Source organism: Tiliqua scincoides, chromosome 1 (assembly GCF_035046505.1).
Source record: "Tiliqua scincoides isolate rTilSci1 chromosome 1, rTilSci1.hap2, whole genome shotgun sequence".
Taxonomy (NCBI): domain Eukaryota; kingdom Metazoa; phylum Chordata; class Lepidosauria; order Squamata; family Scincidae; genus Tiliqua; species Tiliqua scincoides.
In genome coordinates this window covers 119,832,180-120,051,772 of record NC_089821.1, presented here as the reverse complement: position 1 = coordinate 120,051,772, position 219,593 = coordinate 119,832,180, and the positions used below count along the sequence as shown (strand labels likewise).

At 42.1% G+C, this 219,593-nt stretch overlaps 2 protein-coding genes and 1 long non-coding RNA gene across 8 annotated transcripts; 2 read left to right on the top strand and 1 right to left on the bottom strand.

Annotated features, from left to right (window-relative positions):
- The first annotated feature begins 12,261 nt into the window (after nt 1-12,261).
- Nucleotides 12,262-42,484, top strand: SF3B1 (splicing factor 3b subunit 1). Of its 4 annotated transcripts, XM_066616214.1 has the most exons (25): nt 12,262-12,364; nt 20,101-20,267; nt 21,250-21,351; nt 22,165-22,279; nt 24,082-24,161; nt 24,769-24,936; nt 25,737-25,971; nt 28,599-28,811; nt 29,206-29,327; nt 30,159-30,356; nt 30,451-30,552; nt 31,336-31,515; nt 32,057-32,143; nt 32,676-32,946; nt 33,567-33,712; nt 33,807-33,953; nt 35,055-35,180; nt 36,259-36,480; nt 37,212-37,394; nt 37,471-37,582; nt 37,673-37,793; nt 38,133-38,264; nt 38,612-38,884; nt 40,074-40,290; nt 41,852-42,484. In XM_066616214.1, exons 1-25 carry the CDS (start codon nt 12,337-12,339, stop codon nt 42,008-42,010), a joined length of 3,906 nt encoding a protein of 1,301 aa, XP_066472311.1. In that variant the 5' UTR covers nt 12,262-12,336; the 3' UTR covers nt 42,011-42,484. The 4 variants fall into 4 exon arrangements, 3 of the variants coding, with proteins under 3 accessions (XP_066472311.1, XP_066472532.1, XP_066472399.1); XM_066616302.1 differs by lacking the exons at nt 12,262-12,364; nt 20,101-20,267; nt 21,250-21,351; nt 22,165-22,279 and adding an exon at nt 22,362-23,763; XR_010793833.1 differs by lacking the exons at nt 25,737-25,971; nt 28,599-28,811; nt 29,206-29,327; ... (14 more) ...; nt 40,074-40,290; nt 41,852-42,484 and having other exon boundaries at nt 23,708-24,161; nt 24,769-24,788.
- A 26,933-nt stretch (nt 42,485-69,417) lies between these two features.
- ANKRD44 (ankyrin repeat domain 44) lies at nt 69,418-214,064 on the top strand. 3 transcript variants are annotated; one of them, XM_066615920.1, is made up of 28 exons: nt 69,418-69,559; nt 127,305-127,388; nt 138,472-138,550; nt 147,160-147,230; nt 154,759-154,959; nt 156,722-156,809; nt 157,816-157,958; nt 159,719-159,931; nt 160,476-160,554; nt 162,292-162,406; nt 163,791-163,873; nt 167,795-167,858; nt 172,188-172,256; nt 173,006-173,146; nt 179,158-179,241; nt 180,597-180,708; nt 187,494-187,565; nt 189,490-189,691; nt 191,351-191,429; nt 192,603-192,720; nt 197,069-197,285; nt 198,603-198,690; nt 199,724-199,807; nt 201,708-201,853; nt 202,601-202,683; nt 203,411-203,493; nt 203,760-203,851; nt 209,637-214,064. In XM_066615920.1, the coding sequence occupies exons 1-28, from the start codon at nt 69,533-69,535 to the stop codon at nt 209,693-209,695; spliced, it is 2,976 nt and encodes a 991-aa protein (XP_066472017.1). In that variant the 5' UTR covers nt 69,418-69,532; the 3' UTR covers nt 209,696-214,064. The 3 variants fall into 3 exon arrangements, with proteins under 3 accessions (XP_066472017.1, XP_066471931.1, XP_066472104.1); XM_066615834.1 differs by having other exon boundaries at nt 167,741-167,858; XM_066616007.1 differs by having other exon boundaries at nt 167,741-167,858; nt 208,208-214,064.
- LOC136640775 (uncharacterized) lies at nt 203,432-204,868 on the bottom strand. Its single transcript, XR_010793826.1, has 3 exons — nt 204,722-204,868; nt 204,155-204,273; nt 203,432-204,070 (listed from the first exon to the last, which is right to left on the bottom strand). It is a non-coding gene; the product is annotated as an uncharacterized lncRNA (long non-coding RNA).
- Nucleotides 214,065-219,593: the final 5,529 nt, after the last annotated feature.

Here is a 219,593-nt window from a genome sequence, read left to right as displayed (position 1 = left end):
GGCAAGAATGTCACTCATTCGCTGCATTAAGCGCCCTGGCTCGAAATGCCACTCACGAGGGGGAGGGATGAGAATGTCATCCTTGAGGGGGCACTGGGGGCACAAGCCTGTGTAGGTCCCATTGTGTTCTATGGCACTTCCTCCCAGGAAAGTGTGGCTAGGATGGCAGCCCAACCCTATACATGTCTACTCAGGAGTAAGTCCCATTGCGTTCTATGGCACTTACTCCCAGGCAAGTGTGGCCAGGATGGCAGCCACAAAACAGGAGCACCTCCAATTAAAAGCCATTTCTGCCCAATGTTGTACAGACGAAACAAGGATATGTATCTCTGTGGGCTGTGCAAAAATGGGTTAAACAAGCTGTGGTGTCTGGTTCATTGTTAACCTCAGAACTGTAGTGCAATCTGATAGCAGGCTCAGATTCGAGGAGACCCATCTGGGCTGCCTGGTACATGGGGTAAGGAAGCATATGCTCCCTTACGTTGAGCAGCCCCAGCGGTACTTCCCAGCCCCTTGGAATGCAGCTGTAGCCATTTCAGTGCTACCGCAGCAACAGGCTCTGCAGCAACTGAAAAGCTCAGGACTGAGCAGAGTCCATTGCATTGTGGAGTCATTCAAGTATACTGTACTTCTGTATACATTTACATAACACATTGGCCCATGAATTCCCTTCCAAACATTACTTGAAGTAGGTGATAAAATCTCGAGGGGCACCAACTGTCTTTTTAACTGTACAGAAAAGCAAACCATGCATGAAAATAGTCATATGGGGTTGCAATCAACCATCAAAACTGCAGGATAAAAGTGACAGTTGTTCTAGCTGTTATGTTTACATCTGAAAAACAACTGCATATGTTCATCACACTCCAGCCCATGGGGTGGTTCCTGCTGTCCCTCTTCTGCCCTTAATGAACAAGTTCTAGCTGCAAAGAGACTCACACACAATGTAATTGTGAGGACTTTTGTTGTTGTTGAAAAGTAAATATAGTAGCAGCACAAAGGGGGAGATGCACAAGCAATAATAATCCTGGGTTGTGACAGTAGCTGTTGCGAAACACAGTAGGTATATGAGAAACTACTCTTGCTCTTAGTTATGAATCTTGCTATTAGGGAAGAAAAGACAATGGAAGTCAACCCACACACACAAACACAGAGGAAGATGCCATACTGCTACAAGAAAAAAATGCTCAGAGAAATCCTATGTCTACTCAGAAGTAGTTCCCATTGTATTCAGTTGGGCTTACTTCCAGGGAAGGATGCAGGATTGCATTCTATAATTACTATTAATCAAATCTTCACAGTTGAAGTGCACATTTTCCAAAATGGACATGCATATTTCATAAAACTCAAACACACTTGGCATTCCTATAAAAACAAATATTTTCCAATAACCAGTCCTTCCTTGAAACACTCACAATTCATGCCTTACTGTAATTGTCATACTTCCAAGGATTATGGTCAAGGGTAAAGGGTAAATCAAGGGTGCCCAAGCCCCAACCGCAGCCCAGGGGGGGGGTCCCAATCCAGCCCTCGGGGAGCCCCTAGTCTCCAATGAGCCTCTCTGGAGCCTGTGCTGGCCTAACACAACTGCTCTCAGTGTGAGGACAACTGTTCGACCTCTCACCTGATCTGTGGGACGAGGGCTCCTCCCACTGCTTGCTGTTTCACATCTGTGATGCAGCAGTGGCAGTGAAGGAAAGGCCGGCCTTGCTTTGTGCAAGGCCTTTTATAGGCCTTGCGCGACTGCTAGACCTTCGTTCATTCATATAAGTACCACCTCTAATAAATTCATTTATGTAAATTTATTCAAATTTGAAATGTAAATTAATTCTTTTTTCCCCCAGCCGCCGACACAGTGTCCAAGAGATGGTGTGGCCCTCCTGCCAAAATGTTTGGACACCCCTGGTGTAAATTAATAGCACATTGTAATTATGTAACTTACTGAATCCTTGAGACAGGGAAGCCTATACTCTGTACACTCAGAAGACACTGACTATGTCAATAGCTTGAGGCAGAATTAAGAGGTTACAATGAAATCAAACAGCAGTAGTTGTATTGTCCTTATGATGCCCCATCAGCTTTTATCCAAGACTTCCAAGGTGAAATCCTGGCTCCATGAGACCTCTAAATAACTTATGACTACCAAAAGCCTCCATCCTATGCAAAGGAAAGTGTATGTGCCATTGCTGAAGAAGTTCCATGACATCCACTTCATGATGTTAAGGAAAGTTTCCACTTAAGTAGAGGTTATCTTTCAGATAGCTGTTCTATGTTTAGAAATGAGCGGCTGAACTAGGCACTACGTTAATTGGATTCTTATTTCGCAAGCTGTAGCACTTATGTAAGTGTGAACATGCATTCAAATACAATTTTTCTTGTGGAATCTATTATTAAGAAGCATTAGGATCCAATCTGGCCTATTCTTTGAAATACGGTGTACCCAGCACACTTTCCTTCCTTTACAAATTTTTCCTTCCTTTACAAATAGCAGAAGAGACTTGAATATAAACGTTTGCTAAGTTGAGAGCATAAACATTAGAAACAAACGTTGGTTCAGAGAACTTATCTACAGTAGGACCCCTTTCTGTTTTTGATTGCTCTCTCCAGGTTGTATCTAAATAAGGATATTTAGATTAGGTGATTAAAAGTTGCCAGTTCATAAAGCCATAATGGTGATGGATACAAATCCATTTTTCAGAATTTACAACTTGTGTAATTCTGTACTTATCATTTTAAGCATAATGGGCAATTGTCTTTTTCAGATATTTCCTTTAACCCATTTCTGCCTAGCCCCAGGTGTACACATTTGATCCCTGTTGCATATTTGCAGCATTGGGCAAAAATGGATTACGCATACTCCAAGTGTTGCAAGGTGCAAAAACCAAGATGTTACAAGGGATCCTAGATGTTACAAGAGATCTCAGATGTTGCACTGTAATCCCAGGTACCAAAGCAAACTCAATAGACAAAAGTTTTGTCAATAGACAAAACTCAAATCCAGGCCTTTATTGTAAATGCATCAGCAAAAGGTGCTAAATCCATCCATGTTTCCAAAGGAGACTGCAAGCATTAGAAGTGGGAAGGAAAAAGCCCAAAGGAGACTGCTTGCACCAGAAGTGGGGAGAAGAGAAGCCCCAAAGGAGACTGTGAGCATCGGAACTGTGAAGGATACTGTTAATAAGAAGACGAGAAGCGTGTAACGCCCCCTTCAGCTGACTTTTATTACAATCTGGGGTTCCCTCCTTGAGACACATACATTTCTCTTTGGAAACAATTCATTGGTGGGTTCAAAACATCCCTTGTTTTATAATAGGCCATCTTATACATCCATCATATACAATATACCCTCAGCAGTCAGCAAATGGTACTGCACACAAACCTGACCTCATCCATAACCATCGGATGATGTACTGTGGCCTTTGTGTGCAGCCTGTGAAATGCAACATACTTGCCATTGACCTCATGGTGTGTGTGTTCATCTAAAAACTGCTGCAAAATGATTTTCTGTGGGAATCTGACCTCTGAACTTGGAAATGATTTTGGTGTGTTCTCTTTTAAACCCTAGAATGTAGTTAGACTATTACAACTCATTTAGGCTAACATTAGTTACATGTGTTAATGCACCAAAACTGGTTCTGGTGTATAATACTGTTCCAGTGTGTGTGTGTGTGTGTACAGCTGTTGCTCTAATAATATTGTGTAGCTATCTACATATGCCTATATATGCAATCTCTGAGCTTACAGCAATGATAGAGCCTGTGTGTTACAAAGCTTTCTAGCATTTGTGTGTTAAAAAGCCTGTTGCTCCTTCAAACCGAAAAGTTCAAACTGCTGGAATATTTTTTTTTCTGTGGTCTGAAGACAAAGGAACTTCTTCATTCAAATGTATCAACATTGTTCTGCTGTAATGAGAACACTGCGGCATGCAGCCAAATCTCAGCAAACTGCTGCATGGCGAATCAGGGTTCAAAACAATCTCAGCAGACTTAGAATTGTGGGTATCTTCAAGCTTTATTCATTGCCAGCAATGGGCTTCTCTTGGTGGTTCAAAATGGGGAACACAGAGAGCTGTGGTCTCTCAGTGTCCCAGAGAAAAAGCAAACCTCCCATAGGTGTACATTGTTTAAATAGTATTCTGGACTCTTTGTCTCTAAATCTCACACTCTCATTCGCTAGAAATTAATTAGCTGGTTTTACAGACATTTGGTTGGCTAGGTTGAGCTGACCAATAAGAAAAATAGAAATTTGCATAAAACATGTCCAGAGGCGGCACTGTTTAGCCAATTATTACTCTCTTTGCCTGTCTCTGCTTATTCTTCTATTGACCTGACCTTGACCATCTCTTTAACATTCTTAGTACCAGGCTTCATAGGACTGTGTGCCAGCATTGTTTAAACTAAGTTTTCTCTTATATGTGTACTTTAGGAGATGTTAGCAAGGTATAGTAGTAAACATATATTTATTCTGTACAGGGAAACTAACTTTTAAATAAAGGTTTCCTTTTTAGAACTCTTTTCCTATTTATTTTAATTAAACTTAACATTTTCTGTCAGCTTTTAGGAGCTTCATTAATGTTTTGCTGACCAGTGGACTTTCAAGAATGTTGGCCAATTAAACAACTTCATAGACAATTTATTACTCATTATGCAGGTGTTTCTCTTATCTTAGAGACACAATGTTAGTTAGCTGGACTTGATTTACAAATGTCCTCATTAGTGAGACTAGATTAATGGCTGCTTAGCTCAGACTTTCTTAAACTGATTTGAGTTATGTCTCTTTCGTGGTACTAAAAGATAAGTTCTTTAAATTATCTCATTTCCTGGCCAGGTGAATCTTTACTTCTCATTATTTTCAAATCTCCTTATGAGTTATGTTTCAGTTAAAACATCAAACAAGACTTTGAATCTTACAGAATTGGAATGTACTCCAACTAACTTTTATTCTTACAATTACCTATTAAATTCACTTAAAATACCATACTTGTACTTTAAAGAATAGCTTCAGTAATTATTAAAGCTATTTTCCTGGTTTAATTATGTCCAAATTGCTCCTTTTGTCCAGTTTGACTTCCAAGCTTTTGGGGTGTATTCTCTGTTCAGCCTGGCTCCATTTATCAATTCAATTAACTTCTTGACAACTGGATCATTCTGAACTCATCATTCTGGCAGGCTGCCAAGAGCAACACCCTTCAGGACTGCCTGACCAGCTTCCACTCTCTGTCCTCTGAGCATACCCCTAAATTTGCCTTTGTTTATTTGGGAAATGCTTAAAACACTCAGGCTTCTAGCATTTGATATGTTCTTAAGCATTATTATGTACTTTATTTGTTTATTTGGCTAAAAAGGGAATCTTGTTGAATCACATTCTAACATTCACCTTAGCTTTTCCTATTGCATACTATTAAAACTGTACAAAATACAACTTTTGCTAATTAGCCACTCATCTTGACATATCAGTTCCTTTGGCAGTTTGCCTGGACATTCCTTAAAACTGGATATTCCTTTAGCTGGGGTCCTCTCTAATTATTTGCTAGCTGTCAAATAGCACTTTTAATTGGAATGATATATAGCTGTACCTTTCACCTACTTCCAACTGTCTCAAACAGAGAGGGCAGAAATGTATCCTGCTGTTTGTCTTATGGGATCATATATATAAACCTAACTAATTTGCCCATAACATTGCATGAACAAGCATTTGCATAAATGATTAGTTTCAGCATTAGTAAACATGAGTAAACATTTAGCATTAAGTTGCTTACAGTGGCCTGTTGCACAAACAGACCCTCTCAGAAAGAAAGAGAGCAAAGTTGCTTCTCTGGGCCTGCTTGAGCAGAAGGCTGCTTCTGAGCAAACATACATGTTGGCTTACTTTGGGTATGGACTTTGGGTATGCTGAACTTACATCTCCTTACATAACATAACATTTGGTTCATAAGCACTATTCAGCATTGATACATCTTGGCATCATACATACATTTGAACAAAACATCATGACATTTTACTGTATTTCCTTCTGGCCTAAGTTTGGCTTCTCCCTTTAGCCTTGCCTTAAAACCATTTGTGAGAACCATACTCAAGTTGAACATTCAGAGATGGACCATGCTGTTTACATTTCAGGTAAGCATCCTATACCATAACTACCAGGCTTACTGTGCATCACAAGTACAGACATAGCACTATTACTGTTCAATAAAGGCCAAAAAGACATGCGAAGCTAAGACAGCAATCCTACACACATGCTTAAAGGCAAACGACACTGAAATCCAAGGGGCTTTCATGTAAATAAGTTGTCAGGCTTTAGATCAAAATATCTTATACACAGATATTTAAATTATGACCTACTGATATCAGTTGCCCAAGATTATCAAATTGCCCCCTCTATAATAATGTCAAGAACGTTCAGCTGAAGTCAATTTGAGCTAGTCCAGGACTTCCAGTTATGCAATGTAGGAGTTGCAACCTGGAGTCCAGGCTGCAAGTTGCACAATTCACAAAAGAATAATCTGGAGAATTACATGCGTTAGGAAGCTGCTGGGTCACTGTCTGAGTTGAGCTAGCTGTGTGAAGGAATGAGGAATAACCAGAAATGCATGCCAATACACCTCATAAAATGTAAATAGGATTTTTTAAAAAGTTTTCAAAACAGACCCAGATAATTTGTATTTTAGTCTGGTTGTTATCCTTAATATGCTTCCCATTTCATTAGCAGCCAAGTCACAAACATGCTCGCTCAGAAATCATTAGTCCAACAGAACTTACTTCCAAATACTTTTAAGACTACAGTCTAAAATCAGCAGTCTGATAGCTATTCTCAGTATAACAGAATATACAATCCAATAAAATATACTGAAACAAAAGCTAAATGATATATTAAAAACAAAAAAGCCCTTCATTTTAAAATATCAGTTTGCTCCCTCTAGTCCTTCTCTCTCACCATCTCTCTCCCAAGGAGCCGCTGGAGGGTACCTGGAGTTCATTGGATGTGGCGGCAGCCATTTTTGTTGCCATTGCAGCCCCACGTGCCAGGCAGCTCAGGATTGGGCTGTGAGTGATTCAAGGTAACGTACATTTGGGGGCAGGAGAAATATTATTTGGTTTACAAGTTCAAGGATACAGTCATGACATTTGATTTGAATGACCTCTAGATTTTGGGAAGAAAGTTTGGCATTTGCTAATTTCAGCAGAAATGCATGCCCAAAATTAACCTCTGAGAGAGGCAGGTAGTTTTGCTTACTTTGCATGTCATATTTCATTATGGAGGACCATGTTGGAAAGACAAAAGGTTTCAGAATTCTCTGCAACAGTGTCTGATAGAACATAACTGATTCAGCAATAAGTTTAACTGGATTAACAGTTCCAAACCGAAATAACTTACTGATCCTATTTGCTTCCTTGACAAGAGGCTGCAAAAACACAGCATAAAGTCTGTTAACTGGCTCAGAGTACATTTGATAGAGTGGCACAGCACTGTAGTCCTTTTCATTATCTCTTGTAAACTGAAAATGCAACATCAAAGTATCATACTGGCTAAGTATTCTGTTGATGCAAGGGCTTATGGACAGCCACCATGTGCTTGTCACCAGCAGAACTTTCAGTGTATTCTCTCAAATGTTTAAAACTGTATTCAACTCTAAGTACCTTTTCTGAAGGTATTATATCAAATATGTATATAAAATATATTCCAAGTTCAGTGGAAGCACATCAACAGCCCTTGACACACCTAGATAGAGGGAGTAGAAGATGCACTTTATGAAAATACCATGAGGATTGAGTTCATACAAAATTTTTTAAGAATGAATTCTTGGACACATATAGTTGCACTGAGGCCATCTGCAGCAATCCCAACACACTTCTTTATGTTTAATTTATTTTCATTTATAAATGAGAAGGCAGCTTCTGTTGTTAGATCAGAATTGCTAGCTGCTGAATAATTATCTCTGAAAACTATGATATAATGCATTTCAGTTTGTTGCTGAAGTATCTTTAAGCCATAGGTCATGCAAAGCTGGGAATTGTTTTTTAACTCTAGTTCACAAACCTGGATGTCAAACAAGAGTTAATCATCATTTTACATGCTAGTTTGTGAGCCAAAGTTGAACCACAACTCCCAGGTTTGAGCAAGCTGCAGTGGAATCATGGTTTAAACAAACCAGGATGTCAACACCATGCCTCTGCATTGCAGCAGGGTTTTTTTTTTTCTGCCCAACATTGCATATATGCAACAGGGATCAAATGCGTACACCTGTAGGCTTGGCAGAAATGGGTTAAATGGGTTAAAGGAGCTCTCTGTGGGTTTTGACTACGTTACCAATACAAATGAATCATAATTTCTGGATTGTGTGAAGGGTGATCCCTATGAAATGGCCTTTGGCAAGTAACTCATGGCAGTTGTCCATTCATAAAACAGGAACTTCAGATGCAAGAATGAAAAAAAAACCCTGTTAAACATGCCTTGAGTTTTTATGATAATGAAGACTATAGTTGGTTTTTTTTTGGGGGGGGGGGGGGCTGCTATTCAACCTCTTTTTCTTCCAGAAACCTTAAACCAAGGAAAATACTATAAACTCCATTCTTTTGTACTTGCATATTTATGCAGTCTTGTAAAGAACAAGAAGCCTAAGGATTCTTATTTAACAAATACTGTGGTATGACGATACTATCCTGTATCCAAGAATTTTAGTAGGTTTGTCCACAACCTCTGCAAGAGTAAACAATTTACCCAATACTGTACAATACTTACTTTCACAGGTGTTTGACAACATCTTGCAAATGGATATTACAGCCTGCTTCCAAAAACTCCAGAATAGGCCACATTCCTAAAACTTCTTCCGAGAAAGACAACATCCACCTAACATTTACACTGTAAACATTCTGCAAAACTCATCCATGTATTCTCACCTGATCACTTCATTGCTAAGTGCTTGTAGTTTCAACAAAGTAACTAAGATAACTGCAGACACACAAGAACCTCCACTATATATTTTTTTTAATTACTACATTTTTATACCACCCTTCCTCCAAAGAGCTCAGGGCGGTGTACACAGCTGCTCCCCTCCTTTTGTCCTCACAACAACCCTGTGAGGTAGGTAAGGCTAAGAGAAAGTGACTGGCCCAAGGTCACCCAGGAAGCTTCGTGGCTGAGGGGGGATTTGAACCTGGATCTTCCAGGTCTGAGTCCACCTCATAAACCACTACACCACCCTGGCTCTATTTAGGGTAACCATTTGCTCTCATGTAATTGCAAATTCACCTCTTAGATTCCCATGGCTGGCTGAAAAGTAAATGTCAAATACACATACAAAATATATGTATAAGTTCTCTTTCTTGTCTATATTGGTCATATTGATAACCACTGGCTTAGAATTAACAACTAACTAGTTGTTTGTGTGGAGTCAAAATTGCTTCCAGATGATAAGGTGCATGGGTGGCATCAAAAAATCAGCTAGTCAAAAGACCATTCAAGGGCTCACAAACTCCCCTAGAATCTGACTGGCCAAACCCTGAAATCTCCTAGCACCAGTTAGGCACATCGTTCCATTGTTACCTCCTTTCAAGTTGCTTGCTTTTTCTCTAAGAGTCTTGTACCCTGGCGAGCAAGCATGATTGATTTGGGTGATGCAGGAAGGCAAAAGAAACAGTGCAAGTCTTGCACTCAACCTGCCTCCAGCCAATCAAATTGTTCTCCAGGGACTTTGTTTCCTGGACAGCACCCTGATTGGCAGAAGGGGAAGATGAGAAGGAAGAACTGCTCTCACAGAGGCCTTTCTTCTCCCTCTCCAACACACATACAATTAAGTTGCCCACCGGCTCATGCTGCTGCCAACAAAGTAGGAAGGTGAAGGTAACCCACTTTCCTCTCCCTCCTCCAGCTACATGGGGAAGGAGAAAGCCTTGGGGGTCCTGCACTTGCACAGAGGTCAAGTGTTCAAGGGGCCAATACACGCTGTCACCAACACTGACAAGGCAATTCCCTACTATTGCAAGAATAGACTTGCACACACAGTCACAAAATAATGTCCTGTTTAAGAGAGGACTACACTGTAATGGTTGCAGGCAGGCTCTCTCTTTCCCTTTTCAGGCTCATGGAACTGGGTAGGTCTAGAATTTCCTAACATAGCCCTTTTCATAATGTTCAATTTTAATTTGAATTCAACCTTAAATTTTTCAAAACAAGACTGGATTACTGTGCTTACAAGCAATTTTTTTTCATTTACAGAACTCTAATGTTCTGTAGTAGAGACTCATCTGAGTAGAGACAGTTTTTTGTTTTGGCATTACTTCTCTTGTTGGCACAAGTCTTTTTATGGAAGCACATGCATACACCCTTCCTAACCATGTTTCTCGCGCTCTCTCAAATACTTCTGCACTCACAATATTCCTCAACACTATCAAAAACATCTTAAATAACCTCTTTTTTAAGCCCTTTGCTTTCCCTCCACTGACAACACTGGAAGTTTCTAGTGACAGGATCTTTACATTATGAAGCAGTGCCATGCCTTTATAAAGAATATAAAATCAACAAAGATCCCACACAAAGTTGAACTCCTCCAGTAAATCTGGTTGTGCTATTGTAACAATTACACCCTCCACAGCAGCCCCCCATTCAGAGCCAGCGCTCAGTTGAATGCAAATGCTATGCTCCACTTCTATACAATGATGGCTTCTTCTATCTTCCCATAGTGTAATAATGATAATTAATAATAATAATAATAATAATAGGTATTTATATACCACCTTTCTGGTCATCAGATTACTCCTCTGACTTTATTCAAGGCCGTTTACATAAGCAGGCGTTTCTAAATACCTCAAGGGGATTTTTACAATCCTCTCTTTCAAGAACCAACAACATTTCAGAATGGGTCTTCCTGGTTTGGTCTGGCCTCCAGTTCTCCCTCGCAGGCTGACAAGCAGCTCCATCTCTCTCATGGAGGGCAGCCAAGATGCTTCTTGCTCACACCAAGAGCAGGTGGAATCACTCAGCCCAGTTGTCAGCTGCTTCAGGGTCTCACCATTCTCAGCCATCCTTCAGGGAGCTGCTGGTGTCCTCGAACTGGAGACCTTCTGATGTTATCTTCAGGCTAACAGAGGCTCTACCCTCTAGACCAGACCTCCTGTAAAATGGACACTGCGAATAAAACAGGAAACTAAGGGCCCAATCCTGTCCAACTTTCCAGCACCAATGCAGCCACAATGCAACCTCAAGGCAAGGGAATAAACATTCCTTTCCCTTGAGGAGGCCTCTGAGACTGCCTCTTCACCTCAGGCAGGGTGACTGACCAGATACAATAGCAGATACAGTGCCTATATCTTTAACCATTGTATAGAAAAGGAAATTTTGGCAGGTGACGCCTTTCAAACCCTTCCATGTTGAGCTTCGCCTGCCAAAATTTCTTTTTCTATGCAACTGTTACCCTGCACATGCCCAATCTCATCTGATCTCAGAAGCTAAGCAGGATCAGGCCTGGTTAGTACTTGGATGGGAGACCGCCTGGGAATACCAGGTGCTGTAGGCTTATAGTCTTTGGAGGCTGAAGGTTGCCAACCATGCAATGGTTAAAGGTATAGGCACTCTGTCCTCCATTGGATCTGGTCACTCTGATCTCAGGATGCAATGCACGCTCCATTGGCATTGCTGCATCAGCAGTGGACAGAATGGATAGGACTGGACCCTAAGGGACGTGAGTGGTTTCAGGGCCCAATCCTACCCAACTTTCCAGTACTGGAGCAGCCATGTCAATGGGACATGTTCTGCATCCTGTGGTGGTGGGGGGCAGTCACAAAGACCTCCTCAAGAGATGGGAAAATTTGCTCCCTTACCTTGGGGCTGCATGGTGGCTGCAAAGTTGGATACAGCCCAATAGAATGTCCCATTATAATCAATGGGACTTACTCCCAGGTGAGTGTGGACAGGATTGCAGCCTTAGAGCCAAAGCCTGTGCCTGTCTACTCGGAAGTAAGTCCCATTATAGTGAATGGGACTTACTCCCAGGTAAGTGTGGACAGGATTGCAGGCTTAGCCTTCAGCTTTCTTGGGAGCGAGCTCCACTGAACTGAATGGGACTCCCTTAGTTCTGAGTAGACAAGCACAGACTTGCGCTGCTTGCTGCTCTTTTCCTATAAGGTCTTGCAGCCCCTTCCATGAGCTGCCCGTGGCTTCCGCGCATGCGCAGATCGATTCCGCAGTTGGCTGGCCCGCGCTCCGAGGCTCGCGACGTTCCGGTCTCCCCTCCCCCCACAGAGGAAGTTGTCGTCGTCCGGGGGTGGGAGGAGCCAGAGGGAAGTCAGCGCGGCTTCCCCTTCCATCTCGCTCGCTGGGTGTCTGCGCGAGCTCCACAAAATGGCGAAGATCGCCAAGACCCACGAAGGTAAGAGGCGGCGGCGGCGGCTCCCCCCGCCCCCCTCGGCCTCTCTTCGCCCGAGGGCTCCCTCCCGCCGGCCCTGCGGCGTCGCGGCCGAGCGAGGCTCCGGTGTGAGCGGGCGGCGCCTAGGCCGCGGGCGGCTGGGCCTGCGCGTCATGGCGTCGCTGGCTGCGCGTCGCCCCTGTGAGCGGGGAGGCCAGGCCAGGAGGGGGCTGTGCCTGCGCCTGAGAGAGCAGCGAGGCGAGGCGACACCCGCCGGCCGGAGCCCAGCTGCGGTGGGCACGGGCAGTGCGGGGGCTGCGCCTCCCCCCTCCTTCCTTCCTTCCCCCCAGGCCAGGGGGCTTCGGCCTTTCTTGTGCCACCCCCATATATAAATGATGGGACTGGGGGTCCCGATGTTGGTCCCGCGCCCTTTCCAGGACTCTGTCCCCCCCACCCCGGGCCACTCCACTGTCAAACCCGCCCCCATCTGCCCATCCCACCCCCACAGTGCCCTCTCAGAGCAAATACACTGACCACATATTCTCACCACTGCATGTGCCAATCAAGGTATCATCATCGTTGTTGTCGTCTTCTTCGCATTAGAGAGAGCAGGAAAAGTAACCACACTAGTGAAGTTTTATTAGCACGGTTGCTAAGAGCCTGAGCAGGACTGGGACACCATCTGCTTCCTGACAGGGGTGCACCAGGCGCCTCCTCTTCACCTGGTGGGGCTCTGGTCCAGAGCTCTTCAGCCTCTTTCAGTCCTCAGTGGCCCTGACCCAACAACTGAGGCTTTGTGACCCCATTGGGGGTCCCGACCCCAAGGTTGAAGAACACTCCTCCAGACAAAAGAGATATACAGGTTGTGCCTTGTTATCCATAAGGTTTCTGTTCTGGAACCTCCAGTGGATAAAAAAGTCAGTGGATGCCAAATCAGTGGAAAACAAGCTTTAGAGACCCACTTCCAGGTTTCTTGCTGCTCCATTGTAGCCCCAGAATGTGTCGGTATGGGTGCTATACTGCATTCAGCTACTAGATGAGGTGAATAATGGGATCTAATGGAATGAAATTGTAATTATTTAACAGCATGAAGGTAGGAAATTGGATTTTGATGCTTTTTTTCTTGTCGCAAAGCATTTAAAGGTGAACCTTGGTATCAGTGAATACCAAATCAGTTGATACCGAGGTCCCACCTGTAAAACATTTTCATGTGGTGTATGCCTGCTTTCTCTTAACATGAGGATGGTGATGCATTTATGGGGGAACACTGGCTCCTTGCTTGACACTTGGAATAGTTAGGGGGGAAAAGGCCATGCATCCCAACAATAACAAGGAACATTCCTTGCCAAGGACCCTACAGAAGCTGAGAAAGGAAGGGCAGGTAGCAGTTGGGTGTGTATGTGTTGGTATGCTGAGGTGCTTCTCTTTTTCTGTGCAAGATTTTGTGTGGTGCTTTATAGTCTCATCTCTCTGAGCATGTTGAATAATAGTTCATATGGTTCCCTGTACAGAAGAGCTTGTGTATCTGTCTCCCCTGTTCATATTTTGGTCTGGCTTGATATCTTGCTTAGTATCCGTTAGAATGTCCCTGACCAACAGAACTGCTGGATTTTCACAAGACATAGCGGAGTGTCTTTCTCAGTTTTAAGATAATCAGTTAATGGGTATAAAACATGTGTGTGTTGTCTTAATCTTCTTACTCAGACAAGCTGTTCAATACATAATCTCTAGAACATGCATGGACAAGGTGTTCCAGACAGCCAGAAGATGCCATACTTTGATGTAAAGTAGTTGTTCTATCATACTTAGTTGCCTGCACAACATCTTGCTAATAGGATAAATCCTTGATAAAGGTTTATTCTAAAGCCTTTAAAAAATAATATTGGGACCACATCTCGCTATCTTTTTCAAGCCTTAAGCCATAGCAAACTGTGGTATACTATACACAGAAGATTCTATGTGATCAAGTTTTCTGTGAGAAGCTGCAAGACTAAAAAGTGGGTACAGGGTTCACGCTGTGTGGATGGGAGTGGAGAACTGATGAGACCTATGTGCAGAAAAGGGTAGTTAGAGAGTTGTTCATGGGACTGAGAAGTGGGCAGCAGACAAATTGTAGTGATGGAAAAGATACCTGGAAATTGGTAAATTTGGGGAAGGGGGGGAGTATGAAATATATGCTGTAGTTATTTTCATAGCAAACTTAAACTTAATTTCTCTGTTTTAGGAGCAGAAAATGTACCATTTGTAACTCAGTATATAAAATTGTATACTGTTTGGCACGTTCATGAAATTTAACATCCTTACAGACCAATGCCAATACTTACCCTCTGCCAACACAGCTGCTGCACCAGCCTAGAGTGTCATAAAGCATGTTTGCAACTACTCTAGTGTAGACAGCACCAGCAGAAAGGCTTGAACTGGGCCACTGGCGCTGCATCCAAAGGAGCAGCTGCTGGCAGAGGTAAGAAAAGTACTTAGTGGCACAAGGGCTTGAGGAGGACAGAATGGAGGCCAGCAGGAGGTTATCTGGTTGGATGCAGGGTGGGACAGGCCTAGGAGGCAGGCCAGATAGACAGAGGAGGTCTCCACCATATCCTAACCCCCTTCCTGGTCTGTCAACCTTACACTTACAGTTGCAGGGTTTTCCTGATTTGCACCAGCAATTGAACTGGCACAGATCCGAGATGCCCCACTGGGCAAGCTGGGGCTTTACCCAGCTAAGGGGCAAGTGTACCCCTTACCCCAAGTAGACCTCCAGCCTGTTTCTTACCTGTGCTGAATAGGCCATGCAGCCCCATTGCACCAGTGCAGGTTAGGATTGGGCTGCCCATTTTGTACAAGCATAATTGCAAATAGTTACAAGAGAGCTGCATACATATATCAATCCATTTTTGCCAATGTAAGAAATGGTAAAAAATTGAAACGGAATCTATAAATTTTCTAATAAACAAAATGGTGTAATTTTGACATATGAGTTCAATCTTGAGGACACGGCAATCTGTTTGGATAAAAACTTTAACTCAACATTGGAATTATTGAATTCTTATCACACATTGTATGGCATGTTAATTGTGGACAAAATGAGTCTCAGGCAATAAGCATCTTCCTGAAAATATTAGCATTACAAATATAATCAGAACTGGTTTCTGAAAGATAAGTTTCCTCGAAATGTCCAGTCTCTGTATTGAAAATTGTCCTGGGGTAAGTAGGGGAAAAAAAACATAATTCTTCCAGTTTTTTTTCCTAGTATATTCATTTTCACATGGTTTTCTTCTGCAGCACCTCTGAAAATAATTGATTTTTGGAACATTGTATTACTGTTAGTCTTTCGAGACTGAAGGTTGTCAACACATATTGAAAACTTGTAGTCTATGTCCAGAGTTCAAAAAATTGTTCAACTAGTCCCATGCGATGGAATAGTTGGGCCCTCTTGTCTCCACAGGGATTGGTTATGAGTTTCTCTGTGGAAACTAAAATCCACAGATGCTCAAGTCCCTTGAGACAGTGGCAGGAAAGGGAGAAATGACTAGTTGACAAAGTACCTCCTGGCTTAGGTTTAGAGCAGTGGTTCTCACACTTCTTGCACCAGGACCTACTTTTTAGAAACAGAATCTGTCAGGACCCTCCAGAAGTGATGTCATGAAAGGAAGTGACATCATCGAGCCAGAAAATTTTTAACAATTCTGGGATGCAATCCTACCCACACATACCCAGGAGTAAGCCCCATATGAAAGCATATGCAGAGTAGCTTATTAAAAGTATAGTTCTGTAATATTTCCCCAAATGCAGTCACATACCATGGGAACATCAAGTCTAATAAAATAAAAATAAAATACTGAAATGAATGGGGACCCACCTGAAATTAGTTTGCAACCCACCAAGCGGGTCCCAACCCACAGTTTGAGAGCATAGAGTACAGCATTCTCAGTGGTGCTGCTTCTCTTTCCCGGTGTTGTATGCTGGTCAGCAGCCTCAGCCTGATCTGGTCGTGCAAGCCAGGTGCAGTCGATTGCTTTGTCCGCTGTCATCCTCCAGCTTGTTGGGCAGGGATGGATTTGTGACAGCCCAGGCAGTGAGTGGGGCTAGCTAGCTTGTAACCCTGGAATTGAGCAACCATGGTGGCTTGATCCGCCGAAAAGGAAAGTGCAACAGGAAGAGGCTTGTGCTGGGTGGTAGGTTGAAAGTGACATTTATTAAAACTGCTTTGGGAAGCACTGCTTTAAAATCTAATATCAACTTTTGCTTGAGAGTTCACATATTCATTCATTAGATATTCATATTCATTCATTAGATATTCATATTCATATTCATTCATTAGATATTCATATTCATTCATTAGATATTCATATTCATTCATTAGATATGAATTTTGCTTTTTAGATATGCAGGTTTGCTTTTTGAAACTTTCTGGAATTTTTGTTCTGAATGTTTTCTATCTGCAGTTGTTTGAATCTGTGGATTCAGGGGTCTCGTGGATATTGTGAGAATTTGTGATTCTCGCATTGTAACTCTTTTAAAAGTTTAATAACTTCTGAAACTGATATAAGTTTCATTGGTATTTTTCAACATGACGTGGTGAGTACTGGAGTCTACAAAGTTTCTTATAGTGTGTTCAAGGTCTTGAATGTCCAGCTCCTCCAAGGAGCTCAGAGCAGTGTACATGGTTCCTTCCCTACTTTTGTCCTCACAATAACTCCGTGAGGTAGCTGAGGTTGAGAGAACATGACTGATCCAAGGTCACTGAGGAAGCTTCATGACTAAGTGGGGATTTGAATATGGACCTTCCAGATCTAAGTCCAGCTCCCAAATCATACATCATTGGTTCCCAAACCTATCTGGGTTACGATGGGTACCTGCTACTTCTTCCCAGCTCAGCTAGGTGCTGCCATCTTAGATCTCGCGAAATCAAAGTTGGGGGAGCCCAAATTTCATGAGATCCAAGATGGTTGTGCCCAATGTTGTGAGATTTCACAAGATGTCTCAACCAGGAGAGCAAATAGGAGGGGTCAGGGATATCCCTCAGCTCCCTTGTGAGTGTGCTGCAATGCCCACTTTGGAAACCTCTGTACTACATCATCCTGGCTCTCATTCTTTGGATCCCATAGTTTCAGTGTAATAAGCAGTTGGATAAATTTCTTGTGATTCAAATCTGAAGAAATCAGTATAATGATTCATTCCTGAGTTGGAGAAAATAAAAGCCTCTTCATCCATATTATAAAAGCTAAGAACATAAATTTTACTGCAGTTTTCCTGGAATGCAAACCTTGCTTTACTTATTCTTGCAGTTATTAAAGCTGGGCATATTACTTCTATTAACTTGTCTCCAGAAGGGTTTTAGTCACTTTTGCAAGTGCTGAACAGTAATATTATGATGGAATAAGTCTTCAAAGCTTTTTCATATGAAGTTCATTGATTATTTTGAGTATGTCCTATAACATAGGTTCAAATACAACATTTAAATTGATCCCATATTGACCTACTTGAACTTAGTAAAATCAGGTATATAAAGCCAAATTGCTGGTGGGGATACCAGGTTGAATAGCACAACAACTACAGTATATTGAACTAAAACATGCTGGATTGATAGCAGAAATAAAGATGTTAGAGTTAAGAGAGATATTGATTTCAGTGAATAGATTTAAACATCATCACGTAATAGCCTTTCTGGACACTGAGAAGGTGTTTCACTGCCTTTAGTGGGATTGGCTATCTGTGATCTACACTAAACCAACAGTACAGGTAATGGCAAATGGGAAATCATTCTTGTATTTTAGTTAAAGCGGGGCGCGCATCAGTGTCTCCCCTATACTGTTTTTGTTAACTTTAGAAACGTTTGCTAACGCAACAAGAATTAGTCAACAAATTGAAGGGATTGCTATGAAATCATATAAATTATCATACCACTTGACTGCAGGCCCCTTAATCTATTGTCTTCAATCACAGCCTTGTGACCATTCCCCATGTCAGAATTGGGGTCAGAATATTGAGAGTGCGTTCCTTGTTGTCATGGTTCTAAGATCAGTCAGAAGAAATACTTATGGATGAGTTTAAATCTAAGGAGAGAAATTAAAATTTCATAGATATGTATGATTCCATGAACAGACATCCCAGTTGGATGTCTAGAGATTTGACTGGCATCTGAGGTTAGCAAAATGGCAAAATATAATTTTAAGTGGATATCTGAAATTGAAAAAGAGTTTCATCATTGGAAGCTTTTGAAACACTTTTGGACTAACTAGATAACCTTTATAAGGATGAATATCTTTCCTTCATGGTGATCTTGAAAACTTCGTAAGGAATCACAACAGTATTAGAATAGAAAATAGTACTGTTCTGTCTTTGTTGCAGCCAGCAGACTAATATCTGAAACTTAAAAATACATGAGTTTCTTTTTTTAAGTATTACTGTACTAATTCTGTATAATTGGTGTTACGTAGATCAAATCACATTAATAGAACAGAGATTTGGGGGGGGCTATAACTATTTTGATTTAATGTAGTATCAGAAGAAGCAGGATTATGCTATTGTTCTGCAATCACAATCTGTAGAGGAAATGGAAAAAAATGAGTTATGTCCTGGTTTATGCCTCATGTCGTTGTGGTTTAAAGAATAGTTCTCAGATGGAGCCTTACCTCTGTGGCATTTAGAGCTGTAAAAGAAAACAAAATATGTAGGTCATTCCTCATCTATTAGGGTTCCGTTCTGGAATCCCTAGCGGATAAAAAAAATTCGATAAAAAGTGGAAAAATAGATATAAAGACCAAGTTCAGGTTTCTTGCCCCCCTATTGCTCCTAATGGAATAAGGTCTTGCCTCAACATCCACAAGGGTTCGATTCTGGAACTCCCCGCTAATACAATAAAATGTGTTAAATAAAAGCAGTTTAAAAAAATAAAAAAGTGTGTCCCTTTGCAATTGTGATTTAGAAACAACTTTACTTCTGTTGTAGAAGGCAGTCAGCAATTAGAAATGCAAAGGATCCCCAGCCTTTGCTTGGCTCAGCTGAAGAATGGAATGATTACGTGCATGACTGTCTCTCTATAACAGTAAGCAAAGCAGTTTTTAAAACTGTGATTTTAAAGGGATGCATTTCTCCTCTTCTCCAGGGATCAGGACATTCCTTCTCATTTGCAGTGACCATTCATGTTGAGTCAAATCTGTGTACAACAAGGTTGGACCTATATGTGTAAAATTTCAGATTGGGAATGGCAGAATCAAGTTATCGGGAATACAAGAATTAGGTTATCACTGTTGAAGAAATAATTTTAAAATTGGGAGGAAAAAGAAGCTTTCCTCACTCTCCAATATCAATTCAGATACTCTGGTCAGGCATTGCTCATCAGATATGTCAATTGTAGAGACAGTCAGCTTTTTAGATAATCAGTCCTGGATAAGATAAGGATTTAACTAGCAGGATTTATACTTTGTAATTACTGGTTTGACATCCAACTGGAAAACAGCAAATATCTCAACATTTGCAGAATAGGTAATATAAGTTACATTACATTTACATTAGTCAAAGTAACATATTATGTTTGCTTTGTACTAGAGCCACAAATACTGTGACATTGAACTTGTACTACATTTTTCATAATAAAGATACTCTGTTATGTGTTCATGTATTTTTCTCTTATTACATGGATTGTATAATTTTTTCAATTTCCTAATAAATACTATGAATTAATGTGTATAGTTGCTCTTGCTTGGTGAGAGAGGTTTTGTTGGTATGCTTGATCAAATATTTGTATATCTTTCTCACAGATATTGAAGCACAGATTCGGGAAATTCAAGGCAAAAAAGCTGCCCTTGATGAAGCTCAGGGTGTAGGCCTTGATTCTACAGGATACTATGATCAAGAGATCTATGGCGGAAGTGATAGCAGGTTTGCTGGATATGTAACTTCAATTGCAGCAACAGAACTAGAGGATGTAAGTACAACATTTTAGTGAACTACTATCAAATTAAAATGTGTATTGTGGGAACTGTATCATATGCAGCCTCAGGTATTCCTGAAAATTGCTTACTCTAATAAGTATAACATTGCAAAAGGTTGAGTGGAAATTTTTTGTTCACTAGCAGCGTGCTTGTCAGTGCGTTGGACTGTTATTTCCTTTCCCCATAGGAATGAACGGTTTTACTACTAGGAATAGTAAAGGTACTACAATCACTGATAGGGGGGATTCTTTACTGTCCTGCCTTTTGGTTTTGGGGTCACTAGTACCTGTTGTCAGGATTAGATTTTGTTCCCTCGTTGGCAGATATCCCTGTTGGCAATACAGGTATGTGCCACTGAATGATGGGGATACGTTCTTTTATCCCTGTTATGCAGTTATGTCATTAAGTGAACATTCAGCCCAATCTAGTGCCTTTGTGTAAACAGAAACTCCCTGCCAGACACTTGCTGGCTGCACATACTACTGGAGACCAATGGCCTCTTCTTTGCATTAAGAGCCTCTTTGTTGTGTGAGCAGACACTCTGCTTATATGCGGTCTGTCGTTAAGTGGAAGGTTGTTAATTGACGCACACTTGTATTAGAATTTCATGGCTAGAAGTTGGCTGGAATCAGTGATTTATTTGGCAGAAACAGAGACAGCACTGGAATGATGTAGTCCCTAAAGGAGAGATGACAGGCTTACCAGAGCTATATGATGAAGGAGCCAATTCCAAAGTTTGCTTAGGAGTTCGTTGCTTGAAGTAGTTATAACCTGCTTCATCAGACATCCTGAAATCCTGAATTCTTGCTTATTCTATACCCTTTCAAAGCTGCTGTGGTTTGTAACTGAAGACTGCAGGATTTATGTCACCAGTAACTACAATTTAATCTTTAGTCCTAGAGTCTTGAGAGCCACTGTATGACAAGTGTAGTAATTGACTAGTCAATATTTATTAATGCTCTTATTTTGTGCTAGGATGATGACGACTACTCTTCTACAAGCTTACTTGGCCAGAAGAAACCTGGATACCATGCACCAGTGGCATTGCTTAATGACATACCACAGTCAACTGAACAGGTGAATTCTTCAGTGTATGTTAGTACAATGGAATGTTATGGCTTTTCTTTCTGCATCTGGGGGAGACATCAGAGGCACAATATTCTTTGAATGGTGTGCTGGGGTGATAAACCTATGGCATATAGAATTGTTAGACAGGATATTAAACTTGTGTATGCATGTGCATCTTAAAGCAGAATTTGTGTAACAGAATTCATTAGGTAGTCACTATTTGACTGCATTGTTGAAGTGCAGTTTTAACATTTACTATGTATTCACAAGTGTAATAGCAGCTTTTAATGACTTAACGAGAAGCCAGCTGTGAACTTTACTAGTAACAAGTGTGAAGTGCCTGCTCTCAAAGAGCAACAAAAATGCCAGAAAAAAGCTGACTTTCTTGGTAAATAGAATATGTTTCATTAGGTGTTCCTTTGGGTGGTGATCGTTTTTGTCTTTCTTGTTTTTAAATGTAAATGTGCTATACTGTACATTTATAAGTAGAATGTAACATTTGAAAATCACTAATTGTGCTGCGATTTGGAGCAAAGAGAACTATTTACATGGAGCATTCACTTTTGTGAATTTTCCTGAGACTTCATGTCTGTGCTGCAGACCTGAACAGCTTTAACCCCTTTCCGCCCAGCCCTCAGGCATACACATTTAGTCCCTGTTGCATATATGCAATATTAGACAGAAATGTCTTAAATTACTTCAAGTAGATTAAATATTCTGGGGATTTCCAGTCCCTCAAGGAAACCGTCCTAATTGAACCACTGTTTGGTTTTAGATAACAAAGATAACTAGATAACAAAGTATTTTATTTCTGGTTTTTAGTATGATCCATTTGCTGAACATCGTCCACAAAAGATTGCTGATCGGGAGGATGAATACAAAAATCGCAGGCGGATGATGATAATTTCTCCTGAGCGTCTTGATCCTTTTGCAGATGGTAACTTATTTTCACTTTTCACTGGATCTTACCAGTTTTGCTCCCTTAAATTATCTTTAGCCCTTTGATTTTTGTTGGCATGCTTATAAATTCAGGAATTTAGTTTTTTATAGTTTGTTTTTAAAATGTTGGATGAAATAGTAGATTACCATTTTGTTCATCTTTTGTAATACAAATTTTCTTTCCAGGTAGAAGGACAAGAAAATAATGAGCCATTGCCATAGAAACACAAAGGGTTAAAGGTTTCTCTTTTCTTTTTGCTTTGGGTTATATATATATATACTATACTTTGAGCAACTTGTATATTTAGTGCTCAAGAATCTTCCAGCTTACTGGAAGCTTTCAGTCCAAATTTAGCTACTTTAAAGAACTACTGCTTTTAAAAGCTAACTGGCAAATGAGAGCAGTTGATTCTCAAATTCTGATTATTTAGGAAATTTAGCTAAGTGAAATATACGTAGCATTAAGAGGCTTTGATAGTCTTAATAGTGCAAGTCTGTTCTGATGATTTTAGAATATAGGCTAGAGCAAGGGGCAGTAGTGGGCCTGGTGGAAGTTTTCCTCAGGTGAGTCAGCCTGACAAGTAACCTTAGGGCACCTGTTGGTTAAAACTATAGTTGGTTGCAGGTTTTTGTAAATTAGCATTTCAGCCTGCATGGATTAAGAAGGATATGGATTTTACTTGCTTAACTGTCATTGATATAAACATGTATTGTCAGAATTCTCAGGCCCATACTAACTGTCCTTAATTTCTTTTCTACAGCAGTACTGCTATATGCCAGTCCTGTCTGCATTCTTAAGGGTGCAGTTCAACACATCCTGTGTAGATAATGGTGAAAAAGTATCCCAAAGGAAAGTCCTATCAAAGCTAGTGTCAGAATGACACTGCCAATTGGGCAATGATCTTCAGCATAGAAAATGTATTAAGAATTTTATTTTGTCCTAATTAGTAATGCTATACTACCTGTATAGCCAATCAGCACATTAAGAATTGTGCTTCCTTGATAAGTTTGTTACTATAAAGCTGGGCTTCTGTAAAATATTTAAAGTTAGAATAAAGTCAAGATACAGATAGTATATTTTATGATGTGGAAAAGCCTTTGCCTGTGAGTATCCTTATGATGGTAAATATAGTTTACTGCAATCAGCTCACAATTGTAATTGTACCTTCAGAAGCAGTGGGGGGAGAAATTGGGTGCTCTTAAAATGAAGCCCTTTAACATGCCACCACAAAATTAAGAATCTGGGAACAGTTGTCCAGATTCATCAAACATAAAGCTGGTCTTTATTATAAAACAATATGAGTCGTTATCTAGGATTACAGTAGTTCAGAGTCATAACATAGGCTTTATCAGCTTGAACAAGGTAATGTGTTGATTATAAATATCTTTCCAAAGTGTTACTAATGGTAAAGAGATAATTTTCTAGGCTTCTATTCTGCTGCTTGAAGTCAGAACTGCTGATGGAGACAAAGGCACGAAAGTGTACGTATTCCGGATTAGCAACCCAGGAACCCATCACTTCTGAAGACTCTTAACTGTGCTGTCATTTTATCATTCTTATCTCCTTTAAAAATATTTGTGTTAAACTGTTGTAGTTATGTTTGTGTTCAAACAGGTTAAATTGATCAGCAAAGTGAATAAACGTAAGATACATGTAATTTTTTTTTTAATTCAGTCAAAACATTAAAATTAATTCATTTTGGCTTAATATAATATTAGAGCAGGGCAGTTTTAAAAGCCAGCTTTTCTGTATCTCCTGTACTTATTATGCTTCTGTCCTGTTGCTGTTCTCTTCTGCAGGAGGGAAGACACCTGATCCTAAAATGAATGCCAGAACATATATGGATGTAATGCGTGAACAACATTTAACAAAAGAAGAGGTTGGTTAAAATCTTACTAACTTAATGTCATTGGCTGTTCTCTGAGTAGGATATGGATCCCAGTGCAATTCATGGAATAGATGTTAATATCTGTGTTCCAATAACTTGAATTTAGTTCATTATTTTACCATCTAGGCAACAACTTAAAAAGCATTCTTAGCAGGAAAGCACCTCATTTACAATACTGATATAGTCATGGGTTGAATTACATGTAATGTTTCCAGTCCTCTAAAACATGTTTGCAATAATCTTGCAAGGTCTTAATTGTACTAGGTGCACTAATTTGATAAAATAGTATTACTGTTTAGTAAATACTCTGCAGAATTTTAAATACAGTAGCAGATAATAAAATTGAAATGCACCATTAGCTAAGAATAGCTAACTGATTTTTAACAGATAACACACTCAATAGCTACTACATGTGTGTATTGAGCCATTATTTATGCTTTTTCCTTTGCATAAAATGTAAGTTTAAAAAAATAAACAAAAATGTAGTTTAAAACTGTATACAGTTGTTCGAAAGGTTTTGAAACACGATCCAGGTGTAGATATTTCCTCAGTTGTTAGTATTACAGAATGCATTGATTTGATTGTTTCTCCATAACAGAGGGAAATTAGGCAGCAGCTAGCAGAAAAGGCTAAAGCTGGCGAACTTAAAGTCGTGAATGGTGCTGCATCCCAGCCACCATCAAAACGCAAACGGCGTTGGGATCAGACAGCTGACCAGACTCCTGGTGCCACACCAAAGAAATTATCCAGCTGGGATCAAGCTGAGGTAAAACACTGTGGGTATTTGTTTGTGTAGCCATTGTGTCATGAGGCTTCCATTCTGTTCTCACAAGTTTTGCCTTTGCACTATTGCTTATTGTATGGCGTTCTTTTAATTTCATCTGCTGAATAGCATTAATTTCTTTACTGTGCTATGTAGGTTCCTACCAAATATTTTGCTTGTGTATGGCTAATTCTCCCAGTCATTTGTCATCAGTTTTTTTGGCCTTCAAAGACATAGCTGTGAATTCAGAAAGGTCCACTCGGGAACTCTTCCTTCCATTATACAGTAAAAATGAAGACAAAACTCTGTACACTGATCTATGTGTAGCCGATAGTGGAAGCTGTGTGTAAGGTTTCAGATCATAGCAATTTACTTGCAAGTAAATCTTATTTAATGCTTTTAGGATGAGATTATCACAGGGTATTCTCCCAGTTTTTCCGCAGACTAGACTTTGTCAGTCAGTGTAATATTTCATCCTTCTGGTGGGAGTATGAAACCAGTTGTGGTTCTGTTTGCTCTACCGCAATAGGGACTTTCTGCACTGTTAACGCTTAGGAATGGGAGTTGTCTGATATTCCTCATCAAATGTTGCTTTGGGGAAGTATGAAGTTCCCGTAACAGTCCATATTGAATCAGTTGCCGACCAGTTACAAGTGCTGTCTTAGCACCTCTCAGGTGCTTTTATTGTGTTATGAATATTGGCATATACCATCAAGGCATAAGTCATCAAAGCAATATCTACCAATGCTTGATCTGCATGTGAAAAATGCAGGAAAGGAAAATCTGATTTTTGTCTTGTGCAGACCCCTGGACATACTCCATCTCTGCGATGGGATGAAACCCCTGGTCGTGCAAAAGGTAGTGAGACACCTGGAGCAACACCTGGATCTAAAATATGGGATCCAACTCCCAGTCATACACCAGCAGGAGCTGCAACACCTGGACGTGATACACCTGGTCATGCAACACCGGGCCATGGAGGAGCAACTTCCAGTGCACGGAAAAATCGTTGGGATGAGACTCCCAAAACAGAAAGAGGTATCTTTTTTTCCCCTAATGGCATCAAGGGTGTTCCAGTAGTACAGATATATGCCGCATAACTTTTGGTCAATGAATGGACCACATGTACAATGGTAGCCGCTATGAGGTATTCAAAATGCCAGTAGCTCTGAGGCGTTTGTCAAACCACTTAAACAATAGTCACTTTCCAAACTGTGGATTAGAAAAATCGGACATTGGCTAAAGCAACTTCTGTGTTACTTTCTGTGGATAACACCTGGCTGGTGCTGAGGTGTTGCTTTGAAAATAATGGGTTAATGCTCTAGAACAGTGGTTCTCAAACTGTGGGTCAGGACCCACTTGGTGGGTTGCGACCCAATTGCTGGTGGGTTGCGAGAAGCTGGCGGCAGCCATCTTGGAAGTTGGCAAAAGACCTAGGCGACGCTATTTTGGAAGTGGGCAAAGCCTGGGCATCGCCATTTTAAACTTCCCAGCATTGAGACGTGACTAAGAGCGGCTTGCACATGGAGCTGCTGCCTTCCAGCTGGAACTCCCTCTGCACTTGGACCTCCCTCTGCACTTGGAGGCTTCCCTCAGGGGGAATGATTGCGGAGTGCAGGCTTGGATTGCAGGCAAAGAAGGACCGGGAGAGACGTGGACGAGCCAGCCAGGCTTCTCCCCACCAACCTTTGTCAGCTTGGCTGTCTTGATGGGATGGGCTGCCTCAGGGTTGCAAGACAGAGCAGCTCGCCCCCCCCCCCCGCAGCTGTACTGGACTGGAGAGTGTAGGCGGAAACCTGAACATAGGGCTTGGGTGAGTAGAGGCAGATCCGCGTGATCTCCCCTCTTGTGAGCCTACTTTGAAAGCAGCATTGCCTCCACCGCCACCCCACTGCTGTTCTCGTCCTCTGCATCACAACCTCTCTCCCTCTCTGAAATCACCTGGAAGCCACAATCCTTTCCTGCCCTGGCTAGCACATCCTCTCTTTATATCTTTGCTGGGGTAAGGGGGGATCCCTGGTTGCCTGGCTGCCAAAAGAGCACCCAGGAGGTGAGAGAGGAGGGAGGGCAAGCCTGGCATGTGGGGGGGGGAGCACCCAGGGAGAGTGCTGCTCCCCCAGCCGCTTCTCTGATGTGCACCCTTCCCCTCTTCTTACTTCTCTCTTAGGCTGCAATTCTGTCTACTCTTACCTGGGAGTAAGCCCCATTGCCAATAATGGGAGTCAATTCTCAGTAGACATGCTTAGGCTTGGGGGAGATGAGGGGAAGCATCCCTGCTTATCTTCCTTCTGAGGGGGATACTACTGTTTTTATTTCCTTTATTTACAAAAGCTCAAGTACTTCTTGTATTGAGGTGCATGAGTAGGGTGCACTTGTTTCTGGCTAGTGCTGAGCACAGTACCAATAGCCACATCAATGTTTGTTAGTTTCAAGCACAATACAAGAAGTAGCTTGAGATTTTGTAAATAAAGACAGAAATAAAAACAGTAGTAAATAAATACACAAATATTTGCCTTCCAGGGCAGGGAGACTTAGAAGAAGCTTCTGAGCTGGAATACTGTCTCTTGTCATGTACAGTTTGAGTTTCTAGGCAGGAACTTCCTGCCTGATGACATCACTTCTGGCTCTGACATCACAGTGATGTCACTTCCTGTTTGATGGTGTCATTTCTGGCTATGACATCACTTCCAGGTTGTTGACATCACTTCCGGTGGGCCCCACACAGATTTTGATTCTCAGAAGTGGGTCCTGGGCTAAAAAGGGTGAGAACCACTGCTCTAGAATGTTCATCTTACAAACAAACCTGTTAGTTTGCGCTTGATAACACTATGTTGATGTAGCCCAATAATGTTTACTTCTTAATTCATATGAAAAATGTTAAACTAAAATATATTGCATGTTTAAGGCAGCTTGAATTTATTTCCTTTGTCATATAGACCATTTGTACAAATGAAATTTCAGAAATGTTTATGGGTCTTGGGGGCAAGATGATCTGTTGTCTTGTGGGCATGGGGGGGGTCCATTGAGTAAATCTGTTTAAAGGCCGACACAAAAAGTAATCATTTGAATTGTGAACCTTGAATTTCAAGTTAATATAGAGGATTTGCAGTGATAGAAAAGCCATGGATAAGGAGTATAGCTTTACTTATTTCCTATGTCAATAACAGTAGTTGATGGCATTTAAACAGTGGAGCAGAGGCAGGCATGAGCTATACAGATAAAATCCTGTTTATCTTTGGATTTTACATCCGCAGATCTGGCTCAGTATGGGTCCCCTTGACCCATGTTGAGCCAAACCTGGCCCCACCTGAACCGTCTGAAGCCCGGGCCTTCCAATGCCTGATAAGGCTTTAAGCGTTTTTTGCCTTTTCAGCCCTTCTGAAGCAGATGCATGTCATTCATGGGCAGACGCGTGCGACCTCTGCAGGCTTCAGAAAGCCTTCCAGAGGCAATTGGAGCACAGCTCTGGTTGCCTTTGGAGAGTTTAAAGGGGCCCAAAATCACAGTTTTCAGTATCCACGAGGGGGTCTGAGAACAGATCCCTCATGGATACCAAGGCCTCACCTGTATTACCATTTTTGATAGCAGCAGAAAGCGTACTTCTTCAAAATACATTGTCTCTGAGTGTTGAACCTAATTTGAAAGGTCTGGGTTTTGCTTTATAGATACTCCTGGCCATGGCAGTGGTTGGGCTGAAACTCCTCGAACTGATCGTGGTGGCGATTCCATTGGTGAGACACCAACTCCTGGAGCAAGTAAAAGGAAATCACGTTGGGATGAAACACCTGCAAGCCAGATGGGTGGGAGCACTCCAGTTTTAACACCTGGAAAAACACCAATTGGTACACCAGCTATGAACATGGCAACCCCTACACCAGGTATGTTTAACAGCCTATCTTTGTTTTATTTGTTGTGATGTATCTACTGGTACATATGTATGCATTTATGGTTAGGATCGCATCATGTATCTGTTGAATTACCATGTGTTCTTGTCGTTACATGTGCAAGGCATCATTTTATTTATCATTATGCAATCATATTTGCTGAGACACAAGAGTAAATAAGAAGTCATGTTTTTATGAACTTTTTCATTATTGAACTTGCACACAAGACCACTCAAAAGTCCCACAACTAGGTCCACTAGTTTAAATAACTGAATTTTGAAAGTTGATTGTATATGAAAGTGATGTTTGTATCCTGGTTTGAGCTGGTATTTAGAATGGAGTAGGGGGCTTCTTTCATCTTCTCACAATCCTATTGATTTTTATGTAGGTCACATAATGAGTATGACTCCTGAACAACTTCAGGCATGGCGATGGGAGAGAGAAATAGATGAGAGAAATAGGCCGCTTTCTGATGAAGAGTTGGATGCCATGTTTCCTGAGGGATATAGGGTAAGTCATTAACCAGACTCTTTATATGTAGCATGAACAATCCTGTACAACAGCGTTTTCTCTAACTCAGTGGTTCTCAAACTATTGGTCCGAAACCCACCAGTGGGTTGTGACCCAATTTGTGATGTTTCATGAAGGATTAAAAGAGCTGCTACTTGGAACTGCTGCCCAGTCACTGTTATAGCCATGCACCTTGGCGTTTATAATCAGGCAGCAGTCTCTAGGGTCTCTAAAAGGTTTGAGAACGACTGCTGTCCACTTCTGTAGCTGTTCAGGATCCACACAGTATCATTACCTCCAACATTACTTAGTAAGGAAAAAAGTAGAAAGGAGCTCCCAACAGTTTTCTGGAAGCAGATTAGCCCAAGCAAAATGCAATTTTTGACTTGCATTATACTTCTGAGCTGGCTGGAAGTAGAGCAAGTAGTAGAAATTGCTCTCCTACTGTCACATTTGCCAGTAGCAGAGCAAACACCCAGGAGGCCATCTCTGCTGACAACAATTTTTTGAGTGTGTCTTCAGGGGGTTCTGGCGGGGGGGTGGCGGCGGCGGCAATGATGACATGATACCAGCTGGCTCAGAAACAGTACGTCATGAACAGTTAACTTCAGCAAAATGGTTTTTCAAGCAAGTCCTATAGAAGTTGGATTGCTCTGACTAACAGGAGCATGCTACAAGGTACCACTTCTGAGGCAAGAGGTGCTGGGGACTGAATGGCAGTTGTGGGTGGCTTGTCAGTTGCCATCCCTGGTTTTTCTGGAAAATCAACTCAAACCTGGATAGCACGCAGTTATGGTTGACATCTGTTCTGTAATTCACTTTCTCCAATAGGTTCTCCCTCCTCCAGCTGGTTATGTTCCTATTCGTACTCCAGCTCGTAAACTTACAGCTACTCCCACGCCACTTGCTGGTATGACTGGATTCCACATGCAAACTGAAGATAGAACCATGAAGAGTGTTAATGACCAGCCCTCAGGAAATCTGCCTTTCCTAAAACCAGATGATATACAGTATTTTGATAAACTACTGGTAAGAGATCTTGTTTTAATTGTGTTGTCTTACACTGTGTAGGAATTGCTGGACTTTTGTGTTAACCAATATATATACTTATAACCAACTGCAGGTTGATGTTGATGAATCAACACTTAGTCCAGAGGAACAGAAAGAGAGAAAAATAATGAAATTGCTTTTGAAGATTAAGAATGGCACCCCTCCAATGAGAAAGGTAAAATAGACCACCCCTGTAACTATGGCTATCCTTTCTACCTACAATTTTTTTGTCTTATTTAGTTTGCCGTAGATCTCCCCTTCTGCTGTCTATTTTTTTACTTGGATGCAAAGGTGCACCTGCTAAAGCAGAAAACTGCCACAAGTGCAGAATTCTCCACCCTTATTCTTAACTGTCCAGCAGTTTTTACGTTAGGGAGGAGAAGGGAATGGGAAAAGAGAGGACGGTTGCAGGGGGGGAGGAGATAGGAAAGCCCCATTGCACATGTAATGTTCCCCATCTTGTATGTTGTGAACTAAGCCTTTTATAAATTCATTTTACAATAAACTTTTCTCCCTACTTGGGTCACCCTTCAGTGGCCCATGGCTCTGGGAGTAATCTTTGATCCAGTCACTAGAGGGCAGGTTATTGTTAAGGAAAGCATGACCAGAGGGACTGTGCACCTCCCTCAACTTGAGTCTTTTCCCTTCCAAGGTCTGAGCTCAACATGAGGATCCTGCTAGGTTTGTTTTATTCCTAGTTTTCAGACTGGTCTTAAAGAATTAGGATTACAGAAGGAAAGGGCAATCTTGTAGCCAGTGGAGCTCTACTGCTTGGGAAAATTAGTCCTACTTAATTCTGCATCCCAACTCCCAGAGACTCCTCCTGCCTAGAAGGGTGCTGTTAAATGTTGTAAAATATTAAATGTTATAGGAATTCTTCTTCAGTAACTTGCTGTGCTTACAATGGGTGGAATAGGCTATGTTTAATATTCACGGCCATGAATTTCTGCTTCCCTAGGCTGCTTTACGACAGATAACTGATAAAGCTCGTGAATTTGGAGCAGGCCCACTGTTCAATCAGATTTTACCCTTGTTGATGTCACCAACACTTGAAGACCAAGAACGTCATTTGCTTGTCAAAGTTATTGATAGAATTCTATACAAATTGGATGACTTGGTCCGACCGTATGTGCATAAGGTTTGTTTCACTGAATTGTAGTTCTCTCATGTTACGAATGTACAGTAAAATTATCACACAGTTTGTTTGCTCTTTACTAGATCTTCACAGAATAGGTATCTTTTGGTTTCAAGTAATTGATTCTTGGGCTGCAATGTTTTGTAGAGTAATAGTTGGAAATATTTGTGTTTATATACTGTGCACAATTGAATTTAAAAGAACACTGTCATTTTAAATAAGCAGTGTTCAGACCTCTTTCTGACAAATGGGGTGGTCTCCGAAAAGACAATGTAGTTCTAAATTATTGACTAAGGGCTTTAAGTCTGAGCTGTAATAACTGTAGTGTTAATAGGAACTACTGTGCCTGCTTCCAACATTAGTATTGCCCTATCAGTGCTGTGCATCAGATAACTGAATGAAGAGAAAACTGGAAATTATGGTATGGCTAATTATAAAGAACTAAAGAAGATCTCTCAAATTAGAAACCATGAAACCTATTCGCAAGTTAAGGGCTATTGAAATCACCATTTTATATCTGTTAACTTTGCTAATCCTCTTTCAGATTCTTGTGGTTATTGAGCCACTGCTAATTGATGAAGACTACTATGCCAGAGTGGAAGGCAGAGAAATAATTTCCAACTTGGCTAAGGTAATTGATTGTGGCTTTTAAAATAGTATTTCAAATATTGTATACTATTTGTATACTATTTTCCAGCAAAAGTAGTTCGCAAAGTGGTTTACATAGCAAAAATAAATAGGTTCCCCGTCCCGAAAAGACTTACAATCTAGCATGTTAATAGAAGAGATTGAAAACCTGACTTAAAGGCAGATGTCAGTTGTATTTATTAAGTCATTTGCAATTGAAACTAGTTTGCATGTATGTGCATTAAATTTGGTCTATTCCAAGAGTGTTCTTGCAATCACTATGGCCTGAGAAAGATGATAAAAACATGAAGCAGCCAAAAGTGCAGACATGTAAAGAATACCTTTTAAAAATCACTTTGTGCTAACAGTGAATGGCCAGTACAAACTGACTGTTAGCAAGCCTTTTGAAGGTTATTAGTCCTGAAATGAATAATGCTTTCTACCATTGAGAAGTCACAAGAAGACCCAATATACATTTTTAAAACAGATTGTGTATAATCTGCAGTGACAAACGTTTGGCTCCTTTTGTCTTTCAGGCAGCTGGTCTGGCAACAATGATCTCTACCATGCGACCTGATATTGATAATATGGATGAATATGTTCGTAACACAACAGCTCGAGCTTTTGCTGTTGTTGCCTCTGCTCTGGGCATTCCATCTCTGTTGCCATTCTTGAAAGCCGTATGTAAAAGCAAGAAGTCCTGGCAAGCTAGACACACTGGTATCAAGATTGTCCAGCAAATTGCTATTCTGATGGGCTGTGCAATCTTGCCTCATCTCAGGAGTTTAGTTGAAATTATTGAGCATGGTATGTGTTTTATGTAAAATAACTTACAATAGCATTGAAGTTCTTTTGTGGGAAGCTATATTTATTTACATGGAATATTGAATGAGTCATCTTGAATGAATGCAGATCAGTGTTTAATTCAGAAGTTCAAGAACACTGATTCAATTTCTCTGAGAAATAGGCATGGCCTGTCACTAGCTTCTTTTCCCAGTTTCTGGAGCAAGCAGCACTAGATATCACATTTGGCTTTTGCATAAAGCAAAATGTGGTGGAGAGAACTTGAAATAGTCACAGCACGCTTGTTAGTTCTTCTGCTAACTTTCCATTGTGTTGGTCAATAATGCAGCTTTCTAGAAAACAGAGTGAAGTGATCCCCCAGTGTTAAATTCGAGTATAAATAAATCTTTATGGAAGTTCACTAGTATTAGGAGCATATTTTAAAATTCCAAACCTGAGGATGCTCTTCATGATCTGTAATTCCAGAAATATTTTCACATCTGTATTGAAAACATGCCTAGCAATCAAGGAGAAGGGAGCATGATAACTTAATTGAAGAATGTATTTTGTTGTGCCTTGACCTCTGTTTGTTCATCTCTGTTTGGGTTCTAAATTATCGGATAAGTAATGTGTTTCTTTTGCAGGGTTGGTGGATGAACAGCAGAAAGTGCGTACCATCAGTGCGTTAGCTATTGCTGCTTTGGCTGAGGCAGCAACTCCTTATGGTATAGAATCATTTGATTCTGTTCTGAAGCCCCTGTGGAAGGGTATTCGTCAACACAGAGGAAAGGTAAGTTTGAGTTCTCACTATCTGCCTGGTTTTAAGAGCAAATGTTTGGCTATTCGTCATGTTAATTGTTAATTGCAAATTTTTGTATCAATAGGGTCTGGCTGCCTTTTTGAAAGCTATTGGGTACCTTATTCCACTTATGGATGCTGAGTATGCCAACTACTATACCAGAGAAGTAATGTTAATCCTTATCAGAGAGTTCCAGTCTCCTGATGAAGAAATGAAAAAGATTGTGTTGAAGGTATGTGAGAAAATATTATTCTACCTTGTGTTGTAACTGCAAGATGTTTGTTGCTGCTTTAAGGGTTATGTGAAGACTATAGTCCAGTAAATAAAGGGCTGTCAGTTATAAGTGGTGAGGAAGAGATAGTTGGAAGTCTACCCCCATGCCCAAGAGCTTAGGGTTGTGTATCCTACAAACTTACACTGATGGCAGGAGAATTTGTTTGTCAGCGGGTAATGATTCCTCCTTTTCTTTGTAGCCCCTGCAAAAAAGCAGATACAGGCATCTCCTTGTATCTGTGGGGGGATGCATTCCAGGGCCCCCCTGCAGATATGGAAACCATGGATATGGGAGAACACTATTTCCACAGGTCCCTGCACTCATTAATTTCATTTTGATTCTTAGGACTAACACCAAGATTGACCATGTCTTGTTTTTACTAGTCTCTGTAAGCATGAAGCTTATAGACACATGCAGGCAGAAAGACTGCATGCTGGAGGGGACAACTGGAGAGCTTCTGCTTCCTTTTAATGTTCTCTGATCATCTCCCCAAGCGTGCAGGCTTCCTGCTTGTTTGTCTATAAGCATCATGCTTATAATGACTAGTAAAAGCAAGTCACAGTCAACCTTGGCGCTGGTGCTAAGAATCAAAACAAAGTTATTGGATGCAAGCAGTGTCCACCCCCCCCCCGCCCCAATCAGTGGGTAAGTAAAAAACCATGGATACCAGATTCACAGATTTGGGGGCAGCATCCATTTGTGGAAGAGATTTTAAGATACAACCTGTAAAGTTAGCATATGTATAACATTTTGTCCTGAGTGCTTAAAGAGCTTGAATATCAGTTCTGAAAAGTGGACCAATAGAATTCTCATTGTACAGAATTTGAGCAAGTTGAGATATAGAAATGCTTGCTTGCAGAAGACTGCCTAGTGAGTCTGTGGTTGAGCTTGGGCTTTGAGTCACATGTTTTAGCTTGTGATCTTAGGTCGCTTTTAACATGAATATATGCTAATTGATATTGGTTTTTGTCCTTTTTGAAATGGGCACAAAACGTAATTTGTAGCATAATTTCTTCTGAAAAAATACAAGATTTACACTGGCTATTTGTCTTTTTCCAGGTAGTCAAGCAGTGTTGTGGCACAGATGGTGTTGAAGCAAACTACATTAAAACAGAGATTCTGCCTCCGTTTTTCAAGCACTTCTGGCAACATAGAATGGCATTGGACAGAAGAAATTACAGACAGGTACTGCAGGCCTTTACTTAGAAAAGATTGTATGTGGATTTGTATAAGCAGATGGGATGAAGAAGTACTTTGGAAAGATGAATTGTATTGTACAACTTGGGCACAGATTTTTGGGAGGGTCATAGAAGACTGCTGAAGCAAGGGGGAAGATTGTTGAAAATTGCCACTTCCTCTTGTACAAAGGGCACTTAAACGAAAGAACTTCTCAGAATACGTGTCAGTCATTTATATACCTCAGTTGTGGATTGTATCCAAAGGTTTTGCTCTTCTAGAGGAAAGAATCCTTTGGGTTCAACCCATTGTTTTAAGAATACTGAATGTAGGTAGGTTACTGGAAAGCGTTTGAAGCTTCAACATGTTTTCAGTCGTGCTGATTGATAGAAAAGTGACGGTCCTTATTCAGTTATGGTTCAGATCTTGCTCTTGATCTCTAGTCACTATTAGAAAGCATGACTTAATAGGATGGTACCATGACTGTAAATAAAATATTTACATGAAAAATCATTGGAACTTACACTGGGTGCCATTTAAAGCACATTTGAGCTTGATAATTGTCCCTAAGAACAGCCATTCCTTGTTCAAGCTATTTGGAATAGTTTTATGCCACAAGGTAAAGCTGCAAAATTGTTAACTGTATCCACTTCCAAGTTCAGATTTTGTCATACAAAATGTAGCTTTAATCTATTCACATAGCCATTCAAAACAGAATAAATGAACACTTTGGTCTTTTGAATGTTTCAGAATGAGCTATATGAATCATTCCATGCTGGAGGCGTTGTTCTCTGAAGTTTCTAGGGATAGCATCCTGACTAGCATTTCTGCTGTTAGACATCCTCTGTGAATAGGAGGAGTTTCCCACTTGTAAAAGGGGTCCTTGGGTGACCAGAAAAGGTCCTTCTATTTACAGAGGGAGCTTCCAAAGGCAGAAGTGCTAACCGTTGGTAGGTATGCTGCCAAACAGAATCTCTAACACATGTTTGGAAGCAGAATATTGATGAGTAAGAATTGTGTTTGTTTTCTTGAGACTGGGGTTTTAAAACTGATTATCGCTGAAAAATATTCTGTATGTATATTTCAGTTGGTTGACACAACTGTGGAACTTGCAAACAAAGTTGGGGCAGCAGAAATTATTTCCAGGATTGTGGATGATCTGAAAGATGAAGCTGAGCAGTACCGAAAAATGGTTATGGAGACTATTGAGAAGATCATGGGGAATCTGGGGGCAGCTGACATTGACCATAAACTGGAAGAGCAACTTATTGATGGCATCCTGTATGCCTTCCAGGAGCAGACCACAGAGGTAAATTAATATGCTCAGTTTCTGCTTTGATCTAAAAGTTTAGAATAAGAACCACTTAAACGTACTAGATAGGGAAAGTCCAAATTTCAGATCTGCCATATAGTTCATGTGTTCAGAAAAAGTAGAAATTAAATACTTGATGGATGCTCAAAACCAGCCCAGTGACACAAACATTCTAAGTAGTTATTTGGCCCAGTATGTAACTCCTTCCTTCTATGGGAGAACTAGGAGCCATAGTAGTTAAGTCCAAGCATTCACTCCTTCCCAGCTCAAACAGATGATCAGCAGCACCAGTCCTGCAGATGCCAGGAAAAACCACCCAGTCTCAATCCATTTATCCCTTTCCTCCTCCTGCATTTTAGGGTAGCAAAAGCTATTGGGTTGGGCCTGCCCTTGCCAATACTGAAGTTCCTATCTTATAAACAATGATTTGCCAATTACTTCCAACTTCAGTGTCCCTGCTAAGCATCTGTCAGTGGGGAATGTACTGGTTTGTGTCAGTCTTGGGACTGGAACCAGTCTTATAGAATTTTCTCATTCTTATTGTTTTGCTAATAAGATGCAGAAGTTCAGAACTAGTTATTCCGAGCTCTATCGCCAGTCTAATTATCAGAGTCAAAGACAGGCTAGGATTTGTCCTTGGCAAAATTTGGCACTAGGAACAAATAGTTAAAACAGTGTATGTAAAATGTTGGTGATTTAAAGCAATTTTAAAACTTGTTTGGAAACAGGACTCTGTGATGTTGAATGGCTTTGGAACTGTGGTCAACGCTCTTGGCAAGCGAGTTAAACCATACTTGCCCCAGATCTGTGGTACCGTTTTGTGGCGGTTGAACAACAAATCTGCCAAAGTACGACAGCAAGCTGCGGACCTGATATCTCGTACTGCAGTTGTCATGAAGACTTGTCAAGAGGTAAGTATTGCCATATCTTTTCTTACATATTGGAATGAGTATACAGACATTATCTAATAAACTTTTTTGGTTTCAGGAAAAATTGATGGGACACTTGGGTGTGGTATTGTATGAATACCTGGGTGAAGAATATCCTGAAGTGTTGGGCAGTATTCTAGGAGCACTTAAAGCTATTGTGAATGTAATAGGTAAGTATGTTAACATGTTCAAGAAATTTAGTTTTTAGTTTAAAAAAACAGAATTTTAGGTTAAAAGATATCTCTTTCCATATTGAATAGGTATGCACAAAATGACACCACCAATTAAAGATCTGCTGCCAAGACTCACACCTATCTTGAAGAACAGGCATGAAAAAGTGCAGGAGAATTGTATTGATCTTGTTGGTCGTATTGCAGACAGGTAAGGCATCTTTTATAAACAGCAGAGTTAGCAAAATTCTAGGTGATGCAGTTCTTGATTTTTTAAAAAGATTGTTTTGCTGATGCACATTCCATACTTGCAATATGCAAATTGAAAGATGTACAGCCTAATCCTAGTTTACTTGAAAGTCTCATTGAGTCAGTAGGGCTTACTCTTTAGAATCTGGATTGGACTTGAAAGTATTTTTATATGTTTGCATTATCATTGCCACATAGACTTCATTCATCTTACATTAATAGCTTGAGATAATAGGTCTGAGTCTTTTCATTAAAATGTTTCAACTTTATTAAAGAAAAACCTTTTCTTTTCTTGTCCTAGGGGAGCAGAATATGTTTCCGCAAGGGAGTGGATGAGAATCTGCTTTGAATTGCTAGAGTTGTTAAAAGCTCATAAGAAAGCTATTCGAAGAGCAACTGTAAACACGTTTGGCTACATTGCAAAAGCTATTGGGTATGTGTATATTTCCTGTATTGGAGGTATCTGGGCTTTCTTTTCAAAAGTTTACACCTCATCAAGTCCGATAATTTTGAGCTATTAAAACCACTGCCTGGATAGAGACGCTCTATATAGATAAGACTTTACTAAGAGATTCTGGCTTTCTAGTCACAAAACGGTCTCATTTGCCAGAGGCATTAAATTCTAAAGCAAAGTCAGTAATGCATTTCCTGGGATATTTCCAGTGATTGGCTTGAAAATCTTCAGTTATTGTCATAGATAACAGCTTTGGCTTTACTTCAGCATTTTCATCTCTGCTTTGCTGTAATGGTAACTTAGTGTTATGTTTTGTCATATTTCAGACCCCATGATGTGCTGGCAACACTGCTAAATAATTTGAAAGTACAAGAAAGACAAAACAGAGTATGTACTACAGTAGCAATAGCAATTGTAGCTGAAACCTGCTCACCTTTCACAGTACTACCTGCACTCATGAATGAATACAGAGTTCCAGAACTGAATGTCCAGAACGGTGTACTGAAATCTCTTTCCTTCCTCTTTGAATATATTGGAGAAATGGGAAAAGACTACATTTATGCAGTAACCCCATTGCTTGAAGATGCTTTAATGGACAGGTGAGTAACTTCGCATTTATAGTAAATTTTGCTACACTTTTCTTTTCTTTTGTTCATAACGGCACACCTCTTTTGCTAGTGTCCTCAGTAAGAGAAACTATTTAAATGGCTAAAACTTTAATGTGGAAAACAGTCAATACAGGTAGTGCCCTATTTATGAACATCCAACTTAAGAATAGCCATGTTGCATTTTCGCACCCCTCCAAAGCATTGTAATCCAGCAGTTTGCATTGCTTTCTTTCCCCCTCTCTGCCCCTTAAGGGGGCAGAGGCCAAGGCTTTCTGGCTGGGGCGTTCTAATGCCTCAGTTTGAGAACCACTGACCTGGCCTGTTGCATACTTCTGATTTGCTGTTTTAATAGTGGCTTTATTGATCAGCAAAGTGACATAGTAGCAACTGTAGTGGAGGAAAAACTATCCTTGAGTGAGTGGTACCTAACGCTGACTCGTGTAGGTAGGGCTGTGCAAAGCAGACTTGTTTATATCCTGCAGGAGCAAGCCCTTCACAAGTCCCAGTCTTGCTGTGTGTTGATGGAGGTGAAGGAAAATGGAGTGAGGAAGATATAAACATGAGGGGTTGCTTAGGCAATGTTTGGCTTTCAGCTAGTGCTTTGCAGATGAGAATGGATTGTCGACAGAGGCAAGCATAACCAACAGTGGCCTCTTTGAGAGCCATGTGCACCCCTCAGACCTCTGAAACAACTCTCCACAAGGCATAAAGGTCTTCTCACCCTTGCAGTTGAACACTCAACGGTACTCAACTGGGGAATGAGCCACCCCTATGCAGGTGCACAAGTTGTAGCGTCTCTTGGAAAGCAATAGTTTTATCGCTCTTTACTGCTCTGTGGTTGTCAGCTAACAGATTATACATGAGGTTGCCTTGGAAGACTCTTTGGAAAATTTGTTTGTGTGATGCTACTGCTTCAGTTTAGTTTTATTATACTATAACTTCTGCTGCTGTTTCTTTTGTAAGTCACTTAAAAGTCTTAAAGAGGGAAAGTGGCATATATGCTTGGATTATACCCATTGTATAATTACTATATTCAGTTAATTTATTCAGTTGGTGTGCGTAGGCGGAAGAAAACTATTTTGATATTCTTAATGATATTGATGTCTTTATTTTGTAAAATACACCATCAAAAATGAATGGAGACATACTTACAAAGCATGCTATACTTCTTCCTTTTCAGAGACCTTGTTCACAGACAGACGGCTAGTGCTGTGGTGCAGCATATGTCCCTTGGAGTGTACGGCTTTGGTTGTGAAGACTCTCTGAATCACTTGTTAAATTACGTGTGGCCCAATGTGTTTGAGACATCGCCTCATGTCATCCAAGCAGTTATGGGAGCACTGGAGGGCCTGAGAGTTGCTATTGGACCTTGCAGGATGTTGCAGTATTGTTTACAGGTAAACTTTCTTAAGTAGAGAAGTCTACATGGGCATGTAGTTTGTAGAATGAGGGAGAAAGAGACTTAATGAGTAGGATGGGTTGAAAATAAGTAATTGAAGTCAATTCTTCCATTGCAGTTATGGTTTGTAGCAGTGGTTCTCAAACTGGGGCATTGCGAAGCTCCAGTTAGAGGGCCCTGGCATCTGCTCCTTTAAGGGGCAGGGAGAGGAGAAGGCAGTGATGCGATCTGCTGGATCACACCGCTTTGGAAGGGCACAGGGGCTTGCTGCCACTTGCCAGAGCCTGCAGCAGCCTCCTAGGGGTGTAGGAAATCCCCAGACCAGCCTCAGCAAGGCTCCCTACACTGCAGATTGAGTAAAAATGGTGATCTCAACCACTTCTGCAAATGCAAAACTGGAAGTGATCACCATTTTTAAGGTCTCCACAGCATGGGGAGCCCTGTGGAGGCTGGCACGGGGGCTCCCTGCACCCTTGGGAGGCTGTTGCAGGCTCTGGTAAGTGGGAGCAAGCCCCTGCACCCCTCCAGAGCAATGCAATCCAGTGGATCATGCCGTTGCTTTCCCCCCACCCCTGCACACACTTACTGCAGCTCAAGCTCTCCTTAAGAGTTTGAGAACCACTGGTTTATAGAAATCTTTTTGCAATTTACTTGCATTTTGAAAACACATAATGTATGATGGATTGGTTACATATGTATGACTAGCAAATCGAGTTGAGTGTAAATCCTTCCTGTAGTACAATTTTTGACTCAGGAGTTGCTCCTGGATGATTTCCTTGAACAAAAGTCATAACCTGAATAACAGCTAACAGCCCAATCCTATCCGCACTTTCCTGGGAGTAAGCCCCATTGACTCTAACAGGACTTACTTCTGAGTAGACATGCATAGGATTGGGCTGTCAGTTAGGTAAAGATAGTTTAGCTTGGTTGAATGTTATATAAGCATATAAAGGCTAAGAAGGCAGGACAGTTCTTTTAATCTCTAAGAACCTGAGGGATGAAATTGTAGCAGTATAGTAACAGCTAGAAAAATTTAATCATAGATTTATTTGGGACATGACTCTCATAGCAGTCTGCCTTGAACACTGGGTTTTAGAGTAATGAATGATGCAAGTGTAAGTATTTTCTGTCACCTGATGTAATATTCTGTTGTACCAGAGTTGAAAAAACTCCTGCAATTAAGGAGGAGCTCCTTATGCAGAAAAAAACTCCTGCATTTACCCTTTGGGTAAATGGGATGGCACTATTTCTTGTGCTCCACTATACAACCTCCTTTTGAAACTGAGTGATTTGTAGTGTTACTAGCGAATGGAAGAAGAAATGAGTAGACAAAAGTTTGCATCACAGCTGACATCCTTCAATGGCTGGATGAACTGGACATTGATATTTGATCTAGTTTAATTGTTATATGTCCATGTATTATATGACATATGCTAAATAAACAGATGGGATTGAGGCTGCATATGATAAAGTGCCATTTCCTTGGAAAAATAACTTTAAAAATAAAAGATGTGATGTGGATGGTGGCTTATTACCTTCCTTTCCTCTCATTTTCCTAGGGTTTGTTTCACCCTGCCAGAAAAGTCAGAGATGTGTATTGGAAGATCTACAACTCAATCTACATTGGTTCACAGGATGCTCTAATAGCACATTATCCACGAATCTACAATGACGAAAAGAACACCTACATTCGTTATGAACTTGATTATGTCTTGTAATTTTATTTCTCATTTGTTTTGTGTTAAGTGCACAGCTATTCCACACTTGGTTCAGATCTGGTGATGTACAATTTTTTAAGATGCTGCAGATCAGCATAGAGCAGATCAGAGGCAGAGCTTAGAAATCCAGTAGCATGATTTTTAAATAACATGTCCTTGTTTATTTTGATGTTAAAGCCAGTAGTGACCAAGAACACAGTGATTACACAGAGTACAGGAAAGACTTCGTTTTGGATTCATCTTGATGAGGATTTAGATTCCATTCCTTGTGTTTAAAGGAGCTGTTTATTTGAGAAATAAACATTTGTGTATAAAATATTAATGGCTATGTGTGTGTGTGTGAGCATTTTTGGACAGGGAGGCATGTTATCAAGTCTCAGATAGTTGGAACAGTCTATGTAAAAAGGTGGCATATTGCATTTTAACCCTCTTTGTCATACCCTAGCTTTTGAATAAATAAGAAAAAAATGTTAATATATTAGTTGTGGTGTCTTTATCCTGAGAACAAGCAGTTGCTGAAAAGCCCTCCAAAGATGCGCAAGGCAAGTATCTTATTTTTTGTTGTCCTACTCCTTCATGTGAAGATTGTCATTAATAGAGGTGTGTTTTTTTCTGGTAAGTTCCTCTAGAACTTCCTCTAGAAGCGCCGTTTCAAGATGGAGACCTGGAGGTCCATAGCGACAGCACTGGAGAAGGGGGACGCGCTGGGCTCTGTGGACCTCTCCAATGCTTATATGCATATTCGGATATGCCCAGACCATCGCCACTTCTTGCGCTTCTGCTACGGATCATGCCATCTACAGTTCCGTGTTCTTGCTTTCAGCCTAACCTCAGCCCCACACGTGTTCACGAAAGTCCTTAAGAACATAAGAACAGCCCCCCTGGATCAGGCCATAGGCCCATCTAGTCCAGCTTCCCGTATCTCACTTTTGGCCCTCGTGGCTCACTTACACCTCCAGGGGATTTTCCTGTACCCCTTCCTAGATGACATCGTGATCTGAGCCCCCTCCAAGGCTCATGCCCTAAGGGACATCCAGATCACTGTAGACACCCTCAAGAAAGCGGGGTTCGTGATCAACAGGGAGAAGAGCTGCCTGCAACTGAGTCACCAGTTGGTGCACCTGGGCCTGCTACTGCACACTACCAAGTACAGGGTCTCTCTGTCCCCGGAGAGGCGGGAGAAGATGTGGCAACTTCTGGAGACCCTGCTCGCGACACAGCAACAGGATGTGTTGATGCTAGCCAGGCTGTTGGGCATGATGGTGTCTTGCCAGGACATTATATCATGGGCACGCTTCCATGCCAGGGCGCTCCAGAGATTCCTCCTGCGCTTTCAACAAGAGATAGAGAACAACATCCACTACAAGACCTCCATCCCTCCCAAGGTCAGGAAGGAGCTGGCGTGGTGGAGGAGCCACTCCAAACTGGCAGAAGTTCCCCACTCTGCAACTGGGGGTGGACAGTGATCACCACGGATGCCAGCCTTCTGGTTTGGGGAACCCACACAAGGGGGGGCGGTCACCCAGGGAGCCTGGTCCAGGGAGGAGTCCCACATGCACATCAACCTGCTGGAACTCAGAGCCATCCATCTGGCGCTTTACAAATTTGCCCACCTGAACCAAGGCCAGCAAGTTCTAGTGAAGACAGTCAATGTAACCGCCAAGGCTTACGTGAACAAACAAGGAGGCCTACGATCCACGGCCCTCCACAAAGAGGCAGCAGCCATCATCACTTGGGCCAAAGCCCATCTCGTAGCCATACGGGCAGAGCACGTGGCCAGAGTGGACAATGCCGCAGCGGATTGGCTAAGCAGGCAGCGGATCCTGGAGACAGAGTGGCAGCTAAACCCACGGGTCTTCAGCCTGGTGAGAGAGAGATATGGGACCCCATTTGTGGACCATGAGAGAGAATGCGCAAATCCAAAGATTCTTCGCAAGGGTCCCACAAGAGGGGGCGGAGGGCATAGAAGCTCTAAGCAGCCCCTGGCCTCAGGGTCTTTTGTACGCCTTTCCACCAGTTCCGCTACTCCAGCATCTCCTCAACAGAATCAATCAGCTCCAGGCCAAAGTCATTCTGATCGCTCCCAAGTGGCCCAGACATTGATGGTTTCCAGAGCTCCTACACCTGTCAACACAGAACTACTGGACATTCCCGCTGCAGCAGGACCTCCTGCTCCAGGGCCCGATGGCACATCCTCAGCCACACCTCTTCAATCTGACAGCATGGAGGTTTAGCAGAGCATGCTAGTCAGGCTGGGTATTCTGACAGGGTCACGGCCACCTTGCTGGCCTCACGTAAGTCCTCCCCTAGGAAGGTGTACCAGTCTACCTGGCGCAGCTTTATTAGGTGGGCAGAGGCTAGGGGGGTCAGGGCAGTCATGGCTGGGGTAAAGCACATCTTGACCTTCCTGCAGGAGGGCCTGGACAAGGGTCTGTCCACCAACACACTCAAGAGGCAGGTGGCGGCCCTCAGCAGCATCCTGAGAGCGGGCTCAGGGGAATCCCTGTCATCCCATCCTCACGTCTGCAGGTTTCTGAGGGGGGTGACACTGCTGAACCCCCCCCCCCCCGACGGTACACAGGTTCCCTAGCTGGGACCTGAACAAGGTTCTGGAGGCCCTCACTCAGGTGCCCTTTGAGCCACTGGCCTCGCTTACCATTAGGGAACTCACGTTCAAGGTTCTCTTTCTAGTGGCGATTACCTCAGTCAGGAGGATCTCAGAGCTTGGGGTCTTGTCCATCAACCCCAAGCTGTGCATTTTCCATAAGGTGGTACTCTGCCTGGATCCGACCTTTGTCCCAAAGGTCAACTCCCTATTTCACAGGGCTCAGGAACTGATTCTCCCATCCTTCTGCCCCAAGCCGGTGCACCCCAGGGAGAAGGCATGGCACACTCTGGATGTGCGTAGGGCCCTACGTTATTACACCAGGCACACTAGAGACTTTAGGAAGTCGGAGTCCCTGTTTGTCGCCTATAAGGGCTCCAACCAAGGCCACAAGGCCCCTGCCAGCTCGCTAGCGTTCTGGTTAAAAGCGTGCATACGGCTGGCCTACCAGGCCAGAGAGGAAGTTTCCCCCAGAAGGGATCACGGCTCACTCCCACAGGAGGGCTGCCACCTTGGCGGCGTTTGACGGGTACGCATCCCTCATTGAAATCTGTATGGCAGCAACGTGGTCTTCGGTCCACACCTTCACCAAGCACTACTGGATAACCACAGCCGCTTCATCAGACGCTGCTATGGGGTGTAAGGTGTTGCAACAGGTGGTGAGGCTGTGAGCAACCCCTCGCTGGCCCACCCTTCTGGTTGGCTCTGGTATATCCCAGCAGTATGAATGCCAGCCCTTCCTTCCCAGAGAAAGTAGGAATTTCTTACCTGAGAATTCCAGTTCTGGGAAAGGAAGGATGTCATTCCGCCCGCCGCTTCTCCAGCTCGGGGGCTGCACTGCTACCTCAGGCCTCCCCACGGGGGGCAGAAAATCCTCTTTATTTGCGCGGATGTTGGGGTTGTTGGTTGTTTGTTTGTAGTTACTCCTACAGTTGGCTAGGTATCGCCATAGTCGATCCTTGCGGTGGACACGCCACAAATCAAGGGCCAGGCCACTGCTGAGGAGCAGGGGGGCATCAAGTCTTTTCCTGCTTGTCAAGTTTGGGCTGGGGAACACCATGGGATGCTCCCAACGTGGGAGGAGTATCCGTTCATTGAGGTTCCCATCCTACCTTCCAGGAGGAGGGGCATCCCAGCAGTAGGAATGCCATCCTTCCTTTCCCAGAACTGGAATTCTCAGGTAAGAAATTCCTACTGTTTAGGACCTGTCAGAAGTGACTGGGAACTTATTTGCCCAACATCCAAGACTAGACCAACAGGAAACCTGCAAATATTCAGTGTCCAAAGACAGTAAACTCTTAATGCTGTTTTCCATATGGTCATAAGGTGGAAAGAGTAGTGAAGTCATGCTATTCTGCCTGGCAAGAATTATTTCAAATTCTTTTGGAAGTGATAAAATTAAGAGGATTACATCATACACAGTTTTTCATGTATCATCTTTGCACATGATGATTAAATTTATTTTTGGCAATTTCCACACCCATTCAAATGTAGTAGGAGTGCGGTAGCTAGAATAGCTACAGGCTTTTAAAAATTGCTTGCCATCTCCCACGTTCTATTCTGCATGAATAGCATATGAAAATGACAACAAATGGTGGGCAAGAGTTTGGGACGTAGTTTTAGTGTTGTGCAAGAATACTCTCAGTGGTACATTATTAGTGCTCCTGATCAAGGGTTTGCACGTGACCTTTAAACATTCATGCTTTTGAAATGCTGCCTGTTTGCTGAATTGGCAGCTTTGAATCAATACGGCAAAGCATCAGAATTCTGTGCAACAAATTCAATAGTGTAGCTGATGTTCCAGGAAGCTTCTTTATTCAGCAAGGCTGTATTATGGGCAAACCACAGACAGAAATAACATGGAATGTCTACAATAGTTGTTAAATGATTTATGCTCTGTCTTTCATTTGAAATAACTCTCCAGTTTTACAACAGATTGTGTGACTACAGTACAAAGCAATTAAGTACAGTAGTCTCTTGGAGATGGGGGGGGGGGGGCTGAGATAAATGTTGCAGGTGAGGGGTATAAGAGATTAGCCAGCTCTGATATTCCTGCTGCTGCTGGCAACTCCCTATAAGGGGCCTGCGGCAAACTCAGGAAAAATAGTAAATGTGCTTACAAGATGTACCTGTTAACCATGGGTGTTGCCAGTGGCGTAGCTAAGGGAGTGCAGGGGGTTGCAGTTGCACCGGGCAACAACATTTAGGGGGGCAACAAGCTGAGCTTGACACTAGTCTCCAAAATTGTGAAAAAATTGATATGTACAAATAATACCATCATTATAGATCATTGGAAAGGTAATTTAATGCAGAATGCAATGAAACAAACTTCATTGGAATATCTGTATTCTATCAAAAGTTATAACCAATTATCGAGAAAATGAAAACACAACTGCCTTATGGAACAGAACGTGGATTTTCTTAACTTAAAACTGACCTATGAGACTGATTGTTCTGAGAGCCAATGAGATGTTACTATGATACAGCATGGAATGAATACAGTGTTAATATGAGTCTGCTCTCATTTCCATGTATCATAATACAGTTACCCTACTAACTGGGTAAAGAGGCACTTTTTTCAGGGGTGCATGTTATATTTAGTGGCGGGAGAATAACTCTTTTCAACCCAGCACAGTATCTCTAACCAATAAGAGGCACACTTTTAATTTAATTAATTACATTTTATTTTGTTGTGGGGGGGCTACAAAATCTTCTTTGACCCCAGGTGGCAGGTGGATACATTATGCCACTGACTGGGGGTGTGTGTGGCAGAGTAAGTAGGTTGCGAGCTTCTGGGGGAGGAGGCAGGTTTCCCTTCAATTTTCACTTTTTTTTAAAGCCCAGGTGTGACATCACTTCTGGTTGTGACATCACTTCCAGGGCATCATTTTGAGCTTGGCACTGGGCTACATGATCATTAGCTACGCCACTGGGTGTTGCTTCTCTTAATCCAGGCCAAATGGAATGGCTCCTGGCTTGTCTCTTAGTGGTGGGGTGGGTAAAATAGATGATGTGGTGGAGAGGAACACATGACAATAAAGCTCTACTCAGCTCTCTAGATCTCACAACTGCTGCTATCCTTAAAGTCTGGGGGGAAATCCCTACTCTCCAGAAAGGGCAGCTAGTCCATATCAGTTGTAATGTCACCCAACAGTGACACATCTCAAAGACAAATCCCTGAATAAATCTGGGGATGTAATCATGTGACCATTAGATGTACAATTAGTTGGTTGTGTGTGAACAGATGCTGGGATTACATCAATTATGATTCAGAAAATATTCTTTGTTGGTTTCTAGAATTCTTTGTGCCACACTGGCCTGGGATGCATTCAACACTGACATCATGTTTGCCCATTTCTTTCACTCAAATTTTCATGGGATTGAAAGTATGCAATACAGGGCATACGGTATAATTTAGAATTTATTCTCAGTAAAACCACAGCTGCATGGAGAGAGCACCATCATTTCAGCACTTTCCATAGTCGGTTACGTAACTGTTTTTGTAGAAGAGCCAAATCCACCATCCTCAAAAACACTTGTGTGATGTTGTATTGTGATGACAAAAGTATTGTTGCCGCCTCAGTGTTACATGGACAAACTCAAGAAGAAAAGGAGATGGACAAAGGAATACATAATTAGTGTAGTGGAAGATAGGTGCAGTATACCTGTTTAAACAGAAACACCCATTTTTTGCCTAAAGTAGTCAGGGCTAGTTTTAACACAAAAATAGGGTGAAGTGAACCAATTGTTAGGGACAGCACAACAGCCCACCCAACACTCTTCGAATGCTACAGTGCCTCCAGCGGCATTCAGTGCTATTACCTTCCCAATAGGATTGCCAGGCCTCCACGATTGGCCTGGAGTCTCCAGGATTCCGCTTCAGAACAATCCTGACATTTTTCTCAGGGCATCTAGGAATTTCTAAGAGTATATCAGATTGGTGGTCTGCAGGAATAGCTTCAGTCAGAGTTGAGAAGAAGCAATTCCTGGAAATGTTTCCAATATGACAAAATATTATTATGCAAGGGAAACCCTATTAGAATATCCAAAATTGCTTTCAGTAATTTTGTGGAGATTAGCACTGAATCCTAAAGATTTCAGGCTGGTGTTGGAGGGTTGGCAACCCAAATTCCCAAAATTGTCATTATATTTTGGACACCAATGAGGGGGACACTATCTGGGTTTCCTAACTCAGACACCAGCATGTTTTGGTCAACCTGTCTTAATCCAGTTTCAGAACTGGTTGTCAAATGCTGGAGATTGGAAACTAGAGTGGCCAGACTTATTACAGCTTATCTTCAGTTTTAATACAGTGGACCCCTACTTTACCATGGGTTCACTTTATGATCAAATCACTTTATAATGGAATCCCCACATAGTAAAACTAGGTTCACAATGGGAGTTGCTCACAATTGTCACCCAAATTCGTTGGTGAAAGATAAGCCAATCAGTGCTGCAAATGTTTGGTAGCATCTCAGCCAATAGCAGGGTATTGAGGGAATAATAAAGCCTTGTAATTTGTGTTTATAATTACAACATAATCTTGCCCCCTGACTATCACAGTAAGCACCTTTTTCATTTTTAATCACCTTTTAGAGAGGGAAATAATTTAAGGCCCAATTCTATCCAACTTTCCACACCGATGCAGCCCCAAGATATGGGAAACAAACATTCCCTTACATTGAGGAGGCCTCCATGACTGCCCTCCCATTGCAGGATGCAGCGTTGGCAGTGCTGGACCTTGTTGGCATGGTTGCATCAGTGCTGCAAAGTTGCATAGGATTGGGCCTTAGTTCTGAGGCAGAATCTTCCACTTCCAAGGACATAGAACTAATTATAAAAAAAAAGTTATTGGGTTCACATTACAATGTTTTCACAGTACAGTGCTGTCACTGGAACAGATTGCTATTGTAAACGGTAAAATCCTAACCAGGTCTATTCAGAAGTAAGTCCTATTTTGCTCAATGGGGCTTACTCTCAGGAAAGTGTGGTTAGAATCGCAGCCTGAGTGTCCACTGTATTTTAATTTAAAAATAACTTGGAGGGCAATGGAAGGTGAAAATATCAGAAATACAGTATTATGCTATAAGTAGCATCCCACTGCCTTATTTCTTTTTTGGGCTTTTTGAAAGAGATATAGCCTCTGTAGAATGCATGATGATCTCCTTTCCTTTAGAAACATCCTTATTAGGCATCTGTAATGCATTTACATTCATAGCCCTGGATCAAACTCTTTTTGTGACTCATGTTACTTATTTCCTTCTTTAGCTAAGATGCTGAACCAATGGGGGGATGGTTGGGGGCTTTCCCACTCCACAGCATTGGCAGTGATATTATTACACTTTTCCAACAGTAGTTTTTAGAAATTATCAGATAACTAGGAGGTTGGGGGAGGAGAATGCATCTGGGATTACCTAACTCAAGTAGAATGATGTAACTGGGAAACTTATCATCAGGGCTCCCCAAACTTGAATCTGTATTCCTTGATGTTTAGCATAGTAATCAGTACATTGTTACAGAAGGATTGGCCTAAGCACCTTGGTCCTATTTTTTTAAGCTGTTTTTGCCCAACCTGAAGGTGTAAACATTCAGCCCCTGTTGCATATATACAATGTTGGGCAGAACTGGCTTTTAAGAGAGAACAACAGAGGCTCCAATTGATCGGTGATAGCTTTCTGATTGACCACTTTTCCTATAAATATTTCCTGATTACTCATTGTTGGAACCAGTTATGTGCCTCATTCTTCAATATACCACTCCATCTTTAGACTTAAATCATCTTGTAACTTTATCTTCTGTCTTTTTACTGTTCTGCATGAACACACATTTCACAACAGCTGCCACCACCATTGTTGCTCAATCTTCATTTCTGTTCCTCCACTTTCAGTCAGAGATGCCACCTCAGTCTGTTTTCTTATTGACATTAATCAAACTAAGGCTGCAATCCTAACCATACTTTCCTGAGAGTAAACCCCATTGAACAAACTAGGACTTATTTCTGAGTAGACCGGGTTAGGCTTGTGCCCATAATGATGCTATTATCTCCAGTATAACTGAGTTTCACAGATCAATTGGTGAGTCACCCTTCGCTGACCCAACAACACCCCATTCACAGCTGAAGGCCAAGGGGGGAGCTGGTCCCCCAGTCCTAGTAGGACAGTCACATCCTTCCTTCCTGCCCTTTAATGCCTCAGTCAGGTGTAGGTAGAAGGGAAGGGTATACCACACCCTCTTCCTCTCCTCAGAGTCTGTTCCCAGGGTCCCTGCCTCCTCCTAAGAGGCTTCTAGACAACCCTCAACCCTACATCATCATCGGCACAGACTGCCTTCAAATCTATCCTGACTGCCATTACATGTACGCCGGGCCCCTCCCCCAGTTCAGGTGTCTGTGTTGCCTTAACAACAGGGAAGCCTGTCCTGAACACCTTGTGAGAGCCTAGGGCTTCTTGTGCAGCTCCAATGCACCTCTTGCACTGCTCCTTTTTCCAGATGCGGGGATTCTTATCCAGGGCATGGGCTGAATGGCAGTGCGCTCAGAGACTGTGGCTTGAGTGGAGGGCTGCAGTGGTGGTGTCTGAAGTGCTGAGAGCTTTGATGGCCACAACAGGGATGACAGCCAGGACATCTGGGGCTCTGCTCAAATGTGGGCTCTAATGTGGCCCCTGGAAGCAAATTTATCTGGCCCCCCTTATAATTGGGCTCTCTCATACCTTGAAAATATGAACAAGATTTGCACATTTTCTCTTCTGTCATTTGCAGCTAATGAGTTCAACTTTGAGAACAAATGCTTATTTCTGGCCGTCATCTGTTTAATGATGTCACTTCTTGCTTAATGATGTCACTTCCAGCCCTCAGCAGGCACCATGAATAGTAATTTCAGCCCTCTGTATCAAACAGGTTTGACACCCCTGACCTAGAACAACTGACAAAATAAATGATAGTGGCTACTGAATCTCTGACATTCCTCCAATACTTGAGACCCTGTTTGGCTGAAATGCAAGCAATTAGTGTCAACTTGGACAAAGTTTTGGGGCTAAAAGTGCATCTAGAATCCAGTGCAGGTTATTTGAGGACCATAGCTGGATGTTGTAGGAATGTGTGTCCAATGCATGACATTGACAGCACATGCTCTGAGCAGTTCATTTGTGATAGAGGGGCTGCTCTTTTGGAATTTCTGCCTGAACACTTACTAAAGTAACAGGTGGTATTTGGGCAGGATGACCAGAAACAATGGATAGAGGTATTTGAAAACTGTTATTTACTCAGAAGTAAGCCCATTGTGTTCAGTAATAAGACAGACTATAATCCTACCTTACTCACCAGAAACAAACACCTCTAGCAATGGAGGACAGCGTGTCTGTAACTTTAACCAAGGCATGAAAGAGGAAATTTTGGCAGGTGCAGGAAGGGTTTAAAAACCTGCACCTGTCAAAATTTCCTCTTCCATGCTATGGGTGAGGCAGTTTGTCCTCCATTGTATCTGGTCACCCAGACCATTTGGGAGAAACCCATGTAGAAATGCATCAGGCAGACATTCGTCTGGTATATCTCTAGTAAGTGATTGGGAAACCTTACATATTTGCATATTCTTCTGTTTATTCTGCTGTCATTTCCCATCCCTTTCTCTGTTGTCTCCCTTGTGCCCATTTCTCAGTGGAGAGCCTCTCAGGGCAGAGTCCTATCATCTTATCTGCCGAAAAGCACCATGGACACAGATGGCACTATAAACAAATAAAGACAGGATTGCATAGAAGGAAGTGAATGAAACTACAAACAGGTAAAAAGAAAGAATCACGTTTTGCAGGGATATGGCCGGCATTGTGGCACACTGCATATGAACACAAGAAAAACCTGCTGAATCAGACCAAAGGCCCATCTAGTCCATGATTTGTTAGGTGTGTTGCGAGAATATATTGAAGTGGCAGGACTGAAAATAAATGTCAAGAAAACAAAAATTTTAACAAAGAATATGCAAATAAAGAAAATACAGCAATTAGTGGAATTAAACTTCAAAGAAGAAAAAATATTTAGGGATTCAATTAACGAAGAAAACATGTACATTAGTGAAAGATAATTTGAAACTTATTGAAGAAATAAAAAAGACTTAACAAAATGGAAAGAATTGCAACTTTTGTTGATGGGAAGAGTTGCTGCAGTGAAAATGAATGTTTTGCCTAAAATAAACTTTCTTTTCCAAACAATCCCTGTAAATTTGAAGTAAGATAACTTGATTAATTTCTTTAAATATATCTCAAAATTTATCAGGCAGGGAAAGAAACCAAAAATTAGAATGAAGGCCTTGCAAGATGTGAAACTAAGAGGAGGCATGGGGCTTCCTGATTGGTTTTTATACTGTAAGGCCATGGTGCTACTATGGATTAAAGAGTGGATTATATTAGAAGATCAAAGAATACTTAAACTGGAGGGACATGATCTTGAATGGGGATGGCATGCATTTGTCTGGTATGGAAAAGCAAACAAATATAAGCTATTCAATAATCATATATTAAGGAAATCTCTATTATGAATCTGGGCTAAAATGCAAAGACAGATGTATACCAAAATCCCCAGAAGGGTGGCACCATGTTTTGCCAGATTTCAAGGCCAAGCTCTGCCTGGAGAATTATGCCCACTTTAAGTAAATTAGCTCCCCTTCTTTCCCCCAACAAATGACCCTGGTTCTGTCCTGCTGGACCCCACCTCCAGGGTAGCTTGCCTGTTCAACCTGCAGAGGTCCTCTCTCCTGCCAGCAGCCTCCCACCACTACAGCAGACCCTTGGTCCTCAGCAGGTCTTGGGCACAGCCTCCAAAGTCTATTCACCAATTTCTCCAGTCTCTCCTCAAGCTTCTGCTACCCACACCCCCTTCCTGCCTCAGGTGCTCCTTATATCCCTGAGGGCCCTATTGCCTTCAAGTGGCTGCAGCTGTGCAGCACACTCTGCTGGATGCCCAGGCCTTAAAGGGGCCACTGCTGATACCACATATACCTCCTCGCCAGATCTTCCGCAATTCCAGTACACGCCGCTAGAAGCATGTACCCAGCCAAATTTATTAGAGACAACAAAAATGCTTAGATATGAAAGTTTATTGAAGCAGGCTGGGCAATTAAAGACAAAAGAAGAACTGTTAAGACAGGGTGTGGAGATGGATTGGTGGACTCGCTTACAATTTGATTCAAAATTTGGGAAAGATAAACAAGAAGGATTCTATTCAGAACATTTGATAGAATACTCTTAGAAACAAAAGAAAAATATATCAAAAGAATGTATATGTTCCTATTGGATTTTGAGATGCATGAAGAAACAATAAAAGAATGTTTGATAAAATGGGCGCAAAATATAGGCCATAATATTACATTAGAACAATGGGAACAGATTTGGAAATATAATATAAAATTTACAAGAGCAACAAATTTTAGAGAAAATATATAATGTTTTGTAGATGGTACATGACACCAGTAAAATTGGTAAAAATGAATCAGAACATATCAAAAAATTGTTGAAAGTGTAAATGTGAAGAAGGAACTTTTTATCATATGTGATGGACATGTAAAAAAATACAAGTATATTGGAAAATGGTAAGGAATCTAATACAAGAGATTGTTGGATTTACGATACTGCTGAAACCAGAGTTATTTTTGCTTAATATCACCTTAGATATTATAGATAAAGAAAATGATGTGTATTTAGTTATTATGAAATTAACTGCTGCAAGGATTTTACATGCTAGATACCGGAAAGATATTAAAATTCCAACAAAAGATGAATTAATAGAGAAAATAATGAATTTTTGGAAATGTGGCGGAAATGGATAGACTTACAGAGATTTTGGATCAACAGCACAAACCGACACAGATAGAGCAATGGAGATCATTCTATGCTTGGTTGAAAATGAAGTTGTAGATGTATAAGATAGGGCATTTAGATGAATATATTGTATACATGAGATATATACATATGATATGATAGATAAATGATATTAAGAGGCTAAACTAGAAAAGGAACAAGATTAGATATATTGATATATGATTGCCTGCACCCTTCAACGGTGTGTTTTTGTGTTGTGTATTGAGTTTGTGTTTGTTTATATTTGTTTGTTTTTATTTTGGAAAAATAATTTTTTTTAAAAAAGACACCAAGATATCTGTATCCCAGTGGTTGCCAAACTGTGCACCATGCAACATCCCTGATTGCCCCTCCGACTGGCTCTCCTATGCACCACTACCTTGGATCTCACAAGATTTGGGTGCTGCCATCTTGGATCTCATGAGATCTTGTGAGATTTGGGCACCACCTTCTTGGATCCTGCAAGATTTTGCAGGATCCAAGATGGTGGTGCCCAACTGAGCCAGGAACAAGAGGCTGTGGGGACGTTGTGACCCCACTAATTTTGGGAACCACTGCCATATTCTGTTGCCAGTTCCTTGCATCTGGCATTCAGAGAGAGGCTACTTCTGAAACTCGGACATTGCATACAGTTATCATGGCTTGTAACTTGTTTTGGGCTTTTCCTCCATAAATCTGTCCAATCCCCTTTTAAAGTCATCTAGGCCTTCAGGTGCCATCACCACAACCTGTGGCAAGGAGTTACACAGATTACTTGCTGGGTAAACAGTATTCCAAATTTGGCTGCACTATAGATTTGTACAGAGGCATAACAATATTAGCAATCTTTTTCAGAACCCCTTTCTTAATAACCCCTTATGAGCCCTTTTCCCAATGACCACATTCAATAAATCAGTCCTCCTGTTGGAAGTGTGTCCTGAAAATTCTCTCATAAACATATGGCCTCTTTTATTGTTAATTTCATTGTTTACATTTATATACCACCTATCTGATTCTGGTTTAAAGGTATGTTCAGTTAAGTCAGTGGTTCCCCACCTTTACCCAAAGGTAAGGGAATCGCTGAGTTCTTGTGGGGCTGTTACAAGGGGTGGCAACTTGGCGGTGAGGGCACTTCAGGGTTTGTGCCACCACATTGTTTCCTACTGCCCTGGGTGGGGTCATAACCCCTAGGTTGGGAAACACTGACCTAAGCAGAGATACAACCAAGATGTAGGTGCTTAGCAGTCACCAAGTTCCCATAGCTTTGTTCTTGACTGTATTTCAGCTTAAAGTTAAATTTATGGTGGAATTCCTCTGGTCTGTTGGGAAACTGTTGGAGCACGCACTGGCCCACAACTGCCAGTCATAACCGCCAGACATAAGCTGCGGGCCAATTTAGAGCAAGGTCTTTTGTAGTTTCCATGTGTTTTCTGCTTTTCCCTAGGCATTATTATTTTTTTTTCAAGTGGGCATTATTTTAACACCTCCCCCCCAATTGCTCTGAACAACTTATGGCTCCATGTGTTTCTGGTTTGGTTTGTATGTTTTTGCTGTGTGAGAGGCATGTGGCTAACAGCTCATAGTTCTCATGTGGTTCTACATGCCTGTATTATAGTTCTCAAGTGCATTATAAATGAGCTCAGTAAAATTCATTCATTCATATAAGTTCTGACTCTAATGTATTCATTTATGTAAGTGTATGTAAATTTATTCAAATTTGAAATGTACATTTATTCTTTTTTTTTTCTTGGCCCCCCCACACAGTGTCAAGAGAGACAATGTTGCCCTCCTGCCAAAATGTTTGCCCACCCCTGCTCTATGCATTGAAAGCAGAAACCTGCTGTTTTCTCCCTGTCTCAAGAGGTGGGCATGGCTTAATGTGTCTTGCCTTGGTCTGTCTCATTGGGATGCAAACTTTCAGGGCTGGCCTTAGGAGCTGCAGGGCCCAATCGGTAGCATTTTTGTGGGTCCCCAGATTTACAGCCAATTTCAAAACATAAACAATATAAACAAACACTACTGACTTTTTAAGAATTCAAAATTAAAATTGTTGCTGCTCTCTGTAAAACCTGCAATGTGGTGTTAGGAGTCCATTGCAATGTGTCATGTGTTTTTGAGAAAACCAGAGTAAATTACCCTAGTACCAGAGGCCCTTAGGTATGGCGCCCAATTAGCTTAAAGCTGGCCCTGCAAACTCAGGTAGCTCAGCACAACTCAAGGGCAAAACAATATTTTTAAAAATAAATTGAGTTGATTGCAATACAAGTTGCAATCAACTTGACTTTCTGGGTCTCAGGTAACTGTCCCAGCTCATCCTTTAGCATTTTTGCACCTGGGACATCTGCCCCACCTACTCCACTCTCATTACATTTTTGGAGCCAGCACTGTTTTAGAAGTTCAACCAGATTCATGTGAGATGAAACTACTTCTTAAAAATCTGGTCCAAAAACCACAAACCAGCTATGCTCAGCTTGCTCTCACATTCTGTTTCAGAAGTCAGCTGGGGCAAACTAGGCATGACATTTAACACATCTTTGAATCTTGGGCTTGGAGTTTTCCACATCTTGTTTTTTCAACCAAAGTCAGCATCAAGGCCTCCTAATTGAGATCAGGACTGCAGTGCAAGTGTAGGGGAGGTTAACCTCCCTCACTGCTTTCCCAACAAAAACAACTCCTGGCCTAAACTACTTGCATTAAAAATCAAGACAAGCTATTGAAGAGAAAATGACTGCCCTAACAGAGGAACATTCTGAGAGGCCAACTTTCAGCAATTCTGAATCAGAGAGGAGCAATGGTTCGGACAATAATCCTTTGTGTTAAAGAATTCTTGTGGTCAACAGTGAAATGTTAGTACCCCTAACTGGCACTGAAAACATCCTAAGGCTACACCCTACCCGACTGAGCCTTGGCTCAAGTTAAGCCTTGCTTAAAGTTAATTGGCTGTGCAAGCCTCTGCTTGTCTACTTGGAAGTAAAACCTATTAAGTTCAATGGGACTTACTCCCAGGCAAAGGATTGTGTTCAGGATTGTAGCATAAAAGTGTTAGCACTTCTGCTCAGAAACTAAGGCTGCAATCCTAACCAGACTTTCCTAAGAGTAAGCCCCATTGAACAAAATAAGACTTACATCTGAGTAGACCTGGTTAGGATTGTGCCCTAAGGCTGCAATCCCATACACATTTACCTGAGAGTAAATAGACACACTTAGGATTGTACTGGAAAGGGAGCATGTCATCCTGGAAGAGTCATAATACATGCCATGAAGATGAAGCCACCTTTCTATCTTGCCTGTCATCACAAAGGGATGTGTGGTCATCACTGCTTAATGGGCACAGGAGGTTTGTGATATCTGTTTGGAGTCATAAAATTCCACATATCATCAATGAAACATGGTCCAATGGCTCCTTTTTCCTAAGGCTAAAAATGGAAGTGTTTCTAAAAACAGACATGGTTTTCTTCCCTTTTGAACATGTGCCCCTGCGCATGGTGGGAAGCACTATGAGTGTGCGTCCCAAGAGCAATTTAGTCCCAAACACATGTGTGAAACTACCAACAGTTTCACTTCCTATTCTGTAAAATGGGAATACCAATTGTCTCTTTTGAAATAATGGGACCCTAGTTCAAAGTTAGAGCATGTGCTTTGTATGCTTGAAGTCAGATGTTAAACCCATGACATCTCCGAATAAAAAGAAATCAAATAACAGATCCTGGAAAGACTCCACATTATGCGCACATTCAAGAGGTCTGAGAAACGGAGAATATAGTGTAATTACAGTACAGACAGCCCTATCCACGCTTTCCTATCCATACCTTCCAGAGAGTAAGCCCCATTGACTCTAATGAGGCTTACTTCTGAGTAGACATGCATAGGATTGGGCTGTAAGCTAGGTGGATTGTTTGACCCATCATTAGAGGTGTTTGAAAACGGTGTTACTCAGAAGTAGGCCCAGTGTGTTCAGTAAGGGCCCAATCCTATCCAATTTTCCGGTGCTGGTGGGGCCGTGCTCATGGAGTGTGCATTGCATCCTGTGGTGGGGAGGCAGTCACAGATGCCCCCTCAAGGTATGGGGGACATTTGTTTGCATTGCAGCTGTAATGGTGCTGGAAAGTTGGATAGGATTGGGCCCATAGGCCGTAAATCTATCTTCCTCACTGGAAGCAAACATCTTTGTAGTTACTTCCCAGAAGAACTGGAATTCCCAGGTCCATTGGACTTACTAGCCAGTGTGCCTTGGCTTTGTGGCAGCGTTTAAGATGCGACAGGACTCTGGGGCTGCATTCTAAACATTGTAATGAGGAAGTGCATGCCATGGAACTTGCAACACGTTTAAGATCGGGCTGGAAAGTGCTGGTTTTGCTGTTGCTACCGGTGTCATCCTGGGCCTGGACAGTGTCATCCTGGGACAGGTAGTGCTCATGGCCCAAATATAGACACTGGATCCACCCCTGGAATTCACTGGAAGCAAACATCTTTGTAGTTACTTCCCAGAAGAACTGGAATTCCCAGGTCCATTGGACTTACTGCCAGCAACTAGCCAGTGTGCCTTGGCTTTGTGGCAGCGTTTAAGATGCGACAGGACTCTGGGGCTGCATTCTAAACATTGTAATGAGGAAGTGCATGCCATGGAACTTGCAACACGTTTAAGATCGGGCTGGAAAGTGCTGGTTTTGCTGTTGCTACCGGTGTCATCCTGGGCCTGGACAGTGTCATCCTGGGACAGGTAGTGCTCATGGCCCAAATATAGACACTGGATCCACCCCTGGTTCTAAAGAGATTCAACTCTCAGAAAGCTACGAGAATTCAGCTCTACTAGGTAGATTCAATAAATTCAAATCTTCTGTACTTTGCTTTTTAAAAATAATGAATATAGTAAAAAAAACAAAAACTAACGTTCCAATGGTGTTACTATATTTGACTTGCATGCCTTTCATCTTCCTTTTCTGTAAATAAATTTTATTTTAGTATGTATCAATGCATCAGCAATGTGTCATCAATGAATGAAAGGCTTTCAATACAAGTAAATACTACCTGCATCGCAGTGATATGTTTTACTTTTGCAGGGTTGCAAGCCTGGGTATTGCACTGGTGTGTAAAATGAAAGGGTATGTTGCATGTTATTTCTATGTAGACAATACGTTTTACTTTGTAGGCAGAGATGCATTTATTCTATGCAAATTATTGTTGCATTGCTTTACAGATAATGAACGCATCTTTAAAAAAAACAAAACAACCCAAAATATTTTCTCTTCATGAAATTTGGGGGAGTTACAGGTATTTGATGTTTTTCCGTACGTATCCTTTCATTTTGCACACCAGTATAGATACCTAATTGCCCCCCAAAAAAGATAGTTCCCCCCCACCTCTACAATCCTGACTATGGGCCTGGCCCCAACTCTTGGGCACCCATAGGGGTGGTAGCTCTTGGCCCTGCTTTGAAAGACTGGCAAGTATCTTGTAAGAACAACAAGACTTTATTTAACTGGCCTCAGGGAACTGAGCAAGACGGTGGGAACGCTGTGAGGCCACTTGGTAGCTCTGCTGGTAGAACAGAGGGCTGTGACAGGTGCACAAAGGCCCCTTGGTGTGAAGGCCAAGCATAGACTTGTCCAAGTTCAGACTCCTTCCCTGGAACTGTCCTGAAGTGACTGCAACACAAGCCAACCAAATGGTTAGAAACAAGGCAAACTAGTGAACATTGGGACTTGAATGATATAGAATCAGATATTGAATCCTTTATTGGCATATAAAACAAACAAATCTACACTATATATATTTGGTCAGCCAGATAACAAATCAACTTCTCAATTGCGCAGCTCAATGAGCCGATATAGAAAAGTTGCCACAGAGTCTATTATTTCCACAGAAGAATCAGTTAGGAGGTCACGTATTCTTGCCATGTCTGTAAGTCCTCCTCTTGTTCTCAGTATAGGATCCAAATATCTTTGACGGATCTTGGTGTAGAAGGGACAATAAAGAATGGAATGGACAATGGTCTCAAAGCAATCCAGCCCACAAGGGCATCGCCTTTCAGAATGAGCTATTTATGAAATCTCCCAAAAAGGATGGCTGATGGGAGCACATTAAATCTAGCAAAGGAGAAAGCTCTCCTTTTTTGATAAGTGTGCAACGAGTAAAAATATGAGGCTACTTAACCATACAATAGCGGAATCTCCAGACTTAATGGGGAACATGCTCTGTTTGCCAGATCCTGCCTTTCAATGTCAAGAAATCTGCATTTGATGCACTGATAGGCCTCTTGAAATGGAAGTGAACCTAAACATTCAAAAGACAGCCTGACTGAGTTAATTTTCTTTTCCAAAATGGTCATAGCAAGGGGCCAGTTAGATTCAAGGAACATCATATAGAGCAAGCTTTGAGGGTCATAGTTGTGATATATGTGCAGCCAATATTTGATGGCCATCAGCCAGGCCCTAGTTTCTAACAATGATTGACCCGTTTCTAGTTGCTAGACCCGTAAGGCTGCATAGGCCCCACAGTTTGGAAGACCCAAGATTTTCGCAGAAATTTACCTTGGACAGACTCCAGGGCTTTGTTTAACACCCCAATCCAAAGGGGAATTCCATAAAATAATTGGAGAATCACCTTGGCATTAAAGGTCTTCAAGGCTGCTGGTACGTAACGGTTCCCTCTCGCATAGAAAAAGCGAGTGATAGACTGAGAGGTAACGTTAGCTAGATTAATTGCCATTTTTCTGTGAATAGCCCAGGAGAGACTATAATGTAAATTTAGACCAAGGTATTTAAACTGCTTAACTTGTTCTAAATTGTGTCCATTTAGTTGCCAATTATACAACTTCCACGTTCTCGAGAATACAAGTATTTTAGACTTGCCAAAATTAAACTGTAACTGGTTTTCTGTCAAGTACTCCAAACACTTTTCCAAAAGGCGTTTTAAACCCAAACGGGTCTGAGACATTATTGCGGCATCATCCGCGTACACCTGAGTGAATCCTAATCTGGGACAGTGCCCATCCACCTCAATCAGAGAGGGAGCCAAATCATTAATAAATAGAGTAAAGAGGGTGGGGGTCCAAACACACCCTTGTTTGACACCATTTTCTTTGTAAGGTGCCCCGCAGAGGTACACTTTATTTGGTATGTGGTGTTTTGATGGAGTCTCCTTATAAGGACTAGTAGTCTCTTGTCCATTTGTAGCTTTTCTAATTTATTCTACAGTATCTCCCTATCTATAGAATCAAAGGCTTTCTAGACTTAAAGACTAGAAAGGCTGTGTAAAATCTATATCTTGTCCTTCTAATATATTTCTCCAAAAAAATTTGAAAGGATGGTACAATGGTCCAGGGTGGATTTACGCTGTTGAAACCCCACCTGCTCTGGGCCCAGAATCTTCTGGTCAGATAGCCAAAAGATAAGCTTGGCACGTAAATATTTTGCATACAATTTCCCTAGAGTCGAGAGACTTCAGTAGAAGATTGGCTACTAGACGGTCAGTGTTCATTTCCCACACCTAGGCCAGCCATAGCGCTTCCCTCTGTGTGAGTTCTCTGATGGGCTAATAAGTGTTTTTGCCAAAAGAAGCTTCTTCCACAGTCGGGGCATCTGTGGGGTGTCTTCCCGGCATGGATGTTCTGGTGGCTTTTTAAGTTTTCTCTCCGAGTGAAGCTTTTCTCACAAGTGGGGCACTGGTGGGGCTTCTCTCCAGTGTGGGCCGTAATAAATCTGATCTGCGTAAGAACTTCCTTTCACGGTTGGGGCACTGGTGAGGTGTCTTCCCTGCGTGGATGTTCTGGTGACTCAAGAGACTGGATTTCTCCGTGAAGCTTTTCCCACATTCGAGGCACTTGTAAGGTCTCTCCCCAATGTGGATGTTCCTGTGACTGGACAAATGCGCTTTCTGCGAGAAATTTTCTCCACACTCAGGACACCGGTGTGGTTTTGTTCCTGTGTGGATCATTTGGTGTCGTAATAACCTTGAGCTGTAAGAGAAGTTCTTTCCACAGTCAGGGCATACGTAAGCCCTTTCGCCAGTCGGAGTTGTCTGGTGTTTTGCCTTTTGCCTGTCTGTATCCACTGGGCTGGGATTGGTGCAGGCAGCCGCAAGGCCTTCCGGGAGCTCACCAGGCTCTTGCAGCTCCTTCCCTGAGTCTTGGCCTGAGAGTCTCTGACTTGCCTCAGGACCCGGAAGGAGCATCTCTTCCTTTTCATCTGGATGGGGGCAGGGCCAAGTCGGGGGAGCCAAAGTCCCTCTTGAGTACAGGGAGAGAAAAACAGGCAAGCATTCATTTCTCTTTCATTTCCATCCAAAAACCATTCATGGATCCGAACCTTTGTGTTTGACATTCTTTTTTTCCCACTCCACAGTAAAAGGATGAGATGTAAATGAAACAAAACGATACACGGGACGGATGGATGGACGGCATAAATGCACTAACACTGACCGTGAATGTGAGATTTTACAGACGAAGGGCCCAATCCTGTCCAACTGTCCGGGGCTGATGCAGTCATGCCAACGGGGAGCAGGATCAAGAAAGCCTCCTCAAGGTAAGGGAATGTGTGTTCCCTTCACCTAGTTCGGTCCCTCAGCCTAGGCTGCATCGCTGCTGGAAAGTTGGATAGGATTGGGCCCTGAGTCCATTGCTCCTAAAAAAATAAAACTTTCCCTTAGGAAACAAGCTTCTCACCGATGACTCTTCCTTCCTCCCAAAAACTCTATTTGATTTAGGATGCAGTCCAAACTGGCCCTTGGGCTGGCCCAAGTCCCTCGCGCTGGCCCAGAGGTGTCGGAAAAGTGCTGTCAGGCACTTTCACGCCACCCCAAGAGTCGGGGGGCCAGAGCACAAACGCTGCACCGGAGGAGAGGTATGTTTGCGCTGGCCGTCTCAGGCCAGAGTGGGGATCTCAGGAGGGCTTGGGGAAAGGGTGGAACAGAGGTATTCCAGGGAGGGGGGAGGGCATGAGGGCTGGGGATTAGCGGGGGGTGGGGCCAGTATCTGACACTTGGGCCGGATCCTAACCCCGCTCCCGGGGGACCCAGCGCAGCGCCGGGCTGCTCAGATCTGCGCTGCCTCTTTAGAGGCACAGATCCAAGTAGCCCCACTGGGGCTGCTGCCGCCTTATCTGAGTTAAGGGAAATCAGTTCCCCTTGCCACGGGCTCAGCTACAGCCAGCCCCAACCCTGCCCCGGATACGGGGCAGGCCAGTTGGCCTGCCCATTGCTGCACGGGTTAGGATTGGGCTGTTAATTGTTTCCTTCTCCTGCTTCATGGAGTCACCTGTGTCTTGCACCAATTCACACCCTCATCTCAGACCTGTTTGTGCAATTAGCAGTCAACAGATATTAAAGCTGAAGAATAAATATGACACCACTGCAGAAAGGGGCTGTTCCAGGTAAGATGGTGGAATGCCTCATCAAAGATAAAATCTAAAAACACATAGACAAACAAGCCTTGCTGAGGTAGAATCAGCATGGCTTCTGTTAGGGTAAGTCTTGCCTCGCAAACCTTTTAGAATTCTTTGAAAATGTCAACAGGCATGTGGATGCAGGAGAACTCGTGGACATTATATGTCTGGACTTTCAGAAGGCGTTTGACACCGTCCCTCATCAAAGGCTGCTGAGAAAGCTTCACAGTCAGGGAATTAGAGGGCAGGTCCTCTCCTGGATTAGGAACTGGTTGAGGCCAAGCAGAGAGTGGGTGTCAATGGGCAGTTTTCACAATGGTCAGAGGTGAAAAGCGGTGTGCCCCAAGGATCTGTCCTGGGACCAGCACTTTTCAACCTGTTCATAAACTACCTGGAGGCAGAGCTAAGCAGCAAGGTGGCCAAGTTTGCAGATGACACCAAACTTTTCCAAGTGGTGAAGACCGGAAGAGATTGTGAAGAGCTCCAGAATGATCTCTCCAAACTGGGAGACTGGGCAGCAAAATGGCAGATGCGTTTCAATGTAAGTAAGTGTAAAGTCGTGCACATTGGGGCAAAGAATCAAAACTTTACATATAGGCTAATGAGTTCTGAGCTGTCTGTGACAGATCAGGAGAGAGATCTTGGGGTGGTGGTGGACAGGTCGATGAAAGTGTTCACCCAATGTGCGGTGGCAGTGAAGAGGGCTAATTCTATGCTTGGGATCATCAGGAAAGGCATTGAGAATAAGACAGCTAATATTGTAATGCTGTTGTACTAATCAATGGTAAGGCCACACCTGGAGTATTGTGTCCAGTTCTGGTCGCAACATCTCAAAAAGGATATAGTGGAGATGGAAAAGCTGCAGAAGAAAGCAACCAAAATGATTACTGGGTTGGGGCACCTTCCCTGTGAGGAAAGGCTATAGCATTTGGGCCTGTTCAGTCTAAAAAAGAGGCGCCTGAGGGGGGACATGATTGAGACATACAAAATCATGCAGGGGATGGACAGAGTAGATAGAGAGATGCTCTTTTCCCTCTCACAAAACACCAGAACCAGGGGACATCCACAAAAGTTGAGTGTTGGGAGAGTTAGAATAGACAGAAGAAAATATTTCTTTATCTAGCATGTAATTATTTTGTGGAACTCTTTGCCACAAGTAGTTATGGCATCTTGCCTGGGTGCCTTTAAGAGGAGATTGGACAAATTTCTGGAGGAGAAGTTCATTACGGGTTACAGGTCATAGTAGGTATGCGCAAGCTCTTGGTTTTAGATGCAGGCTGCCTCTGATTGCCAGATGCAGGGGAGGGCACAAGGCCACAGGTTGTGTCTGTTGTCTTGTGAGCTCCCTCAGGCATTTGGTGGGCCACTGTGAGATACAGGAACCCGATGCAGCTGTGATGAAGGTGTTAATGAAGACCTTCCTGAGGAGCTAGCTTTTCGGAGGGATGTGGGAGCGGCCAGCCCTCGTCTCTAAGAGAGAGCAATCCCCAGAGGGGCTTGATTGGCCAAGGGCACCTTGATTGGGAATCTAACCAGCTGCAGGTTTTCAGGCTGCGAGGGGTGACCCCCATGAGCGCGTTGCCTGACCGCCAGTCCACCAGGAGAACCTTCCGCTGGTTCTGATCTCTAATTGGCAGTTGAGCTGAAGTCAATTGTAAGAGTCACCTGTTAGGAACATCCTTTGTCTTAGTTCTTCTCTGGCCTGTGGGGCCTGAGCTTTGACCACTCTGTTCCAAGATGGACGGACCCTGACAGTGGCAGGGCTGACTGATGGACTGAGATTTATGGATGTTAGACTTTGATGAGTGATAGTGTTAGGAGTTAGCTTTTATTATTTTAATTTTGGGGTGTATTGCGTGCTCTTTCTAAATTCCTAAATCTAAGCCTGAGCAAAGTGCCTGTCTTCTGTTCTTTCTACCCTTTAATAAATCTTATCTAGTCACAGCTGTGGGGATTATTGGAACCACGCAAGGGAAAGCTGGTGGTGAATGGGAGTGGCTTCCAGTGACTTGGCCTTATGCTACCAGGATGCCCAGGAACTGTGCCTGGCACCCTGTTCCAAGCCGAGTGGGAAGCCAAGGCTTTGGAGGGCAAATTGACCTGTTGTATGGTCTGTGGGCTCCTCAAGTTGAGAGAGAAATTAACAGGGCGCAGCAGCTGGTTAAGTAATCAGAGGGCGATGGGGTTACTGCCCTGCTGACTGCCTGACTTCTGAAAAGCTTCTCCCCCCCTGATTGTCACAGAGCTGAGCAGAGCAGGTCCTTACCCATGGAATCCTCATTTTCACCCTCCTCCTGCAGAACCTTCCAGAACGCGATTTGTACACTTGACTGCATCAGTGTCCGCTCAACTGTGTGGAAAGTTGCACCCGTCGTTCTCAGGTTCATCACCTGCAGGACACAGGAAAACACCCCACCCCACACTTCAAATGGTGATGCACAAGGAACGGTGTTAATTCACAGACATGGGATCAGGCCCTTTTAGCTCCATGATCCAGAAAGTTGCTTTCCTAAAGGGATATCAGCATACTCCAATTAATTAACCAAGGTATGCAAGGGCAGGGGAGCTGGCCGCTGCATGTGCATGTGCTTGTGTGTTCGAGTGTACATGTGTTGCAAGTTATGTGGTCATACAAGAAGAACTAAAGGTGGACCAGTGTATGAGAATCTGGATTGCTTCTCAAGATTTGTAAGTGGATGGGAGACAGGACGCAAGGATTCCCACCAAGCTGGTAAGCTGGAGGAGGGAGTTAAACCCTTTCTTGCCCCCCTCACACATCCATTCCTGCCAGCTGCGTATGTCCCAGATGGGCCCTGATCTAGCTCAGCCGACGCAACCTTCCCCGGCGTTGCAGGAGTTGCCAGAACGTGGCTATGTTCAGCCATGAACTGCCTCAGGGACTCCGGCTCTGGATTTTGCCTCGAGGTTGACTCCTGAAGCCTTTTCCATAACTGGATGTAGCCACAAGGCAGTGGAGGTTTGGGATCAGAGTTTTCCTTCTCTTGGATGAGCTGCCTTCCCAGGCTATCGAGTTCCATCTACCCGGTGGTTGTTTAGTCACCTCTTACGACAAGTACAGCCAAACTGAGGGCCTATTCTTATCCCAGTGAGTGCAACCTGCAGGTCCTCTGAGCTGCTTGCAGCAAAGTCCAGCAGACTGCCAGGAGATGTACTAATGACTACTGGTTCCAGCTCTGTTCCCAGATACAGATAGTAGCTGACACGGGCAACATCAAGGGGATGTATGATGGTATCAAGCAGGCCCTAGGTCCAACACAGAAGAAAATTGCCCCTCTGAAGTCTGCAACAGGCGAGGTCATCCAGGATTGGGCGCAGCAGATGGAACGCTGGGTGCAGCACTACTCTGAGCTATATTCCAAAGAAAATGTAGTCACCAAAGAAGCGCTGAATAACATTGATTGCCTGCCTGTCCTGGAGGAGCTTGACAGTGAACCAACCCTAGAAGAACTTCATGTGGCTGTGGACTCCCTTGCCTTTGGCAAGGCACCCGGAAAAGACAGCATCCCTGCTGAAGTCCTAAAGTGCTGCAAAGAGATCATCATCACTGAGCTGCATGAAATCCTCTGTCTCTGCTGGAGAGAAGGTGGAGTACCTCAGGACATGAGGGATGCAAATATTGTCATGCTGTACAAGAACAAAGGCGATGGGGTGACTGCAACAACTACCACGGCATCTCTCTCCTTAGCATTGTAGGAAAGCTGTTTGGCCGAGTTGCACTAAAGAGGCTCCAGGTACTTGCAGAGAGCATCTATCCATAATCGCTGTGCAGATTCCGAGCCAACAGGTCCCCCACTGATATGGTATTCTCCCCTAGACAGCTGCAGGAGAAATGCAGGGAACAACGACAGCCACTCTTTATAGCCTTCATAGGTCTCATGAAGGCTTTTGACCTGGTCAGCAGGGATGACCTCTTCAAGATTCTATCCAAGATTGGATGTCCACCCAGGCTCCTCAGCATCATCAGGTCTTTCCACAAGGATATGAAGGGCACTGTTGTCTTTGATGGCTCCACATCAGACCCCTTTGACATCCGAAGCGGCGTGAAGCAGGGCTGTGTTCTTGCACCAACCTTGTTTGGGATTTTCTTCGCTGTCCTGCTGAAGCATGCCTTTGGAACTGCAACAGAAGGCATCTATCTCCAGACCAGATCAGACAGAAAGCTCTTCAACTTCTCCAGACTGAGAGCAAAGTCCAGCTGAAATGTCTGCGTGACTTCCTCTTTGCCGACGATGCAGCTGTCACTACCCACTCTGCCAAAGATCTCCAGCAGCTCATGGATCGTTTTAGCAAGGCCTGCCAAGATTTTGGACTGACGATCAGCCTGAAGAAAACACAGGTCATGGTTCAGGATGTGGACTCACCTCCCTGCATTACAATCTCTGAGCATGAACTGGAGGTTGTCCATGACTTTGTGTACCTTGGCTCAACAATCTCCGACACTCTTTCGATTCCGAGCTAAACAAACGCATCGGTAAAGTAGCTACCATGTTTTCCAGACTCACAAAGAGAGTCTGGTCCAACAAGAAGCTGACGGAACATACCAAGATCCAGGTCTACAGAGCTTGCGTCCTGAGTACACTTCTGTACTGCAGCGAGTCATGGGCTCTTCGCTCACAACAGGAGAGGAAACTGAATGCTTTACACATGCGCTGCCTCTGGTGCATCCTTGGCATCACCTGGCAGGACAAAGTTCCAAACAACACAGTCCTGGAACGAGCTGGAATCCCTAGCATGTATGCACTGCTGAAACAGAGATGCCTGTGTTGGCTCGGTCATGTCGTGAGAATGGACGATGGCCGGATCCCAAAGGATCTCCTCTATGGAGAACTTGTGCAAGGAAAACACCCTACAGGTAGACCACAGCTGTGATACAAGGACATCTGCAAGAGGGATCTGAAGGCCTTAGAAATGGACCTCAACAGGTGGGAAACCCTGGCCTCTGGAGCGGCCCTCTTGGAGGCAGGCTGTGCAGCATGGCCTCTCCCAGTTTGAAGAGGCACTTGCCCAACAGACTGAGGCAAAGAAGGAAGGCCCATAGCCAGGGAGACAGACCAGTGACAGACTGCACTTGGTCCCAGTGTGGAAGGGATTGTCACTCCCAAATTGGCCTTTTCAGCCACACTGGACGCTGTGCCAGAAGCACCTTTCAGAGCGCGATACCATCGTCTTTTGAGACTGAAGGTTGCCAACTACTAACTACGACATCCTGACTGTTTGCTACAACAGCGAAGAAGAGGATGCAAAACATGCCAAGGGCAGATTTTTGGGGTGGGGGGGGGAAGCTGGGAGAGGAACAAAGGAAATGAGCCAGATGGGAGCAGAGTAGCAGCCTCACATTTCCGGAAATGTAGGGGGGGGGGCGGAGGAGGGAGGGAGGGAGGAAAGTTGCTCTACAGGGCTGTGATCGGCAGGAGGCAGCCTTGTGCATGCTCAGAGCTGGCTGGGGTGTGTGTGTGTGTGTGTGTAGCCAGTGATGTCAATGGTAAGTGGGTTTATGCATCCAGGACTTCCTGTATCAGGCAGGCTTGGCTCCCTACCAGGCAAGCTTTTCTCTCCTCCTGACCTAGCAAGCAGAGACAGGGGGAGGAGGAGGAGGAAAGCAGCCAGCTTGTCAACTGCAGCAGGTCTCCCCTCTGCGCCTTTTGCGCGTGGCTTGACAGCTGCATGTGCGTGAGCGGATCCGAAGGGCAGAATGGCAGTCCTCAAACTCACCGACCAGGTAAAGGGGATGGAAAAGAGGCAGAGCAGCAGCGGGCAGCGCGGGAGGCCGGGCGGGGAGGTCAGCGTGGAGAGCGAAGCAGGGAGGGCTTGGTAGCCCTCCGATGGGCTGCTGGCTCTGGGGAAGGGCCGGGAGGAGAAAGTCGCGGCAGCAGCGCCTGGTGGTGGGGAGAGATCCCAGCCATGGCCATGAGCGCCAGCCGGGACTGGGCTCTTGGGCTCCCCCGCGTCGTTCTGTGTGCCGATGGCCATTCGGGTTCTCCTCCTCCGAGTTCACCCCCCCCGGTGCTTCTCCTCCCTTCCCCCCTCCTTTCTTTGCCTGCGTGCACCTTTCTCTGCGAATCCAGGCAGACAGACAGAGGGGGCGGCGAGGGTGATGTGCAAAGATGGGTTTGTTCCCCCCCCCCCGCAGGCAAAAACCATCCTTCGCGTTGCTAGTCAGTCAAGTTCCTCATTGTCTGGGAAAGCACCACCAAGAGGTTGTCCAAAAGGCGACCCTGGCAGGGGAAGGAGAACTCCCAGAAGCAGCGTTGCTTTTGTGGTCCTGATCCTCACAGGCATCTCGTTCCAGGTTATGATGGTCACTCACTGAGAGCCCAAGCCTAGGGATGTCCACTCGTCCCATTAGAGTCAATGGGGCTTACTCCCAGGTAGGCGTGCAGCCTGAGAGCCCAATCCTGGGCATGTCTACTCAGAAGCAAGTCCCAATAGAGTCAATGAGGCTTACTCCCAGGTAGACGTGCAGCCTGAGAGCCCAATCCTAGGCATGTCTACTCAGAAGCAAGTCCCAATAGAGTCAATGAGGCTTACTCCCAGGTAGACGTGCAGCCTGAGAGCCCAATCCTGGGCATGTCTACTCAGAAGCAAGTCCCAATAGAGTCAATGAGGCTTACTCCCAGGTAGACGTGCAGCCTGAGAGCCCAATCCTGGGCATGTCTACTCAGAAGCAAGTCCCAATAGAGTCAATGAGGCTTACTCCCAGGTAGACGTGCAGCCTGAGAGCCCAATCCTGGGCATGTCTACTCAGAAGCAAGTCCCAATAGAGTCAATGAGGCTTACTCCCAGGTAGACGTGCAGCCTGAGAGCCCAATCCTGGGCATGTCTACTCAGAAGCAAGTCCCAATAGAGTCAATGAGGCTTACTCCCAGGTAGACGTGCAGCCTGAGAGCCCAATCCTGGGCATGTCTACTCAGAAGTAAGCTCCTTTATAGTCAGTTTGACCTACTCCCAGGTAGGTGTGGATCGGATCGCAGCCTTAGAGCCCAATGCTATGCCTGTCTACTCAGAACTAAGTCCCATTAGAGTCGGTGGGGCTTACTCCCAGGTAGGTGCAGATAGATTTGCAGCCTTAGAGCCCAAGCCTAGACATGTCTACTCAGAAGTCCCATTATAGTCAGTGGGGCTTACTCCCAGGTAGGTGTGGCAAGGAGTGCAGCCTTAGAGCCCAATCCTATGCATGTCTACTCAGAAGTAAGTCCCGTGACAGTCAATGGGGCTTCCTCCCAAGTAGTTATAGAGAGGATTTCAGCCTGAGCCAGCCACCTAGAATAACAGGCAGGCTTTTTATTTAATTTATTTATTTATTAAAATACAAACAAACAAGGATACAAATAAACATTAAACATACAAAACACTTAAAACAATTAAAACAAGATAAAATATATAGCGGCAGATTATATTTTTCTTTTTGTCATGTGGATGTGATAGCATTTATTGCCTGGGATGTGAGATTCTGCCACATTTGAGACATGCCTTCTTTCAAGCTCTCCTCTACGCAGAGGGAAGGGGGATAAAGAATAAAAAATATCTCACAACAGATGTTTAAGCTTGTCCCAGCAACAGGAAAACAGATTGATAAAAAAAATTGTAATTAACAGTACAATCCTATGCATGTTCACTCAGAGAGAAGTCCCACTGTGTTCAATAGGGCTTACTCCAAGGAAAGTGTGTATAGGATTGCAGCCTGAGCCTGTTAGTCTCCCCCCATCCATCCAGCCCTGCCATGAATGGCTTTGCCCAAGGTTTTCATTTTCCCTTCTTGTCTCTCCCCCCCTCCAATCTCCCCCTTTGAAAACCTGACACTTTACAGCTGGCTGCATTCAGGGCTGTTAATTGGCTGCTCAATCAGGGCTGGTCCCCAGTTGCTTCCCAAGCTCAAATATTTATGCAGCCTTTTAGAAGAGCGGAATCCAAAGGGGTCCCTCTAATAGGCTGTTGATTTAACCAATCCAGGGAACTTTTAGAGCCGATTTAATGAGAGGCTGTGGCTGCTGGGATGACTGGGTTCAGTTGTGCCAGCATTTCTTTGCAAGGAAGGAGCTCCTCTTGGCACAGCAGCCCATTCCATATGAAAGCATGGTGCATTTCTTTGGGGAAAGAAGTGTATTTTTAAGAGCACTGTTATTATCTTTCTAACATGTGTCTTAAGAACTATAGCAGCATTACCATAACAGGACAAACAGCCATCCTTTGGAAGCAAAGGAATCTGTACACTTGAAATGCATACCAAGCACATAGGTCTATTATTTGAAGGTTAACATGTGCAGAACCAGTGAGCTTGCTGGAAGTGTTCCTAAAGAGTCATTGTGTGTAGTCTGAAACACAGGGCAGGGAGAAGGCTGTCGTTCCCCTTTTGTCTGCCCCAAGCACTTACAGGCAGGGCTGGTGCTATCATTAGGCCAACTGGGCAGCTGCCTAGGGCATAGACTTCAGAGGGGTATGGTTTTATACAGTTGTTTTTTTTAACTGTTGTAAAAAAATGTAGCTGACAATTTATATTTTTTAAGTACCACAACATTGCTATGGAATATTACATATTAAAGTCTTAAAAAAAAATTGGAGGGGGTACAAGTAGTTGCCTAGGTCGCAAAAGAGCCTGGTACTGGCCCTTGATACCTGTGAATTTATATTGGGGAGAACATATTTACATATCGTGCTGGGAGTCTGCAATGAAATTCTCTAATGTTGCTGAGCACAACTTTATTGTTGTACAGTTCTGTGTAAATCTGAGGGGACAACACTTATACAGCAGGAGGAGAGGAAAGTTGCTTTGATTGAAATAGTGCTTCCCTAAGGCTGCAATCCTATCCAAGCTGACTTACTGAACTCAGTGAGGCTGACTTCTGGGTAGGTGTGCATTGGATTGAACTGCAAATTTGTGAATTGAACTGGTGAATTTGCTTACTAAATCTCATTGTGGTATATGACAGTTCATTAAAAACAGGAAGTGAGATTATGGTTCCTATAGTGGCCTATTTTAACTCCAGACTGGACAAATTGTTCCATGCTTGTTTCATTTAATCTGCTAATTTTGGCTTATCTTGGACTGTTTACAGTCTGCAGCACAGATATCCTTTGGAGTCCAAATCCTCCACTACTTCTAAAACTGTCATCAGGCCTTCTTATATTAGTATTTCTTTTTAGCTATACAGTCACCCACACTATGTAACTTCGGGCATTTCTTAATATATTGCCCACTGATGTGTTCTGTTGCTTTTACAGTGCATGGAAAGTTTGGAATGGAATATATGCTGACTATCTCTTACAATAAAAATAGCCTGTGTTGTCTTCCAGTAGGCTAAATGGAATTTTGTAATTGAGCAAAAAGCTATGTTTATGGCACTCTCTCTGGCATGCCTCTTGATACCGCCTCATCTTCATATTTCATGCTTCTACCTAATGGCAAAATGGTTTCACACCAGGAGTCTTTCTCTGTGCACCACAGGATAGCACTGAGCCTCATAAATCAGATGATCCAGGTAGGCTTTTGTATATTGAACATCCAAGCTCCAGTTAATATTGGAAGTGTCTGTGCTATAGCTGATAAAAGTGTGGCATTTCAGTGCTTAAACTCTTAGCCTGAAATCATGTCTTTAATGCAATCCCCCTGGGAATTACAGCTTGAAAGGTTTTTACTAAACCTCTGCAGGGGTGGGAGGTGGAAGACCCTGAATTTTGCTTCAGGCACTGTTAGTGACTGAAGTGAACTAGGGGTTTTGCTGCTACAAGTTAAGAGATCTGTGTTATAGGGATCAGAAATGACTGGCAAGGCCTGGGCCAGTTCTCCTACTTCCTGAGAGATGATGCGAGCTTACTTTTCTGTTGCCTACTTGGTTTCATCCTTTTTCCTTTCATTTTGCTGGAAATGGATGTTTTCAGAAGCAATGAGGCATGGAGAGGCCAGGTGCCTGCATATGAAGTGAAAGGTAACTAGAAGAAGAGTAGTGTGGTAGGAAATGGGTTGCCTGCCAGATCACTTGGGGCAGTTTTGCTCTCATGTGTTTTTATTCAAAGTTTACATTACAATTATAAATTATAATTGCTTTAAAAGTATACTAGATGATATAGGTGGTATAGTTTCAGCAGATGTAGCTACAATCATTAGCTATGCACTCTCCCATCAAATAATTTAAAAAAATAAAATGGCTTTTTTTGCAGATTTCAAGGTGTTTTTTTTTGTTTACAAAAAAAAAGTGCAGAAAGCATGTGTTTTCATTTCATTATCACCATTTTCACCCTCCTCTAGTCATTGGGCCTTTTTGGTGGTGATGCTCTGTGTCTGGAACTCTCTCTCCAGGGAGGCTCACCTGGTACCGTCCTTAGTATCCTTTTGGCACCTGGCAAATTCCTTCTCATTTGCCCAGACTTTTTAGTGGGTTTTAACTGTAACTGATGGTTTTATATGACTCAGTTTCTTTAGCAGCATTTGTGGTCTGTTGTAAACTGCTGTGAGGGTTCCCTAATAAAGAAATATTTTTCTTAATACATTTCAAGATTTCTACATCAAAATGAAACAGTTTTTTCCCTTTCTCATCCCTACCTTTTGGTTTAGCTTGACTAGTTTTCATATTACTGATGCATTGCTTGAAGGATGCTCTCTTACTGGCAACATGGCTCAATGTTGCGGTCAGCCAGCGTCATCTTAGGTTATCCTGTTTTGTTCTTAAATCATGCTAAATAACAGAGGCAGATTTATTGCTGTCCCATTTTGCTTTTTTTGTTCTTTTCAGACTAAGCTGCAGCTAGCTAGAGTTTCCAGCTTCTCATTTCCCAAATACTAGCGCTACTGGATGGGAAGAGGGGCAGAATTGAAACAGGTGGATTCAGAAAAGAAAATGTCAGGTCAGGGATAACTCTTGAAGAGCCTGGCTACCTAATACACTCACCATGTGAGAGCTCTTCCTTTGAAAATTCTGAAGGTTCCCCACTAATAGGCCGAGAACACTGTACTGATAGCCATGGTGAAGGACAGGCCACTGGCTGCACTAGCCACAGTATTTTAGTCCTCTGTTTATCATCATTGTCATTTCTGAAAGGCCACTGTAAAGTTGAACCAGTCCTTAATAACTTGCAGCCAACAAATTAAAATGAATTAACTGATAGTTTTGGTTTTTACTGAGCTCACCTCAGATGGGTCAACTGTGGGTCATTAATGATGGCTTGTTCATATTCACACTCCCAACATATCCTGCGTTCAGTAAAGTAGTGAGCATACCAAGTGCAGTTTTTTAAATTACTGCAGTTTTTTCCCCCAAGTTGCTTCAGCAATTTAAAAATGTATGAATAATTTCAGCAGGTCTGTTTGGCTTGAAACATCTGGTACTTGCTTGCTCAGAGCTTGCTCCCACTGAAATTGAAAGAGAATAAATTTAAGGTACCTTTTGCAGCAAGGGGTTTAATTTAGAACCAACTTCTGCTTATTCGTGAGGGTTGGAGGATTAGTGGTTTCTGCTGACATCCTGCTTGTGGGCGTTGCATAGAGATTGATGCAAGGTCTTCTATGACTAATCTTTGGTTATGGTGACATATGTTTGCATGTAAAACAAAGCATTTGTTTCCTCTTTGTTCAAAAAACCAATATTCTGAATTTGTTTTACCCAAGTTCTGTTATTTTTAACTGCAAGAATGGGAAAAACATATTTATTAGTTTATCTCTTTTTTTACCTTCTCCACCTCCAACTGGATCATGCACAACAAACCACATATGAAATTCAGCTAGTGTTTTGAACCTCTGCACAACATGAATTTAATAAGCACACAGCAGTGCACATGCTGGATCTCGTCTGATCTCGGAAGCTAAGCAGGGTCAGGCCTGGTTAGTACTTGGATGGGAGACTGCCTGGGAATACCGGGTGCTGTAGGCTTATACCATAGTCTTTTGAGACTGAAGGTTGCCAACCAACCACAGCAGTTTATCTCATTTATTTATGACATTTATATTCTGACTTTCTTCCATCATGGAACTCACGGCAGCATCCATGCAGTTTACTAGGCAGTCATCCATCTAGGATTGACCAGCCTTTGACCTGCTTAACTTCAGTAAGGTGACTGTATCATGTGCCATTTGCATCTTGTGATGAATGATGCAGTTTGTTGGCAAAAATAAAGGAAATACCCGGCAAAGCCTTCTATCCACCAGTTCTGTTTTATACCAACACAGTGTTTGAAAAATAATGGAGCAAGAATTGAAGGGTATAAATTAAAGAAGAGCCACAACAATGCTAATTTACATCACTGTTATTTAATAGGTTTAATCATGTGGTTGCCCATGATCCAAAAGTCTCAATTCTGCTTCTTTGTGCAGAATGGCTAATGTACAAAGAAAAAGAGGCCACAGCCAATGATGTTATTCTGCATTCAGATGTACAAGCTCTATACAAAATTAAGCTTATTTATTTAAGAAGTCTTTATCCTGCCCTTCTGTCCCCACTGGGGTGACTCATTACAAGAACAATTATTATTTCAATTTATATCCCACTCGATCCCATTGGATCAGAGCAGGTTACAATATTTTTTTCAACATGTTAGTAGATCTGACCCCAGATAACTTACAATCTTAAAGGGAAAAAAAATTGGAGGGATTAAAAGAGGTGGAATTAAGTTAAAAAAGAAATTGCAAACATCAAATTAAAATGTAAGGAATGTAAAGAAAAAAAGCTCATTTCTGAGTTTGGTGGAGTCTTTGAGACTCTTTTGAGGAAAATGGGAGATGTTAAGTCCCAGCTCCAGGCATATTCATTCCCCATCCTGCATCAGCACCAACTGCGAGTGGTGACCATTGGAAAGGATGCCACAGAGCGGACCTGACTGGGCAAGGGCCAGAACTCGGTCCCAGGTGCAGTGAAATCTCTGAATTGAATATGCACTGTATTGTAGGATTTGCAAAGGCTTATATGGTCACATGGACAAACATACATGTTATTCTACATTCATCCCTCTGTATCCCAGGCCTAAACTTTGGGTTTTTGAAAGCCCAAAACAGCAAATATTGTTTTTTCATTGTCTCCGTGTCCTACTCTAAGTAAGTCTCTGTACATGTAATGGCATAGACTTCTACTGCATTCCCCTCCCTTCATTTCCCTCCTGCTCCTTTGTTGTCTTCCTTGCTTTCTAGACTGTACACTCCTTGGGGCAGGAACTTGCCCTCTCATTCTTTGTAAAGTGCTATACACCTTGATGGCACTATAGTAATTATTATTCTGTGGTGTTCCCTCCCGTGGCAGCCCTTTTAACTGTGGTATGTTCTGCAGCAATGATGCCTGCTAAATGATAGTGTTTAGTTCCTCAAAGTGAATAATTTCACCAGCTGATTTCTGCATATCATGCCACAGGAACTGGCCAGGCCAGTTTTTTTTTCCTCTGTTCTGGTGAGCTGACAACCCTATGAATCAAATGTTTACATACACCCATATAACTGTGTTACACACTGAGGCTGACAATGGCACAGTGACTTGGGGTGATCGAAATCATTTTGACTACTTAACGTCACAGAATGGAAGATCAATCATATGAACCTAGGACCCCCCCCCCCCAAAAAAAATAAAAAAAATCTGGCATTGGCAAGAAGCCATTATCTGGCTAGAGACTAGACACATAGTTTGCTCTGAAGTTATGCTCTTCTTGTAACCTATATACTTCTGCTCCCTCTAGGGCCATCCTGTCCATAAAGCCATTGGAGACAGATGCCTTACGTGATAGATTGGTGGGGAGAGCTGACCTATGCCCACCTGCCTCCACTCCTGTTTTCTGGATTTGAAAGGGAAAAGAGAATGAAGTCAAAGAGGAAATGTGAAGGAACACTCCCCTCCGCACTTGCTACTCTGTCCTCTTCTTCCTTTCCAAATCCAGGGAACATGAGGCACTGTGGCAGAGGCGACTGGTAAGCCACCAGTTAAGGGGGTGGCATATGATGTGCTGCTTCAAGTGTCAGAATGGCCCCATCAAACTATGGCCCACATCGAGCTATGTGCCTGCTCCTGTTACCTTTCTATTCAGGGCCAAAAAGTTCAGAATTCTGCCAGAATGCTGGGAGCGCTCATGCTAGAAGAAGAAGAAGCTCGTGTATGTTTTGTATGTCATTTTTGTTTTGACCTCTGACTCTTCGTTAGAGAATCTGAAAGTACAGTATTGTTCCTTTTGATTGGGGACCTTCCTTGTTACTGGGCCAGCTGGTTACTGACTATTATAAGTAGGATAAATGATCCATGTCTACCTCGTTCTTGTTACCATCTTCTCTGTTCATGACAAACAAGATTTGTACCCATGCTTTGAATGGAAAGACATGGAGATGAAATTATCGGGCTATCTGTGTAACAAATGGCTCTTTGTAAAGGACGCTAACCAAAATATATGCTTCTTGCAAAGGATGACTAATGAATCCCCAAAACAGTTATAATCTGACAAATGAGGGAGGAGCAGTGGGCTGTAAAAGCCTGTGATGTTATGTGCATAAGTCTCACTGGGTGTGTGTGTCATCAGTGTCACTGGTCCTTGAACACTAATGGCATCCAGCAAAACCTCATGCTTTTCAAGGTGTGGTATTTTATCTCTGCCTGACATGTGCCTTGCAACCTTTTCCTGCTGAACTACAAAATAGGGATCTGGTTGTCATGGTGAATACTGGAGTGATCTGTCCTGCCCAAACTCTTGTATCCGTCCAGTGGTGATCTAAGGGCTATGGTTGACCTTAGAATCTGTATACGTTGGGCAGAACTGGAAAGAAAGGTGAAGCTTGCTTGCTGCTTTACTATAAGGCTCATTATTCTGGAAAAAATACAGCACATTGTGACCTTTAAAACCAAAGCTATGAGAACAGTGGGAGAATAGTCTCCTTGCCAGAACAGCTGTGGCCAATCTGGGAAGGAGGAAGCTTGCAAGTGGGCTCCTGATCTGTCTGTAAGACATCACTTTCAGTTCAAGCCACCCCCCTCCCCCGGGTCTAATTTTGCTGAGAACAGATGCTGGAGATACAGTCCTGAGTATGTAGAATTCCTGCATCTTTGTTGGCACAGGGGTGGGGAAGGTCAAGTGGCTTTTCACAGTGATCAATCAGCCCTAGCAAATATTGATAAAACCTTGTGCAGTTGTGTATTGTACATAGGTGGCTCATGTGCTGACATGCGTTCTCCACTTTTCCTTGTTGTGCAGTGAGAAAAGAGTTTAAAAGGTGCATTTCCAAAAAGTGCATGTCCCCTGTGTTTCCCCATGTGATCTTTCATCGCCATGAAGCCTCTTTTGTCAATTACATATTTACCTTTGCTGTTCTATCATAGTAAGAGTATAGGAACTACTGTACAGGATATCCTGAACAATTACCTGGATACGTTGGCCAAATTATTGGCTGGCCCACCACCTTCTGTGAACTACAGGGTGAGCCCCCTGTGTCCAAGGCTGAAGGCTTAATCAGTTGCAATCCTTGTCCAAAAACAATGATTTTCACAAGCACGCTCTTGTGTAAGAGAAACAGATGCCTGCAGACAGCCCAAAATTGCAATATGTAGTTGACTGCTGCACAAAGGGTGATTCACAAATGATGCTTATGGGTATCATTTGGACTGGATGTTCAGCAAAATTGTACAAGTTTAGAGTAGTACTGGCCATTATAGTCATAAATTTTATCAGGTGATTTAAAAATACAGTCAATCTTCACTACCTGTGGATTTGGCACCCTCAGATTCACTTATCCTCAGGGAGCAGGAGTGTTGCTTAACGCATCCTATCCACTGACTTCAACAATCTGTGGCTGTTTGATACATCCACTAGCATTCGAAAGCTCTCTGTAGCCTCTGCACCACTATTTGTGGTGGCCGTTTTCATCCCTATCTGCGGTCTTCACTGCATGTGCGGCCATTTATGACCTCTATGCAGCCATCATGATGATATTGGAATCATTTAGGAGGTCTCTTCTGCCATCCTGAATCTGTACATAGTGGTCATTCTCATGCTGTCTGTACCACTCCAAAGGCATTTGCTGCTGGCATTCCTGACCAGGTTAGCCACTCCTCCCCCTAACCCCACTGATCCCATAGGATCAATTATTCCAATCTGTTTATTTGGTATCCGCTGGGGTTTCCAGGAACATAATCCCTGCAGACATGGAGAACTGACTGTACAGGAAATTAAAAAAACAACCCTACAAAACCCAGTTTCTTTATTCACCGCTACTGTAATACTAAATACTATATTGTAGTAGAATATAATATTGATGTATATAATTGTGCAGCAAGCATTTTAGAAGAGGTATTTCCTTCTGCATGTGTGAGAAAGTCAGGAATATTTTCTCATCAGTAAAGGATTTTTTTTAATGGATTAGTCTAAGTAAGCTACAGTAACTCAGATTATTCAATACATATTCAAAAATAACTGGATATATAATTGCAGTACTCCCTTCACATTTATGAAAGTTAACTGCAACTCTTAGACTTGTAATTTAATTTCCTACAAGCCTTGGAAGGGAAGAGCATTAACTTAGTGTTTTTACCATTTGTCACCCACAATTAAATACAGACTAAAAAATCCTCCCTTACTTCCTCAAAAAGGTATTGTGGTGCACAAGTGTAAAGAGGAAGGAGAAGGTTTGCAAGAACATTTTGTTAAAGTGTGCATGTGTCTGAAAATTAGGAGAAGTCTCACAACTCTTTAAAAATGAACACATTTATTTTGGAAGGGTCTTTTGTGAACCAGAGCCCATTTTGTTGGATACTATAACATAAAGCTGTTAAAAAACTGTTCATACCAGAAGCATTGTATAAGTCACTCAGTGAGCATTGCTCCTGCCTTTAGACTGTGTCTTTACAAGCCTTTACAACAACTTTCTGTTGTACCTGGATATTTTCATCAATTTACAGAGTTCCAATCACAACATCTTCACTCTTTGTTAATGCAGAATAATTTAGAACTCTGTGACTGGTGTATTTCTCAACTGGGGAGAAAAACACTGCTAAAATACACTGGCAAAAGTTAGAGAACTCTGTTCGTGTGTGTGCTGGGCTTATTTAATTATCTTCCGGGATCCTTGATCTTTAGCACTAGTAGTAAAGAGGGTTTACTGATGCTCACTAAATTTCCAAAGCATAATGCAAACTTGCTAAATTGAGTGTGTTAAATTCTCTGGTAGCATATCTCGTGGCATCTTTTTCTTTAAAAATCCTAAATTGGCAGTAAGTAAATGGACTCTTCACATGTTGAAAGTTCCTTTCTGTCCATGTGGATGGCTACAAAACCTAACATTTTCATTATGGGAGCTTAAGGTAAATTCATATAACTTATCAAATGATGGCTGTTGTAATTTGGATGGCCAGGTAGGGCAGAGAGGGATACTTGTATCTTCAGATGTCTTACAAGTACACCTCAAGTTGCCAAGTGTTAGCCTCCAATTTGATTCCAATTTGATGTCTTGGTGTTCACAGCTGATCATGCTCATCTCAATGCCCTGGAATGCTTCTCTTGCTGACTTCTGCAAATCAAGCTGCTATTTGGAGCGCTTGAGGAGGCCATGCCATTTGTTTGGCCCCTGGGCAACATCAGGTCTTATGTGGGATTTTTCCACCCCTGCTCTTGAATTTCCTATCTCAGCCTATAAATGCCTCTTTGGAGACCAGGTCGCTGCAAACTGTTGCTTATGAAATGATTCAGATTTTATAAAACTTGTCAGCAAAATCCATAATGGATCTGTAGGGAGCAAGGATCAATAATTTGTTCATATACAGTACTGAAATTTTCTGGGGTTTAGTGTCTTCATGCAAAATCAGAAAGGGGGCAGCAGGAACAGCAGAACGGAGAGTACCATTGTGAGCAGGGAACAATTTTTGGAATGCAGAGATGTGGGAGACTCAAATCACTGCTCATCCCTGAATCCAGTGGCGTCCCTAGGAGGGTGAGGTCTGCACCAGGTGACACACAAAGGTGGGAGTCGACACCACTAGTGACCAAAATCGCTAAAGTCGGGCCTTCTAGAATAATACCATCATTTTATATACCATTTGATGTATAATTTATAGCAGAATGCAATGAAAAAAACAAGTGAAATACAAGTGAAATGTATCTCCATTCTATCAAAAGTTATGGTCAAAAAACCAGAAAACAAAAATACAACTGTCTTATGTAACAGAAAAGTACACTTCCTTAATTCAAAACAGACCAATGTGACTTATTGTTCAAAGAACCAATGAGATGATATTATGACACAGCATGGAACCAATAAGGTGTTAGTAAGTTGACCCCGGGGCGGGGGTGACACCACTACTGACCAAATTTGCTAAAATCATGGTTTGTAGGAATAATACCATCATTTTATATCAATTGATGTGTAATTTCATGCAGATTGCAACGAAATAAACCGCGCTGAAATATCTGTGTTCTATCAAAAGATATAGAGAGAAAACCAGTGAGGGAGGGGTGATGGTACATTACCATGCCCATCACCCGGGTTGTTGCCCTGCCCACTGCATGGGGGGTGGTCCATCATGGGGGTGACGCACTGGCCTCCTGTACCGGATGATGCAAAACCCTAGTGACGCCACTGCCTGAACCTCCTGGCCTGATCAATATTGTTCAGTTTCATCCACTTTACGGAGCTATTTTTGGGACATCTGAAAATAATTTGAAAGCATGCCATACTGTGAGATGTAGAAGGTGATGACAACTTTAAAGCTGAAAGCATCATATAGGATTATGATCGCTCTTCTTGGTTTTTTTTCTATCTACTTTTTAGTCAGTTGATTTGACAGCGTTTGTTATCCATTTTGGGGAGAAATGTAGTTGTGAATTTGCATTACATGTGGGGAGTCCTGTACCTAAAAGTGTTTTGAATGCATTTAATAAGCTGACTAAGCATCTTTCCACTGCGGGTAGGCAACAATGAAAGTTGGCTGTGCAGATCTCCCACCCTGCCTTATGAACTACTGGCAGATCAGGGAGGGTTTGCACATTGCTTAATTGCTCCTAACCTAGCCATACTTGGTGACTGGAAGATGAATGCATGAACTGGCTATGTCAGACAGTGCTGTGCTGGAAACACTGAAATGAAGATCAGGTGAAATATCACAAATAGAACTTCTAGGCCTGCAGTGGTTCATTCACATGTGCAAGTCATCCCTTGATGTTGCACTCATCCCATAACAAACGTGCATCTGTGAACCAGCCCTTAGTATAGAGTCTGCAGTACTGAAATGGTTTCATTGTTTTTACTGCTTGCTATCTTTTTACTGTTTATTATTTTGCTATCTTTAGCCATTGGGATTTTGTGTTTTACTGTAGTTTATTGAAATGTTGTATTTTAACCTTTGTGGTTAGCTGCCTTGAATGTCCCATTTTACAGGAGGAAAATTGATATAAATATTTTAAATTAAATAAATAAATACCATTGTGACTGGCAGAGTTGAAATTGAGATGAGTTGAAACTGTAGGCCGAGACTCTTTTTGCCAAAAGATCATCCTGGCATTAGCACATCTAAGTACAAATATAAGTGAAAGGGGTGAAGTCTAGGGCTGTCTTCAGATGCAAGGGGACCCTTGGTAAAATACCCTCTGCAAACTCTGTCCTCCCTCTGCGGGCCTGATTTGTGATGTGGCCTAGTCTTCTCTCCTAGAGGTTTGTGGTGGCCTCCGTCTAGGTTTGTGGAGGCCTGTCCATCCCTTCTGCAAACAGGAGATTCCCCTAGTGAATTAGAAAGGAGAGGGGAGACGATGGCAGAGCCAAAGGAGTTGTTCCATCACAACATGAAGTCGCAGGTAGCCAGGGCTCTGCAGTGGGCCTTCACCAGTTGCCTAAGGTGCCAGCTGCTGATGCCATCTCCTGCGACCTCTGAGATGAAGCCACCTATCATTGTATAGTAGAATGTAGTCTCTGTATTTTTCATGGTTGAAGCTCCTAGTCACGGGCTGAGACCACCCTGATCCAGCGCACTTCGAATCTGTCTCTAGTTCTTTTGTGCTGTATATTAAAGCCTGCTGACCTGAAAAAGGGATATGAGGCCTTGCTGGGGGGGCACCTTCTGGCAATAAAGGAAGGCAGAAAATGAATCGTGCAACATGTGCTTCAAGAACTGCTTTTAAACCATTTGTACCAATGCAAAATAATTTGCATTTGATCCAGCAACTCACAGTATGGTGTGTACGGCGACTGACTGCATTGGGACCACCAAATGATTTTATTGTTGCCTGTAGATTTGATTGTTGTACCTTAGCAATATAGCGCACAAGTTCTGGGCTCCTAACATCTGTTTGCAGTTACCTGTACCATTTGCAGCAGGCAGAGTTTAGATTTCTCGTCGCAAACATAGCGGGGCTAGCAATTAAAAAAAAACCACAACCCACTCCCACTCTCTGGCCATGTGTGCTCATTCTTAGTGGGAGACTCTCTAGGAATAATTGCTATTTTCTGATGAGTTGATATTCATACTGTTATTTTACAGAAGGTTTTTAAATTATTTGCCTCTAATGATCAGTAATGTTTGACTTCAGTTCCATTTTCTCTCCACGCATGGGGGAAATTTGTCCTGTGTGAGTACAATCCCTCAAGCATTTTGGCAAGCCCCAAATGTAATATCTGACATCTCCAGATATGGCTGGGAAAAACCTTGACCTGAAATGCTGGAGGGCCACTGCCAATTGTGGACAGTGTAGTAGGCAGCATTTAAGCTAGGTGGGTACATGGGCTGACTCATTATAAAGTGGTTTCTGTGTTCAGTGGTGCCTTAGGGTTGGTGATGAGGCTGGAGCACTCTGTACAGTATGAAGGACTGTGAGATTGGGGCAGAGGGAAGTACAAGGTGGAGGGTGATGGAAGTTAAACTGACAGGAGAGGAGGGTTTTCTCTGGAATCGTGCAAATCCTGATCCTGACAATGTTGCATCAATTATGATTTATGGAAGAGGAAAGTGTATTTATTAAAAATAGCAACATTCAGTTTCTATTCTCACAATGCAGTGGCATGTGCTGTCTACTCATGGACATGTTCAGGCATTATATAGAATTTTCTTTTGTTGCACTTAATCTCTGAGACTTCTTTATTGGTTTCTTGTATGTGTGAGCACACCTTGGGTTTGGGGGAGCTTTGTGGTAACTTCAGAGTTGCATATTGTGAGTGCTAGCAAATCAACCTGTCAAGCTTGTCCTGAATGCTAGAAGGGAGAGGAACATCAGTCTCTTAAAAAGGGAATTATGCTTGATTAAGAAGATACAGCATCCTGTGTTTGGGGAGTACACTGCCTGTACCTGAGTTTTGAATATGAAATTTTATTTCACAACTAGAGCGTGTTGACTTTTTTTGGCCAGGTATCAAATCTATACACGCGCGAGCTGTCAGGTGATTGTTCTATGCATTTGTTTACTGTAGGAAGTACTTTTACATAGACTGGTTTAACATCAGCTGTGTGCAGCCAGTTAAATTGCTGTTGTTACGCTGACAAAACACAAGCAAATGGCACCATGATACCATGTGATTCAGGTGTGCCATTGTGAAGATTCCTTCAACAGTGTCATTGCTGGTGCCATCCCTTTGGGCATGGCTTGCTTTGGGAAAGGTGACAGCATTTGGTCATTCTGTTTCACACACTCTCTGATTCAAGGTACAAGGTAAAGACATGATCCAACCAAAATAAAGCACTTTCATGCACATAAAATTGCTTTCTAGTATTGGTCTTATCTAACTCAGGTTGCAACTGTAAGCACACTTTCCTGGGAGTAAGCCCCATACAATACAATGAGGCTTACTTCTGAGTAGATATTGCTGGGATTGCAATGCTAGTCTATTCTGTCTGTCATCAGTGGCTCTCTAAAGCAGGGGTCTCCAAACCCTGGCCTGGGGGCCAGTGCGGCCTGTGGAGAGCCTCTATCTGGCTCACGGCCAGACTCTGATTGCTTGAGAGCCTCTGGCCCAATTGACCAAACACAGAGTTGTGCTTGTGGGGTGGGGGAATGGGGGTCTGTTTAAGTGTGCGCGCTTTATTTCTTGGGCTGTGTTGGTACTTGGAGAAATCCTGGACATTTGAGCCCATTCATTCATTTCAGTCATTCATCAAAGTTCCATCTCTAATGTATTTATTTAAATTTTATGTTTAATTTTTTCCGGTCCTCGACACCGTGCTAGATATTTGATGCTGCCCTTCAGCTGAAAAGTTTAGAGACCCCTGCTTGAAAGCATTGGAAAGAGATATTTTTCACTGGAATTGCCAGGGTAATGAATTGATGGTGTTTTGTTTGTAAGACATGCATTTTGTCACTGAGCTAAGTTCCCTCTTCCTTTTAAATTCTTTTGCGCTCGCTGAGAGTGTAAAGTACACACTCAGATCTCTCCCACTGAAATAGCTGGAAATTAAAAGCTCTTTGTCTTTGTCTGGATTGTGTCCATAATGCTTCCTTTTGCTTTGGCTTGTGGGAGAAGAAGGTGCAAACACAAGCACACTGACTGAACTATGAGTAACAGCCAAAGCTAGGGATCTAGTACTGTAACATGTTTATTTTCTACTGATTATGAAAAAAGGAAACTGAGAAAAGCTGGATGGTGATATTTGTTACAGAGATGCATCTTTATTAAAGTCTAGTAGAGAGAACTGTGGAATTGCAGTAATGGTACAAACCAATCATATTGTGAACTTTTATGAATCTCTCTCTGTGTGTGTGTGTGTGTGTGTGTGTGTGTGTGTGTGTGTGTGTGTGTGTGTGTGTGTGTGTGTATGGAGTGTTGGTTACCGATAGCAAGTTAATAGAGAATTTAATCTGGGAGTGTTTTTCCAAAGTAAGCTATGGGGATGGGAAAGCAGAAATTGAGAATAGATAACACACTCATCTACCCACTCACACGCAACCAGGAGCTTTTGGTATCAGTATGATGACAGAACTTGCACAGGTTCAGGCAACCATGACCAAATACATTATTTGTGACTTGCAGAGATAGTCACTTTGGGAGGAGGTTGTCAAGATAAGAAGAAAATTCTTTCATGGTTGCCAGTTGGGATATTTTCTATGTGTAGAAGAAATATATTTGGATCCGAAAAGTAAATCTAATTAACTTCATTGGAAACAAGTCACGTAGAGTGGCTTTGGGTAGCCCAGAGAAATGGCAGGAAAGTGGTTTTGCTGCCAGTATCATCACACTGTTCAAAGATGTTATTGGAAGTGCCTTGTCAGGGGAGGGGTGAACAAGCTGTGTCTGCATCCAGACCATGTGCGGTTCATCCTCAAACCAATTTTCATCTGTGGTGTGCATGTGTTGGTTTTTGTCATCTTACAGAATATATGTCTTTCCCCTTTTCAAATAATTCCCCTCACATTGCCCCTCCTCTATTCATTAAAGCCAAGTGGTTTTCCAACTTTTAGCGTAATTCAGACTTTAACCTCAAAGAAAATAGGCTATTTTTCACACCTACTCATCCATTAAAACATCTTTCCTTAAGCTACACTTCTGATTCTGTCCATGTTTCTCTGAAAGTAAGTCCAATTTGAATTCAGGAAACTTTCTTTCTGGTATACAAGTTCAGAACTGTAGCACTAGGCCAGAATAGATATACTGAACACTATTGGCTCTGATCAAGCTTCCAAACAGTATTTGTTCTGTCATGGACTCAAGTGACTAAATGTGGACAGATCACTGTCCCTTACGACACAAACCTATTGAGATTCCTGCGCTGTGATACAGTGGCACCAAAACTGCCTCTGCTGTATCCAAATGGGAACAGAGGCTGCTGAAAGTCTCCTTGAGGGAAGGGGATTTTTGTCGCCTTCCTGTGGGGTAAGTCCCAGCAGCCTCTATGGGGCTACTCAGGCTTGTGCCGGCAAAATCACTGGCGCAAGTTCAAGCAGCCTTGTGTTGGTGGTTCAGGCCCAGGAGGGTGGATAGGATATGACAGAAGACTCTGTCACCAATCGCATCCCCTACCAGGCCCAACCCAACCCTTCTCCACCTGTTAAATCCCCTCTGTGCCATCACTTTGCCCTTTTCCTAGCAGCCCGTGGGGCTCACCTGCTCCGGTGCATGCTGGTGTTCTGCTGGTGCCGGCAGCCAATACAGGCCTTTCTGCCTGTGCCATGAGCCTCTGCGCTGCCACAATGTGCTTTCCAGCACATTTGCAACAGTGTGTGTGCTTGTTCTACCAACACTAGGCTGCTTAGGATTGGGATGTTAACCTTCTTTTCAGAGGTTGACCATTTAGGGTGTTGGAGGGGCATAACATTTTGAATACTCCTGCCGCCGCCCCCCCCAGAAATGCAAAGAAAGAACACAGTGGGGGAGGGGGTTCTAGCCTAGCCTGCTTCTTGCTATGCTAGCTTTCTATTTACAAGGAGGTGTTGGTTTGGTTTTTATTAAATGGAGAAAATTTAAATTTGAAGTGGTATAGTTCAACTACTTTATTCCTAACTCATTTTACATCAAGCCCTAATGCAAAGATTACCGAATGCTGTGTGCTTAAGATTATATAGTTTTATAATAAACAAGCACATCTAGCAATTAATGCCTCAGCTGTCCTTGCAGCACACAGTAAGGTAAGCTAGTTATTATTTCCATATTACAGCCCAGATCAAAGCTGCAATGAGGGAGTTTATGGGCTGGTATACCTGCTGGACTTGCGGACTTTGTCCCAGAGCATTCAGGGAGTTGCAGCTTCAAGTAGCAAGTTCTTGAGTATCCTTATTGCTTCTGTCACTCTTGGTTGCTTTGTCATGTTCTGCAATTATTGTTCATCGTCATACTAGTGAAGTGGCCAGCTGAGCCAAGCTGGACATGTTGGCAGCAGGAGGCAGCAGAAAGCAAGACAGTGTAAGTCAGTGGGTAGGGAGAGATGGGAATTCAGTGTTGGTTCCAGACAAGACATTTAGTGCAGCCGGGTCTGGGAAGGCAGTAGTGGGTGTGGACCCCAAGGGGGGGCTAGCAAAAAAACTTCCCAGTAAGATATCTTTCCATATTTGTATCATCCATATAGTGTTCTCAGGGATATGCAGTCAGGGGAGGTTCTGCCTCCGTGGTCCTGTCAGCTCAGTCTCCCTTGTGATTACATACATGCTTCACTTAGTTTCTGAGCGATTGCATGATCACATGGGAGGCTGAGCTGTGGCTGTCACAAACTTTAGTTTCTCTGAGAGACTAGAGCTGTGGCAGCAGCAGACCAGTCTCCGCTGTGATTGTGCAAGCACTGGGACTTTTGGATAATCCCTAGAATGCCTTGCAGTGTGAGGTCACCTAGGAGCTTCATGTGCTGTGCTTCCCAGCTTTGGACGTCACCACGCATCACTGGTAGAGATGGCTAAATGGGTTTGAGCATTTTTTAGCGCTCTGTTTGATGTAAATAGTGCTTGCCATGAAGATAACTTGCTTACAGCCCATGTGCCGTATTACCAGCTGTCAGTGTCTGGGTCAGTAGGAGAGTCCTGTGTATTTTTGAACTTCTGGTTCTGTTACACTCTAACACATAGCCTGTCTCTGCCTATCCTTAGCAGGATAATCCATCATTCGGTCAGTGGAATCAATCACTATGGCGGAGCACTTGTGCCTTTAATATGAAAGGGACACTGCAAGGTATTTCTGCCACATTGTGATGATAACATTCCCTGCATCCTGTATCGATGTTGTAAGTGTACATGAGCAAGTAGTCTCATGGAAGATGCCCAAGTGCTGCTTTCATTGTGACACCTTTTTTGCATCTCCAGATGGTCTTCACCTTGTAGCTTTGATTTCCTGCTCATTTTGCAACTCACACCTTCCCATAATTAGCATACATTCTAAAAGGCTATACTATGATAGGGCATTTGTGTTCAGCTTGTTAAGGACCTTGTCTTCAAGGGTCCACCTACATAGGAGGCGTCCTACATAAAGTGCATCACAGTTGCCTAGTCTAGACACAACCAGTGCATGGATATGTAAAGCAAGGTCTGACTTCTCCAGATAAACCGCAATTCATCCCTAGCTGTGAGATTTCTACAACTAGAATCAGTAGGTGATTTTCTTTTCTCAGTGCGTAATTATGTTTTATTATGTATTTTTTTGTTTGGTTCATATTTTCAATATATAAAGTTCATGCTAAAAGAAAAATTCCCACGTGTAAGTGCTCAGAAGCATCCATACGGTCTCTGTTTGGAAACTGGGTTAGAATACTGGATTGGATAGACCTTGGCCTGATCCAACATGGTAATGCTTCTTCCCTTTTTAGGAAGCCCCAAAGTGCCTACAAGTGCTATAAATGTATATCAGTTACATGCCTTTTAGAGTGAAAATATACCAACTTGTTTATCCTGGAAAAGTTGTGTTTCAGTAGATTCCATCTCCAGTCACTCTGCATGTCTGAGACAAAATCCAGTAAGGGGTCTGCAACTGTATTTGGCATAATAGCAAATGGATGCCCCGTCACATGAAGATTCAAAATATTGTGCATCCATCCCGTCTGTCCAGGGAAAAGATGACAATCATGCAACCAAAGTTTCCGGAGAGAAGGTCTAGTGTGAGAAGGCACACAATGTACTGGTAGGAATTGTGTGTTTCTGGTGCAAAAATAGATAATCTGGAAAGAAGCTTCACTGCTCTCTCTTAAGATTGCCATGCACGGTAGTGTTTCTCCTTTTTATGAGAAAAAGTTTCCAAGTATTCTGCAGAGCGCACAAAATTCCCAAATGCACACATCTCCAAAGGTGGGCTGAATAGGTTTAAGATACTGAAAGCACTTTGTACTCTGATTTGTGTCTTGAACTCTGTTTTCAATCCAAAGTGACATGCTTGAGGCTGTTGGCCAACTTTTCTCTGTCCAAAAGCATATCCAGTGTGTAGCAATTGGATGCCCCCTGCTCACATAGTCTCCTTGTTGCAATCATGCTGTGCTTTGTAATGCCTGCTCTCTTTCTGAGAGAAGCCTTCAGTATTTCCCGCGTGGGGCAATTTTTATATGTTTACCTCTTGTGTTCCGCAGCTTTTCTCTTACAGTGACTCATTAATAATGAAAAGTATAAATAACAGATTGAGCCAACAGCTCCACCCATGACTCTAACCTAGAGGACTGGATCTAATATGTAATGGTTAAAGGAGACATGTTTCATCCCTTTTATTCCTGACTGAAAAGGATCATTTATACTCTATAAGGTGTTTTCCCTCCCTTTCTGTGTGCAAGGCCATTCTTTAATAAAACAGAAAAAAGCCATTTGTGCCAAAAATGCCTATAAATTTATTTATTTAAGAGATTTATACCCCACCTTTCCACCCCACTTAAGGGCCCTCAAGGCGACTTACAAACAAGAATTCAATACAATAAAAACAGTGCTAAAAGCATTAAAAAAATTAAAACCGCAAAAACAATAAAACACAATTGGATCACAGATTAAAAGATGTTTCATAAAAAGCGCATAGCCCCCTGATGTCAGCATTTAAACGCTTCCCTAAGTAAAAAGGTCTTGAGACCCTACTGAAAAAATTCCGAACAGGGAGCTGTTCTCAATTCCAGAGGGAGGAAATTCCACAGATGGGGTGCCACCACTGAGAAGGCCCTATTTCTTGCTGCCATCCCTCTCACCTCTACTGGCCTCCTCTGATGACCTGAGAGGACGAATAGGATTATATGGGGCAATCCCTCAAATACAATAAATATCATTGTAAGTCATACAATAAATATAAGTAACTACAGAATTGTAAGGATACAAAGAGAGGTTTTGTAGTGAATCAGGTTACTCCACATTTAGCCCCCCCCCCCCAATATCTAGCTGAATTTACCAGTGTTTTGATGTCATGATGTTTGCATTTCTCCACTTCCTGCCAGCAGAAACCAATGAGATGGATTGCACAGCAGGCAAGCTCACAACATGGGTAACTTCTTCCAGTTATATGGAGTGAGAAGGGGAACGAAATTGTGGCAATATGTTTTTAGTGCAGTGTCTATCTTCGTCCACACTCTGTGTTTATTGCGGGACAAACCGGTGTGACACTGGATTCAGCCTGGCAGGCACAATTTCCATGGTATGAAGCATGAATATGAATTCGTATGAGTGGTTTGAATTCTCTGGATTGTACACAGGGCATATTTGGGTCTGACCCGCCTGATATACAAAGAAGCATGCCATTGCATCTCTGCATGTGCTTTTTAAGATGTGCACAGGGCAATCTTGGAAGCAATGCCATTGGAAGCCATTCTGCATATAACTAAAATGGTTATAGCCTATCACTGGACAAATAAGACTTATCCTTATCCCCAGCTCAGGAATTATCCTATAGTATTTAGGATGTTGGTCAATTTATATATGTGATCTTGTTCTGTTAAGATGGATTACATCAGGATTGTAAATAGGAATCCAGTTTTGTATAAATTTATTACTTGCTAGAAGGAAAAGGTGACAGCGAAACCAATACATGCTGTTGTAATCTACTTGTTGTGTTGAAGAACATTAAAGTAATAAAGCAACCCTAACTTAAGGGCCTCTGTGCAGTTCCATGCATGGAACAGCAGAAGATGCAGACTTTCTTACATAAATAACCCTTGAGTGTATTGCAGTCAGAATCTTTTGAAAATATACTTATGAGCTGTTTCTAAGAGCCACGGTGTTTTTAATTAAAACAAAAAGTAACCGGACCGCTTCTGCAGACCTTGACGAGTTTTCGAGGAGGGATAACACGAGGCTTTTGTGTCCCAGTCCTCACTGGGATGTTGACATGTGATCCTTAATGGGTTTAACTTATCCAATCCTTCCCTGTAGGTGTGTGGGTGTTTGGTTTTAGCAAAGCTAGAACTTGGTAAGAAGTTTTTAAGTGCAAGGAATGCCTTGGGATAAAAGCCTAGATCTGTAAAGGAGGAAAAACGTATCCTTCCCAAGGTGGAAGCTTTGAAACATCTGACTAGATCATGCCTTTTCTTTCTCCACCCATTCATCATTCTAACTCTCTCTTCTCTGCCCCCCTTGAGAGAAATCAAAGATGAACATAAACAGGAAACAGTATAAAACAAGTTGGCTCCATCCAGCCCAGAGTTCATCATATTCTATTTTAGGATCAGGCTTGAACACAACAGAATATGCTATTCCATTAGGAGATAAACTTCCCTTCATACAAACAAGGGACAAACGGACATCGTAATTGTAGGGACACAAAAGCATACGCTGCTGTGAGATAGAAACAATTAAAAATGGAGGACTATGGAGCCATTGATACGGTTTAAGTTGTAGTACTCCCCTAAAGCGCTGTGTTCAAGGTTGGTGTGTTAGTTTAAAGGCGCTAAAGCAACCAAGAGCCTTGTGGCGCTTTTCAGGTGTCTCACAACATTTTGTTTTATTTCTCTGAGGGCCATGAGCCAGCCTCTGAGGAGAGTGAGAAACAGGCTCCAGTCTTAGGCAGCTTGGTTCAGGAAGTGCTAACAAGTGCATGCAAAACTTACCTGACAAGAGCCCATAGCAGGACATTGAAAATGATTGTGAATGTGCAGGCAGTGACAGCTGTATCCTACCTTCCTGTGGCTGAAATGCTGTGGTCCATACTCAGTCTATAGAAGGAAACAAAAGAACATTGCAGTTTTAGAAGGAATAATACATTTTCTTCAGTGTGAAAAATGGGTGTTTCACAGATACTTTTGAAAAGCAGTCAGGCCCATGCTTGCTTGCTTTATTCTGCTTTGCTGTAATGAGAGAGAGAGAGAGTCTCAGTGGAGGAAGTCGTTTGTAACCTAACTACCACATGTCAGTGCTGTTTGGTCTGAAGCTAATCCTGGCTATTTCCAGAGAGCCGATATAACTAGAAGCTCAGGAAGGCCTTGGGTCAAGCACCCTACAAACGAGGCATCTGGCCAAAGGAAGGATTTTGCATTTTCTGTCTTTTTCTGTAGAATGCTCTGCGCTGTTGAATGGATTATTAATGTTGTCAAAAGACAAAATGTACTACAGGAAACGGCATCAAATGAATCCGTTTATTCCTGTGGATCTTAATCGCCCACACCAGGCCTTTTCATTTCTTGTTGCTAGGAAAGCATCGTAGTTGAAAGAAACGGCTAAATACCATCATCAAAACAGCAGTTGTCATCAAAACTAGAAAATGACTTTTCTGGTTTTTAACTGCTTATTTACAAGCAACAGCTCTGTTGAACTAAGGAGCTGTGTCTTGATATCAAGATAAAATGCTTAAAAAGGGCAGAGAGATCCATAAATGTATTTGGAACAGTAATATTACAGTTGAAAATACAGGGTTTGTTTGAGGTTAACAATAAAATGCATATAAGATCTAGCAGCGGTTTCATATATGTACTGCTAACTGGATAAGAAGCACACTTTCAAGTGGGTGCTACTCTATAGCAGGGGGAGAGTAACTAGCCCACCTCACCCCAGCAGTGTCTTTTCTAGTGACTGTCTGCTGGTGTTCTTTTGCATCTTTTTAGATTGTGAGCCCTTTTGGGACAGGGAGCCACTAGTTGTTTGATTTTTCTCTGTAAACCACTTTGTGAACTTTTAGTTGAAAAGTGGTATATAAATACTGTTAATAATAATAATAATAATAATAATAATAATACTGTACTGTTGTGTAGCTTAGCACTGAAAACTGTAATCACAAATTGTGCATTACTTGGCAAATTGAACAGACACTTGATAGAGAGGGGTCAGTCTTAATTGGAGACCGCAAAGCACGCTAATATGTTGATAGAGGCTGGGTTGATGTGTTACTGTAATAAGGAATGGACAAACAAGTGTTGGAGATGCCCTTTCTTTCTGAGTGGGAATTCAGATTTTGTTAGGGAAGGCAAAATAACATTTGACAGTTTTAAAAAGGCCTCTGTGCTGAAGTGTGGGCGGTGTGCATGTTTTAGTTGGTTTATGGATTAAAAGATTTTACTAAGTAGGTTAAATGACATTTCTTTAATTCACTGTTTCTCAGACAGTGGGGTCGGGGCCCACTAGGTAGGTTGTGAGCCAATTTCAGGTGGGTCCCCATTCATTTCAATATTTTGTTTTTAGTATATTAGCAACATAGCATGTGACTGCATTTGTGCAGTCTGTGCATTTAATCTGTGCATTTAACATGCTTTTCACCATGATAGTCAATGGGGCTTACTCCTGGGTACGTGTGGATAGGATGGCAGCCTAGGATTGTTAAAAAATTTTCTCTGCTTGATGATGTCACTCCTGACTTCCAGGTGAATGAAATCATTTCTGGTGGGTTCCGACAGATTGTCATTCTAAAAAGTGGGTCCTGGGCTAAAAGTTTGAGAATCACCGCTTTAATTGATAACCCTAACATGAAATTGACACTAGGTTGCTTCTTCCTTTTACAAACGGTCTCATTAGTTCAAATGAGTGAAAGGGTGGGGCTTAATATAAGCTGAGGCTCAGTCCTAGTACAAATACTTATTTTCAAGGCCACAGTCCAGGCCTACAATCAGAGATCATAATCAAGCTGAGAAGGAATCTGAATTCCTTCTGTGCAGAATTCCTTTCCCTCACCACTGGGTGACCACATCAGATCTCCATACCTGGAATTAGGTCACAGGGTCAGAAAGCATATGAAACCTATCAAGCGTGAGTCCCAGAACTCTTAATTTTATAACCTCAGCTCATAAGAGTGTCATGGAACATCTCCTACTCTTCCAATGCTTTCTACCTTTTCTGCATGCAGTCTTGGTATATTTAGGCTCAAATCCTAACCAAGTTTCCAGGACTGACATAGCTTGTACCGATGGGGCATGTGCTGCATCCTGCAGTTGGAGAGCAGTCACGGAGGCCTCCTCAAGGTAAGGGAATGGTTGTTCCCTTACCTCGGAGCTGCATTGCCCTTACCTCGGTGATGGAAAGTGGGTTAGGATTGCATCCTTCACAGGATGCAATGTAAAATCAAAATGCAATGTAAAATCAATCACAGTTACCTCATTAGGAATATAGCTAGTTGCCTCTTGAGGTTATTTCCATAGGCTAATTATTATACAGTATGATGTGAGTCTCTCTTCACGTTGCTGTTCAAAATGTCCTGTAACCGGTTTGTACACACAGGAATTGGTGGCTTGACAATCTGGCACACCTAGTTAATGGGCAGGGTTTGGCTTAAATGTAAGTTTCTCAATAATTTGGAAGTTTAAAATGTTACTGAGATGGATGCCTTTTAAACTTTGAACCAAAAAAAACCCCTTCAGGCACATACGGAGTCTTCATGCTTTCAGCAGCCAAGTAGGCAAGAGAGGCTTGTTTTGGGACCATTTCTCCTCTGTTCTTGGCTGACTGACAGTGGCTGTGAACACTTCATTTCCCTCTTCAAGAAAAAGCACACATTCGATGACACTCAAGAGCCTGAGGCGGGAACTCTTCAGGCTGGGTGAGGAGTCGTTGTACCAAATGAACGAGAGCGAGCTTTGCTCTTGCCCTGTACTTCTGCAAAAAGACTGTAATTTTAAGGAACGAAAAAGTATGGCAGGGAGCACTTGACATGTAGAGCTCTGGCTGCGTTTGCTTCAGAGTGTTGTAAAACCTCTACTTACCTTGCACAAGATCATGATACTCGGCATAGCATACTCCAAAATACATCCTTGCTGAGATGTGCTGTCCTTGTTGCAGTAGTCATTTGTAAGGTTGAGGCTCTGTTAAAGGGTGTAAATGGATTCTCAGTGCTGAAGCTGCGGCCTGTGTTTCTCTGATGAGTTTTGCCACATCCACCTCTCTTTCTTTGGAGGTCTACCTGCAAGTATATTGTGCAAGGTTGTCTTCAGATGAAACGCTTTTTGTTCTTGAGAATGTAAATCCACTAAAATTGAGCGTTGGGAGAGTTAGAACAGGCAAAAGAAAAGATTTCTTTACCCAGTGTGTAATTAGTCTATGGAACTTAGCAAGTCAATATGATCATTTAGAATAGTGGAAGAATGTAGTTTCCATACATCAAATGTACTAGTTGACTAGATTCTCTTACCAGAAAGAGGAGATGACTGCTGCATTCCCTGTGAAAGTACTTGTCCCAAACTCGTATCTCATTCTAGCCTACACCGTTAATTTCACATTATAGCTATTCGTGTAATTAATTTACTGAGATGTGTGATGTTTTAATAAAATGATCACTCAATTGAAAAACCTAATTGCTTACAAAAATCCTTAAAAGAAAATGATGATGGTGTAATGTACATGGGTTGGGCTGTGGCACACTGATTAAATGGCCCAGATAAGCCTCCTAGCATATGTCAGAGAAAAAAAAATCAGCCTTTTGATACTTAAACTGATGTTATGAGGACCTTATCAGCTTCTTTTAAAGTGTGCACTTGTGTATAATTACATGCACATAAAGCTGTATGAATGGCACTTAAATGCTTTCGAAAAGAAGAGTTGCATTGAATGAGCCGTTATTGTATGTTTGCACTGTTACCTTTCAATTATAGCAGTAGCTATGCTCATCAGAATCTGTCTCCCATCTATATTGGGGGGAGGGGTGCACCGCGCTGAGAATTTTTGGAAGAATTTAGGCAAAAATTCTCCTTAGATGGGCATAATACAGCAGTCTCAAGAAGAAATCACATACACGCTCCACTTCGCTCCATTACAGGTGATTTCTGATCATGAAAATTAATACAGTAATATGACTTTCCTCTCTCTTCTGGCATACCATAGATGTGTGTACTTTTCTATTAGGTATGTACTTTTCTATAGGAATCATAAATACTTTGCTACATCCCTTTTTCTCATCCATGCAAGTTGCTGTGTTTGCTATAAATGGCACCTGCCACTGTTTTGCCATTCTCAAGGAAATGAATGTCTCTGAGTTGGGGTGGGGGGAATGACACCTGCTTTGCAATCAGAGCTCCGAGGTTTAATCCCTGTCAGCATCTCCAGGCAGAACTGGAAAAGAGACCCCTGCCTGAATAGGCTACTTCCAGTTAGTGACGACAACACTGAGTTAGATGGACCAAGGGCCTGACTCTTTATAAAGCAGCTTCAAATGCTGGGTTGTTAGAGGACTTTTTTTCAATTTTAGAAACTTTCCCGAACTTTTACCTAGGTAACCCAAGACTGATTCTCCCTTCAACTTCCAGCTATACATCTAAAACATAATGCTTGAAAATTGTGGGGAGGATTTATTGAGTGGGGGGTTGGTGTGTGGTGTTTTTTTTTTTTAAATAACTTACTACTGCTCATCGCACAAGGAGGAAGCTGTCCTCTCTGTATCCTATGGCCTGAACATCCCTTTTTCTGATGAATGCTCTACCTCTGAGTCCCAGAAGTAGTCACGCCTGCATAATACCTAACACACACAAAAAGAACCATGTGGGCACCTGTCACCTGGATCCAGCCCTGGTGGCTGGGAGCTCCCCAGGAGCAGGGGTCTCCTGTGGGGTAGAAGCCTCCTCGGGAGTAAGACCCGAGTACTCGCAGGACCGGGGTCCCGTACAGAGTACCTACCCGGGAGGAGGAATAAGGACCAGCTGGGAACACCAGGCAGGCACGTGGTTAGGAGGAGTGGGGCTGGCCCAAGAGGAAAGAGGCCTCAGAGCCTGGAGAGGGAAGAGGGAGGTTGCTCCTCTCCAGAGGGGAGTAAGGCCTGAGGAAAGCCTCATCCCTGCCTAAGGGAAAGGAGAGAGGCCTCCAGAGGGAGGGGAAGGGTGTTCACCCTGGAGAGAGGGGGCTGGGGAGGAGGCTTCCCTGACCCAGGACCCTCCGGGACAGAGAGGGTGACCTCTAGAGAGATGGAATTGGGGAGATGGGCGATTGAAGCCAGCTACACCCCATGGCAGCCAGCTGGCTGGGGAGCCAGCACAGAGACATCAGGGGCCCTCCCAAGGCCAGGCAGCCTGACCCTGACCAGCAGGATTACATCCCCCAAGAGCCCTGACCTCGGGCCAAGGGATTCGGAGCTGAAGGCTGGTGCTGAGACCACCCAGAAACGGGGAGGGTCAGGTCCAGAGACCTTTCGACATCGGCGACACAATGTATGTAGGTCTGTGAAGTAGCAGTCCTCATGAACGTGAAACAGCTGATGCTATTAAACCGCCTGTGTCAAACAACTGTACCCGCCTCCCGTCTGTTAATCTGTTGCCGACCATCATTCAAGGACCGGGTAAGCCCCTCGCGCTTGCCTGCAACCCCAGGGAAGGGGCCACCGCCTGCTATGGACATTACAGCACCTTAAAGATTAATGGCTCTTATTGAGGCATGACCTTTCACAGATTAGACTCCACTTCATCAGACCTGCAATATCCTCAGTTGGCAGATTTTATATAAATATATCTAAGTATGTGTGTGCATTATAAACCATACAACCAGAAGGCCATGAAATGTAAAAAGGTTCAGCTGCGTCATTTTCTGTGCAAAGCTCAAATATGTATGCTAAAGAAGCACAGTGCCTGTTCTGCAGCAAAAAAGACCTTAATGGTGAGACTCTAGTATGAAATGATCAGTAAAGTGTTGACTTTATGTTATCTAGAACTCTGTCAAGAGTCAGATTGCTCTCCTGCTGCAGAAGTTGCATTGCCATAGCACAGCTGGAAAGATGATTAAAATGGAATTTCTGTTGCAGGTTTGAATCCCCCTTTCCGTCTGTCCCTTTTGCGTGTACACACATCTGTTTTAATATTTGTTTTATCATTTACATTTATATTCTGCCTTACTTTCATCAGGCAACACAAAGTGGCACACCTTACTCAGTCATATACATGTGCCTGTGTGCTTGCATAACCCCTGGGGGCTGGGGGATAAGAATAGGCCCTCAGTTTGGCTGTACTTGTTGTAAGAGGTGACTAAACAGCCACCGGGTAGATGGGGCTCGTCAGCCTGGGAAGGCAGCTCATCTGAGAGAAGAAAAACTCTGATCCCAAACCTCCACTGCCTCGTGGCTACATCCAGTTATGGAAAAGGCTTCAGGAGTCAACCTCGAGGCAAAATCCGGAGCCGGAGTCCCTGAGGCAGTTCATGGCTGAACACAGTCACGTTCTGGCAATTCCTGCGACACCGCTGGAACCAACCGTATTGTCTTCTGCCTTTCCATTGAACCATTTTAGTGACATGGAGAGGGGGGATTTTCTGCATGGGTAACTGTCCATATCTACTTTACTCAGGCTTCATGCACTGGAGAGGACACTCTGTTCCAGAACCACTATTCAGAGTGTGATACCATAGTCTTCTGAGACTGAAGGATGCCAACAAGGTGTGCTTGCATGCATGTGTGTACGTACATACATACGTATGTATGTACGTGTGTACACACACACACAAACTGCATTTCCGGAACACTGCAGGTATTGCAGGAGCAGCCATACATGCAGCAGTAGGATGAAGAAGGCCTGCCGAGTTGACAGGGAAAGTGGAAGGAGTGTTGGAGTTGGAAGGCAATGGTACCCGTTGCAGGCAACTTGTGCTGAATGCTGTTCCCTCTGGGAGCAGTCGACCCACACCCCTTGTCTCCTTGGATTTGTATCAGCTAAAGAGCTGGCACAGGTCCAAAAAGACCCATAGGCAATTGGGAAGCTTACAAAAGGATAAGAGAAAATATTTTCTCTTTCCCCAACCAATCTACACGCCCCCCCCCCCAATCATAGCATACAGCAAAGTGCAGTTGTATGCTATGGAGGAGAAAAGGATAGGATTGGGCTCCTAAAGAAATCCTATTTTTGGTGGACAGAGAAAGTGTTCTCTTGATTTCTTGGGTGCACCCCTAATTCATGGAAGAATCAAGGCCCTTGCCAAAACTGCTGTCATCCAAAGAAGTGTTTCTGTGGTTAGGAACTCCCATAGGCAAATATACTTATTTGACCGTTTTAGAAACTTTTTTCTTTTCTAGGGTTGGATCCAGGCTTTTCAGGTTATAGTGCTTCAGTTTTTCTCCTGGAGAATCTTGTTGTATGATCTTGAAGCTATCACACCCTTACAGTCTTCAGCAGCCCTGACTTGTAGCCTCGCAATCTTTTCCTGATCTCTCCTGAGGGTGATGGCAATGGCCTTTTGCCCAGCAAGTGAAGAAGGCAGGAAATGGCTAGAGAGAGACTCTGGCAGAGTCTGAATGGCAGTGCTGTTTGTTCTGCTTTGGAAAAGAGTGGGAAGGAGAATAAATTTGTCCGTTTGTTTTTATGCTGTTGAAGCTGGAGATTGCACATATGGAAAGCAACGTGGGGACTGAGTACAGGAAGGAAACCTTAACCTGGAGCAAATTTTGGAGGCAAATGCCTCTTAGGGGCTGACTAGAATAATTTGATACTCCGTCTGACTCCCAGCAGTATATTCTGGAATACTCCTTACAATATTCTTGTAAGCATTTATGGCAAGCACGTGTTACAATTAAAAAAGAAAAGCTACTCCAATGAGAATTAATTTTTTTAAAATAACTTTCGCTGGATTATTTCCATCTATAGGAGTTCATTACCATTCTTGGCAATGCTTCATTTTTACATAGTTGGTTTTACAATGCTGAGCCATATTGTTCGAATGTCTCTTTCTGGCTTTTCAGAAGGATTTGCTAAACAAGCCGGCATGCTGCATGCAGAGTAATCTGTGGGTTCTTTCCTTGCCTAATGATTTTAACCTCATCATGTCAAATCCTGGTGCATGCTGAGCAAGTGCATATGATAATATTGAATCCTGACCAAAAATATATAATAGTAGTAGTAAAAAGAATAGAATAATAATAGTAATAGTTACAGTAGTAAAAAGAATATAATACAAAATAATATTTTGCTCGCTTATCTGTGATCACTGATCAGCAGGAAGCCCTTCCTAGCTTTCTGGGCAGCAAGGTAGAGGTGACAGTGGCAAGTATTATAAATGTATAGCGCTTTTGGAACACTGAAAAGTATAGATTGTGAAAGAATGGTGAGAATGTACAGCAAGCACAGATGAGAATGGTATTTCTGGGGTAGAAGTAATGCAAGATGCAGAGTCCAATAATCACCCAGTACTCCAGGATGCTTTCCCAAGCCCTTTTATGGTGTAGACACTAAGGGGGTTATAATTCCAGCACAGTCCACATTGAACCTTCTGGTCTAAAATTGAACCTGTTTTCTAATCTAGTTTCCCAATGTGAAGTATATAGGGGTTTATCACAGAAATGCCAAGGTACTGAAAAATTCCACTTTACGTCTCTAAAACAGTATTTTTTGTGGCATTCAGCTAATTGTGGCATTCAGCTTTTACTGATAGTTCAGAGTGTGCATGACTCTTGTTGTTTTTCTTATCTTCATGTTTAGTACAGCTTAAGTAAAACACTAATCACCTCCCACCAACTGTCTTGTATGTCACTTCTAGGACAGTGCAGGCCCAGGCTGAATATCCAATATAGGCTATAAAAGGGAACCTTTATATGGCTGGAATGCTGTTTGGTCAACTTCAGTTGCTCATATTAACATATGGGCCTACCTTTTGTAATCAGGGTTTCAAAGAGAGAACAGTTTTTTTTTTCTGCACCATGCTGTTAGCTCATTGTTCATGAACTTGGAAACAGATTGCTGCCCAAAGTCCTGGTAATTCTTATAATCTTTTGAATCTTGAATCCAGCCTTCTATCAGGCATAAAACAAACAATACATTTTGAATCTGGAGGTGATTCCAGGGCTATCTTAAACATGCTGTCTAAATCCATAAATATTCTTCATCTAAATGCAGAGGTGACATGTCTTTGAGAAGGATCTTGGCAGGGGATTTTTCATCGGTCCAATTTTTTTCCCAAATAAGGAGAAGGTAACTGCTCCTGGAAAGAATTTAATTAGACCTTAATGCACATATTGGACACACTACTAAAAGGAATAGAAAGAGCTTGGATTTTTCCCCCCATGGATCCTTAAAAAAATAACTTGTTGAAAATAATGAATACATATGGACTTTTGAGCAATTTAACAATAGGTTCTCCCCCCCCCCCTCAGCTTGCTACCTAAGGGCACAATCCTAACCAGGTCTACTCAGAAGTAAGTCCTATTTTGTTGAATGGGGCTTACTCTCAGGAAAGTGTGGTTAGGATTGCAGCCCTAGTCTGTCAAATGTGTTGGTTCCGTAAAAGGATATTGCTTCTTACCTGTTTGGTCCATCCTTCCTGGAAAAGCTGTGTAGCAGTTTCTGATGTGGTCTGTTTTGAAAGACCAAGTGTGGTCTTCCTGGAGCCCTTTTATTCCTCTGTAGGGTGCAAGAAGAACAGTGGGTATACTTCCTCTTTAAAATCCAGGATAAACGGGCTACTTCCTCCCAAATGGGCTGCTGCCAATTCCTGATGCATTCCACTGGAACTTGCTTCAGACTACTCTCTTAGGTGCTCCTGACACACACTTCCGGACATTAGTCATAATTTAGTATACTATGTCGTAATACCTGTGGAAAGATCAAATAGAATTGATGATAATTTCTCTGACATTTATGTTGTGCATGTCTTTAAGTGCTCAAGCTCTTCATGTACATAATCTTTACAACAACCTTGTTCGTGGGAGAAGGAGCTGAAGCACTGAGATAAAGAAAATGATCATTAATGACCTAATCCTATGGGCCATTTATGCCGCTAGGAGTGGTTCCCAAACTGTGGGTTGAGACCCAATTTTTGGTGGGTCGCGAACTGACAGGGCAGTTTAGGCTATGTGCATCAAAGGTTAAGCAATTTCTGCCTCACATTGCATATACACAACAGGGATCAAATGTGTACACCTGTGAGCTGGGCAAAAGTGGGTTATACAAACTGTTTCTTGTGGTGGGGGGCACTGCTGCCCAATCACCATTATAGCAACAGCCCTTGTCATTCATAAATCAGGCATCAGCCTCTAAAATGGTCCTTTAGAGCTTCAGCAGCCACCAGAATGGTCCCAATCCTATGAACATAGAGCTCAACAAATGTTCCAGAATGTCCCCCCTAGTAAAAGGATAAAAACGGAGGCTTGAGAATGAAACACTTTTTTTACAGCTCGTGAAACACTTTTTTAAGGATGGGGCGGGTGACAAGCAGATCGGGCCCAGGAAAGGGGCAGGTTTGGCAGCAGCAGTACCAACCAAATCCCCCTTCCTGGGCCTGATACGCCTTCATGGGTTAATGCAGACTTGCACCAGCTATATTTTTGATGGAGGTCCAAGTTGACCCATGGCAGCAGTGGGGGCTTATCCCAGGGCAAGAAAACAAATGTTCCTTACCCCAAGTAGGCCTCAACATGCCACAAGTTCCCTGTGGGATACAACAGAGACCATGTTGGCACTGCTGCTTTACTACAATGAAGTTAGGTAGGATTGGGCTGTTAGTTAGGTCCCAGGAATTTATTACAGCTGGGTGGAGAGTGGAATTGGAGTGAGTTCATAGCTCAAGCTTGTAATCGCTACTTTACCCCCAGCCTAGTGGATATGGAGGCTTTTAAAAAACTAAGGGTGCAATCCTAACCCTTTACGTCAGTGCTTTCCAGCACTGGCATAGCAGTGCCAATGGGACATGTGCTGCATCCTGCAGTTGGGTGTCACTCACGGAGGCCTCCTCAAAGTAAGGGAATGTTTGTTCCCTTCCCTCAGAGCTGCATTGTCCTTATGTCAGTGCTGGAAAGCACTGACATAAGGGCTTAGGATTGCTCCCTAACTTTGATAGTGGCTGAGTAGGAAGACAGCTATCTCTGAATCTTTAAAAAAAACAACAACCACCTAATGTGGGGCTTGGTGGAGTTAATTGATAGTGCTGTGGTGGACCAAAGCTGTTTCCAACCTAGTTCTTATCTCCTAGCTCCATTTATTTATTTACAGCACCTAAAGGTAAATCTGTAAACCTAATGATGAGATCTAGTGCTTAGGAAATGGTATCATATCACAAGGACACATATGGCAGCAAAGTTTCAGAGAAAATTGTAGAACTGCAAAGTAGATTTATGGGAGAGAATGCATTGTGTAATTTAAGCACTGGCAACTAGCAGGTGCTCTAGGAATTTAAACTCAAAGCAGGAATTTAAAACCTTAGTCTTCTCCTTGTACCAGAATTCCAGTATCAATCTGGAGTAATATTACTATCTATTTTTATAGTAAAATACCCACTGTGAATGAAAATAAATAGTTAAGGAAAGACTGACACAAAAAGTTCAGAAACTAACATCTATATAAATACGAACAGTAAATGTCTGCTGTTGGACATGAAAATAGCTCATTGTGGATTGCCTGTGGATGATGGGAATTAATATATGTTTTTAAGGGTCATTGTTCCCCAGTAGAAGAATAATCAGGAATGATTTATATCAGTGCTGGTAGGGATGGAACTAAGGTGTCTTTTATTTATCACATGCCAGGCCTTTATATCAGTGGTTCTCACACATTTAGCACCGGGACCCACTTTTTAGAATGAGAATTTGTCAGGACTCACTGGAAGTGATATCATGACTGGAAATGACTTCCTCAAGCAGGAAAATTTTTTACAATCCTAGGCTGCAATCCTACCCATACTTACCCAGGAGTAAGTCCCATTTAATATAATTGTTAAAAGAATATACATAGTAGCTTGTTCAAAGTACAGGTCTGTAACATTTCCTCAAATGCAGTCACATAACATGGTAACAACAAGTCTAATATATTAAAAATAAAATATTGAAATGAATGAGAACCCACGTGAAATTGGCTCATGATCCAGCTAGTGGGTCCCGACCTACAGTTTGAGAAACACTGCTTTATATAATGTAGGGTATGACCCACAAAGTTGAACTCAGCTGAATAACTATGTGTTGTGATTTGCCAGGTGCTTAGCAACCCCCTTGTTTTTCCAGCACCAGGAAGAGGTCCATCTAGCCCAGTGATTTTTCAGTCTTTTTTGTCTCATGGCACACTGATAAGGTACTAAAGCTATTTTGGGCTTATTTCATCTGCCCATTTTTAAAGTGGTTCCCTGGTATCCATGAGGATTGCAGATAACTGAAACCGTGGATGTCGAATTCACTTGCACAGAGGAACGTCTGTATTCTGAGTTGTTTGTGCTAGAAGAAGTGAAGATATATCTAACAAATGTACAGTATACTTACTGTATGAGTATACTTACTGTATGAGTAAGTATGAGTAGCTGAAAGAAGTATGGGGCATACTTCAGTTACTGAAATTATCTGCCCATTTAAAAACAGAATTATTTTAAGAAAGTATGTGCTACCTGGAGACTGGTGCTTAATGTTAGAATATTGGACATCTCAAATTTACACTGTGAACTGAGTATTTCAGTAAAATATGAGATGTGAGAGTCTAGGTCAGAAGTTCTCAAACTGGGGCATCGTGATGCCCCAGCCTAGGTCCCTCTGCCTCTACCCCTTTAAGGGGTGAGGAATTGGGAAGTTAGCAACGTGTTCCCCAGGATCACGCATCTGTTGGGGGGGGCAGGAAGCCAGGGGCTGTTTTAGCCCATGGCCCCCACTGACAGCAGCACAATCCTGGGGATCGTGTTGCTAACTTCCCCCTCGCCCACAAGAACTTACCTTGGGAGTTTTACTCCCGAGGAGTTTGAGAACCCTTGGTCTAGGTCGCAAGAACTTACAACATGCATTTTATATATTGCAATTTGATGTTATGATGGAAAGACATTACCTTTTTGTGACAGAAAGGCAGAATTTAAATAAGAAAAAAAGATGTGCTCTATGTTTAAATGCAGAGGGGTGGATTTTGTGTCTGTTTCTTTGCTCTCTTTGATTACAGATCTTCCTCACCCCTACCCCTCTTTATTCATCTACACAGTGGGTGATTGAATTAGTAGAGCAACTTGTCACACTCTAGCCATGCACGTGGATCCAGATTGACATCATCAGAGGAATATGCCCTGTTCTGTGTTTGGTAATGGAGATGAAACAGCAGGGGCTGAAAATGTTGGGCATAGCTCTTTGAGTCAGAGTTTTTGCAATAACATGAACTATGTAGGTGTACATTCCAGTCTGGTGGGAAGCTATTGCTTCTCATTGGCTAGCAAGGCTGTTTCTACAAACCATGTGAGATTCCTGTGGAAGGTTGTTCTAAAAAAGAAGCAGACATATAGATAAAGCTAAAACAAAGAAGCTTCTTCATGCAACAAAAAGCAACCCAAACATTCTTATGTACTTGTTTATTACTTTAGGTATCAGCAGTTTGGAGGCTGTTTGTGTCAGCTCTGATTCTTGAGTGTACTATCTACTCTCCTTTCCCATTTCCAGCTCTAGAGGCTCAAGGAAGATGTGGATTGAGCATCTCCAGCAAAGGGATTTGGCAGAGGGCCTCTTTGAGGGATAGGGCAGGAATACTTGGTCTGCTCACCCACTTCCTCATACTAGTGACCCCCTACTTTCTGATAAGGTCACACATTCCCATTTAAATTATCATATTTTACTGGACATTCCTTATTATGTCCAAAGCATCAACAAAGAAATGCACATTAGTCTTAAAGTAAAACCACTGCTAAAAAGGAAGAACACTGTCAGGATACAGGGTACAGTTCACTCACAATACCAAGTGCTAACCCAGTGCATTCAGGCCATCCCACAGAAGGAATCTGCAATTCTTTTCTTAAGCGTTTCCCATAAGTATACCATTTTTTTCCCTTTAGCAATTGCACCTTAATTAGCAAGACACATAAGCTGATGTTTAGCTAAAGCGATTCCCTATATGAGGGTTCAGAACCTCTCAGTGGGCTATGGAAGCCTTGGGACTGAATCACGAACCTGCTGGCCATTGTTATTGGAGACATTGAAAAATGGGAGCTATTGGCTAGGTAGAATCTGGCTCCTATTAACATGGAGAAGATATTGCTCCTGGCTCAACTTAATGAGGCTTTATTGAGGCAACCCTGTCATCTGTGCCAGTTGCTGCCAAAGGCTGACACGCTGGTCACACCTGAAACACAGATAGAGGAAGACTATTCCCATACGGCTTTTGCACCCGAACTTCAAAACTGACCACTGCTGTATTTAAAGGTTCTAACTGCTGGCCAAGTGGTTGTTCATGAAGCCCAGAATCTCTCATCAGGCCAGAGATGTATTATTCTCTGAGCCAGCTCACAGGAGCTCTGTTGGTGACGGTTTCTGCTTCTTCCCGTTTGTCTGTGGCCTGGTGATCCTTTACCTGGCCCTTAAATTCTCATCTGTGATGAAGTGGAGGTGCAGTCCTTCATTCTTCCAGGTAGTGCCTGACTCTAGGATCCTACACATAAGCTCAATTCAGTTGTGTATTCTTATTTAAAAGTGGTTGGAAAGCCATTCAAATTGGGCCTTTGCCCCTGCACACATAAACCTCGTGCTGGAACGTTCTCTATGGCAAGAAGTGCCTGGATCAGTGAAGAAACGCTTGCTTTGTTAAGCACAGTTTAGCAAGCTGTCGTTGCGCATGATCAGTCAGATGGTGGAAGCATGAACTTGCAGAGGTTTGACGGTTTTAGATAAGGCTGAGCTTGTGTGGGAAGGAGGAAGGGGATGTGAGGTTCTGCACTGATGTTGCCAGAAGAGTTTCCTGAGGTTTTCTCAGAAATTCTGCAAACAAATTGCTACCCTGGGGAATCTGAATGGTTAGTACTGCAGGTGGAGCAATCGGTGGAACCATCTGCTCTAGTTGCAGCTGGAACAGGGCTGCAAAAACATAGCCTCAGAGGTTGTGTAGCACCTTTTCAGGGATTGGAAATCATGTTAAATGCATGGAGATGTCTTCAAGAGAGTTAATGGAAGGCCAGATATGGTACACTTCTGAGGCAGCATACCTGGCAAATTGGAAAGATTTGCAACTTTTCATTGGCCCTGTATGTGCAGCCTTGTACAGTCAAGCACATTCAGCTGTTGATTACAGCTGGCTAGAGACATGTGATTTTGGCCCACTATTGCCACTCACACAACAGAAACCAGCAGGGTGTTTGCAACACCTCTTCCGAGTAGACTCAGTTGGCTCAATACAGACCAGCAACTTCTCTGTTGAATGAGAACGTGGAATGTTAGCAACAGCATCTTTTATGTGACGATACTGTACTTGGCCCAGATTCTATCCATTGCAGAACACGGCTCACTCCTGTTTTTAATATTTTTCATAACTACTTCTTGTAAATATGATGCCTCCCAGAAGGGAAGATGATTCTTTAAAGGAAAAAGTACACCAAGAACAGAAATGACTAGGTGTAGCACTGGATTCCCACTAAAAGAACAAATTTGGTGCAGTTCATGCAGAACCCCAAGTTGATTTTGGAACTCTCTGATGTGCTTTCTCTATTGTTCCTTGAAATTCTGTTTAATCCCATGCTTATTGGTGTGGACTGGCTGGGAAATGAAAAGGGGATTTCCAAGTATATCAACCATTCTACAGGGAATGATATGTACTGGCTATATCTGATCCCAGGACTGCTTAAAACCAGAGTACTTAGCATATGCTCATCTCTTGCCTAGTAGCTGTCAGGGATGATACAAGGCTAGGTTTTCTAATGCAGATTTCCCACTTTCAGTGTGCAGATCCTGGGAGAAAACAAGTTCCTTTCCTATAGGGTAAATGAGCTGTTACCCTAAATATGCAAATGATAACTAGGCTCCCTCCCACCCACCCCCACCCCCGGCTCTGGTAGCGCTTAACCATTTTATGATGTCACAGTGTTCTGCATTTCCCCAGCCATATTCCACCCAATTGGGTGCTGCTTCCAAGGAACACAGAATATGGTGATGTCATGATACAGTTAAGCCCTGCTCAACATTTGGAAGGGGAAGAGTGACCTGAATGTGCTGCTCAGTGGTGTAACTAGAGTGGGATCAAAACACTAAATATTGACAGCTCCACAACAAGACATGTAAGCAGTCCCTCCTCCTCACTGCCGGAGCCATACTGGGCAGCAAGGGCAACACAGAGGAGACGCCACCATGTTTTTTTCAACACCCAGTATAGCTCTGGCAGTGAGGAGGAGGGGAACCATCAACACTGACTGTTTTGATCCTCCTCTAGCTATGCCACTGGTGCTGCTGCCATTTTCTGTGATGACTATGTGTTTACTGTGTTTATTTATTTATACTGTGTGACTGTCTTACTGGACCATAATATCCCCTTCTGCTGATCAACTTCATCTTGGCGTTTGGCAGTGATGGTGACTTCTCACACTGCCATTTGTGTCATCTAGTGCTAAAGTGGAAGAACAGGAAGTGACACACACACACAGAGAGAGACTTACAACCTTCAGTGGGATTATGGGGCAACTTTTCCTTCATAATGTTATTTGGTCAATGACATCCATTTACCCTGATAACCTCTAGGTATACTTGAGGATCTCTGGCTCTCCTGGAACAATCTGTGTAACTCCTTCAGGAAGATGTTTCTTCACAGCCCATGCTCTGTGTCCATGCATTGGAAAGCCACAGCTGTCAACAACATTGCAGAAAGTGTATGCATACTGCAAAAATTGTTCGTGTGATTTTGTAATGATGGCAATAAAAGAGTGTTTTTTTGGTGAGGAGTAAGTACCACTGAACATAATGATACTTTTCAGTAGATATACTTAGGATTGCTCTGTTATTCCTGGGTAAGTGTATATAAGATTGTAGCTTTAGTCACCGAAGACAAGTTTTAGAGAATGGGACATCTGGATAGCTCAGGCAGTGGTAAGGATAGAAAATTGTTTTTGCCCATAAGGTAGATGTTTCCCTGAAAAAATTGGGATTTTCTGTCACCTCTCTGCTGTCCACAAAGTAGGAGCTACAAAGTGTTCAAAGTGAAAAGGGTGCAGTTGTCCTCAATCAAGTTTGAAGGTTTTGTAGACAGTAGATTCGTTAGTTTCTTTTGTTGGGGTAAATTGTTAACTATACTGGTGTTGCCAAGATGTAGTGACATTAATTTGTCTAATAACCATCAAACTTCATCTAAACCGTCTGTGTCATTGGCAAGCCTGGGCTTCCTAGAACTTTAATCTGTCCAAATTCTTCTTTCTTTCCACCCCAGGAAATGCCAAATTTTAGAAAGCCTCTTGAATGTTAACACATTGCTTTTCTTTTATGCGTGCAGGCAATAACATGTTGGCAACATGGAACATGCAACAGCACAAATGCTGAAAATGGAAATAATTTTTTTTTTTTTTTGCTGCTGAATTGCTTTCTTTCCAGGGGAGACAATAATTAAGAAACAAAAAAATTACACTGCTGTTCGTTTTCTTGAAAACGGTTTGTTTATGGAGGCACAAATTGCTAGAGCTCAAAATAAAGCCTTCTCAATTTCTTGATTCAGTATCTATTTGATGGCACAAATACTTGCTGCCTGAGCTATTAATAAGAATGCAATATGAATACTTGACATTATAGTGCTTTTGAAGGTTTAAAGTTCTTCACTCTTATATTGGTCTTGTAAGGCAAGTGAGTAGTATTATCCTCGTATTGCAACGGGGGTGGGGTGGGGGGTGGAGCTGGGATTGCACGAAAGGGGCTTGCTTAAGACCATCTCATGTGTTTCATGTCAGAGGTGAGATTCATACCCATATCTGCCGGGCCTTTGTAAAGGCTTCAGCACATGTGGTGTTCCTAACAGTGTATTGAGAGAATCATACAAATGATGTACCTCCCAAAGGGCCCCATGGGCAGAAGTCTTGGCAGGATCTGCTGTGCTGATCAGGTTTTGCATAAGAATATTTTACAGAAAGGGCATAGTACAGTCAACAAGTGAAATGCCTCAGATAAGTGTCTGAGGGTTGTCACCTCAGTGCTGCTGTATTAAAAACAACAACAACAACAAACCCTTCAGAAGTGCAAAGCCAGCTGATTTGGAAGACTACCAAGCTGAAACCGTTCTAGGTGGTGTGTTAATATCTCATATGGATGGTGATTCTGTGACTTGTGGTCAAAATTCATCTCTTTCCAGCTGCCATGATAATGGGAAACCCCTACTTTGGAAATCCTTGGGAGAGGGGCAGTAACTCAGTGGTAGAGTTTCTACTTTGCTCTACCACTCCAGGTTCAATCTCCAGGTAGTGCTAGGAAAGAACTTACCCCCAGTTCTTCACCGGAAGCCCTCGAGAGCCACTTTCAGTCAATGCAGACAGTTCTGAGTTAGATGGGCCTACGGTCTGACTCAGTCTACAGCAACTTCATGTGTTTATATATAGATGTTGTTTGCCAGATTCCCATGTTGCACTTTGTCTGCTTGAGCTGTGATCAAGTCTGGTCAAGACTGTTTGCATGCGGAGCTGAACAACTTGTGTGAGTTTGTGATGGTTTCGTATCACAAATGTCACGCCGATCTTTAAAAAGGGAAAGAGGGGGGACCTGGGAAACTATAGGGCAGTCAGCCTAACATCTATACTGGGTAAGATGGTGGAATGCCTCATCAAAGATAGAATCTCAAAACACAAAGACGAACAGGCCTTGCTGAGGGAGAATCAGCATGGCTTCTGTAAGGAAACAGACCTTGTCTCACAAACCTTTTAGAATTCTTTGAAAAGGTCAACAGGCATGTGGATGCAGGAGACATTATATATCTGGCATGTGGACATTATATATCTGGACTTTCAGAAGGCATTCAACACGGTCCCTCACCAAAGGCTACTGAAAAAACTCCACAGTCAGGGAATTAGAGAGCAGGTCGTCTCCTGGATTGAGACCTGGTTGAAGACCAGGAAACAGAGAGTGGGTGTCAATGGGCAATTTTCACAATGGAGAGAGGTGAAAAGTGGTGTGCCCCAAGGCTCTGTCCTGGGACCGGTGCTCTTCAACCTCTTCATAAATGACCTGGAGACACAGGGTTGAGCAGTGAGGTGGCTAAGTTTGCAGATGACACCAAACTTTTCCGAGTGGTGAAGACCAGAAGTGATTGTGAGGAGCTCCAGAAGGATCTCTCCAGACTGGCAGAATGGGCAGCAAAATGGCAGATGTGTTTCAATGTAAGTAAGTGTAAAGTCATGCACATTGGGGCAAAAAATCAAAACTTCACATATAAGCTAATGGGTTCTGAGCTGTCTGTGACAGATCAGGAGAGAGATCTTGGGGTGGTGGTGGACCAGTCAATGAAAGTGTCGACCCAATGTGTAAAGAAGGCCAATTCTATGCTTGGGATCATTAGAAAAGGTACTGAGAACAAAACAACTAATATTATAATGCCGTTGTACAAATCAATGGTAAGGCCACACCTGGAGGATTGTGTCCAGTTCTGGTCACCGCATCTCAAAAAGGATATAGTGGAAATGGAACAGGTGCAAAAGAGGGCAACTAAGATGATTGCTGGGCTGGGGCACCTTCCTTATGAGGAAAGGCTACAGCGTTTGGGCCTCTTCAGCCTAGAAAAGAGATGCCTGAGGGGGGACCATGACTGAGACATACAAAATTATGCATGGGAAGGATAAAGTGGATAGAGAGATGCTCTTTACACTCTCACATAACACCAGAACTAGGGGACATCCACTAAAATTGAGTGTTGGGAGAGTTACGCCAGACAAAAGAAAATATTTCTTTACTCAGCGTGTGGTTGGTCTGCGGAACTCCTTGCCGCAGGATGTGGTGACGCCATCTGGCCTGGATGCCTTTAAAAGGGGATTGGACAAGTTTCTGGAGCAAAACTCCATTATGGGTTACAAGCCATGATGTGTATGTGCAACCGCCTGATTTTTAGAAAAGGGCTATGTCAGATGCAAGGGAGGGCACCAGGATGCAGGTCTCTTGTTATCAGGTGTGCTCCCTGGGGCATTTGGTGGGGTCGCTGTGAGATACAGGAAGCTGGACTAGATGGGCCTATGGTCTGATCCAGTGGGGCTGTTCTTATGTTCTTAAATTGCCTAGCAAAGGGACATTGTTTTTTAAATGGACTTGCTTTAATGCGATTTTTGCCATCCACTGAGTTCTGGGAACATTCCACCTTTCCCCCACCCCTTCTGCTCTTCTCGCACCCTTTCCCACATCCCATGCATCCAACTCCCATGCATCCAACTGGGGCATTTGGTGGGGCCGCTGTGAGATACAGGAAGCTGGACTAGATGGGCCTATGGCCTGATCCAGTGGGGCTGTTCTTATGTTCATAGAGCACTTCTCTTTCTGCCCCCGCTGAACCTCATCAGGCATTCAGTTCGTATGCAACTTTTAGGCAGAGTCATCTTTGTGTGTCAGCATTTTCAAAACCACAGCACTGTGCAGGACTCTGAGATCAAGGCCACGTCAGTGAATTAGAATGATCAGCTTTGAATGCAGAGAAATCATCCGGCTTTCCTTTTGGCTTTGACAGTTGTGATAATCTGTATTTCTATTGCATAACCTCCTTCTCGTCATGCTCATGAAAAGAGATTTTCCTGTTTTTAAGAACCACTTAAATAAAAGCACTTTTGGGAAACCTAGGAGGATTCAAAAAGAATAATTACATTTTATGTAAGCGTTTGGTGGGTTTTGTACTAAAATACTGAGGTAAGGCATGTATGGATATAGGGGAAAGGAGGAAGAGTAGAACTGGGAATGAGACGCACAAGGGGAAAATGACAGAGGGATTGGGCTGGCTCTGTATATTGTGATACTGAACCTTGAGGAGAATTTTAAATAGCAGAATAGCAACTGTTTGAAGACAGCAGGTTAAGGTTTCAGTGTGACTTACTAGAGAGTTACCTCTACTGGACCTGTGAGACTTCCTTCTGGGTGAATATACATAATGTATCTTAGCTTACCTAAGAACACTATCTTTGTAACTGGCTAGTGGAGCCAGAGAAGCTGTGCAGTCTTTGTCTCTAGAAATTTTAAAATAGTGACTTGACAAACAGCTGCCAGGCTTAGGCCTCAGAGCTCTGTTCTTGTAGTATTTATTGTTAGTTTAGGTTTGCAAAGAGACTACAGCTTAATGGACAGATAAGAGATTCTCAACCTTGACATGTCTCCTTACAGGGTGTACGAGCGTGGAATAGGGGGAAAAATGGTCTACGACATATTTGCATTTCTTTACAATGGGTGCTCTTTGCGATGCCATCACCCCTCCTCCTTGAATACAAAGCAAATTGGTACCATGTGTTCTAAGCGATGGTGTAGATTTATTTAACTGCACGAGCCCAATACATAGTTACATCTTGAAATGTTTTTATTGAAACTGCATTTTGCATTGTTTCAATCTGTTAGAGGTCTCTTGATAAATGCAATTAAGATTTTAATTCAAAATTCTCTCCCACACACAGTGTGTAGGTATGTCAGAGGAAGAGAAAGGTGACAGGCAGAACGGGAACAGAGTCTAGTGGTTAGAGACGGTCTTTTCTTCCTGGCTTTCCCCACTGGATAGATTAGGATTTATTGGGGGACAAACTATAGCTTTTGTTGCCCCCACCCAAGACTAGGAAGCCCAGATTGAAAGAGGCTGTCTTGGGAAAAGCCATCTCTCAGGTTAACGAGTAGTCCCTAAACTTGAGGGGTCCTACTTAACAATCAAATACTAGTGAAACTGGGATAGCCAGACAAGCATGACAACCTGCTCCTAAATGAACTATTGCCAGTAGATAATACTATTTTTTTTTTTTAAAAAGAAAGGTTTCTGAAAAGTCTAAAGGAATCCAACAATAGATCGGAAAAAACATTGGGGGGAAACTGGGCACAGTTCAAACAGCAACCAGGTGGCAAAGGTGGACACAGAAGGCAAGCAAAACAAACATAAAACCCTTAAATCATTTTGCTTTGCTTTTTCTTACACTGATCCAGGAGTCCAGTCTCTGCAGTTACTGAGTGAGTAGCTGTGACTTTTGTTAAAACAGTAGCTGGTTCTAATGGTAGACTGTGACAACACATGCCAGTATCCCTAGGTTTCATCTGATTTGTGAGTTTATGACCAATGGGGCACTTATCTTCCCTTGACCTGGTCAGGTGGGCTTCAATGACCAGTTGAAGGTTTCATGCCACTTCCAGCAGGAAGGCTGGCCAGGATCTGTTGTGTTAGGGAGCAATCTACAAAAGAACCTTTCTGCCCTGCCACATGGCATCCTACCAATGGAGCTGAAATGGAAAGGGTTGAAGCCCATGAAGAGTGTAGCAAGATGTCTCAGCAGCTTTTTATGAGATGAAGACATTGCAGGAATCCTTGGTGGCTTCGATGTGTCTGAAATAGGCAAAAATCAGGGATGTTGACCATAGTAGAGTAGTGCCCATTTCAGAAATTCAGAGTCTTCCATAGGGTATGCATATGAAGGAGAAGGGGCCATAAAGATGGTGGGATGGCCTCAGTTCTCAGTGAATCTCATTGAGTTAATGCAAGTGGGTGGTAAATGTTTAGACTAGGGAAGGGACAAACCTGCCTCTCTCACAATAAACTGATGTAATCAGAAATAGCCACTGTGGTGTCCCTGAGTATCCTTTTTTTACTTTCTCTCATATATGTGAATGGCTGCCATTCAGTGCCATGGGGAAAAATAAAGCACTATACTTGGGGAAACAGATGTCAAACAAAATGTGTGCACACATGCCTGTTATGGTGGGTGGCCTGACTTCCACTGAGCAGAGTCCAGGAATATGTTCTTGGAAATATATGTGAAAAGCATTTTTCTAGTGACGGAATCATTGCCACTGTGAATTGCAGAAAATGGGTGGCATAAATAGAAAAGCTATTGGCAACGAATCCCTTGCATTGCTGGCATCTGGAGCTCTATTAATAGGGTTGGAGTTGCTAAATGTTTCCCATTCTGTGACCCAAGGGCATGGTAGAGTTGTGTGGCAGAATTGCGTCCATATCTTTAGCTCAATGTTATTCCACTTTTAATGCACCAGTTGGGTAACCACTTGGGCACAACTTGAAAGCATTCCAATTAGTGGTGCTAACTGCATGGAGTTGGCTGTAGGTCCTGCAGGGTACAGGTTGAGACACTGTTCCCTTTGGTGAAGCAGCAGTGAGGGGAAGATCATGACAAAGCTGGCCTACTGTGTGACATGTGATAGGAGCCTGCAAATGACCAACTCCATGCATGGTTTAAAACCGCCACATTGAATGTATTGGAAGTGGTAACTGTGCATTAAGTGGTAGTCTATTTTCATCCATCTCCTAGGGATACTGTAGTTATAGTTATAACGCCTACTTGGCATGGCCTGCAAGATGAAATACGTTTTAAAGTGATTCATAGAGTGTTATAGTTTCATAAGAATCTCTGACAAAAAGTAAGACTACTTAGTATTCCTTCAGTGCTTTCCTGAAAACAGTGTGTCTCAAACTGTGGATCAGGACCCACTAGGTGGGTCACAAGCCAATTTCAGGTGGGTGCCCATTCATTTCAATGTTTTATTTTTATTATTATTTTAATTAGATTTGATGCTGCCATGGTATGTGACTGCATTTGGGGAAATGTTACAGATCTGTACTGTTAACAAGCTACTATGTATATTCTTTGAACAATGATAGTCAATGGGACTTACTCCTGGGTAAGTGTGGGTAGAATTGCAGCCTAGGATTGTTAAAAATATTCCTGCCTGATGATGTCACTTCCGGTCATGACATCACTTCCGGTGGGTCCTGACAGATTCTCTTTCTAAAAATTGGGTCTGGGTGCTATATATGTGAGAATCACTGCCCTAAAACTTGAAACTGCTTCTCTTGCAACTAACCTGTAAGATAGTTCAGTATTATTGTCATAGTATTACCAGAGCTATGGCCACCCAATGAGATTGTGGTTGAACTGAGTTTTGAGCTGGAGACTTCACCTCATGCTCTTATCTACAGTTTGATTGTTCATGATCATTGTGACTGCATTCATACTAGTATTCTATGTGTACAAAAAAAAATGATATACATTGGGAGAGAGAGCCAAAGTAGTGGTTAGAGTACTGTTGCAGTTCCTGTCATTCATCTAGTTCTCCTCTCTCTTTCTGTATCATTTGGTAGAACTGAACTTGCATCATGACATCACAGCATTCAGTGTTTGCCCACCTACACTCCTTATCTTTGCTTGGCCAAGGGAGGGGGTGGAAATACATGCAATGCTGTGACATCCCAAAGAGGTAAATTCAGTTGCATGTTACAGACAAGTAAGGAACTGGACATACTATTTTGGTGGCTGCAACCATTTCCAAGTTTTTTGTGCCTTGGTTCAGCTGAACCAAGTATTCTAGGGGAGCATTACCTGAGTTTATTATATTTCAAGAGGAACTATAATTTCTCAAGATACTTGATCTGTTCTCATTTGTTTGATCAAGTGTTTCTATATTTTCAGCCCAAATTGATCTGTGATTTTTTAGCAAAGCTAAAAGCAGGGCAAGATGTAACATTTGATTCTCAGGCCACAATAGAGAAATTGCTAAGGAGATGCGGAGGTTGAAATGCAGGTTCTAGTGTAACATACAAGTTGCTTGATTCATATTGACTTCAGTGGGATCTAACAGCCTGACTGTCTATGGGACTGTTGCTGAAAGCATGTTGTTTGCTTTTTAAAAATGGCATCTTTATATTATCAGCATAAATGGGCAGACAAATAAGGATGAAACTGATGAGCTTTTTGACCAATTCTCTTTCTGAAACCTTTATTGGCATATCAATTTATGAAATTTTGACCAATTTATGAGAGTACAACTGCACTGTGGTAAAAAAGGATGACATATCATTTTATGTCACTTTGGACAGGGCTTGTAGAATCTCAGGTGGCTGGTTGCTCAGTGGCTTTGGGATTATAAATATTTGTTTTAGCCTCGTGGAGGGATAGATCCTTAACATTTGGTGCTGGTGCCTAAGGGCCCAATCCTATCCATCTTTCCAGCACAGATGCAGTCCTGTGAACAGGGCATGTGCTGCATCCTGGGAGACAGTCACAGAGGCCTCCTCCAGATAAGGGAATGTTTGTTCCGTTTCCTCATGGCTGTATTGCAGCTGCATTGGCATTGGAAAGTTGGATAGGATTGGGCCCTAAGATGTTGCAATGTTTTTCAATCTCTGTTGTTAATGATGTGCAAGTGGTCCCAGACAATAATCTATTCTGTTTCTCCAAATGGCTGCCTTGGTTCTTCCAGTAAGCTGTGGGAATATAATGCAATCAGTTAAGATAAATTTTAATTCCATGTGGAAAGAAGCTGGTACTTATGAGGGCCCTTTGTCATTTATGTCCATCCCTCCTCCCACCCAATTTGGACAAGAGTGTTTTCATAGAATCTATAGTTGGAAGGGATCCACAAGGTCATCTATTCCAACCCATTGCCTGTAGCAGGAAATCCTCTTAGAGCATCTTCAGTAGGTGCATGTCGATCTTCTGCTTGAAGATCTCCAGTGGAGGAGAACCCACAACATTTCTCGACCATCTGTTCCACTGCTGAACCACCCTTGCAGTTAAGAATTTCTTCCTGAAATTCTGAAATTTCACTGTGATTCCTTTCCTTTTCCAGTGGCTTCCCCATCTGTGACTTATCTAGAAAGCCTGGAGGCATGAGATTGGGCAATCTGACTTGGTGACCCCCGCAATCTTTTACACCTCCGTTCTCCAGAACTCTGATTCTCTACATGGGCGTATAAAGCCAGGGAAGGTTAATACACTCAGGGCGAAATCCTAACCAACTTTCCAGCATGGAGGTAAGCGCAGTGCAACTCTGAGGTAAGGGAACAAGCATTGCCTTACATTGAGGAGGCCTCTGTGACTGCCCCTCAACTGCAGGATGCAGCACATGCCATACTGGCACAGTTATGCCAGTGCTGGAAAGTTGGTTAGGATTGCACCCTCAGCCCTCAAGATATCTACTGGTTCTGTTCCTGGTGGTTTGTCCAAATCTCAGAACTTTCACAGGTCGAAACAGCCACTTGTGCAAAAGCAGCACAGCAGGCAGACTACACAGTTCAGATGATTGCAACTCAGGGACCCAGTGAATCAAGGCAGAGGGTGGGATCCTACCTAAAATACAATCAACTGCTTTCTCGGTAAGATGTTAGTAGGACATTTAAAAACTGCTGCTGTGGGCCCTATCAACTCTACAACCTGCTACTGTAGGTTTGACATGAACCTACAGTTCTTTTTCATTCAATAATTTTTTGTTATTTTTGTGGTTTTTAATTTGTTGGGGTCTGTTGGGGGCATGAAAGGCCCTTTAGCCTTTGAACTTTGGGCCTGCAAGGTAATGGATAAATAAATATTCTGTTGCTTATAAGCATTGTTTAGGATATTCTAGGACTGTGTGTGATAAATGCGTATATCTCAATTCTTCTATCCATTTCTTGCCTAAATACACCATGTTTAAGAAACAACAGGAACATGACTCCAAAATTGTTACCATTTGAAGATAATAAGTCAGTTATACCATGGCTGCTTAAATTCATTCTCTCTCTCTCTCTCTGCATGTGTGTTTTAAACGTGGATTGTATTTTTCTACCAACACTAGGAAAAAGACTCAAAAATCGTAATAGCATAAAGCTAAAATAATTTGCTTGTAGTCTTTAGAGTAAACCTCATAGCATTAATTTCCTGTTATCACTGAACTAAGCAGAGATGAGTGAAGAGTCATGCCAGAGTTTCCGGAGTTGAAAACACAGTGAAGCAAGAAACCATATGCGTAGAATATCTAAGTGTGGCTTTTCTCTTCCCTTCCCCCCTCACCTCTTGAATGAATTACTGCTACTTAAGAGAGGCTGGTTTATTCTTATCAAAACAATTCCCTTCGTACTATTGACTGTTCTGGAACTTGAGAGGTTTGCTTTACAGATTTCTTATCCTAAAAAAAAACTTTTGAATGTTCTCCTTATACTGTCAAGAGCTTCACTTACTATCTATCTACATGCATAGCCTGTTTTATTGCTAATGTTCAGTATAGATACTCTATTTTGTTCATTCTCACAAGAACCTTGTAAGGAAGGCCCATAGTACTTTCCTTTTACAAGAAGGGCAAGTGACAGTAACAGTAAGGCTGCAATCCTAACCACACTTTCCTGAGAGTCAGCCCCATTGAACAAAATAGGACTTACTTCTGAGTTGACCTGATTAGGATTATGCCCTAATTCAGCAACTACAGTATGGCTGCCCTGGGATTTGAATCCACTTTTCTCAATGAGTCCATTGGGGCACATGTTCTTAGTGGTACATCCAAGATGCAGTAGAGCAGTGTTTTTCAAACACTGTCCCCCAATGTACCACTTCTCATGGTCTAATTATCTTAAAAACCACTGGAAGTAACTGGTGATTATGTTATCGCCAGTTACTTCCTGGTTGGGAGGCCAGATGCGATGCTGGCAGGAGGTCTGGTCTAGAGGGTAGAGCCTCCGTTTGCCTGAAGATAACATCCTCAGGTTGCTAGTTTGAGGCCACCGGCACTGTGAATGGTGAGACCTTGAAGCAACTGACAAGCTGAGCTGAGTTATTCCACCTGCTCTTTGGTGTGAGTGAAGAAGCGTCTTGGCTGCTCTCCATGTGAGAGATGAAGGAGCTGCTTGTCAGCTTGCGTGGGAGGAAACTGGAGGCCAGAATGTGATACCATATCAGAAAGATCCATCTGAAATGTTGTGGTTCTTGAAAGATAGAACCTTTCTTCAATTGTAAAAATCCCTATGGGGATTTTGAACAGCCTGCCTATGTAAACTGCCTTGAATAAAGTCTGAGGAGAAATCTGACGACCAAGAAAGGCTGTATATAAATACCTGCATTATTATTATTATTATTACAAACAGTAGTAAGAGGCTCAGGGTGAGAGGCTGGGCTTTTCAGATGCATAAAAAATGCACACTGGAGCTCCTCCCACTGAACTGAACCTTCTCCTGTTTGTAGCATTGTGTTGTGGTCTTATTTGCCGGACATCAGGTGTCCCCTGGAAGCCGCACATACCACTGGACAACACCCAGGTATAACTGGTGGCACTTGGGCTATCAGTTGAAAAACGTTGCAGTAAAGATAAAATAGAAGGAAAAAAAGTCTGGATAACTGAGGGCTCTGCTCTGACTTTCTTGTCCATCTTGGTATAATTGACCATTAAATCAATGCCACACACGTTTCTTTGAAGATGCAAGCAGGGATGGAGTTGGCAGTAGTTGCAAGCAGTTGTTAATGAAAAGGATGATCATGGGGCTAATGTGATCTGGAATTTCTTGTCTTTTCAAAGCTGGGTTAATCTCTGGAACCATTTTCTATATTCTGAATGCTAACCTTGCCCCAGTTTGCTTGGAATAAAAAAACTGTAAAAGTTTTAACAAATACACGTCTCGCAACTGGAAGCCTGGGACTCAGGAAGTGAAACCTTTGCCTTCCACCTATTTCTCAGGAGGATTTCTCAACTTTTCAAACCAGTAGATGAAAGTGATTTCAGTGCACGCTGCCCTGCAGATGAGAATTTTTGTGCCTTTAGAATATCCTCTGCTGACTCTACATCTGGCAAAGCAAGTGGAAAAAGTTTTCTTGTTGGCTTTTAGTGGGCCACTAGAGAGCAAAATGTTTACCTCCTAGCCTTTGAAAAGAGGGGGCGGAGGAATGAGATTCTCAGATCTTGTTAATGGGCATAATGCAATCCACTTTAGTTAAATACAGTGATTTACACAAGGAAGGCAAGATCAGTGTGAGAGGATGTGCATTACAGTTCCTTTCTTCACCTTCACTTACCTTCCCTTAATCATTTCTCGTCCTCCAGTACTTCATAGATGAAGATGGGGGCTGTTTTGTGTTAGTGTTGCATCAGGGATTACTTACCTGAACTCATGGCTGTTTTACTGGGAGTCAGTGGGGAGTTGTGGTAGCCACGAACTATCTTTGTCTTCCCACTGCTATTTTATGAATCCTGCTGCTGTTGTCTCTCCCCCCCCCCCCAAATTGTTAGATAAGCTAGCTGGGAGATTAGGGCCTAATAGGAAGTTTATAAGGGGATGGTGGGTAGCAGGTGGTCTGTCTCCCATCCATGCGCTGGTTCCTGGGCACTGTGGGTGGGGGTGCGGGAGGTAGCCTGCATGCATGTGTATTTTTCAAAGTATGAGGGAAGTGCAGGGCTGTTGTCCTAAGAAAGTGCTAGAGCAGGGGTCTCCAAATCCTGGCCTGGGGGCCAAGCCGGCCCTTGGGAGGATTTTATCCTGCCCCCGAGGTTCCCCAGCCTCTCAATGCTAAAAATAACTCTAAAGATACACTTCTGGGTATATATCCCATTCAGCCACTAGAGGTGCCTAATGTAATGCAATTAATGGAAAGATTTTCTTTACATTGCATTATATTCAGCACCTCTAGTGACTGAATGGGATATATACTGATGCTGAGAGACCGTAAATATAAATATAAATACATGAGGTTAAGTGAGGCCCTGTAGTGGTTTGGAACCCATGGTGAGTCAAATCCAAGAGTTCCAAACCTGTGGATGAGAAGGGCCCACTGTATGTAATAATTTCTTCTTAAGATGAATACTGGTGTGTGCCATTTAACGATGGGGATACATTATCTTATCCCCATTTTTATGCGATTAGGTCATTAAGTGAACATTCAGTCCAGACTAGTACCTTTGTTATGTAGACACTCCCTACCAGACACTAGCTAGCTGGCTGCACAGGCTAGTGGAGATAGATTGCCTCTTCTTTGCATTAAGAGCCTCTTTGTTGTGTGAACAGACACTCTGCTGCAGGCTATGGGAGTACTGACTGCCTCATTAAGAGCCTCTTTGTTGTGCTTTGACCACCACTGTTTATGTGGTCCATTGTTAAGCGGAAGGTTGTTAAGTGACACACGCCTGTATAATGTTTGTTAAACTTAAAATGGAGCAGAAACTGAGACAAAGTTCGAGATTTGCCTCATTGGTTGCTTGATGCTTTTTCAAAATCCATACCCCCCCTCTTCCTGTGCAAGTCAATTTTGCCTCAGCTCTCCTCCTCCTTCCACCCCCACCCACTTATTGTATTCAGTCAAGCTCTCAGCACATCAGTCCTCCAATTTATTCATTTATTTATTTAATTTTCTGGCCCTCAACGCTGCATTGCTCTCTAGTTCAGCCTTCCAGTCACCCTGGAATGACTGTAAAGGTTTGGGGGAACAGTTGCCCCCCCTTTTTTTTGGAGCATCTAGCAACTGTCTATATGCACATACTATATTTAAAGTCTCTAGCACAGTGTTTCTTAAACTGGGGGTCAGGATTTACTAGGTGGGTCATGGGTCAATTTTAACTGGGTCCCCATTCATTTCAATATGTATTTTATTTTTAAGATATTATTCTTGATGCTACCATGGTATGTGACTGCATTTGCGGAAATATTACAGTTCTGTACTTTATAACAGGCTACTATGCTTCTAACAATGATAGTCAAGAGAACTTACTCCCAGGTAAGGATAAATAGGATTGCAGCCTTTGGGATGTTTGGGGAATATTTTTTAACAGATCAGCAACTGCTTGGGAAGGTTATGAGGGTGGTTCTTTATTTTAAATAATTTTTTAAACTTATTGTAAACTTCTAATTTACTTACTTAATTTCAGTTTTGTTGTATGGGGGTGTTACAAATTTTCCTGCTTGATGATGTCACTTCCAGGTTAATGAGATCACTTTCAGCAGGTCCTGACAGATTGTCATTCTAAAAAGTGGGTCCTGGTGCCTAAAATGCCGAGACGCACTGCCCTAGGTCATTTAATGACAACCTTATTCAAAACCTGTTCATCAGATAGCAGGTGGTTGAATGAACAGACTACAAACACTCGCAATGCCTCTTTAGTGCCACCTTCAGTTCTTCAAAATAACTGTCCTCTGTCCCCACCCCAAGTGTGAATCATGTGTGAGTGAGTGGAGGCTTGAACTTCATTCTATACTCTCTCCTTTCCCCACCTCTCTTTTAAATTTAGTTCTCTCACCATCCTCCTTCTATACCCCAAATGAAGAGTTTGATTCATAAGACTGTCATCTTTAAATTGCTTCCCTATTGTCTATATTGGGGGCACAATATATGAGACTATGTTCCCCCTCCAATTTTTTGCCACCATTGGGGGTATGCACCAGCATTGCATTTGCGCACCAAGTGGACATGACATTATGGACAAAAGGAGCTTTAGATTTACATATCAGTTACATCTTAAAATCTAAACTTGGCACAGCCAATAATGGAGTAATCACGCCAGGCATCATGGAACTCAGCACCTTATCACCCTTCAGCTTCCCTCAGCATGAAACTGCCATTGTATTACCAGGCAGCAGAAAAACCCCTAGTATGCAAAGAAAACTTTAGTAAAATTACAGATTTGTTGTTCTACGGAGATGTGCTTTTCACATTCTAAGCAATGTAAGCAGCAAAAAAGAGGCATGTGTCCCCTGACCCCCTCCTGCTCCCTTCTCCTATTAGCTGGCATGGCTTTTGTAATCAGATTAGATGACATCGAATTCTCCATTTTTACACCATTATTGCTGCCAATGGTACCTTTTGACACCATTTAGCGCTGTCAATGGTGATGGCTCATTGGTCCATTTTGACACCATTACCTTGAACAGGTGATTAGAGGTGTGAAAAGTTTCACTGTAAAGTTTCAATTACATTGACTCACGAAGGCAAGTCCCTGTCCTTAAAAATGCCAGAGTTCAACTCTTATTTCATTTATGGGAAGGGACTTATGAATGGGTCAAATTACAGTGGCTTTTGGCCCTTAAAACTCTAACTTCTGCCCCTTTTAAAAATATGATACTATGGCAATACAGTTAAAAAAAAACCTCTTGTTTTGAAAGGATCCACTTTTGAACTGTTTAAAAAAAAAATCAGGATAATTTTTTGGGTTCTTTTTTTCATTATCTGCACCTAGCTTCTCCTGTGGGAAAATATGGTTAATAGGCATCAGGTGAGCTTGTGAGAAAAAAACCAGCCTGCTGCCCAGTGAGACAGTCCAAAGCTGCTTCCTGGTGGAGAAAGGAGAGTCAGTGTGAGGATATTGCGTTTCAAGGTCAAAGGACTGAGAGTGAGCCAAACTTTGATGCTACTCATTTGTAGAGGCTGTTTATGTTATGCTTGCTGATATGATTCTGTAGATCTTGTTCTCACATGAGCAAATCAGACTTTGGTGTGGTGGTGAAGGATTCTTATTTTGACTTCTTAAACTACCTGACCCTCAACATCTCCTGTTTCAATTAGCTAGCTGTCAGAAAAGCAGAAATAGACATGGGCAAACCCAGTCCCACGCATTTCAAACCCTCCACCTGCGCATTGCTTTTAATACTTGCCTCCAGAAAGTAAGCTGCTCTTGGCACACCTGCGCTGAGGCTAACTTTACATTACCGGAACTGCCTCTATACGGAAACCCTTTCTGCACTGCTGATGACTTTTGTTTTTTGAAATTAGCTGGAAATGTAGTTTAAAAGGAAAGTTGTACTTGGCATTTAGTATAGCAGTCTGAAAGCATCTTTCTTCCTGGTTGAAATGACAGACACATTTTTAAAATGCCTATTTTCAGAACTCTGTTCAGTGGGTGTAATAAATGTATATTATTTTGTTGTCAAAATATAACTCAGTTGTTGCAATTTTCTGTGGTAGGAGAATGGCCGGAATCCAGGGAATTTCAGGAAGTGCCCTCTGTTTCACCTGGAAACATTAGTAATCCTTAAGGCTGAAGTCTAGCTATATAAAGCCAGATGGAAATGTGCCTTCTTGGAGCCAAGTTCTATCCTGGCCAAAAATAGCTCAGGAACCAATCTGTATTTACTCTTAGTGTATACCAGCATACTGAAACCGAAATGCTAGAATTCCTTTTTATCCTTTCAGTATTAAAATGCTCGCCAATTTCTTTTTAATTGTCAAATCTGTTAGCAGTTAGATGCAATTTTCACACTGATGAGCCGTGTATAGTTTGCAGGTGTCCCATGGGAACTGAGGGGAGGATCACTTATTATTAGGGCCATTGGGGGATGTTAGCCCCTCACCAGCTGCATGTTGTGTCTTGTTAATTATCAAAAAGCTGATGGTGTGCCTTGACAATTTTAGCACCTTGCCAGTGTGCCCTGAGATGAAAAAGTCTAAGTGATTTTCAGTCTATGGTCCACTTCAAGTGTTTCACTCCCCCATTTGCAAAACAATGGTTTGAATAGTTGATTGGGAATACCTTGCAGACTCACATTCCTTCTCCTCTTTGCCTGTGCACTCCTCCACATTCCTGCCCTGGACTAAACCATAATCATGGCATCTGAACCATAGCCATGGTTATTGCTAACTGTAGTTTGCAGCATAGCCAGAGACTGAAACCAGGGTTTGATGCTACCTGCTCTCTTTCTTCTGAGAACAAGCTATGGTTGGTGGGATATATAGCTTATCATGCTGTCTGAATGAGTTCAACTATTGTTCTTGATAAATGGGATGGGGTGGGGGGGGAGGACTGTCGGATACATCTTTCAGACCAATTCATCCTAAATCCCTGTGCAGTGATTCAGTGGCACTATTGCAGGCTACACTTTATCCTGCAGGGAATTTTTGGCTGCCGGAGGTCTCCTTAGACTAAGGGGACATTTGTCCCCTTGCCCAGGGGTAAGACCCAGCAGCTGCAACGGGTCAGCTGTATCACTGGCCCAAATCCACATTAATCTATGCAGATGCATCAGGCTTGGAAGGGGCTGGCATGTGGTGTGGCCTTAGGTAGTCTTAGGTGACCTCAACTTCAGCTCCTCCAGTTGCAGTGTGGTGAATCATACTTACCTTACAAGGTTTGTTTGTTGTAAGGACAACAGCATATGATGAGCTTTGTACACTCAAAAAACACTATATCAATGATCATTATTGTTAATATTCCACATAACAAGAAATTTGTCAAAACATGTAAGGTAATGACTTTGATGTCAGTTTTTCTCCTTTCTGTTTTGTCTCATTAGCCACCGCTGGTCCAAGCAATTTTCAACGGGGATCCAGATGAAATACGTATGTTAATCTACAAAACAGAAGATGTTAATGCTTTGGTAAGTTACCGTGTGACATTCTTTTGCAATACTTGTCTTCTGAGATTTGATCAGCAGCAGTGACTAGAGGTGTTTGTTTCTGGTAAGATAGGATTACAGCCTAAGTATCACTGAACCCAATGGCCTTACTTCTGAGTAAAATAAATAACATTGTTTTCAAATACCTCTAGCAGTGACATTTTTTGTTTCAGGGGAGTGGGAGATTTTGGGTGGAGATGGAGCAAGGTTTATAGTAATGCCCAAAAATCTTATTTTTGGTTTCAGTTTCCAACAGCACCAGTAAAGAGTGTCAATTGTGATTTTGTTTTTCCATAATTCATAGTAAAATGCATAACTGTAATAATGACGCAAAGCAATCAATCCTCTTTTCCTCTTTATTTAGTAAAGAGAGAGATTCCTTTCTCAGGCATTCTTAATATACACAGGCCACCATCATTGTTTCATGTACTGAAGTGGTGAGCGTGCCAGAGAAACAGGTGATCCTGAAGAATCATTGCATGTGGTCTAAAGCAGTGGCATCACTAAAGCAGTGGCCTAAAGCAGTGACTGGTTTTCGTCATCTGGTGCAGTTGGATCCCTCCCATGCAGTGGGTGGGGCAACGCCCCGAGCAGTGGGCGTGGTGTTGCACTGTCTCCCTGCCCCTGCTGCTTTTTTGGCTATAATTCTTGATAGAATGGAGATAATTCAACGCAGTTTGTTTCATTGCATTCTGCATGAAATTACGCATCGGATGTTATATAACATTGATGGTATTATTTAAAAATATCAAGATTTAAACATTTTTGGCCGTTAGTCATGTCACCCCCGTGTACGTCGCCTGGTCTGTCCCACACCTCCCTAGCAATGCCACTGGTTTGAAGTATAATGGATTGTTCCCTCCCTCATAAACCGCACCACCATTAACCTGGCAAGGGCTAAACAGACAATTTCGGTGCTTATATGAGATAGTCACAATATTGCGGAATATGTACAGCCCTTGGAGAGACCATTTTAGTGATTCTAATGTACTCGGTCTGTGTCTACACTTTTTTCTACTATTCCATCAGTTTGGCAGAATCCATGTTAAAATGGATCCTTGCCATGTCTAGTGAGAATGCAGGACGAAACACTTCAGTGTGGTTGAGTTGTAAAGGATGAATGTGTATCTAATGTTGATCATTTTTCATGTGAGTATCATGGAGAGAGGAGTGGGTAATGAGGCTAGAAAGTAGAGGAAGAGCACGGTCGGTGATTGACTGCTTTGCTGATTCTGCAGTCAGTGTGTTATCTGGGAGAAATTGTACCGTTCTGCTTGGAAGACTATTGAAGGGCTCCTTCTGATTCAGTCCCCTTCCCAAATATCCACAGAATGTTAGCTGGGGTGAAGAAAAGAATTTTCCCACGTTGTCATTGTTTCCCCAGAGATAAGATCCTTTTTGATTATAATTTAAAATTTGCTCTTTACAGCTCTATATTACTTTGTAATTTTGATTCCATGTATTTCCATGTAGTGGAAGTTATCCATTTGACGTCTTCAAAGCCAGTAGGTGCTACTCAGGACAAAAGTCACAGATTGTGCCTTTTTCTGGTTGTACGGGTAACAAATTCAAATATCCTGTTCTGTTTAACAACCCAATCCTATCCACACTTTCTTGAGAGTAAGCCCCATTGACTCTAATGGGACTTACTTCTGAGTAGACACACATAGGATTGGGCTGTGCATTTTTCTGGTTGTACGTGTAACAAATTCAAATATTCTGTACTGTTTAAGGCAGCTGATCATTGTTGAAGTTGGGAGATAAGTAAAATATTATTGGTTTTTCTGAGAGATAACACATAAGTAAGCCAACTTTATACTTATTAAGCTGACTAGTTTACATTTGATAAAAATGTGGTTTGGTTCAGGTGTAATGCCAAACCACTCCCCTTGCCCATGGCCAACTCAATTAATACCTTCCTGGTTTCGGCAGTCCCTGCTTTTCCATTACATCCAAATTGTTCAAACAGTGATTTGCAAAGCAGGATTGGAAGCAAAGTTTTGATCTTAGTTTCTAAGCCTGGTTGTCCAAACCATGATTTGCTGGCTAAGATGAGAACAGGTCTTGTTCACATAGCACCAACATCTGAACTGTGCACTTTTTTCCATGTCACACATAACTCTTCTTCAGGCAGCTCTGCCTGCATGTAAAGAAAGGATATGTTAGTTGGATGCATTGCAGGGGTCTCCAAACTTTTTGGCCAGAGGGCCGCATCAAATATCTGGCAAAGTGTTGAGGGCCGGAAAAAAATTTAAATCTAAAATTTATATAAATAAGAGATGGAACTTAGATGAGTGAATAAATGAACAAATGGGCTCATTCATTCAACCTATCTGGCTCTCAGAACACCCTCCAGACACAACCAGAGCACAGCTCCAGTTGTATTCAGTTGAGTGGGCCAGAGTTCTTGGGGGACAAGAGGCTGGCTGCGGGCTGAATAGAAACTTGCCGTGGGCTGCATCTGGTAATCTGCATTGGTAATCTTTGCCCACTTTACAGTTTTGATTAGAAGAGCACTTAAACACATGCAAAATGCAAAAAAGATTGGTTTGTGTTTAAAAAGATAAGTGTACATATGCAATTGCTCTGTTTTCATTATTCTTTCTCTTAGTAAGAAAAATCTCTTTCCGGGTGCATGAATTTCTGCCTTCTTTAATACGGTTTCATGCATAGTAAAAAGAAAGAACAATGCAGAAGACAAGTTTGTTGAAGGATGACACTCAAAGACAAATTAATCTTGCCTCTTCCTACAACAAACAGATCCTTGACTTTTTATTGTTTTGAGCAGATCAGTTTTGTGGGTACCAGAAACACACTCAATTTATCTTAGCAAGGTATGCTGTCCTTCCTCTACTGTCCAACAAAGGTATGCTGTCCTTCCTCTACTGTCCAAATCCTAACCCCTTATGTCAGTGCTTTTGAGCACTGACATAAGGGCAATGCAGCTCTGAGGGAAGGGAACAAACATTCCTTGACTTTGAGGAGGCCTCCATGAATGACACCCAACTGTAGGATGCAGCACATGTCCCATTGGCACCGCTATGCCAGTGCTGGAAAGCACTGACATAAAGGGTTAGGATTGCACCCTTAGTTTTTTAAAAGCCTCCATATCCACTCAGCTGGGGGTAAGTAGCGATTACAAGCTTGAGCTATGAACTAACTCTAATTCCACTTTCCATGCAGCTGTAATGAACTCCTGGGACCTAACTAGGATTGCGCCCATAGTTCTCTTGGTTGGAATATTTATGTGAACTTGAATCCTGACAAAATGTTTTCAGAGGACACTAGAGATGGCTTCCTCATAAGAACATAAGAACATAAGAACAGCCCCACTGGATCAGGCCATAGGCCCATCTAGTCCAGCTTCCTGTATCTCACAGCGGCCCACCAAATGCCCCAGGGAGCACACCAGATAACAAGAGACCTCGTCCTGGTGCTCTCCCCTACATCTGGCATTCTGACTTAACCCATTCCTAAAATCAGGAGGTTGCGCATACACATCATGGCTTGTACCCCATAATGGATTTTTCCTCCAGAAACTCGTCCAATCCCCTTTTAAAGGCGTCTAGGCTAGACGCCAGCACCACATCCTGTGGCAAGGAGTTCCACAGACCGACCACGCGCTGAGTAAAGAAATATTTTCTTTTGTCTGTCCTAACCCGCTCAACACTCAATTTTAGTGGATGTCCCCTGGTTCTGGTATTATGTGAGAGTGTAAAGAGCATCTCCCTATCCACTCTGTCCATCCCCTGCATAATTTTGTATGTCTCAATCATGTCCCCCCTCAAGCGTCTCTTTTCTAGGCTGAAGAGGCCCAAACGCCGTAGCCTTTCCTCATAAGGAAGATGCCCCAGCCCCGTAATCAGCTTAGTCGCTCTCTTTTGCACCTTTTCCATTTCCACTATGTCTTTTTTGAGATGCGGCGACCAGAACTGGACACAATACTCCAGGTGTGGCCTTACCATAGATTTGTACAACGGCATTATAATATTAGCTGTTTTGTTCTCAATACCCTTCCTAATGATCCCAAGCATAGAATTGGCCTTCTTCACTGCCGCCGCACATTGGGTCGACACTTTCATCGACCTGTCCACCACCACCCCAAGATCTCTCTCCTGATCTGTCACAGACAGCTCAGAACCCATCAGCCTATATCTAAAGTTTTGATTTTTTGCCCCAATGTGCATGACTTTACACTTACTGACATTGAAGCGCATCTGCCATTTTGCTGCCCATTCTGCCAGTCTGGAGAGATCCTTCTGGAGCTCCTCACAAGCACTTCTGGTCTTTACCACTCGGAAAAGTTTGGTGTCGTCTGCAAACTTAGCCACTTCACTGCTCAACCCTGTCTCCAGGTCATTTATGAAGAGGTTGAAAAGCACCGGTCCCAGGACAGATCCTTGGGGCACACCGCTTTTCACCTCTCTCCATTGTGAAAATTGCCCATTGACACCCACTCGCTGCTTCCTGGCCTCCAACCAGTTCTCAATCCACGAGAGGACCTGTCCTCTAATTCCCTGACTGTGGAGTTTTTTCAGTAGCCTTTGGTGAGGGACCGTGTCAAATGCCTTCTGAAAGTCCAGATATATAATGTCCACGGGTTTTCCCGCATCCACATGCCTGTTGACCTTTTCAAAGAATTCTATAAGGTTTGTGAGGCAAGACTTACCCTTACAGAAGCCATGCTGACTCTCCCTCAGCAAGGCCTGTTCGTCTATGTGTTTTGAGATCCTATCTTTGATGAGGCATTCCACCATCTTACCCGGTATGGATGTTAGGCTGACCGGCCTATAGTTTCCCGGGTCCCCCCTCTTTCCCTTTTTAAAAATAGGCGTGACATTTGCTATCCTCCAATCTTCTGGTACCGTGGCCGTTTTGAGGGACAAGTTGCATACCTTAGTCAAGAGATCTGCAACTTCATTCTTCAATTCCTTAATAACCCTTGGGTGTATGCCATCAGGGCCCGGTGACTTATTGATCTTTAATTTATCAATGAGGTCTGAAACATCTTCTCTTTTAACCTCTATCTGACTTAACTCCTCGGTTAGGAGGGGCCGTTCGGGCAGCGGTATCTGCCCGAGGTCTTCTGCCGTGAAGACAGATGCAAAGAACTCATTTAATTTCTCTGCCATCTCTAAGTCTCCTTTTATCTCCCCTTTCCCTCCCTCACCATCCAGAGGGCCAACTGCTTCTCTGGCGGGTTTCCTGCTTCTAACATATTTGAAGAAGCTTTTATTATTCCCCTTAATGTTGCTGGCCATGCGTTCCTCATAGTCTCGCTTGGCCTCCCCTATCACCTTCTTACATTTCTTTTGCCACAGTTTATGTTCCTTTTTATTCTCTTCATTAGGGCAAGACTTCCATTTACGGAAGGAAGCTTCCTTGCCCTTCACAGCCTCTCTAACTTGGCTGGTTAGCCATGCGGGCACTCTCCTGGATTTAGTGGAACCCTTCTTTCTTTGCGGTATACACCTCTGCTGGGCCTCTATTACTGTTGTTTTAAGCAGCCTCCATGCACTCTGGAGAGACTGGACTCTTTTTACCCTCCCTTTCAACCTCCTTCTAACCAGCCTCCTCATTTGAGGGAAGTCCGCCCGTCGGAAGTCAAGGGTTTTTGTTAGAGATTTGCCTGGTATTCTTCCCCCAACGTGCACATCAAAACGGATCGCAGCATGATCACTGTTCCCCAATGGCTCAGTAACGTTACATCTCTAACCAGGTCCTGCGTACCGCACAAAATTAAATCCAGAGTCACCTGTCCTCTGGTGGGCTCCTTGACTAGCTGATCCAAGCCACAGTCATTTAGCATGTCAAGAAATCCGGTTTCCTTATCGTGACCAGAACACAAATTGACCCAGTCAATATGAGGATAATTGAAGTCCCCCATGATTACAACCCTGTCCTTCCTTGTCACCTCCCTGATCTGTTTCCTCATTTCAAGGTCCCCATCAGATTTCTGGTCTGGAGGACGATAGCACGCCCCCAGTATTACATTGCTGCACAAGCCTGGTAATTTAACCCACAGAGATTCTACGGTGGAGTCGGACCCACCTTCAATCTCTACTTTGCTGGATTCTATCCCTTCCTTAACATAAAGGGCCACCCCACCTCCAACACGCCCCTGCCTGTCCCTCCTGTAGAGTTTATAGCCCGGGATTGCGGTATCCCACTGATTCTCCGCATTCCACCAGGTTTCCGTTATGCCCACTATGTCAATATTTTCCCTTGTCACCAGACATTCCAGTTCTCCCACCTTTGCTCGTAGACTTCGGGCATTCGCATAAAAGCATTTATACACGGAATGCCCCAGGATGGGCTGCTTATTTGCTCCTTTGTCCCCGCATCCTCTCATTGTGCCAAACCGTCTATCACATCCCATCACCCTACCTTTCCCAATTTCTTCTCCTACCCTGCCTTTGTCTTGTTGTTCTCTAACCTCCCCATCCTCATCCCATAGGGATGAGGAGTCCCGAACCGGATGCCCCTCGGCTCCTGTCGGCCTTCCCCCAGGGATCAGTTTAAAAGCTACTCTGCCACCTTTTTAATGTTATGCGCCAGCAGTCTGGTTCCATTCTGGTTCAAATGGAGCCCGTCCCTCTTGTACAGGCCCCGCTTGTCCCAAAACGTTCCCCAGTGCCTAACGAATCTAAACCCCTCCTCCCTACACCACCGTCTCATCCACGCATTGAGACCCCTGATCTCCGCCTGCCTAGCTGGCCCTGCGCGTGGAACAGGTAGCACTTCAGAGAACGCTACCTTTGAGGTCCTAGCTTTCAGCTTCCTGCCTAAAAGCCTAAATTTGGCCTCCAGGACCTCCCAGCTACACTTACCCACGTCGTTGGTGCCGACATGCACCACAGCCGCTACCTCTCCCCCAGCACTGTCTACTAGTCTGTCTAGACGAGAAGTGATGTCCGCAACCTTCGCACCAGGCAGGCAAGTCACCATGCGGTCCTCACATCCGTCGCAAACCCCCCTCTCTATGTTTCTAATAATCGAATCCCCCACTACAAGAAGCCCCCGACCCCCCTCCCGCTGAGGAGTATCCCGAGTGCGCTCGGATACGGGCCCATCCCCTGGAGAAGGGATCCCCCCTAGGGGATTGTTTCCCTCCTCTCCAGGATGACGTCCTCCAGTCCCGAGACTTCCCACCCGGGCAGCCGAGGAGCTGCACGCCTGAGGTTGGGACGAAGCCTGATCGTCCCCGGAAGTCTCCCCACGGTCCTCCTCTGGCTGCCTGCGCTTCACCAGGTTGGCCACCAAGGCTTCAAGGGAGCGGACGCGTTCCCTGAGAGCCTGGAGCTCCTTGCACCGAGGACACACCCATGACTTATGCCCCAGAGGCATATAATCATACATGTGGCACTCGATGCAGAACACTGGATAGCCCCCACCCTGCTGCTGGCTGTCTGACTGCATAGCTTTTTTGTTGTTGTTGTTATTTTATTTAGGGGTCCTTTTAAAAACCGTACACTGGGTAGCAGCCCTCTTCTCAAGGGAAGAGGAAGGGCAGTGTATGGGGCCCTGGCCTCAACTTTCCTTCACTGCCACTTAATCTTTCTATAGTTTGGTGTTGAGCCTGGCAATATATCATGGTTGCAACTTGGTGTCTGGCTTAAGTTTACCAACTTTATAGCTAGGTGAAGACTTTAAATCTCACTTAAGAGCTTTAATGCCACGTCCAGAGCTGATCCAGAGCTGATCGCGCAAATTCCTAGGGCATGGTTTGAAGGCAGATGAGTCAGCAACCTTGTTGAAGCTAAGCAGGTCTACATCTGGTCAGGAGTAGACTGGGAAACTGCCCAGGAACATTTGTGTCTGCTGCTTTTGAGTTCCAGTGGCTTCAGTCAGACTCTAAAATAAGCAAATAAATTCTGTGCCAAATATATCCACATTTAGTCTGCACACCTTGAAATTCTGTTTTAACAGGCATATATTTGCTTTTTTCAATAATTCTGCTTATGATTTGCATAAGCAATAATTCTGCTTATGATTTATGGAGACAGCAAGACCATTGAAAATCTCAAATCTCAAATTTCTGCATTTCACTAGGAATGGGTCTCCATTTGTGTATGCAGAGAGAGAGTCTGCCTTGCCTGACTCTCTCCGCATGATGTGCTGGACTGCTGCTGGGCAGACCAAAAGGGGTGGGCTCTGTTCCACTGTGCAAAGCAACGCGGAAGCCTCCTTCAGCTTCTTTTGTTTTGGCTGTGACAGAACTCACCCACCTGCCCTTTAGGCAAGAATCTGAGGTTAGCTGGCCACCATTTGGGACCATGTAGGAATTTTTTGATTCCCTACTGTGATTGGCTGTGGAAGTAAGTTTTTATCATCTACCCCTGTCTTCGTTGGGGTTTTTAGCCAGCTTGGCCATGTCTGGCAGGGTAGTGAGGGACAGAATTATGGCAAGCGTGGCATCCGCTTGAGGTCCATCTTTTCATGTAATGTGCTTATCCCTTGTTTTGGGTTCTCTTTCCATGTAGTACAAAAAGAAACTTTTGCAATGTTTTAAATTGTGGGTTAGGCTATTTTTAATATGCAGGTGTGCAGAAAGTATGCACAATTATTGTTTACAAAGAGCAATCTTCTGATAGTATGGTTTGTTTGTTTTTTAATATACCTTGAGAGCAGATCTCTCTCTCTCAAGTAACAAGTAACAAAATCATTCCTTGGATGAAGAGCTGAGACTTGAAACTTATTGAACAAATTTAACCTAACCTCAGCCCAATCAACCTTCCTCCCCACTCCCGTCAGCACCTTATTCCCCCAAACTTCTACCCCATTCAGCCCCCTCCCCACCTCCTTCCAGTCCCCTGCACCAGCTTACCTGCACCCACCAGTGGGTGTCTGGTATCTGTCTCTGTGCACACCTGGCTGCTTGCCGCAGCCAGGCCCTGTGCATAGGCCTAGTCACATTTGTGATAGCCGTAAAGCTGTTTATGCCTGCAGAACACGTTTCACTGACACAAATGGCAGATAGGACTGGGCCGCCAAACCAGCAGCTGTGCATTCTACCTTCACCTTTGGATCTAGCTCAGCTTGATATTCTAGTGCTTCTGCATGTATGCACACTACTTGATAACCAGTCATCTGTCTTGTACTTACGGCCATTTCCTTCATAATTAAATTTGTAACGTTGTCATCATAATTATGTCTAGGTGGAATACAGGTGAAGAATGAGAGGTGGATAATTGTAAAGATGTCTGTCAAATGCATGAAACTTTACACTCCTGTTAGGGGACTGATGCAAATCATTCCTGCTTCTGAATCACCTGTTTGAGGTTTTTATATATTGTGCGTGGCTGCTGGGGATGCATTAATATGGAAATGGAATCTCCCTTATGCCTAAAGAAATGAACAGAGGAGGTAATTAATTGAAATAATACAGTGCTCCATTCAGGGTAGGCCCAGATTCACCAGAATAAAACCTCTTTTTCCTTGTTCTCACATGGGCCTTTTTTTGAAAATAAACAGGAGAAGCAAAGTATTTATTATTATTAATTATTTTATTATTATTAAACTTTATTTATACCCCGCCCTTCTCCCCAAAGGGACCCAGGGCGGCTTTCCCTGGGCAAGTATGCTGTGCTTTCCCTGTTGTTAATAAAAAACAAATGACCCTAAGCACAGTCAATTAATGAAAGGAATAAGGGAACTGCTGTTCTCCCAATCCTCTTCTTGTTCACTCGCAGCAAATAAGAAGAAGATAGAAGTGGTAACCAGAGGAGCTCCATTGAGTGGTGGGTTGGAGGAGGGAGGGCTTTCATCAGTTTGCTGCCAACGTGCAAGGCGCCTCTATAAGCAATGCGTTCAAGTTGCGTAATCAGTGGGCTGGCCATACTCCCTCCTTCCTTTGAAGTAGGCTGAAGATGCATCTGTTCCAGCAGGACCTCTCTGATCATTCTTGATTGTTTTGTTTTTTTATATCTTTCCTTTGGTGTGCTCTGCTGTCTTAGTGTGTTTGAAATTTGTGCTTCTTCATTAATATTGTGGGCTGTCTTGTGTCATTGAAGAAAGGCAGGATATAAATTTTTTTAAAGAAAAAAATAAATATTTGTATTTTAATTTCTTTTTGTTGGCAAAGAGCTAGTCAGGTATAACAGGTTAAAAACCGACAAGGTTGCATCTTCAATTTCAAGGTAAAAACCAGAGCTGCTGGTCTCTGATTTCCAGAAATAAGGCTATATCAAGATCAGAATATTTCCCCATAAGTAGTTACATATCTGTAACTCCCATCTACACATGAATTCTGCACTAGCAACCTAACAATCTGATAGTAGTATATAAAATTATATTGGGTAATAGGTTCCATGAGATTCAGTGCTGGGCTGAATTTTATTGCAGTTAATCAGTCAGATCTGCTGTGGAGGGAACGAGGCATTGAGAACCTCTAGCTGTTAGTTTTGTCAGTGGCCTGGGTCACTTCCAGCAGGTTCCCTTTAGCAAGGCAGCAATAGTTGTGCTCTTTCTAAGCATGACTTTAAGTCCCTCTGTCTGTGGTACACGGGTACTGTTGAGCATGGTGGGTGAAGCAAGGTGGCGCTTGACATCTGCCTGCAGACCTGGCCTTGTTCCCCTTCCTGAGGGCTACAGCCCACAAGCTAGCCATCAGGACCCGCATGAACCTCTTGGCAGTACAGATGGGACCTCAGTATCCACGGGGCTTCTGTTCCTTTGGACATGACCTTCCAAGGACTTTCGGACAGGACTGTAAGTGCCTTCCAGTTCCATCCAGAGGTGTTCTGAGGTGTTCAGAGGTGTTCTGGGGAAGCTGTACACGGCCTTTGCATGCCTCAGAACGGGTCCCAAAAGCTTCTGAGAAGAAGAGTTTTTTTTGTAAAAAACCAAAAGTGCATCTCAGAAGCCCCTGCGTTGCAACCAGGACATTCGGTGAGGCCCTCCAGTGATTTGGAACCCGCGGTGAGTCAAATCCAAGGGTTCTGAACCTGCAGATGAGGAGGACCCACAGTACACAATATCTTCTTCTTCTGAAGATGAATATTTATATACTGCTTTTCAACAAAAAAAGTCTACTGTGTTTTACTCTTTTCTGCTGTGTTTTTAGGACACTGAGAAGCGTACCCCTCTTCATGTAGCTGCTTTCCTAGGTGATGCAGAGATCATTGAGCTCCTCATCTTGTCAGGTATGTATTATTAGCTAGCGAAGGGAACAAATGACAGTGAATAGGCACTGATAACAGTCCCTTTCTGATACTGTTAATAGGGATAACCAACCAAACCAAGACCTTTCACAGCTAGTAGATAAATGCTGAGCCTTTTCAAGCTGTGTGCGCGTGTATTTTAAGTGTTGTCACTGTTGTTACTCAATTATTGTTACTCATTTATTGAGGGAGTTTCAGATGTGTTTCCTCCAGGTTTTGTTTCTGTTGTAGAGTTATGGTGTTTTCCCAGCACTCACCTCAAGTATCTGAGCAATGAATGAGGTGGAGTTGTGAGCATTGCTTCCACAGCCTATCCCTGTATTGGCAATCCTTCTGGGCAGCTCAGCCATGCTGAGAAATGGGAAATGCTGCCAAACAAGCTGGATTCACTAAAAGCCAGGGAGACTCAGAGGTGGCTGAAAAAGTGTCAGAAGCACAAGGAAGTGTTGACAGAGGGCAGAAAGATGTCTGCAACTGGGTAGGATGTCTTGCAAACTACAAACTCAGATGCTGAGTCTCTTCAGATGGAGAAGGATGGATCAGGTTGACCACCACCTGAGTGACCGGTCTGCAACCTATAGGTTGTGTAGGTGATATGCAACCGGTAGGAGGTGTAGGTATAATTGGACAAAAGTGCCAGTGAAAGACTGAAGACAGCACTCTTGAGATACCTGTAATAGAAGTTCTGAAAGACCTGCAAGCCTAACAGCTCCTGGCTCTTCTTGTGGGACAGCCCACGAGGCCAGCAGGTGACTGCAAATCTGTGTAGATTGGATATGAGGCATCATGTTGACATACGAAACCAAACCAGAATAACAGCAGAGGTGCTGGGAGATGTTGTTTTTCTTTCCTTTACAACCTTTGCAAACCTTTGAGGAGCTTCAGTAAAGCCATGTGCTAATTAGTAGTGGTACTGAACATAGGCTTTGAGTGGAAAACATGTTTAAGTATAGAGACATACTTCCTTTTTGGCAATGTGCAGCATTTCCTGTTTCTTAAATCTTAGGTGGGTGGGTGTGTATAATACCTATATATTATAAGCATTTATTTTGCATGGTAGAGTTTTTAAAAAGTTGAGGAATAGTTACTAGATAGTACTATCTAGTAACTAGCTATAGGAACTAAGATGTCAGTGAGATCCCCAGAGTGTGTGATGTTCATTGGAGGCTTTTGCTTCACACACATCTCCTAGCAAATTGAAGTGTGGTCACCAGTTATTACTCACTGCTAAAATGAGATTAATTATTCTAAATGGTAAACATAGAGCTAATCTTGACTGTTAAAATACACATTTACAGTATAAACATGCTTTTAATTATGGCTGCAATCTAATTTTAAAAAGCTGGAAGCATCCTATAAGGCCCGTGTCCAACCTATCATATGAAGAAACCCCTGCAACACTTTGGAAGCAAATCAGTTACAGATGTGACCGCGTTGAATAGAATGATTTTGTGCAGCCTGTAATTGTGCAGACAAACCAAAGTACTCACTGGTGAAACAACTAGTTTCTGCCTCCTGCCAACTGGGCAGGAGGTCTGGTCTAGAGGGTTGAGCCTCTATTTGCCTGAAGATAACATCTGAAGGTTGCCAGTTTGAGGCCACCGGCACCATGAACAGCGAGAACTTGAAGCAGCTGACAAGCTGAGCCGAGTTATTCCACCTGCTCTTTGGAAGGAGCTGCTTGTCAGCTTGTGTGGGAGGAGGCCAGAAAGTGATACAGACTGCAAAAGTTCAATCTGAAATGTTGTGTGGTTCTTGAAAGATAGAACCTTTCTTTAATTGTAAAAATTCCTATGGGGATTTAAACAGCCTGCCTATGTAAACCGCGTTGAATTAAAGTCTGAGGAGAAATTTGACGACCAAGAAAGGCGGTATATAAATACCTTTATTATTATTATTATTATTATTATTATTATTATTATTATTATTATTATTATTATTATTATTATTCGTTTGTACATTTATTTGCCAAGTTACATTTTTCCTCCAAACTTGATGCTTTTATCTGGAAATGAACATGAATTGGTATGTTGGTTTTAAAATGTTATACGCTGCTTTGTTGGGAATGGAAGGTGGAATATGGGTGTTTTAATGAAAGGATATGTCACCTGTGCTTATTCCATGGCTACACTGCATGGTTATGATTCTTGCCAAGGCTGGCTGAAAGCCTTCACTGGTCCCCACTTTGTTGTTGACCTGATTTGTAGGTTGCTTATAGGGAAAATGTCACAAGAGGGATGCACTGGGGAGTCAATTTTTAAAATGGTCATATTCCTAAACTGCTTTTTGTCTGCAAGCCCCAAAGCAGCATGCAAAATAAAGAAAATGCAATGAAACAATTGTGGAGAGGAAGCAGAGCTGCTAGCAAATGGGGGAAAGACAGTAGGTGTAGGATTGTTATACTCTTTTTGGTTTAGACAAATGTTTTGAAAGTCTAAGAGGCAGAAATGAACACAATTATTTTAAATGCAATTATGAAGAATATATTCACTTCTTTGCTACTGCCTGTGCCCTCCATGGTTTCAGTGGAACTTTTGTGCACAAAACTCTATGAGAAGCTGCAGTCTTGGTAATTCACCTCTTTTGTGAACAAGAAATCTGATGAAATAATATTTTGTGAGGTCTTGTGATGGAATCAAAGGTGATATATGTATGTTTTCTGGCTGCTTTAGTCTTTCAGCTGCTGAAATATCATTATTCACATCACACATCGCTCCTTGTACCCCCCATGGAATAATCCAGGGTTGTGACTCATAAATCACTTCACTATAGTGACTTGCAAGATTTGAAGGGAGGCCTTCTCTATTGTTTCTCTATCATACAGTACTAGCAGTTGGATCTTCCTTTCTTCCTTAAAAAAAACCATCTTATATTTTTGGCAGTGCTTCATAATCTGGTGAACGTGATCAATGTAAGCAGCCAACTCCATGGGCTTATGTCTTTTGCATTTGCTTTTAATTTAAAGGAGTGCAAGAAAGATTTACAACCAATAGCAATATTGTCAGCATGGCGAGACGCTGTGAAAAGAATCAGCCCATTGAATTTCGTACAAGGCTCAAGAGAGACATTCTGTGAAATATGCTCATAGACTTGTGGCACATGAACCGGCGATAGTACAAATAAACATAGCATCTAATGAATAAAGCATATGTCCTGTGCGTTGAGACATATCAGAAATGGGCCTCTAGGTTACTGTTAAAACAGGAATTATTCAGAAGGAAAGTAAAAGACCAGCAGCCAGATGTGTAAAAATGGCACCACGACACTGAAGTTAGCATGGCTGACATAGGTTTATACTGACTGAAGGTCTGGCACTGGATTGTTAGTCTGAAGTTATACTGGGGGAAGGGATTTTTGAAGTTCTGCCTGTAGTTGCCTATAGCTCAGTAGTAGAATGTATGCAGAAAACAGCACATTCAACCCCAGATTTCCATTTAAAAAGGTATTAGGTAGCAAGCTATAGAGAAGATTTATGCCTGATAACTAGCAATACCTCTGCCAATCAGCACTGGTCTAGATGGACCAATGATCCGAATCCATAAAATACCATTTCATATGTTGGTTTTTTCCTTCAAATTTCAAAATCAATTATGAGAAAATTAGGAAAATAAGATTTTTGCTGCAGTGCTGCACCTGCAAGTACGTAGTTTTCAAGTTTTTAAAGGCATGTATACAAATTTTACCTGTGAAGGAGTATATACTGCAGGTTAAATCATTGAGGAGCAGCACTAGCTCATTCGGAAAGCAGAATAAAACCTCTGTTTTCTATATTTGGAAGCTTGCAGCTCAAATAATCTGTTGTGCTTCTTGCTGTGTCATCTTAAACACGCTTACTCCAAAGAAAGTCCCTTCTGAGTTCAGTGGGGTTTGCTCTCTAGTAGGTAAGCCTGTTTTCGATTGTAGCCTTGCACAGCATTTGATTGGGCAGGACACACACAGTGATAGGCAACCATGGTGCCTCTGGTAAAGCAGGCATTAGCAGTTTGGAGGACCTGAACACAGGCCATAGTCTTTGCCCTCTTCCATATCTTTCACTCAGTGAGTGACCTTTGCCAGAGTTAGAAACTATCGCTCCTACTACACAAACAGGATCTTGGGTCTGGCTGCAGGAGATTTAGCACCATGGACAAGTGTCCAGAATGGTTGGATGGACAAGCTTCCTCAGGAAAGGTTTTGGGAAGGGGCTGTACTTCCTCTCAGGCAGAGGTAGCTCTGCCAGGAGGTCAGATGCTGCAGCCTGTACAAGCTCTTCTATAAACAGCTGTAGATCAATCATCCTTGATTTGGATTGGTTATCCCTCAAGAGAGATTTTTCTACTGCCTTTTAAGTCCCATAGTCTAAGTGCAACACTGACAACTTTTTCAACGTCACATTGTGTTAGAAAAGGCTATTTTTAGAAACCTGTTGGTTTATTATTTTAAAAATTCCTGTCCTGTCCTTCTCAACAAAGACTCAGGAGGCCTTGTGATAAAAACGGAGGAGCAAGGTACACTTAAAAAGCCAATTAACATAAACATATTTCGACCATCTTTAATAACTATTTGGCAAGGTCTGTTGTTCCCTGCCATCCTTTGAGAAGGGGAAGAAAAGCAGTAGCAGCTTCACCCAAGTTAGTTTTTTGTTTGTTTAAAGTTAGCAATTGTTAGCAGTTCTTCTTTAGAAGCTCATATAGTCCAGAGAGGACTGCAGTACTAAGTTGACTTGTGTTCAGCTGTTCCTTTTAATTTTAATGTTCCTTTTAATTTTGTTCAGGTGCATACATTGAATCCTCAGTTCAATCAGAAATAATAGACAGTCTGTTAAACCCAACCTTATAGCTCATTTTATATTATAACTCATTTTATATTATAGCTCAGTTTATAGCTCATTTTATTTTATAGTTCAGTTTGGCTGTACTTGCCGTAAGAGGCGACTAAACAGCCACCGGGTAGATGGGGCTCGTCAGCCTAGGAAGGCAGCTCATCTGAGAGAAGGAAAACTCTGATCCCAAACCTCCACTGCCTTGTGGCTACATTCAGTTATGGAAAATGCTTCAGGAGTCAACCTCGAGGCAAAATCCGGAGCCGGAGTCCCTGAGGCAGTTCATGGCTGAACACAGTCACGTTCTGGCAACTCCTGCGACGCCGCTGGAACCAACCATATTGGCCTCTGCCTTTCCATTGGACCATTTCAGCGACGTGGAGAGGGGGGATTTGCTGCATGGGTAACAGCCTATCCTCCATACCTACTTTACCCAGGCTTCGCGCACTGGAGAGGACACTCTGTTCCAGAACCACCATTCAGAGCGTGACACCATAGTCTTCCGAGACTGAAGGATGCCAACTCAATAGCTCATTTGACAGCTCTGAACGAACTCCATAAGAGAATTAATTGTGGGAGGGGGATTGGGGGTCAAGTTTTCAGGACCCCTTGATGCTGGAGCTGGTGCTCTGACTCACCTTTCCACCATAGAGCAGCCTCAGGAATGGAGTCATGACATCTCCATTCCTAGAGTGTTCTGCTCATGGGTGGAAAGGAGAGATGCAACATCAGGGCCAGTGTTAAAGCAGGGAGCCCTGGAAGACAGGTAAGCCTGTTCCACATCCCCTCTTGCTGCTATGTTCTGTTGGCACTGCAATGCCTCTCTTCACCAGGGCACTCTAGGAATGAAGATGTTCCTCCATTGTTAGAGCACCCTGGCCCAGAGAGAGCAGAAGCAATAAGAGAGATTTCTATGGTAAGGGTTTAATATGGACTGAAAGGGGTGTCTGGATTTTTGGCATTAGCAGACATCTTTTCCCTTCTGTTTAGTCAGCTAAATTGAAGGTGGGGTATACCTGAAACAGCTGCAAGAGAGAGTACCCTTCTGGCCTGTATGAAGATCTTAATGAGAGATCAGCACTATGATAAAGCTGGGTTTCCAGCAGGTTACCAGCCTTGTGATAAAGCAGTCTCTACATTGCAGAGCCTGCTTGCAAGCTATGACACTACTGTTAAGACAGTGTTTCTCAAACTGTGGGTTAGGACCCACTTTGTGGCTCATGACCCAGTTTTTGTTGGGGCCAGCAGAGCCTCCAGTAAAAACACAGTGATGGAAAGATCAGATAACTAACTGCCTCAAGCCCTGAGGCTGTTCAAAATTCAAATAGCTACTAACTGTCCTACAAGCAGCTGAACCTCTTCAGTTTGCAAGGAGCTGAGCTCCTGCAGTTTGCAAGCTTGTGTAAGTATAGTGCAATAAATGTTTGAGTGTCTTTTTTCTAGTGTGTTTTTCCCCCCAAGTCTGTCAATGACAGGTAGTGGGGGCAAGTGAAGGCTGGGTCATGTAACTAAGGCCCTGAAGCCTTGAGGCTATTCATTAGGGCTGCTTCATTATGAGAAATGGATTGAGTTTTTTGCAAATCAATCACTCAATCAGTCAAATATTAATTATAAATTAGGATTACAGCCTAGGATTCTTAAAAATTTTCCTCCTTGATGATGTCACTTCCGGTCATGATATCACCTCCGGTGGGTCCTGACAGATTCTCATTCTAAAAAGTGGGTTCCAGTGCTATAAGTTGGAGAACCACTGGTCTAGATGATTACCTCTCCTTCTGATCATTACTGTCCTAGCATTTTCTCTAATCCAAAGGGCAACTTAATGGCCCAGGAGCAGTGCTTATAGCAGTGCTGTGTGAGTCTTACAATGTGGGGGTCAAATGACTTTTTTTGTTTTGGGCTGATTTCTATATAGGTTCTTCTGCAAAATCACTTAAAACGTACATGCTCAGCTGTACTAGCCATGAAGATCATTCTGTGCCATCAGGAAAACAGACCCTGCTAAACATACAAAGAGGATATGTGAAAACCAGAGTATGGTGAAACTGATAACATGTTAGTTTATTTCTGTACTGTACTGCAATCATTTTAGTCTTATTGTATTTGGTTGAATTTCTTTTTTGGCAGCAGTGGTGGTTCACTGAAAAGAGTAAGTGCCTTTTGAGGAAAATCTATTCTCCAGTGCTACCTTATTTTCTGAGACCTGTTTTACGTGTAGATGAACAGTGAATGAATGCTCCAACCGTTATTTAACCGTGGAAGATGGTCCTTCCAAGTTCCCGTTCAGAGAAAATGACATACTACAGTTAATGATGATTTTATGAGTGAGCACAAGGAGACTTATAGTGCACTCTTGTGCACCTTTAGCCTGAAGTAAGTTCCACTGTCTTTGGAGGGGCTTACTCCCAGGTAGGTGTGCACAAGATTGCAGCCCAATTTACCTTTTTCTTTAAAAAAAAAAAGTCATCACTGGAGTAGGGGAGCATGTTGTTTTCTTCCCCACAACAACTAAAAATAAAATAAAGTATTCATAGATTGACTGGATTTTCTGTGAAGAAGGTGGGAAAGTGTTGCTGGTGTCAAGCACTCTTTTTCAATGAGAGGTGCATTTTCTCATGCAGAAGCTGTAGAAGTAGGATGTGCTCAGCATTATTAAGTATTATACAATGTAAGTTTAAAAAGTGACAAAAGGATAAGAAGGTAGGCCTGGGAATACTTGTCCCTTCCCTGTCCTTCTGCCTCTGGTTATTTCCCAGCTACCTAGAAGTTTGTCTCCAGGTGCTGGTCTAGAAGGTTGTACAGGTCACAGCACTGCTGCTGCTGTTAATATATGTGTGGTAGGAACAATCCTGGACTCGGATATCATGGCAACCTGAGACACTGCAGCCAGCAATAGTGGTTTTAAAGCCTACCCCCACAGTGTTTCAAAGCAGTTGTTGATTTGCAGTTACGATAACACCTTCTGTCTACTGGAAATGTGATTGGTGAGTTTGCTTTCAGGATGCCTTTGAAAGCTTTCAGCTGTACACAGCAGCAGTGTGACCCAGAATGCCGCCTAATGCTGCCTCGGGTCCACCACGCCTGCACGATTACAAAAAATAAACACCTGCTTACCACGTTCCTTGGGTGGTTTCTTCAGTTGCAGAAGTGCAGGATTTCTGGTTTGATTTAAAGGGACTGTGTGAATGAAGGAGCAACTTTGTTCGCACAGTCCCTGAAATCAAACCAGAAGGCCTGCAGTTCTGTGTCTGAAGACACCATGCTTGGATCAAGGTAGAGAGGAAGGTGTCCATTCACTTTTTGCCAGTGGAAAGCTGGTGTGAGTTGCCTCCACAGCAGGCTGGAGCAAGGTGGTGGCGGCAGGGTGAAGGGACACTCAAACCTGCAGCCCTCTCCCCCTATCCTCAGCAATCTGCCACTGCTGTAACCTGTGTTATTTTGCCTAATGGACTGCCCCTGGCTGTACAGGAAAATTATAGCTTTCGTCCTTGGTGTCACCTCTTCTTTCCTCTTGTATTTTTTACATCTATTTATCTCTAGAAGGAGGTGCTAATCTCAGGGTATAAAGGAATGCAAACCTCATCTTTGCTCATCTCTACAGGTTGTTTTCCAAAGAGTCATCAAAGGCAAATTAACCCTGTTATCATCAGCCTTGTTGAGAGGCTGGGTGTATTCTGGACTTCATTTGAATCCTTGCATCCCGAGTTACTTGTCTGTATAATGGAAGTCTTATTGTCAGTTATTGCTTTTTCCCTAGGTGATTTTCAGATGTGTGCTTTTTTATTTGCAGGGGCCCGTGTCAATGCCAAGGATAACATGTGGCTGACCCCTCTCCACCGAGCAGTTGCTTCAAGGAGTGAAGTGAGTGATATATTTCAGGCACTGTGTCCTCTGGCAGCCTGTACTGTACTTCATATATTCACTGGCAATGTAAATATCATTTCTGGGCAGTTAAGGTGAATAACTGTGACCCTTATAGCTCATATCTGTAATCCAGAAATTAGTTGCATCACAATTTTTCAAATCTGCCAGGTAGCAAAGCTGCAAGTTAAGATTCTTGGAAAATAGCAAACTGTGCATATTTTATTTATTTAATAACTGTGGATTCAGCAGCATCATAAAGCTATGAACTGGGAGACTGGTTTTGGTGGTAGGAAGGAGCATGAACCACACCACAAAGGTCACATGTTCCGTGAATCGGCCTTAATACCATTTTATTGTATTTTGCCTTAGCTGATCTTTGGCAAGGCCAAACACAGCGCACCAACCATTATGTGACCTGTTAAGGGCTTGAGAAACACCCCTTTTTTGACACCAGTGGTTAGAGGGTTGCTTTTTGCAACTCTTGCAGAAGGCTACTGCCTTTGAGCATGCTGCAAGTACATAATGTCATGTGTGCAAAAGCTTTTCAGCACTTAACCTTTCTGACACTAGTCACTGGTATGGCTGCTTCAGCACTTAACTGGATGTGTAGCAAGGGTTACCTAGTTTCTCTTATAAAGCTGTTACTGACTACATTGCATACTTTCATCTCCTAATCATTCCAGCTGCAGTGCAGGTAGGTGACCAGCATGGACCAAAAAGCCAGCGCAATATAGTGCATTTGGATCAGATGCACTGAAGCATTAATCATAGGGACTATACCCTTAGCTCTTAGCAAATAACAGTCAAACCTGTGAGATAGGTTAAGCTGGAAGGTGGTGATTGGGAAAAGATTTCTCAGTGAGCTTCCTTGTTGTGAGAGGATTTGAATACGACTCTCTCTGCTTCTAGGCTAATGTTCTAACAACTGCACCATACACAGGCTCACTGTGCATTTGTAGTGTCTGTTTTTGGAGTTTCCCATAACTGATGGACTGAGGACTGAGGATACCTAGGGCCCAATGCTATCCAACTTTTCAGTGCTGATGCAATTGCAACACAGTTCCTAGGTAAGGGAACAAATGCTCCCTTACCTTGAGCAGGCCTCTGTGTCTGCCTTCCCTCAGCAGGATGCAGCACATGTCCTGTTGGCACAGCTGTATCAGTGCTGGAAGGTTGGATAGGATTGGGCCCTGAATCTCTTATATCTGCATGGTATCATGGACTGAAATGAGTGTGTTGCCTTCAGGAGGCTACAGTAACTTGGACAGTGTTCCTTGGAAAGTGTGTGCTGGTAGTGGTCATTATTTGCTTTGTGGAGCACCATGTGTCAAAGAGTCAGAGCTGAGGTGTTGCAGCCTATATCTGCCGTTGGTCAGGCAACTGAATTCACAGGCTATTACCTTGTGGATTCTTAGAGTCAGTTTATACAATGGTTAGAATGAAGTGATAAAGCCTTTCCTGGACAGTACCACTTCATGCTGTAGGTAAGGAGGCTTTCATGCTTGAATTGATATGAATTGTTTTGTTTGTACCTGGACAAACAGTGTGTCAAGGATAAGAGTTCAGACTAACCTTCTTCCTGTCAAGTGCATTTTCTGTGTGTATTAAGTGTCCCCCCCCCCCCCAAAAAAAAAGAAAAAGCTGCAGGGCTGCAAGATGGTTCTTTGGCCTGACCAAATTTAATTTAATCTGCTTTGGGACTTCAACTATTCCTTCACTTTTGTCCTCTCTCTCTTGCTGCATGAAGGTAAGATGTACTGGATTTCCTATTTCCTAAACCCATTCTGCCCTTACAGGTGTGCATCACTTAATGACAGGGATATGTTTTCTTATCCCCATTGTTATGTGATTAGGTCATTAAGAAAACATTCAGCCCAATCTAGTGCCTTTGTTGTGTAAACCTACGCTCCCTGCCAGACACTAGCTAGCTGCACAGGCTACTGGAGATAGATAGCCTGTAGCAGAGTGTCTGTTTACTCAACAAAGAGGCTCTTAATGCAAAGAAGAGGCAATGGGAGACCTGACTGCTTCATTAAGAGCCTCTTTGTTGTGCTTTGACCATATGTGGTCCATTGTCAAGCAGAATGTTGTTAAGCAACACAGGCCTGAACTTTACTCAATGCTCTGTGAAGAGCAAAGTAAAAGCAGAAATGAGTTCAAGATACAGGTAGGGAGAAGTGAGATGTTGTTTTCCAGGGTTTAAGAAATATCTTGAGTGACAATTATCCACATGTTGCTTTTATATACTTGGTGTTTTATAGTAGGAAGTGTTGGAGCATGTGTGATTGAATTCTGATCTTGCTCTGGGAGATGGAAGCATCCAAGTGACATTTTTGCCAAGCTGTTCCATTCTCACCATGGTGTTCCAGACACAAATGATATAAAACGAGTATTGTTTTAAAACTCCAAATGTAAAGATATTTGTGATTGCTTGGGGGCTTTGGTGCCCAAGCAGGAATTGTGGTCCAAAGAGGTATAGAGATCCACAGATTTTGGGTCTTTGGGTAGCCAGGCATTATCTCTGGTTGCCACTGACCCTGCCTTCCCCTCTGAGTCATCTAGCATGGACTTTGGGGAGGAGTAGTTAAAAGCTATGGCTGCACTTTGTAATCTGGGGGCTTTTGGAATGACTCTGAAGCACTGTGCGAAGTTGAATGTTGCTATTTCATCACTGAGCCTGGAATTCAGGTAAGGGAGGGGGGGTGTCTTTGTGTGCACCTGTGTGAGCACAAACACACATGCACATCTCTAATGTTTTGCTGTGTGTTAGAGGCAGTGTGCAGTCAGACACAAGAAAAGGTATGGTTGGGGCAATCCTAGTGACCATTCGCAGACGAACTCAAAGAGTAAGAAAAAAGGGAGAAATAGAATTTAAAACATAGATCTCACACACATACACCCCCCACCCAAACTAATTCTACAAGGGAACAGTTAATCTCCCTGAAGGGAGAGAAGTGAGGTCAGACTATCCAACTTTCAGTTGTTTCTAGGGGAGATGTTGTCCTGTCTCATTAATTAATATGTTTTAACCAGGGGCCCATGCCTTAGATCAGTGGGTCTCAAACTTTTAGCACTGGGACCCACTTTTTAGAATGAGAATCTGTCAGGACCCACCAGAAGTGATATCATGACGGGAATTGACATCACCAAGCAGGAAGAGTTTTAACAATCCTACCCACGCTTACCCAGGAGTAAGTCCCATTGACTATCATTGTTCAAAGCATATACATAGTAGCCTATTAAAAGTACAGAACTGTAACATTTCTCCAAATGCAGTCACATACCATGGTAGCATCAAGTCTAATGTATTAAAAATGAATTATTGAAATGAATGGCGGACTCATCTAAAACTGGCTCACGACCCACTTAGTGGGTCCCAACCCATAGCTTAAGAAACACTGCCTTAGGTTGATAGCATTTCAGCTGCAAATGCTTAAATGAGATGGACTGGTTGGGTGCCTGATGATTACAGTTATAGACACAATCGGGCATTTATAATGTTCTTCATATTAACCAATATGATTTCCAAAATTGTAGGAAGGAAGAATATAGGTTTTGCAGAAAGCAAATTTTATTTTTAACGGAAGCAAGAATAATCAGCTGCTGCCTTCCAAAATCATGGCAGAGGATCTTTCTTAATGTGACACTTGATTTGTGCAGGAGGAAGTGGTGCGTGGTAGATAATAAGATACTAGAATAACCTTGACATAAATAGGACATTCCACAGAGATCTGCTGGGCTGAGGCCGCTATCCTAGGCAGCGTTAGCGTTAGGCTGGAGGCATTTTCAGAGAATGGTATGATACTGCTATTGTGTGCATTCATGTTTTTTTTCCTCACTGTTGTCTTGGATCAAACTGGTTTGGCTGATCTGGCACCAGTTTGCAAGGAAAGTGTCCACACACAAACAATGCCTCTATCATGCCACCTTCAACTCTACAAAAAAAAGTCATCTAGCTCCAGCCTTAGGCTGCTTTAAATGCTGATTGAGTGGGATTTGAGTGGCCTAGGTATGTGCAGGATGGCAGGTGTTGTCACTGTGTGCTTGATGGGAACAGGTGGCCACATATGTCTGTGGGGTTGAGTGGATCCTGTAATGTTTGCTTCTATTAAGACATTTCAGACAATCATGATTTGCTGAAACAGAAACGTAATCCAAATAAGCATCTCTCCATCCTTCTTTCTTTCTTCTGTTGGGCACAAAGCTGTGACACAAGACTCTTGGTGAGTCAAACCACAACTTCATGTGTCTGGAAAGTTGTTAGGCTTGGGTTGTCACCTTTCTTTCAGCTGAATTACAGTCCAAAAAAGTGAGCTTGACTGAGAGAGACAGGTTTAAGGAGAGCTGCCATCATGTGTCATTTGAGCTTAAAAAAGAATAGATTGACACATAGCCCTTACTTCCTGTTCATGTTTTAAGGCTGTCGTTCAAGCAATAGAACGATAAAAAACAGAAGAACAGATGTCGTACTTCACCATCCTGATGTGGCGAGCTGTATTTGTCTGGCCTTAGTCACCATCCAAGACATTGCGCATGAGAAACAGGAAGTGCTATTAAGACTGCGTAGGTGTAGGGACCCCTTGGTGCAACCCACTACTTTCAGTATTTTACAACTGGAACATGGTCTGTAGACAAATGAAACAGAGATAAAATGAAAATGGGGTAAAAAGTTGTGGAACAGCTCATTTAGCCAAGCATGCTCTTATGGATAACCTATATTTTGAAAACTAAAATTACCCATGACATCTCTTTTGAAGTAAGATATATTCTTATGAATCTTTCTTTCATTTTGGCAAGAGTCCAAAGCGTGGTTTGTTTCCCCCTTTGTTGCATCAAAATTGAAACTCAAATCGGTTAGGGAACACAAAACAGTCTGGCATGACTGAATTTTCAACAGTGCTGTCCTTCCATTTCAAGCTGCCATTTTAGTTTGTACTGTATTTTCATGATCCCAATATTGAGTCAACACAATGCCATGCCTGTGAACCAGCTGCTGAGAAAACCCTGAAAAAGTTACAAGCTGGCTTTTTTCCAGACATTGATGGAGATTGCCTCCATAACAATCCCAATGCTTGCCAAGTCTGGAGGCATGAATCCTCCGGGCTCATTTCTGAACTCCAGTATTGTTTGGCTACTAGTGGAACTTCTCAGCTGCTGGCTTCTAGCAAAGTCCACCGAAGTAAATCTTTTCTAGAATACAAATACTTGGAAAGAAATGAAGGGGGAGAACCCTGGCCATCAAGGTCATCCGCCTATAAAAAGCAAAGAGATGCAGCTGTAATCTTTATGACCCAGAAATTGCAGCCTATCAGATTTGGTTTGGTGTCGCATGTCAGAACTTGTGATTTTTATTGAATATGACAGTCCTGACTATATAGGCTTGTAATTCCTTCAACATGTATCTGAAGCATAACCTTTTTGCTGCTAAAGACTAGAATAGTGATGTAGAGAGTACACTAGCCCTCTTTTCACATGTCCTCCTCCCCACATGTTCACTTAAGGGTCATAAGCCCTGTATTCAGACTTGTTGAATGTGCAGAGATCGGGGGCAGGGCAGCATGTGTACCAACACTGAGGGTAGGTCATGGTCTTGCTTCCCCCTCTGTATTCAGTGTATATATATATGTGTGGGGGGGGGTAACTTGTGAAGAGGGCTTCTGAAGAGTCATCATCTTTTTTCAGCGCAACCTCGTTTCTGTCCATTCACATGTGTGCACATGCTTACCATTGACTTCACAATATATATATAAAAATATAAAGTAAGAAGCTCCTTATCACTTCATCTGACCTTGGGCCACAATATGTAATATGGCCTATGTGACAGCATATGACCTATGTTAGGAACCACTTTCTACACCTCTTCTTGCTATTTGCCTGTTTCAGAGGCTTTCAGCAGACGGCCCTCTGTAGGCTTCCTCCTACCTGGGTGAAATCTAATAGAGTTGCTCACAAAGGCTATGGAGACAGGTGATTGGTTTGGGGTTCAGTGGACCCTTTTGAGGGTCCTTGGCTGTTGTCCAATGATGCTTGACTCCTGATGCCAGCTCTGGCCCCTTGTAAGGTTCAATAAGTCTCAAGCTACTCATTCTACTGGCCAACTAGGTAAGCAGAGGTTGCACAATTCTGGATTGCTTCATTTCAGGCAGTAAGTGTGTGATTCTGTTGTAGAATGCCTCCCCATGCAGAAAAAGCCCCATACTCTGTGAAGCAAATGAGCACAAATCAGGAAAGTTTTAGCACGGGCCTTACCTTGATTTGCTGATTTACTACATGCAGAATGGGTGGTGGTGGTGACTTTTTGCATTGGGGGGGGGGAGGATTTAGAAATATGACTCCCTACCTGCTGTCTAAAGTGGAACAGTCCTGAATTCTACCACTTCGGCTTACCATCTGTATAATGTGGGGTCAAAGGCAAAATGCACTATTTGGCATAACTGCACTGAGTTTCCTCTCCCCCATTCTAATTCATCGAATGCCACTGCTTGGGAGGGGATGTTAGTTGGGTTCCTTGTAGGCAGGTTGATATTTCATCATCTGGAGAGTTGGTTGGCATCTTTTTCCTCTCTTTTATTTCTGTGTCAGCTGCTTTATATTTTGCAAAGAGGTTAGTCTGACAGCAGCTTGCCCCAGTGAATTTCATAATGTGGACGTGGAGTCACATAGCCCTTTAACATGTGTTCTTGAACAGTAGAGTCCTGGGAGTGGTAGAGCACAGTGGCTATGATCTTTGATCCAGCAAGTCTCTTGCTTAAATCTCACCTCAGCCCTGAACTCGCTCAGGGGATTTAAACTAGTCACAGCCTATTTACTTCAACACATATTTCTCTGCAAAAAATGTCACTGGCAATGCCAGTTTACTCCACAGGGTTGCTGGAAGGATTATTGTGGCACTAGATGTAAAGCTCTTTGAATATGCACAAGTGTGATATAAATGTAAAGTTGTTTGTATTTATTTTATTCATTTTTATCTTGCTTTTAACATCAAGGTGGCAGATGAACCAATCCTATCCAACTTTCCAGTGCGAATGCAGCCTTGAGGTAAAGGAACAGAACATTCCCTTACCCTAAAGAGGCCTCCGTGATTGCCTCCCCACCACAGGATTCAGTGCACACCCCGTTGGCATGACTGTATCAGTGCTGGAAAGTTGGATAGGATTGGTCCCTTGTAGTCATAAAAGTGATAACAATATTAAAGAAAGGCGACTGTCTTAGCATGTACAATTTTGAAGTTGCTGAACTGGCAGCTCAAAAGCCAGGGTTTAATGTTGTTGTCTCTCCTGAAACATAAGTCTGGCAATCAAAAACACACCTGCTTTTGGTTTGGTAGTAACCTAATACAGTGGCACTACTATCTATGTTTCACTCCCATGGTTGGTTTTCAGATGACTGTCTCTTTCATACTGCTATTCCTATAGCAGCAGAGCACTGTGACCACCATTAAGCAGAAATGTGCAAGATTCATAAGTCTAAGCTGTTGTTTTTAATAAATGCTTGCTTGTGAGATCTAACTATGCTGTCTTTGTAGGAAGCAGTGCAAGTATTGATTAAACATTCAGCGGACGTCAACGCCCGGGACAAGAACTGGCAGACGCCCCTGCACGTAGCAGCTGCAAATAAAGCCGTGAAGTGTGCCGAAGTGATCATTCCACTTCTGAGTAGTGTCAACGTCTCTGATAGAGGGGGTCGGACAGCGTTGCACCACGCAGCTCTGAATGGACATGCTGAAGTGAGTGGCTCCAGAACATGGCTGTTTTAACTTGGCACCGTTCTTATCAATGGGAAAAACCCAGTCATTTGCCTGGGGGATCCAGCACGAGCATTATTATATTGCACTGGGACACACACATACCTGCTTTCTTTTTGATTATGATTGGCCAGTGACAACTTCTGATATTCTTAACAAGGCAATTGTAGAAATTCCCAGTGGCACCTCAAAACCTGGCACAACAAAGCACAATATTTTATACATTTACCTGTATTCTTGATCACTTCTGCAAGATCTTCTAGGATGTTTCCAAGGTTGGTGTTTCCCCAGGGTGCACATAAATCATGCCTACACATACCTCGTAGAGAGAAATTTCACTGTTCCTTTCTGATAGTTGTCCAGTTCACAAGTTGCACATTTTGTTAAGTGTAAGCAAATTTAGACTCTCTCATTAGCATCACTATGGGCCACACCAGGTATGAGCCTCAGTGGTGGAGGTGGTAGTCCAGTCCAGTCCTCCCCTCATCTCTGGGGTTTTAATGCTGCTTAGAGGGAAGCTTTGAATATCAGTCTAACCCAAACCAAAAACATGCTGGATTTTAAACTGATGTCAACCCAATTCACATTGAACTGGTTTAAATATAAGAAGTTATACTGAATTGGGCATTGGGTGGGACTAAAAGTCTTACCGATTTTGGGGGGACGGGGATTTAAGGTTATTGCAGGCAGGCTACAGAGATAATTCACTTGGTGGAACAGGGTTGGCTTCCCCATCGCATCTCCTATTATTTCTTTCTTTAATTATTTACAATTATTTATTTACTTTGATTTGCTTTATGATGTCACTTCCGGCCATGAAATCACTTCTGGTGGGTCCCAGACAGATTGTCTTTCTAAAAAGTGGGTCCCAAGCTAAAATGTTTGAGAACCACTGGAGTACATGTGCTTCCAGGCAGAGTTTGGATCAGACCTTTTACACTGACTGGCTTTGTGTGGCTGTATTTAAAAGCGATGGTATTGTGTCAGTTGTGGATTCGTATTGTTTGGGGTTTTTTTGCGACAGTTCCAGTGTGTGGGTGAGCACATTTCAAAGTGGAGATGATTTCTTTTAAAGCACTGCATTGCTTGGGGCCAGGATACCTAAAGGATTATCTACTACTCAAACATGAGCCTATTATTACACTGAGGTCATCTTTAGAAGAGATATGACAGCTGATGAATGGGAAGAGGACCTACTCCATAGTGGCACCTGACTTGAGGAATGTACCTCCCCCCCCCCCCCGGGTGGTGTACTTGGCACCTATCTTGATTTCTTTCTTTTTTTTACACTAGGCAAATCTCTTTATTGTCCTAGGCCTTTTAACTATTGCTGAGATTATCTGAAGTTGCTTATCATCTGTCGGTCTGTCAGTATATTGACCTTTCAATTTTGGAACAATTTATATTGAAAGGTGACATAAATAAACGTTTGAAATAAGCAATAGGAACAAATAAGATTCTTTTTTCTTATTATTTTTAAAAATATGCCACTCTTCCACATAAAACTTTCCAGGATGGCTTGAACAATTGAAAGAACAATAAAGACAACAATAGAACATCAAAAAAAATCATAAGAGTAAAACAGTGGGTAAAATCAGCGTTAAAACAGTCTCAGCAAGTATTAAAAAGTGTTGCAACATAAGGACTTGTGTGATCTAGCAGTTCACAGCAAATTAACTACATTACAATGGGCTGCTACACTAGCCACAAGGATTGACATATTTTTGTTTTTCTTTCGCTTTAGATGGTCAACCTCCTTTTGGCAAAAGGAGCAAATATTAATGCCTTTGATAAAAAGGACCGAAGAGCCTTGCATTGGGCAGCATACATGGGTAAGACCTTCCTTTTTACTCAAGGGCAAAATGATATAGTTGGCATTGTGGGAGCGATAAAGGGTAGAAATTATTTAAAGTAAATGTAGGTTAAAAGCTATATGCATTAAGAATTTGCACCATCTCAGGAAAGTATGGATATCTTTATCCCAAAATATTCTCAGCACTGGTAGAAAGAAACACTGTGCAGTGTTTTTCAGACTTTAAACAGAGTCTTGTTGCATGAGTCCTTGTTCCATTTTTTAAAACAGTACTCCTTTCATGATCTTTTTAAAAATTTAAATCCTAGTATATTAACCCATTTCTGCCAACAAGTGCAGAGTGATCGACAGCCCAATCCTATGCTTGTCGCCATCATAGCATGCAAGCTGTGCCAAAATAGGCTGCACTGCATGCTATGGAGAGGGGCCTGTTGGGAAGTTTGAGAGCAGTAGTGTAGCTGGAGGGGGTGAGAGTGGACCACACCGGGTGACATCAATAGTGGCCAAAATTGTTGAAACCTTGGTATTTATGAATAATACCAGTATGTTATATATCATTCAATTTAATGCAGAATGCAATGAAACAAACTGTTATGGCCAAATAACTAGAAAGCAGTTAACTTCCTGCTTCCTGTTAGCATTGATCTAGCTTTTTTCAAGCATTCAGGCTGCCGGCAACCTGCCTGAGTGTTGCTATGAGCTTGAATGCTTATAACGACATATTCAGGCAAGAACATTTTTGCCCCAGTAAGCCTTTCAGTGACACTAATGGGTGCACGGGGTGGGAGGGAATCCTCAGAGAACTGAAACCACTGTATCTGATCCACGGGTATGGGAGCCCACCTATACTCTTAAAAAAATATTTCTTAATTGCTTAAAAAAAATTTCGTATTGCCTGCTTTTTACATCCTTAGCCACCTGGGTCATTATGCTACAGCTACATCAAGAAAGTGGGATACAAAATGTCTATAATAAAGCAGAGGGTATATAAAATTTACCATTGTTTTTTCCTCCATCTTTCTAAGGCCACTTGGAAGTAGTTACACTGCTGATCAGTCATGGGGCTGAGGTGACTTGCAAGGATAAGAAGGGCTACACTCCACTTCATGCTGCCGCTTCCAATGGGCAGACCAGTATTGTGAAACACCTCCTCAATCTTGGAGTGGAGGTAAGAAGCAATTAATATTATTTTTAACAGGCTAGTGAACACTGAATGCTGTAATTTAATGGTGCATAACTCCTTCTTGTTGGGTCTTTCGTTCTGCTGTGAAATTGGATTTTTAGTGTCTTTTAAAATTTATTCTCTCCTTGGTAAGGTTTATGAAGGAGCCCATTTCTGTCATCAGGATTATGGATTTTCTCTTTCTTTTTGGCCATGATACTAATATACTATAGCCATTGAGAGTGACAGATTTAGGTGTGATTATCTTCCTTTTTCTCACCAGGTTCAAAATACAGAATGGCTTGCAGAGGTACCTCAGATATCTATGATATATGACAGTTGTAGTTTTTTTTGGAAGTGAGGATAATAGCTCCCTGTGCTGCTGGGCAGATTTTTGCATGTTTTACAGTGTCATTCCGTCAGCCAACTAAGGGCTCAATCCTATTCAACCTTCCAGCACCGGTGCAGCCACAGTGCAACCTCAGGGTAAGGGAGCAAATGTTCCCATGCGTTGAGGAGGCATCTGAGATTGCCTCCCCACCACAAGATGCAGTGCACACACCATTGGCATGGCTGCTCCAGCACTGGAAAATTGGATAGGATTGGGTCCTAAGTGGATGATCAACTCAGCAACGAAGTACAAAACTTTTACCTAGACTGAGGGAACAAAAATGCAGGTGCTTTGGGTTTCTAATTATTTTTCTTCAAACTTCCTATTAAAAGTCAGTAAAGAACAGCCCCTTTTAAGATCTGCCTTGAAGATTTCCATCAAAAACCTTGAGAGGAAGACACTCATTTCTTCAAGCAGCTGTATAATGCAGCAGACTTTTTAAAATCACCCCTTGAAAAGCTTCAACACAGACATGTACTCCTGGGGTGTGTCTAAGTTTCCATTGTTTGATTTATAAAGAAACAAAACAATGGATCCTTGGACTTCTGAAGAAATATCTTTGTTAAAGCTTTTATTTTTTTAATAACATTTTTTTATGTGATTTTTTTTTTACGTCCATTGCTTTGCTTATTGTCCTGGAGGAAAATATCTTCCCTCATAAAACCTTCAAGGCAAATCTTATGACCTGCTGTTAATTCTTTACTGGCATTCAATAGAACTGTTGAAGAAAAATAATTATAGACATGAGGCTTCTACTTTTTTCCCCTAGGACCTAGGTGAAAGCTTTCCCCAGCATTCCTAAGTTGATGATCTACTTCAGTGTTTCTCATACTGCGGGTTGGGACCCACTAGGTGGGTCACGAGCCAATTTCAGGTGGGCACTCATTCATTTCAGTATTTTGTTTTTAATATATTAGACTTGATGCTCCCATGGTATGTGACTGCATTTGGGGAAATGTTACAGATCTGTACTTTTAACAAGCTACTATGTATATTCTTTTAACAATGATATTAAATGGGACTTACTCCTGGGTAAGTGTGGGTAGGATTGCAGCCTAGCATTGATAAAAATTTTCCTGTTTGATGACTTCACTTCCAGTCATGACATCACTTCTGGTCGGTCCTGACAGATTCTCATTCTAAAAAGTGGATCCTGGTGCTAAATGTGTGAGAACCAATGATTTATTTTGTTCTTCATAAGGACCAAAAAACGATAATTTACTAGACCGTATTTTTGTCAGTGAAATCTGTTTGCACGTGGTTGGCCCATTTTGGTATACTTTTCCAGCTGTGTCAACATGCAGTCAACAGTGGGTTAGGCAAAACCATTGAGCTACCGTATGTTATTTAACTAAATGCATTTGTCTCTTTCCAGATTGATGAAATGAACATCTATGGAAATACTGCACTTCATATCGCTTGTTATAATGGGCAGGATTCTGTGGCTAATGAACTGATTGACTATGGTGCTAATGTCAACCAACCTAACAACAGTGGATTCACTCCCCTACATTTTGCTGCTGCTTCTACTCATGGAGCTCTTTGTCTAGAACTGTTAGTGAATAATGGGGCAGATGTTAACATTCAGGTAAAATGCGAGGTTTTATCTGTCTGATTTGATAGTTGCTTTGGTTTAATACTACAGGCACCCCCAGTATGCATGGATCTGGAACCTGTAGTTTCAGTTATCCACGGTTCCCGCATATGTCAGGGACCCACTTTAAAAACATGTAGAAAGTAAAGAAAAAAGCCCTAAATAACTTCCCCATCATTGTGTTTGAGGGCTCCAGGCAGTCTTCTGAGCTCCCTGTAGACTCTTCCGAGTTGTGCAGAGGCCTCTCCCATTGCCCAGACTCACCCCAGAATGTAACACTAGAGAAGTCCTTTTTGCCCACCATTGCTTTGAAACTGGTTTATTTGGACATACAGCTCTGCTTCCACAAAAATATAAACCAACTCCTTCCATCATAAATGTTCTTGTTATTTCTTCTTCAGTTTTCCACTTAGTATAGGCAGAGCTCTAAATTCATGGATAACATTTATGGATAAGTTGTAATCTTTTAGTTACCGTTTAATGGAAATGTGAGCAAGTGCCTGTGTGAAATGAATTTTGGGTGTTTTGTATTTAACAGAGTAAAGATGGGAAGAGTCCACTGCACATGACAGCTGTACATGGGAGGTTTACACGGTCACAAACCTTAATTCAGAATGGTAAGATGGTTCTTTCTGGTATTTCATTACTCTAAAGCAGAGGTGCCCAAACCCTGACCCTGGGGCCACTTGCGGCCCTTGAGGACTCCCAATCCGGCCCACTGGGAGCCCTTAGTCTCTAATGAGCTCTGGCCCTCTGGAGACTTGCTGGCCTGACACAACTGCTCTCAGTGTGATAGCCAACTGTTTGACCTCTCAGGTGAGCTGTAGGACAAGGGCTGTCTTCACTGCTTGCTGTTTTATGTCTGTGATGCAGCAGTGGCAGCAAAGGAAAGGCAGGCCTTGCTTTGTGCAAGGCCTTTTATAGGCCATGAGCTATTACTAGACTTTCATTCATTCATATAAGTTCCATGTATTCATTGATGTAAATGTATTCAAATTTGAAATGTAAATTAACTCATTTTTCCCAGCCCCCAACACAGTGTCAGAGATGATGTGGCCCTCCTGCCAAAAAGTTTGGACACCCCTGCTCTAAAGCAGTGGGTTGTGACCCACCAGTTTGTGTAAAGGTTCCCCTTTTCCTTTAAGGTTCCCCTATTCCTTTAAGAGAAGGGGAGAGGCAGGGAAGTGATCCCCAGGATCCCGTCCCTATGGGGGGCGAGGGGGGGTGCTTTCCATTTACTTTATGTAGGTAGGGCTGCAGCAAGCTGCAGGAGGTTTGGAGAGCTCTGCGCAGCCGTCCGCAGCGCTCCCTGGAGCTTGGAATTGTCAGTAAAAGTGGTGCAAATCACTTCCGTTTTGCAGGAGGTGCTTTGTGCCCGCTTTTACTGATGATTCCAAGCCTCGGGGAGCGCTGTGAAGGGCTGCACAGGGCTCCCCGCACCTTCTGCAGCCTGCTGCAGCCCTACTTACATAAAGTAAGCGGAAAGCACCCCCCTCACTCCCCCTTAGCAACGCGATCCTGGGGATCACGTTACTGCCCTACCCCGTCTCCCACAAAGACTTACTGAGGCAGTAAAGCTCTCTCGAAGTTTGAGAAACACTGCTTTAAAGCATTTTGATCTTCCCCATTGAGTTGGTTTAAACCTTGGGAAAATTAAGAGAGATTCTTTCTCTTTCCAAATTGTAGTTCAACAGTATTTGGCCGTTTGTTGGAGAAGAAGTGCAAACAAAATGTATACTATCTATATAGTAGAGAGGGGTGTGTTTGTGTACTGTATAGAAATATGTTGGGAGGAATTGATTGAAAATCATCTTCTTTACTGTGGATTCTAGAATTTCTTTCAAAACAGGAGCTACTGTTTGGATGGTAATACTATAAGATGGTATTGGACATGAACTTGCTAATTGTAGTCAGAGTACTGTTGGCAAAAATGAGAAAAATATACATGTCTGTGTACTGGGTATGGGTTGGCTGAAGAAGTTGCAGGATATCATATCAAACATATTTACCTCCGTTTTATGAGCAAGAGGGAAACGATGAGGAAAACTTTATAAACGATGTAGCAATAATTTGTGTATTTTTAATCACTGGTCAAGAAACTCTGTATAATTCAGATGTTAAAAATGATTTCTGCTCTAGCAACTTAGCCGAAGACATGCTTGCATAGTGATACCTTGCCTCAGAAATGATTTGCATTGTGAATTGTTAAGACTAAAAATAAACTGCCTCATCTCTTTTTGTGCAGGCTGATGTTGGTAGGTAATCTGTATTCTTGTAAGTAATGTGAAATATCTAGTCACTGAATTGCACTTGATCCTTATGTGTTATTTTTGTGTTAATAATGTCATTTCCAGGAGGTGAAATTGACTGTGTTGATAAGGATGGCAACACCCCTCTCCATGTGGCCGCAAGATACGGACATGAGCTTTTGATTAACACCCTAATAACCAGTGGAGCTGATACTGCCAAGTAGGTTGTGAAGAAATACCACTCATAGCTGTCAAATTATATGGATAATGGAAATGGGACTTGCTCTCCCCCATTCAACAATATCTGCAGCTTTGTCATGAATATACTACCAAATAAGTATACAACCCATGTATCCAGTGAATTGCTTGCATTCTGTTTCTTTTATTACTTAATTCCCAGTGCCACCAAATATATGTTGATAAAATTCTGGAAGGACAGACGGTCAACGCATGCTTAAAACTCTTTCACTGACATGAATGGGAATTAGAAGGGATTAACTTTGGTTTGCTTAAATCCAGTATTTCCAAACCTATTTTTGTGCTATGTCTTCACCTCTCTTGGATATTACAATAAGAACTTTTCCATTTTCCTTTCTGGTGGAAAATGAAAAAATTATATTTTTTAGATGCTGTATCTATATAGATTCAGAGAGGAGGTCAAGACATGACCCTCTGAGAATTGAATCCTTTTTGTCTGGTTCTGTAATAAGTTATAATATATTCCTTTCCTTGGTGCTTTAAGGTAAAAATGAGCATTGTTGAGAAACCCAGGATTTGGAATCTAGGTTATCCACTCTAAATTTCTATTACATGCTTCAGTGACCTGTATGTTGATCAAATAAAACACCTCTGCCAATGGCAGAAATGCCCAGTGAAGTGAGAAGTATTAGGCAGGCACCCATGATAGAAGCAAAATTAGCTGCCTGGGACCTAGAATAAAAAAAAAAAGTGAAATACTATTTGTAAAGATCGCATTTGTATTTCTGCATGGTCATTTGGCAGCAGGAATGTTTGCAGTGCAGTTAGCAGAAAACAAAGTCTAAAGGCCATTCATTGGGACAATGAATGTGCTTAAAGGGATGAATGAATAAATGATATAATGGGCAGTGCAGTCAATAGTTGCCTACAGGATAGCAGAGGGAATTTGTGGCCTGCAAGATGGACAGCTAACCTGTTATTTTTCCACACTGAGCATCTGAGGTTCAAAGCAGATATTCTGTGATAGAGAGACCATTTATCCAATGACAGAAGTTATTGTTTGACAGATGATCTTCTTACAACATTTTAAATCAGCTCTGTAAATAAATTCAAAAGTTTTAGCATTCTATCTACTTTGTATGGCAGCTTTCTTATCTGGAAGGAGTTGGGTTATTCATATAAGTGGGTGGTGGATTTTAAAGCTGTAATTAGAGCATTGTTAGGAAGTTTAGTTGGTGTTTATGAATGCAAAATAACTTTATACAGATTTTCCTGGGATAATGGTATAGCCTTTTAATAACTCATGTTTACTTGTGTTTATGGCCAGTGAAATTTTTTGGAACTTGGAGAGATTTCCACCTGACTTCTTAAAAAGTGCTTATAACTAAGTACTTCTGTGTTTTCAGGTGTGGCATCCACAACATGTTCCCCTTACACTTGGCAGCACTTAATGCTCATGCAGATTGCTGCAGGAAGTTGCTGTCATCAGGTAAGCAAATCCATGAGACTGCAACACTCAGTTCATGTTGTGAATGAATGGCTTGCTTATGAGTCCTCCTTTTGCTCAATGTTGCATGTTCACAGTCTTAATGTCAAAGCCTTCCTCTTTTTCTTTATGCATGCAGTGTAGCCACATATGTTTTGGTAGAAACATGCACTAAATAGCATGCATAAAATTCCCATCATCAACTTCATTGAACTTGAAGCATTCAGAATGGTTTTTCTCTCCTGGTGGTCATAGAGAACTAGTTTTATGTTCAAAGTATTTCCCAAAATGAATGATAACTTTCATGTCTATTATGTTGAGTGTCTAACATAGATTTGGGAATGATAACTACAAATAGAAGAAACCAGACAAAAGGATTGCATGTTGAGTTGCATTTTGGACCAATTTTATGGGCCTTAAAACACCAATAACCTCATAAATCAGGAACATCAAACTCAAATGGTTTGGAGAACCATTCTGTCACACAGCAGATGCTCAGGGGCTACACCTATGATTTTTCCCTCAGACCTCCACCAGTTTTGATAGATCAGGAAACCAGTAGTATAGTCAGCATCTAAAAACACCTCTCAGCATTTTTCCATTTCTTGCCTGACTCTTCATCACCTTTACTTCTGTTCCCAGATGCCAGCTCCCCACAATTCAAGGCTGAGTAATTTCCTTGTTAGTCCTTTCTCCCCATCACCTGATCAGTTTTGGTGAGCAAACAGTAGTACACAGAAAGGGAACTTAAACAACCCACCTCAGCCCATCCCACCAACTTAATCATCTCTGTCACCCAAGTCTCCTTCTTCACTGCCCACAGATCACTATTACTCATAACTTTTTCCATTCCTCCCCCCCACCCATTCCCCCCCTCCCGCTGCAAATGCTGGCAGGTTTCTCACTCCTTGACAACTGTGTTGCTAATTTAAATGCAACAGGGGAAGGGCTGACTTTGAGGCATGCAGTAGCAGCCATTTGTAGGAGAGCTCCTTTGCACTACAAAGAACGTTGCTTACAAACTCAAAGATGGTTCAGTAATTCTTCTGGAATTTGGAAAGGTGCCTTAGGCTGCACTTGGGGACTTCAGATAGCTTGATCAGGCTTCTAGAACTTAGCAGCCCTGTCAAAAATCATACTTCTTTTTTTTTCTTACTGGCTTCACACAGATATGATCACATAATTCATTTCTGCAGTTGAAACCTTCATTATTAGACAGACAGTACTGAAACAGCCATGCTGGCAGAACGAATGAGCAGCTGCACCCATCAAAGATGGGATGTTCATCGGAAGCTGCCTTATACTGAAGCAAACTCTTGGTTTTGGACAAGATTTTTTTCTGTGCGTAGGCCATCCCTGGAGATGTCAGGGATTACACCTGGCTGCTTCTGCATGCAAAGCCATTGCTCTACCACTGCGCCGTAGCACTACCCAAAGGTGTTATCCCACATTGATATAACTATATCAGTCTATAACTGAAAAGCAGAATATAAATGAAGTAAATAGTTGTGTGTGTGACTGTGTAGTAGACTGAGAAATACTTTCAGACAATGAACTGAATGAGTGTATGTGTTGGTGTGGGTTTTTAATAAGCCACTGTCCTTCAGCCCACCCACCCCTGCCCATTGCTGACAAAAAGAAAGTAGTATGAAAGTGAGAGAATCATGGCTTGCTGCGTATCTCTCAATTCTTGCATCACTAGATGATTTATTCAGCAACAGTGGTAAAATCCTATTTTCGTTTGGTCAAGAATGGTCTCTTTACTGTCCCCATGATGCAAGAGACACAGGGCCCAATCCTATCCAACTTGCCAGTGCCAACGCAGTCCCAAGGCAAAGGAACAAATGTTCCCTTATCTTGAGGAGTCCTCCATGACCCCCCCCCACCTCAGGAGGCAGTGCATGCCCTGTTGGCATACCTGCATCACAGCTGGAAAGTTGAATGTGATTGGCCCCATAATCATGCTAAAAGAATGCCTTCCTCCCGTATATTCCCCAGTGATTCTGTGAACCTCAACCTTCCGCAGTAAGACTTAGAACTCAGGAGAGTAAAAGCAAGGAAAGTTTGGAATCATTAGCATTCTAACAACATTGCAGATAATGTCGTCTTTCATGGGATGATTCTGAGGCTAGATAATTGGATTTTGTAAAAATTATAATTTTTGACTTTACAGGTGGGGCCTCTGTATCTGCCAATTCGAACCTGCGTTGAGCCAGACTTGGCCCAACCCAAGCCCTCCGGAGGTGATCAGAGCTGTGCTCTGGTAACCTTGAGAGGGCTTTCTGAAACCCGCAAAGGCGCATGCGTTCACTGGCGGCCTTTGCAGACTTCAGAATGGTTGAAAAGACCAAAACAACACAACTTCCTGTTTTCCCAAGGGAAATCGGAAGTGACTCTTTTTCCTTCAGAATTTCTTATAAGGGCTATAAAGATTGCTTCTGATTTCCCTTGGGAAAACAGGAAGTTGTGTTATTTTGGTCTTTTCAACCATTCTGTAACCTGCAGAGGCTGCCGGCAGATGCACATGGCCTCTGTGGGCCTCAGAAAGCCCTCTGGAGGCAATTGGAGCACAGCTCAGGTCACCTCCTGAGGACTTAAAGGGGTCTGAAACTGCAGGTTTTATTATCCACAATTTTCTGTATCTGTGGGAGATCTGAGAGCCGAGGCCCCACCTACACTTACAATTATAACTTTGATTTATATCTGAATGTAAGTGCTTAAAAATGTCTGGATTGTTCTCCTACTCTGTTTTTGTTTAACATCAGCTAATACATGATTGGAGCCTTGGGAGTTAATATGCCCTGCCATGTATTTCAGCAATTCAGAGAGTACTTGTTTGTTTACCTGTGCCTCTGCCATAGCTCTCTCTTGGTTCAGAACTTGTCTAGATCCTTTTTAGAGGGCCACAGGAGCAAAATCTTCCATAGTGCTCTGGGGGTGCTAGCCCAGAATTCTATGGCAGCAGTATGATTACTATATAGTCCCCAGAAGAGTGGGAAGGGTAGGACTTGCAGCAGTAAGCGTGGCCTTGTAGTGCAGAAAACAAAGTGTAAAGCACAAGATGTGCTATACTGTTGAAGGGTGTGTGTGTGTGTGTGTGTGTGTGGTGCATTCATCATTAGAATAAAGAGTTGGGTTTTTTTAAGTTCTTGAAATGAAAGGATGCTACTGTCACTGATTAGGTTGCCTTGATGCCTTTCTCTTTTTAAATGACCATGAGTGCTTGTGGTAAGAAACCTTGCCCAGTCTTTAAAAACAATTCTAAAGCTGCATGGGCTTTGGCAGTATAGATCTGCCTCTCAGTGAGGGTGTTATGGGAGCTCAGCAGAGATGTTATTGGCAGTTATACAAAAATAATACCATTTTTCTCCATTTCTGCAATTTCTTCAAAGCGTGTCCAACCCACTCTTAATGGTGGAGTCTACTTTTGTTTTTGCTACTTTAGCTGCTTTCCATAAAAAGCATTTTCATTTTCCTAGAAAGTCATTCTTTCCGACCCCTGCACAAAATCTAAAGCTATGAGTAGCTAAAAATCCTGTTTGTTGCCTGCTGAGACAATCTCTGTGACTCCCTTGTTTGCCTTGCAGAGCCTTCTGCCTTCACGCCCTTCTGCCACCATTCTCTCTCGATAGCAATCTGCCTCATAAATGCTTGCTGCATGATTTAAATAGTTATGTGGCACAGGGCTGGATGTGACGATAGATTCTTTTTGACTTTACGGTTCTTCTTTATGTAGCTGTCAAGCTTGAGCAGTCGCTGTCCGTTTCCATGACAACATCTTGCTGACTACAGTTGTGCCTGCATTCTGATTTTTTTTTTTCTGACTAACTGATTTTTCTGTCTCTGCAATGTTTCTTTCGGTTTAACTAGGACAAAAGTATAGCATAGTGTCCTTGTTTAGTAATGAGCACGTGCTGTCTGCAGGCTTTGAAATAGACACACCAGATAAATTTGGAAGAACCTGTCTCCATGCCGCTGCTGCGGGAGGGTGAGTAGTTTTGAAACTCTAACTTCAAAGTTCCATTGTTCTGTGGGCTCTCTGCAAGCCAGTTTTCTTCCAAATATCATCCTCATTCATCATTATTGACATCCTTCAGTCTCAGAAGACTATGGTATCGCGCTCTGAAAAGTGGTTCTGGAAGTGAAATGACATAAGCACTTTGTTTCCAAGGACTGTATTTCATGTGCATGAACATATGCACATGCAGAGAGCCTTTGGGAGAAAAAATAATAGTTCTCTATCAATAATAAACCCACTACTCATTTGCTTGGGTCAAGGAGAAGCCACCATCCCACTCTCACAGACTGTCTTTTCATATATTCTCTGAGCCTTCCTTCCTTTTTTTGGCCACTGTATTTCCAAACAATCATGTGATAAACAGCAGCTATTTTGTTGAAAACCCCATGTCTGGCCCTAACTTAACAAATGGCCTGAGTTGTGGGGCCATTAGGTCTAGAGCAGTGGTTCTCACACATTTAGCAGCAGGACTCACTTTTTAGAATGAGAATCTGTCAGGACTCACTGGTAGTGATGTCATGATCGGGAGTGACATCATCAAGCAGGAAAGTTTTTAACAATCCTAGGCTGCAATCCTACCCGCACTTACCCAGCAGTAACTATCTCATTTACTATCATTGTTAAAAGAATATACATAGTAGCTTGTTAAAAGTACAGGTCTGTAACATTTCCCTAAATGCAGTCACATACGATGGTAGCATCAAGTCTAATATATTAAAAATAAAATATTGAAATGAATGGGGACCCACCTGAAATTGGCTCACGACCCACCTAGTGGGTTCCAACCCACAGTGTGAGAAACAGTGGTCTAGAGGGAATCCTACTTGAACACAGTACCACAGAGGTAGGCACTTCTTCTGTAATCTTGCACCACGGTATAGAATGCATGACTGCTCAACTTCTTCTTCATAAGCACAATTTCTCCACAGTGGGTAAAAGTGATGGCTATTCCCATGACATATAGAAGGGGGCTGGCTGCTGCTATGTTTTGAGCTTTATGGTACTTGGAAAGCTCCTGGAGAAGAGCTGATAGGGTTGCCGTTGCTGTACAGATAGGTAAGAACAGGTACTCCCATGAGTTAGTGCTCTGCTCTTATAGCATATTTAAACCCTAAAAGTTGATTCAAGTCTTAATGGGGAGGGGGAATGGCCTTATGTTAGTGAATCTAAGTTCTGCTCTCTAACACAGGTGCTTGATTACCACCTCTACTGAGTGGGCAGCACTTTCCTCCTGCCACATTCAGGCCTGGCTGTACCAGACAAAACCATACACAGTGCAGGCTTTTGTTCTTTAATATAGGTCAACTGTAAATTAACATTCTCGAAAGCAAGTTGCCAGATCCAGAACAAAATAACCTTCACCCCAATTCTCCTGCAGCCATATCTCTTTTTTATTTTGTGGAAACGATGTTGTCTTCTGCCAATAAGCTCTTTAAAATGTACTGTTGCTGAATCTGTGTCTGCCAGTTGAGATACGTTTTGAAGCATGAGAGGAGCAAAGCATCAGACTTCAAGGAGTTTGGTACAATTCTGCTGGCCACAGTGTTCCAATGAATGAAGAAGACAGCAAGCTTTATCCCATCCGTTAAGTTCAAAGCAACCATTTGTCAAGGCCCAAAAGCAACAGTGAATTCCAAGGTGGGCTTGGATAAGTTCCAGAGAGGACAGGAAGACATCAAAGCAGTCTGTGCGGATACACAAGTCATAGATTGCTCACACTGGACAGCCTACCCTAGAGCAACGTTTATATAGAGCCCTATTGGTTATTTGGAAGGGTGACTCTTCTCTGTAACAGAAATCATGTGGTAACTCTTTCTTCCTGGCAGCTGCCTCAGTGGCACAAGGAGTAAGGTGCCTGAACCTTCCTGCCAGACTCTCCAGTTTAAGAGGCCCCAGGTTTTTGTGCCACTTCACTCAATGTGTGTTAAGATTCTGTGCACTTCAAGGGGATCTTCTGCCAGGAAGTTCTTCTGCGCATAGTAAATCCAAAATGATAAATGTGAGCTGCGCTCTTCTTGTGCAGCTCTCATTTGTTGCAATAGGATTTGAAACAAACCAAAAGTGCTTTTTAGTGCATGAAGGAATCTTGAAATGTTTTGATTACAGTGGCTGTTTCAGATTAAACAGATGGTATTGAACTTGTAGAAATTAGTGAAAAATGATGCAATCTCTTTTTATATATAGATCTGTATTTTATTTGTAAAAAGAAAAGAATTCAAACAAGCCTCATTCATAGAATTTAAAAAAATTGCATGTTTGTGTGTGTTTAATACTTAATCATTGGTTTCTTCAGTAGTGTTTAACATGACTCAGAACTGAAAAAGTGGAATACTTAACTGTCAGTGACTGTACAATCAAAGTGGGTAAACTGCAGGTGGCTGATTCTGATGTTTCTACAAGGCATAGAAAAGTGAAGAGAAAATGCTTTGTGCTAATATCCTTGTTCAAGACAGTAGGAACTCTTCATGACAATTCTCTCACATTTCTACTTTGTACTTATTGTGCTTCATTTAAAGATGTAGCTCTTTTCATCCCAAACTCTTGAGAGTGGGTTATAATAGTTTAAACTGAATGTATAAAAATGGAAAGATGCAATAATTAAAAAGAGAATTATTTTTAAAGTGCTAGTCTGTGTACATTTCCTCAGTAGTCCCATTGTGTTCTGTTGGACTTACTGCCAGGTTGGTCTGCATTGACTTTTAGCCTTAATGTGACATGAGCTGCTTACTGTTTCTCAGGTGGCACTTAGGAAAGACCGTTAGATGGCCTATACATTAACGTGCCCCCAGGCAAATTTCTCAGTTTGCCTCCTACTGAGCTGATGCTTCTTCATGACTGAGGTCCTTTGAAAAATTTCAGAGGAAATATCTGAGAACTGCTCAGATGACATCACCACTTCTGCTGCAGGAGAAGCCCCTCTCCCCACATACTTCTGTTGTGGGAGCATGTAATGGTGCAGTTATAGAATCACTGAGATGGACTAGATCCAATGTGTAATTGAATTCAGCTCCCTTCCATAAAACAGAATATTTTCAGAAAGTTGGAAGTTGTTTAAATAAATGCTCTTCAACCTTTTTCATGCCACAATCCAAATAAATAATTGCATACATACATACAAACAAGACTGGGGACCCCTCTCCTGGGATCCTATCTGCCCATTCCCTGCCCCTGTTATGCCCTCCCAGCACTGCTCACTGTAACCAGATGTTGTTATTGGAAAGAGCAGAAAAACTACCATGAAGTCAGGTGCTAAGGAAAGCTATTGCTATTGCTAAGAACCTGAGCAGGACTGGGTCACCATCTTCTGGAAAGGTCACACCTGATGCTCCCCCTTTATCTGGTTGTGCTCTAGTCCAGTGGTCTTTAACCTTTTTCATTCCTGTAAGTTGCTGCATCCCCACAACTGAGGCTTTGTGACCCCAGTGGGGTCCCAACCCCAAAGTTGGACCATTGGTTTAAATGTTGCTTTGTTCCGAGATGGGCACATGCATTGCGCTATAGTCTCTGTTTAGTGATTTTGTGAAGCTTCAAAAACCTACAAAACCAGAGACGACAGTGTGAGAAATAAGCACCTAAGTGCACACACCATGGGAAATGACATATCTATCTTCAACTCTTAAAGCTTTTAAGCATAACATGATTTTAATGCAGCACTTGGCTCCAATGAACTGTTCAGATTTAAGCATGCCCCACAAAATAGAGATGAAGCACATATTTCATATTGGTGAACGCTTACATGTTAAAAAGAAAGTGAGATCCAGGAACTGTTCCCATTATGACTCAAACCTTACTTAACTTATGGCAGTTAAAAGAATGAATTATAATCTTGTGGGGGGCAGTAACAGAATTGGGAATTACTTGGCTACATTCTTAGTAACCAAATTAGAGGGCTGTATAGTAAACCCACATATGCAGTGGAGCTTTCAGTGGCTCTTTTTCCATAGCTGGTGGCTCTGTAATCTAAAATCCTGACCATGTATGCTTCAAAAAGTGGCTTGTGGTGGCCAGATCCAGATCGTGGTTTGTTTCCACTGGATCTGTTGGCCAGATCCAGTGGCTGGTGGTTCCCTTTAACACAATTTGTTTTTAATCCTCTGGAATGAAACTTCAAAGTTTGGTGTGTAAGGAGAGTTGTTTATACCCTGTCCTCTCTGTTAATTGTTCATTGCTCTCATTGCACATTTTAGTTGGTTCTTTTCAGTTTCTGAACTGTCAGCAGCAAAAGAGCTCTTTTTTCCATTCATATGATGATTTATGTTGCTAATGTGTTCTTTTTTTCTCCCCCTTTGTCTTTTTCAGTAATGTTGATTGTGTGAAACTCTTGCAGAGCAGTGGAGCAGATTTTAATAAAAAAGATAAATATGGAAGGTATGTAATTTTGAAAAACTTCAGTCTCATAATTTAGGGCTGTGACAGACCAAGCTAAGGGGAGCTCATTCCTATAACCCACAAAATACGACAAACCCCTGATGCCAGCATACTTCTTTCCAGATCTAGAAAGGCATAAAGAGATGTTCTGTTTCCAAATCCCAAATGGCCTAAGGTCCCTGGTTGTCCAGGTCTGGCTTGGTTTCATAGTACTGGACTGAACATATGGTCTCTGTTTTTCTCTGAGGGTTTGGATTATTTTTTAAAAGGTTGTTAAAATGTGAAATGATGGGGATAAGAACTGAGGACAGGTTGTAATCAGGGTAGTGTTTCTCTATGGTCTTATTTTTTCCTTGGATCCTTGCTTGATCAGGATAGCAAAGAGGCTTTCCTAGCAGTATATTATTATCTGTGGTGGCAAAATATCACAGGTGCAGACTACATTGAATCCACCAAAGTTAAACTTGTACCTGTTCTTTCTTTCTTTCTTTCTTTCTTTCTTTCTTTCTTTCTTTCTTTCTTTCTTTCTTTCTTTCTTTCTTTCTTTCTTTCTTTCTTTCACATTTTCTGTGCCTTTTTCTAATCCTCAGTGAAGGAGAAAGGATTTCTTTTGCATTCAATTAAATAGCTGCTACTCTTACCTCAGAATGGGCTCCTCCAGTAGTAATGTTGTTGTCAGGAGTAGTTAGTATAATGCATGTTGTTACTCAAGTAGTGTCTGAGCTAATACACTTCTATTTGTTTTTCAGGACACCTTTACACTATGCAGCTGCAAATTGTCATTTCCAATGTATGGAGATACTGGTGACCACAGGGGCCAATGTTAATGAAACAGATGACTGGGGACGGACGGCTTTGCACTATGCTGCTGCTTCAGACATGGAAAGAAAGTAAACAAGCCTATTATATTCCTTGTTTCTACTTCATTGCTAAGCCAATGTCATTTCTATTCTCTTCATGCAACAGTCATTTAAACAAAAGTACTCTCAGACAAAAAGTATTCCTTTTCCCTTCATGTATGTATCAGCTATTGGAATTGTTGAATACCTATTCTATTATTATTAATTATTATTATTATTCCATTTTTCAACAAAAACTATATTTAGGCAGTTGTGAAACTGGATGGTTTATGTTTTCAAGTAGCTGATACATCCACAAAATATTTCTCCCTTTTGGTATTGACTTCTTTCTCATTATTTCCCTCCATATTTTGCTTTCCTCCTGAAGCTAGCTTCTCATCATTTTGAAAATGTGGGAATCCAAGCCGGCATTCATGAACTAAAACCATGCATGAGAATTGTTTACTTAATATCAGTATTATTATAAATGGTATTATATACCGCTTTTCAGTTCACAAAGTGGTTTACAGAGAAAATCAAACAACTAATGGCTCCTTGTCCCCAAAGGTCTCACAATTTAAAAAGATGCAAAAGAACATCAGCAGATAGCCACTAGAAAAGACACTGCTGGGGTGAGGAGGGCCAGTTTACTCTCCCCCTGCTAAATAAAAGAGGAGCAGCCACTTGAAAAAGTGCCTCTTACCCAGTTAGCAGGGGCACATATAGATGCCTTTGTCATGCAGGTAGAAATGAGAATGACACCTGTAACTGAAAAAATGCCCTGTGAGGTGCCTTCCTGAGTTTCACCCATATGTAATATGTAGTTGCATTTCTTATTCAGGGCTCTGCTGCCACTGTTCTCAAAAGAAGACCACAAATGGGAACTGAGAGGGCAGCTGTTCTAGAATGTTGAAGACAACCAAGACATGCCTGTAATTGGACAAATATTTGATCAGAGTGTGAATGGTCTCTATAGCAAAGTGGTCCTTTCTGAAATACTTAGGACAAGAATCCAGTGTGATTCGGGAAGGTTTAGTGTAACCGAACAGTGTGCAATATTGGCCTAAACCATGCGCATTAGAAGTAGCATGCTTAATACTCTTGTCATACAGGGCACTGTGGCATTTTTGAGTTCAAGTGGAGGCAACGAGATTTGGTAGGAGACTTGCATAGTGGAGTTGGTATTTCCACAATATTTCTGATCAAACCTCCTGATTCATTAATGATATTATCACCACTTTTAAAAAGAAGGGAAAAAAATCATATAATGATTTGTTCACAACGGAATCCTTCATAGTCTTCAGGCTGCATAACATAATGCTTTCTCCCTGGTTTATTAAAATTCCAAAGCAACAGTGGATGTAACCCCTGTGCATAAGGAGTCTGGCACAGGTGTTCTTAAAAGCTGTGCCAACCAATGCTATCCTAATTGGTTCTTCAAACAAAAAGATTTTTTTAAAAAGAGAAAAGCAGCTCTGTGAGTAAGTAACTTCCATGGTAAGGAGACAAAAGAGATTGTTGTGAAGGGAAAAACAGAAATGGAAAAGACTGAGTCTCTATGAGAACTGCTTTGTATAGTACAGAATAGCAAATATGTCTTTGGCACTGCTTGGTCATGCGATGCAGCCAATTCCAGCTCCTTTGTTCACATACATGTTTGATGCATGCATCTGAAAAGAGCACTACCTGCATGTACTGCGGTTTTATGGACACATGTAAAATGTTTTGTAACTGGGAAAAAAATGTTATGAATGAAGTGGGCGTTAGAAACTGGAGAAATACCATCATTTCTGTTAAAGTGAAATCACTTTAAATTACTCACTTTAAATTGCAGAAAGATTGTTAAAATGGCCTTAGAATTTTCATTGTGACAGAGTCTTTTCTTCAGATAACTATAGAATTCTAGCACAGCTGTGTGAATGGTATATTTCAGGTGTTCTCTGTTCCAGTGTTTCTACCAGATACAGATGCTATGAAGCAACACACAATGTTTCGCTCTTATGAGTTATGCCTTTTGCAAATACTGTACAATTCTAAGAAAAGCAGTGCTGAAACTTGTGGGTTTCCTTTTTCATTTCTCCCTCCTGCTCTCCCCCTTTGTGTGTGTGTGCCTGCGTGCTTACGGAGGGCAGTTCTGAACATCCTAGGTTTTTCATTCCTACTGACCTGATTTATTTACTGTATCTGTGGGCACTGATGCTATTGAACTTGGGTTCAAAGTAGATACAAGGAAATGCTTCTAAGTTAAAATCAAGATTTTTGCTAATGAAGCAGACATTCATATTTTAAGAGCTGTAATTTCTATGTCCTCTTTTCTTCCACTGTATTTTAAGAGTAAGTGGGGAGAGATGCTAGTAGAATAGACTTTCTGCTAATGTTGCGAACTGCCTTAGAGTTTGAATGTTACGTTTTGTAAATTTAGCATAAGAAGGGAAAAAACTGGAAATTAGTATCCCATGGGGATGGCCCGTTCAATAGGATGGCTGATGCAGGTTGCATCAGTAGCAGATTGTGAAGGACCTGGATCTGAGTCTGCTGCCGCCACCACCTCCCTCCTCTAACTCACCATTGATGCTTTCTGCTTGCTCAAGTAAGAAGCAGATAATTCTCGTTCCGTACTGTACTCCTCACGTGTAGTTGTCAAGCCCAGAAGAGCGGGACTTCAGGTTTCATTCACAGGGCAGTGCAAATGAAACTGACATGCTTCTGGATCTGACAACGTTGCACAAGGAGCATGGCAAGGGTTTGGGGTTTTATTAATAGCACAGAGAAAACAGACTCAAGATGGCATCAGGTGGCATTCTGAGTTGCGCCACCCCAGTCTCCCAATAGTGAATACAAGTTAAGCAGTAAAAACATAAAGTTTGCCTTGATGGTTCAGAACAAAATCTTTTACTCCAGGATCCTTTTTCTAACAACAGTTAGCCAGCTTCTTCCTAGTTTTATAAGGGCAGTTCAGGAAGGTTTCAGTGAAGTGTGCTTTAGATATATCCAGTCTTCAGGTAGAAAGTTGGAATGGATGACTTTATGGGGTCCTCTCTGATTTCTTGGTACCAAAATTAATGGTGACAGGATCACTGTGTCCCAGTAAAATGTGTCCTGCCATTGGACATTTGTGTCCCCTTTTTGTGTGTGTGTCCTGGACATTTGTGGCCCAATATATCTATATTTATGTTTGATGTACTTTTTTATTTTTAAAAAGTAAAGATAGGGTTAGGATTAGGTCTGGGATAAGAGGCTTGGCATATATAACATGGGGTTTGTTGCCCAGTTATACTGTAGTTTGTTTGTTGCCCAGTTATAGTGGAATGCAAATAAACGGGATGCAAAAAAAACAGATACAAATTACCAGGGATGCCAATGACCAGGATGCATTTCACCAGGACACAATAGTCCAGGATGCAGGTAGTCTAGTACCAAAATTAACAGCCACAGATGGGTCAGAGTTGCCTGGGATACTGCTGCAAAAATCACTCGTTCACACACACCAACTAAAATATTGTTGCCTCTATTAATGAAACTCCTTATAAAGTGGTTGATTTATGGCAGAAGGTGGCTGACTTAGCACTGATTTCTAGACACATATTTTCTAGATAATTATTGGGGGGTATATTTTGTTGGACAGGGGCAAGACTTCATTGCACTTTGCAAATAACCGTAACTTAGTCAGTCTGGATTACTTGACATTCCTTGTCCTAAATCAGGGATGTCCATAAATGAACAGTTGTAAGTGGTGCCAAGCTTCTAATAAAGTTCAACTTCTATTTCTGATTCAGGATAAGAATGCCAAGTTACACAGATTGACTGAGACAGGGTTATCTGTGAAGAAACACGACCTGAAATATCCATAATTTTTGCAATTCTATTACATTTCAAACAAAATATCGGAATATGTAAAATAATTCATGTTGCTGTTGCCTGTGCATCAAGGCAAGTCCTGAAGTTATAGCACATCTTGCAAGCTGTCTGGAAGAGCCTTCTGTTTACATGCCAGCTGCACACGGATCATGTGGGAATTCCATCCACATGCATATCTGTATGTACACTCGTGAAATCTTGATTTGTCAAGGAGAAACTTTTTAATATGTGAAACTGCTTGTTGCCTTTTAAATACAAGTTGAAATTAGAAGTACAAACAAATATGAAAGGAATTTCAGTAGACCACCATTTTTTCCTGTAAAACATTTTGAATTCAAATATTGAAACATTAGTGAGAGAGCATAGTGCAGCAGTTCTGTTGGGTCACCAGATGCTAGCAAGGCTAATTAAGTACAGAAAAGGACACTGAGGCGAAATAAAAGGGGAAAGTAGCCATAATAGTGACCTTACATAGTCAAGTGAACTAACAATGCAATGTGTTAACAGATAGGCTTATCAAAAAGCCACCCACAACTCTGTTCCTCAAGCTCTTAAAAGTTTAATCAGCTGGAACTTGCAAATAGATATATTTTGGGGGAAAATACACAATCTTTGTGTGCCTCGGGATACATTCTTATGACTATTTTTGTACCTCCACTTAATGCTGTTGCGGTCCTGATGGCAAATGTTGATCTCTGCCTGCATTGAGACAGATCTGCAGTGTATACCAGCATGCTGGCCACAGTGGCCTCTGTGGTGGAGCACTTGCACTTGCGCCCCTTGGTCGTTCCTTGACAGTCTCCCTTTTGCCAGTCTGTCAAAGGCACATGCAGTTGAGACTCTGGGAAATGGGGTAAGAGGATATTTTTTCCTTACCCTGTATTGAGCCCCAGCCTGCCCTATGGCGCTACTTGGATTTGCTATTTAATAATAATAATAATAATAACTTTATTTCTACCCCGCCTTTCTCCCCGAAGGGACTCAAGGCGGCTTACAACATATTAAAAACAATTTAAAAAACAAATAAAAACATATTAACACATACTAAAAACATTTAGCACAACTAGCACAAATCCAGACTGCCCGTGTGAGGTTGCTAAGGACAGGAATGGGGTTAGGATGTGGCCTGTACTGTCGCAGCTAATCCTGCTGTCTCCCATGCCCGATTCTCCCCCAGTTCTGTCCTCCCCACCCAAAAATGCCCCTTTCTGCCCCCCAAAATGCCCTCCTGCCACCTTCTCCCAACCCCTGCACTACCCGGCACCACACTCACATGTCATTGTGCCAGTGTGGCCAACTCACAAGTCCAATCCAAACTGGTCATCATGCCGGTGTGGCTGTCTCACATATCAGTGTTGCAACATTCCTGAGGCAGCACAAGGAACATGTGCTGGCACAACGACCAGTTTGGATCAGGCTCTGAGTTGCCTGGAAGTAGTAATGTTGAACCAGTATCACACTCTTTCACTGTTACAAATGATTACAACAACTTCTGCTGTTGTGGAAGCCATTTTTTGAGCCACCAGAATTGAGGAAATGGCTGCAATTCATTGTAGGAGTGACCAACTGAATCATGTGCTAATTTCTCCATTTAGGTTCTATCAGTTGTGATCCTGAGGGCTTCATCTGGAGATTTCAGTTGGTAGGGCTTTGGGGATGAACTAGCTCTGAGAGAGAATCTGCAGTATGGTGAGGAAGATTGTAAGGATGCATTGAAGTGTTTTGGCTAACAAGGAACTTAGGGCCCAATCCTATCCAACTTTTCTTCACCAGTGCCACCACAATGAAGCCCCAAAGTAGGGGATCAATTGTTCCCATAACTTGAGAAGGCCTCTGTGACTGCCTCCCCACCACAGGATGCAGTGCATGTCCCACTGGCACAGCTGCACCAGCACTGGAGAATTGGATAGGACTGGGCCCTTAAATTACAAACCATACAAAATCTCAAACATTGCAGTTCATTTTGATGCTGCAGCGTAGAATGAGCAACTGGCCACTTGTGACATTTGTTTCCATTTCTTAGGAGCTTCATGTGGCTGTTTTTTTTTTGTGAAATGCTTGTTTTAAAAAAATGTTTGCTGGTGGAACTCAGAAGCGCTTGTACCATTTGAAGCAAAAGGGATGTGTGACAGGTTATGCTGGAGAATCTTTTTTGAAGTGACAGTTTTCAAAATGAGTTGCGTTTTTCTGTCCCTTATGTTAAGAAGAAAGAATATTTTGGGTAATTCCCATGAAAATGCTGAAGAACTTGAAAGAGCCAATGAAATGAAGGAAAAAGAGGCTGCATTGTAAGTTTGGTGTCAATAGAGCAATTTGACTCCATTTCTGCTTTTGCGGGTTGCAATTATTTGTGTTGCTTCGTTTTGCTCACTCGCTGTGCTGCTGCATACAACAGCTGAGACTGTGAAGTACTAACTTTTGTATTCTGGTCTATTTGTGTGCATATGTATCTTTTTAACATTTCTGTTTCCATGCTAGCTGCTGCTATAGCATTTCGGTAAATCTTCAGTGCATTGTGCTATCGTATTTTTAAGTGAAATGTATTGTGTTACTCTACTATGGGGAATATTTGTCTTTCACAAATATTGTCTACATGCCTTACTTTCTTTATGCCATGATTTTTGTCGTTGTAGCCCTTATTTTCCTGTCAGTCAACATTGGGGTAGAATGAGTATGGCAGATGGTGATAAGGAAAATGTAATATGCAACATGGGTTGCATGTTTTCTCTCTTTTATATGCAACATGGGTATTATTATTATTAATTATTATTATTAACAGTATTTATATACCGCTTTTCAACTAAAAGTTCACAAAGTGGTTTACAGAGAAAAATCAAATAACTAATGGCTCCCTGTCCCAAAAGGGCTCACAATCTAAAAAGATGCAAATGAATACCAGCAGACAGCCACTAGAACAGACAGTGCTGGGGTGAGGTGGGCCAGTTACTCTCCCCCTGCTAAAAAAGGAGCACCCACTTGAAAAAGTGCCTCTTACCCAATTAGCAGGGGTAAAGCAATTGGCATAGAGAGACTAGGACTTAACAGCAAAAATATTTGGGATTCTAGCTGAAATAGCATATTTGTCAGAACTGCCAGTGTCTGGTCTAGTTTCCTTTGCTTTAATAGCTGTGTGATAGAGTAAAGTTCCGAAGGTGCAGCTTCTTCCATCTATTGCAATGAGAGAAGCATCCCTTATATGAAAGTGCAAGGGTCCTCTTTGGATGCAGAGCTGATGACCTTAATTTGTTACACATCTGACCGAGCTGTTCAGACCATAAACCATTTACCCAGAAGAGCAGGCAGACAAACAAACAATTCATATTGTTGACTTTCCCATGAGAACATGCTTTAGAATCTAGAGGAAAAAAGCAACTAAATTAGGAATTTTGTAGCAAACACTTTTACTTCCAGACCATCAGTTACTTCTGTACAAAATCTGAATGAATCTGTTGGGAGAGCCTACATGTAACAGGTTGCATTCCATTAGGTATGCAATGTGTCAATAAAAAAGCTAGCATTGAAGGGTTTCCTATATCTATAGGAAGGGTTCCTATATCTATAAGTATTTTTTTAAATCTTGGCATTGGGCATCACGTACAATCAGACAACATAATGTTGCGTTTACTTTATAAATAATCCACAGATGTCTAGAATTCCTTCTTCGAAATGAGGCCAACCCATCAATCCAAGACAAAGATGGATACAATACGGTGCACTATGCCGCTGCCTATGGACACCGGCAATGTTTAGAACTGGTGAGTAAACCCTAATCACTGCTAATTACAAGCATGAATGAGAACCATCTAGACACAGTTTGTAATGGTTTTTAACGCTATGGAACTGTTATTTGGCTTTTGAGACCTGTGTGATGTTGGATTTATATTGGGGGAGAAGAAAAAGAAGTACAAGCAATTTTAAATTCTGGTTTCACTGCACCAGAACTGACAGAGCAACACTTACTCAACAGGCATCCGCAGGAAGTAAAGGCTGGACACTGGGAGATAAATTGCTGGTTTAAATCAACATTGAGGCATTGGAGATTTTTTTCCCCCTACATGTTTGAGGTTAGTGGGATGTGTAGTGATGATGGGGTAAGTGAGAATCCCTGGGTCTAACAATATTGGTATCGTGGGCAGTATCTGCTTCTATAATTTTAGCAGTGCCATTGACAGACTAGCTAGCTGCCCAAGTCAGTTGTGGTTTCCGGGATATTCTTGAATCTTCTCAGCTTCATGAGTCTTCAAGGATGAACCAACTGTTGTGGAGCATTGCTACCTTAAGCACTATATGCTTTGTATATGGACCAATGTAAGGGAGGAGAAAGTCATTTTCTTCAGAATAATAGTTCATGTTTTCCCAGCATCTTTTGTTATATAGAGCAACTGATCATATTGGCTTCAACACACACTGAACTAGTTGTTATACTGTATGAGATGGTTGTCATTGTGACCAAGAAGTCTTGAGCTTGCCTTCAAGCACTGACATTGGTGTCTAAGGTCCTCTCATGACAATAATTGTGGTGAGCACAGTGCTGTCTGTAAGACTAGTTGAATAATAACCTTCATTAAGAGAAAAAAAAATTATTTCAGCTTCTTTTCAAAAGCTAGCTACTACTCCACAGTCTCAATTTTTGCTGCTGCTCAGCAGGGAAACAGTGATGTTTAAAGCAATTACAGCTGTAACCTTTGGCCCAGCTTCATAAGTTATAGCCATCTTTTGTTGTCATAATACTTTATTTTAAAATAGTCTTGCTGAGAAGATTTCGTCTACTAAACATCTCATACCCTGGAAAGTAAATTAGGTCGTTGCACAGTCTCAGATAACATGTCACAAAACCAAAAGGAATGAGGTAGATGCTTGAATCTCATCCATCTCTATCTATACTCAACCATTCATAAAGCATTTGAGTGATAGACCCATGTATTTATGGATAAATGGGTATCAGTCAGTCCCGTCTGCTTTTACCACACCAAAAATAGAGTCTCACCCCAATGCATTCATTCTTGTCTCTGCTAATTCTTTCAAGCCTTCATTAATCAGAAATAGTAACTGAGGTCATTTGATAATATTTCAGAGTCATGATAAGATTAACATCACTGAACTGTATTGGATTTTTGTAAGCTGTCATTCCAAAGAAATGTCCTATTTAGAGGGAGACCAGTATGAAATGTATATTGTTGTTGAATGATATGTGGAAGGCCCTTGGATTGCTAAAATGGCTTCTGTGTAGGTTGAGAGTAGGTAAAATAAATATCATTTTGTAGTGCTTCTTAATTGTCCAAGGCATACAATCCCTCCCCCCTTTAAACTCTTATTGAAAGCATATGCAACTAAAGTGCAGTCAGTATTGGTTTCAGGACAGTGGGATGGAAGAATTGCATCTAAATGAACATCTTTTATAGAAAAAGAGGCATTACCTCTTATGAGGCTGCAAGAACTATGCTCAGCAAGTCACCATGACATTCAGAGCCTAGCATGTGAAAACTGGAGAGTATATATTTGATCAAAATAGCCTTGTTAACTGTAAATTGAATAGCCATGTTCACTGTAAATCCATAATAATGGAAATGGGAATTAAGCTAAAAAAATGGGAAATTCAGTGAGAAAAACTCAAAGAACTACCCACTTCTGGCATTCACCTCCATTAGACTTTCTTATAACCTTTGTTTTCCTTACGCATTTCTTGCAGAAATACTGTTTCACCTTCCTGTTCGGGCTTTTGATGATATTTTTCCTTAGTGCTTCAGTACCTCAGTCTCCATTTTAAAACTGCATTCTAATTATGATGTACCACCTAACACAGAGGGCCTGTCCTGTTGTTGCTTCCTTGCCATTGGTTTTAGAGGCATTCTTCCTCTGAAACTAGAGGTGGCATATAGCCATCTTGTACAAGTCTTTGGATAAATCCTCAATTGTGTTTAATCATGAGTAACTCCTCTACCTCCACAGCAAAGAAAATGAGCAATCAGAAAATCTTCTTTCGGACTGTGAGTCTTAAGCAAGAACTAGGCACAGTGGGGCAGAGACTCATGACTGGACTGTAAACAGCAGCCCTGTGACAGCTCTTCTGTTCTCCTTACTGATAATGTTTAGCAATACAGAATGCATGATATTATGCCACTGTGCTGCAAATGTTTCTGCCCCAGCCAGTAGCAGCATAAGAAGAGCCCTGCTGGATCAGGCTAAAGACCCACCTAGTCCAGCGTTCTCTTTCCTGGATACCAACCAATACAGTAGAGCTCTGTGAGGAAACTTGCAGCATAATGACATTGCATCAAACTTTTTCTGTTATTAGTCATGAACAGGAGAGAGAAGAGAAGAAGTGGGTGATGTCTAATGATGGCTGCTATTGCTAACATCTCCCTTGACAACTAGTTCTGGCCTATGGGTGAGCTATGCAAGTAACTAAGCAAGCACATTCAATAGGCCTTGAAGCTTGAATGTTATTTATACAGGATTAGCCTCCCAAAATATATGTACTCCACAGCTGTCAAATGCCAAAATGGGGAGATTTTGAAGGAAAGTGAGGAGAACAGGAGGAAGGTAATATGGGAAGACGATAGTATTTAAGAAGTAGAAAATGTAAAAGGAAGTGTTGTGTGTATTATTTTGGAGTTTGGCCATAAGAGAGGTTGTACAAGAGGATTAAGGTTCAAATCCTAACCAACTTTCCAGCAGTGGCATAACTGTGCCAGTGGGGCATGTGCTGCATCCTGCAGTTGGGTGGTGCACAGTGAGGCCTCCTCAAAGTAAGGGAATGCTTGTTCCCTTACCTCAGAGTTGCATTGCTCTTATGTTGGTATTGGAAAATGGGTTAGGATTGTGCCCTAAGAAAGATAACCATTTCCTTCAGGTTCATTGACTAATGATGATCCCAGGTCATTACTCCCAAATGACATTTGGTGCTTATTGGGATACTTGTGATATGTTTCTTTTCTAATTGATGAGTGCTCATCTAATAAACAATGCACACTGCCCCAGCAGAACGTTTTAGTTCAGGGTGTCAAACATAAGGCCTAAGGCCCGCGAAAGCTCTTTATCCAGGCCTCAGGCTCTCCCAGCACCACCATCAGCTGCTGAGCTGAGGTATCGCTGCTGACAGGGTGGCTTGTGTGATAATTGGGCTCTCCCGTATCTTGAAAATATCTTCAAGATTTGTGTATTTTCTCTTCTGTCATTTGCAGTTGTGAGGAAAAAGTGAGTAAGTGAGAAAAAAGTACTTATTTCTGGTCATGACTTGCATAATGACATCACTTCCTGCTTAATGGCATCACTTCCAAACCTTGGCAGGCATCATGAATGTTATTTTGGCCTGCTGTATGAAACGAGTTTGACACCCGTTTTAGTGGGTGGGCCAGCCAAAGCATTATCTAAGTCTTACTTTGCATAAACTTAAATATCTAATTTCAGGATTAGTTTATTTGGGAATTCAATCATATACGTTGGCAGGACTTAGAATGGTAACTGCAATCCCTCAGGGCACTATATTCCTTCATTGGTTTACTGAGTGTGTTAATAAAGGTAACATATTCCAAACAAGTGTTGAACGTATCGGAGAGACTGGCAAAATGTGAAGCCTGGGGGTACTTAAATAGTAACACAGACATAAGAGTTTCTTCGAAGTGTTTATATTTGTGGTGCAATCTATAATTACGCAAAATCCCATGGTAATCTATTCTCAATTAGTGTGAAGAATTATGCTTGGCAAGAGGAACTCAGAAACCTTTACTTGTATCTCTTTGAGCAAATGTATCATCCTGTGTTTCTTGGCTGTGCATCTGAAAGCCTAGAGCAGGGGTGCTCACACTTTTTTGGCTCGAGAGCTACTTTGAAACCTAGCAAGGCCCAGAGATCTACCAGAGTTTTTTTTACAAACACCCACCCAAGCACCCACGCAAAGAGCTTGGGTGCCTCACACGGCGGCAGCGCTCTTCGAAGGACCCCTGTGGGGAGGCTCTGCCTCACCTGCCTCCCCACCCACCCCACCTCCCTGGCAATGGGGGGGGTCCAAAGCTCCCAAGGCCAGTGCTGGGAAGCCCTCCCCAGTGCAGCTAAGCCCCCACCACAACCTCACCCTATAAGGCTCCTTGACCCCAACCAAGGACCCCAACAGATAAGGTGGGGGGGGCCAAGAGGTTCATGGAGGGCCCTTCCACGACCCACTCATCCCGGGGGGGCTTCCCTTTCCCCCCCGCACGTTCGGCGATGACCTTGATACACAGCTTCATCTCTCCCATCTCCACCACCTGCCCCACGAAGTCATTCTGGTCCCAGCTGGCGGCCCCCAGGGAGCCTGGTCTGGACAGGAAGTCCAGCGCCGACTGGAACAGCGACATGGCCAACGCACCAGCCAGGCGCAAAAGGGGAGGGGGGGAAGGAGAGAGCCAGGCTGGTTCAGCCAGCCGCTCCCGCTGCCACCACCGCTTCCTCCACCAGTTCTGGCCTTTCCTGGCCACCGTACTCTGCTCCTCCTCTCCCCCCCCCGCCGCCGACTTGGGCTCACACGCCCCGCCCCATTTCACCTGGTAGCTCTGCCCTGAAACCGTAGAGTGGGGAAAAGTCTAGACTCTAGAGACTCTAGACTAGACTAGTCTATAGACTCTATAGACTAGACTAAGGGCTCCGTGATCGACTCATTTTGCCTCACGATCGACGTGTTGAGCACCCCTGGCCTAGAGTGTGATCTGTTTTGCTGACCAGTTTGTGTTATGCTTGATGTTACATTTGACTGTAACATCTGCTTTGACGTTAAACCAATGCACGGTGCTTTTGGAAATACTTTCAAATCCTGTATTTTTTTTTTTTTTCACTGAAAGGTTTCTTCATCTGACAATTTTATATGGTTTTCTTAACTCTACAGTCCAATACCTGCTTTGCTTAGAAAAAATACTCTTAGGGTGTTTGTGTTGTTCTTTCGATGGTTGGGTGATATTCAGTAATGAAGATAAAATTAATCTAAAGTGATAAAATCAGTGTTTCATTTTAGAAGGCCCCTTTGGGAAATACCATGCTAAGATGACAAGGGAATGGGGTTAACAGTCATTTTATTTTTAGAGTTATGTGCCCACTAGAGAGTGATATTCTTGTAGCTCATGTAATTGAGAACAAGCAGTCAAGTGTTCTATTCATGCTACACACTGGCAAAATCTAATCCCTATGCTGAATACTGCTGAAGGCAGTCTTGCCAGAGATTCCAACAGAATTATACAAAGAATTTTGAATGACAGTCTCATCTACCATCAAGTGATACAGTATAATCCTTTTCAGACATTCTGTTTGTTTGTAGTAAATGAATGCACATGGGGATTGTGGTGGTGGCTGGTTCTGCCACCATGACCTACATGAAAAGAACCTGCCTGTGTTTTCAGCACTTCATGTGAATACACAAAGCTTGGGCATGTGTGATCCCATTCTCCCCTCCCCACCACTCCACATGTATATTAAAACATCTAAAAAAGAGTTGAGTGCATTTCTTCCAGACATTAAAAAGAAAAGATGGCAATTAGCATTGCTCCAGGACATCTTGCCCATTTACCTTGACATAACTCTGGTATGTGTAGAAATTGTAGCAAAAGAAAATTTATGACAAATTGAGAAACCTGTAGACTAGTACCGATGTCCACTAAAAAGATGGATGCTCCCCCACATTCCTATGCTTTATCTTCCCACCAGAGGCGTTACTCTTGCTATATTTAATGCTCAGCGAGCTTGATCTTTCTTCATGGTCAAACTACGTATATAAGGAAGAAAATTGAGACAATAGGGACCATCTGAACATGTGTTCATACTCTGAGGCCTACTGGAGCATCACAGTCAGACTGCTGGATATTGAATTTCAAAACCTTAATGAACAGGCAACGGAGGTTTGCTTGCCCTTATATCATTCCATCCCATGCCAGTTTGGGAAAATGACAATCAATCTTTCTTCACTGACAGACCCCAGAGAACTTTGCGCCATAACCCTGGCAAGGTTCAACATTATTCCCTCAAGGGTGACAGTAGGGAGGTATCATAAGACTCCCTATCAAGACCGTCTCTGCCCTTGTAACATGTGGTTGATTGAATCTCTTTTACATATATTTTTCTACTGTCCTTGGCATAATAATGCCCGCTCCACCTATCTAATGCCCATCTTGGTTAAAAGGGTGGATCTTCCAGACGTGGTAAAAATTAAGCTATTATTAAATGATTGCTCACCTTCAGAGCTGAAAAAGGTTTCAAAATTGTTGATGGCGGTGATAAGCCATGACTAGTGAATGATGTTTTCAGTGCTATAACAAAGAGGGTGGCAGTCTATCTGTAGCAGATGGTGGCAAGTAGACCCAAGAGAGACTATCCAGTGTATTTTATATGTTAGGCCAGTATGTTCTATATGGGACAAATATATTTGATTTATTTGATTGTTATGTATCCTTAGATATCATTTATTATAGGCTTATGCTCACTACTGTTGTTCTGTTTGTTGTGTTGTTGTGTTTGATACGTATGCCAATAAAGGTCTTATCTATAACAATCTTACCACTTATTTTCTTTGTTATAGCTTCTGGAAAAAACCAGCAACATTTTTGAGGAATCAGATTCAACAGCTACAAAAAGCCCTTTGCATTTAGCTGTAAGTACATGCTCTTAGTGTAGCTGTATAACTCAAAATAATCATACAATTTCAGTTTTCTTCTGTAAAATTTTGTGTGTGTTTTAAAATCAAATTTGTAATCCTGTGAGGGAAATTAGGTCTAAGTCCAGGGTTCTGTTTACTACACCACATTGACTCGCCCTAAAATAAGTCTCCTTTCAAATAAATGAAAGGGGACTTGAGGTCAGACTTTCAATTTTGTTTCTTTTACGTCTTTGAGGTTAAAGGAAGGTAAATATAATGGATGTGACTATGCCAGCCCATTGAAAAGACTATGCAATTCTAGAATTAGAAGCTATCTATAAGCTATTAAGTCCAACCCCTGCCAGTGCATGCTATCAACAACCACAGCTTCCCCGCTAGATGGCTAATCAGCCTCTGCTTAAAGACCTGCAACAAAAGAGAGTTTACCACCTTCCGGGACACTCTTCCACTGCCAAACAGTTTGTACTTTCGGGAAGGTCTTCCACTGCCAAACAGTTTGTACCATCAGGAAGTTCTTCCTAGTATTTAATCATAACTTTTTTTGTAATTTAAACCCATTTGACCTTGTCCTACCCTCCAGAGAAACTAAGAAAAATTGGATACATTTTTATGTGGTAGTCTAGGTGGGGTTCTAGGTGAGATCTGACTAAAGTAAAAGACAGTGGTACCATTATTTCTTATGATCTGGATACTGTACTTCTGTTGATGCATTCTGTTAATGCCTAGAATCACATTTTTTGTTGCCATGTCACACTGCCGGCTCACATCTAGCTTGTTTTCTAAAGTTCCCAAGTCTTTTTCACAAGTACTATTGCTCAAATATGCCCTTTTATGTGCTCTGAAAATGCCTTGTGAGACCACTTTGGTTTCTTTAGGCATCTAACTATCTTCGTTCTGAATGGGAGAATTAAAAATTATACTTTCAATACCTCCCTTTTAAGAAATTCCCATCTGTCCAGAGCCCCTTTCTCCTTGAGAGTTCCTGCCCACGGAATTTCTCCCAGTATTTCCTTCATCTTTCCAAAGTCTACTTTCCTAAAATCCAGCGTGCAACTCCATTTAGTTTTCCCCTATCTCATTGTCATGAATCCCAAGAGGATATGGTCACTTGCTCTTAAGGTTCCCACCACTTTCATCGCATCAGCCAGTTCTACCGTATTGGTGAGGGTGAGGACTAAGATAGCTGGTCCCTCTTTTAGTTTCTGGAACATAAAATGTAGTTTAAAGCCCTTCTGATCAGGCTCACAAGCTTGTTCTTGCCATCATGAGGTGCAGCCTATTTTTGCCAGGAGAAATTCATCCTGAAAGCAGAGGCCATGGTCAAGGAAACTAAATCCTTTTTGGATGGTACCATCTTTGAAGCAATCAGTTCACTTCCAGTGTTCTTCATTCTATTTGTGTGTCATGACCTTCTCCAGAAGTATCAATGAAAAAACAACCTGTGCACCAAATTCTTCCACCTTCCAGCCAACGATCCTCATAAGCCTTTGCTTAAGGCCGTTCTTGACAGTATTTTTTGTTTCCATGTGGATCAGGAGGAATGGATAATAGTCATTAGGCCTGATGAGCGTAGACAACCTCTCTCAGATTCCTGATTCCACACCAGAACCACACATAGGGTAGTGGTTCCCAATCTGTTTAGCATCCTTTTCAAAATCAGTATTTCAAAATCAGCTTTTCAAAATCAGCAAGACCCCATTTTTGCTGTTTTGAATGGGGTAGTCCAAAGTAAGTTTACTCCAACCGTTTCTAAATAGTATTGTCAGGTTGGTTGGAGTAAACTTACAAATGTTCTGGAGCATCATGACGTTTGTTCAATTGTAATTATAATAGAGGAAAATCTCTTACACTCAGACCATATTAATGTTTTCTGAAATGTGTGGGCCTTCTTTGTTAAGTATTCAATTTTGATATCTAGGCCTATAATGGTCATCATCAAGCCTTGGAGGTGCTTCTCCAGTCTCTGGTAGATCTGGATATTAAAGATGAAAAAGGACGCACTGCCCTCGACCTGGCTGCATTCAAAGGACACACTGAATGTGTTGAAGCTCTCATCAACCAGGGTGCTTCCGTAACAGTGAAAGATAATGTCACCCAACGAACCCCACTTCATGCCGCAGGTCAGTGACTATTTTGTTATTTCTACTTACTGGCTCCAACCCAAAGAAATTGCAGGCCAAGGACAACACATGTCAAGTCCTGATGTCAAAGAGACAAATCACTTTATAAGCTGAAGAATGGCTTGTCTCTTTTACAACAGGAAATAGCTATTGCAGAAACTAGTTAAGTTCTGATTGTACGCATAGTTTTCATCCACATGCTTTGGTCACTGCTTTGTACTGTGGCAACAGCTTTCATCATGATTATGTGTAGTTGTGGAGAGAAACTAATTACTGCTTCAATGGAAAATTACTGCTGTAGTCTTCAGCTCTCAGACATCTCCACTTGCAATCCTTACTAAATCTTTGTGTAGCAATACAGTAGTGCTAGCACAGGTTTCGCTGCATCCCACAAGATGGAAAATCCAAGATGGCAGTGCCTAAATCTCACAAGAGTTTCAAGATGGCATTGCCCAAATGTCATGAGATTTGGGTGCTGCCATCTGGGAACTCTCAAAATTTTGCAAAGTCCAAGATGGTGATGCCATGGAAATCAGGTAGGAGGGGGCCACTGGGGACATTTTGCAGCACCCCTATGTGTATGCCGTGATGCTCTGAAGTGACATGACACACACTTTGGGAACCCCTGGAGTAGATTGACACACTCTCTATTCTTCATTCCCAGTGTCAAAAATCTTCATCAGAAATCTAGAATAAATCTCATTCCTTTCTTTGCCCTTTAGACTATTTTATTTCAATTGACCATCACGTACTGAATTTATTAGGCCTTTAGGAAGCCCCAAGTTATATATGTCTTAAGAGTAGCCTCCTCTCCCAATTCACTTGCCTTGATTACACAATATAGACATTTATTTTTTCTGTGTTCTGGTTTAATGTTTAATAGATACTTCTGTTCTCCATTATAGTTATCTGTATAGCACAAACAGAACAAGAGCAAGCCTGTAGTGACAAGTTGTACTACTCCGGCATGGTCTGACAGAGACCTCTATTGGCTAAATAAAATGTGTACACGGTGTCAAATAATAGCAGTAGACCTAGGGCTGGGTGTAAGATTAGGGTTATATGGGGAGATTGTGATCTCATTGTACTATTATATGTTTTCCAGTGTCCATTGCTGCACCTTGTCACCTCTCTTTAATGGACTCTACAGTTGTTTTCATTTAGCAACCAATTAAAAATGTAACTATACATAGGCTCCGTACCACCAAATCGCATGCACGCAGAATTCCTGATTTTTCATCATGATTCCAAACAGTTTCTACTGTGCTTCAAACAAAATATTTTTCACTGGTGGTAGTTCATACATTTATTTGACTGAATCATAGTTATCAAGTGATGTGCAGTTCCGTGTGAATTTAGAAGGTATGTGTGAGTGTGAGAGCAGTCTGTTTCTTATAGCAGCTGATTTTGTGTTTATTTGAGTTCAGTGGTCTGAAAACCTTCTGATAGAGATAAATCTATATATTGTGGTGTTAAGGCTTCATTTGTAAACAAATGACTAGGGAGCAAGCTCCATGAAGCACTTACTTATGAGTAAGTGTGCACAACTGTTAACTAAGCAAAAAAAAAATCACCTTTTTAAAGTGACAGCAGCACAGATATGAAAGTTCATGTCATATATAGAACTTTTTCACATTTTACCATTTCTTTCCTTTGTAGTAATCAATGGACACACACCATGTTTACGGCTCTTATTAGAAGTAGCAGATAATCCTGATGTGACAGATGCCAAAGGACAGTAAGTTTACTTTAATTTGGTATGCTTGTACATATAGTGACATTTTCACAAATGGAATGAATGTTTTAAGAAATGGCATTTAGATTTAAATACAGGGATCTGATGAAGAGATGCTCTTGAAAAAATGGGCTGCACATTCTTTTATGCACATGGGAATCTCCCTTTTTCTGGCCTGAGTTTCACAAACCATCAAAAATTGGGTCCCGACTCACTGGTGTGTCCTGGACCCACAGTATGGGAACCACTGCTCTAAACCATAGCTAAGTTCTTTACCCGTAGTTTGGTATGATGTCTAAATTTAACTAATATCTTTGGCTTTAAGAATGCAGTTAGAAACAGAGTATTTCGATTAGACATTTAGAATTGGTTAAGAAGAATGAAAGTTTGGTAAAGACCATTATTCAGACAGTCTGGATTTTAACTATTAGGTATGTGTTAGTATGAGTAGACAATAAAGGTTAACTTTCTTATTGAATCACCAACATTTCTGAATCTGGATATTTGTGAACATGGTAGATGAAAATCAGGAATGAGTATGTGGTGCAAGGATAGTGGTGGAAAAAGAGCATACAGGTTGAGCCTCATTATTCGCATGGGTTCCTTTCCAAGCACTCATGGCAAAAAACTCACAAAAAAGTCACTCACTCACGTGGATGGCAAAAAACTCACTATAGCAAATCAATTTAAAAAACAAAGTTTCTTTGCTCTGGTGATTTAAAAACAGCCTTGCTGACTTTGTGATATAAGATAAGAGTCATTAAGAAAACAATCCATCAATCAGTCCTCCTCCAAGCGCTTACAAAGGTGCTTCACTCAGCCCCTCCCTTCACCAATGCAAAGTGATCACCTTTTTTCACATGCTCAGGGGAAAGGGAGGGGTCTGCTGGAGAGAGAAGGACTGATGGATTGTCAGCCAGCTGCCCTCTCTGTCTCTCATTAAGGAGGCTATTGTTAAAGGACTGTTCAGTCCTTAACTGATTTTAAAGGGATGCATTTTCCCCTTCTCCAGGGATCAGCACATTCCTTCGTGTTGAGTCAAATCCGTGTATAAAAAATCTGTGTATAAATAGGCTGGACCTGTAATTGGAAAGGTTTGGGAAATAGGAGATTTGTGCAACATTTTTACTGAACATCAAATGTGCGGTTAAAATTATGTTGTCTCTCATTTCTCAGGACTCCATTGATGCTAGCTGTGGCTTATGGGCACATAGATGCTGTTTCGTTATTAGTTGAAAAAGAAGCATCTGTGGATGCAGCTGATACCCTGGGATGCACCGCTTTACATCGAGGGGTAACTGCTAATTTTAGAACACTAGATCCTGTGTTTCTGTTGTATGCCTTTTGCATGTTTTGTTCTGAAACATGTTAGACACTTATTGGTCATGTTTAGACCATGTAATATGCATGCCTTATACTTCTGAATGTCAGTTTCTGGGGACACGCAATGAGCATCCGGATGCCTGTGGCTGGCCACTGTTAGAAAGTGGACTGTTAGAAAGTAGTCTGTACTAGATGGACTTTGGTTCAATGAAAAACAGCTGTTCTTTTCCTCTGTTTATGCTTGGTTTAAAAGAATATTCATTATTCAGAAAACCATAACTGGAAATAGCATGTATTTAGTGGGATGTTGTCCATTTGTGGTTCTATGTATTGTATTAAAGCAGGGGTGCCCAAACCCCGGCCCGGGGGCCACTTGCGGCCCTTGGGGGCTCCCAATCCAGCCTGCGGGGAGCCCCTAGTCTCCAATGAACCTCTGGCCCTCCAGAGACTTGCTGGAGCCTCTGCTGGCCCGATGCAACTGCTTTCAGTGTGAGAACAACTGTTCAACCTCCCACCTGAGCTGTGGGATGAGGGCTCCCTCCACTACTTGTTGTTTCACATCTGTGATGCAGCAGTGGCAGTGAAGGAAAGGCCTGCCTTGCTTTGTGCAAGGCCTTTTATAGGCCTTGAGCTAGTGCAAGACCTTCATTCATTCATGTAAGTTCCATCTCTAATATATTCATTTATGTAAATATATTCCAATTTTAAGTGTAAATTAATTATTTTTTCCCCTGCCCCATGTCAGAGAGATGATGTGGCCCTCCAGCCAAAACGTTTGGGCAACCCTGAATTAAAGGAATGTCAAATAATTTCAAAAATGAAATACCAGTAAAACAAACTCAGTTGTTGTCAGGTGTGTGTTGGTGAATGCTAGTGGGTCACCCAGAACATCATAGCCTATTACCTTTGACATGTGTGTCATAGGTTTGCCATCATTGATCTAGATGTACAGGTGGAATTTGACTTACTTAAGTTCAAGCATAGCATTGTTCATTTTTGTTTCTGCCAAGTCTGCCATGCTATCTAGTATTGGTTTGAGGAAGGCAGTGACAGTCCTGGCACATTTCCCACCAGAGGTCTGCCCCCCATTTGCTGTCCTGACCCAGTAGTAATTGCGGTGATGTCATTGTCACTGCAGTTACTTCCACACTGCCTCCTCCTTCCCCCTTTGAAGAAAAGTAGCGGTTGTTTCCTTTCAAAAGGCTCCAATGGAGCTAGAAGTGTCATACATCCCTTTATTTAAAGGGGAGAACAGCCTTCAAACATGTTCGGGAACCACGCCGACACTGGCTATGCGGTTTCCCGCTGATCTGAGGGCCACCCTCCTCTTTTCAATAAAGGGGAGGAGAAGAGGGAAGCCTTCAGAATTGATAACATGCAAAACTGCAGTAGGGATCTCTGATACTTTGCTTCTACTGATCATGATTTTGTCATCCCCCTCCTCCACTATTGACAAAAGAACAAAGACTGTATTTGAATGACAGTGGAATTTATTTTTGTCTCCTAAATTGTACAAGAGTCGAGGAAGCCGGCTCAGAGGCTTCCGTCAGCCTCTGCTGGCCAGCGCTTCTTGGAGTACCAGCCTGGCTTCCTCTTGAGGAGGCGCAAACATGCCTTACGGCACGTTTGCGACCCTCCTGGGCTGGTGCAAGGGACTTGCTTCTGCCAAAGGGCACTTTTGGATTGTGCCCTAAACATCCCTCCCACAGGTTTGCTGCATTTCAATCATGCCATCCTCTTCTCCCCCCACATGCTATTTTAAGGAAATACTCTGAAAATTTGTAAGACTCTCACAATATGTTATGAGAGCTGGTGAGAAAGGTGGTATACAAACGCTGTAATTAAATTGCAGCCCAATCCTATGCATGTCTACTCAGAAGTAAGTCTCATTAAAGTCAATGGGACTTACTCCCAAGAAAGTGTGGATAGGATTGAGCTGTCTAGCAGCCAGAACATGTGTTGCACATACTTTGTTCCTTAAATATAAGGAAATACGAACCCTGTGATGTGAGGGGGGAAAAATACCTTGTCATTGAGTGGGGGTGGGGGAGAATAACACCCCACTACATTCATGCTATTTCCCCTTGTGGGTAGTTTGTTTTTGTTTTTGTTCCCTGGTGCATGCCATTTTAAGAAAATAACATGGAAAACCAGCTATCAAAAGTGTAATATCTAACATGTAGTTTGGCCCTAAGGGCATTAAAATGTGTAACTAATAGAATAAAAGTCTTGCAGTATGTGTACAGTATATGTAGTAGTACACACTAGATTGTAACCACTCTCTCTACACACTCTCCCTATCTCTAAGCATCTTCAACTGTGTATAGACAATAACTTTATACAAAATTGAAGGCTGTGTCATTGAGTTTTCATGTCTGTGGTCTGTGCATTCATTCTTTCTGGCCTGCCACAGTGTCTGATAGGACTGGTTTTGGAAGTTCCAGTAACACGTTTTGCTGTTAACTCTTGTCAGTGCTTGAAGCAGTTGTGGAACTGGTTTTAAACGTTTTAAAAAGTGTATTTGGTACATGAAATGATGAGCGCTTATCTTCCTATCTGCACATGTAGCACTTTTAAAATTGGCTCCCTCTTCACTCAGCACTCTCCCACCACTCAACAACACTTCATAGCTTCCTTTAGGGGTGAAATTAACTAGACTAGGTGCCGCCTGTGATCTCATCTTTTCAGCAATTGCAATATTACATTAACTTCTTTGGGGCTTGATTAGAACAAGGATGAATAGCCCAATCCTAACTTGTGCTCAACAGATAGGCCAAGTGGCCTGTGCTGTACCTACAAGGTTAGTGCCAGCTGGAGGGCAACTCAGGGTAAGACGATATTTTTCCCCTTACCCCATGTCACACCCCAGCTACCTTTATAGGGCTACTCTGCTTTGCACTAGCGAATGCACTGAGTAGACCGTGTAAGGCTTCCAGACCCCGGAGTGGGGGGTTAGGATTTGGGCTGCACTGATGCTGCCAATCCTGCCCCCCTCCTGGGCCTGATCCACCTCCTGGTGTGTCCTCTCCCTGCCCAAAAATGCCCCCTGCCCTCCTGCAACCCTCTCCCACCCCCATGCCGGTCTGCCTTGGCCAGCTCAAACTTAACCCCTCCAGGGAGGGATCTGGCACCAGCAGGCTGGCGCATGTCCTTGCGCCAACCTAATTGGCTTGAGAGCAGTCACAATGTGCTTTACGGCACGTTCGTGACACTCCTGGGCCGATTCTAATATACCTTCTCCCTCTCGTTCTTCCTTCAACTTTGGTGAAGCTACTAGTGCTATTTAGTACATGATACCTCAGCAATGGTTAGGAGGAGAACACTTCCACTGCAGTTTAGAAATGAATTGTGTCACATTTTGAAAAAAAGGTCAACTTTTTGAATCACAACATGATTTTGCAGATAAGATATTTTTTCTATTCATACAAAAAGCATAAGTACCTTTTTAATGATAATCACAATGTTGCACTGAGAGACTAGAAACATTTCTTTTTTTAGTCATTTTTCAAAGATTAGATACCTAAGAGAGACATTTGCCAATGTTTCTTTTGGGCAGTGGAGGACACATTTGAGCTTGCGTTGCCTCAGATGCTGGTTGCTAATTCTGGAGTGAGGTAAACACTCTGGTTGGTTCAGGGCATGTATGGATTGCGGGCATATTTCAGCTATCTTCTTGAAGCTAAGCTGGTTAAAATCTGGTCCGGACATGTACAGGACTCAGTCTTGGTCACACGTATGCCACTTTAAGCTTATGCTCATGGACAGGTCACACTTATACCACTTTGAGCTCCATGATGGAAGAAAGGAGGCATTTATGCATAATAGATATTTTTAGATTGTGAGCCCTTTTGGGACAGGAATCCATTTAGTTATTTGACTTGTCTGTAAACCACTTTATGAACTTTTTGTTGAAAAGCGATATATAAATACTGCTAATAATATTCTGACTACTAAAATAAGTCGCTGTGTGATGAATCACTCCAAATCCTTGTCTCTTAATAGTCTCTCATTTGAGAGTGGTACCCATCAGCTCCTGAGACAACTTCCTTCCTTCAAGCTATAAAGTGCTACTTTAGTAGGTCATATATAATTTGTATAACTCATGGGTGCATTTTTGTAAATGGAACTGGAAAAAAGCCAGAAGCATCCATTTTTACCTGTACTGTTGTAATGGTGTTCCTTGTGTTGAGCTCTTGAAATGGGCATCTGTGCAGAGTGTAAGGAACCCAGCTCCCAAAACAACTATCTCTTGCATTAATGCTACTTTACCACAGTGAATCTTTTTTCTAATACCTTTCTTGTTTGTATGTGTTAATCAGATTATGACAGGGCACGAAGAATGTGTTCAAATGCTATTGGAACAAGAGGCATTGATTTTGTGTAAGGATGCCAGAGGCCGGACACCTCTACATTATGCAGCAGCTCGAGGTCATGCCACGTGGCTGAGCGAATTAATGCAATTGGCGCTTTCAGAAGAGGACTACAGTTTTAAAGATAATCAGAGCTATACACCATTGCACTGGGCTTCTTATAATGGTAAGGATTCATGCCAAGCTCATATTTTACATCATGTGCGTTGTTGCTTACTGCAGTCTTTGCCATATGTTTAATAGTATGGGCTTAATGCAAGCATACTCGTTTAACTGTAGGTTATTGCAAATACAATTATGCCACTCAAAATTATATAAATAGCAAAAATGCAAGAATGCATAAACCAGCGTTCAGAGTCTCGTAACAAATCACCGTGACACTTCACAGTGTTCAATTTAAGCAAGTTCTTCTAAGTATTCATGTTATCAGAGCAAACAAAGCTATTTTGTGGGTGACTGTCCAACTAGGCAAATGCACAGTGCTTAGGGGCCCTCTTCTCCCAGTGTTGCACAGCTCTACTGCTGCTGCCGCCTCTCTTTTGACCTTTGCCTTATGCCTTTGCTGTTGCTAGCATTGTAGAAATGTACTATACCTATACATACAGCATGCTCCCAATAGTAGCAATTCAACAGCAGTAGCAAAGGTAAGGGTTGCAGGCAACACCAGGCAGTGCCCTTCATCAGGAAAACCCCTCATTCAGAATAATGTTTCACTGCCCCATTGCAGGCTGGTGTTGATACATCTGAGCTGAACACCAGGAAACCTTCTTTCGGCACAAACCTGGCCTTGTGGTGCTCACAACCCAACTGACTAGGATCCTTCATTAACATTTGTCTCCTTAGCAGTCATTTGTGTGATAAAACTTTCCCTTAATTACTGTTATAAAAGGTTGATTTGAGACTACTGTTACTTATTGAGGGGGCTAGGTCTCTGAACATGTGCTAGGGAAGATTTGAGGGAATCCATCCAGCTTTCTCAACTAATGAATGACTCCTGTTCTGGAACATTTATCAGCAGATGAGCCAGGCTATAAAAGGGAATTGGAACTCAGCTACCTCTGTACCAGTGTTTCCTATCCTTCAGGAATGCTTCAAAGGAAGCAGAGTCAATAAATAGATGACTGTGCATAGAGAAGGATCTGTCCTTGCCTGCTCCGGCTAAGGAAAGAAGTCTGGATACTTACAGCAGAAAAAAAGAAGAGGTTTAAGCTCCCTGAAGGGAGGGAGGGTGTGAGAGTGTGAGAGTGAGAGAGAAAACAAGGAGTCTATTGTCAGGACCTCATTCTCCTTCTCACTCAGGTACTCACTTTGTGCCAGTATTAAATACTGTAGCATTTTAATTAATACCATCTAAGAGTTTGGACTCACAAACTCTTCTAGCTGAGAACATAAAGTGCTACTCTGAATTATAGAGGGCATTTCAGTTACAAACATTCTGTCACTTCCTTGCTTTTGCAATATGAAATTGTCTGCTGTTTTACAGGCAATGAAAGCTGTATAGAGGTACTGTTGGAACAGAAATCTTTCCACAACTTTAATGGGAACCCTTTCTCCCCATTGCACTGTGCTGTGTAAGTAGGAAATGAAGACTTTCACCTTCTTGCTATGACTTACGGTCCATGTCAGACAGAACTAGTAGTATGAGAGCAGTAAAGTCATAGAGACAATAGTATTCCCAGGTTGCTTCAGATCCAACAACTCATATATCCGATTGCCATTAAAATGTCATCTTAGCAAATCATCACAGTAGAAATAGTTTTCATAACATAGCTTTGTGCTGTGACTACATGCAAAGTATTACATGTAGAGAGAGCAAATTCCAAAATTTTGGTTTATTTTGAAACTGGGGCAAAAAGGAATATGAATTGCAGATTGTCACAATGCTTTGTAATTCCCCAGGTGTCAAATTATTGGGATACAAATGTTTCATTCTGTCATCTCAATAAATGAGTTCTAGAAATGATTGTAGTGTTCTTGCATACATGAGAACACACCACCATAATTTATGTATTTTGATTGTCAGTTTTTCTGTGTTATGCCCTATTACTTGATTTCATATTGTGCCCTGAAACAATAAAAAGCCTTATTCAAAACCAGTAATTTTAGTTTTACCTGAAAAGTGTTGGATAATATTGCTGTTACCACCAGTCCACAGTGGCTCAGGTCACACATCACACAGAATAATCACAGTTCTGCACAAAAGTCATGAACCTTCAGCTTTATGCACCCCACCTCCACTTTATGTGTGAGTGGAGGGAATTTTAAACTGAATCCCTGTTTCATATTTTGGCTTGTTTCCACACTCTGGTTACAACAAGCTAGGATTTGCTAGATGCAGAAATCATAGGAAATCCCAACCCACTTTAAGCAAGGACCGGAAATTTCAAGCTTCTCAGATGTTTTATAATCAAGGGGTGTACACTGCATGTGTGAACCAGTGGTCTGTTGGGTATTTTATGTGTTATTACGTGTTTTTATATTGTAATCTTTGCTGTGGACCAAGCACACCATGAATCCAAACTGCCAAAGATCTGGCCCTGTGTTATGAAGGAATGAAACAATTTATTGTTTTATAAACGTTTCTTATGTTTACTTTCTTTATAGAATCAATGATCATGAAAATTGTGCATCGCTACTCATTGGGACCATAGGTGCTGGCATTGTCAATTGTAAAGATGACAAGGGAAGGTAAACCTTGCTTGGGTAAAAATTTCCTTGTCTGCACTGAACAAGTTAAGATACGTAGACTTCAATCTTATCCAACTTTCCAGCTCCGATGCAGCCTTGCCAACGGGACGTGTACTGTCATGGAGGCCTCCTTAAGGTAAGGGAATGATTGTTCCCTTATCTTGTGACTGCATCAGTGCTGGAAAGTTGGATAGAATTAGGCTCTTAGGAACTGTAGTCTTATCCACACTTACCTGGGAGTAAGCTCCATTGACTACAATAGGACTACCTTCTGAATAGGACTATAATAGGACTGACTTCTGAGACATGCATAGGATTGGGCTCTAAGTTTGTAACATGGAATCAACTCCTCCCTGAAAAACTTGAGTTTAAAGATTTCTTAAAGAATCATTAATGAATACCGTTAAAACCAATATTTAGACCCAAATCCTAAACCACTTTCCAGTGCTGACATAGCAGTGCCAAGGGGGCATGTGCTGCATCCTGCAGTTGGGTGGCACTCACAGAGCCCTCCTCAAAGTAAGGGGATGTTTATTACCTCACCTTGGAACTGCAATTGCCCTTAAGTCAGTGCTGGAAAATGGGTTAGGATTGCGTCCTTAATTTTATAATGAAGAAATGTTCCCTAGTTTTGTTATGTCCAGGCCTGAAGATAGTTGTCCCTAGTTATAAATAACACTTTCATCCTATGGTCTGGAATAGTTGTTCCCAAACTCAGGGTCCATGGCCCACCAGTGGGTCATGGCCCAATTTTTGGTGGGCTAAGTAGGTTAGGCTATGTGCATCAAGGGTTAAACAACCTCCTACTTGTGGGGAGCACTGCTGCCCAATCACTGTTGTAGCCATAGAGGCTTGAGTGTCTGGTAAAGTGAAACTCTTTTTTAGGTGTGTACTGATGTTAAAAAGTTTGGGAACCACTGGAGAATCATGGTGGTTCAACATGCAGTCTGCGAGGTCCTTTTTGGCACCCCCCAAGAGCCCTGCCACAGCTCCCTGCCTCCTCCTGCTTCATTGGCTTTTTTTTATCTCCCTGCCATGCCTTTTCAGCTTCTCCTTTGGAGAAGGAAAAGCGAGAATGGTGCAGCAGAGAGATCAAAAAGCCCCGCCGTGCCTACTGCCATCTCTGCCACTTAACCTCTGCCACTCATGTCACCACTAACTGCTTCCAGGTTGGTACAGTTGAAAACTCCAGGGTCACTCCAGGTCACTCCAGGGTCATGCACCCCTTGGCTGCTAGACGTTGGACTGCCCTGGCCTAGATAAATTGGCTGTTGCTTCACCAGCACAATGAACTCAGTTTCACCCTTCCCCACTAGCTTATCTGCACCGGTAGGTGGGCAGCAGTCTCTTGACAGTCTGGGAAGGCTCCAGCCTTCCCACTGATATGTTCACCATGTTGCCAGAGCATGTTTTATGGCTGCTTTTCAGCAGCCAGTGCTGTGGAACATGCATACCACCAGTGGGGCAGCCCAATAGATATTATGAATATTATAGTAGGCGTAGATCACTGTAGATCTCTGTAGGCGTAGATCTCTGTAGGCGTAGATCACTGTGGAAATGTTCAAAAGCCATTTAGACCAATGTGGAATGTTGATGAGGAGGAGAGCTCAAACATGACCCAGCAATTCATCACCATTTTAAAATGAATCAATTTTTGAGTTACTTTTCATGATAATTTATCATCTGATGCTGCCTTATTTTATATTTTTCAATTATACTGTTACTGCAAATAAAGTCGTTGCCTGCCCAGGGATTTACATTTTTGTAATTCGCTTTTTGGAATTCCTCTCAATATAAATTTTATCCTATACGGTTGTATTCTATGTGTAGACTGAATGAGTGCAATGTACCTTATTCTTCAATATTAGGAAATCTCTAACTGTACTTTGTTTCCACTTAGAACACCACTTCATGCAGCTGCCTTTGCTGACCATGTAGAATGCTTGCAGCTTCTTTTAAGCCACAATGCACAAGTGAATGCTGCAGATAATTCAGGGAAGACACCACTTATGATGGCTGCTGAAAAAGGGCACATAGGTGCTGTAGGTAAGTCCTTTTGCATTAATGTCTGTAGAGCTGTACAGAAGGTATTTTGTATGCTTGTTAAAAGAAAGCAATCTTGATACACAAACAATTGACCCTATTTGTGGCACCTACAGTTTCTTCATACCTAAACCCTTCTGTCTGTATCAAGATTTAGCAGAGTGTCATACAGAACTATAGCCTTATTGGTTTTAGGAAATGCAAGATATAGTACAGAGAAAGGTGATATAGGCCCAAATCGTAACCAGCTTTCCAGCACTGGCATAGTGGTGCCAATGGAACATGTGCGGCATCCTGCAGTTGGGTGGCTCTCACAGAGGCCTCCTCAAAGTAAGGGAATGTTTTTCCCTTACCACGGAGCTGCATTGCCCTTATGTTGGTGCTGGAAAATGGGTTAGGATTGCGCCCATAGTGGAACTGCTATTTGTGAAGAGCTGCACAGAGCTCCTTTATTAGGAGAAAAGGCTAATATTTAGCTGCGTAAGTTTACTATCGCTAGTCACTTTCTGTAAAAAAAAAAAAAAAGTTATCTAAACCACTAGTGTAATTTGCCCCTCCAAGCACACTTCCTCTGGCAGTTCTTAATAAAGTGATGCAGGGAATGGAGTACTGGCTAATGAGTGTGCAGCCAATTTGTTAGCTGTATGCAGTAAGTTTTACATGTATTGTACATGATATAAATAGAGATTGATCATAATTTATCTGGGATTTGGTTGGTAGTCTTATGGTTATTTTATTTCTCTCTCCTAGATTTTTTGGTGAACAGTGCCAAGGCTGATCTAACTCTGAAGGATAAAGACTTGAATACATCCATGCACTTGGCTAGCAGTAAAGTATGTTTTAAATTTGTGTATGTGTGTGCATGCATGCATGTGCATGAATGCACATGTATGAAGAGCAAAGCAAAACCATGAACTGGTAGATGTATAAAAGATATACATCTTCTAGGTAAATTGGATTCTGTATACAGTGGAGCCGTACACACCCTGTAATCTACAATAGCCAACGTGTTCTGGAACACTTTCTGAAAATGTTTACACAAAAAACCATTCCTGTTTTACTAATTTATGAGAGTTTGCAGTAAGAATTAGTCAGGAACAGTTTTCTGAAGTCAAACCTGAGAAAGCACATGGGGCTTCCAGCTAAACCCTGATATAATTAAATACAGGTGTGCCCCATATCCACAGGGGTTCAGTTCTGGAACCCCCGCGGTTAAGAGAAAACATAGATACAGGCGAACACTTCCCCCCCCCCTTGGAGACAAGGGGAACTCTGCTCCCCTCACCTCTGGAGGGTCCTCTGAGGCAAGCAGTGGCTGCAGACTGAGCCCTAGAGCTAAAAAAATCACTTCCCGATTCTCTATGAAACCTGAAGTGATATTTTTAATGCCTTATAAGGCACTGGGAGGCCTGGGAAAGCCCTCCAGGGGCATGTGTATGGGGGGGGGCATGAACCCAATCTGTGACTAACAATCTATGAATCTAGGGGCCCCCTGTATTTCTATATTTATAAAATTTTGTAAATAAAGAAGCACAGTCTCAGCATTTTTATTTATTGCAGGGTCATGAAAAATGTGCCTTGTTGATACTTGACAAGATACAAGAACAGAGCCTTATAAATGCAAAAAATAATGCATTACAAACGTAAGTATAGTAGGCTATTAAAAATGTACTTGTATTATTTGCTTATTATGTACAGTTTTCCTAAAGTCTTGCATAATTTAGATTTTTGCATTTTGCAAATGTGATATACACTTCTGGATTTTGTTTTGGTTTTTGGAAACATGAGTTTAACATTTTCAGGTAAATGTTTATGCTATCTAGTGCTGGCCAGCACTTGAGCATGCACTCCACAACACTTAAAAAAAAATACATTAAGCCTATTTGAATCTAGACATTTTATTTTCTAGACCTCTTCACGTTGCTGCACAGAATGGCTTGAAGATGGTAGTTGAGGAGTTGCTAGCAAAAGGGGCCTGTGTACGAGCAGTAGATGAAAACGGTAAGTGAGACCTTATGTATTCATAAGCAATAACTGTATCATTATTGAATACATGTATGTATATTTCTAAATTACATACACAAGCTAACTGTAAAAAATGATGTCCATTGTGTGATTTCTTAAGCAAGAAAATACGTCTTATCTATTATACCACATTTTATTTAACATATATACAATAGGCAGTCCCCTCAAGTCATTGTTGTCATCTTTACTGCCATCCTGTGGAAATGGATGAAATGATAAGGGTTCAAGGAGGCTTCTGCTGACAGAACAGGGCCCCCCCATATCTGTGGATTCACTTACGTGCAGATTGCGTCTGTGGGGCCTTGCGCATCGTGCCTCCGGAACTTGGGGAGCTTGGGAGGGTCCTTGGAGCCCAGCAGATGCCTCGGATGTCTGTTGGTGGCCTCTGCCAGGCTCAGCTAGAAAAAAAAAACAACTCTTCAGGTCTCTTAGTGATATATAGAAAGATAGATAGAAAGAAACCTTTATTGGCAAACAAGTAGTCATATAAAAGAGAGACAGTGAATTAAAATAATCATAATAATGCAGACACTGATCCTCTAGCATTGCAATCCTATACAGAACACTGAATCAGCATAGCAGCATGGGGCAGCACTAGTACACTAGTGTTATGGGTGGATAACTTACATGTGTGGTGACCATTCTGGAAGCATTTTGGTTATTACAAGGCCGCTACATCCATGTGGACATATACATCCAATTAGCCACCTTTTACAAAAGGGTTATATAACAGATAGACATCACAATAAAAGAGATCTGTTAAACTTAAGCGGAATCTGTGATGAAATTAGTGAAGACCACTAGACAAGCTGCAGCAGAAGCAACAACACATTACATGATACGCACCCAAAGAGAGGAACCTCATAGTCAGAAATGCCCCATATGCTAGCTTGTTTTCACTTCCATTTCCCGAGAACTCATAGCTGTATAGACAAAAAGGGCAACGTTATCAAGAGTTTCTCCTTCCTCTGTTGACAAAAGGGCTTGCAGCATATCTGCTTCCGCCCATCACTGGAAACATGCCAAAATTGGCATAAGATATTTCTGGCAATGAGGCTCGTGCAAGGGGCAGAACAAGATGACATGTTCTAGTGTCTCCGCATGATTTAGGTTGCAGGGACAGAGCCCTGATGACAAGGTATTCCCTTATACCGTCCCCATAAAAGGACTGAAGTAAGGGCATTACATCTTGCCAACATAAAGGCTCTTCTTAGCTGTGGGTTATGCAGGTAAATTAAATAAGATGGCATCCTACCAAACTGGACAGGAAAATCAAAGTGCAATGGAGAACAGGAGGTTTTAGCCTTACTAATTAGCTCTTGGCATTCAATATCAAGAGTTCTCTCTCTGATGGCTCTAAATGCGGAGGTTTGGCCCATCATGCCCAGCCTCTCAATATCAAGACCTGTAGACTTCAACTTGGCAAACAGTACAGTGATCCCATATGGCGGGACCGTGTCTGATACCAGTTGGTACATCAGACTATCATTAGTCACATTAAAGAGAACTCCAAGCCAGAATTTTGCAAATCTCCTAGTGCTTTATAAGGCATTAAAACATCACTTCTGATTTTTTAACTATTGGGTTCAGTCTGAGCCCAGCAGAGGCCCTGGACAGAGGTCCAGGGCCTCTGCTTGTCTTAGAGGACCCTCAGCTCTGGAGGGGGAGAGGGAGGGGGAGACATTCGCCCATATCAGTGGAAACCGCATAATGGTCTCACATAACTGCGGGGGGTTCTGGAATGGAACCCCCTCAGATACGGGGGCCCACCTGTATCTTTCAAATAAACTGAATTATATTAAGACAAATTTTAATTCTGTTTCACCAATCACCATTTATACTGAATGTTCTTGTGTATGGTAGTTCTTAAGTGGTTGAGTGGGTGGCAATCTGACATGACAAAAATTATTACTCATTGTTACAAAACATTTTCATAGTTGCTGTCCCTCCCCAAAAGTAACCAATTAGTAGGGGTGGCATTAGAGGTTGGCAAGGTCAGACACTGGCCCCAGGCCCAGACCCATCAGAAGACACATCTGGCTTAAACCAATCCCTGAACTCTCATTACTTGTGGAAGTGCCCTGTGCAGCATTGGGGTGGGCGAGTGGTGCATAGCAGGCCCACTGCAGGGCTTAGGGACCTAGCAATGAGATGCTGGCACTCTGGCACTGCTAATGATACATGCCTATGACAGTTCAAAAACCAATGTGTAAATGGCATGGGGTTCTGATGTCAAAAGGAAACAAAATCCAGATTCTGGCTTGATGTATGCAAGTCTTTGAGGAGAGCTACTCAGATGTTTAGATCCTGGCTATTGAAAGCTAGAGATGGACAGCATTAATTAAGTACCAACTTCTTTAACTTTAGTTACAGAGAGTAGGGTGCAATCCTAACCTACTTTCCAGCACTGACATAAGGGCAATGTAGCTCTGAGGTTAGGGAACAAACATTCCCTTACTTTGAGGAGGCTTCCATAAGTGCCACCCAAATGCAGGATGCACCGCACATCCCATTGGCACAGCTATGTCAACGTTGGAAAATTGGTTAGGATTTGGGCCTTAATCTGATTTTTTAAAAAATTGATTTGGTCCTAAACACCAAAATGAAAACACTGGTCTGGATCCAAAGAACCACACAGTTCATTCCATATATCTAAGGAGGATTTGGATTTTTGCTTCTCTACAAGCAAATCCCTTGTGCTGTTTCGCAAACTGTCTTTGAAATTGAGAGGGCTTTCAAAAGCAATGTGTGATATGGCACAATGTGGGTAGCATCAGCTAATCAAATAAGAAAAGTAAAAAACCTTATTGGGATGAGCTCAAACACCTGAGCACATCTAAAGTGCCTGGGAGAAGGCAGTCCCCTTCCTTCTCCTTTTGTTTGTTTTGCTTCGCAAATGAATTGGTCATTAGTTCAGATCTCCCCCCCACCCACATGAGCTGTCTGACACCAACATCTCTTCATCAAAGGTACAAAAGGATCTTGGCTCTAATTTATTTAGTTTAACTTTGACAGCCTCCCACCTTGTCTTCTTTACAGAGTGTACTGGACACAATTCACTGTTGTGAAAATTTGCATTTCTTCACTATTGCTCAATAAAAGATAGGGAAAAATGGTCACCTTGCAAACTTAGGGAATCTGTTTTATGGAGTAACTGGGCATACATGAAATTTGATATTAGGGCCCAATCCTATCCCCTGCCAGCCTGCATGATGCAGCGGCTAGTTCATCCATTTTTTCCTATACAAGTGAATGGCTGCTGTTCACATCTTGGAGGAAATTAAAGTGCTGCATTTGCGGACGTTGTTGCCTGCCCTGTGCCCAGTCCAACCCTGCCCTGTACCCAGCCCTTATTAACAGGGAATTTATGTTAGAGATGCACTGTCTTGAGGGTCATTCAAATACATAGCTCTTTTCTTTGCACAATCTTTCCCATCACAATGATGAACACTTTACTAGCGATTTATAATCTGATTTTGGTCTACAAAAATCCTATTTACATTCATCTACTGAGTTCAGAAGGAAATTCAAAATGAACCCATTAAACTAGAACATTTACTTTATGATTGGTATATACATAAACAAAATGTATCTGCTTGCGTACAGAGAGAGGTCTAACACCATCACATTTTAGTGAAAATGATGTAGTCAGATCCAATTATGATGAGGTATTTGGATTCTGTACTGTAACTTTCAAGTTTTCACTTCAGCAGGATTGTTCTTACGTTTATTGTATATTTTGATCATTATTGCAAGCTTTCTGAATAAAAATATGTGCTTAATGGCCGCCTACGTATTGTAGCAGTAATCACCCATTCATTCATATTTACTTCTTTAGTCCATTTGCTTAATTTGTAAAAGTGTTACTCTCTAGTAGTAACTAGGTTTATGAAACATCAGTATTGTGCATTTACTTTTGAATGAAAGTCATTGTTCTCAGAATGAGAGTTCCTCTTTTGATATGAATGGAAACTAGAGATGTCTCAGTTCATTAAGTTGTATTCTAATCATGTTGTCCATGTGGAATATGGTTTATTTGTGTTTATTTCATTTTGTGGAGGCTGTAAGTTGCCTGTTTTCTTAAAACAATGCAAATAAAAATAGTGCTTGTTATTATCATATTAGCTTAAACCACTTTGTGAATTGTGTACTTTCCCAGCATCGTATTCCCAGCATGCCTAATTTAAATAGTAACACTGCCTTGCCTTCTGTGATTGTGACTAAACATACATCTCCAGGCTATGAACTCATCGTGAGATGTATCTGAGGAATGCTCGAATCTCTATCTAGTACCCCAGTACTAACCATTGCTTTGTCTGCATTTGTGCCCAGGTCATACGCCAGCCCTGGCTTGCGCTCCTAACAAAGACGTGGCTGACTGCCTGGCACTCATTTTGGCTACCATGATGCCTTTTTCTCCTTCCAGCACAATGACGACTCTCAACTTCGTTTCTTTTAAAAAAGACAATTTAAGCAGGACTCATCTCTGCAATAGCTCCAATATGAGTAGTACCATTAATTCCTATAGTAAGCCCTTGAGTAACGATGTAGGAGCAGAAAATGGATATAATGAAAATGATTCTGATTCTGAAACATTTTGATTTTAGCACATAACACCCCTTTTTTGGTTGTGTTTGGATTGAAGTTGACATTTTACTTTTAAATGGCCTGAATTCCAGAATTACGGTTGACCTTCACTTACAACTGCAATATGTACAGCTAGGGAATGAAAGGCTTCCAGGTGCAGTTAAATAGAATCTTTCCAAAAATTAAAAATTAGAAGTTTTTATTGAAGTTCATTCTTCTTAATGTTCTGCTACTTCCAACTCTGTATACTTTCTGTAGGTCCTAAGGGCTCCTGTGGAAGTCTCTACCTCCTCTTTTATGCAGAAAGCTAAAGCTGCCTTTTCCTTTTGACAGCACAAGTGAACAGGGAACTGCCATGTACATAATAATTTGTTCGCTCGAAGTATGCTGTTAATATGAAGATGTTTTGCAGTGTTTGTAGGTCACACAAAGAAATTCCAGTCTCTTTACTTTGTTTTATACCTATGTAGTCTCTGTTTTTAATTTGTTATACAAACCAAAGGTAAAACCACTTTTTTTTTTGTTTGCTTGGAAGAACTGCTGTTATCACCACTTTAGGTGGAAATCGAAATGTCGACATTCTTTACATATTAAGCACTTAAATACACAAAAGGCACTTTTAAAAGACATTAGCCACGTCTTCATTTACAATATGAAAACTTTTAGGACCAAATCCTGCTTGCCTCAGTCATTACTCACCCTCTTGCATCAAAGAGATTATTGGTCAGATTGGTGTGATTTGCCTAACTGTTTTATTTTTCGGCACAAGCTTGCATGATTTATTTGCACTCTGCAATTAAGGGTCCCTGGGATCTTGTGTCATCTATGCTACCAGGCAATTATAAAATTCAATTCTAAACGAACGGTGTACCTAAATGTTTGAGATTTGCTAGTCGTAACTGATGCTTTACTTTAGGATTTCTAAACTTTTTTTTTTAACTTTGAATGTTTTTAGTTTTTAAAGTTTGCAACATTTGAGTTATATCGAGTTCCTATTCACTGTAATTACTGTAACTGTTTTATGGTATACACAGCAGATAAAACCAAAATACACAAAGTGAAAAAGCCAGTCAATCAGAAAGTTTTAAAGAGAATTGTGATATATTAGAAAGGCCTGCTGTCAACAGCTTATTTTAAACATCTGCATTATGAATATCTACTCCTTTTGCCAAAGTTTCTAGGTCAAACGGACCCTGTTCTTTGCCTGAAAAAGATGTACAGAAAGAAGAATGAGACTCTTAAAATGCAAGGAACTAACCAGCTATACCATGAGGACCAAAAGGCTTCAGTATCTTATATGGGAAGACTTTGTTATTTTTTTAATAATGCAAGTGAAAAATCAATTAACTTTTCTAAACACACACGCACACAAAGTGTTTTATGTAATTAAAAGTCTTGGCTGTATTGTACACTTTGAGACACAAATTTCTAGTAGACATTTTGACATTTGTAACTGATGATGTGTTGATCACAGCTTATTTTTCCAGACTAGAAAATGTTCATATACTTTTAATGTTAAATGTGTTTATATTTATTTAAATTGAAACAAGTGCCCAGAAAAAAATGACCATGGTTTGTTCTTCTTTTTAGTTATTTTATGTCTTATTAGCTAGGAATCTAGGCAAGCCCTGGTATGCTAGGCTTGAGGGAAAAGTAAGGGCACATGATGTAGTAGCTACTGTTTTTGGTTTTTCTAAAGTAAACTAGGTGTAATGGCAAAGTAAAATTCTGCCCAGGCCAGTATGACCTGGGGAATGGAGGTGAGTGCTGCAGGAATCGACAGCACTCTTTGCCAGAAGGGCCTGCATAGGAAAAGTCCATAGTGGATGTATTCAATCTGTAATAAAATGGTCCTCCACAGTTGTATAGCGTAAAGCAGCGGCACTCAAACCCGTGGCCGCTGTGAGCTTGGAATGTGGTCCCTGTCCGGACTGCATCTGAGCATTCAACCTGGGCGCCACCTGAAGTCCTCCTCAACAGGGACATTCTGGGCAGTTGTGTTGTCTGCCCAGCATCCCAGATGGCTGCACAACAGGACGTCTAGGCGGATGCGACTGCCCAGAGCGTCACTGTCCTCTGATTGAGGAGGACTTTGTGCGGTGCCCGTGGAACTGAAAAGTCTGCTCACTGGGCGGACGGATCTGCCCGAATGCTGGATCCAGCCCCCAGGCCAGCATTTGCATGGCCCTAGTGTAAAGCAATAGGAAGACAGTATTGCCAGGAGCGAAAGGCCCCTCCTCCCTCATAGGAGATGTGCGTGTGCATATATGCATGATTGCACATGCGCATGCAAAAGGTTTCAGATTGTGATGGCATCTTGAACCATTCTCTTACAGTCTCTCCTTTCAGCTGATGTCCTAGGGGCTGTTTCTTGCACTCCATTTTGTCCTTGGCTACTCTTAGTGAGGTACAAACTGTGTGGAAACCACAAACAGTTGTTGAGGGTGGATGTGCGTATCAATTGCTATTGTCTGCTTTGAAACACACAGAAAGGGAAACTTGGAGAATCTTTGACCATTCACCACTGCTATGTACTTGAGTGGAAACAAGAGGATTTTGACATGTGTGCCCCTGTGGTATGTATGTGTTTTGTAGTATGGTATTTGAACCTCAGCTGGGAAATGCAGTGTGAGAAGCTACCTCTAGTTGTATGGGTCTTCACAAAGATCTAAGCAAAATGGATGTCAAGGACTGTAGGTTGCTCCTTAATAACATGCACTGACAGGCTTTGCAATGAATACATGAGCATGGGATGCAGTCACAGGCATATTGAGCAGTCAGTACCTCAAGTATGGCTCTTACTTTAGCAGGCCAGTTCTGGAAACATGCAATACCAGCAGGGGGTTGTGCTGCGTAAGTGACCTCATGTATTAGAAATTTATAATTAGGCAGATGGTGCATGTTTCAAAATCTGTTTGTAAGGCAGATTGCAAGCCACTGTGTCAGATATTGCAGCAGTCATGGCAAAGGGACTTGCATGGTTCTGGGAGATCACTAATTAGGTATTGACAGTACGTCATATATAACCTATTAATGACAAATTCTCAGATTTTAGATATTTGGCTTCTTGTGAGAACATCGAAAATACTTTAGTTATTGAATACTATATGCTATGCAGTATCAGGGTAGAGTTTGAGAAGAACATAAATGACCAAGGAAGACAAACCTGACTGTCAGTGAGACCTAAACAGTCATGGCCATCCAATCACCTGGGTATTTCCCTGCTGTTACAGATCTGATTGGTCGGACTTCTGAAATGGAATACTTCCAAAGCTTAAATGGAAACATCTTGGGCTACTGACTCTTGGGACTCGTATTTCTTTTTCTGTGTTGGTTGCATTGGAAAAACTACGCATAGAGCAATCTTTTGCATGTCTACTCAGGAGTAAGTCCTATTGAGTTCAGTATACTTACTCCCAGGAAAGTATGTAGGATTGCAGCCTCAATCATGGGTACAATCCTCTTAGTACTGTAACTTTTTTATAACTGAAGTTGACATTGAACGTTGCTGAACAGCAATAATTGATATTTAGAGCACTTGAAATGAGGGGAGAACCAGTCTAGAACTGAGTAGAAATCCCTCACTTTCTTATTTCTAGGTTGAAACATTTTTTATGAGCAGAGAATGTTATTTCTTTACAGCAGAGCTAGTTACTCTTCTTTACTATTTATCTTTTCTTTTCCCCAGAAGTAACATCAAAGCAGTCATTGTTTATTTACAGGAATTTTTTCACATTGCCTATAGTGACGTCTTATGCCAATTTATTTTTCAGCGCATCAGCTACTTAGGGGACTGGCTTTTTAAAGACTGCAGTCCTAGGCATGCTTACTTGGACTTACTAAGCCTCATTGAACAAAGGAGGACTTAATTCTGAGTGCATATGCTTAGGGTCAGGCTGCATATTGAGTCACCCCTTTTTTTTCTCCTATCCTGAAACCCAAGCCTATATGGGAAAGACAATTAAATAATGTTTTAAATTAAGCCCATACAATACTTATGTCAGTGCATCACTTAAATGCTGCATAGAAAAGAACAGTAAAATCCACAACAACCATATAAAATAAAGGAGATATTTGCATTCAGTTTCAGTGGGATATACAGGTCCAGCCTATTTATACATGGATTTTTTATATACGGATTTGACTCAACACGAATGGCCACTGCAAATGAAAAGGAATGTGCTGATCCCTGGAGAAGGGGGAAAATGCATCGCTTTAAAATCAGTTTAAAAAACTGAACAGTCCTTTAACAATAGCCTCCTTAATGAGGGGGGGGGCAGCTGGCTGACAATCCATCAATCCTTCTCTCTCCAACAGCCCCTCCCTTCCCCCAGCACGTTTGCATTGGTGAAGGGAGGGGCTGAGTGAAGCGGTTGGAGGAGGACTGATTGATGGATTGTCTTCTTAATGACTCTTATCTTCGGGTCAAAGGTCAGCAAGGCTGTTTTTAAATCACCAGAGCAAAGAAACTTTGTTTTTTAAGTGGATTTGCTGTAGTGCGTTTTTTGCCATCCAAGTGAGTGCTTGGAATGGAACCCATGCGAATAATTAGTCTCAACCTGTATTGACCTCACACTAATTGTTATGGAAATAGGACACACTGTTTTGTAGCAGACACAGTATTGTTTTTAAATTATAGTACATATCAGATTTAATATGTTAACTTCATTTCTTCATCAGAGGCTATGTGTTCTGTTTGTTCCACTGGAATCAATGAGATTTGCTTTCAAATAAATGTTTTTAGAATTGAGAAGCATGACCTTCATTGTGAGTAGTAAATGCATGTGTTCCCAACCTATACACCCACATTTCTCCATTGACAACAAGTATTTAATTCTTGTGAAACTTCAGCTGCAGGGTTTTAATGCATGGCGCTTACTGCTTGCTGGTCTCTATTGTTTCAATGGTAAAATGAAATAGCTCAGGGGATTTCTGTTTTGTTGCTACTAAAAGGGCACCATGTTACATTTGGTACTTTTTGCAGCAAACATCTGCGGTGTTCAACTATGAATGTTGACAGATGCTTACATTCAATTTCTCATCTGCTCTGTTTAGAAACTTGACAATGGAACTGGGTTTCATCATGTAAGAAACTTTTTAGAGTGCCTTTTTATATTTGTGTATGCTGGGTATGTATTGTGAATACAGTGTATGTCCTTTCATTTGAGTAATACTGAAGCAATATAATACCTGTACATGTTCATTTCAAACCTTTTTTTGAATGTGGTTTTCTTTTTCTTTTTTAAAATTCTACTTCTGATAACATGAAAATTAGTATGCTAAATTTGTATAGAAATTGTTCATAATTTTTTGCAGTGCTGCAAACACTTTCTTATTACACAAAGCAAACCTTAGGTCAGTGTTATTGGGAAGTGTGTTTTAAAATGGTGACAATCTTGAGTGTGTATTAAATACAATTTAAGTGTTTGTTATGCAGTGATATACATATTAAAAAGCCAATATCTAATTTTTTTTTGTAGTTTTGTCTTCATATTTTATGCTTTTAGCATGTGCAATATATCTTTACAAACCATGGTGATATGAATCTGGTGCCAGTGTTACATTTTGTATGAAATGTTTGTAATAAACAATATGAAATATTGTTGAATGGTTTCAGTGGGTTTGTTGCTAATTTGTTTTCTATGTAAACTGAAGTTTAATGACTTATCATTGAAGTTAAATGACCTGGTTGTACAAAATGGGAATAAGAGATTAATTTGGACCCCAGCCTGAATTTGTTCAAGCACAGTTTAATATCTTTTTCAACTACTGAATGCTGTATTAATTGTAATGACTGCAAATGAATATTGAAATGCATTCAGATGATATTTTTACAAATAAATGGTACAAGTATTGTGGCGAAAACTGAGTCTATTATTTGGTACTTTTGCATATGTTTAGGGCTCTGTACATAAAATGCATAAATCCATAAAATTATCATAAAATGCATAACCACAAAATAAAACCAATAGTCTTCATATTGTCAAACCATTTATAAAGCACAGGTTACAAAAATCGCAATCCAAACCAATTGAAACATTATTTAAAAAAAAAGAAAAAGCAAGAATGACCCTATAAAATGCATTTAAAAAGACAAAAAATTGCTGTTTCTGTGTATTTGCTCTTTTCCATTAAAGAGACGGGAGACTGCATCATGGATCTTGGTTATCTAATTTGGCCCTAAGCGCCAGGTTGCGGTAGTAGAATTTGGATCAGGCTAGTGCAGTATTTCCCAAAATTTTTAGCACTGAGACTACTTTTTAAATGTATCATGACTCGCAGCTGTGCTAGACAACAAAAGAGATCTAGAAAGAAATATTTGTTTCTTCTGTGCTCCTGAGTCTGTTAGTGATCTTACATATAGGACATGTATGTAGTCAATTTGCTATTCTTTCCCTAGATATGGAGTTCAAGGACTATTCCCCCTCCCCCAATCCTTTACAATCGTTCTAGGGTGCATAGAAGGCTGAACTGGAGCACAAGATGTGCAGTTAGGGACTTCCAGGTCAGACAAAAGGCTGAAATTGAGTTCATAAGTCATCTACGGCATGCCAATTACTAGAGCAGTGTTCTCAAACTGTGGGTCGTGAGTCAATTTCAGGTGGGTCCCCATTCATTTCAATATTTTATTTTTAATATTTTAGACTTGATGCTACCATGGTATGTAACTGCATTTGGGGAAATGTTACAGATCTGTACTTTTAACATGTTACTATGTAGATACTTTGAACAACAAAAGTAAATGGGACTTACTCCTGGGTAAGTGTGGGTAGGATTGCAGCCTAGGATTGCTAAAAATTTTCTTGCTTGATGATGTCACTTCTGGTCATGACATCACTTCTGGTGGGTCCTGACAGATTCTCATTCTAAAAAGTGGATCCCAGTCCTCAATGTTTGTGAACCACTGGTATACATTACTCAGTGTATACAAAACTGACAGGTGTATGTTTAGGATGTACAACAAAGAAATCTATCCTGTGGCAGAGCGTTGCGTCAGGAATACATTTCTGTTGATGTGGCCAATGGAAAATCCTCCCTGATAGGTAGATGTTGCTGACATTACATTGAAAAGGAATTTTCCTGATCATGGCAACAAATTCCAGTGGCTGTGATCATGATAATTGTGTTGCTCTAATCACATAAAACCCAGTTCATATGTGTTTCCCCATACAACTGGAAGTGTCAGTACTAGATGGTGTAGAGGTACCCAGATCTGAGAACGTAACATGTTTCAAACATGTTCCAAATCTAAGTGAACAGCTGCAGCTCGACCTGGAATGCTGCCCTGTGCCCCCTTGGATCTGCTGTGTCTGCTCAGTTACAATTAAAAAAAAACAAAAACCCACCATGCTTACTGAGCTCCTCATGTAGTTTCTTCAGTTGCAGAATGTAGGACGTCTGGTTTTATTTAAAGGGACCATGTCAATGGAAGAGTTCATTCATGTAGTCCCTCTACATAAAAATGGAAGTCCTACACTTCTGGAGCAAGGTTAGGAGGTGGGTGATCCACTTCCCGCTAACTTTTAGTGGGTGGAAAGCAGATCAGTGTGGGTTGCATCCACAATAGGCTGGTGGCGGTGGTTGCAGCAGATTTGGGAAAAGTCACCCCAATGCTGCCTCCTGCTTCCCTCCTCCCAGTCTGTGGCTGATGCAGCCTCCATCACCTTGCATAATGGATGGGCTGCCCCTGTAAATGGAGACCCTATCTTTATCATTGCTTGTGTTTATTCTGAGAAAAAGGAAAATCTGCTGTAGATATAACTGCAACTGCCTTAGTCTTTATAAATAACTACTCACAGAAGTGATCTATTTGCTTGAACAGGGTAATGGCAGAAGTGTGCACAGAATGAAGAGCACAGTGTTGTTGTTTTTTCTCATCACAAAGCTTGATGCACAAAACTTCCAAATATCCCTATTTCTGATATTGACATATATAGTACACAGAAAATAAATGGAAATCCCTGAAATTGTAATCCCTAGATTGGTATAAAAATGCAATCAGACAAACATACTGTATGCCTTGCAACCCTTCACAGAGCCACTTTTCATTCTCAAAAATAGTCCTGTGTGATGTGATACATATATCTACTCATCACAAGATAAATAATGTAATATGTGACAGCATTTGCCCAGCTATCATTGCAGCTTCTTGAGATTCATATTTGCTGCCTCATGGTGGCACTTTCCAAACAGCTGGTTCAGAAATTGCTGTCCTGAAGAATCTGGAGATACATGCTGCTGGTGACACAGCAGCCCTGTAGTATAGTCTCGCTGCAGAAGATGTAATTTCATATTTAAATTCCATCTGCAAAACTGAGAACTATCATTGCAAACGAAGTTACCACAGCTGGAGCTCTTCAGCTCAGCAGATGATGCCTTGCTTTATGTTCCTTGATAGACAAAAGCAAATAAAGGGAGAGTATATTTCTTGGGTGCGGCACCCACCTTTTGGAATGGATTATAGTATATTCTTCCCTCGCTATCCATATGTTTGAGATATATGGATTTTCACTTATATGTGGAGGTGTTTGAAAATGGTGCTATTTACTTAACCCATTTCTGCCCAGCCCACAGGCGTACACATTTGGTCCCTGTTGTGTATATGCAACATTGGGCAGAAATGGCGTAACTTAGAAGTATGCCCATTGTGCTCAGTAAGACCCAGTCTGTAATCCTATCCTACTCACCAGAAACAAAAACCTCTGCTTATAAGCACTGTGACTATTATGACCATATGCCTTTATCTGTACTAAAATTTTGGAGGCCTTGGAAACGGTTAAGTGAGATGTGCTGCCTGGTGGGTAGTGTGTCCCTATACTTAATTTTGTACTGGCTTTTGTACTGGGTGCATTACACCCTAATTTTATCTGTTTTTGTGCTGTTTGTGCAAATTATTATGAATAAAAGAACAGAAGAGGATGAAAAAGCTCATGGAAAAAATGGAAATGTAAAAGAATTGTATGTGGCTTGGAACTAAAGCTTGAAGGCCCAGTTCTATCCAGTTTTTCAACTGTGCCAATGGGGTGTGAACTGCATCTTGTGGTGGAGAGGCAGTCACAGAGGCCTCTTCAAGGTATGGGAACATTTCTTCCTTTACCTTGGGGCTGTATTGCGCTTGTACCAGTGCTGGAAAGTTGGATAGGATTGGGCCCTGAGGTGCTAAAGTGCATTGAGCATGGTGAAAGACAAAAAGATATATCTCTTGCTTTAGGTTGATCAAAAATCTACAGTGAACACAATCTATGTATCAAGAGAACAAATTAAAGAAAGAGCTTAAAATCTGGGTTGGTGGTGGTAAGCTTATAGACCTTATGTGTGCAAGGCATGAAATTTATGAAAAGCTTCCTTCTCTGCCTAACACCATCCCTTTATTGATATAATGTTTAACCATTTATTGGTATATTATAGTTATTCTACTTTATCATGCTATTTATATCTACTTTATCATGGTATTAGTCATTTTGGGTGTTTTTGTGAGTCAGAATTTTTCCAATTTAAATTAATGTAACAATTGTACTCCTCCAGATTTTGGCTATAAGGGCTATTTAGCTACAGATAATGAAGAGTATGGTAATTTGAAATTTAGAAATTTATTGTCTAACCATAGGTCATTACAATGTTTAAAAGCACCATGCTACAATAAATACAAATAAACAGACAGAGACATTACAGCCTTCCAGACACATAAAGTAAAGCAAAAACTTCAGCCACAATCAGGATCTCACCAGCTAATAAAGGGGATAAGAAAGTTTAAGTTCCAACCAACACAAAATTATCTCAGATTTTCTTTGCCACAAGAGCAAAGATAGCAACTTTGTGGGTGACATCAGGGTCAGAGTCTGCAAGAAGCCAACAGATCAAAGCTAATATAGATCTCTCTTAAAACTGAGAGATAATATTAGATAAATATTTTGATCTGGGTAGCTCATATAAAGGACATTTTAATAAATAATGAGAAATGTCCTCTATTTCGCCAGAATTACAAATGCAGGTCCTGAGATGATAGGGAGTCTTTTTATATCTACCTTCAAGGACCGAAGTCTGCATGCACTGAAAGCACAAGGCAGTGAAAGCCTTGAGCAAAGCTGGCACTGTAAGGTAAGATAGGTAGTTTTCTAGTACGAATGACGACTTGTACAATGAAATCCAGGATGAGTAAGGAGAAATAGAAATATCACACAAGTGATATTTCTCATGTGAAAAAGACGGATCTGATCTTTCACCATAGCCTTAGCGTTTTTAGATAAATAAGAAGGCAAGGTGTCCGTGACTATTTCATATTTCTCAAGAATCTGTTTGACTAAAAGTTACCCAGGACAGCCGGGTGGGATTAAGAAGTTGTTCTCGGAAACACATTTTGGGAAGTCGAAACTCATCCATGGCTGCTAATTTAAACCAATACCGAGCCAGCGCAGTGTGACAGTGGGCTTGTATCGAAATTAAACCCACTTCCGCTCTAAGGAGCGGGGATAAAGTTTGCCGAGGTACATTTAATAATGAGCATATAAAGATATTTTGGGCTGAGTCTAATGTAGAGGTTTTTGAGTAACCCCAGATTTCTGCTCCAAAAATCATTTGAGGGATTATTTTCTTAGCAAAAACCTCTACCGCAGGAGTCACAAGATTACCTCCTTTTGTTCTCATGAAGTATAATAAGGATTGGATTGTATGAGCTGCTTTGAGCTTGGCCATATTTAAGTGAGAAGACCAAGCAAGCTGGGCGTTAAAAGTGACGCCTAAATATTTAAAAGCTCTAAGTTGTTTTATAGAAATGCCGTCAATCCTCCAATTATGCTTCTTTTTTTGTTTTCCAAAAAGAACCACTTTGGTCTTGTTGTGGTTTATAGACAGTTTTTCATGTTTGCAAAAGGAACTTAATCTAGACAATAGCCTGCGAAGCCCAATAGACGTGATAGAAAAAAGTACGATGTCATCGGCATACAGAAGAATTGAAAGTTTAGTATCCCCAAGCGGGGGAGGAAAAAACTCCGGACCTTGGAGGGCATAAACAATATCGTTTATATAAAAATTAAAAAGAAAGGGAGCCAGTAGGCAACCTTGACGAACTCCCTTATCAGTAAAGATTTTCTCAGAGAGCATGCCTGATGTTCCAACGAAGAGTATGGTAAAA

Bases quoted from the DNA above. Each gene is read 5' to 3' on its own strand.
- SF3B1 (XM_066616214.1), top strand. From the start codon at position 12,337: ATGGCGAAGATCGCCAAGACCCACGAAG. The intron at 21,352-22,164 runs GTGAATTCTTCA...TCTGGTTTTTAG, and splicing joins TACCACAGTCAACTGAACAG to TATGATCCATTTGCTGAACA. The intron at 30,357-30,450 runs GTAAGAGATCTT...AACCAACTGCAG, and splicing joins AGTATTTTGATAAACTACTG to GTTGATGTTGATGAATCAAC.
- ANKRD44 (XM_066616007.1), top strand. From the start codon at position 69,533: ATGGCAGTCCTCAAACTCACCGACCAG. The intron at 147,231-154,758 runs GTGAGTGATATA...CTGTCTTTGTAG, and splicing joins CAGTTGCTTCAAGGAGTGAA to GAAGCAGTGCAAGTATTGAT. The intron at 173,147-179,157 runs GTAAACAAGCCT...CCTTATGTTAAG, and splicing joins GCTTCAGACATGGAAAGAAA to AAGAAAGAATATTTTGGGTA.